At 43.5% G+C, this 288,358-nt stretch overlaps 2 protein-coding genes and 1 pseudogene across 2 annotated transcripts in view; 2 read left to right on the top strand and 1 right to left on the bottom strand.

Moving 5' to 3' along the window:
• SREK1IP1 (SREK1 interacting protein 1) overlaps positions 1–26,956 on the top strand; it is a 149,184-nt gene extending 122,228 nt beyond the window's left edge. The window contains exons 4-5 of the mRNA XM_077462631.1: positions 155–227; positions 26,424–26,956. Coding sequence (XP_077318757.1) covers positions 155–227; positions 26,424–26,598 — 248 coding nt within the window. The 3' untranslated portion in view covers positions 26,599–26,956. The remainder of the gene's footprint in view (positions 1–154; positions 228–26,423) is intronic.
• A 79,599-nt stretch (positions 26,957–106,555) lies between these two features.
• Positions 106,556–266,754, bottom strand: SHISAL2B (shisa like 2B). The gene is made up of 3 exons (XM_077462630.1): positions 266,484–266,754; positions 166,649–166,806; positions 106,556–107,171 (listed from the first exon to the last, which is right to left on the bottom strand). Exons 1-3 carry the CDS (start codon positions 266,675–266,677, stop codon positions 107,038–107,040), a joined length of 486 nt encoding a protein of 161 aa, XP_077318756.1. The 5' UTR covers positions 266,678–266,754; the 3' UTR covers positions 106,556–107,037.
• A 1,734-nt stretch (positions 266,755–268,488) lies between these two features.
• Positions 268,489–268,583, top strand: LOC143941774 (U2 spliceosomal RNA; annotated as a pseudogene).
• Positions 268,584–288,358: the final 19,775 nt, after the last annotated feature.

Genomic DNA, 288,358 nt, shown 5'->3' with positions numbered 1-288,358 from the left:
TGTGCAAGGGTTTTAGTACTGTACTGTGTACTGTACATGTACTGCTGAGATAATAAGGTGCTTCAAATGGCTTTGCTGTTTATCCATAGTGATCAAATGTTCTGATTTTTATATAATTGTCTGATTATTATATTTTTATATTTCATTTTAACAGAGGAGGTAGAAATGAATAAGAAGAAGCTGAAGAAAAAGAAGGAGAAAACTAAATCCAAGAAGCCAAAGAAAAGGTAATCTTTTAAAATGATTTCAGAATGTGCCTTTGTGAATACGCTGGTCTGTATATACTTCTTATGCCCCATACACACTATCAGATTTTCTGCAGATTTTTTCCTTCAGGTTTGCCAAAACCATGTAGTAGAAGGGCCTTGCATACACATTGAAACTCCTAAGGTTTGACCTCATATTATATGGTTTTGGTAAATCTGAAGGAAAAACTCAGCAGAAAAACGGATAGTGTGTATGGGTCTTTAATGTGACTTTGCAATCTCACAATTTCATTTCGATGCTATGTTTTTTTGGAGGTTTTTTACTTTACTTACTGTAGGTCTAAATGGTCTTCGTGAAATAGTTGCTTTTTGGTGTGATGGCTTTTTGGAGGCTGTGAAAATTACTGTTAAACACCCAGTTTAATGCTATATAACAACATCTATATTTAGTTATTTTTCTGATCAAAACCCTGTGTTGGGTATTAACAAGAGAATTTACATTGAGTTACGTAAGCAGTAATAAACTAGAGCACTAAACAAGCAATCCAGTCTAATGGAAAAGCAAAATGTGCGTCTCTTTTTTTAAGTTGTTCCTCAGAAATTATCTGTTTTGCATAAGTACATTGGTTCAGCTTGGCACAATGTAAGTATGCATTAATTATACCTGATTAATCTCTGGGGAAGCTGGAAATCACTGTGGCCGGTGCTATTACAATGATGGCTGCAATCTTCCATGTCCTGCTCAAGTTCTATGCTAGGGGCTGCCCCACTCCACACTGACCACAGTGGTTCACTTGCTCAGCATGACTGCCATTCATAAAACACCTTGTATTTTTTTCAAATAAATTCTTCTTGCCCGCCAACAGTACATTTACCTCAGAACGGACGGAACAGCCAAGCCAAGCGATTTACTGGTATGTCGCATAGCATATGCGCACTAGATCGACACAGCAGATCACGTTGCTCAGTACCCAGCCATTGTGAGTGGCCAGGGTAGTAAGTGTGATAAGGTACTTTGCTGGTGACAGTATGTAAACAAAAAAGTGGAAAAAAATGTATTTAATTTCTTCATAGTACAAAAAATTGTGACAAAAAATTACAACTTAAAAAACTCACCATGCCTCTTACTAAATCCCTTGGACTGTCTACTTTCCAAAAAGGGGTTATTTGGCGGGTACATGTATTGTCCTGACATTTTAGGGGATCAGGAAATGAGAGACCGTCACTACATCAGGATTGATCAATTTTCTGGTACTAAAAGAGCTTTATTGAAGTATCAAAAAATAAATAAATAAAATCGTAAACCTACACAGGGATCATAAGAGCAATGTAAATGTGTGTCCTATATATAGGTCACTTATACCAAGAGATCTGTGTAACAGGAGGTAGTGTGAGCCATTGAAAAAAAAGGCTAACTCAACCACAAAAGAATCCAAGATTAAAGCAAGGAAAAGGACAGTTGAGATGGAGATAGCAGCAAGGGAGGTGGGGAGGTGAGGAAATCTCACCACGGGAACAGCTACCATGACCCTGTCCCATAGGGCTCAGGGAAGGGGACAATAAATCCACTAATCAGAGGTGAATCATCCGTGAGGTGAAGCAGGAGACTGGTCCACTGTATAACCTAAAAACCTAGCTTATCCTGTCTGGTTCTGCCCTCCCTCTAGAAACTGATGAGCCCTGACACCGTGGTCAGTTTACATGCCTCTGTCATCCACAGCTCCCCCCCAGCCTCTATCTCCTCCCATCCCTGTCTGTCAGCTCTGTCCACTCCTCAGCTCTCCCCTTTTGCTGCAATCATAACTATATTATGATCATGCCATCCTCTCTGTAAAATAACATTATATGTAAGATAAGTCCAGTTGTTAGACGGGCGTTGGCGCACAGGTGTGCCACTCGCAGCTGGAAGGTTGCATCCAAACCCTTGCATCCGCAACTCCTGTACTTGCTATCTCACCTGACTACCCCACATCCGAAAAGACTGTGTTCGCATCTGTAAGTATTATGCCACCACCAGAACCCCGAGTTCCTGCGCCAGAGCGATGTGAACTATACTTTTCCTTGCAGCCAATAACTTTTTCGCTTTAGATCACTAAAGTGGGATTTTCCATATCCCTACTTCTTGGAGAAACACAGTCTTGGGCCAACCAACTCCTAGAACAAAAAAAGTTCAGTCCTGGACTCTTTCTTCATTTTTATTTTTTTTGAAGCAATGGCCCAACTGTATGATGACCCCCAGCGCAGTGCTACCGTAGACTCTACCCTCCATACGCTACGACAAGGTCATCGGCCTGCTGAGGACTATGTTGCTGAATTCCGCTTGTGGGCCTTTGATTCTGTATGGAATGATGTGGCTTTGCGCCCTCAATTACGTCTCAGGCCTGTCCGAAGGACTCAAGGATGAGCTCACCCGAGTCGGGGGTTCTCAATTCCATTAATGGCCTCATTAGTATGGCTATCCAGCTTGACCGTTGATTCAGGGAGAAGAAAACAGAGAAGGTTGGCACCACCACAAGACCTATGCAACTGGGACTTTTTCACGCTCCACTCACCAGTACAGAGAAGTTGCGAAGACGCAGAATGGGCTTGTGTATATACTGTGCGGTAGCAGGACATTTTCTCCACAAAGACCCAGATCACTTCCTCTGCCTACCTTGCCAACTGCTCTGGGTCAAATGGATCTGCTCATGTTACCCTGTCCTTGTCACTTCAGCTCTCCGGGAGAAGCATCCAAGTACCAGCTATAGTCGATTCCGGGACAAGGACTTTGCTCATCATCACCAAATTCCTTTACAAGCAAAGACTTACCAGCTTTCCATCCATCTGGCCGATGGATCCCATCTCAGGTCTGGGCCCATAACACATGAGACTTGCCCGCTACTGGCTGCATCTGATACGGGTCATCAGGAATACTTACGCCTGGACATTATCCCATCACCCTTATTCCCCATCATGCTGGGCATTCCCTGGTTGCAAGCCCACAACCCGCAGATAGACTGGGTTTCCCCCCCATTTCCATGGTACCTGTACCTCTTCTGGGGGTACATACTGACTCTCCAGTGTCGCAACTCATACCTGCAGTTTATCACAAATTTTTGGGTGTTGATTTTGGGTGTTGATAAAAGGCAGACATTCTTCCACCTCATCGCCCGCATGACTGCCCAATTGAACTGTTGCCTGGTTCTGAAATTCCTTTTGGGCGCATTTTTCCCCTCTCTGAACTGGAACTTAGGGTGCTACGTCAGTACATTGATGAAAACCTGGAGAAGGGTTTCATCCGGCCTTCCACGTCCCCTGCAGGCTCTGGAATTTTCTTTGTGGAAAAGGATCATACCCTGCGCCCCTGTGTCCCTGTGTAGACTACCGGGAATTGAATAAAGTCACCATCAAGAACAGATACCATTTGCCCTTGGTTCCGGAATTTTTTCAACGCTTTAAAACTTCTGCTGTGTTCACAAAGCTTGACTTAAGAGGGGCATATAACCTAGTACAAATCCACAAGGGGAATGAATGGAAAACAGCCTTCCGCACCAGATTCGGACATTATGAGTACCTTGTTATGCCCTTTGGGCTGTGTAATGCCCCAGCAACATTTCGTCAACAATATTTTCAGAGACTTCCTTGATTTGTTTCTTATCGTATATCTAGATGATATCCTCATCTTTTGCAATTCCCTCTTGGCACACCGTAAACATGTAAAAAAGGTTCTCTGTCGGCTAAGAGACCATGGACTATATGCAAAGGCCGAGAAGTGCGAGTTTGAGAAAGTGTCAGGAACCATGAAACAGACAGACAGAAGTACAATCTAATCACACTTGTTTAATAAAAATAAAAAGATAAATAGGAAAAAGCGTAGTCAAGCAAGCCAGAGTCCCGTAGCCAGATCGGATAGTCAGCCAGTCCAAAGTTCATAAGCCAGATCGGGTAATCAGCCAGTCCAGACATCAGGGATCCACAGAGAGCAACTGCAAGCAGGATGGAAGCCAGGAGGGATGTTAGCAAGCCAGTCTTGAAACAACAGCAGGAGATGGTTCCTAGTGATGTGACCAAACATGAAGGCAAAGGAGAAATGAGCTGGAAGACTTTCTCAAATCGCCTTTCAGGACAACCCCGGAGAGTGTAGCTCCACCTTGCAATCAGGAAACACATGCCCACTTTAAAAACACCTCCTCCTCCTCCATGGCTTCAGTTATTGTGTTTCCTCCTTGGAGGAAGCATGTGCCTGAACCAGGGAGAGCTACACTCTCTGCAGGGGAGTAAGGCTTACCTTTTGTTGCAGGTTGTTTCTCTTTGACCCCCAGCAGCATCTCCACGGGGAGAGGACTCCTGGAGCTCCTGGTCCCGCCATCTCACGGGAGTAAGGACCCTCGGAGTGCCGGCGTCGGGTGCCCGGTGTCCGCTTGTTAGCGCAGGGAGGGCTCTGTTGCTGGCGGAGGCCGCTGCAGGTCAGCGGCATGGCTCCGTTTTCGGCGCCGGGTCCCGGGCGGCGACGGCGTCGTTCACGGTGACGCGCGGGCGCTCTGAGGGGGCGTGGCGCCGTGGTTCAGCGCCTGGAACGCAGGGGTCATGGGGCGGGTCAGGTGACCGTGTGCTTCCGCTTCCGGCCGGCCTTGATGACGCGGCGGCCGGGAAAATTTAAAATGAGAGCTGTTTGAAAAATAGCTGCCTCACTCAAACGATGGAAGAGTGCAAGCCAGCTATGGCGGAGACAGGCGCCCCCAGCACCGGTCCAGCCCAGGTACGTAAGGTGCACTGGCACCCTCTGCTTTACTGTGGGTATGTCTTTGTTTGTTCCCCCCTCTTGGGGGCCTGTCGCTGCAGGTCAGAGGTGGACTTCGCTCTGACCTTTTGCAGCCTAGTTCTGGGGTCTCACTAGTAGGTCTGTTTGGTGGTGGGTCTCTGCACTGGCTTGGTGTTAAGCAACTGGTTGTTGAGAGCTTTTAGTGAATTAAACCTGTATGTCGTTTCAGGAAAAATCACTAGGAAAAGCTAGACCAGGTCAGAGAAAATGTCCTTCTTGCAAAACCCCCCTCAGAGATTCATGGCAGAAGGCAATGTGCAGAAATTGTATCAGAGAATTGGTGGAAGAGGAAACATCTCAACAATATAAGGATTTGTTTTCTTCGGTTAAAGAGCTGACAAACTCTTTGAGTTCAGTCAAGTCCATCCTGATACAAAACCCTCCCGCACAGACCGAGCCTCAGAACTTACCGCCCAGCCCCAGGGCGTCGTCATCCAGACAGGTGGAAACTGAAGAGTCTGGAGACGAAGGGGGTAGTACTCTCATCTCCTTCAGGGATTCTGAGGAGGAGGAAGAGGAAGAAGATAGCAGGGGCTCCAAATTCAAGCTATCACTAGAGGAAGTAGATGATATTTTAAAAGCAATCTACACTACTCTAGAAATTCAGGAAGAAAAAGTACAACTGTCAGTTCATGACAAAATGTACCAGGGGTTGGACGAAACAAAACGGCGAGTTTTTCCTGTCCACAGGGTCCTCTCAGACTCAGTGAGAAAGGAGTGGAAGGACCCAGAAAAAGCCCCTTTCTTCTCTAAAGCTCTCAAAAGAAGGTTTCCCTTCGAAGATAAGGACTCAGAGGTTTGGAACAAGAAACCCAGAGTCGATGCAGCTTTCTCGCAGGTATCCAGACGAACGGATCTAGCCTTTGAAGATATGGGGATCCTTAAAGACCCAATGGACAAAAAAGCTGACTCCATCCTTAAAAAAGCTTGGGATGCTGCGTCAGTCAGTCTAAAACCAGCAATGGCAGCTACGGTGGTGGCCAGGAATCTGGAATGTTGGGTAGAGAAGCTGAAGAGCCATATTGAGGCGGGGACACCCCGCAAGGATCTCTTAGAGTCCTTTCCACTGATCCTGAATGCAGTCAAATACATGGCGGATGCATCAGCAGAATCAGTTAAACTGGCCGCTAGGTCTTCGGCTCTTGTAAATTCAGCCAGGAGAGCAGTTTGGCTGAAAACATGGTCTGGGGACACTGCCTCTAAGGTCAAGCTGTGTGGTCTTCCCTTCTCGGGTGACTTGCTCTTTGGTCCTGATTTAGAGTCTGTGCTGGATAGAACAGCCGATAAAAAGAAGGCTTTTCCAGTTAAGAAAAAGCAGATGGCTAAAAAGAATTTTCGTGCTTTTCAGCAGTCCCATAAAAAAGACCAGGAGCACAAGAGCAGATGGGGTTCACAGAAGGGCAAAGGCAGGGGTGGAGTCCTCTTTAGATCTCCCCCAGAGCAGTCCCCTAAGAACAAGTGACAATATCTCCCCAGTGGGGGGGAGACTGTCAGCTTTTCGCGAACAATGGGACAGGCTGTCTCCAAATCTGTTCGTGAAGAGCGTTGTCGATCAGGGGTACAGGTTGGAGTTTTCAGAACCACCCCCGAGCAGGTTTTATGTGACAACGTTGCCAAGGGATCAGGAGAAGGCCTCTGCAATGAAGCTGTTGTTACAGGAGCTGATACAGCAAGAGGTTCTGATTCAAGTCCCAGTAAGCCAGCAGGGCGGGGGTTTTTATTCACATATTTTTCTGGTGAAAAAACCCTCAGGGAAGTACCGTCTAATCCTGAATCTGAAATTCCTGAACAGGTTCATTCGGTACAAACATTTCAGGATGGATACAATTTTCTCCATCACAAAGCTGTTGACCCCAGAATGCTTCATGGCATCCCTGGACCTAAGGGATGCCTACCTTCATATACCAATTCATCAGGCATCGCAGCAGTTCCTGCGCCTGGCATTGAAGGTAGGGAGTTCGGTATGGCACCTCCAATTCAGGGCTCTGCCGTTCGGACTCTCGTCCTCTCCCAGGGTCTTTACGAAGATTATGGCAGAGGCTTTGGAACCCCTGAAATTGAAGGGGATTCCAGTCGTTCCTTATCTGGACGACCTTTTGTTTTTTGCAGACTCCAGGGAGCAGGTCCTAGTCAATCTCCAGAGGGCCCAGTCTCACCTCGAGGGCCTGGGATGGCTTCTAAACCTAGAGAAGTCAATCCTGACCCCCTCACAGGAAATGAAATTTCTGGGGTATACATTAAATTCGATTCTCCAGAAAGTTTTCCTGCCGTTGGAAAAACAGGAAAAGTTACAGCTAGCTGTACAGCGGATACAGAGCAACCAGACAGTCTCAGTCAGGATGGCTATGGCAGTTCTGGGCCTGCTTACGGCAGCAATCCCGGCTGTTCAGTGGGCCAGGTTCCATTCCAGACCCCTTCAGAGGGAGGTTCTGTCAAGCTGGTCCCATCAGGATCCTTTGGAAAAACAGCTAAAAATTTCGTCAAAGACGAAAAGGGCTCTTTGGTGGTGGAGAGACCAGGCAAACCTCTCAAGGGGCCTGGTGTGGACCTTTCCTGTGGACAAGCGCCTTACTACAGACGCAAGTGCCTGGGGCTGGGGAGCCCATCTGGATGGTCAGACATCTCAGGGGGTCTGGTCCAAACAGGAAGCTCAAAGATCATCCAACTGGAGGGAGTTGAAGGCGATCTTTCTGGGTTTAGTGGCATTTCAGCAGAGTTTGAGAGGCCACCATGTTCAGGTGTTGTCAGACAACACAACAGCGGTTACCTACATTATGAAGCAAGGGGGAACCAGAAGCAGGAGCTTGATGGAGCTGGCCAATCTGTTGTTAGCCTGGGCAGAACAGAACACAGCCTCACTATCGGCAGTGCATCGGAAGGGCTCTCAGAATTTGTTTGCGGACCTCCTAAGCAGGCGCAAATTGCTAGAGGCAGAATGGAGTCTGAATCAGGAAGTGTTCCTGATGATCTCCGAGGCCTGGGGGGTTCCTCAGGTAGACCTTTTTGCCAGCCAGCAGAACTCAAAGGTGGACAGATTCTTTTCTCTTCACCGAGGAGATGCAGCAATAGGGTTGGATGCATTCGCTCACCCCTGGCATTACCAGCTGTGCTATGCCTTTCCCCCCTTTCCTCTAATTCCACTAGTACTGAGGAAATTCAGGGAAGAAAGGACAGACTTAATACTAGTCACTCCTTTTTGGCCAAAAAGACCCTGGTTCGCGGGTCTTCGAAACCTAGCCTCGAAGCCCCCATGGAGGTTACCACTCAGAAAAGATCTGTTATCCCAGGGGACAGTAAGTCATCCAGAAGTGGAACTCCTGCAGCTAACCGCCTGGTTTCTGAGGAGGACCTGTTGAAAGCCAAAGGTCTCTCAGAAAAAGTAGTAAAGACCCTGCTGTCCAGTAGGAAGGCAGTTACACAGGCAATTTACATGAAGGTCTGGAAAAAGTTCAACTCCTGGTGCAGTTCTAGAGAACTCAGGGTCAAGAGCACGGTGTCCGTCTTGGAGTTTCTCCATGAAGGAATGGAGAAGGGTCTCGCAGCCAGTACCCTGAAGACTCAGGTGGCTGCCTTATCAGTTTTCTTTGAAAAGACTTTATCTAAAGAAACTTTAATTTCTAGATTTTTTAGGGCTCTTGCTCAAAATAGACCAGTAGCCCTTAAAGACTTTCCCAGTTGGGATTTGTCTACAGTTTTACAGGGTCTCTCGGGAGCACCGTTTGAACCCTTACAAGAAGCTTCTTTACAGAAGGTGGTTTTAAAAACAATCTTTTTGGTGGCCATCACCTCGGCCAGGAGAGTCAGCGAGCTCCAAGCTCTAGCTATTACAGAACCCTTCCTTAGAATTTATCAGGACAGGGTGGTACTGAGGACGGATCCAGCATTCCTACCGAAAGTATCCTCAACTTTCCATCGATCACAAGAAATAGTGTTGCCTACATTCTCTGCAAGCCCAGCAAATGCAGGAGAGGAAGTTTTTCACACATTGGATGTGAGAAGATGTCTTTTACAGTTTCTGAAAGTTACTAAAGAATTTAGAAAATCAAACGCCCTCTTTGTGATATTTTCTGGATCACGCAAGGGGGAGAAAGCTTCTAAAAGTACGCTGGGTAGGTGGCTTAAGTTGGCTATAACAGAAGCCTATAAAGCAAAAGGAGAAATACCTCCCTCAGGTATTGCTGCCCACTCTACTAGATCCACGGCAGTTTCCTGGGCTGAAAGGGCCGGTGCCACGCCTGAACAAATCTGCAAGGCTGCCACTTGGTCCAGTTATTCGACATTTCTCCGGCATTACCGGTTAGATCTACTGTCTGCAGCAGATCAGGCCTTCGGCAGGAAGGTACTGCAGGCAGTAGTCCCGCCCTAGGGTAAGTTTCTCGGTTATCCTCTCCGGGGTTGTCCTGAAAGGCGATTTGAGAAAGACTCAGTTAGACTTACCGGTGACGGTATTTCTAAGAGCCTTTCAGGACAACCGTTACTTCCCTCCCTAGGTTATGCTTAGTAAATGTATTAAGTTCTACCATGGTGTTGTGCTTTCTGTGCTTTGTTTTCCAGCGTCGGAAGGCCACAATAACTGAAGCCATGGAGGAGGAGGAGGTGTTTTTAAAGTGGGCATGTGTTTCCTGATTGCAAGGTGGAGCTACACTCTCCGGGGTTGTCCTGAAAGGCTCTTAGAAATACCGTCACCGGTAAGTCTAACTGAGTCTTTTATATATAGGCAGGCCAGATGAGCATCATCAGGAACAGCTGGTAACTGAAGAGAGAGAAGAGAGCTGGCAATTAGCCGACTTTTGAGCGGCCATCCCAGAGGAGGAAGGGCTAAGACAGCCCTGACAGAAAGACACCATCCAATTATTGGGGCTTATCATCGATACCTTGGCCATCTCCATGGATCCCCCAAAGGGTCAAATTCATCCTAGAATGGCCCACGCCTATAGACAGGAAGAGTACACAGAGGTTTATTGGATTTGCCACTTTCTACCGCAAGTACCCCGGCTTGTGTTTGACCCTGTTCCTGCTTCATGATTCTGTACTGCACTGCCGACTGGGTACCGAACCCGGCCTGTGTCCTGTCTCTGCTTCTGCCTCACATTCTGGTACCTGCTCTGCATGGCTGTTGATAACCTCCTGGCTTATATTCCGAGCACGCTTCTGCCTGCTGATCCAGCAACATGGAGTTCCAGTTCTCGGTGCATATCCGGTGATCCGCAACCATCGGGTTCCTGTCAAGGACCAACCTGAGCCACCTGCTAATACCGGCCCTCGTGCCACTCTGCATCTTTCACTCCCTGTCATCACTACCAGGGGTGTTAGGCAGGAGGTGCAAGAGAAGCCTTCTCTACAGCTCAGTCTCCACCAGGTACGTGACATTTATGTATCCCAGTATCTTTGCCATATAAAAAATATGCTGACTTCTACCTTTATATCAGAGCGTCTCCCAGTGCTCACGTGGCTTTCTCTCCTCCCCGGCTATAGCTGTCAGCTGGGGAGAGGAGAGAGCTTAGCATAAACTTGAGTGCCGGGAGACACTCTGATATAAGGTAGAAGTCAGGATCTTTTTTTATATAGCAAAGACACTGGTATACATAATGCTATTTAACAGAGGGGGTAAAATGATCATAATATAGTGGCTTAACAACCACTTTAAACTTTAAGGAACTGTTAAAATCACGAAATACAATTAATAATCTTTCCTCAGGTCTTCAGACGTATGGAATCCTGTATATACCCTTGCGCTGCCTATGTGTGCACAAATAGCCAGTGTCATTCACCGCTGTGGAGGAAGAGAACGGTCGCTTTTGCTCTGTGTCCCTCTCCCTCTGCCTGTGTTTGTGGTGCTGTGAACAGCTGCTCATAAAGGTGTGATGTCAGCAGCAGCACACCTCAGAGGAATCCATAGGTCCCACCAGCAAAGGCATCAAACCTTTGTAGAAACATGTCTGGGGGACTGTGTAAATAGAAAGCTCCTTGGAGCTTGTAAGTTATCTCATAATTGATTTAGGAGAAAAAAAATTACTTTAATGGATAAATTCACCTTTCGTAACATGTTACATCCATATTCAAGGTATAACATATGTAACGTGTTACAAACATACCGGCCCCTGATGTCCTGCTCTAACAGCTAGCGGGGATCTTCTTTCCCCTGCTAGCAGTCACAATTAAAAAAAAAAAAAAAATTAAAAACGCGGCCGAGTGGAGCTTTGCCCACCCAGGCGTGTCACTCATTCACAGATCTCTGGAAAAAGTCGGCTGTCGACTTGAAGTTTTCAAAGAAACTACTACGACCCTGTGGAGTGCTGTCGTAGTTCATTGAGTCTTCATATTGTATCTGCTTGCCTGTATGATGTATGGGCACACTGATACACTGACAGGTCTGCAGGAGACCTGCATGGCACCAGCACTGGTGCAATGCTTTAGAGCAGGGATATGCAATTAGCGGACTTCCAGCTGTTGCAAAACTACAAGTCCCATCATGCCTCAGCCCCTGGGTGTCATGCTTGTGGCTGTCAGAGTTTTGCTATGCCTCATGGGACTTGTAGTTCTGCTAGAGGTCCGCTAATTGCATATCCCTGCTTTAGAGGTTCCAGAAACAAAACACAAGAAAAATGCACTTTTTTTTTCTCTTTAGCTGCAAAAAAAATGTGCTTTTATTATTTTTTGTTAAAAGGTAAACTTATCCTTTAATAACACTTTAACCTTTTTTTTACCATGGCCATTTTTATTGTTTTGCTCGTGGTAAAATCTGTATTTTAGACCTGAAGATTAGTTTAAAACTCCCAATTATTATATATTATCTGAAAGCAGACACCCTGGAAATCACTTTAGAGTTGACTGAATATTGGTCCTATAATTATTGTTCTCACTCTGGCATGCATAGTATGTAACGTGTAGCTCAAGTGACATTTACATACATAGGCGCCCCCTATCAGTTTTTTTTAATTAAAACTCTATCACATAAGGAACAAAATGTCCCCTATATGATATAAAGTCTTTGTCTTTGTGATATTTCTCTTTAATGTCTCGCCTCCCTTACATTGCTTCATTAGCTTCTTCTTCAGCCAGAGAAAGTGAAACAGAATACTTTTTCATACAAGTACATTGTACAGAGCAGGCACATATTAAGAATATGAAATGTTGTGTTTACATACTCTTTAAAACTGGAGAAAGTAAATAAAGTGTTCTGGGATTTGTAGTTCGACAAAAACTAATACCAGTAGGGGCATACTGTAATAAACTCTCCATCCATTTACGATGTTTTAGAATCATGTTTACTTCATTTGCTTGCAAGCAATCATTGCACACATTAAAAGCATGCATTTTTAATGCAAAGGCATAGATCCAGCCTAACCGTAACTAGACATTTGTGTGACATGGTTAACTACAGTGATGGACTTACCTCCTCTATCTCCAGCTCGGCACCATCCAATTCCTATTTATATAATCCATGATTGAAGCTGTTATCCAGTCTTATCAAATGGATTCAACATAAAAAAGTTATTATATTCATATATATTCACCATTGTATATGTGATCCTTCAGCTGCCACCTCCACCATAAACAAAGTGCTTACTTACCAGCTTGCACAGACCTCCTATCGCAGAATCACAGAAGGTTAAGTGACACTTGTGGCTTTAAACCTAGCCAGGACCTTTATTCCGTCCAAGGAACAGCTTTTTGGACATATGGACCACCCATCCATGAGGCGTTACCGTATGAGAGCTCCAAAATATAAAGGACTCACCATAGTATAAAATCCTTAAAACTTTATTCAGAATATTCAAAATTTCACTTACATCAAAGGAAATGTATATGCTCCTTAAAACAAACAAGCCGTCTGGCTGAATTAGCAGCAATCTGTCCTTCAGGGACCTGGCATGGACTTTGTCTGTTTATGACGTTAAGCGTAGGGCGGAGCGATGTGCTGACGTCACAGCGATCTTCAGGTCTCGAAAGGACGGGTTGCTGCTAATTCAGCGGCTGGCTTGTTTATTTTAAGGCGCATATACATTTCCTTTGATTTAAGTGCAATATTGAATATTCTAAATAAAGTTTTAAGGATTTTATGCTATGGTGAGCCTTTTATATTTTTGGGATCTCATATGATAACGCCTACTGGATTGGTGGTCCATATGTCCAAAAAGAGGTTCCTCGGACAGTGTAAAGGCCCAGGCTGGGTTTAAAGCCACAAGTGTCACTGACCTTCCGTGATAGGAGGTCTGTGCAAGCTGGTAAGCAAGCATTTCGTTTATAGTGGAGGTGGCAGCTGAAGGATCACACACTGTACGGTGGTGGATGGTGCAGATACTGTTAAAGAATATTTGCATCATGCTTGGACTTCAGATCATTGGTTTTTGGAGCGTTATTTACAGAGCAACTCTGTATATGACTATACGATTTGGGACTGTGCTATATCTCACAGAAGAGTTGCTGCTTTGAGGTTTTGTATATAATTAGGGTCTTTAGTGCAGGTTTTGATAAAAAAAAAGTTACCATTTGCCAATATTAGCTATTGGGAAGTTGATCTCCACACATCAGCAATAGGGGCTTTTTATTTTCCGGTCTTACGGACTCTCCTTCCTAAAGCCAAAAATATTAGGGCAATACCAATACTTACAATTTATCAAGCTTATTGCCTATCTGTTGGCTCTGATGTCACTGTTAGTAATTCTCCATTTTGTTGACCTCTTTTTATTATATCAGCAAACAAGTGAAACTACAATGGGGTTTAAGGTGACTCCATCCTGTGGTAATGTCTGTTTGAATGAGGAATCTTTTGTTTGAACTAATCCAATTATGTATAAGGGCCCTTTGGACAGACTGATCGGGTCTGCCTGTCAGTTTTTTCAGGTGGATCTGATCGGACCCTCCAGTCACCTCTATGGAGCAGCGGGTGTCAATGGACATGTGTATGTTGACACCTGCCAACGTCCGATTCTGTCCACTAAAAACAGATGGATGTGGAACAGATCAGATGGCAGTTGGGTGTAAACGGACCATAGTGGAGACCAGCCATCTGCCTGCTCGGTGGGGATCAGCAGGCAGATTCCAACAGGTTGTTTATTTTCCTGGCATTTATACAGTTATAGTATTGTATTGTATATATTTAGAATATTTTACTTTTATACTGTATTTTATTACATGTATTGATATGTATATGATAAATTCCCTTGTTTATTATAACTTATTCTCATTTGAAGCGGATCCATTTTTAGTTCTGTGTTTGTGTATATGTATGTGTGTATATATATATATATATATATATATATATATATATATATATATATATATATAAATGAATGAATGAAATACTTGTATAGCGCACAATGCGAACTGAATCGCCTATAGATATATATATATATATATGGATGGATAGAGAGAATACATTGAATACAGGTATTTATGAGAAGAATACTAACAGAAACTTGAATTTATGCCATAAGTTTCCATTCAGGTGCCATAAAAATAGAGAGAAGAGCTTCTGACTCTGAAGTGTGGGTGTTAATAAACCCCAAATAATACTGTCAAAATTTCAGCATTCATAGGTGAAACTTATAGAGGACATAGTGTCCCGTTTTTTAAGACGCAGGGTGTGATATTTTTAAATTAAAACTTCATATTGACAGCTGGGAATTGCCAGTAAATGCAGAGAGCTGCAGGGTAAGAAAAGGGGTTGCAACTTCAAAGTTTTTAGAATACATTTTCTTGGTGTCTATAACTTGTTAAATTAACTTGCAAAAGAGGTTTTGACATTGTAGGAAATGAGAAAATAGACAGGTGCCTGGCAGTCACTATTTCGCTGCGTAGTCAATCAGATCTAGATCTGTTGCTTAGTCGCAAACATTCATGCTAACATTTTTGCATGCAGATTGCACTTTAACAGCTGCTTTTATAAATGTTCCCCTATGTATGATAAATACTTGTCACAGCTTTTTTTAAAACACCATGTTGTATTCATATTTTATCATCCTTTTATCAGTGCTATAGATCTATTGGAGAATCTTTTAGCGCCTTCCTGTCTATATGAACTTACTTTTGTGTTGTCTGCACATCACTGCTCTGAAACCAACTTTCAGATCATTAAAAAATGGACCGTTGCTGTGTAATGTCCATCGCCATGGCTGCTTGTAGTAATACTCACAGGTGCATGTGACAGGTTGAGACAGTTGTCACCTCATAACAGGAAATGTCAGAACAAGAACTTTCATGGAAGGATTGCCAAGTGTTATTTCAGAATGTTGAAAAATATCTTTGAAATGCCATGTGTGACAGTGCAAGGCCCTGCCACAGTGGAAATGTAAGAGAAAATGACACAGAATTTGCATTAAGGCCTAATGTGAAGTTCCAGGCTGTTTGAGTGGAGAGAGATGTGTTTTTTGTTTTCTCCGGATTCTGTGGTCCTAGATTGTGGCCTGGAGCTTGAAGTTTCCACATTGTCTTGGGTGGGAAGGAACTCGGGGCTTTGCTGGATTCCTGCAGTCTGTGTGAGTACATAGGTGTGCAGGGATCTTATATACTCAAGCCTGAGGATAGCTCAGAGCTCCCAGTTTAGAGACAAGAGGTCTCATTCAGGGGTCAGCAGAGCCCCAGCTAGGAGATAGGAGGTCTCCTCCCAGGAGTCAGGTGGGCTGCTATCGGGATGTCGGGAGAACCCCTATCCAGAGGCTAGGCTTAGGTCATGTAGCAGGGCACTGAGCCAAAGGCCAATTGAACCAGGAGAGCTGGACAATGAATTCAGAGGGATTGGCAAGGAAGCCAGGTAGCTTGGTGCTTTCAGTTGACTTTTCATGTCGATAGTGGAAACCCCTGCGTGGGCAGCTGATGTCTATGTGAACTTTCTGTTTTGTTCAATAAGTGACCTGCCAATAGTTGAGAAAAAGTATCTCCCACAGGAGTATTATCACCCGCGAACAAAACGCATTAAAAATGATATGAGCTTTTAGTGGTTTGGTTTGCATATACTTTCACTCATATTAGGGGGAAATATGGAAACAAACGTATTGAAGGGTTTAGCATTAAGTGTAGTTTTTATAACCTAGTTTATGCAGAAAAAAGTGTTGCACATATTAGTAATGTCACTTATATGACCTAATATTAGACTTCGTTACTGTAAATCTACATCTATAGCTGATGAGACTAACCTGATAGGTCCCTTCTCAATCCATTGTTGATCAATAGCTTTAGCTGGTATGTTCTCACAGCAAGAACCACTTTCCAGTACTGAACACCTGCAAATAATGATTGGTTTATGGCTGGCTAATTTTCAAACCTTTGCTGATCAATAGTCACCTAATTCACTGCCAGTCTCTTTAAAATCTTTCCTAGCAAAAGACAAAAATAAAATATCCCTGTTTTAACCAGTATATATTTATTAATTATTGTACTTATTAAAAATCTTTATGTTTATCTCTTACTTTAACTCTCGCCACATATATTACATATTACCCCTATGGACTGGAGCAATTTTTACATTTCTATTTAAGATTCCAGAAATGGAATTTCTGCAGGTCTGATTCCTCCCCAAACCCCCCCCCCCCCCCCCCATTGCCACATTTGTCACTTTTCAGGGGGGAGCGGATACCTGCCAAAACCAGGTATCTGCTCCCATTTCCGGGAAAAGATCTTGTGCGGCGATCTACGCAATGTCCAGCCCTCCTCCGGCCCCCCACCCCTCCTCTGGGAGACACACAAGTCCCAGAAGACAGCAGGGACCGTTCGGAAAGTGCAGTGCAGCTCACGCATGTGCAATAAGACACAGGCTGTGAAGCCGTGAGGCTTTGCTTCCTGTTTCTTTTAGTAAGGATGCCGGTGCCTGCACCTGGAGCTGATGGACAGCTTTGGGTGCCATCATCGTGGGCTCCCTGGACAGGTAAGTGTCCTTATAGTAAAAGTCAGCAGCTACAGTATTTAATTTTTTTTTACCCAGGCAGAACTCCGCTTTAAAGTGTTAATTAGTCATTACTTCGATAACTAAATAATACATGTATCATATTTTTCAGTACAAATAATGTTTTGCTCTTGGCAGCATTTTATGGCAAAAAGACATTTCTTTTCATACAATCTGTAGACAAAAAAAGTAACAAATAGGGGGAAAAAAAGTTTGTGTATTTGGTGTTAGTTTTTAACCACTTCAGCCCTGGAAGGATTTACCCCCTTCCTGACCAGGCCGTGTTTTGCGATACAACACTGCATCGCTTTAACTGATAATTGCACGATTGTGCTACATTGTACCCAAATAAAATGTCCTTTTTTTCCCCCACAAATAAAGCTTTCCTTTGGTGGTATTTGACAACCTCTACGGTTTTTATTTTTTGCGCTATAAACAAAAAAAAAAGAGCGACCATTTTGGAAAAAAATAATTTTTTACTTTTTGCTATATTCAAAAAAATAAAATATTTTTACAACAAAATTCTTCATCAGTTTAGGCCGGTGCGTATTCTTCTACATTTTTGGTAGAAAAAAATCGCAATAAACATATGATTGGCTTGCGCAAATTTTTTTGTGTCTACAAACTAGGGAATACATTTATGTAATTTTTTTTTTCTTTTGATATGTTTTATAGCAGAAAGTAAAACATTTTTTTTTTCCTAATTGTTGGTCTTTTTTCATTCATATCACAAAAAATAAAAAAAACTGGTGATCAGATACCACCAAAAGAAAACTATTTGTGTGAAAATATTTACAAAAATGTAATTTGTGTACAGCATTGCATGACCACACAATTACCAGTTAAAGTAGTGCAGTGCTAAATGGCAAAAAGTGGCCTGGTCATGAAGGGGGTAAAATCTTTCAGGACTCAAGTGGTTAATTCGATCCAATTAGAAAAATGTATGAAGCTTGGGGTGATTGTTGTCAATATTGAGTGAAAAAAAAAAATACAAATAGACATATTAAATTACATTTAATCTTCTGTTTAGAGGCCTCTGGATGAGGGGCAGAGAGGGTGGGCTGGTTGGTTTTGGGAACAAGTTTGCTAGTAGCATGTAGCATTCTAGGGGGTTTATTGTTTGTGTGGTGTTCTTTTTTTAATGATTATTTATTTATTTGTTCTTTGTTTTAGGTGTTCTTTTTTTTTTGTTTTGATTTAAAAAAAAGAATACATTTCAAAGTATTTTTTAGAATTTTAAAAAATATGTAAAATTCACTTTTATGTGACTAAGTCTTGCACATTTTTATAATAATTCTAAACAAAACGAATGAAAAAAAAATTGCTAAAAGGACAAGGGGAGAAAGGACTGGATAATGTGTAACAAAGGGTTATTAAAGGAGAAGTCCAGCCTGAGCTCGTTTGGCTGGGCTTCTCCTAAGGATCTCCTGTAACCTGTTTTCAGCAGAGAGTTGGTTGATGGAATCCATTCAAGCACCACGTCATCACGGCAATGAAGTCTGGATCTACCATTTGCCTGGACTGATGCTTGTCTCAGCCTCTCAGCGAGCCACTGAGAGAATTAGACAGCCCCTCTTCACCCCTCTACAGCTCAGTGCTCCAGCGAGCATGAGGGGGCAGAGAGGAAAGCTCCTGATTGACAGTCAGCAGAGCTCTCCGCTCGGGGAGCTGTGAGAACTGAGCCATCGGTGATGTTCAATCGCTCGGTTCTCTGTGAAAAGATGCTGCATCCACCTAGGCAAGTATAAAAGGGGGGGGGCATACTTCTCTTTCAAGAAGTTAATTAAAAACACAGTTGATATAATTTTTTTTAAATTGTGCATTAACAGGCGTTGTGGTTTTACTTATTATATTAACACGTATGTGAATGTATTTGTGATGGGATACAGCCTCAAAAAGAAGCAAACAGCTCTGAAATTTCCTTTCATACAAACACTAGTTTTGATTTTATGAATATTGATCATTCACACTTTAAGGCTCAGTTCACATATGTACAGCTGCGGTTTCAGCGCGGTCTTTAACCACTTAAGCCCTGGACCATTTTGCAGGGGAGACCATTTTGCAGGCCAAAAAATACTTCCTCCCCGTTACACGATCGCGGGTATCCCCGCTGCGATCGAGTCCGCAGGACCCGCAATCGCACTTACAGAGGTCCCGACTGGCGCGCGCACATGATGGCACGGCAGCAAATTTAAAGGGACGTACCTGTACGCCCATTTGCCTGTCCCTGCCATTCTGCTAACGTATATCAGCATGTGGTTAAAAGGAGTCCGGTGTGGTTTTGTTTACTGGTTCAAGTGTTAATTTTTATATGAAATTACACCAAAACTTGACTAAAAACCGCACAGGACTCTTTTTAAAAATGGCCCATGGCCACCCCGGACATATAAGAACCAGCTCCATTGAAAGCCATTCGGTTCACATGTTATGTGAAATCATATGCATTTCAAAACTTATCCAATTCAAACATATGTGAACGGAGCCTCAAAGAACTCTCAGTAAAAGTAATATGGGATGGTACGTACGTGAGAGGGGAGGGGCCAGTCGGCGGCGCTCGCACGAGTAGATGGAGGAAGCCCTGCCGAGCCAGCTGGAGCAGAGCGCTGTGAGAGAGCGCGACGCCCCGTAATGACGTCACACTGACCCCGCCGATCATGCTTCCTTCCCCGCCGCACGCCGCACGAACGGTCCCAGCCGTGGAACAGCTGAGGAAGAGTTGACTGACTGCATAAGCGTGATCTGGAGCCCAGCTGTGACGGCAGACGGAGGACCCCACCGGAGCATGCGGACCCCCCCCCGGATCCCCCCCACGTTGCCCTCTGCTGTCGTATCCCTCCAGTGGACCACAGAGCCCAGAAAGAAGACCAGAAGGGAAGAGCATTGAACAGCTACGAACAGGTCAGACTAAAAGTATCCCTTCCTAATAGATCTGATTGTTGTGGACTGTAAGGACTGGAGATATACGGGCAGTATAACAAAAGCATACAGAAGTATAATAAATATAGAGTTGGGACCCTGAACTCAATAATGTGGAAGGAGTGTGTCTGAAAGCAGTAAGGAGCCCCTCTTTATGTCAAAGACAGCTGTTGAATGGAAGGATTAAGAAGAGCTGCTCTGAAATCAATTAAGCCTAAATTAATATAGGTTTTTTCTGTGCCTAAAAACGCATGCATCTCAGACCAAAACATCCACCAGAAAGACGCGACGTTAGTGCCGAAAGGAGAGAAAGGGGTGTGTGTGTGGTGAATAGCTGGTCGGCATTTATCATGATTTATGCTGAAATGATAATGATGGACCGCACCTTATAAAAGTCTTAAGTGATCTCTCTCTAGAACTGTATACCTGCAGCAGATATACCAATCCACCACAGAGTGTGATGTAAAACGTAAAGGTTTACGTACAAAGGACTGTAAACGGAGTGGTAAAGATCAGGTGGGCTGAAGCTAGAGCACCCAGTATAACACTAACATATATATCTCTGAGGAAAGGAATTTAATCCCGGACCCCTATAGATATTAATAGATGGTCCTGGTAGGACACTAAGAAAGGAGGGCTCTCTGCGGCTTTGCTTTCCTTCCTTCCTTCCCTGTTTTCTGGAAACAGCTAAATTAAGGGGAAAGCTGGGGAAGCGAAAAATAAAGAGTGGCAACATGAAAGGAAGAAATCAAAAAATGAGTGACCCTAAAGCCCCGAGGGAAAGCCTAAATACCAGCACGATCCAGAAATACCTCAAGGAGACAAGCCAAAAAAGCCCAGGAATAGAAAGAAAACAGGGTGCTAAGGAGAAGAGGAAAGACACTGGAAAATTAGAAGAGACGCGGGGAGACACCTCAGGGGAGGAGAGGGACTCAGACACGGAGGGCAGAAGAAAAGAGCGGAGGGATATATCTCAAATACCAACCAAAAGTGAAATGATGGACATGTTCATGAAATTAGAAAACACAATTAAAGCCGAAATTCTAACAGTAAGGACGGACATGGGGCACTTATTAGGAAGAGTAGAGGAAGTTGAAGAACAAACAAGTAGACAGGCCCAGGAGATATTAGACTTAAAAACGCAGGTAAAAAAAATGCAGGTGGCACACAGGGATATCCTCTACAAAATGGAGGAACAGGAGAATCAAAACCGACGCCAAAACCTGAGGATCAGAGCGTTACCAGAACAACAGGGAGAAGACTTAGGAACAAAAATGGGAAAGATATTTAACCATATTCTGGGAAGAGAAGAAGGGGTAGAGTTAAAGATAGATCGGGCGCACAGAGTGAGGAAACCCCCAGGAATAAAGGAAGAGGTACCAAGAGACGTGATTATAAAATTCCATCTCTATGAAGACAAAGCGAAGATTTGGAGTAAACTCAGAGGACTACCTCCAGTTCAATTTGAAGGGACAACGCTACAGGTTTTTTCAGACCTTTCATCGGGAACTTTAGCACGGAGAAGACGACTAAAACCCTTACTGGAACAAATGAGACGAGCTAATATAAGATATAGCTGGGGGTTTCCGGCAGCCCTTATGGTGCAGAAAGAGGGAAGAACTATTAGATTAAAGTTCCTAGAGGAACTGGAGGACTTCTGTAACCAAGTGGGAATTCCAACCCCAAAGATACCTATAGACCCCCATGAAATATAGTAATAAGTGGTGATGGGGATGGGGGAGAATATGATATGATTGCTCTTGAGATTTTTTTTTTGTCTTTTCCTCTTCTTTTTTTTTTTTTTTCTCCCTCTCTGTCCATATTTAGCTTTGGCTCACTGTTCCCAGTGGAGCCACGGGTAGATTGTTAGGCAAACTCAGTGTTGCTTACCGAAATAAGTTTGGCGGTATTGATTATCCTGTTCGGGTCAGTGTTTCACCTATTGCAGGTTCGAGAGAGCTGATAAGGGGGGGGGGGGGGGGGATCGGGGGGAAGCGGGTGGAGGGGGGGATGGTATGATAGAGGGTCTGGGCGGGGCTCTGGCTCCATCACTCTTACTCTGTGGAGGGTGTTCCCCTTCTCCCATTGAGGCGAGGGGGATAGGGTTTACAGAGGGGGAGTGCCGTAGCCTGAGCCATAACCTGATGGATATTGCTTGCAGAAGGGAGTAAGGGCCATAATGCAAAGCAAAGGCCGGAATGGGGCCAGAGGGAGGGGGGAGGGAAGGAAGGGCGGGGGGAGGTTGGAGGGAAAGGGGGGAAAAGATATTCCTTGCAGAAGAAGAAGAGGGAAAGGGAAAAGAAAGGGAAAAAAAGGGAAAGAGGAAGGAAAAGAAAAGGGGGTTCTAATGATTTACAGGTTTAAAAGGGGGGGACCAAGTACCTCCTTTGGGAGTCTCGGAAGACAGAGGTGAAATTTGTATCATATAATGTTAAAGGCCTGAACTCGCCTATAAAGAGATATAAATTACTACAGGAATTACAGCAATATAAAGCAGAGGTGGTGTTTCTGCAAGAAACCCATCTAACTCAGGATACAAATGTCAAGCTGTTCTCCGATAACTTCCCGAAATGGTTCTATGGAGACTCCCCAATAAGGAGGGCCAAGGGAGTGGCGATCGGGTTTGAGAAACACACAAAGTTTACCGTGATAGATAGGCAGACTGATCCAGAGGGCCGTTATCTGTTCTTGAAAGGGAAACTTGGGGATAGGATATTTACCTTGGCCAACGTTTACGGTCCAAATGAAAATCCTACTAGATTTTTGAAACAAATTTTGAAGAATCTTGCAAACTTTAAAACAGGAGAAGTGATTTTGGCGGGTGATTTCAACTTTGGCTTGGATCCATCTCTGGATAGTACGTCTCGTGCAAGGGGGATAAGTGGGAAAAATATGAAAGCATTAAAACTCCAACTGAGACAAAATCAATTAATAGATGCTTGGAGGATACAACATGAAAAAACAAAAGATTACACTTTTTTTTCCCCAGTGCACGGGACGTACTCCAGGCTGGACTATATAATGGTCAACCATAGACTGCTGGAGACCGTGATGGAAACAGAGATAGGAATAATATCCCTATCAGACCATTCCCCAGTGCTAATGAAGATGAGGATACCTGGAATACATAGACATCCATTTACTTGGCGATTAAACGAGAACCTTATACAGGACAAAAAAATCGCAGAAATAATACGGAAGGAAATAGAATTCTATTTCTTAACGAATGATACGGGTGAGATAACGGAGGCCTCCCTTTGGGAGGGACACAAAGCATATATTAGGGGTATCCTCATCTCCATAGGGACAAGAAAAAAAAAGGAAAGTATAGAGAAAAAAGAAAAATTAATAAAGGAGGTTTACAGATTGGAACAGGAACAAAAAAAACAAAAGGAGCATCATCAGGAACTTTTTCATTTATTGAATAATAAGCGAGAGGAATTAAAAGATATGTAGGAACAGGAAGCAAGGAGGGTTTTAGAGGGGAGAGCCAGAGAGAGGTACTTGGGAGAAAATAAAACAGGTAAATACTTGGCTCGACAGGTTAAAAAGAGAAGAGAGATTAATTTCATTGAAAAAATACAGCATAAAAGTGGGAAGACGGTGTATACAACTAAGGAAATTGCGGAGGTCTTTAAGCAATACTATGAAGCCTTGTACAATGTAGGCCAGAAAGGGGTACAAGGCAAAGAGGGGAAAAGCAAAGAATTCTTGTATAAAGCAAAACTTCCACACCTAACAGATATTGACAGGCATAATATGGACAGACCCATTACAGAGGAGGAGATCTATAATGCATTAAAAGATACAGCACCGGGTAAAAGCCCGGGGCCAGACGGGTTCTCGATTATTTACTTGAAAAAATATAAAGAGATCTTAGTCCCTAAGCTATGCAAATACTTGAATGGCTTGGGGACAAAATATGAAATGGGGAGAGAGGCCCTGCGTGCTTCAATTACGTTGATCCCAAAGGAGGGTAAAGATCACCTGCTCTGCTCTAACTATAGGCCGATAGCCTTGCTTAATGCAGACACAAAGTTGTATGCTAAAGTCCTGGCTTCTAGATTAAAGGAAAAAATGATAGAACTGGTACATTCAGATCAAGTAGGGTTTATACCCGAGAGAGAAGGTAGGGATAATGGGGTGAGGGCATTGCTCCTCCTACAGGCCCTAAAAAACAATGGGACCCCCGGTCTATTCCTGTCAATAGATGCCGAGAAAGCATTTGACAGGGTAGACTGGGGACTCATGATAGAAACGCTAGAAGTCATGGGCTTGGGCCCAAGGATGATCCAGTGGATCAAAGTACTTTATAACCACCCGCAAGCTGCGGTGAAGGTTAACGGAGAATCATCTGCACAGTTTCAAATGGGAAACGGCACCAGACAGGGGTGCCCATTATCACCCCTTCTGTTTGCATTGTCTCTCGAACCCCTATTGGCCTCCGTACGAAATAACCCGGATATAAAAGGGATCAGGGTTGGAGAGGAGGAGCACAAACTCGCAGCTTACGCGGATGATGTGCTCTTTTTCATTACCAACCCTAGGACAACAATTCCAAACTTGTTGAGGTTGCTAGAAAAGTTTGGTAAAATATCAAATTTGAAGGTAAACCTGGGCAAGTCCGAAGTCTTAAACATCAACATTAGTATTATGGAAGAGAAGAAACTCAGCGCAGAATTCCATTTTCCCTGGCGTAAGGAGATTAAATATTTAGGAGTTACTCTCTCAGATACGATTAGGAAAATATACTTGAATAACTATATTCCTTTACTAGATGAAATTAAACGAGAAATAAAGAAAATTTCAACAAGTCCTCTCTCATGGTTAGGACGTATAAATGTGGTAAAAATGATTTTGGTTCCGAAGATTATATATACGTTCCAAATGTTGCCTATTTCACTCCCCTCGGCCTTTTTTAAAATATTAAGAAATGTAATCTCAAGGTATATATGGCAACATAAAAAGCCAAGAATCGCTTTCGCGGTGTTAAGAAGGGGGAAAAAACAAGGTGGGTTAGCACTTCCGGATTTAAAAAAATATCACACTGCGGTGGTACTTTCACGGGTGGTGGAATGGGCGAAAGAGGTCAATGACAAGAGATGGGTTAATTTAGAGATGCCAATTTGCCAAGCACATTTAGGGAGATTAATATGGAATCCTCCACAACACAGGACATTAGGACATAATACACATGAAATAACACGATATGCACTTAAAATGTGGGATCAGACCCATACACAAAACAAATGGGGATACAACTCACCTCTGATTTTTTTGAAAGAGAATGATTATTTTTTACCGGGAAAGTTGGAAGTGGGAGGTAACTGGATAAGAAAAAATAATGCACAACTAAAAGATATATTGGTGAAGGGTCAATTAGTCACTTTTCAAGCACTGAGGGTGGACACTGAACTGATGAGGGTGGATGAATGGCGGTTCCTCCAGTTGCGTCAGTTTGTTGCAAAGCTCCCTCAACCAGTAAGAGGCGTAGAAGAACTAAGGCCTATTGAACGCCTTTGTCAGAGAGAAAAGTCAAAAAATAATATTGCTCGAATATATAAAATACTCTCAGAAGGGGACGAGCTGGAGGACCCGGCATACATTAAAAAATGGGAAAATGATTGGGGCTCACAATGTAGCAGGCAAAATAAAAAGAAAATATTTAAATTAGTTCACAATACGGTGCTTGAGAACAAAATAATAGAGACGAATTATAAATGTTTAGCTAGGTGGTATATTACCCCCGATAAACTGAGTAAATTCGGAGCTGGACACTCCTCGGATTGCTGGCGGGGATGTAAAAAAATAGGGACTATGGGACATATATGGTGGGATTGCCCCATTATTAAAGAATACTGGAGGAAGATCATTGATATAATAAAAGAGGTAACTAAAAAAGATATTAAAGAGGACCCCTGGACAGTTTTATTCCATAGAATAGACGAACCCATAAAACAATATAAATCCTCGCTAGTCCCCATCTTACTTGACACCGCGAAAAGTCTAATCCCGCAAAAATGGAGAGAAAAGGAGAGCCCTAAAATACAGGATTGGATATTCCGAGTAAACAAAATACAAAATATGGAATGCCTAAATGAAGGGGGAGAGGACCTAACAGTAGAAGAGAATAATGGAGGGAAATGGGAACCCTGGAAAAAATTTAAAAAATCCTGGAGATTTGTTAAAGAAATAACACAATAAGACTAAAGATACAGAACCCCAATCAGTAAATGATAATTAAATTATGAACCTCAGGCGATATCTGCTGGGAAGGCTAGGTGGGAGGGGGAGGGAGGAGGGTCGAGGGAGAAAATAGAAGAAGTATAAGGTTAAGAGGGTATATGTATGTGTAAACTAAGAAGATATGTATGTAAACATGATACATGCGTTTTCCTCTTCTTTTAAATTTGTTTTCTCTTTTTGTATTCTGTGAAAAAAATAAAAATAAATAAAGATTAAAAAAAAAAAAAAAAGAGATGATGCTGATCTTCTGTTAAATATTGCCCACCTTCAGGTTTCAAGAAGATATGACTGTAACACACGTAGATTCTAAATGCACCCCACACTCTATTATGATGTAAAAATACTTTTTGCATTTATTATTTCATTGCAGATCATATTCATCGAGTGATTCAGAAGATGGCCCCAAAGCAAAGAAGAGTAAAAGTCACAAGAAAGAGAAAAAGCCTAAAAAAGAAAAACATCACAAAAAAGGCAAAAAAAAGGGGAAACCTGAGCGCCATTCCTCATCTTCTTCAAGACGTTCAGATTCCTCCAGCAGTGACTGACTCAAGGTTGTGCTGTGTAGCCAGAACATTGTGCACAATGAAAGCCTCTGGGTTCTGTCATTATGGAAAATAGCAAATTACTGCTGGACCAAAGCATGGATACCTGATTCTATACAAAGGCTTACGTATGAAATATTATGAGCAGTGTGCCTTGCAAGCTGTTTATTTTGAGTTACAAGCAATGAAAAAAACGTCAGACTGCTGATTGGGGTCACATTGTATTTACGCAATCGGACATGTTTAATAAGGGGTTGATGATGTGCAAAATATAACAATCTGTTCTACTGAATAAGCCTGATTAGAATAATTTTGTATTTTGTATGTACTACAAAAGAATAAAGAAATGGGATAGTTTTTATACGGATGCGTTTCTCTACTCTGTTGAGGGTTCTTTATGTTTATACTATTGTTTGTTCTCGCTCATTTATATAATTGGTGAAAGTGGTAATCGCACATCTCTGTCTGTTAGTTTGTGGCACACATTGTATCATTGTTTGCGTCCCATTAATGTGCAGTTACAATCAGGGCCGCTGATAAGCCAGTACAGCTGACCCTGTTGTACTGGGCCCAGCCAGCAGGGGGGGCCCGAGCAATCTTAACAGCATTTAGAATAATAAAAAAAAAAGAAAAAAGTCTGACTGCACAGGGCTGACCGAGGGAGGAGGAGAGCATCACCACAGGAGCCTGGATCTCAGATAACACAGGGGTCTATGGATAAGAGAAGAGGGGACGTGTATTCCTATCAGCACCCGAGCCTCCCTCCCCCCTCCTCGGGAAGGACAGAACAAGAGCTCTCCTCAAGGCAAGATAACAGGTGACAGATTGCATTCTTCTCCTGAGATCCCCGTTCTGCCTCTGTACAAATCTGTGCTGTAAACTTGCCCTGCACCTCAGCAGGACAGGTCTGGTGGAAGTGAAAGCTAAATTCATGAATATGTTAGGAAAATAATGGGACTTTTCAGGGACTACACACAGATGCATTTCACAAAATCATTCTTTTAATATAGTTGTATGTTGAATATATTTATATAGCACCTGAAAAGTCCCAGTATATTCCTAACATATTCATAAAGTTGAGTATTAACAGCAAAGAAAGTGTATACATATATATATATATAATACAGCCCATCTCCAGGAAATGAAATAAAGTCCAACCTTGCAGTGTGTGGAGAGGGGGGGGGAGGGGAATAGACTCTTTCACTTACCTGTTTCCATGCTCCAGCCAGCTGCAGAGCCCTCTTCCCCCACCAAACCTCATCACATCGCAGGGGGGCTGAAGTGTGAGCAACTGGGCTTAGGTGTCTGTTTGTGAAGCAGTGATCAGCAGTGATCCAGAGGATCGCCGCTGATCACAGCCCATAAACAGTTTATGAACCAGAGATAATCGGGGGGAGAAGTGTTTGAATATGTTCTCCCGCCGATTATCTCCGCACACTGAGAATCCTCATTGAATGACACAGTAACGGTCACTTTATGAAGCTGCGATCTCAGCGTTTCACTGGCGATCTGTGTCAGAATTCACACTCCCCGATTCACCAGCTCAGAGGTGGAGAATCGGGGAGTGAAGACAGAATCTGGGGGGATCTGAGGAGGAAAGAGGAAGATGATTAACTTCCTTATGCCTCGTTCAGACCCCCCAACACTGTAACCATGTCCCCCTGTCATATTTATATATAATGTGTGTATATATATAATGTTTGTGTATATACATGTATATATTATGTAGGGGGACTCTTTATTTTACTAACATTAATCACACCGTGTGTCAGTGTATTGAGCTGTGATAATTTATCACTGCTTAATAAATTGACATCTCTGTGTATTGGTGAATTTCTAATACTGTAATCTTGTAAAGTCTCACGAGATTCCAGTATTAGGGGCCGTTCTCCAGTGTTAGAAGCGTTTGTAGATCGCTTCACTCCTCCAAGGGTGAAGCGATCTACTCCGCTTTATAAACTGACATACAGAGGAGAAAGATCTCCTCTGTGAATGCCGGAGAATGAAGTAGTGAATAGATTTCACTGCTTCATAAAAGGACACCATAGTCAGTAAAACATACATAAGCGCTGTAGGGAACCATTCAGCACTGGAAGAAGCCAGCTAAAGCAAGAAGTTGGGTAAAGCTGGGTACACACACATCAAAATTCAGTTTAGCAGTAATCGGACAAATTTTGATCTATGTGTAGCCCTCCGTGTTAGAAGCCAATCATTATACCACCTTGGTATATTCATATGCCATCCCACATACTGACTCCTACCACCTTTGATCACTTCAAATCACTGAAGTGGTCATTGTGGTTAGAGTGTTCCTTTAATATCTCTCAGAAAAAGTTAACCTCTGTATACTGATTCCATTTCATTTGATCATCCTCTAGTTGTGTTAAATTGGTGGGGGGTGCTGTCTGTATACCCTAGCCTCTCGGTATAGGGGCGGGGCCAGGGATGTGGCTAAAGGGGGCCCCATCAGGTAGGCTGTACGGGGCCCCATGATTTCTATCAGCAGCCCTGGTTACAATACAGTCCAGTTCCCATCAAGGGCCCCGCTCATAAGAGCTTACAATCTCATAGTAAATAAAACATCCTTTGTAAATACTTGCTTAAATTGTGTTGATTTCAGCACAACTTTGACCCTTGGCATATTGTATGCTGGCACAAAAAAAGGATAGGATTGTTGGAAGAAGTTGGGGCGTGATCACAGAACCATCAAACTTTTCTTGCAAATAGTCAACAGGGACACAAGAAATGTGTTCAGTAAAAAAAGACGCAAATTAACAGCCAAAGATTTGAGAAGAATCAAATATGAAACTACCAGGAGGTAAACGTTTATTAGCAAGGAATAGAAGAGTTGGCTTGAATAATGGACTTTCCCAATTCTACTGTTGATAGCTGAGCTGAGTCCACCTTGTAGTGAGAGATAAAGGTGTTCCTGGAGGACCAAGTGGCCGCTCTGCAGATGGTCTCCACCGAGACCCCACAATACGCCGCCCAGGAGGTGGCCACTGCTCTGGTGGAATGAGCCCTAAGATCTTCAGGAATTTGCGACTCACTCAGTAAGTAGGCCTTCACCAACCAGGAAGCAATGGTTCGGGCCGACGCTGCTTGACCTCTCCTAAGGCCATAGGGAATGATGAAGAGGTTCTCCGATCTTTTAAAGGATTTGGACAGGGATATTTTATGATTTTGCCCCTTACATCCAGAGGATTAGGGTCACCCTGGTCTGTGTTAAGAGCTGGCAAGTTGATTTCCTGGTTGAAGTGAAAAGAGGATGCCACCTTTGGGATAAAGTGATCCAAGGGTCTTAGAACTACCCTGTCTGGATTAATGATCAGATACGGCTCCTTAATCAGTAATGCTTGCATCTCTGAAACTCTCTTCGCTGATGTGATTGCGACCAGGAAAGGTGACTTATAGTGTCAGGTGCCAGAGGGAGATGTTTTCCAGCGGAAAACAGGGTTCTTTGGATAGTACCTCTAAGATGACTGATGGGTCCCATGTTGAAAAGGAAGGCTTCCTAGGTGGTCTTAGTTCAAGACAGGCCTTCTGAAATTGCATAACAAGGGGATCGTGAGCCCATTTAACCCCTGTCAGGGCGGATAGAGCTGACACCTGAACTTTCAGAGTACTAGAGCTAAGACCTTTGTCTAAGCTTGATTGCAGGAACTCTAGGATCAGAGGAGCCAAAAGGGAGGACAGATCCCGGCCAAGGTCCTGAGAGAAGGCAACAAACTTCTTCCAGACCCCGCAGTAGGTGCAGTTGGTGGTAGGTTTTCTGGCCTGGAGCAGGGTATCGGCTACCTTCTGGGAGCAGCCCTGACATAGATACCTAGCCCTCTCAGCCCCCAAGCCATCAAGTGCAGCTTCCCCGAATCTGGATGTAGTAGCTGGCCCTGGGAGAGCAAGTCGGCTGACAGGGAAGAGCAAGAGGGTCTGCCGTGCTCAGTTGTAGGAGGGTGGTGAACCATGGCCTCCTGGGCCAAAAAGGAATCACCGCTATCACCAATGCCGTTGATCTCTTGAGCCTTAAGAGAAATCTCGCATCAGGGGAGTCAGAGGGCAGATATACCCGAGATGGAAGTTCCAGGGATGCTGGAGGCAATCTGTCCCCTCCGTTAAGTGAAAGGGAAACCTCGACAGGAACCTTTGGCATTTGGAGTTTGCCGGAGTCGCAGCAAGGTCTATGTCTGGTTGACCCCAGGTCTGGCAGATGAGGGAGAAGGCCTGAGGGCTCAGGGACCACTCGTTGAAGGCGAACTCCCTGCTGAGCGTGTCGGCTAAGATGTTCTCGAACCCCTGGATGTAAGTCGCCCTCAAGTCTGACAGGTTCAACTGTGCCCATTCAATCACAGGGAGAACTTCCCGCATCATGGAGGGACTCCTGGTCCCCCCTGTCTGTTTATGTAGGCGACAGCAACCTTGTTGTCCATCGTTAAGAGGACCTGCTTCCCCCTTAAAAGGGAGCTGAAGGCCAGGAGAGCCTGGAGGGCCGCCCTCATCTCCAGCACGTTCGATACCGAGTCCAGTACTTCGAAAGGCCAACGGCCCTGCGCTGCATGGGACTGGTAGTGGGCTCCCAAACCTTCTAGACTGGCATCCGTGGTCACTACCTCCTGAGGAGGGATGACTATGTGTTTGCAATTGTTTAAGTTATGGGGACCACAACGCAATGAGCGCCTGACTGTCTCCGAGATCCGGATCGTCTGGGTCATGGATGAACCATCCCACTGATGTAGAAAGGAGTTCTGCAGAGGTCTGGTGTGCCACTGAGCCCAACGGACCATAGGAATTGTCGCTGATAGGGAGCCTAGAAGGCTGAGGCATACTCTGGCCGACAGGGATCTTGCTAGAATGGCCTTCTTCACCTTCCGGACCAACAGGGAAGACTTCTCCGGAGGCAGCTGCACTGTATTCAACTGGGCTCCTAAGAAGATCATTCTCTGGGTGGGCCGAGTCTGGCTCTTTCCCCAGTTTATGAGCCATCCCAGATTCTGCAGAGTGGAGACGAGGATCTTTTGATGCTGTAACAGCGACTCCCGGCTGTCTGAGAGGAGGAGAATATCGTCCAGATAATGGTGGACTCGCAGCCTCCTCTCCCTCAGATGCGCGATAACGGGAAGAAGGACCTTTGTAAAGGTCCTGGGAGCCGCAGAAATTCCAAACGGAATACTTCAGAACTGAAAGTGTCTGTGGTTTAGCGAAAAACTGAGGAACTTTTGGAGTTCTGAATGGATAGGGATATGGAGGTAGGCGCCCTGTAGATCTATGGAGAGCATCCAGTCCCCCAAATTTATGGCCTGGAGGATAGACTGTAGGCTCTCCATTTTGAATGCTTCTACCTGGATAGAGCGGTTTACGTTTAGATCCAGGACCGGACGTAGGTCCCCTGATTTCTTTTTTACTAGAAATAGAGGGGAATAGAACCCCCGACCTCTTTGGGATAGGGGCACCTCGGTAATTGCTTCCTTTTGGAGCAGATCCTGAACGTATCGGGTCAAGGCTAACCTCTTTTGCCGGGATGACGGGAGGTTTGTTGGGCAAAAATGGTCCCCCGGGGGAAGTCACCTGAATGACCATCTGTGCCCGACGCGAACGGTGGTTAACGCTTATTGTTTCCCCCCAGACCAGCGTGAACTTTGAGAGTCTGGCCCCCACCACTGCTGGCTGGGCGGACGCACCTTCAAAAGGACTTCTGGTCATTAGATGCCGGGGTCCTGGGCTTCTGGGATGTCAGGAATGACGTTCGAGGGGCCTTCCAGTTCCTTCTGTACTCCCTACCAGGCCTGTAGGACTTGGCATCCCTGTACCTGTCCGGGAGGTTACGCTTAAAGGGAGGAGGCCTCTGAAGCTTTGGCTTTCTATCCGAGGGGATAAGCCCTGATTTTCCGCCAGTGACCTTAGAAATAGCAGAGTCCAATTTTGCGCCGAAAAGGTTCTCACCATCATACGGGATGCGGCACCAATTGGACTTGGAAGCAGGATCTGCCGCCCAGGGTTTGAGCCAGAGAGCCCGTCTGGCCATTACCGAGGACAATATAGCCCTGGATGCAGACTTAATAGCATCCACAGATGCCTCTGCCACAAAATCCCCTGCAAGGCTTAGTTCTTGCAGGGCCCTAACTATCTGGTCCTGATCAGCGCCTTGAATACAAGCTTTTCTGTGCTTGCTGACCAACTGGCAATAGCCTTACCCACAGCTGCAAGAACCACTGCTGGCCTGCATACGCCTCCTGCTGCTAAGTAAGCTCTTTTGAGATCAGTATCGATCTTCCTATCCAGGACATCCTTGAATGACACAGCGTCCTCGATAGGGAGCGTAACGTGTCTGGCCACGCGCATGAGGGATGCATCCACCACTGGTGGGGACAAGAGAGATTTAATTTTAGCCTCCTTTAGAGGATATAGTTTGGCAATCCAATTGTTAAGACTTGCTTTCTTCTGGGGTCTCTGCCACTCGTCTCTGATAAGTTCCTCCAACTCATCAATGAAGGGGAAGGCTTCGGGTTCTCTCATCAGGTTCAGGAAATATTTTCTCCTTTTGGGTTGGGCCTCCTGGGGTTCCTCCCAGCTAATGGCCCCCTTCACTGACCTCACAAAAGGCTCTATTAGGGAGAAGTCAAAGCCCGCTGAAGCCTCTAGTTCTTCCTCATCTGAAGGAGAATCATGCTCTCTGGAAGTACTTGGGGGAGCCAGGGAAGCACCCCGTGGAGATAACTCCGTGTCGGGAGCAACACGTGGGGCAGAAGACTCTGTGAGCTCTCTGTGTTCTTTCCCTTTCTCTCTGGTGGCTTCTTCAAAGCACAGGCGGCATGCCAACATATCTGGAAGGGCTATGGCCCCGCATACCCAGCAGGTATTTTCAGAAGGATGGGAGTGACGTGCTGGTGAATGGCGCCTCCGGTCAGGGGATCTTCTTCGGCGGGAATGGCTGCGCCTTGAACAAGACCTGGAGCGACTCCTTCTGCGACTCCCTTTCCCTGAGCGACTTCCTCCACCCGAATGGCTCCGCCTATGGCCAGAGCGGCTTCTTCTATGCGAGGAATCTCTGCAAGATGATCTTGCGGACCTGATGGGGCTAACCATTTAGGTAGCACTAGTGCATCCTGCTCTCTTTTTCGATCTTCTCTACTTACCAAACTCCTCGCCTCTTACCTATTATGCTGGTGGTGATCTGCTGGAGCAGTGGTCTCCATGGATAGGGAAACAGGAAGCCTGAAGACGCATGTAACGCAAAAAGGGTAAGGAAGATAAAGCCATAACAGAAACAAGAGGGGAATAGAGAGAAGAAAAATACAGGGGAGATACTTACCAAACAGAGAGGCAACACTGGGGTAGAAAAAACAGAAATGCAGCAGTCATGAAATTCAGCTGAGCACAAAAAACAGGCAAAAAAAGGCATCTGCGTTAAAAAAGGCATCTTCCCCTTTTAAAATTGGAGCCGGGGTCATGTCCCGCCCGCACATGCTCAGTAGTGCCATGCGGCCGCCGGCGCCATCTTGGAAAAGGGAAAAGACATAGATAGACATACACAGGCTGCCCAAAGTGCACAGTGAGCATGTGCAAAGCGGCAGAGTGACCAGGAAGAGTGGTGATGTTGCTGTGGGACTACAGAGCTAAGGAAAAGGAAGTAAAATATGGCAGAAAGGCAACACTGGGGTAAAGGCACCAGACAACCTAAGGCAGGGGTGTCCAAACTTTTTTCAAAGAGGGCCAGATTTGATGAAGTGAACATGCTCGAGGGCCGACCATTTTGCCTGACATTCTTTGAACCATTGAAAATTCGGTCTAAGTGTGTCCATCCGAGCGCTAATACACGGCCCAACAAGAATTCTCTTGCCTTTGTCGCGCTTGTTCCCAACACACAGACGAATGCTCTGCACGTTAGGGGGTACCATTAATTCTTAATGTTACCCCACACATTGGAAAATGTAGGGTGCTTTTGGTGCAGTGCAATTAAAAAAAAAAAAAAAAAGCTCGGGAACTTCTTTCCCTGCATTTTTGTGAGTAGGGAAGTCCATTGAAATTAATGGGCTGCCCTACACACAGTACGCAGCCACACAGATGTTGCATTTACGGGCTTAAAACAGGTGGTGAGGAGGCAACATAATGCCTCTTTACCGCCATTCAAATGCCTCTGAAAAGAGATCTGTGCATGGATTGCTTTTCAGAGGAGCAGTAGTCCTGGCTAATATCACACCAAGCCCTACAAAAGCAGTTTTGATGGTATAAGAATGGGGGGGGGGGGTCAGGATTAAAAGTAACATACACACAGACGCAAGCACACACATGCAGACACACATACAGACAAATGCACGCCGCACACACATACAGACACATGCATACACATACATGCAGACATACATGCACACACATACAGACATACGGACACATGTGCACACACACATACAGGCACATACAGACACATGTGTGTACACGCACACATACATACAGACATACATACAGACACACATACAGACACATGTGCACACACAGATACAGACATACATACACACACATACAGACATACAGACACGTGCACACACACACACACACACATACATACATACAGACATACATACAGACATACATACAGACACACGCACATGCACACACACACACAGACACATGTGAACACACACATACATACAGACATACATACAGACACACGCACATGCACACAGACACATGTGAACACACACATACATACATACAGACATACAGTGGTGTGAAAAAGTGTTTGCCCCCTTCCTCATTTCCTGTTCCTTTGCATGTTTGTCACACTTAAGTGTTTCGGAACATCAAACCAATTTAAACGATAGTCAAGGACAACACAAGTAAACACAAAATGCAATTTGTAAATGAAGGTGTTTATTATTAAAGGTGAAAAAAATCTAAACCACCATGGCCCTGTGTGAAAAAGTGATTGCCCCCTAAACCTAATAACTGGTTGGGCCACCCTTAGCAGCAACAACTGCAACCAAGCGTTTGGGATAACGTGCAATGAGGCTTTTACAGCGTCCTGGAGGAATTTTGGCCCACTCATCTTTGCAGAATTGTCCTAATTCGGTTACATTAGAGGGTTTTCGAGCATGAACAGCCTTTTTAAGGTCATACCACAACATCTCAATAGGATTCAGGTCAGGACTTTGGCTAGGCCACTCCAAAGTCTTCATTTTGTTTTTCTTCAGCCATTCGGTGGTGGACTTGCTGGTGTGTTTAGGATCATTGTCCTGCTGCAGAACCCAAGATCGTTTCAGCTTGAGTACACAAACAGATGGTCGGACATTCTCCTTCAGGATCTCTTGGTAGACAGCAGAATTCATAGTTCCTTTTATCACGGCAACTCTTCCAGGTCCTGAAGCAGCAAAACAGCCCCAGACCATCACACTACCACCACCATATTTTACTGTTGGTATAATGTTCTTTTTATGAAATGCAGTGTTCCTTCTACGCCAGATATACTTGGACACACACCTTCCAAAGAGTTCCACTTTTGTCTCATCGGTCCACAGAATGTTGTCCCAAAAGTCTTGGGGATCATCAAGATGTGTTGTGGAGAAATTGAGACGAGCTTTGATGTTCTTTTTGCTCAGCAGTGGTTTTCTCCTTGGAACTCTGCCATGCAGGCCATTTTTGCCCAGTCTTTTCCTGATGGTGGAGGCATGAATGCTGACCTTAACTGAGGCAAATGAGGCCTGCAGTTCCTTGGACGTTGTTGTGGGGTCTTTTGTGACCTCTTGGATGAGTCGTCGCTGCGCTCTTGGGGTAATTTTGGGCGGCCGGCCACTCCTGGGAAGGTTCACCACTGTTCCATGTCTTCACCATTTGTGGATAATGGCTCTCACTGTGGTTCGCTGGATTCCCAAAGCTTTGTAAATGGCTTTATAACCCTTTCCAGACTGATAGATCTCAATTACTTTCTTTCTCAATTGTTCCTGAATTTCTTTGGGTCTCGGCATGATGTGTAGCTTTTAAGGATCTTCTGGTGGACCTTACTGTGTCAAGCAGCTCCTATTTAAGTGATGCCTTGATTGTGAACAGGTGTGGCAATAATCAGGCCTGGGTGTGGCTAGAGAAATTGAACTCAGGTGTGGACAACCACAGTTATAGTATGTTTTAACAAGGGGGGCAATCACTTTTTCACACAGGGCCATGATGGTTTGGATTTTTTTCACCTTTAATAATAAACACCTTCATTTACAAATTGCATTTTGTGTTTACTTGTGTTGTCCTTGACTATTGTTTAAATTGGTTTGATGTTCCGAAACACTTAAGTGTGACAAACATGCAAAGGAACAGGAAATGAGGAAGGGGCAAACACTTTTTCACACCACTGTACATACAGACACACGCACATGCACACAGACACATGTGCACGCACAAAGACATACATACAGACACAAGTGCACATACACATACAGACACATGTGCACACACACATACAGACACATGTGCACACACATACAGACACGTGCACACACACATGTACACACGCACACGCAGACACACACATACAGGCACATGTGCATACACACACAGACACATGTGCACACACACACACACACACACACACACATACATACAGACACATGTGCACACACACACACACACAAACATACAGACACATGTGCACACACACACATACAGACACATGTGCACACACACACACATACAGACACATGTGCACACACACACACATACAGACACATGTGCACACACACACACATACAGGCACATGTGCACACACACACACATACAGGCACATGTGCACACACACACACATACAGACACATGTGCGCACACACACACATACAGACACATGTGCGCACACACACACATACAGACACATGTGCACACACACACACATACAGACACATGTGCACACACACACACATACAGACACATGTGCACACACACACACATACATGCGCACACACACACATACAGACATACATGCACACACATACACACAAGAATAAAGCCCTTTTTAACACTAATTTAGCTTGTAGCACAGTACAGTACCTTTGCAGCTTCCTCATTCAGCCGGGTACTGCACTGTAGGGGGAAGCAGAGAGCACAGCACACTCCTCTGCACTTTACTTTCACTTTTGAAGCTCACGGAGCTTCTCACAGTGTCGGGGATCGGCTCATCTGACAGCCCTGATCCCGCGGCACACTAAATAGAGAGAGACCAGGCGGGCCGTTCAAAACCGGACCGCGGGCCGCAATTGGCCCGCGGGCCGGACTTTGGACATGCCTGACCTAAGGTGACAAGAGATACTGAAGGCAGAGAGTATGCTGTCAGGTTGCAGACAGAGTGACACCAGGGAGGAACAGGAAACCGGAGACCACCGCAGGTACTAAGCCTGTTTAAGGCTTAAAGACCAATCTTTTTATTATATGCCTTCAGCCTGTTTAAGGCTTACTTTCAACGGCTATAGAGGCAATGCTCTGTTTGCAGAGAAAAAGTATTCATACCCCTGAGATCACCAGAGTGGGGTTCCTTCCATTTAGCTTCCTTTAGAGGCGGTAAGGACTTCCACCCAGGAGAGGCTAGAACCTGGCTGGGGCGAAGCGGTAAGAGGGTGATGATCCGTGCGGTCCAGACAGGTGAGGAAAAATAAGAGAATACCGGGGCGGGGGGCGTATCTTCATCTTATAGCTATGTGGTCCTATCAGGTTGTGGGGGCGGAGTCACAACCCAGAGTGTATGCTGCCATGATGTGACAGGAAATGGAGTTCCCAGAGGAAACCCACACAGGTTACAGTTAGTAAGGTTGAATAAAGACACCAGTCCATCCAGTTCAACCTGAGTGAGTGTCTACAATTGTCCCTATCCCTGTACATTGCACACTCACATCAGTCCCTACCCTCAAGGAGCCCACAATCCAAGGTCCCCATTCATATACTAGGGCCAATTTTGGACAGAAGCTAATTAACCTACCTGCATGTCTTTGGAGTGTGGGAGGAAACCGGAGTACCCGGAGGAAACCCATGAAGGCACAGGGAGAGCATGCAAACTCCAGGCAGGTAGTGTCATGGTTGGGTTTCAAACCAGCGACCTGTTTTACTGCTAGGCGAGAGTGCTAACCCCTACACCACTGTGCCGCCATGTTCATGGAGAGCATGCAAACTCCATGCAGGTAGTGTCAAGGTTGGGATTTGAACCACCCCAGTGCTGCCATGCAGAAGCGCTAACCACATACCCACTGTGCTGCCACAATAATTCAAAACCAAGTTAGTTTTTTAACCCATAGACTTATTACTCACACTAGTTTGAAAGAATTTTTTTTCTGTATGAATAATGCAATCTGCTGTGAATACTGATTCACATAGAGCACTGTCATCCTGAATATTTCTCACAATATTTTATTCCAATAGAACAATCAATGGCCAGGCTTTGCAACCCATATTCTGCATGGAATAGAGTGTCCTAAATGGCAATGAAGATGAAACTGATGTGGGATCTTTACGACCAGCTGATCTCTCCTTAAGAATTCAATTACTCTTTTTGCATTTCAGCAGTAAGGATTTTGATCTGTCTATTCTTTTAAGTCATTTTATTTGGCAAGTTAAATGGTTATGTGCCTGGCAGAGAAATAGTTAAAAAGAATTTCAATGCTATATGTACAACTTGTCCTTGCTGCTTAAGTAGAAATACCGAACCTCGGATGATCTCCTTTGATAAGTGCTTTCTTTCACTAGTAAAAATAGCTAGCAAAAATGACAAGCCTAATCTCTTCAGGCTGAACGATCTCATTATTAAGCCGATATTTCGGTTTTCAGAAAAATAGGCAGAACCAATACCCTTCAAACCTGAACTATTCTGTACCACGTCAATTGGTTTAGGTACTGCATGTACTGTTCATTTCCGTATTTCAGTAGTCTTGGTAGGAGTTTGCATTCCCACCCCCCCTACCTACTATTTCTATTCTAAGATCCTCATACCACCTTGAACAAGGAAAACACTTCTTTAGAGGTCACTGCTTTACCCACAAAATGTATCAGGGGGCTCACAGGGAGGAACCTTTAAAAAAAAAATTCTGTTATATATATTTTTATATATTTTTTTTAAGGAATTGTAATTACAGCAAGCACAGGTATCTTAAAGTATAACTAAAGACAAAACTTTTTTTTTTTTAGGTTTGGATAGAGTGAAGATGGATTAGTCAGGTTTTATTGCTGCCTCCATTAGGGAGATTCATCTATTTGTCCTGGCCATTTTTCAGAGAATATGAATGATATCACAAAAACTTTTCTTTCAATTATGGTTAGTGTTTGGCTGAAGCCATTTATCAATCAACTGTGTTTACTCTTTTTATATCATAATGCCAATCGAAACTCCCCAAATGACTCTGATCAAAAGTTTTCATACCCCAGTTCTTAATATCGTGTATTTCCCCCTTTAACATCAATAACCACTTGAAGTCTTTTGTGGTATTTGTGGATGAGGCTCTTTGTTTTCTCAGATGGTAAAGCTGCCCATTCTTCTTGCCAAAAAGCCTCCAGTTCCTGTAAATTCTTGGGCTGTGTTGCATGAACTGCACATTTGAGATCTCCCCGGAGTGGCTCAATGATATTGAGTTCAGGAGACCAAGATGGTGTAATGGAAACAGTGCATTAAAAAAAAAAGAGAGAAATTGAGTAAAATTAAGTAATATGTCCCCCTTCAAGGACATTTATCTGTGCATATATATTAGTGTGTGATATTGAAATTATCATATGAGTATTCATTTCTAATATGAGTTTAACAATTTTATTAATAAATATAGATATATTGAAACTGGTTTAGACAACCTTTGGTTGGAAATTAAATCAAGGTTAATGGGGAAATTGGTAAAAATGGAATTAGTTTAGATTCCACTCCAGAACCTTCACTTTTTTCTGCTGTAGCCAATAACAGGTCGACTTGGCCTTGTGTTTTAGATCATTGTCATGTTGGAATGTCCACGTACGTCCCAAGCGCGTATTTTTTGATAACATACTGTATTAATCTTGCCATCAATTTTGATCAAATTTTCTGTGCCTTTGTAGCTCACACATCCCCCAAAACATCAGTGATCCACCTCCGTGTTTCACAGTAGAAATAGTGTACCTTTTATCATATGCCTTGTTGACTCCTCTCCAAATGTAGTTTATGGTTGTGGACAAAAAAACTAAATTTTGGTCTCATCACTCCAACTTTGTGCCAGAAGGTTTGAGGCTTGTCTCTGTGCTGTTTGGCGTGTTGTAAGCAGGATACTTTGTGGCATTTGTCTAGTAATGGCTTTCTGTCACGTACCTTCTAGTAGCGAGCCCGGATTGCGGAAATAGGCCTCCCTTACGACTCCCACTACTGGTTTCCTGGCAATGTAACAGGGAACACAGGAGTAAGGAGGGGTACAGGTGCCTGGCAGGATCAACAGATGAGAAGGATGGATAGATGAAGTTCAGTGGAGCAGGTAATCACAGCGAATGGATCAGCAGGTAATTTATAGCAGATAACACGGTTCAATGGAGCAGGTAACTTGCAGCAGATGAAAAGCAGTGCAGGGAAGTAGGCAACTTGTAACAGATGAACAGTGCAATATACACAGGCACTTGCAGCAGATGAACAGTTCAATATGAGCAGGCTACTTGCAGCAGATGACACAGTTCAATATAAGCAGGTACTTGCAGCAGGTGAACAGTTCAAGACAAGCAGGTTACTTGCAGCAGATGACACAGTTCAATATAAGCAGGTACTTGCAGCAGGTGAACAGTTCAATACAAGCAGGTTGCTTGCAGCAGATGATACAGTTCAATGTAAGTAGGTTCACCTTTAGCAGACGGATGGTCAAAGCAAGCCGGGTCAGATATCAGAATGGAAGCGAAGTACAAGGGAACAGGCAGAAGAATCGTCACAACAAGCCGGGGTCGGGTACAGGCAGATAGCAGATGGGTCACAGGCAGGCCGGGTCAAACAGGAACGAATGCTACGGATCAGGTCTCACAGGTATAACGCTGTAGAACAGACAGCAGAGACCATTAGCAAGAGGCTAGTTTAAATAGGCCGTTTGGCGCCAACACGGACTCGCGACCGTGCACGTGCACCCGCATACGAACGCATGCACGTTCGTACGATCGTGCGCACCCGTGATGAAGCCCACGATCGTAAACCAGAAGACCTGGAGGTCAGTCTCTTCATGAGATTTTCATGACACTTTCTTCTGGCAACTCGACAATGCAGCCCATCTTTCTTCAAGTGCCTCCTTATTGTGCATCTTAAAACAGCCCCTCCACATGTTTTTACAGAGTCCTGTATTTCACCTGAAGTTATTTGTGGGTTTTTCTTTGCATCCCGAACAATTTTCCTGACAGTTGTGGCTGACATTTTAGTTGATCTACCTGACCGTGGTTTGGTTTCAACAGAACCCCTCATTTTCCACTTCTTGATTAGAGTTTGAACACTGCTGATTGGCATGCTCAATTCTTTGGATATCTGTTTATATCCCTTTCCTGTTTTATACAATTCAACTACCTTTTCCCGCAGATCCTTTGACAATTATTTTGCTTTGCCCATGACTCAGAATCCAGAAACGTCAGTGCAGCACTGGATGAAAGATGCAAGGGTCTGTCAGGAGCCCAGAAACTCATTGACCTTTTTTACACACACACACTAATTACAAGCAAGCAGGTCACAGGTGAGGATGGTTACCTTTTAATGGCCATTCAAACTCCTTTGTGTCAACTTATGTGCATGTTATCAGGCCAAAATCACCAGGGTATATCAACTTTTAATCAGGGTCATTTGGGTAGTTTATGTTGTCATTATGATTTTAAAAGAGTAAACACAGTTGATTGATAATAGATGGCTTCAGCAAACACTAACCATGAGTAAGTTTTTGTGTTATCATTCATATTCTCTGAAAAATGCCCAAGAAATAAATTCTGCCAGGGTATGTAAACTTATGAGCACAACTGTGTGCCTATATAATTATATATATATATATATATATATATATATATATATATATATAATGTATAATTTATGGTCGTGGCCCTATAAACAAGAAAAATATGGATCACATAAACACGTGACAAGACTTACAACATAATATAGACCTGAGGTGTGCCTTGGTTGTCTGGTCGGTATGCCAAGAAAAGGGGGCAAAAATACTCAGATAAGGAAGTATTTTTTATTGATACTATCATCACTGAGCAAGCTTGGTAAAGCCTTGTGCCATTTCCACCTGAGGATTTGGAAGGTATCTAGTGAAGTAGGCTGATTTCCATCTGCCTAATTTCTTGATTATGTGATCTGACACTGAGATGCAACTAAGGCTTCAGCGATCCAGAAGGAATGTCCCAAGTATTGACCGGGGTCAAGGCCCCAGTTTACCAGTAGGATCCTGACATGCCTGATGAATTGGCTGCCACTCAGGGGGCTGGTTGGAAAAGGCAACAACGGGCTAGAGTCTGGCTGGTTAGGTGAGACAGAAGTTGATCAAGTACTGTTACTGGGCACCAAGCGTTGTTAGTTTGAAAGAGGTTGATGTGGACCCCAGGTCCGGATTGTTGAACTTTGGAGACAGCAAGATGAAGGACGTAACGGTTTTGAAAGCGAGTCAGGTAGTGTCTGTATAGTATCTGGCTGCCAGTGCCACTAAAGGTGAATTCGCTAGGCCGTAGAAAACCGTAGAAGGCCGCTTGGATGACTAGACTGGGCAGAACCCCAAACAAGGAACATCGAAGGATTTTAGACAGACATGTGCCTGATTGTTGTTGACTATGGGCTGGTGCTTCTGGGTGCCACATAGGAGGGATCTCACTGTATAGCCGTAAACACAAACGGCTTTCCAGGGTCCTGTAAGGACAGGAAATTTTGGATGCCAGCTAGGTATAGCCTGATAGTGTTATGAGACAGAGTCAGCTGCATGTGGCAATACAAAACAAAGGCTAGGACGTGCCTAATGTCACCTGTCGTTGCTCTGGGGCATGAGGCTAGAAACCTGCCGTAGGTGTTCCAAGCAGTGTAATAGGCCTTCAGTGTGTTGCAGGACAATGAATGATTCATGAGCTGGGTTGTGTTAACACGGTGTGGCTCCAATCTATCATCTATTGTAGCTGTGACCAAGGTGGGATAGGAGTAGTTGTTGGGTTGGCTCCAGGTTCCTGCTGTTACCACTAACTAAAATTGAAACGAGACAGCGCATCTGCTGCGACATTGTATTTGCCTGGAATATGCTTACAGTGAATGTTAAATTGGTGATAGAGTGACAACTGCACCAGCCTGCGTAGGAAGGACATGATGAGGAGAGATATGGACCTACTTTTGTTGATGTCGGCCATAGACTGATTTTCTGCAGCAAAGATCGTTTGTCCTGTCCACATGTGTCCCCAGACCTGGGCAGCTGCCATGATGGGATACAGCTCGAACAGTGATGATGACTGAGTGAAACCAGGGATTAGGAGGACTTCTGGAGGCCAAGGTCCAGCGAACCAGTGATGGCCAAAAATTGCAGCAAAGCCTGTGGAGGCTGCAGCAAAGCATGTGGAGGCTGCAGCATCCGTGACTACCTGTGGTGACAGAGCTGACGCTGATGGGATGAATATCGATATGCCGTTCCAGTTTGTGAGAACCCATCCCACATTGCTAAGTATGGGACTTCTGCCAGGTCTAATTTGAGAATTTGATCAGGGTCTTGTGCTTGAGTGAGAAAAAACAAGAGACATGAAATGAAAGACCGCCCCTGAGGAATAATCCTCATGCCAAAATTGAGCATCCGTAACAGGGACTGCAGCTGTCTCTTAGTACACTCTTTGCGAAAGGATGAAGTCATGGATGACTGACCTAATACAGGCTAGTTTGTCGGGAGGCGGGCTGACCTACATGGCACGCATGTCTAGAGTGATGCTTAGGAAGATGATGGAGTGTTTACAAGGTAAATATCTTCAGAACAATTAGGTAAGCCTTATTATAGGCTTAACTATATGTAAAAATGTCTCAGGGGGGTTCACCACTACTTTAAGGACTTTTCTGGCCAAATTTTATTAAAATACATTTTAAAAGCAAAGCTTACCCTGTTTCCCACGCAGGGTGTTTGTCAACATCTCTCTTACATCCAAAACAAATTACATGCTCTCTGACTTGCACTTGTAGCACGGCCTCTCTGGCCTTACACTCCACTCTTGTCTGTCTTCTACAGACTGTTCGCTCACCAACTCTGTCCATACAAGCTAGCAGCCCCTTGCTGCTCCAGCTCTCATCTTTCTCCTAGGCGGAGCTCTTCTGACTCATGGGCAATGACCTCCTGTTTGCCAGGGTGGAGCCCAGAATCATGGTTAGGTCTCTACAAAAATCCCTGCACACACCTGTGCAATCAGTGTGCTGGCTGTTCACAAATCCTGGACCCAAGGATTGGAGATTTCGTCCCACCCAGATCTCTAAGAAATCGCCAGGTCCCAAAACTTGAAACAATTAAGAAACAAAAAAGCCAGTTTCCTCTTCATTAAGCAAACTCCTTGGAGCCCCTCAGCTTGCCTGGTTGAGAATCCTGAGTTATAGCCTCTATTTTATTACTATTACCGTATATACTCGAGTATAAGCCGAGATTTTCAGCCTCTTTTTTGAGGCTGAAAGTGCCCCCCTCGGCTTATACTCGAGTCATCGCTGTCTGCCCGCTCGATCAGCGTGTCGAGCAGACAGACAGCGGCCATTCTATTCAAAAGCCGCGCCTCCGGCTCCGCCTTCGCCTGTGATAGGCGGAACACTGAATTTCCCAGCAGCCTGTGTTCCGCCTATCACGGACATCGTATCATCCTCGTACTACGGACGAGGATGATACGACGTCTGTGATAGGCGGAACACAGGCTGCTGGGAAATTCAGTGTTCCGCCTATCACAGGCGAAGGCGGCGGCGCAGCTTTTGAACTTTACAATGGCCGCCGACGAAGAGGGCACGGGACGGAGGCAAGGGAAGGCACGGGACGGGACGGGACGGCGGCGGCAAGGCACGGCACGACACGGGACGGATGCAAGGAGGCAAGTCACGGCACGGGACGGAGGCAAGGAGGCAAGGCACGGGACGGAGGCTCGGGACAAAGGTAGGCTGGACACACACACACACACACACACACACACACACACACACACACACACACACACACACGGATGGAGACACACACAGGGATGGATGGATGGATGGATGGAGACACACACACACACAGGGATGGATGGATGGATGGATGGAGACACACACACACAGGGATGGATGGATGGATGGATGGAGACACACACACACAGGGATGGATGGATGGATGGACACACACACACACAGGGATGGATGGACGGACACACAGGGATGGACGGACACACAGGGATGGACGGACACACAGGGATGGACGGACACACAGGGATGGACGGACACACAGGGATGGACGGACACACACACAGGGATGGACAGGCATGTCTCACCCTCGGCTTATACACGAGTCAATAAGTTTGCCAGTTTTTTTGGGGGTAAATTGGGGGCCTCGGCTTATATTCGGGTCGGCCTATACTCGAGTATATACGGTACTATTATTATTGATTTATATGGTGATAATAATAATAATAATATATTTATTTATTTATATATTTATCTATTTAGACCCTGGCAGAGTACGACACTGCCACAATATATATATATATATATATATATATATATATATATATATATATATATATATATATATATATACAAAATTAATTATTTTTCTCAATCAGTTTTCACAGAAACAGAAATCAGGTTTAGTTTGAGTTTGTTTGAGGCTGTTTTTCAAACTAATGTTTTTTTGGTAACGAATACATAGGCTGTCCTAAACAATGGGAACTGTTGACAGTTTCAGCAGCGCATTGTCTCTACAGCTATAGTAAACAGGTATGTTTTCTTTTGTTTGGAAACTATGGTAAACAGCCTGACATATAAATGGGGAATTCAGGCATAAGCTAGGAGGGCTCATCATGCTTTAACATCAAAAGTCTCATCTGTAACCAGCCATTGAAGAAAAAAGATACTTTCGCCTGATTCTCCAATAACTACCAACTGAGTTCTCGTTGTCATTGGAAACACAGTAACCAGAGTTAAATAACTTTTAGGGGAATTTCTATTGTTACAGACCATAGGTTGTTTATTTGCTAGGTATTTTGCTTGTTATAGATATCTGTCAGTTCTGCACTGTGTTCCTAATATTGTAATAGTTTTGTATGTACAGCATTTTTGTTTAGTTAATGCACATTTACACACTGCAGAAGTCTCAGCTTCCTTGCTTATACCACAACGTAACCTTGCTAGATAGGCGTAAGCAAAACATTTGGGGGCTTGTGCGCGTTCTGTGCTATAATTCAACTGAAGCAGACTTGTTTTTCTGTGGTGTGTTGTGTAGTAGGCTTGTGCAATTCGTTTCATAACAAATTGAAATTCGGGTGAATTTTGCATCTTTCGGACATTCAGATGCATCCGAATGTCCGAATAAAAAAATAACGAATTTCAACGAATACGAAAGAAATTATAGCAGATATAACAAATGAATTCAACATGATTCGGTAATTTGTTAAAGATCTAATGAAACAAAAGGTTTTTCTGCTGAGTTTTTCCTTCATATTTACCAAAACCGTATAATATGAGGTCAAACCTTAGGAGTTTCAATTTGTATGCAAACATGCAGGTCCTTGCACTATATGGTTTTGGTAAACCTGGAGGAAAAAATCTGCAGAAAATCTGATAGTGTGTATGGGGCATAACAGTCAAATCAGCTGATAATTTTTTTTGCTAGAGGTTGGATTACTGGCAAAGTGCATTCCTGAGAACTGAGTGACAAGGGTGTTGTAATGTATTTGAGCAGAGGAGAAGAGATATTGTCATTGTGTGTGTTAAAAGATTCAATAAACAAACAACTTTCCAAACTACGAATCATTATCATGAATATAGATTCAGAAAAATATTAAGCCGCGCTAAGTGCACTATAACAAAATAGAGTGACAATGTAAATACAATACTGTTCTGCCCCCAACCAGTGGGGGAGTAAATAATATAAATGTTGTTCCCTGCCACACCCTTGAGTGGGCAGACCACAACTTAGTGTACAAAAAATATATGAATCAGGTGATCACATCTGAAAAACACCCTGTGAACTAAGAGTCTCTAAAAACGCACAGATTGATGGACAATAGATAAATGAAATGCAAAAAAAAGTCCAGCTGTAATGGATTAAATACAAATGGGATCCTCCATAAACGAAAACTGTTCAATCCACCACCAAATATCTGAAGTTACTTCTTACCCGAACTTCATGACCCCCTGCTACAGAGGATCACAGTGAGCATACAAGTATACGGTTGTCCCCCACTTCAAAGGAATCCTTCCTGTTCGCCTTACACCACCGTTTCCATGTACAAATAGCTGGATGCGTTTTTCATGGGATACCTCTCACATATTTGGAAGGCTCAAAACGTGCACCATGGAAAAGAAAATAGGGCTCCAATAGTGTAAAAACCCTTTATTAAAAAAACTTAAGAATAAAAATAACACTTACAATGTAATTGAAGTTTCAAAGCCTTAAGTCCGTCACGCTGGCCGGACGCACACAGACAAACTCGTCCTGCCTGGACACTGAACACGAGGTGACATTTAGCATGTCGCTCATCCCTACGCGTTTCGCAAAAAAATTTCATCATCCAGGGGCACGAGCGGCACGCCATATCACCTCCTTTTATAATGCCACTACCCTTCCAAGCCTCACTCTAGGCGTACTGTTTTTCCCGCCAAAACCAAGCCTTGTTTTCATTAGTAAACACAGGCATAGGTCATTCATTCTCCTGGAAACTTCCCCCATTCACTCCTCCATCCAATCCAAATGTCGGACCTATATACACTTCCTTGTTAACCAAGCCTCATTTCCATGAATATATATACATGCATAAATATCGAATTTCAATGTATATGAGCGAAATTATAGCGCATATAATGAATTAATTCAAAATGATTCGAGATTCAGTATAACGAATATCTACACTCTACAGAAATAACAAATTATCCTAAAATGTATTAACGTAACATAACGAATATAACAGAAAGAAATTATGTATTTTATGAATGACAACAAACTAAAACTAAACAAAGTTTTCCATTGGGCACAAGTCTATTGTATAACTTGTGCTAGTGTAAGAGAAGTCCGGCTAACAGACGCACATCTGCGCACAAGCACGGGCACACCAATGTGTGTACAAAGAGGGACTTGTATTGGCACATGCACGGACGCGCACCAATGCGCACCTATGGGTGCCAAGTAAGCCTATTTAAACTGAACACTGACACATGAACGTTGCTGAGTGGTCTTTCAGCTAGTGCCTGCTTACCTGATCTGTTCCAGCTTTCTGTGTCTTGACCCAGTTACATCTGAACCTTCTCCTTGATCTCCGCCTGCCTACCTGATCCCGGCTAGTGGTTGACTCCGCTTCTGTCTGATGTTCCTGTACCTTGCTGCCCGTCTGTGTACCCAACCCGGCCTGTGTCCCGTCTCTGCCTCTTGTCTCGGTACCTGCTCTGTCCAGCTGTCTGGCTTACATCCCGGCTACGTCTCTATCTGCTGACCCAGTGATAAATAACTCCGGTTCTCAGAGCCTGCCCAGCGCTCTTCAGCCACCTGGTTCCTGCCAAGGCTCAGCCAGCGCCATCAACTACATCAGCCCTCGTGCCACTCTGTGTCTTTCATTCCCTGTCATCACTACCAGGGGTGTCGGACAGGAGGTGCAAAAGAAGCTCCCTCTCCAGTTCGATCTCCACCAGGTACATGACAGCTAGGTAAAATGCTTCATAAGCTGTTTAGGAAAAGCAAGGCTGCAGAGCGTTCTGGTTGGCAGAAGAAAGTGTGTAGCTTACCTATCTGGGCCAGAGTCAATGAGTGGGAGCCTCTTGCTAAAGAATTTGTGAAGTATGCTTCTCCCTTGAATATGACTTGTGGTGATAGAGTCTCAGATCATTTTGTAGATTTTAGCCTTAAGGGGTTGGATTTAAGTAAAAAAGAGAAGATGACAGTCTCCACAGTGAGTTGGTACTTCCTTCATGCAATTTTTACCAATTCATATAGGGAGAAGGCAAAGGCAGAAGTTAAGGTATTAAAAGACCAGCTAGCAGTTGCTTCAGAGTGTGTATGTTTAACCGATAGTCGGGCTGATGATTTGCAAGAGCGGTGTGCAGCCTTCATGACCAAATCAATTAATGCCTTAAGGAAAAGGAAGTGCTGTAAACCTGTTAGTAAAGCCAGGGTATGTGCCATTGTCACATCCCAAAACTGGGATTGTGAGGATGTGCTCGCCTCAAATGATATGTAGGATGAGGAAATAGAGTTTGATATTTCAGATGATGATTTGCTAGTGGGAAAGAAAAAGTATGCCAGACCTCTCATTACTAAGCATAGAAAATGGCAACATAATAGAGAGGATATGGCAGATGGGGAGGTAACTATGATAAACAGCCTGACACATAAAAAAGGGATTCAGGCATAAGCTAGGAGGACTCATCATGCTTTATCACCAAAAGACTCATCTGTAACCAGCCATTGAAGAAAAAGATGCTTTCGCCTGATTCTCCAATAACTACCAACTGAGTTCTCGATGTCACTGGAAACCACGAACACGATAACCAGAGTAACTTTTAAGTGCATTTCTACTCTTACAGACCATAGACTGTTTATTTGCTAGGGATTTTGCTTGTTATGTATATCTGTCAATTTTGTACTGTATTCCTAATATTGTCATAGTTTTGTATGTACAGCATTTTTGCTTAAAGCGGGAGTCCGCCGGGAGTGCGCGTTTTTTTTTTAAAAAAAGCCAGCAGCTACAAATACTGCAGCTGCTGACTTTTAAAATAGTGACACTTACCTGTTCAGCGCGCCCGCGATGTCGGCACCCGAAGCCGATCTCTCGATCGTCTCTCGGGTGCTGCCGCCGCCATCTTGGGTATGGGAATCAGGAAGTGGACCCTTTCGGCTTCATTTTCCGGTTCCCTACTGCGCATGCGCGAGTCGCGCTGCGCAATGAGGATGGACCCGCTGCCTCTGGGATCTGTGTGTTTCCCAGCAGGCAGCGGGGGACTTTCGGAAAGGGGCGTAATCTACGCCCCTTTCCGCAGAGAGCTATCCAGGAAGTGGGTGCAGATACCTGTACTGTACAGGTACCTGCACCCCCCTCCCCCCTGAAAGGTGCCAATTGTGGCGCCGGAGGGGGGGAGGATTCCAATGAGCGGAAGGTCCACTTTAGGGTGGACCTCCGCTTTAATAAAAGCACATTTACATACTGCAGAGGTCTCAGCTTCCTTGCTTATACCACAAAGTAACCTTGCTAGATAGATGCAAGCAAAACACCGGCTGACGCTGATATGCGGCGGCAAAGTGGTTCGTTCCCATGAATCGACGTATGAGTATGTCTGTACCTTTAAGCCCTTGTACACACGATCGGTGATTCCTACAACCAAATCCGTCGGATTTTGTCCGACGGATTTTGTCCGATGGATTTCGTCCGAAACTGTTGCATACACACGGTTGGACAAAGTTGTCCGAAAATCCGATCGTTCAGAACGTGATGACGTTATTTCATTACGACGGGACTATGTTCAGGCTAGTAGCCAATAGCTTTGATGTAGGAATTTGATCTGAGCATGCGTGGCACTTTGTCCGATCGGAATTCTCTACACATGATTGGAGTATGTCCGATTGGAACATTTTGTCGGAAAATATTTCCGGCAAGTTGAAAAATTTGGTCCGACGGATATTCCGACGGAAACAGTCCGATGCAGACCACACACAGTCGGAATATCCGACAAAACGCTCCGATCGGACACATACCGTCGGAATCTCCGATCGTGTGTACAAGGGCTAATGGTGATGCGTGTGGCAAACGGGCACGATTGCAGATGGCCACATGTGATTATGTACATGAGAGCAGGAACAGGGATTTGTGTGTGTGTGTCCACTCCCGATCTTAACCACGTCAGCCCCGGAAGATTTGGCTGTTGAATGACCGGGCCATTTTTTCCAATTATGCACTGCTTCGCTTTAACTGACAATTGCACGGTCGTGTAACGCTGCACCCAAACAAAATTTACGTCCTTTTTTCCCCACAAATATAGTTTTATTTTGGTGGTATTTTATCGCCTCTGCGCTTTTTATTTTTTGCGCTATAAACAAAAAAGAGCGGCAATTTTGAAAAAAACACAATATTTTGTACTTTTTGCTATAATAAATATCCCCATTTTTTTTCAAGAAAAACAATTTTTCTTCTACATATTTTTGGTAAAAAAATTGCAAGCATATATTTATTGGTTTGCGCAAAAGTTATAGTGTCTACAAAATAGGGGATAGATTTATAGCATTTTTATTATTATTTTTTTACTAGTAATGGCGGCGATCTGCGATTTTTATCGGGACTGCGACATTATGGCAGACACATCGGACACTTTTGACACATTTTTGGCATTTATACAGCAATCAGTGCTATACAAATTAACTGATTACTATAAAAATGTCACTGGCAGGGAAAGGGTTAACACTAGGGGGTGATCAAGGGGTTAACTGTGTTCCCTGGGTGTGTTTCTAACTGTAGGGGGAGGGGACTGACCTAGAGGAAGTGATGGATCGTGGTTCCTAGCTAATAGGAACTCACGATCTGTCAGTCCGAACAAAACAGGGATTTGTGTGTTTACACACACACGTCTCTGTTCTGCCCGCGATTGTTCGTGGCCAGCGGTCATCGCAAGCATCTGCCACGAGCATCAGCACCCCCATTTTGCAGTGGGCGCCTGCTATCCTGATCCCGCGAGCCGACGTATAGCTACGATGGCTCCCGGGATCGTGCTGACCTGCCGCAGTAAAATGATGGTGGCTGGTCGACAAGCAGTCAAAACGGCATTTTACCTTGGTGCAGAGAATGCATTAAGGCAAAAATCCTTAAAGTATAACTAAAGGCAAAACTTTTTTCTTGAGTTTTGGATAGAATGGATAGGGATTCAAACACTTGTCAGATTTTTTTTATTGCTGTGTCCCCATTAGGGAGATTCACTCTCTCTATTCGTCCTGTTTACCATTATCATTAAAAGAGAAAGTAAAAGAAAATCCAAATTTTGGGTTTTCCCCAAAAATAGAGGGGGAATCTTCCAATGGGGACACTAGTTCTGGTGACCTGGAGGTCCCCAGGGAATTCCCTTCATTTGCAAGGATTTCCTCTCACTTCCTGTTTGGCTATAGGACAGGAAGTGAAGGAAAATCTTCACAATGGGACACAGATAGTGAAAAAAAATCTGACGGGTTATAGCCTTTCCTTGCTCTGTCAAAAAAAAAAAAAAATGTTTTGCCTATAGTTGTACTTTAAGCCTTTAGAGCCAATTTACCTTATACAGGTATGCCCAATGCTGTCATAAATCCCAGTACATCTTCTGAGCCAAAGATACTTTTATTGTTATTATTGCTACTACAACTATACCTCCACTGCATTGGTCCATTGTACAGATTATGCCAAAAGTTTTGAGAATGACACAAATATGAATTTTCAGTCTGCTGCTTCAGTGTTTTTAGATATTTTTGTCATATGTTACTATGTAACCACTTCAGCCCCGGACCATTTTGCTGGCCAAAGACCAGACCACTTTTTGCGATTCGGCACTGCGTCGTTTTAACTGACAATTGCGCGGTCATGCAACGTGGCTCCCAAACAAAATTGACGTCCTTTTTTTTCCCACAAATAGAGTTTTCTTTTGGTGGTATTTGATCACCCCTGCGGTTTTTATTTCTTGCACTATAAACAAAATTACAGCGACAATTTTGAAAAAAATGCATTATTTTCTACTTTTTGTTATAATAAATATCCCCCAAAAATATATAAAAAAACTTTTTTTTTCCCTCAGTTTAGGCCGATACGTATTCTTCTACATATTTTTGGTAAAAAAATTGCAATAAGCGATTATTGATTGGTTTGCGCAAAAGTTATAGTGTTTACAAAATAGGGGATAGTTTTATGACATTTTTATTAATAATTTTTTTTTTTTACTAGTAATGGCGGCGATCAGCGATTTTTATTGTGACTGCGACATTATGGCGGACACATCAGACATTTTTGACACATTTTTGGGACTATTGTCATTTATACAGCAATCACTGCTATACAAATGCAGTGATTCCTGTGTAAATGACACGGGCAGTGAAGGGGTTAACCAGTAGGTGGCAGTGTAGGGGTTAAGTGTTCCTAGGGGTGTGTTACTAACTGTGGGGGCTGGGCTTTCTTTTAGTGAACACTGATCTCTGCTCCAATCACATGGAGCAGAGATCAGTGTCACTTGTTGCTAGGCAGAATGGGGAGATGCTGTTTACAACGGCATCTCCCAGTTCAGCCGCCCCGTGAGACAATCGCAGGTATGCCCACGGCGATCGAGTCTGTGGGACCCGCAACCGGACTCACGGGGGTCCCGACTGGCATGCAAACGTGCAGCCGGCGTCGCGCTCGCGATGGCAGGGCGGCATTTAAGATTGGACGTACCTGTACGCCAATATGCCTGCCCGTGCCATTCTGCCGGCGTACATTGGCGTGCGCCGGTCGGGAAGTGGTTAAAGAGGAAGTAAAATCTCCCACTCTGATGCTTCTTTTCATTTAGTCCATTAGAATAAGTAATTATTAGACTATAGCCACTGTAATCCAGCCCAAATCGCATATTACTTACTGTTTAAAGAAACTTTAAAAAACTTGTTTTCAGGGGTTAGGCAGCACCATCTTAAGTATTGTTTTCTGAGTCCACAGTGGAGTGTATTTCCGCCCTTACATTGAGCACTTCCTGTACTGTTAACCAAGCCTCCTTCTCAATCCATTTCTATGGCAACTCTGCTTCCCTATTCATAGCTGACTTGTTTTATTTCATAGTATTTACTTGTGCCAATGTCTAATGTTTCCCTTTGTCAGTCTTATCAGCTTCAGCTGATAAGACTGCAGTAATGGCCAAGTTTACACTGCATGTCATGTCACATGGTCACATTGGATGTTGGAGGAAGCTCTGAATGATTCTGCAGTCTCCTGGGATTGCAGTAGGAAGTCCTGATAACAGATAGATAAGACATAGAGAGTGTGCCGTAAATCAGGGGAGATCTGGGCATGCTCAGTGACTTAATTCTAAAGAACAAAAAGGATTACAACAATACTAAGCAAGTAAGGAGATATCTACAAGCAGTGTCCATTAGGGTTTTTTATGTTGATTTACATGGGACAAAGTTGTGGGGGAGGGTTTACAATCACTTTAAGTATAATTACAAGCATTTCATAAATGTCAAAGGCTTTTATTGACAATAACATTAAGTTTATGCATAAATAATTGCAGTGTTGACCCTTCTTTTTCAAGACCTCTGCAATGCACCCTAGCATGTTGTTAATCAACTTCTGGGCCACATCCTGACTGATGGCAGCCCATTCTTGCATAATTAATGCTTGGAGTTTGTCAGAATTTGTGTTTTTTTTGTTCACCTGCCTCTTGAGGATTGACCACAAGTTCTCAATGGGATTAGGGTCTGGGGAGTTTCCTGGTCATGGATCCAAAATTTGGATGTTTTGTCCCCCAAGCCACTTATCACTTTTTCCTTATGGCAAGGTGCTCCATCATGCTGAAAAAGGCATTGTTCATCACCAAACTGTTCTTGGATGGTTGGGAGAAGTTGCTCTCGAAGGATGTTTTTGTATCATTTTTTATTCATTTCTGTGTTCTTAGGCAACATTTTGAGTGAGCCCACTCCCTTGGCTGAGAAGCAACCCCACACATGAATGGTCTCATAATGCTCTACTTTTGGCATGATACAGGACTGATGTTAGCGTTCACCTTTTTTTTTTCTCCGGACAAAGTTTTTTCCGGATGCCCCAAACAATCGGAAAGGGGAGTCATCAGAGAAAATTACTTTACCTCTGTACTGCCCACTTAAATCCTTTTGCAGAATATCAGTCTGTCCCTGATGTTTTTCCTGGAGAGAATTGGCTTCTTTGCTGCCCTTCTTGACATCAAGCCATCCTCCAAAAGTCTTTACTTCGCTGTGCATGCAGATGCACTCATACCTGCCTGCTGCCATTCCTGAGCAAGCTCTGCACTGGTGATTCCCGGATCCCACAGCTGAATCAACTATAGAAGACGGTCCTGGACTTTCTTGGGCACCTTGAAGCCTTCTTCACAAATGCAGTGGAAATGTTTTTTTATGGGATTAAGTTATTTTCATGGCAAAGAGGGACTTTGCAATAATTGCAATTTATCTTATCGCTCTTCATAACATTCTGGAATATATGCAAATTGTCATAAAAACGGAGGCAGCAGACTTTGTGAAAATTAATATTTGTGTCATTCTCAAAACTTTTGGCCATGCCTGTATGTTATAAATGACACATATTGTCACAATTGATATTGTAAACGTCTATAAAGAGAGTTAGCTGGTGGCCCTATAAAAATACTGCTCTGGGGCCCGATGATTTGTAGTTATGTCTGGCCCCCCACTGGTTCCCTTTGCAATAACTGGTCTGTCAAAGCTGCTGATCTCTAATAGATCTTGTTGCCATTTGGCACCAGGTTGCTACTCCATACTCTAGAACTGCAAAGCAAGCGTTTTGGCAATGATGAGTACAACTGCTTTAAAGATGACCTTTAGAAGCAGTGCAAAAAAAGATTAGACTAGCCACAGATATTAACTGTGGCCTCCCAGCAGCTGATCTTGGTTACGGAGCAGGGCTTTGCTTATTCATATCAGAGCTGCCCCCTAAATGACTAGTGATGGAGGAAGCACAGATCCACAGAATGAATGAATGAAAGGCAAGGGCAGCTGCTAGGAGAACCATAAGCAACACAGTTGCAGCAACACCCAAATCTTATCAGCTTAGAAAACAGAGGTGCCAGAGCATTAAGCCTGGTACACACAATGAGAATATCGGACAATTTTTTTTGTGTATGCCGGTCTCATATCGAAAATGAAGAGGTTACTGAAGTTCCAAAAATTCTCGGATGACAGAATACAACTTTTTAAGTAATGTATCATATTGTAATGTATTCTTTTGTTTCCAAGCATGTCCAGTCTTGGCCACTGGATTTTTTTTTCTGAAGAATATTGTACTGATTATATGAAAATGGTTCCTTCTGGTATCATAGGAGAAGATTTTCGTACTTGTCCCTTTGGATAATTTGTCGTGATTGACTCTCGAAAGCTGTGTAGCAATGATTTAAATTATCGTGTGATTGATTTGAAAGCAGTATTTTTCGTCTGATGGGTACTAGGCATTAGAAGGAGCACTTCAACATTTCCGCATCCCAAAAATATGCAATGACTTCTGTTGTTCAGAGAAAAAAAAGTCATACAGTATTCAGTGACATTAATTAACCTATCACCTGATGTCTTCAGCTAGAGGGCCTGAAGACATAATTTCTTTCGTGACAGATTTTCACACCTCAGCTACATTGAAAAAGTACTGCTAATTAGAAAGATAAACAAGTAAGAAAGTAAATCACAACTCTAAAAATGAAATGATGGGTGAATTTTGCAATAAATAAATTTCAATAGCAAAATAGGATTATAATTAAAAAAAAAAGAAATTTAATCTGAAGAACACATTCTCACGTTTTTGCTTGTATACTGATTTGTTTCTTGATTCTTATATGGGCAAAACACACGTTTGCTTTAAGGCAAATTTGTTGAGCGGTTCTTTACCTCAATCTGATTTTATGTGAAAAAAAAAAGGAGGCTCTAGCACACGGGTGTTAAACTGGAGGTCCTCCAGCTGTATTGTAAGGCTGACAGGATCCTGCGTCGTTGGGTTCCATGCGACTATTACACACAAATGTGGTTCATACAACAATGAACATTATACTTAAAGTGTTTAAACTTTCTACTCTGGGTCCTGGATTTAGATTCCACCAGGGATTTTATCGGTGTGCTTCTTCTTTTTTTTTTTTTTTTTTTTTTTTTTACTACATCAGAGAACTCTATTGAGAGACTATTCAGCTTAACATTCATTCACTGTCTCCAACACGGTCTCACATCATCGTGGTATAAATCCCCCCCCCCCCCCTTTTTTTCCTATTCCTCTAAACTTTATTAAATTTTTTCCATATACAAATAGGCAAAAACTAAAAGATACAGTTAACATCTGTATGTAATTTACAAAATACAATACTTTCCCTACCTATTTGTACCCACTCCCTCCCTGGTTTGCCATTGCCTGTCCCTCCTATTTCAAGACCTGCTGCCCTCGTCCATCATCCTTTCCACATATTTCCCAGAAGCCTTAAAATCTATCCATCTTCCCCAGATACTTTTATATCTTTCTACCTGCCCTATGTCTCTACTGCTTAAATATTGTGAAGTTGAACATTCATGTTTGTACATATGGTGTCCAGGGATTTTGCCTGAGGATGCCCATACTGTACCTGCACATGCCACCAGCTCTCTGAAATGTATAGGAGGCTTAAAGTTCCTGTGCCAAATTCAACTCTTAAGTTTTTGTTTTGTCAGTTGGTAATTGCAGCATGAGGAAGATATTATGACATGCCTAGTGATTAGCATATAGTTTTATCAAATACAGTGGTGTGAAAAAGTGTTTGCCCCCTTCCTCATTTCCTGTTCCTTTGCATGTTTGTCACACTTAAGTGTTTCGGAACATCAAACCAATTTAAACAATAGTCAAGGACAACACAAGTAAACACAAAATGCAATTTGTAAATGAAGGTGTTTATTATTAAAGGTGAAAAAAATCCAAACCATCATGGCCATGTGTGAAAAAGTGATTGCCCCCCTTGTTAAAACATACTATAACTGTGGTTGTCCACACCTGAGTTCAATTTCTCTAGCCACACCCAGGCCTGATTATTGCCACACCTGTTCACAATCAAGGCATCACTTAAATAGGAGCTGCTTGACACAGTAAGGTCCACCAGAAGATCCTTAAAAGCTGCACATCATGCTGAGACCCAAAGAAATTCAGGAACAATTGAGAAAGAAAGTAATTGAGATCTATCAGTCTGGAAAGGGTTATAAAGCCATTTCCAAAGCTTTGGGAATCCAGCGAACCACAGTGAGAGCCATTATCCACAAATGGCGAAGACATGGAACAGTGGTGAACCTTCCCAGGAGTGGCCGGCCGCCCAAAATTACCCCAAGAGCGCAGCGACGACTCATCCAAGAGGTCACAAAAGACCCCACAACAACGTCCAAGGAACTGCAGACCTCACTTGCCTCAGTTAAGGTCAGCGTTCATGCCTCCACCATCAGGAAAAGACTGGGCAAAAATGGCCTGCATGGCAGAGTTCCAAGGAGAAAACCACTGCTGAGCAAAAAGAACATCAAAGCTCGTCTCAATTTCTCCACAACACATCTTGATGATCCCCAAGACTTTTGGGACAACATTCTGTGGACCGATGAGACAAAAGTGGAACTCTTTGGAAGGTGTGTGTCCAAGTATATCTGGCGTAGAAGGAACACTGCATTTCATAAAAAGAACATTATACCAACAGTAAAATATGGTGGTGGTAGTGTGATGGTCTGGGGCTGTTTTGCTGCTTCAGGACCTGGAAGACTTGCCGTGATAAAAGGAACTATGAATTTTGCTGTCTACCAAGAGATCCTGAAGGAGAATGTCCGACCATCTGTTCGTGTACTCAAGCTGAAACGAACTTGGGTTCTGCAGCAGGACAATGATCCTAAACACACCAGCAAGTCCACCACCGAATGGCTGAAGAAAAACAAAATGAAGACTTTGGAGTGGCCTAGCCAAAGTCCTGACCTGAATCCTATTGAGATGTTGTGGTATGACCTTAAAAAGGCCGTTCATGCTCGAAAACCCTCTAATGTAACTGAATTAGGACAATTCTGCAAAGATGAGTGGGCCAAAATTCCTCCAGGACGCTGTAAAAGCCTCATTGCACGTTATTGCAAACGCTTGGTTGCAGTTGTTGCTGCTAAGGGTGGCCCAACCAGTTATTAGGTTTAGGGGGCAATCACTTTTTCACACAGGGCCATGATGGTTTGGATTTTTTTTCACCTTTAATAATAAACACCTTCATTTACAAATTGCATTTTGTGTTTACTTGTGTTGTCCTTGACTATTGTTTAAATTGGTTTGATGTTCCGAAACACTTAAGTGTGACAAACATGCAAAGGAACAGGAAATGAGGAAGGGGGCAAACACTTTTTCACACCACTGTACCCTCTTGAGTGTTTTAATGGCCAAAGCATAAAATACTCCTCCATTTTGAAAGATGTTTTCCATGTTATCACACCTCCTAGGACCACCTGCTTTTGGTTTTTATTTGTGTCAGTGGTGGAGTACAGCTTGTTCTAGAATGCCATAGAGATTTTCCTCTTCAGCAGCTATGATTTTATTGCTTACCTTGATGCTGCTAACTAGGACAAGGTCTGTCAATCAGAAGGGTTCCTTATAGTTTTAAAACATGTCAGTTTGTATAGTTAGCTCACCTCTCTAACAATGCATTATTGGTCAGTAAATCTGGTCATCTTCATGATGGAGCAATAGTGACGGGAAGTCAGGAGGGGTAAGAACTTTGCATAGTTTCTGGAACTCTATTAAGCTAGGGCCTGTAGCACTGACCATATCACTAAACAGTTCTTCTCTACTCTTAAAGAGGGATTCCACCTAAAAAAAAAAAATATTAAAAGCCAGCAACTATAAATACTACAGCTGCTGACTTTTAATAAATGGACACTCACCTGTCCCGGGTTCCAGCGATGCCGAGGCCGATCGATCGCTCGGCTCTCGGCTGCTGCCATCACCATTCTAGGTGAGGGAATCAGGAAGTGAAGCGAATCGGCTTCACTTCCCGGTTCCCTACTGCGCATGCGCGAGTCGCGCAGCGCAATAGGAATTGTCCGCGCTGTCACTGGGACCCGTGTGTGTCCCAGCAGACAGCACGGCAGGACAGGAAATGACATAGACTCCCACGGGAGTCTATGCCCGGAGGTGGGTGTAAATACCTGTCTTTGGCGGGTATCTCCACCCCCTCCCCCCTGTAAGGTGCCAATTGTGACACCGGAGGGGGGGAGGTTTCCGATCAGCGGAAGTTCCACTTTAGGGTGGAACCCCGCTTTAAGTTGAAAGAATTTAACACTCTCCTAGAGAACTTTTTTTTAAATAATGGTGCCATAACTCTGAAAGTCTGATGTAAGGGGGTAATTTGATGGGGCAGCTGATATATGGAGGCACTCTGATGAGGGAACCTGATGTTAAAGGACAACTGTGATATATGGGGGTATTCTGATTGGGGTTCCCGATTTATGGGCTTATTCTGATGGGGACAATTGATGTTCTGTATGTGGGCATTCTGATGGGGATCCTGATGTAAGGGGGCACTATGATGGGGACACCTGATGTAAGGGGGTACTCTGGTGGGGACAGCTTATGTATAGGGGAACTCTGATGGAGTCACTTTATTAAGGGTGCATTCTGATGGGAACACCTGATGTAAGGCGATGCTCTAATGGGGGAAAATGGTGGTTCTCTTTTCTTTTCTTTTAACTGAAATGTGGATGTGATTGGCCTACTTTTATGTTTTATTTGAGATTTGGACCTTGGCTGGAATAAAATTGTACGACCATACCTCCTTGAATTTTAATTTGTTACACTAGGTAGACATTTGTGCGTTATAGGATTAAAAATTGTGTGCAATCCTCCAATGCACAAAAAAATAAAGAGCCCTTTTGTAGGCATGTAGTTATGTGATACAAATACATATAAGCCGTTAAGTTATAATTAAACTGAGTATAATGACTTATCCTGTAATGTTGCAAAGTTATTATTAAAAAGGTAATCATTAATCCATTGCTTAGATGCAAGGTCTTAAGTAACAATATAACACAAAGCGCATAAATACAGCCCAATAGCACAGTTCAGTGCCAAGGATAAACATTCCTCTCAGGTAATAAATGTCAAAACTATAGCTATAGCATTTACAAAATAGGGATAGTTTTATGGCATTTTTATTAATAATGTTTTTTTTTTTTTTTTTTTACTAGTAATGGCAGTGATCAGTGATTTTTATTGTGACTGCGACATTATGGCGGACACATCAGACATTTTTTACACATTTTTGGGACCATTGTCATTTATACAGTGATCACTGATATATAAATGCATTGATTCCTGTGTAAATGATAGTGGCAGTGAAAGGGTTAACCAGGGGGTGGCAGTGTAGGGGTTAAGTGTTCCTAGGGGTGTGTTACTAACTGTGGGGGGGCTGGGCTTTCATTTAGTGAACACTGATCTCTGCTCCAATCACATGGAGCATAGATCAGCGTCACTAGTTGCTAGGCAGAATGGGGAAATGCTGTTTACAACGTTTCCTCCATTCAGCCGCCAAGTGAGACGATCGCGGGAATGCTCGCGGCGATCGAGTCCGCGGGACCCATGACCGGACTCACGGGTGTCCCGAACGGTACGCAAGCGTGCCACAAGGCGGCATTGAAGATTGGACGTACCTGTACGCCAATATGCCTGCCCGTGCCATTCTGCCGACGTACATCGGCGTGCGCTGGTCGGGAACCGGTTAAGCAGGGCACATGGAGAGGACCCTTGTTTAAAACTCAGAGCCCCCCTAGTTCCCTTTCTTTCTTTGCACTCCTTCCTTCCTTCATCCCACTAACAGTCCTTTCCAGACTGACATTGATGGAGCACCATTGTTCCTCTTAGCTAGACTGCTGACACTGGGACATTTCTTTTCCTTCCAGTGACACCACAGACACAGGGACATTTTTTTTTTTTTTTGCCACTATTAGCTCCATATTTGTGCACTGATTTTAAACTCTTTAGTTTGCTGCAGCATACCACAAATATAGGTATTATTTTGAGACATGCTACAAATATTACACACATTTTACTTTGTGCGCCACTACTAGCCCTGCCCCTTCCATGCGGGGGGGGGGGTGGGGGGTGGTATGCCATTTTTGCCCTGGGCACTAGATGACCTTGTCCCAACACTAGATTTAGGCAAATTATAGTGGACAGACCAATTAAAAGCAGGTTGTTAAAAAATTTACACAGCCAGCGTTATGAAATTAAGCCAATTTAGAAACAAAATCTAGCTGCACATTTCTTCACTGTACTGAGACAAAGCCTGATAAAATATGTATTGTAATAAAATGTAACACTGACTAATCACAGCGTAGGAACCTGCAGATTCTTTTTGCAGTTCATAATATCGGTATGACAGTTTGACAGCTTCCTTTCTCCAATGACATAGAGAGATAGAATATACATACACGTACAACAAAAGTCACCACACAAAGACATTAGTTTAGAAAAAATCTCACAATTTCCTATTGTCTACCATTGCTTATGTAATATTAAGATAAATACACTCTGTCTAAATGTTTTTGTAGAGAAGAGTATGTCCTCTTTTGTCTGGAAGGATGAAAAAGAGAAATATCTGAACATTCATAAAGTATAAAACTGATGAAAAAAAGGTCCCAAGCTATTGTTTAGGGGAAATTATACTATATTTTCCAGTGCTCCGAATCATAGAAAAAGATATCCCTCATATCTTTGGTGCTGCAAAACCAGTAGGAAAGTCATGCTCTCATATATTAAAACCACAGCTGCAATTTCCAACATTTACTAGTGTTGTATATACAGGTGGATCTCAAAAAATTAGAATGTCATCAAAAAGTTAAATTATTACAGTAATTCAATTAAAAAAGTGAAACTCATATATTATATAGATGCATTACACATGGAGTTATATATTTCAAGCATTTATTTATTTTAATGTTGATAATTATGGCTTACAGCTAGTGAAAACCCAACATTCAGTATCTCAGAAAATAATATAGTGAAAAAGTTCAATATTGTAAACTCATAGTATCACACTCTTATCGGCTAATTAATTCAAAACACCTGAGCCTTTAAATGGTCTCCCAATCTGGTTCAGTAGGTTACATAATCACGGGGGAAGACTGCTGACTTGACAGTTGTCCAGAAGACAGTCATTGACACCCTCCACAAGGAGGCTGAGTCACAAAAGGTAATTGCTAAAGAAGCTGGATGTTCACAGAGTGCTGTATCCAAGCCTATTAATGGAACGTTGAGTGAAAGGAAAAAGTGTGGTAGAAAAAGTTACACAAGCAACAGGGATAACCGCAGCCTTGAAAGGATTGTGAAGCAAAGGCCTTTGAAGAATTTGGGGGAGTGGACTATGGCTGGTGTCAGTACTTCAAGAGCCACCACACACAGACATATCCAGAACATGGGCTACAACTGACGCATTCCTTGTGTCAAGCCACTCCTGAACCAAAAGTCAGAAATGACTTACCTGGGCTAAGGAGAAAAAGGACTAGACTGTTGCTCAGTGGTCCAAAGTCCTTTTCTCTGATGAAAGTAAATTTTGCATTTCATTTGGAAATCAAGGTCCCAGAGTCTAGAGGAAGAATCTTTTTTTTTTTAAATGCACCTGTATAGGCAAAACCTTTTTCTAGTTTTGGATAGGGTATGGAAGGATTAAACCCCTGTCAGTCTATTTGTTGCCGTCTATGTCTTATTGGGGGTTTCTGAATTCGGAAGACATCACCATCGTTCAACAGCTTTATTGATGGACAACACACACTGCATCCTTCCACTCTAGGTCCGGTCTAAACCCCCAAAATCTGATTTCATACAGTTAATCCGGTCAATTTATGTGCCAATCGGGTTTTCCCCTAAACTACCTTTTGTACCAACATGTTTTTGGCTCTTTGGACTGTTGCCCAAGATGTTACTGTTTAAGTATTGGTGGATAGATGTATCAGTTGAAGATCACCGGATTTGCCTACTTATATAGTGTAATATATCGATTGATTTGTTGAGAATCTCAAAATATAAATAAAGAATTAAAAAAAAAAGTAAATTCAGTCTTGCTGAGAGAAAAATTATTACACCAACAAAAAGGATGTCCACAACATTTTGGAAATTATGGCAGGAAAAATTGGCATTATATGGGCTGACCCCATCTCAGCTAATTCTCAATCGTCTTCTACAAACATACTACCAAATAATTGTATTTATAATATAGACGACACAGTGTCAGATTAACCTCTGTGGAGGCCCCTATGCAGTTGAAACCTTGGGCCCCCTCGCTGGTTTCTTGTGCGCATGCTCTAGTGGGATAACATTGAACTAAATAGTGTGCATGTCGGCTGCTAAATGGAGAAGATTATCACTACCCTACTGCACATTACATGTACGTAGGTTGCACAAAAATGTTTTTACAATCTGATAACTGAAAGAAAATAAACTTTTAAGAGACAAACTGTAAAGCAAACATAATGCCTATGGTTTATGTGCTTGAAATATTTATTGGCTACATTACATTAAAGCGGTAGTAAACCACCGTTGATGGGGAAAAAAAATTCCCCTACAAGGCAATGTCATAATGTGCTAATATGCATTGCATACTAGCACATTATAAGAGACTTACCTTAGAACAAAGCCCTTTAGCGCCATGCTGTCACCGCTGAGAGGGCTGACATCTTCCCCCGGTCTTCCTTCTGGGTTGGCATCCTCTGGCTACATAAGTGGCTGGAGGGGCAATGACGTCACTCCCACGCATGTGCAGGGGAGCCGCTGTCAACGATACAGGCTCTGAAGGTCTGGCACTGTATAAGAGACCTTAAGACTGCATGTACCGCTAACATCACCGGCTGCATGCACTCTGAATATCTCCTAAACTGTGTAAGTTTAAGAGATATTCACAGTACCTACAGGTAAGCCTTACTATAGGCTTACCTGTAGGTACAAATGGTAAACAGAGTTTACAACAACTGTAATACAGAGTCTTTAATGTAAAATTTTCATTTCTATGAGAACAATTTAAGAAAGCTTCATTGTAACTTCACACAGCAAACAGAAACAGAGCATAAGCTGTCAATCACAGGCTGTGCAATGGAGCTCCTTCTCCTGTCTCCTTTTTAGGTCTTGGTGTCAGGAAAACTTGTCAGAAGTGATTCATGCTGATAGCAGAGGAGCAAGCAGAAGACATAAATTACACTTACTGCTCTTGAGACAAATACACACTATAGACGGATATACTTTGTTCATGTCTGAGGTTTAACCATTCATGTTTAACCATTTTAAGGTCCCATGTAAAATGGCAACAGAGTTGGGAGTAGGAGGGGAGAGTTGTGGGAAATTAAATGTATATATTTCATTTACAGAAACACTTTGTATTTTAAAACTAATACTAGTCAAAATAGAAAAATGTATTTTGTTTTTTTGGGGGTTTTTTGTGTCTTTTTTGTCTATAGATTACATAGAAAAAAAATATCTCTGCAGAACAATATTGTCAAATGAAACCCCAGTTTGTTCTAAAATAAAAAAGCAATGCATGTGTTATGGTTAAGGTGATACACCCACGCTATGGTTTTTGCTAAATAGTGCCAATCAAGCTATTTGAGTAATTATTACATTGTGAAAATAATAAATAACAAACTTCAGAGCTGCTGCTATGGTAAAGGGGTAACCTAAGTGATTTGATAGCAAAGGACCAAGCGCTGCTCTTTCATATACTCAAAGTGCAATGTGTTCAAAATGAATACATGTATAAACAGTTCAAAATCTCTACACCAAAAAATGCATAAATCCTTTCTACAAAAAAGTGACTAGTGCAAAATAAAGTGTCTCTATGAACAAACTTAATCAATAAAGTCCATTGTGCAGATCGAAATGCTTGTGCAGAAAGGTTTCTTGAATTGCAGATTCCACTCAGTTGTACTTTCCGACTGCACTCCCCACTCACCGGCTCTCAGAGTCAGGATAGCATGTCTGTGCCAATATCCTGGCATGGGATAGTCTCTTGTGTCTCTTATCTCCTCCAATGATTAGATCAGTTACAATGTAGTGTGACGGACTGGGGTTTATATGGTCACAAAACAGACACCCCAAAGCAAAGTACATATTCATTTTTTTTTATATTTCTAAACATATCCCTTCTATTCTATTAATAACCAGTAGATGGCAGAGAAGGTACACAAACAGAGTCTATATAAGGCCACACACCATATGACTGGAAATTAAACTACTTCCAGCCATAAAGTCAGTGGTCATATCTCATGCTGTTTGTGTGATTCTTTGCAGTCCACGCCAAGCTGATCACCTTATCTCATCGCGTCTACAATCATCGGCTCTCTTAATTCACATTTTGAGGCCGGTAACATTTTGGGGGCTCGTGTGCCGGGATTCGTTGTGTTACCAGTGAGAAGGAAGCGTGAGACAAGCGTGAGCCTGCTACAGAGCTACAACGAGAGTCGTGAGAGTCGTCTGCCTCGTGAGTGCAAGTCTTCAGATTGCAACAGAGATGGCGTCTCCTCATCGTGCGCTGATGTGGGATATCCGGAAACAAATTCATCTGCTTAATGAAGAACAGCTGCATAGCCTTGCTATTACGCTGGGAGATGAAAGAGAAGTGGACGTTCCATCAGTGACTGGTACCAACGAAATGGAACTTGTTGAAATTATTGAAGACTACTTGAGAAGTGATCAGCTGGAAAAGTTGGAAGATCAAGGTATGTCTTACCTACTCATCATCCAAGACAAGATCAATGAACTAAAACTTAACAAGGAAAGTACACCAACTGTGGACATTGCAACCGCTGCAAAAAAAATAAGTAGTGGGACTGCAAGGACTGAACAGGTATCAGAGGTGGTGAGATTAACTGATGTTGTTGCTTTATTGCCACGTAGAGAATTTAAAATGCATGGTGGTGTAATTTCAGATCATGGTTCGGACATGAGTTACAGTAGCGTGTGCAGACAAATTGACGAGGGTCTAACAGAAAAATTCCCTGAATCTGAAATTATACGCACAGTGTTGAGAATAATCAAACCTGGTAATTTTAAAGATATGTTGACTGACAGAGATGATCTTACTGTTGCTGAATTGAAAAGGTTTTTGAAGTCACATATGAGAGAACGAAGTGGTAATGAGTTATTTCAGGACCTTAGCAATGCTGCCCAGCAAGAAAGAGAAACAGCACAACAATTTGTTTACAGGCTAGTGGGGTTAAAACAAAAAGTTTTGTCCACATCACAACATGATAGGCAAGAGTTTAACTATGACAAAAAACTGGTGCAAGGCATATTCCTTCATACACTGTATCAGGGACTAAATGAGAAAAATTCTAATGTTAGACGAGATATCAAGCCTTATGTGTCTGATTTGACAGTAACGGATGACTTTATCATAGAGCAAGTCACCAGATCAGTTGATGAGGAAACAGAAAGGCAGAGACGCTTAAACAGTGCACCCAAACATAAACCTCTTACTGTTCATTCATCACAGACACCAGGGAATAGTGAAAAAGACACCTTGCAACAGAGAGTTGAGGGAGATGTTAAAGCAAATCACACTGCATTAATGGAACTAACAACACAGGTCTCTGCTCTCACAAAGAACCTGGAAAAGATGATGAAGCTAACTCCTATTGTTGGAAACCAAATGACTAAGCCACTAACCAATGTTCAAGTTCCAGATACAACTCACTGCAAGCCCAGGTGTGATGATTGCATTAAACGAGAGAGTCAGAACTGCTACCATTGTTTCTACTGTGGTTGGACAGGACACAGAGCGGTTGATTGCTTGAAGAAAAGAAGGCAGTCGGGAAATGACAGACGGTCACTGGGAAAGGGACAACCAGTGACCACCTCAAATGATCTGTCCCATGCTAAGGTAAACAGGGTATTCACCCACCAGTCAACTAGAACACTTCCAAATGAGAATGGATTCTCCAAACAACACGTAGCACAATTAATTGGAGGAAAATGCCTACTGTCATGTCAGATGAATGGTGTACCGGTTGACATGTTGATGGATACAGGAGCTCAGGTCAGCATTGTCGGGAAGGCATGGTTAGAAAAGTTTCTACCCAGCGTCTCCATTAGGCACATACAAGATTTACTTTGTGATGACAACTTATCCATTACAGCTGCAAATGGTTCTATCATTCCATTCATCGGGTGGATTGAAGTCTGCCTGGAATTCGAAAGTAGTGGACATGGAAACTCAGCCATTTATGTGCCAATGCTGGTGAGTGACTGCTGTAATGACAATCCAATTCTTGGGTTTAATGTTATTGAAGAATTGATCAGAGAAAACCGTGACCGACCAAACAGCACCCAAAACCTGACTATCTTGCTGAGTGAAGCTATGAAAGTAAGACGGAGTGTAGCGAATAACATTGTCAATGCTGTCAGTCAAGCAACTGACCCAGGAGAAATATTCGATAGTCGTATGGTCAAAGTGGGGAAGAAGGGACTCCAGATTAAAGGAGGCGAGCTCTGTGAAGTCAAATGTAGAATTAGAGCGTGGCCGAAAGGAGGAATCATGCCATTTGAACCACTTCCCGAATATCCAGTCGAGGAAGGACTTGAACTATTTCCTTCAGTGGTAAATGTGCCAAATGGGTTCTCTAAACTGGTGAAGATACCTATACTGAACCGTGCTCAACATGACATCTACCTTCCACCCAGAACAGTATCGGGTACCATCTCTCCAGCAGCTGAGATTCTACCATTGTCTCCAAACAAAGACGATGGAAAGGGAATTGACCAGAAGAAAAGGGTGTTTCATGTAAACCAGTTGAATCAAGTGGACACTGGAAATCAGCTACCCACTAACAAATCTGTTAAGTGGCACCTACCTGTCAATTTGGAAGATCTCTCAGAAGAAGAACAGGAGATAGTGAGACAAATGTTATATGATGAATCAGATGTCTTTGCTCGAGATGAGGGAGACATAGGATGCATCCCTAACCTGAAACTGAGGATAAATCTGAAAGATGAAACTCCTGTCCAGAAACGCTACAATTCGATACCGAAACCCCTATACAAAGAAGTGAAAGAATATATCCAAAACCTTCTTGACCGAGGTTGGGTAACAAAATCTTCTTCTGCATACTCATCACCAGTTGTTTGTGTTCGAAAGAAGGACAGTAGCCTACGACTATGTGTTGACTTTAGGGAGTTAAACCGAAAGACTATCCCAGATAGACATCCACTACCCAGAATACAAGATCTGCTGGATAGCTTAGGAGGATTTACGTGGTTCTCAATCCTGGACCAGGGTAGTGCGTATCATCAAGGCTTTGTGCATGAAGACTCCAGACATCTGACGGCTTTCAGCACCCCCTGGGGACTCCTGGAGTGGAACCGTAGTCCGTAGGGTAGTGCGTATCATCAAGGCTTTGTGCATGAAGACTCCAGACATCTGACGGCTTTCAGCACCCCCTGGGGACTCCTGGAGTGGAACCGTAGTCCATTTGGATTAACGAATGCCCCAGCAGCTTTTCAGAGATGCATGGAGAATGTATTAGAGGGCATCAGAGACAAATGTTGTTCTCCATACTTGGATGATGTACTTTGCTACTCCAAAACTTTTCAGGAGCATGTCAATGATATTAGGCAAGTGCTTAGTCGAATGCGTGAGCATGGTATCAAACTTAGACCGAAGAAGTGTGAACTCTTTAAACGACAGATTCGATACCTTGGACGAATGGTGTCAGAAGAAGGCATAAAGATTGACCCAAAAGATCTTGAAGCGGTATTACATTTGAAAAGGAAAGAACCAAAAACAGTGGGAGGAGTCAGATCTTTGTTAGGATTCCTGAGCTACTACAGGTCCTTCATTCAAGATTTCTCTCGACTTGCTAAACCACTGTATGAACTTTTGCAGAACACTGAGAAAGAATCTGCTACATCCATCCCCAAAAACAATCGGATGGAATCTATAAAGAAAAAAGGGAACAAAGCACAAGTGCCATCTAAAACACTGATTCAATGGACACCCAAACATCAAGCTGTAGTATCCAGACTGGTGGACATGCTAACCAATCCACCAATTCTAGCATACCCTGATTTTGACTTACCCTTCGTCTTACACACTGATGCTTCCAATGAAGGCCTAGGTGCTGTACTATACCAACGACAAGGAGAAAAACTTTGTGTTATTGGGTTTGGCTCCAGAACATTAACTCCAGCAGAGCGCAATTACCATCTTCACTCTGGTAAACTTGAGTTTTTAGCTCTCAAGTGGGCAGTCTGTGACAAATTCAGAGATTACTTGTACTACGCTCCAACATTCACCGTTTACACAGACAACAACCCATTGACATATGTATTGAGTACTGCCAGACTGAATGCTGTGGGTCATCGCTGGGTTGGCGAGTTGGCTGATTTCCACTTCGATATCAAGTACAGGCCAGGTAAACAGAATGCAGACGCAGATACACTGTCACGATTTCCGGTGGAACTCACGAAGAATCTGAGTGAGTACACAGAGCTTGTACCATCTGAGGTTGTGTCAGCTATGTGGCAAGGGAGCAAAGCTGTTGACGAAGAAGAGGCATTATGGGTGGTTTCATTGACTCTTCACTCAGAAAGTGATGTGGCCGAAGAATTGCTGAAAGGACAGACAATCTGCCCAATGACTCAGGAGAATATCAGAGCATTACAACAAGACGATACCAACATTAGAGAAGTGGTCTGGCTTAAGGAGAATGACTGGATTCCAAACCACAAAGAAAAGGAGAGTATGACCAGCAAAACAAGACGTTTGATACATGAATGGAATAAACTCAGAGTCGATGAAGGAATCCTCTACCGACACTCTGGAACCCGAAAACAGCTAGTTCTACCAGAAAAGTTAAAACCATTGGTCTTAAGAAATCTTCATGATGACATGGGTCACATTGGTACTGAGAAGGTAACCTACCTAGCACGTGAACGATTTTACTGGCCATTTATGCAAAAAGACATTGATGAATATGTGCTGAAGAAGTGCAGCTGCATCAAACAAAAGCGTCCAAATATCACCGAAAGAGCACCTATGGGTTCGATTACTACCAGTTCACCTTTGGAGTTAGTATCCATTGATTATCTTCACTTGGAGAAAAGCAAAGGAGGATATGAGTATATACTTGTAATAGTTGACCATTTCACACGCTTTGCACAAGCGTATCCAACTAAGAACAAATCTGGAAAAACGGCGGCAGAAAAGATCTTTCAAGATTTCATACCACTTTTTGGCTATCCAGAGAAACTCCACCATGACCAAGGAAGAGAATTTGAAAACAACTTATTTCAGACATTGCAACGATTGGCAGGGATTTCTCATTCAAGAACTACTCCATACCATCCACAGGGTAACCCAGTGGAGAGACTGAACCGTACTTTGTTACAGATGCTTCGCACCTTAGAGGAAGAGAAAAAGTCAGATTGGAAAGAACATCTTCCACATATGGTTCATGCATACAATTGCACCAGGCATGAAGCCACAGGATACTCGCCATTCTTTCTATTGTATGGAAGATCTCCTCGTTTGCCAATTGACTTAATGCTCAACCTAAATTTGGAAAAGGAATCAGAAAGTCAACCAACATTTACTCAGAAATGGGCATCTAGAATGCAAGAAGCTTACAAAATCGCATCCGAGAATAGCAAAAAATCATCTGCTAAAGGGAAGAAGTACTATGACAAAAAGATAAAAGGAGCACCTCTTCAACCGGGTGATCGGGTCTTAGTACGAAATCTCTCTGAAAGAGGAGGACCTGGTAAACTTCGTTCATACTGGGAAGAATCAGTACACAAAGTGGTAGAAAGAATCAAAGATGGGCCTGTGTACAAAATTCAGCCTGAAAGTGGTAAAAAGACTATTCGAGTACTGCACAGAAATCTTTTACTACCAGTAAATGACCTACCAATTGAAGGACACATTCCAAAAGTACAGATGAAACAAAGGCAATCAAGTAACAGAAAGGATACCAGAATGGATGTGGACCAGGAGGAGGAATGTTCAGATGAAGAAAGATGGTATTATCCTTATATACCAGAGACTACAGAAAGTCATGATTGTGTTGTGTCTCAACCAAACTCTCAAAACGTACAGAAAATCCCATTAAGAGTTTCTGCTGAAGAGTTCTATCCTACAACTACCACACCCAATCTTGAACAAGAACAAAATGATGGAACAGTAGTTGGCGACCAAATCTGGGCTACAGACATGGTGGGACTAGACACTGCAGAATTACCCTCATTAAGTCAAGACTTACCTGTGAACCAAGATATGCAAATGGGTAACGATGTTGTTGGAGAAGACTCAACTCCTGTCAGAAGATCTACCAGACAAGCTAAGCCTAAAGAGATCTTTACATATGACACACTAGGTCAGCCAAGATACATACCAAGTCAGATTCACACCATACAAACTCACACAATGCTAGCTACTCCCATGACATGCCAGGTAGTTAATTTAGCTCCTTGGTGGCAACAAGTACCTATTTGGGTTACTTAAATCATTAAATAGTGTTCAGATACCAATTGAGTTTAATGTCGGGAGCCATTAACTGAAGGAGGGGAGAGTGTGACGGACTGGGGTTTATATGGTCACAAAACAGAAACCCCAAAGCAAAGTACATATTCATTTTTTTTATATTTCTAAACATATCCCTTCTATTCTATTAATAACCAGTAGATGGCAGAGAAGGTACACAAACAGAGTCTATATAAGGCCACACACCATATGACTGGAAATTAAACTACTTCCAGCCATAAAGTCAGTGGTCATATCTCATGCTGTTTGTGTGATTCTTTGCAGTCCACGCCAAGCTGATCACCTTATCTCATCGCGTCTACAATCATCGGCTCTCTTAATTCACATTTTGAGGCCGGTAACATTAGCATGTCATGAAAAAAATCATAAGTGAGATCGCCATAGTGCAGTACCGTTAGGACTTCATAAAAAAAAAGTATTAAAACTATTACACTCACAATTGTAGCTTAAATCGTAAGCATGTAATCTAAAATCTGATCCCCACGGCGTGCGTTTCATATGTCAAAAGTACAGTGGGGAGAACAAGTATTTGATACACTGCCGATTTTGTACAGGTTTTCCTTACAAAGTATGTAGAGGTATGTCATTTTTATCATAGGTACTCTTCAACTGTGAGAGATGAAATCTAAAACAAGAATCCAGAAAATTACATTGTATGATTTAAAAAAAATGAATTTGCATTTTATTGCATGACATAAGTATTTGATCACCTACCAACCAGTAAGAATTCCAGCTCTCACAGACCTGTTATTTTTTTCTTTAAGAATCCCTCCTGTTCTCCACTCATTACATGTATTAACTGCACCTGTTTGAACTCATTACCTGTATAAATGGCACCTGTCCACATACTCAATCAAGCAGACTCCAATATCTCCACAATGGCCAAGACCAGAGAGCTGTGTAAGGACATCAGGGATAAAATTGTAGACCAGTACAAGGCTGGGATAGGCTACAGGACAATAGGCAAGCAGCTTGGTGAGAAGGCAACAAGTGTTGGCGCAATTGTTGGAAAATGGAAGATGTTCAAGATGACAGTCAATCTGCCTCGGTCTGGGGCTCCATGCAAGATCTAAACCCGTGGGGTATCAGTGATCATGAGGAAGGTGAGGGATCAGCCCAGAACTACACGACAGGACCTAGTCAATGACCTGAAGTGAGTTGGGACCACAGTCTCAAAGAAAACCATTAATAACACACTACACCGCCATGGATTACATAGTTAGTAAGGTTGAATAAAGACACCAGTCCATCCTGAGTGAGTGTCTTCAATTGTAGCTATCCCTGTACATTGCACACTTACATTGGTCCCTACCCTCAAGGAGACCACAATCCAAGGTCTCCATTCATATACTAGGGCCAGTTTTGGACAGAAGCCAATTAACCTACCTGCATGTCTTTGGAGTGTGGGAGGAAACCGGAGTACCCGGAGGAAACCCACGCAGGCACAGGGAGAACATGCAAACTCCAGGCAGGTGGTGTCGTGGTGGGATTCAAACCAGCAACCCTTCTTACTGCTAGGTGAGAGTGCTAACCGCTAACCACTACACCACCGTGCCACCCTGCAGGATTAAAATCTTGCAGCCCATGCAAGGTCCCCCTGCTCAAGCCACTCATGTCCAGGCCCGTCTGAAGTTTGCTAATGACCATCTGGATGATCCAGGGGAGGAATGGGAGAAGGTCATATGGTCTGATGAGACAAAAATAGAGAGTTTTTGGTCTAAACTCCACTCGACGTATTTGGAGGAAGAAGGATGAGTACAACCCCAAGAACACCACCCCAACCTCCTGCTTCAGTGTGTGCAAACTTGGTCAAGAACTATAGGAAACGTATGATCTCTGTAATTGCAAACAAAGGTTTCTGTACTGAAAAAAAAATTAAAGTCAGCAGCTACAAATACTGCAGCGGCTGACTTTTAATAATCGGACACTTACCTGTCCCAGGGTCCAGCGATGCGGGGGAACGAAGCCCCGCTCATTCCCCCTCTTCTCGGCAGCACCGGCATTCTAACTGTGGGCACCCGGCTGTGGCTTCACAGCCGGGCACCCATTGCGCATGCATGAGCGGCGCCGCACGTGCCGTGATCTGGGACCTGTCACGTGTCCCAGATGACTGACAGGAGTTCTGCTTTTCTGATGCAATAAAATGCAAATTAATTACTTAAAAATCATACAATGTGATTTTCTGGATTTTTGTTTTAGATTCCATCTCTCACGGTTGAAGAGTACCTATGATAAAAGTTACAGACCTCTACATGCTTTGTAAGTAGGAAAACCTGCAAAATTGTCAGTGTATCAAATACTTGTTCTCCCCACTGTATGTCACTGTTCGTTCCCACTTAACCACTTTATGACCGCCCACCGCACATATATTGTGGCAGGGTGGTCGCTCTGTGCCGGATCATGTACCTAGTAGTAACAAGTACTAATATCACTGGCAAACAACCTGAACATAAAATGTTAAGAATATTCCCCACTGATCCCAGCGCCCACAGAGTCAAGGATGATATAATTTGCAAGCTGCTATCATACAAAAGATAAATAAATCATAAAAATTATATAGTATATAGCTCTCGTAAATCTATTGTCCGATATATACCATATTGACAGCGCTAAAACAATCAATCTTAAGAGGGTGATAGTCCCATGGTTAAAAAGCACCACAGTAATGTCCTTAAAAAGTTGTGTGGTATGTTGTCAGACCAAACAACATATACTCTATTAGATAAAGACCCTACGAAATCGTATCGTGATGATCTGGCCAATCTGGTGGATTTTGGATATTACATGAGGGTCTTAACAGAAAAGGAACGGTTATTTCTGGTACCTAGTTATAATAGAATTCCCAACATCTATACGTTACCTAAGATCCATAAGAGCCAGACGGAACCCCCGGCCAGGCCAATCGTTAATGGAATCAATTCAGTGACTGCTAGGATTGGACAATATCTAGACCACTTCCTACAGATGAGTGTGGTCACCACACGTGCCTATTTAAAGGACACCACGAGCTTTTTAAGCTTGTTGCGTAATGTGGAGTTTCCTGGAGATGCTGAAATCTTTTTAGTAACTGCAGATGTGTCTTCCCTCTATACGATTATACAACATGAGGATGCCCTACTGGCTCTCAACTGGGCATTCTCCCAGAGGGAAGACCTGCCTTACATACAAAAGAAGTTTTTGCGGATGGCTTTGGAATTTTGCCTGTCGCACAACTACTTTTGGTACGATGGTAAATTCTACAATCAAAAGAAAGGGGTAGCGATGGGTTCAAAATTTGCGCCAAGTTTGGCTAATCTATTCATGAGCCAATGGGAGGATATGCGGATCTTTGCGAACCGGAGATGTGAACTACTGTTTTACCAGAGGTATATAGATGATATGTTTTTTATCTGGCAAGGCACAGAGGAATCTCTGAAGGACTTTTCTGATGGTTTGAACAACAATAATAACAATATAAGATTAGACTTTAGTTGGAATAAAAAGTCAATCCATTTTTTGGATGTAACTGTAATGAGAGAAATGACTAACCTGTCCACAAAAGTGTTTTTCAAGCCAACGGATAGAAATAGCTTTATCCCTATTCAAAGTGGACATCATCCTCTTTGGCTACGCGGGATACCGAAAGGACAGTTTCTTCGCGTTAGAAGAAACTGTACCTCTGACGATGATTATTTGACACAGGCATCTCAGGTCAGGGATAAATTTGTGGAAAAGGGCTACTCCTTAGAGACTTTGGATCAGGAATTACAACAGGTGCTACTTGTACCTCAGGAGCAATGTTTACAACCGAAAGAAAGGACAATGGGGAGTACTCATGAATGGGGTTTTATCAGCACCCTACATGGCCAATATAAGGAGGTAGAGGGGATTATTCAAAAACACTGGGACATCCTCAAATTAGATAGGGCACTCAGGGGGGTAATTCCTGAGAAACCTAGATTTATTTATAGGCGCAATTTTTCTTTTGGGGATAAAATTGTTAAAAAGGTTCTAGATCCGCCCTCCAGACCTCTTATGTTTTGGGATCGAGCAGGCTTTTTTGCCTGTCGAAGGTGCAAAGCCTGTAAATCAGTTCATAATCATATGCGTGGGATTGATCAATTCACCTCTACTGGTAATGGGCAAAATTTTAAGATTGACCAATTTATCACATGTGTGACTACACATGTGGTATATGTTCTTCAGTGCCCATGTGAGCTGATGTATGTAGGACGTACAAAAAGGAAACTATGTACTAGGGTGGCAGAACACATTTATAATATCTCCATCGGCTATAAAGACCATAGTGTCTCCCTACATTTCAGACTTAAACACGACAGGGACCCAACAGGTCTTAAATTTTGGGGTGTAGACAGGGTTTTTCCGAATTGGAAGGGCAGTAATTTAGTTCGGGAAATATCTAAACTTGAAACGGAGTGGCTTTTTCCTACTAACACTTTGAGTCCCCATGGTTTAAACATAGAGGTGGATGTTAACTGTTTCATCAGTGACTACTGAGTTTTGATTGCAATATACTGGGGAAAGTTTGAGGAGCCTTTGAGTTTAACATATTTTAGAACATTTTTGGTATAATATATCTTTTTTTAAGAATAATATTTTGCGTGAATACAGCATGCATGTATATACATGGGTATTGGTTCGGTTTTACTTTTATTCATTTATATTTATTTTTATTTTTATTTTATATTTTTTTTCATTATATTTTTCATTTTTTTCATTTTCAATTTTAATTTTAATTTTATTTATTTTTTATTTTTATTTTTATTTTTATTTTAATTTTATTTTTATTTTAATTTTATTTTAGTTTGTTTTATTTTGTTTTATTTATATTTATTTTTATTTTTATTTCTATTTTTATTATTTATTTTTATTTTTCATTTTTGGTTTATATTTCTATTTAATGGGACAGGGTAGATCTGCGAGATAGGATTAGTGATTACGATAATGTGGATAGTAATTTAAAATTTCATTGTATGAATGCATTTTCTGTTTGTATACATATTGATGGTATATACAGATTGGAATTGTATGTGCTTTTAATATATTTTATTTTGCATTTATTTAAGATGAATATCTGCAATATTGACAGTATTTATGATTTTAGGTATGATAATGGGAATTTCCTGAAATAATGAGATGACCTTCCCGTTTAATATATGTTATTCAGGGATCTAATCAGTGAATACTGTTTTCGTGAGAAACAAAGGTTTTTTGTGAACACTTTATTTTTAGGCATGTTGACAAGGCGACGGCTTGCACGGCGTGGCCTTATCATTCTCGTATTAAGCACGAATGAAGGAGTCAATGGGGGCTGGACGGGGGAATGGCCATGAGCTGACTCCCCGCCCCTATGCATATTTAAACGGATTAGCTGCACTGCTTGGCCACTCCCACAGACGAAGACGTAATGACGAAACGCGTATGGGCGTGACCAAGCAGCTATTCGTAACTACAGAGCGGTCGATTTGTACGTTCTCCCGGGACCCGCCGTGAGACAAATTTATTTGATCTAAGACGCCCGGAGCCGCGGTGAGACAAATCCGGTCGTTCTAGTAGTGACATCTCTGTGAATGAATTTTAAATGATTATGTACGTATGGTGTATATGCGCACAAATTTTTTAATGAATAAAACAGTTTGCACTATGGAACCTCTCTTTTTGTCGTTTCCTATATGCGAACCTTCTGCTGGGAGTGAAGTATAAAAAGTCCTGAAATATCTGTGATTGATGCGATATTAAAGAATCTGAGGTTGAGAACCTTCTTTGATCATTGATGACAGAGGAACACCAGAGAAAGATTATTCATAACGAAGTGCCTGTTAACCCTTTGGGTTCTGGTGAGTGTGTTACCATAAGGGGTGTCACCGGCTGTCAAGCTCTTTTTGCACTGGTTACCTTATCTTGGAGATGGACTTTTCTTTCTGTTTCTCATCATTTGATTGTTTCAACTGAAATCCCATCCTTAGATGCGTGGGACTTTTTAAGGACATTACTGTGGTGCTTTTTAACCATGGGACTATCACCCTCTTAAGATTGATTGTTTTGTTGTTTTAGCGCTGTCAATATGGTATATATCGGACAATAGATTTACGAGAGCTATATACTATATAATTTTTATGTACCTAGTAGTGATTAGACACAGTGGGAGCTGATCTGCAGGTACCACAGACTCGTTGTCTGCTGATACCCGCCAATCATTAGGCAGAGAGACAGAACTGTGATCTGCCTATGTAAACAAGGCAGATCACTGTTCTGTCAGTAGGGAAGGCATTGATCCTGTGTTCCCCAAAAAGAGTAAAAAAAAATGTCAGTTAGTGCCCCGACTGTCTGCTGCAATATCGCAGCCCCGCTATAAGTCGGTGATCGCCGCCATTACTAGAAAAAAAAGTATCCCATAGTTTGTAGACGTTATAACTTTTGCACAAACCAATCAATATACGCTTATTTGGATTTTTTGGGCAGAATACATATTGGCCTAAATTGATGAAGAAATTTGTTTTTTTATTGGATATGTTCAAAACAGAAAGTAAAATTTGATTTTTTTTTCAATATTGTCGGTGATCAAATACCACCAAAAGAAAGCTCTATTTGTGCAAAAAACAGACATAATATTTATTTGGGCACATTGACGCGCGTCCGCACAATTTTCAGTTAAGGTAACGCAGTGCTATATCGCAAAAAATTGGGGTAAATCTTCCAGAGGGCAAGTAGTTAATTGAGACAAGTACACACTATAGACGGATATGCTTTATTCATATTTCATGTCTGAGGTTTACAACCACTTTAACACCGCACATATACAGCGGCAAGGCAGCCCAGTTTGTGTGAAACAATGTACCTGTATGTTGTCCGTGCTCCCTGGTCAGAAGCTCACGTGCGCCATCAGCAACCCACTCCCACTGTGATTGAACTACTACTAATCAGGAACACAGATCTCTCTATTTGTCTAGTGCATCCATCCAGGGCCGCCATCAGGGGGGTACAGCTGGTACACATATAAGGGGCTCGCCCGTCTGAGCAGCTCGGACCGCCGGTCATAACCCGGACCATCCTTTACATGAGGCAGCTACCGTCAGAGCAGACTGGCTGTCAGGATGCAGGGGAGGGTGGAGAGGTGGGCGGATCCCACGCGTGTGCAGGTTGGAGCTCGCTGTCAGACGCTGTGCGGATGCCAGGTCAGAGGGCCCCAGGTTGGAGGAGGACATCAGGGGGAGGAGCCCCTCCCCGCTCTTTTGTGTGCAGGTCAGAGGGACCCATGGAGGAGGAGGTCGGGTGGAGGAGTCCCCCTCTTTTGTGCATGCAAGCTGCTCCGGTCTGGTCAGGTACCAGTGTGCGCCGGGCTGTGTGGACTGGATGGGGCCAGTTGTGCCAGCGGAGGGCCCCATGGAGGAGGAGGTCAGGATGAAGAAGCCCCCCCTTTCTTGCAGCTGCTGCCGGAGATCCTGGTGAAGATGGGTCACCGGCTCAGTTACCCCTCCTGGCACTGCTGGACGTGTGAGAGCTGGGAGGACTGGTGCTTCCCTAGGTGTGTGCGACACTCCAACCCACCTGTTCCGCTGCACCCCACCTGTCCTGCTGCCCCCCTACCTGTGACACTGCCTCCCACCTGTCTTGCTGCCTCCCAACTGTCCCACTGCCTCCCACATGTTCTGCTGCCCCTCACCTGTCCTGCTGCCCCCCACCTGTCCCACTCTCTCCCACCTGTCCTGCTGCCCCCTACCTGTGACACTCCCTCCCACCTGTCCCTCTGCCCCCACCTGTGACACTGCCTCTCACCTACCCCACTGTCCCCCACCTGAGACACTGCCTCTAATCTGTGATCTTGCCCCTCCCCCACTTTTCCCGCTGCCCCCCACCTGTCCCTTCTCCCCCCCTTCCATGACACTTCCCCCTCCTGTCTTGCTGCACCCCTCCTGTCCCACTGACCTCCTCCCATGACACTGCCCCCCGCCTGTCCTGCTGCCCCCCTTTCATCTGGCTGCCCCCTCCTGTCACACTGGTCTTCTCCTTTGACACTCCCCCCTCCTGTCCCACTTCCTCATCCTAACCCACTGCCCCTCCACCTGCCCCCCTGCTCCCTTTCTGTCCCACTTTCCCCCTTATTTGGTAGGAGTAGATGGGACTGGGGGAGGAGGACATGGGATGGAGGAGATGGGATTGCAGGAGGACAAACAGGACATGGGACGTGGGCCCGGGCCTAAAGCTGTGTAAAAGGCCCCACCATTTCTAGTGGCTGCCCTGCATCCACCCCCCACATAGTTAGAAAGCACTCCCAGGGACCACATTTAACCCTTTGATTGCCGCTGATGTTAACCCCTTCCCTGCCAGTGTTATTTATACAGTTTCAGTGCATTTTTTTTAGCGCTGATCACTCTATTGGTGTCACTGGTCCCCAAAAAGTGTCACTTAGTGTCTAATTTGTCCACCGGAATGTCGCAGTCACACTATAAATCGCTGATTGCTACCCTTACTAGTAAAAAATAAAAAATAATAGAGCGTCTATAAATCTATCCCTTAGTTTGTGAACGAGATAACTTTTGCTCAAACCAATCAATATACACTAATTGGCATTTTTTTGTACCAAAAATATGTAGCAGAATAAAAATTAGCCTAAATTGATGAAGAAATTGGATATGTTTTATGGCAGAAAGTAAAATATATATATTTTTTTCAAAATTGTTGTTCTTTTTTTTTTTGTTTATAGCGTAAAAAAATAAAAACAACAGAGGTGATCAAATACCACCAAAAGACAGCTCTATTTGTGGGAAAAAAAAGGACATAATTTTTGTTTGGGTACAGCATTGCACGTTCATGCAACTGTCAAAGTAACGCAATGCCGTATCCCAAAAAATGGCCTGGTCATTAAGGAGGTAAATTCTTCCGGGGCTGAAGTGGTTAATGGCAAAGCTATTGCAGAATAAGCAGGCCCATAACAACATGCAAAGTTGCCTAAAGTGGACGAAGGACAGCTGAAATGGTTTAGAGGGGTCTAAATAATTAGTTTAAATCAACATTTACTTTGGTAACTTACTGTGTGTAATAAAGTTGCCATTAAAAAAAAAAAAATTGTTTTCGCATTTCTTCATCCTTTGGTGCATTTCAGTGTTGCTGATCTTTTGCAGTCCGTTTATGGAGAGTTCTTGTTGTCATGCACTCCAGCGATGGCTGCATGGCATTTCTCAGGGTATCAGATGAGGTCTCTCCTAAATTAACAGAAGCTGCACTGATTAATGACTGTGCTGTCTACAGAGGCACACTGGAGACATTGCTAGAATGCTATAGTGCATTTCCGTGGATAAACTCCTAGAAGCTTGTATCTTACAAGAAGTTGTTGTTCTTCGGGATGAAGACTTAATAAGACTTTTATTGAGTATCTGGAAAGTGTAATTTAGTGTTGGAATTACAGCCTAGTTGTTGCCGGGTGCTCTTTCTTTGATTGGAGGGGAAAATTGCTCTTAAGTTTTATTACTGCAATTAGACTGGAAAGTTGTAAAAAAATACTGGCAGTAGATCTGACACTTTCTGGAGACTGTGTAATTTATTTTATTCTATCTGTGATTTGTGTCTCTAAGGGCTGAGGTAGGAAGATATATTGGGTTCCTCTGGGGAATTTTAAATATCTTTTAGAAGTGCTTGAGCTGTTTAATCCTTCAAGTACATGGTACACATACGTTCCTGCACAATGGGGTTCATTTACTAAATGCAAATAGGCTATACACTTTGCAAGGATATTTTCCCCAGAGAGCTTAGTGATTGTGGTGAAATTTCACTTTGGAAAGAATACCCAATCATGCGCATTTTTGCTTAAACATGACTGGATGAAGCCAACAGAGCTTCATGCTTGGACCTACTGGTTGTTTGTAACACATGCTGTGTAATTCCTTCAAAATTGTAGGTGTGATTTTATAATTGTATTAAAATTTTGGTGAAATACTACACTTTGTGGATTTTGTGAATGGAACTTCTGCTTTTCCTGGCTCCTCCCCCCTCCAGTGTCACATTTGGCACCTTTCAGGGGGGAGGGGGGGAGCAGATACCTGCATAATACAGGTATTTGCTCCCACTTCTGGCGATAGATCGCCGCAGATTCCGCAGCGATCTACGCCATGTCTGGCCCCTCCTCTGCCCCCCCCGTTGTCTTCTTGGAGACACACAGGTCCCAGAAGGCAGCAGGGACCAGTGAGGAAGCAGAGCACAACTCGCACATGCGCAGTAAGGAACCAGGCTTTGAAGCCGTAAGGCTTTACTTCCTGATTCCCTTACTGAAGATGCCGGCGCCTGCACCTGGGAGCCGAGGGACAGATCGGCTTCGGGTGAGGACAATAATATTAAAAGTCAGCAGCTGTAGCATTTGTAGCTGCTGACTTTCAATTTTTTTTTCTTCAGCGGAACTCCTCTTTAACTTTCTCCATGGAGTCTATCTTGGCTTAGGTGATTGTGGAACCTTTGGATGCAGGATCGTGGTGTATATGGTTGCTATGCAGCAAGGCATCTGATGGTCTCTTTGTGGGATCAGAGCAGCTGGTAAGGAGCTTATTTAATCACTTTTTCTTCGGTGGTACACACTATCATTCCTTCACGGCAAAGAAAGAGAAATTAAGATTTAGAAAATCTGAGCAACTTTTTTGCACTGTATACAGTATCTCACAAAAGTGAGTTCACTCCTCACATTTTTGTAAATATTTTATTATATCTTTTCATGTGACAACACTGAAGAAATGACACTTTGCGTAAAGTAGTGCACAGCCTGTATAACAGTGTAAATTTGCTATCCCCTCAAAATAACTCAACACACATCCATTAATGTCTAAACCGCTGGCAACAAAAGTGAGTACACCCCTAATTGAAACTGTCCAAATTGGAACCAAAGTGTCAATATTTTGTGTGGCCACCATTTTCCAGCACTGCCTTAACCCTCTTGGGCATGGAGTTCGCAAGAGCTTGATGGCTTGCCAATGAAGTCCTCTTCCACTACTCCATGATGACATCAAGGAGCTGGTGGATGTTAGAGACCTTGCGCTCCTGCAACTTCCATTTGAGGATGCCCCACAGATGCTCAATAGGGTTCAGGTCTGGAGACATGCTTGGTCAGTCCATCACTTCTACCCTCAGCTTCCTTAGCTAGGCAGTGGTCATCTTTGAGGTGTGTTTGGGGTCATTATCATGTTGGAATACTGACCTGCGGCCCAGTTTCTGAAGGGAGGGGATCATGCTCTGCTTCAGTATGTCACAGTACATGTTGCCATTCATGGTTCCCTCAATGAACTGTAGCTCCCCAGTGCCGGAAGCCCTCATGCAGCCCCAGACCATGACACTCCCATCACCATGCTTGACTGTAGGCAAGACACACTTGTCTTTGTACTCTTCACCTGGTTGCTGCCACACAGACTTGACACCATCTGAACGAAATAAGTTTATCTTGGTCTCATCAGACCACAGGATATGGTTCCAGTAATCCATGTCTTTAGCCTGCTTTTCTTTAGCAAACTTTTTGCAGGCTTTCTTGTGTATCATCTTTAGTAGAGGCTTCCTTCTGGGCCGACAGCCATGCAGACCAATTTGAAGTAGTGTGTGCGGCATATGATCTGAGCACTGACAGGCTGATCCCCCACACCTTCCACCCCTTCATACATCAATACATCTTTTTCCCAAAGACAACCTCTGGATATGACGCTGAACACGTGCACTCACCTTCTTTGGTCGACCATAGCATGGCCTGTTCTGAGTGGAACCTGTCCTGTTAAACTGCTGTATGGTCTTTATGGCTACGGTGCTGCAGCTCAGTTTCAGGGTCTTGGCAATCTTTTCATAGCCTAGGCCATCTTTATGTAGAGCAACAATTCTTTTTTTCAGATCCTCAGAGAGTTCTTTGCCATGTGGTGCCATGGTGAACTTCCAGTGACCAGTATGAGAGAGTGAGAGCGATCACTCCAAATTCACCACTCCTGCTCCCCATTCATACCTGAGACCTTGTAACACTAATGAGTCACATGACACCGGGGAGAGAAAATGGCTAATTGGGCCCAGTTTGGACATTTTCACTTCTGGGTGTACTCACTTTTGTTGCCAGCGGTTTAGAGATTTATGGCTGCGTGTTGAGTTATTTTGAGGGGACAGCAAATTTACACTGTAAGGGCCGGTTCACACTGCAGGCGAGGCGAGGCGACTCCGACTTGCCTCGCCGCGACCTGCAGCGGCCTCGGCGGCGACTTGCAAATTACTTCTGTATAGAAGTCAATGCAAGTCGCCCCGGGGTCGCCCAGAAGTAGTACAGGAACCTTTTTTCTGAGTCGGAGCGACTCGAGTCGCTCCTCTCAGAACGGTTCCATTGTACAGAATGGGGGCGACTTGCGGGAGCGAGGCGAGGCGAGTCGTGTCGCCTCGCATCGCCCGCTGTGTGAACCGGCCCTTATACAAGCTGTACACTCACTACTTTATATTGTAGCAAAGTGTCATTTCTTCAGTGTTGTCACATGAAAAGATAGAATAAAATATTTACAAAAATGTGAGGGGTGTACTCACTTTTGAGTGATACTGTGAGATACTGTTTTTTGCACATTTTATATAGACTTTATTTGCATAGATATGTTAAATTAGGATGAGTTGATCATATGTTTAACAAACTTTTATTGTTTGTCTTTTGTGAATAATTAACTACCTAGCACAAGGATAGCACACTTTTTATTGTTTGATTAGAGATTCACCTCATTCACTAAGTTGGGGGCAAATTACCTTTCTTTGCAAAGTGAACAGTCTCTATGACTTTAGTAAATGAACCCCATAGTAACCATTTCAGGTTTAGCCTTAGTACAAGAGATATGCACATTTCTGTACATGGTATCTATTCAAAATGTTGGCATACAGAGAGGAAAATGAGTGCTAGATACTTAAAGAATACTGTGGAAGTGTGGGTGTGGTTACGTGCATTCGCTGCTCTGCCACATTCTTCTTCTTCTTTAGTTTTATACTGGATTGATTGATGGTGAAAACAAAGAAGCCTGTGTTATATGTGTTCACATGACCACTTGTAGTTACCACAGAAGTCTTCAGAAAACCTTAAAGCAGAACTCTGACATAAAAAGACATAAAACATCAGTTAATGCACTAATTCATTACCTAAAATCAATATATTTTTAAGTGCATCCAGTGTAAATACTTGAATTTGACACTTAAAGAGGAGTTCTGCCCGCCCCTTTAAAAATTAAAAGCCAGCAGCTACACATACTGTAGCTGCTGATTTGTAATAAGCAGACACTTACCTGTCCTGGAGTCCAGCGATGTCAGCAACGCAGGTGATGTTTACATTGGCTAGTCGGGTGCTGCTGCCGCCATTGCTGGTAAGGGAACAGGGCAGTGTAACCTTTTCGGTCTCATGGCCTGGTTGTTTTATATGTATATGCCCTCCATGGGCTCCTCACTGTGAAGGCCAGTTATGGGTGTGGGCAGTGGCCAGTTTTTTGTTACTGTTTGTATATATGGTCTGGGGACACGCTGGGCACCTTCGCTGCCATTGTGCTCTTTCTGGGTGTCCAGTGTGCTCCTGTTCCTTTAAGTGGGCTTGGGCAGTCTCCAGGCTCACTTGTCCACATCTATCCATTCCATGCATGTGCTTCCACTGTGAAGACACTTATAAATTTGTAGTGTTAGGACTGCAAGCAACGCAGGGTGCTGTGACGAGGCCTTGCAGCTTACACATGCGTTTGCAAATGTGTGCTAACTAAACCCCTGCTTTTAACAGACGGTTAGACAGGTTAATTTGGTTGGTCAACAGACTGGTGGGTAGAGCTATGGAATTGTCTTTGTTTTATATTAATAAGCAGACACTTACCTGTCCTGGAGTCCAGTGATGTCAGCAACGCAGCTGATGTTTACATCGGCTGGTCGGGTGCTGCTGCTGCCGTTGCTAGTAAGGGAACACGGCAGTGTAACCTTTTCGGTCTCATGGCCGGGTTCCTACTGCACATGTGTGAAGCACGTGGCACTCTCTCACTGGCCTGGCAGAAGGAGAGGGAGGGGGGAGGAAGAGGGTCACCCGGTCTTCTGGAAGTGGTGACAGGTACCCCCCCCCCGAAAGGTGCCACCGGAGGGGGGGAGGAATCAGATAAGCGGAATTTCCACTTTTGGATGGAACTCTGCTTTAAGATTACTTTTATGTGATCAGCAGCATTCAGATGGGAGAGGGGGGGGGGGGGGGTCAGTGTTAGGAGCCAATCAGGCGTGCTGCTGGAAAAATAATATGTATCAACAAGGAATGTATTGACAGGAGAGGAAAGAAGAGAGATAAGTTCATGAGTCTGCTGCTTTTCCTTAAAGAGGAGTTTCAGGCTCCTTCAGAAAAAAAATAAAAGTCAGCAGCTACAAATACTGTAGCTGCTGACTTTCAATATTAGTGCACTTACCTGTCCAGGCATCCAGCGGTGTCCTCACTCAGGCAAAATTATTTATTCAGATATCAGGTGCTGGCGCCGCCATCTTCACTAAGTGAAACCTACTGCGAATGCGTGAAGCGCACGGTGGTTTGTGAATGGGCTACAGTCTTCTGGGACCTGTGATGTTTCCCAGAAGGCTGCGAGGGGAGGGTGGGCAGAAAAGCGGAGCCTCCACTTTTTCACTTTTTGGTGGATCTCTGCTTTAACTTTCCAATCACAGACTAGGGGCAGAGAGCTGACCAGACTGTTTTGCTGAAATACAATATTACAATAGAGAAAAATGAGGGCACTAGCCTGGCAATGTTGTCTGGTAGGGCTGTGTATTATCTAAGCTAAGGACTAAAAAAACAAAAATACAAATCTTTTAGTAAATATATACACATACAGTGTTGGAATCAAACAGGAATTAATATTATACATCTACACAGCTCTTTGTACAGCCGAACTCAGCCATAGTGATACTTGCAGTCCCACATGTTTAAAAGGAAGGAATGTGACACCAAGACACAATCTGAATAGCAGAATGAGTTCTATTCAGCCCACCTGGAATGTACTGAACTTTAAAGACAATATGGTGCCGACCTGTCTGCAAGAACAAAGAAGATAGTTAGTGAGCGGGAGGGGCATCCGAGATCGAACCACAAGATGGGAACCCAGTCGGAGCAGTTGCAATTCATGGGCAGACACTGCCCCCCAGAGGCCAAGTATGGCAGGACTGTCCGAGGTGATTAGCCTGGGGGAGGAAAGGCCCCAGAGACGCTGATTGGTCCACGGGAAAAGTAGGGTGGGCTATGGGGTGTGGTATGGCTGAGGTATGTTTAACAAAAAGGGTTGCAACAATGAGTTCGGCCTCTCACTTCCATCATGAGGCTTAGCCGCGAAGGTCTGATAAGTATAAGGCTTATGTTGTATTCCGATTGTATGCTATGTATTATTGTAACTTCTATTGATACTTGATGCACGTTTTCTTATTTCCTTGGGAAATAAATGAGATTTAATTGATCTTAGACCGTGTATTGATTTCATAGCCAATGGTGATATTGTGATATTAACGATAGCATGTGCTTGGCGTATTGATAGACTAGCTGGACTATAGGGACTAGACAAAGGAATACATAACTGATAATAATAATAATAGATTGAATTGATCGGTTATTTCATTTGGCACCTCAGAAGGCGTGTAAAACGTATTTTTACACAAAAAACACAAAAATCAAAGGTATTTTTGTTTGAGTCCCTGTAAGCACAGATCCTCAGACACCCAGAACTGAAAGTCATCTCTAGCGTGGACAAGATTGGCGCTGGCTCGCGAATTCTGAAACCACGCTTGGATGAGCAGGAAAATTCTGTGAGATATTTCACTGGTAGAAAACGCACGCGTAAAACCTGGTGAGAACTGTGACTGATATATATATGTATGTACGTTATTGTTGTGTTTGCTGCAGACCTGTAACCAGAGGGCAAATTGGCGCACTGGCGAGATAGGGACTGATCATCCCTGGTTATGTGATATAACCGCAGATTGACAGGATAAACCACACAATTTTGAGGGAAAAGTGGAAATATCCACGTGAGGGTCCCAAGAGAAATTCCCTGTGGCCTGCTATCGGATAGGAGGGCATTGAATAAGAGTGTGTTCTCCTAAAGAAATTCGTGGGTAAACGGATTTGTATTTGTTTTTTTTGTTTTGTTTTTTGGAAAAAAAAAAAAAGTGGGGGAAATATAGGTTTTATTTCTACCCACGTGAGAGTGAAATAGCTCCGGTAAAATAACCTGCAGCCTAAGGCATTAAGAGTGTGCCTTGTGTCTTGTATGCTGTCGAACCACAAGTCACTGTAAATTTAAACGGTTCGTATCTATTTTTTTTTTTTTTTTTTTGTTTCTTTTGTTTGTTGGTAGGACTAGAGGGGGTTGTCCATTTGTTTGTCTGTCTATTGTCTAAGCAACTGGTTGAGCAACCGTAGTGTGGATAGGCTAATTAGCATGTCAATGGATATCCTTGAAGAGTTTCTTGGGAAAAATGCTTGTATTCAATTCAACAGTATAGGAAAGGATGCGTTAACACACCAATTCAATGAACTTTTGAGACAATGTAATACACATAACAGTCTCATAAGTAATAAATCAAAAAAAGGCAGGAAAAAGAGAATAGCCAATTCTGTATGCATGTTGCTGAGAATGAAAGAAATTGCGGAACAAAAAGAATTAGAATGGTTTGCTGATAGAGAAAAAGTGATGGAACAGGTAAGTGATATAGCTATGGGGATTGAAAAGTCTGATGCAGATGCTCGTAGTCGGATTAAACAATTAGTGACTGAGAAATGTGTATTGCAACAGAGATTAGATGAATTAGAACAAACGTGCAAATTAAGAGAAAGTTGCATTGCCTCTTTGAATCAAAGGGAGGCTGAGAATTTGCAGGTTATCACAATGCTTAAGGCACAAGCAGCCATAATGGAATTATCCTCCAAGTGTGCAATGGTGGAGGTACCCTCCACACATGCTCAGTGTACAGAAAAGCTAGAAGTGAAACATGAAGAAAACCCGTATGCTATTATCACTGCAAATGATAGTACTGTGATGGGAATCGATGTGGAAGAGGCAAATAAAGGTGGGATAACTGCACTTGAAATTGACTCAGGAGTTGAAAGGTCTGATGACTCCTCAGACAACGAAAGTGTAAAGTCTGTGCATTCCAATCGCAGTAATATTATCCAGCAATGTGGGTTTCCAGCGCCATATGCTAAAAAAATGGCCTATGCAGGGAAACCAGAATTAAAATGTTTTTTGTGTAAAAGGGGGGGTCACATTTCAAAATATTGTCGGGCGGCGAATAATGATATCGAAAGGAAATTATACCCGAAAACGACTCCAAGGCTTCATGTATGTTATTCAGCCAGGTGGGGTAGCCATCCAAAGCATGGAACCCATAGTAATCAAACCCATTTCCCGTGTAGAACGCAAATGCGGGGCCTACAAACTAAAAAGCAATATGTAGGACAGTTGCGTAGAGTCAAAATGGAGGTAGACGCATGGTTACTCAAATATAGCACTGGGGGAAACAATGTTAGCAGAACTTAGTGAGCTGCAAGCATGGTAAGAATATTCTGGTCAATGTTTCCCGGCTATGAAGAAGGTTTGATAAATTTCAGGTTCAGAATATGATAGAGGACCTTGATATAGATATACATTTTTATTTATTTTTTTTGTACTTTCAGGGATAAACCTCTGAATTGGTATTATGTTTCTTTTGTGTGGTTAAAAGATGTTTCTGTTATGAGTATTGTTTTCTTGTGTTTCTTTACTCTTCTCTTATTGTCAGTCTTTGTAAACTTTTCCTGAGTAATATCCAATACTGCTGATTAACATAAAAATTGTGTGTAATCACTGTCTGTGTGTTCCTTTTTTCACAGACCAGGGAAGAAGTTAAACTGGTTCGGATACGGACATTTGCATTTGTTTGCAGGTCTCTCAAAGTGAGAACAACAGTGGGTAAAATATAGCAGAACAGGGGTTAGGTTATTGTAAATGCATAATCGATTATCACATGGTACCATGAGCTCATTAGTTAGTAATTGTTTGCAAACAATGAAAAATAAATAGTACTAAAAAGATATAAATGAAGCTACAATGTTGTGATGAGATACATATGCTTTGTTTTGTTTTGTTTCTTTTGGTTTCCCCATTAACTAATTGTATTTCAGATTGGAATGAGCACTCTTTGCAGGAGAAAAGTCCATGGATATTAACTAAAAGTTGAGTGTTTGTCATTGTTGTATGATGGTTGTCTTGTCATGTTATTTGTGTGACCATGGCCAGATTTTACATTTTTTTACATTTTTTTTTTTTAGCTAATTTTTTTTTATTTTTTTCAAAAAAATTTTGTTTGATATTGGTTTAGTCCTCTATTTTAGTTATATTTTTATTCAGGTGGAAAAGTAGTAGGTCTAATCCACCTGAAAGGGGGGGAATTGACAATGCCCTCAGTTAGAACCAGTCACCTGCATACATCGTAAAGATACAGATAGATGCATTGTCTTTTTAGCTTGTAAAATTTGAAGTTTTTGAGAAGCAACACTGACGTTCAGTTTTAAACATTTTTTGATCATACCATGGGGATCCATTTTACAGTGGGTTCAGCCTAAAGAGGTCATGGTTGTTTGGATAGTTTGGTCAGAGTTGCAGAAGCCAGGAATGCTGAGGTCCTGGGCTCCAAGGAGGGAACTATAAGTAAACATGGTGTTAAGAACGTCTAATATTGAGTCTGACTTGGTGGAAGGGGACCTCTCCTACGGCTCTGGTTCCGGTCTCTCTGGAAATGGGGACAGGGAGACAGGAGCGCAGCGGGGTAGAAGAGTCCGGCCTGGTGCAGCAACCGGTGCTGGGTAGGTGAGGATCCTTGGAGCAGGAACTCCCAGTAGTATGGAAGAAGCAAGGAGAAGGCTGCTGACTGTGGATCCTGGATGGATAGGGTCCACTGGACGAGAAGGTAGCCGACTCAGGAGCAGGCAGGAATCAAGCAGAGGTGTCAGGTACAAGCAGGAGGTTCGGCAACAGGAAAACAGTCCAAGAAAGGTCAAACAAGCCGGGGTCGGAGCAGGAGAGGTCAGCAAGGTCAAACGGAGCCGGGTCAGGTATCAGATGAGTAGCAGACAGGTAACAGGTAACTTCAGGCACTAGCTGCAGACGAGACAGCACAGAACCACAGCAGCTGTGCCCTTAAAAAGGGCCACTGGCGCCAATCGAGCTAGCGTACGCCTGTGCGTGCGTGCGCTGCGCGCACATACGATCGTCGTGCACCCGCGCGCGTCGGAAGGCGCTCGTGCCTACGACGACCCGCAACACGAACGCGTGTGCGCGCACGGAGAGCCGGTCGAATAGAACGGACGGATTCCTGACATTGCCCCCCCACAAGGGGCAACCTCCGGGTGCCCCTAGAGGCTCTCTTCTCCGGGTGAGCAGCAAAGAAAGCCTGGATCAGTCTATTGGCATGTACATTAGAAGCAGGTTCCCAAGAATTACTCTCTGGGCCATAGCCCCTCCATTTAATTAGAAACTGACCTTGTCCCCGTCGTCTTCTGAAATCCAGAATGGCCTCAACTTCAAATTCTTCATTGCCATCAATTAGCACAGGGTCAGGTGGTCTTGTCTCTCTACCAGGGAAGGGATCAGGTACAGCAGGCTTAAGAAGAGCTACGTGAAAAACTGGATGAATTCTCATGGAATCAGGCAGGGACAGTTCATAAGACACCTCGTTGATCTTTCTCTTAACGGGAAATGGACCCAGAAACTTGGGTGCCAATTTCCTGGAGGGACATGCTAACTTTAAATTAGAGGAAGACAGCCATACCTGGTCCCCGACTTGAAGGATTAGTTCTCCCCTTCTTCCTCGATCGAAGCTCCTCTTACTGTCAGCCTGAGCTTTGGTTAAGACCTCCTGAAGCGTCCGATTATTCTGTTGCAGGAAGGATATCCTATCCTGGATCGCTGGAACCTGGGATTCTGTAGGAACATCGGGAAGAAAAGACAAGTTAAAACCGTAGTTGGCAAAAAACGGGGACTGCCCAGTGGTGGCATGGCTGGCATTGTTATAGGCGAATTCCGCCAGAGGTAACAGGGGGACCCAATTGTCCTGGACAAAAGAAGAGAAGCATCTAAGATATTGCTCGAGGGTCTGATTGGTGCGCTCCGTTTGCCCATTGGTCTGTGGGTGGTAGGCGGAGGACAGAGCCAGTTCAATTTTTAAAGATTCGCAAAGGGCTCGCCAGAAGCGGGAGGTGAACTGGACCCCTCTATCGGACACAATATTGATGGGTACCCCGTGGAGCCTGATTATTTCTTTAATAAAGACATGGGCAGTCTCGGTTGCAGAGGGGGTTCCCGCTAAGGGTAGGAAGTGGGCCATCTTGGTCAGACGGTCACAAACTACAAATATGGCAGTGCAGTTCTCAGAAGGGGGAAGTTCCACAATGAAGTCCATCGTGATCATCTGCCAAGGGCGGTCGGGTGCGGGAAGAGGTTTAAGCAGCCCCCAAGCCCGATTTCTGGGAACCTTATTCCGGCTGCATACGGGGCAGGTGTTTACATATTGCTTGCAAAATTCCCTCACGCCTGGCCACCAGAAGGAACGCTGTACTAGTTCTAAAGTCTTGCGGACACCAAAGTGCCCAGCGAGCGGGTGGTCATGACAGAGACCCAAGACCTTAATTCTCACGTCTTCAGGGACGAAGATCAAGTTGTCCTTCCAAAGCAGACCCTCCCTGGATGCTAGTGAGATTCCCGGGGGACCGGGAGAGGAGGAAGAGGCATTCTTAAGCAGAGTTACTAGATCTGGCTGGATGAGAAGAAAAGTATTAGCAGGGAGGATGGTATCCGGGGGTGTGGTGTCCTTAGGGCTGTCAAACATACGGGAAAGTGCATCAGGCTTCACGTTCTTAGATCCAGGGCGATAAGTTATATGAAAACAGAACCGGGAGAAAAAGAGGGCCCAGCGAGCTTGCCGAGGTTTTAGGCGTTTTGCGGAGCGGAGGTACTCGAGGTTTTTGTGGTCTGTGTAGATGAGCACGGGGTGTACCGCCCCTTCGAGTAAATATCTCCATTCCTCCAAAGCGGACTTAATGGCAAGTAATTCCCGGTCGCCTACATCATAATTTCTTTCCGCTGGAGAGAGTTTCCGGGAAAAGAACCCTACGGGGTGCATCAGGTCGTCCACGCCAAGGCGCTGGGAGACTACCGCCCCTACTGCTACCTCAGAGGCGTCTACTTCTAGAATGTAAGGTCTAGATGGATCCGGGTGACTGAGGATAGGAGCGGAGGTGAACAGGTCCTTAAGTCTCTTGAAGGCAGCCTGGGCTTCAGGACCCCAAAGAAAGCGTGTATTTTGCTTGATAAGCTGGGTGATGGGGGAAATAATGGCAGAGAACCCTCTAATGAATTTTCTATAAAAATTAGCGAAGCCCACAAAGCGCTGGATGCCTTTCTTGTCAGTAGGGGCTGGCCATTCGAGGACAGCAGCGACCTTTTGCGGGTCCATTTTGATGCCTGCTGGGGAGATTTCGAGGCCGAGGAATTGGATATCCTGCTGTTCGAATCTACACTTTTCGGCTTTAGCATAGAGTCCATGTTCCCGGAGCCGAAGCAGAACTCTGCCGACGTGCCCCCGGTGCTGCTCCAGGGACCTGGAGAAGATCAGAATGTCATCAAGGTATACGATGACAAAGATATCCAAGAAATCACGGAAGACATCATTAATTAAATGTTGGAAGGTGGCTGGGGCATTACACAACCCGAAAGGCATTACCAGGTACTCGTAGTGCCCAAAACGAGTTCGGAATGCAGTCTTCCATTCGTCACCTGCTCGTATGCGGACCAAGTTATAGGCTCCTCTTAAGTCCAATTTAGTGAAGATGGTAGCTGACCTCAGCTTCTGGAAGAGCTCAGGAATCAGAGGTAGGGGGTAGCGATTTTTGATCGTGACCTTGTTCAACTCCCGATAGTCCACACAGGGTCGAAGGGATTGATCTTTTTTTGTAACAAAGAATATTCCAGCCCCGGCAGGAGATGTGGAATGACGAATGAACCCCTTTTGGAGATTCTCGGAAATGTAAGCCTTCAGGGCCTCTTGTTCCTTTTCGGATAAAGGGTAGACACGTCCAAACGGGATCTCAGCCCCAGGAAGGAGCTCAATGGGGCAATCATAGGGACGATGTGGGGGTAAGGAGTCAGCCCCCCGTTTACTGAAAACGTCCAGAAACTCATGGTAAGGTTCGGGGACAGATTGGCATAAGTCCAAGTCTGGGTCTAGGCAGAGGAGTGTTCTGGTGTGTATAGAAGCCCCAGGCAGGCAGTGGTCCCGGCAGTAAGGGGAGAGGAACTTCACCTCCCTTGAAGTCCAGTCGATGGAGGGATTATGGGCCTGCAGCCACAGAATGCCCAGAATCACAGGGAAAAGTGGGGATGAGATGACATCTAGGATTAATAGTTCAGAATGTTGGCAGGGGGTAGAGGTGGATAGTGGAAGGGTCTCCTGGGTGACTCGGCCGGACTTAATCTGAGAACCATCGGCCAAAAAGATAGCAAGTCCATGAGTCTTTTTCTGTAGCGGAATTGAATGCAGGTCGGTGAAGGCGGAGTCGATGAAGCAGCCGCAGGCTCCGGAGTCAAGAATGGCATTAACGTGTATGGTTCTTCCCGGCAGCTGAAACGAGAGCAGAAGGACAACATGGAGAGAGTTGGAAGGTGGGTTAAAGGAACTGTGAGACACAGGTGAGAGGCACTTACGTGGCTTTACAGGACAGTTGGCCACATAGTGTCCGGGGCCGCCACAGTATAGGCACAAGTTCATTTGACGGCGGCGGGCTCGCTCCTCAGGAAGCAGAGAGGGTCGGAGTAGTCCAAGCTGCATCGGTTCCTCAGGAGCAGGAGGCACGCTGGTAGGTCCTCTTTGAGGAGGCGGAGAGAAGAAAGGTGTGGGAGAGGAGGTCCTAGCCGTCATCCAGGCAGGTCTCAGTGGTTGGGAAGAGCGTTCGGCCCTACGCTCACGAAGTCTGCGGTCTATTTGGATGGCCAGAGCAATTAAGTCCTCCAATGCGTCAGGAGTGGAGACACGAGCTAACTCATCCTTGAGGCTTTCTGACAGGCCCATACGGAATTGGTGTCTAAGGGCTGCCTCATTCCACAGGGTATCTGCGCTCCAGCGTCTAAAGTCTGAGACGTAGTCCTCAGCCGTCCTGCGGCCTTGCTGGAGCGCAGTTAATGCAGACTCTGCGGTGGCAGCCCGTTGGGGATCATCGTAAAGTTGTGACATCCCCTCGAAGAAGGTGGCAAGAGTCTGTATAAGGGGGCTGTCATTCTCCAAGAGATGGTGGGCCCAGGACTGAGGCTCTCCTTGCAGGAGAGAAATGACAAACCCCACCTTGGTGGCCTCCAGAGAGAAAGTCCTGGGCTGGAGGGCAAAGTAAAGCTGGCAGGCGTTGCGAAAAGCCCGGAACTTGGAGCGGTCCCCAGAAAATCTCTCAGGAGTGGGAACCCTAGGCTCAGGTGGGAGCATCATGACTGCTGAATGTGCAGCTGGCTGGGCAGGAGGAGGCTGAGGTATGGCGTCAGATGATCCCGGAGTAGAGAGGTGCTGGACACGTTCCTCCAACCTGGAGTAGCCATCCTGAAGGGATTTCACGGCCTGGGTGAGAGCCGTAAGGTGGGAGCAAATCTCCTTCATGGCGGAGGTCCCTTCCGCAGACTCAGACATGGCTGTCTCGTACTGTTAAGAACGTCTAATATTGAGTCTGACTTGGTGGAAGGGGACCTCTCCTACGGCTCTGGTTCCGGTCTCTCTGGAAATGGGGACAGGGAGACAGGAGCGCAGCGGGGTAGAAGAGTCCGGCCTGGTGCAGCAACCGGTGCTGGGTAGGTGAGGATCCTTGGAGCAGGAACTCCCAGTAGTATGGAAGAAGCAAGGAGAAGGCTGCTGACTGTGGATCCTGGATGGATAGGGTCCACTGGACGAGAAGGTAGCCGACTCAGGAGCAGGCAGGAATCAAGCAGAGGTGTCAGGTACAAGCAGGAGGTTCGGCAACAGGAAAACAGTCCAAGAAAGGTCAAACAAGCCGGGGTCGGAGCAGGAGAGGTCAGCAAGGTCAAACGGAGCCGGGTCAGGTATCAGATGAGTAGCAGACAGGTAACAGGTAACTTCAGGCACTAGCTGCAGACGAGACAGCACAGAACCACAGCAGCTGTGCCCTTAAAAAGGGCCACTGGCGCCAATCGAGCTAGCGTACGCCTGTGCGTCCGTGCGCTGCGCGCACATACGATCGTCGTGCACCCGCGCGCGTCGGAAGGCGCTCGTGCCTACGACGACCCGCAACACGAACGCGTGTGCGCGCACGGAGAGCCGGTCGAATAGAACGGACGGATTCCTGACACATGGTAAGCGAGCAGATATTGTGGATAAGAATTTGATACTGCTCTTGTTTTTCACTTCCAGAATCCTGGTGGAGCGAGAATTGGAGAAGCTTCTGGAACATGGATGACAGATGATCATCTGGTTGGCAGTTTGTCTGTGCCACACCACACCGCAAATTTGTTCTGATAAGCATCAGGAGAGGAAAAAAAGAAAAAACTTGAAAGATTCAGATTAATACTTGTTTTTTTCTTATGGACAATGTGGTGCAAGTGCTGAATCTGAAACAACAGAGCTTGTGAAATATTTTTGCTGAAGTCTCTCCTGATGAATGCTCACATGTTATTTATACAGGTGCAATGGGTTGGATGTTGGGGAAGGCATATGACTCATCCAATCCATCAGAACATGAAAATGTAAAATATGTGTTTTTTGTTGGAAGGAGGAATTGAAAAAAAAGGAAGGTTTTAACATATGACATGTATTGATATAACGAAGTTAATATGGTGCAGGTACCTAGGAGGCAGGTCGGCACTTATGTATAATAAGGTAGCTGTTGGCCAGACTAAAGGGTGCCAGGTGACACATCAATGGGGTGAAAACTTCTTCGTAGGGGTGGTGTCTCAATCCTAGCGGTCCCAGAGAGAAGCTTTCGGTTACTGGACATGCGGGACACCAGAACTAGACATGGGGAAGATACGCCTGGTTGATGTCTCACCTGAGAGGTTGAAACCCTGCACAGATAATGCCAGTGAATACACACAGGAGCATGCTCCGTTAAAATAAAGGGAACAAACGCTGGCTACCTGGGTACCATAGGACTTCACCACATGGTGCTGCAACATCTCACGGTGGTTGACAAAAACCTATCACCCTATATGTGCTGAGTATACGCTGAATCAAGTGCAGTCATTGTACCAGTGACTTACTCCCAGAGATGCGATCAAGTCCATGCAGGATGCTTATTTCTGAGGAGTAACCCGAAAGAGGAGGGATGTATTCAGCACTATATTGGGGGGGGGAACAATAGCTGGGATGGGTGTTGTTAATGGAGGGGACATCAGCCTCCTGAGGAACAAACTCACAGCCATAGCTTCAGAGAAGGAGCGTGACTTTGTTACCCCGGGAGATTGGTGGCATCCTTGATAACATTCAATGAAGTCACAGAAACACTCAGGTTAGAATGGCTCCGAAATTTGTCAACCATGTTGAGAGGTTTGTAGAGAGGACAGAAACCTGTCATTGGCTCTGGCGCGCACTCTGTGGCAGGTGGAAATATCAGCCAACATCAAGCTGATTGTACCGTCTCTGTATGAGGGGCAGTGGCCTGATGAGTTAGCATCACCGCTCAGTAAGATTTTGCCAAAACGCGTTGCTTACACTAATCCAGAGTAGTGGTCGAATGCCTGTATGGGTGGTACTAAGTTGGATTGTGAAAGGTGTTATGCTGTATGTTCCCATATACAGAAGTGCAGACTCGGTCTGTATATTTGGTGGCATCAATGGGCTTACTGACTGGGGATTCTATCTTGTTGCATTTGAGGCTATATCACACATGTGATCAGAGAAGATGAACGCTGGGGGCAGGTGGATATTTCCCTTTGTCGGAAGCATGACCATGATGTCCGTTGTATGCCAGGTCAATACGTGGGGATGAACGAGTAACGTTGGGAAGTTATTTCTCTCTGTGTTCTGGATGGAGAGATCATTGCTGGGAAGAAGGCACCCGGATATTATTTAGGACATAGGCGAGTTTGTTTCTTTGTCCTAAAGAATACCGGTGTAGTATTAGTCATGGAACTAGAGGGTTCCTTGAACCTAACCATAGGTAGAGGTGCATGGTATACCATGGGCATGACCTCTGAAATCCAGACACAGGGGTGGAATTGTGTGGGTTTGGTCATTGTTGTAAATTTATATGTGTAGTTAAGCGATATTTATCTAGAAGGGTCTCCCATTTGTCTATGCAAGTTGAGGGACGATTTGGCGGTAAGGTCTCTGTGTACAAATTGGAGACGTTGCTGCCAAGTCAGAGCCCTGCAACGCCGCTGCGAGCAAGCCTGCCTAATCCCGACCCGTAGTTACAGCAAGAACGTATAGGAGGTGGGGAGCGGGATACACAATTTGAGGGGTTCTATGTATATATGTATATTAGGGTAATGGGCTGATTTATGTCATGGCGTAGTGTGATAAAGGTGTGTTTTAGGTTAAAAACATGGGCGAAAGGCCCTCCTCAAGACTCTGGGTCTGAAAGCTGGGTGATATGTTGCTCTGAATGGGTGCTGGTGAATGGTGAATGAATGGACACCCCTTGCCTGTACTGCCGTCCTGAATATACCCAAGATACAGAATGGTGACATGGAAGCTGTCGCTGAAGAATGGTGGAGATGTGTCACTCAGTGGCAAAGCGGCACGTGTTGGGAAACATCACATGGTAAAACAATTATGGACTGCTCCATAGGACCCGTTTCTGCACACGTTGAAAACACAGCGTGGTAAGACAATTGTGTACTGTTCCATGAGAGATGTCTCTGGAGCGCTCGTTGAAAACAACCACGCATTACACAAGCTAAGGACTGTGCCACAGGTACTGGTTCGGAAGCACATGTTGGGGAACTACACACGTTAAGACAGTTATGGACTGTTCAATAGGAGCCGTGTCTAAAGAAGGGTGGTGTGCGCCTTTTAGGCGCAAAGCGGAATATGTTGGAATCAAACAGGAATTAATATTATACATCTACACACCTGTTTGTACAGCCGAACTCAGCCATAGTGATACTTGCAGTCCCACATGTTTAAAAGGAAGGAATGTGACACCAAGACACAATCTGAATAGCAGAATGAGTTCTATTCAGCCCACCTGGAATGTACTGAACTTCAAAGACAATATGGTGCCGGCCTGTCTGCAAGAAAAAAGAAGATAGTTAGTGAGCGGGAGGGGCGTCCGAGATCGAACCATAAGATGGGAACCCAGTGGGAGCAGTTGCAATTCATGGGCAGACACTGCCCCCCAGAGGCCAAGTATGGCACGACTGTCCGAGGTGATTAGCCTGGGGGAGGAAACGCCCCAGAGACGCTGATTGGTCCACGGGAAAAGTAGGGTGGGCTATGGGGTGTGGTATGGCTGAGGTATGTTTAACAAAAAGGGTTGCAACAATGAGTTTGGCCTCTCACTTCCATCATGAGGCTTAGCCGCGAAGGTCTGATAAGTATAAGGCTTATGTTGTATTCCGATTGTATGCTATGTATTATTGTAACTTCTATTGATACTTGATGCACGTTTTCTTATTTCCTTGGGAAATAAATGAGATTTAATTGATCTTAGACCGTGTATTGATTTCATAGCCAATGGTGATATTGTGATATTAACGATAGCATGTGCTTGGCGTATTGATAGACTAGCTGGACTATAGGGACTAGACAAAGGAATGCATAACTGATAATAATAATAATAGATTGAATTGATCGGTTATTTCATACAGTATATCAGTTGTGTATCTGTGTTTATGGAGTTTAGCTGTACCAGTTTAATCTAAAGTAATTAAAATACACAAAGTGTGTCCTTAGCATATCCAAATATTATATTAACCTGTATATTACTATCACTGGCTGAGTGGCAAGCCGTTCATTCACAAACAGAAGCATAGTAAACATAGTTGAACACATGAGCAATCGGGATAGATCACTCACTGTGTTCATTCATTCATCATTCCTGAAACAGAGAAGAAGAGGGAAGATGGCAGCACTGCAGGAGAGAGACAGGGAACCCCAGGGTGAGTAAGGTATGTCCAGGCACACCTAGCACACCCTGTGCACATGCCTTTGATTACTGTCACTTTACAAGACCACCAAGAGGATTTGCTTTGTGAGCAGGAAGGGAAGAGTACATGTCCTACTTAAAAAAATATACCTAAAAATAGTTATAGTTACCCTATAAATTCAATCTGCATGTTGCTCCTAATGGTCAAGGCACTGTAATATGACTTTCTCAGAGCCTTTTTGCTGCCCTGATTTTCCACCAGAACCCTAAGAAATTCCTAGTACATTGAGAACAGATGAAATTCCCTCTGCTTACCTATAATGCAGCACACAGTTCCTAAGCAGCCAATTACCAGTCCAAAGCACTCTCCAATGGGGATGGACAGGGGCTTACTGGTCTCTGTGTATGCTTTGACTTTTGAAAGTTGAAATGTGTGCGCAGGGACCTTGGAGCAGCAAGAAATCATATTTAGGCACTAGGGGAGCACAAGTTTAATGTTTAATGACTATTTGGGAGCAACATGTCAGATATATTCATGGCTTGTATACCCTCTGTGGCTCCCCATCCACATGTTGGGTGTTATTGGACTGTGTGCCTGGTTGGCTAAATGCAAAAGTAAAATGATCTGCTACCTTCTTGTTTTTCTCTTGAGAAAGAAGATTTTAATATCTGTGTAGCACGTTGAAGTAGTTGGGGGCTATCCTTCTGGTATATAAGCAGGGGTAAAAAAGACAAAAAATGCAATGGCACAAATTTTATAGTTGTATGAATATAATATGTGAACATAAATTAAGGTCTGAATTTTCATATATTTTAATGTTTTTATTTTAATATATTTTCATATATTTTAATGTTTTTAGTCAGTCCAAGTACTTCATAATAGGCAACATTTTAGATTCACTTGAACTACATTTCAAATAGCTGCCAGTGTACCAATGTTTGGCTTTGGTATTTATACAAAAATATTTGCCATCCAAGATTTTTATTGTATTCCTAATTCCAAAAAATATCACTTTCTTCACCTGAAGCATTTTATATCTACCAACGGATAAATGAATTTCCACTCCTCTCCCTAATTTCCAAGGCAGATGGTGCCAGGTTTGCTTTGCTGTATGTTGTCAGGAGGGAATTGGGTATACAGCTGGGACAAGAGGACTGAGAGCAGAGTTTACTGCTATATAAACACTTGTTCCACGAGATAATAAACTTTTAATAAAATTAGGAGATTGCAGTGACAAGAAAAGACAAACTCTCGCAGCGCTCAGTGGTCCTCGCCAGAGGGATAGCCAACCAATATCATATCACATACAAATGCCCGGTGGATGCACGCAGCCACCACCACCAAAGGTGGATCAGAAATGTCCCCTTTGGCCAGTTTTGCCATCTCAAGAGAACCTGCACGCTTTTGCAAGACTATGATGAGCAAAGTGACTTCCTCAAGAAAAGATTCCTGTAAAAGGGGTATGAGCAAGCTCTCATTAATGAGGCCTGCACCAAATATCGGTGTCTGTATACTGATGCCACTAAGGAGAGTTATCCTCGGAATCTCAAAGACAAAGACACATCCAAGCAAACAGGCTGACTATTAATACCAATCAACAATTTGACATCACTTTCAGTACCTGATACAACTCTAAGCCCTTGTACACACGGTTGGAGAATCCGTCGGAATGTGTCCTATCAGACCGCGTTGTCGGATAATCCGACTGTGTGTGGTATGCATCGGACTGCTTCCGTCGGAATATCCGTCGGACCCAATTTTCCAACTTGTTGGAAATATTTTCCGACCAAGTGGTTCGATCGGACATACTCCGATCATGTGTAGAGAATTTTGATCGGACCAAGTGCCAGGCATGCTCAGATCAAATTCCTACATCAAAGCTATTGGCTACTAGCCTGAACGTAGTCCCATCGTAACGAAATTATGTCATAACGTTCTGAATGATCGGATTTTTCGACAACTTAGTCCGACCGTGTGTATGCAACAGTTTCGGACAAGATCCGACGGACAAAATCCGACGGACAAAATCCGACGGATTTGGTTGTCGAAATCTCCGACCGTGTGTACAGGGGCTAAGACCTTCCCCATTAAGTGCACCATTGAGAAATATTGGGGCATCTTTCACCAGGATACGTGTCTGTCTAGTATCATTCTAGCTAACCCTAACATCATCTTCCACAGATCCAAAAATCTGAAAGGCTTTATAGCACCCAGTAGGGTTTGACCCCAGAAGACCACAGTGGCCCCTGAGTGGAGCTGCATTTAAGATCAAAAGGGCAGCTGCCGGTGTGGTATTACCAACTGTGGTTCATGCCAATACATGTGGCATAGGAAGAAATCAGTGACAGGCAACAATGGTCACTGGGCAAAGGGCAATGGGGACGTATACCATGAAATGCTTCATAAATTGTGGTACACAGTTTGTGGTATATGGCTTGATTTGTCTGTGTGACTTACTTTATGTTGGCTTTACCATACAGGCCCTACAGGTACGCTTTGGGGAACATATGACTGAGGAACACCCTCAAGGGTTTAATAAACATTCAGTTCCCCTTCATTTCCTAAACAAGCACAGCAAAGATCCCTCTGGTCTTAAGTTATTTGGGTTGGAAGCTATCATGGGGGATGTCGACTATGGAAGGCGTTTTTGTAGGCTATGCAGAAAATAATCTTTTTCTGACAGAGCTTGATCTATTTTGCAAAGAAGAATGGGCAAAAATGTCACTCTCTAGATGTGCAAAGCTGGTAGAGACATCCCCAAATAGACTTGCAGCTGTAATTGCAGAAAAAGGTGGTTCTACAAAGTATTGGCTGAATACAAATGCACACCACACTTTTCACATACAGTATATATTTGTAAAACATTTGTAAAACCCTTTATCATTTTCCTTTCACTTCACAATTATGTGCCACTTTGTGTTGGTCTATCACATAAAATCCCAATAAAATTACGTTTTTGGTTATAAGATGGCAAAATGTGGAAAATTTCAAGGGATATGAATACTTTTTCAAGGCACTGTATGTGTGTATGTGCACATGTACAATTGCTGTTATGAAATACTTCTTGAATTGAATTTAATTGTTAATTATATTTTTCATCCATTTTTATCCATTCATTTTTTATCTCTTTATATCAAAACTTTACTTCTATTTTTTATTATCTTTTTTTTTCTTTTATTATTATTATTATAATAAAATAATTTTATTCACAAACCCTTTTATTCCTTCTTCCCCTTTTTTCAACTTTTTGTTATTATTATTTTTTTGTGACACAATGTGTGGGGAGACTCTTTTATTCACTGTATTCATGTGCAGTGCCACTCCTGGTTTTCGGCCAGTACATTGGAACTCTAAAGTGATAATGCTTTTATCATTTTTGTTGCTCCTCGCCTCCTGGCTGATCTTGTAGCTGTTCCCCCTGATATTTGGCCCTTGTGCCCCCGATTTCTGCTTTCCCATGACCTGTGGGAAACAGGAGAGAATGCAGCAACACACCCAAAAACCGTAAGTGCGTCTCCACTTTCGGTCTTCGGGGTCCTGGCGGCTTGCAGTCCATAGCCAGCTGACAGCTCCCTGGTTTTTACACTGACAATAGGTAGACTGAGCACAGAGGGGGTCCCAGGGCTGACAATTCCTGCAGGGCCCAACCATCTGGAGCAGGTAATATCTTACAGCTTCTGTCTACTTTTATATTCAATGTACCTGCTCCCTCTACTTAACTTTTTCTTTTTTTGTTTGCACAGCTCTGCCCTTCCTACTGGCTAGGGGTGGATTTTTGGTAAGCATTGCTGTATTTAAACATGGGGTATTTTGCTGTACTGGTTAGCACAGCTCTGAAAAAGGGGGTGCACCCCCAAAACATGTTAGCATGTGTATGTGAGGTTGCAGAAACACTTAGATGTTTTACCTCATGTCATCCTTCCATGTACATGCTGTATACTTGTGCACCTTTTGTGAGTATGCATTTTATTGGTTGGTTTTCACATTAATAAATTCCTTTTTTTTTGTTTTTTGTACTGACCAGCGTCCATTGCCCTGTTCTGGATGTGGGGATGCCAAGGGACAGTCCACCACCGATCATAGAAGAGTGCCATTTGCTGGGGGAACTGAGGATGAGGTAATCTGTTATCTGCCCAGATTTTGGCTTTAATGTGCCAATGTGCCAATTTCAATGTGCCAATGGGAACACAGTCACACCGTCTAGCTCAAGAGGTCAGTACAGGTGCCCCTATAGCGCATAGCTTGCTAAGCAGGCACCCAGAGCAGAAAGAAGTAGACAGCACTGGCGGGGGACTACCAGAAGAGGAGGTATTGAACTGCTCTGTGCAATGTCAAAGGAAAAAGCAGGTAAGTATATTATCTTTTTATTTTAATTAAAAAACATTTTTTCCCTTTAATATCTTTTTGAGCACATGTATATTTTACCAAAATGTACAATAATCAACTGTGTACTGTACAACAGACACCTTGATCCAATCACCATGGACATGTAGATATTACCCTCAAGAACAGGATGGGAGGTGTGAAACTTGTGGTACCACCCTGTTCTAGTTAAAAAAAAAAAAAAAAACATGCTTGGTGTCAGGAAGACTTCGTAGGGGATACTCATTCAATTTTCGATGACTGCAGGTGTAAATGATAAAAATGTCAAGGTAGAGATGTTACCGTATATACTCGAGTATAGGCCGACCCGAATATAAGCCGAGGCCCCCAATTTACCCCCAAAAAAACTGGCAAACTTATTGACTCGTGTATAAGCCGAGGGTAAGACATGCCTGTCCATCCCTGTGTGTGTGTCCGTCCATCCCTGTGTGTCCGTCCATCCCTGTGTGTCCGTCCATCCCTGTGTGTCCGTCCATCCATCCCTGTGTGTGTGTGTCTCCATCCATCCATCCATCCCTGTGTGTGTGTGTATCCGTGTGTGTGTGTGTGTGTGTGTGTGTGTGTGTGTGTGTGTGTGTGTGTGTGTGTGTGTGTGTGTGTGTCCAGCCTACCTGTGTCCTGAGCCTTTGTCCCGAGCCTCCGTCCCGTGCCGAGCCTCCTTGCCTCCGTGCCTCGCCGCCGTGCCTCGCCGCCATGCCTTGCCTCCGGTCCCGTCCCGTCCCGTCCCGTGCCGTGCCGTCCTGTGCCTTGCCTCCGTCCCGTGCCCTCTTCGTTCGTCGGCGGCCATTGTAAAATTCAAAAGCTGCGCCGCCGCCTTCGCCTGTGATAGGCGGAACACTGAATTTCCCAGCAGCCTGTGTTCCGCCTATCACAGACGTCGTATCATCCTCGTCCGTAGTACGAGGATGATACGAAGTCCGTGATAGGCGGAACACAGGCTGCTGGGAAATTCAGTGTTCCGCCTATCACAGGCGAAGGGGGAGCCGGAGGCGCGGCTTTTGAATCAGAATGGCCGCTGTCTGTCTGCTCGACACGCTGATCGAGCGGGCAGACAGCGATGACTCGAGTATAAGCCGAGGGGGCACTTTCAGCCTCAAAAAAGAGGCTGAAAATCTCGGCTTATACTCGAGTATATACGGTAATATGCCTCTCATTTGCCTCTCTCTTCAAAATGTGCACCTCATTGTCCTCAAAAAAATATCTATTTTCCGTAAGGGCAAAGTGACATCAACATATGCCTTTCCATGTTGGTCATATCAAGGTGTCTGTGTGTGGTTATAAATGCTGGGGTATTTTTCTCACACTCATTAAAACTTGGATAAGCTATTAAAAAGTCCAATGTGATTAACATCTACTAGATATACCTTGACTTGGATAAATGAGAACCTTCACAGATGTATTCGTGTATTGTAAAACTTCTTAAAATCATTAAATTATTTTGAAACATAAATATGTATATGTGAACTGTTTTGCATGCCAATTTTGTGTAAGTCAAATAATTACCATTTTCTTTGAAAAAATATGATAGCTGTATATTTACAATAATAATTTATTTACAATCACATATTGTATAGGGCATATAAAACTAAAAAAAAAAACAATTTAATTTCTATCAGGTTAAAGTTTTGTAGAAATGTGTATAACTTCAGTAAGCTTTTCCTGAGCAATTCCATCAGGGTCACAGGGCGTATTGTTTGTTGAATTCAGGGTGGTAGCTGAATAACCAGGTTTCGTATTTTTTCTTAAGCGACCTGCAAAAAAAAGAAAAGTTACAAAAAAAAGTAGTTAATCAATCAGCATATTTCCTTTTTGTTTTTAAAGAGACCCTATCGCAAGATAATTAATTTCAACAACAATCTTCCCATGGGATTATATGTGCATTCAATGTATTTTAAGCATATTAATAATCTGTAAAAGACCCGCTTGTACAGACCACCAAAATCCATGCTGGGAACCACCGTCTTGGATGTGATGTTATCAGACCCAGCAGGCTCAGAGCTGTTAAGTATGCACCCTATAGCAGCATTTATCAATCTTTTTAATAGAGAGGAATCCTTGAAATAATTTTCATGCCTCCATGAACTCCTTCTAAATTTGCTACATCTCTATCTCATGGCACATTTGCATGACCAGTAAGTTGTAAATTTACTAATACCTGCAAGAATGGAGAATGTAGTGTGTCTAGCATATTTGACACCCAGAGCAGATAGTGTTTTTTTTTTTTTTTTTTTTTTTTTACAATGTAATGATCCCTTGATCTATAAGAAAAAAATGTTTCAGTAAAAATCATGAAATAGAACAAATAATAATAATAGCCAGAAAAGAAAATGACTCTAACCCCTAGCAACCCCTGGAGGAACCCCAAGGTTGAGAAATCCTTCTCTATAGTATACCCTTTCAACCCTCCCCTGGCTGCTACATAAAAGATTGTGAAGGAAGGTAAAGAAGGGAGGAGTAGGAAGCTTGAGCAGATACATCCACGATGGGGGAGGCTATGATATGCAAGCAGGGAAGAGCTGTTATAGGGAGTTCACTCTTCCTGAAGAAGTCAGATTTGCTAGCAAGTTCAAAGGCACATTGCAAATAAATGAAAAGCTATTTATGGTAAGTGAAAAAATTCTGCAAGCAAGAATAATCTTCAACAATCTGTGTAGATGACATTATCTTCTATGAAGAGGATGTTTGAAGTCACTTTGTGCAATACCGTTGCACAGAGCAGGTAAGTATAACATGTTTGTTATTTTGAAAAAAATGAACCATGCATGACCAGTAAGTTGTAAATATACTAATACCTACAAAAATATAGAATGTAGTGTGTCTAGCATATTTGACACCCAGAGCAGGTAAGTATAACATGTTTGTTATTTTATAAAAAATGAACCTTTACAACCACTTTAAAAAGGCACTGCAGTCTGCTCACATCATTTGTAATAAAAACATCTTGCCATTCTGAAGCTTCCCTCCAACCACTGCATATTATTTTTTTATATATTGTGATTCTGTACTTGCCAAATATGTTGCAGAAATCTCTAATAGATGGAAAGTTGAAAAAATTGCTGAAAGGTCCGCTTTCAGATAAGAATAATTTGGGTTGATAAGGATACACATTAACTTGATGACAAATTTCTTACAAGCATTTAATAACTAAAATTACAAATGGCAAGGAGTTTGCTTACTCCGCATGGTTATGTCTTACATAAATAACAGGCATATACCCAGTAATGTGATTATTGTACATCAACAGAGAGTCCTGGGTCGCCGGGTACTATCGTTAACCTTTATGTTAACATCATAACATCAGATATACACGGTGTGCATAGTTGGTACTCATATGGGAGCTATTAGGAGCAGGTACTCCTAGGCAACCTCCGAAGCAGAGGAGCGATCTGCCAGCCATTTGGACCAAATTTTGTCATACTTGGTGGGACAGGCCATATTGGCGTAAGTGTTTTTGTAGGGAGGTAGGCTATTATTGATGAGTTGTTTCCACAGAGACAGGGGGGGGGGGGGGGGGTTGGTTTGCACCAGCTGAGGGCTATTGCTTTGCGGGCATAGAACAGCAGGAGTCCCACGAGCGTGCGACCTGCCACTGTGGGGATTAGTTGCTCAATCAGGCCTAATATGCAAATTGCAAATGTTGGTTGAAGTGGCACTGAGGTAACCCGCATAATAAAGGCCAGGGCTGCTTAATTAAGGCTCTTTTCAGTAACAGGCATTTGCTGGGCAGGACCAGAAGACATGGGTGAAGTCCGCAGGAATCCCACCACATTTCCAACATACGGGAGGGGAGTCAGAGTTCATTTTATGTAACCTGTAGGGGGTAAAGTATGATCGGTGGACGATCTTGAACTGGATCAGGCAGTCTCTCAAAGAGACCAGGGATTTAAAAGGGAAGTCCCAAATGTCGTCCCAATTGTCGTTGTCAAGATCAGGGATGTCACAGGACCACTTAGCTCTTAGCGTTCCCAACGCCGGGAGAGAAGGGATGATCAGGTGTGAGTACAATTGAGAGGTGTTTTTTTTTGCACAATTAGACCTAAGGAGGTCTTCCAGTGAAGTCTGGATCAGTTGAGGGGGGGAGCTGGAGAATTGACTGCTGAAGGCATGGGAGAGTTGATGGTATCAAAAAAAATAGGACCACGGCACATTATAGTCAGAATTCAGTTCGGAGAGAGGAACCAGGGATTGGTTGGAAACAATCTGTGATATCGTTTTTATGTTGAATTTAGTCCATGCATGGGGCTCAGGTAATTTGTAGATGTGCTCTAGTGTTGGGTTTCACCATAGGGGGGCGCTGGGTGAAATTGCCTGTTTGGAGTATGGTGGTTTTTAGACCTTTTGGAGAGGAGCTGTGGCTCGGGTCGCTGGGTCTATGGGGAACAAGAGAGATTTTGTTCAGTTGACTCTGAGGCCCGTGACAGAGGAAAAGGAGTTAAGGATCTGTAGAGCTCCCTCGAGTGATGGACTTGCATCATTAAGAAAAAGCAGGAGGTCGTCCGCGTAGAGGGCGACCCTCTCCTCCAGCCAGCCAATCCGCAGCCCCCTAACGCAAGGGAAGGTGTGGAGGGCCTCTGCGAGTGGACACAGGCACAATTATCATAGATTTGGCTCTGTATGCCACCAGAATAAAATTAAAACAAAACAATCCATATTAAATGAATCTGAAGTGCAGACTTTCAGCTTTAATTCAAGGGGTTGAACATAAATATCAAGTACAAATTTTAGGAACGGCAACCATTTTTATACACATTCCCCCCATTTTCAGGGGCTTAAATGCACTGTAATTGGACAAATTAATATAATCATAAATAAAATGTTTATTTTTAATATTTTGTTAAGAATGCTTTCTCTGGCAATGACTGCCTGAAGTCTGGAATCCATGGACATTACCAAAGACCGGCTTTCCTCCTTTCTAATGCTTTCATAGGCTCTAACTGCAGCTGTCTTCAATTGTTCTTTGTGGGTCTACCTTTAGTTTTGCCTTCAGTAAAAATACATGCTCAATTGGGTTGAAATGAGGTGATTGACTTAGCAATTGCAGAATATTCCACTTATTTTCCTTCAAAAGCTCCTGGGTTGCTTGGAGTGTGTTTTGGATAATTGTTCATCTGTACTGTGAATCGCCGTCCAATCGACTATGTTGCATTTGGCTGAATCTGGGCTGGCAGTATATCTCTAAACACTGCAGAATTCATCTGACTGCTTCTGTCTTCTGTCACATCATCAATAAACACTAATAACTCACTGCCACTGGAAACCACGAATGCCATGCCATCCCACTGCCTCCACCTTGTTTTACAGATGACGTTGTGTGCTTTGAATCATGAGCTGTTGCAAGCCTTCTCCACACTTTCTTCTTCCCATCATTCTGGTACAGATTAATCCTAGTTTCATCCGTCCAAAGAATGCTTTTCCAGAACTGGTCTGGCTTTTTTAGATTTTTTTTTTGCTTTTCTATTCTTTAGGCTTATGAATGGTTTGCACCTTGTGAACCCTCTTGTGAAGTCTTCTCTTGATTGCAGACTTTGACAATGATACGCCCACCTTCTGGAGAGTGTCCTTCACTTGTCTGGGTGTTGTGAATGTTTTTTTCTTTACCATAGAGAGGATCCTGCGATCATCCACCACAGTTGTTTTCCATGGACATCCAGCCCTTTTTATGCTGCTGAGCTCACCAGTGCATTCTTATTTCCTTAGAATGTACCAAACTGTTGATTTGGCCACTCCAAATGTTGCTGCTATCTCCCTGATGGATTTGTTTAGTTTTTGAAGCCTTACAATGGACTGTTTCACTTGCATGGACAACTCCTTTGAAAGCATTATATAGGTTCACAGCAATAGATTACAAATGCAAATACCATGCTTAGAATAAACTCCAGACCCTTTACCTGCTTAATTGATGAAGAAATAAGGAAGGAGTAGCCCACACCTGGCCATGGAACTGCTTTTGATTCAATTGTCCAATTACTTTTGGCCTCTTGAAAAGGGGGTATGGCTATTCTTAAGAGCTGTAATTTCTAAAACCTTCGACCGATTTGGATATCCATACACTCAAATTAAACCTCAGAATGTGCACTTTCAGCCCCTATCCATTATTTAACTAGATAATGGAAGAAATGGCTGCACATTGATTGAAATTCAAAAATGTAGTTTATTGATCACCAAGATGACATCAACACCCAGGTCTTGTAGACGCATTTCACACCGTACAGTTATGCTTAACCATTTGGTAACGCGTCTACAAGACCTGTGTGTTGGTGTCCTTTGATGACATCTTGATCAATAAATGACATTTTTGGATTTCAATCGATGTGCAGCCATTTCTTCCTTTATTTACATACCCACAGAGGCTGGGGTTAGCACTTGGTTGAACATTCCTATCAGGCACTAATTTATCCACATGGAGCGGTGAGTTCTTCATTCTTGTCCATTATATAACTATAACTTGAATATGTTTTGTTAAATACCTGAAAAAAACTAAAATTGTGCCTGTGTCCAAATATATATGGACCTAACTGTATATGTATATACAGTGTATGTGTGTATGTATATATGCGTATGTGTATATATATATATATATATATATATATATATATATATATATATATATATATATATATATATATATATATATACATACACATATAATGTGTGTGTGTGTGTATATATATATATGTATGTATATATATATATATATATATATATATATATAAATAAGTTGGGTAAAATAAGCATTGAACTTGTCACCATTTTTCCAGATAAATATATTTATATATTTCTAATGGTGCTATTGATATTTTTGACATATTTTCACTACATGTCCATAACAACCCATGCAATCCATAAATACTAAGTTATGTGTAATAAAATAAAAATTACATAGGGAAAAAAGTATTGAACACATGAAGAAAGGGGTGCAAAAAAGCATGGAAAGTCAAGACACCAGCTGAAATCTATCAGTAATTAGAACGCAATCCTGCCTCTGGTTAGTGCAAATTAATATCAGTCTAAATTGATGGCCTATAAAAAGGTGTCTCATTACCAAGGTGTCACACAAGAAACATCTCATGATAGCTAAAAGCAAAGAGCTCTCTCAAGACCTTTTCAACCTTATTGTTGCAAAACAGACTGATGGCATTCGTTATGGAAGAATTTCCAAACGTCTGAATGTTCCAGTGAGCACTGTTGGGGCCATAATCTGGAAGTGGAAAGAACATAATTTCACCATAAACCGGCCTGACAGAGGAGTGAAAAGAATTATCAGAAGAGCTGTCCGAGAGCCAAGGACCTCTTGTGGAGAGCTTCAGAAAGACCTGGAATTAGCAAGTACAATTGCTTCAAAGAAAAACAATAAGTAATGCACAACATTTAGACACGTCTGTGAAATACTGGGAAAATATAGTTTGGTCAGATGAAACTAAATACCATAATACACACCATGTTTGGAGGTCAATAGATATGTGAGCCGTCAATAGATTTGTTTCATCCCATTCCGTTTCGTATTTCGTAATTCAATGTGGATTCGTATGAAATACGAATTTTCATTAGGTTCGTTAACTTTTCGTAACAATTACGAACATTCGTTATTATGAACTTAAAAAGCAAAAGATACCTTTCTCAATATGGCAGTCATCGACTCATTATGCTCATTATGAGGGGCTCCCACCATCCCTGTGCTGTTCTGACTTCCTAGGTTTATACCCCTGATGCTGACCTGAAGCAAAAGGGTCGTCACACCAAATAAGGATTTGATTTCGATTTTTCTTCTGTTCTCATTTTGCATTTTGTAAATTGATAAAAAATAAGAAATTGAAATATATATTTTTGAAAGCATTCTTTCTTTACAGCATTTCTCCACACCTGCCTAAAACTTTTGCACAGTACTATATATACTATAATTTCCGTTTATGCTATGTACCTACTGAAGTCTGATTCTGCCAGCAAAATCCAGGAGTCAGCATATAAAGTGTGAAAATACTAATCATAGGCTGCAATAATAGAATGGTCTGGGAGCATTTACAAATCTGCATATGAAGTACAATAAACAAAACAAGTAAAAGTCCTGTCAAATATTACCTTTAAGTATATCTTAGTATAATAACTCTACGTTTGGTCTTACTCAAATACATACTATAGTTTCCATTAATGCTATGTACATAGTGAAGTCTGATTCTGCCCAGCAAAACCCAGGAGTCAGCAGTGCTCCCAGACCATTCTATTATTGCACGCGATGATTATTATTTTCCCACTTTATACTTTAAGAAGACTATTAAAATCTGATTTGCGCAGCATGTATAATTTAAAAACATGCCACTAATTCAGGCAAAATGCTGCTTCCCTATTGTGTTTGTTGGCCATGCGTTAATGAATAGGTAAATGTGCCAAGTTAAAGCAGAAAAATGTTTTAGTGGGGAAAGAACAATATCAAGTAATAATTATTTTAGCCCCACTGATAAACAAATATAGCTTCATAAACTGTACGCTTTCACATAAATAGAAAAATGTGTTGTCTTTATATGAATATACAATGAACACTATACATCAACACAGGGTAGACAAAGCTCATTTTATGAGAAATAATGATGACCATTTTTTAAACGTGAACCAATAACCTCAGAAATTAATCGTATTTTCCTAAGTGCTAATTACCATAATTTTAATTCTCCACCCTTCTGTTAGTTATTGATTCATTTGGAAAACTATAATGAATATCAGTGAGCGCATTGTACATTGTAAAGCATAGAGGAGGGGAAAAAATACACACACTGCTATAACATAACACCATCGTTTCTATTAATTAAAAGTTTTCACCCAAGAGCCACACGTTTTTCACATAAAATTTAGTTAGGAAAATATGTGAATCATGGGTGAAAACATTGGTAAGCCAGCAGGCATTCATGAGTTGCTACTTCTGCTACTTTGTGCTTGTTTTTTTGCTCTGTTTTCATAAAAAATTTTGTTGCCTAAAGGCAATTTTACATTGTGGGATTGCTCAGTTACTGTGCACTAAGTGTTTGGTTAGCAGTTGCAGTCCCATTGGTCTCCATGGATGAGTTTGAAAAGCATCAACAAACTCTGCAGCCTGGATTAAAATTTTTGTGACCATGGCATGTGTTCATACCTGTCAGGCAATATTTCTGTAATTCCAGGCTTTGGGTAGTTGCTGTTAGGACTCAGCCTCCTGTTACCACCCCCCCCCCCCTCCCCCAGCTGCCAATGTGAAAGAGTCCAAGTATATGTATATGTATAAGTATATGTCAAGCTAAGACATTTGTACCAGTTAGTTGGAAAGCAATATATTGCTGTTTGTGTCCCCATAAGGTAGGGTCAACCTTTACATTTGTTCTGGTGACCACTGTCACAGAGACACATGGGATATAAAATATTTTATAATTGTCTCTAGAACAAGAATTGAGAGAAATTATTTCAATAGAGGCACCTGTTCCACATGCTGGAAAATTTGTATCTGTCTTATTGCTGGGACAGGATATAGGGAAAATATCCTCAATGGAACACAGACAGTAAAATATGGAAGGAGTGTGGGTTTTAACTCTTCCCTATTCTATTAAAACTTGAAACAACAAGTTTTGGCTATAATTTAAGCCATTTAAAAAATGAAGTAAACCCCATGACAATTGTTAACTATTTTAACTTATTTGAACTGACATACATTAAATCTTTCTTCACATACCTGCACGTACCTGCAAGTAAAGGTGATAGACCTAAATGGATACACAAGGAAAAAATGCCTTTCCATCATTTCATCAACATGAAAAGTATTTCTTATGCCGCAAACACACGACTGGACTTTCCGGCAGAAAAGGTCCGACGGTCTTCCCTGTGGAGTTACGATGGACTTCCAAACGGACTTGCCCACACACAAATGGACTAAAGTCCACTCGAAAGTCAGTTAATTTTGAACGTGATGACGTACAACGAGACTAGAAAAGCCAATAGCTGCCCTGGCGTCGTATTTGGTCCATCAGACCAGTATACAGACGAACGGTTTTCCCGTCAGGAATTGAGTTCGTCGGACAGATTTGAAACATGTTCTATTTTTCTAGGTCCATCTGAATTTTTTTAGAAAAACGATGGGACTATCCCACACTAGATCGGAATATCCGACGGAATGATTCCGTCGGACCTATTCTTCCGGAAAGTCTAGTCGTGTGTACGTGGCATTATGGTCAAAAGCTGGTATTGCTCTATTTAGAAGAAATTAATTATTGCAGGCCTTATGCAGAACTGCCCACCAGTCTCTGGCATCAGCTCTGTGAAATTTTAACCATTCCTCCATGCAAAATTTCTTCCATTGCAAGACACTATAGTTTTTTCAACTGCCCATTTCCAAGGCTAACAAATAACACTTAATTTCTTCATTTAGATGCACTCACTTTGACACCACCTGTTACAAGAGCTACCTGGAGATCCTTCAATTCTGAATTCTTTCAGCATCTTGTTGTGCCAGTCTTGGACAAGTTAGCAATACTGGATTTCACATATTTTGACTATTTTGTTCAATCTCATGCAAGACTCATAGGCATTCATAACCTCTTTTTCTGAGAGCCTTAAATGATCTTGCCATGATGATGTCATTAGCAAAGCAAACACCAGAACCTAGATATCTAAGGTTAAAAATTCAGGATCCACCTGCATACTGTCTAATGAGGTTACACTCATTGGCACCTAATCTGGAACATCCGATTCTACCTTAATGGATTTGAAGCGTTGTTAAGTCTGGGTTCTGTTGTTCTGTTCACCACTGTTGTGGTGTGTTAATGCAAAAATATTACTAGGTGTTATTTCACATGTTAACGTACATTGCATTAAGGTAGGCTATTTTTTGAGGACCTATTCACAGCATTCAGTTTCCTTGTGGTGCACTAAATGCATACTTGTACAATATGTTGCAAATTAACATTGTGTTAAGGCAATTTCATTATTCACCTGAATTGGCTGCCTAAGGCCGCGTACACACGGGCGGATTGTCTGCCCAACTTAGTCCGCTGAACCGTGTTTCAGCGGACAATCCGCTCGTGTGTGGGCTTCAGCGGACTTTTTCAGCGGACAATCTGACGGACTTAGTCTTTCGGAATTTCCGTAATTTTGTCCGTCCAAACTTGGTTTTGTCCGTCCAAACTTGGTTTCAGCGGACAGTCCGCTCGTGTGTAGGCAAGTTGGACGGACTAAGTATGGCGCATCCTCAGAAAGGATTTACACGGCCGAAGGTTGCATTGCAGTGTATTGGACGTCGTTTTTCTAGTCCCGTCGTACGTGCTGTACACGTCATCGCGCAAGTTTTCAGCGGACTGTCTGTTCATCGTGTGTGGTCAAGTCCGTTCATTCAAAAGTTGAACGGACTGTCTGTCGGATTGTCTAACGAACTTAGTTGGGCAGACAATCCGCCCGTGTGTACGCGGCCTAAGGCACTACAACAGAACTAATATCGAGCATTCAACATTTTTTATGTTATAGTGCACTATATGGCTAAGTGTTGTGCTGGGAGCCATTTAAAATGAATGCATCATGCCAGTATATGTATCATGTAGTACACTGATGTCAATGGGTTGCCTAATGCACCAAAACAAGATGCATGCATAATTTATGTAAAACAGTGCACAGTAGTAAATGACTTTGCATTGTGCACTGTAATACAGGTGCGGAGTGGCAATAAGAATATACATCTGTGCAGTGCAGCAACACGCATAAAGCATGAATTCACTTACCCACTTCCGGACCAGCCACCACAGTTGTAGTGCGGCAGGATGGCTACCCGTGTGAACCGCCGTAACTGTGTATCGGCCCTTTAAGATGCTGTAGGAGGTGCGCATGCGCACCCTTAACGTATGCCCAGAGCCAATGCGAGTGGGCAGCGGGCGCGATGGCCACTGGGCACCAGCAATCGCTCATGACAGAGGGCAAGAACTGGGACCTGTGTGTGTAAACACACAAATCCCGGTTCTATCAGGGGAGAGGAGACAGATTGTGTGTTCATCCTAAGTATGAACACCGATCTCTCTCCTCCCCTAGTCAGTCCCATCCCTCCAACAGTTAGAACACACCCAGGGAACACAGTTAACCCCTTGTTCGCCCCCTAGTGTTAACCCCTTTCCTGCCAGTGGCATTTTTATAGCACTGATCGCTGTATAACTGTCAGGCCGCGTACACACGTGGGGACTGTTCGCCCAACTTTGTCCGCTGAACAGTGTTTCGGCGGACAGTCCGCTCGTGTGTGGGCTTTCAGCGGACAGTTTCAGCGAACAGTCCGCTGAACAAGGTTTTTCGGAAATTCCGAAAAACTGTCCGCTGAAACTTTGTTTCAGCGAACAGTCCCCTCGTGTGTAGGCTTGTTCGGCAAACTAAGTTCCGCGCATGCTCAGAAAGGATTTACACGCCGAAAGTTATAATGCAGTGTATAGGACGTCGTATTTTTCGTCCCGTCGTACGTGCCGTTCACGTCATCGCGCACGGTTTCAGCAAACTGTTCGTCCGTCGTGTGTGGCCATGTCCGTCCATGCTAATTTTGAGCGGACTGTTTGCCGAAACTGTTTGACGGACAAAGTTGGGCGAACAGTCCCCGCGTGTGTACGCGGCCTTAATGGTCTCAAAAATGTGTCAAAAGTGTCCAATTTGTCCACTGCAATATCGCAGTCCTGATAAAAATTGCAGATGACCGCCATTACTAGTATCAAAAAATAAAATAATAAACATGTCATAAATCTATCCCCTATTTTTTAGATGCTATAACTGGTGGCGAATCGCAAAAAATGGCCTGGTCATTGAGCAGCCAAATCTTCTGGGGCTGAAGTGGTTAATGTAGGAGTATACTTATTTTTTCCATATGACAAATCTGCATTTTTATTTATTTCAATTATAGGAATGAATGTAGCATGTCAATTTTATGTGTAATTTTTTTCAAGTATATTACCTTTATCTGTAGGCATTATTTGAATGAAAATGTTTGATGCTCAAATATGTGGGAAAAAAATCAGCAATTTCCATTGGGGTGTACACACTTTTTGCACATGACTGTAAATATATAAATGTATTAAACAAGATAATCCATATAAACAACTATAGAAATGTCTGTCACTGACATTTTTTAATACCACTGTTTGTACCACTGTTTTGTATTTACACTCCACTTACCTTTTATTATATACTACAATACCGACTCCCCCTAGCATAGCAGCTTGTCATTTTAAGAGCCCCAGCCTCTCATGGCCCTTGTTCTTATTTTTAGTAAACATTGCACAACCCTTTTCTTTTCATGTTGTTTAGAATGTGGAGGATTATCTGAAGGCAGATTTGTATTATCTGTTTGTTGAGATTATATTTAATTATTGTAACTATTACTTTTGGATTATTTTATTTCACTGGATCAAGTGGGCTGTGCTCTGCTCTAACGTGTATAATTCTAAATCTGGATTATAGCTGCCTTTCATTTTCATTACACTGAGAGAAGAATTAAGAATTTCCATCCAAGATGTATTATGTGTAGCGCTACCCCAAAGAAGCCACTACATAGAATGGATCCTCTGTTTTTTTTTTGCCTCAACCTTCTCAAGAACCTCAGCCCCTCTAACACATCAGGTTGAGTGTACAAACATACAACATCAAAGGAGTTTACTGAAAGTATTACATAGTACCCAATAGTGGTACTATAAGAAAAAGAAAACAGGAACATGGTAGCAGAAGGGGCAGGGGAACAAAGGGGTATGCAGAATCATTTTTATGGGAGGGTTGGTGCCCTTTAAGAGCATTGGCACACTTAATGACATATGTGGTAAAGGTTCAGTATTAGCAGTATGGGGTTGGTAAAGGTGTAGTCTAGGTTTAGAATAAGTGCAGTATGGATTAGGTACCCTCGGTGTGCTGCTCTCCTTGGCTCAATCCCTGCTAACAGTATCAGTAGTGGGCAAATAGCCCTCCCAACAGTCCCCAGGATGGTCCAGTTACCTCTCACTGTAGAAGGAGGGGGAGGCCATGGTCTTTCCCTGAAAGCCTCTAGAGATCAGTGATTGGAAGCAGAGGATGAGTGGACACTCCAGTCTCCCTGTGGCAGAGGTGTAGGTGCTGTGGCGTGGGCAATGCTGCGCTGCCCCTATTGTCCTCACTCCTAGTCTCCTTGTCTCGGGCTCGGATCTCTGCTGGTCTATATACAGACAAAGATGCCCTTTTTACCTCCCTCAGTGCCAAGACAGATAACTGTCCCAGAAATGTTATTAAAAATCATCTCTCCACTCTTCCTACTCTTCCTGGGGATCTGTAACTTAGTAAGTCTATTCATCCCATTATATGGTTGGTGGCTCAAAATATAACTCCCAGGATTGTCAGTGCTCTGCATGGAAGTTTATAGATTTGCTTGGCTTTATATCTCCCACTGCTGACCAGAAGTGAATGGTGCAGCATAATATCAGAATCTCAGTTATTATACAGATGTAGTTCACTCTTCCAATCAGAGGTCTTTGTGCATTCACATCTAAGTGGTATCCAGTGGTATAACATATACTGGGCATACATATCAATCAAATCCATTCATGTCTTTGTGCAGACTTCCCCTACCCCTGTATGACTTTCTTGCATATATATTTTACAGTCTGAATTTTACAGTCTGAAACATCCTATCACATTGTTAATGAAATCAAAGACAAGAGAAAAAAATTGTATTCCCCACTGTGAAACAAAAATATATATCTACAACTTTTAGAGAAAGCCTTGTGCCTGAAACCTTCCTTATGCCGCGTACACACGGTCGGATTTTCAGATGGGAAATGTTGGATGTGGGCTTATTAGCTGAAAGTCTGGCCGTGTGTATTCTCCATCGAACATTTGTTGTCAGACTTTCCGGCAACAAATGTTGGCTAGCAGGTTCTCAAATTTTCCGCAACAGAACTTTGTTGTCGGACTTTCCGATCGTGTGTACACAAGTCCGTCGCACAAAAGTTTGCGCATGCGAGTGTGAGACGAAAGCGTTCGGTCTTGTAAAACTAGCGTTCATAATCGAGATATCACATTCGTCAAATTCTGAAATCTTGAAATGCAGCACATTCTCTTCTTCTTTATAATGCAATAATAATGAAGTTGCTTTGCTGCTGATATTCACAGAGTTCTAACAAACTGATTTTTTATTATTTCTAGTGATATTCAGAATAATATTTATTTTTGTTCTTTTTTTCTCGTGATCTCCAGAATAATCTTTTTTTCTTTTTCTTTTTTTGTGATCTCCGTATATATATTTTTTTTCTCGTGATCGCCAGAATAATCTTTTTTTTTATTTATTTTCTAGTGATCTCCAGAATAATTTTTTTTTTTTGATTTTGTGTGTCAAGTTACCACAACACAAGTATTAACTTGCATTTTTTAACCTCAAAGATATAACTATGTTGGTGTCCCTTGTTAATTTGACATTGTATTTTTCAAATGTACCTGCCTACTCACAAACAAGCTGTCCTTTTTGAAGTAAAAATACATAGCCAATTATTTGTCAAACAAAAATTTTAAATAGGTCAGAACAAAATAAAGAGGAAGGCAACGCTGGAGAAACATTTGGAATTGGTGAAGCCTTTGTACCCCAAGGCAGACATCAATTATTTGCCTGTCAAAATTGGTAAACTGAGGAGTAGATTTAATAGGGAGCACAATCCAGGACTCTGAGAGATCGGGAGCAGCAGCATATGACATATATGTCCCAAGGCTGTGGTCATACAACAGCCTGCGTTTTTGTCAGACCACACCAAGCCCAGGTCATTACTCTCAACACTTCCTTCCATGGTGCTGTGGTGGGTAGGGTGGTGTTGTTGGAGGTGGTGGGGGAGCATGGTCCAACTCACACAGGTGGGTTTGAGATGTGAGTTCGCCCCTCATCCCCTTGTTTAGGGCCTTGAGAATAATCTCTTTTCATACAGTGCGCTGGGCCTCCTCCATCTTTTCTAATTTGCTGGCAGTGACGAATCCAAATGCCTTGTGTACACCAGGGGTCATGGTAATTGCCGCAGTAGCCTGTTTTAGGAGAGCAGCCGTGGACTCCTCCAGGTTCCTTGCCTTCCTGGTCCTTTTGGTTAGAAGGCGGAGGGGAGGAACCTGGGATTTCCGTCAGGAGGCTTGCCTCCTCCTGACTGAGACTTTCCTGTGTATGAAAAGGGTACATAGTTTTAGGTTTTTGGTCATCAATCACACACAATTTTGAGCTCATGACTGTTGCAAATTGAATGTTACGAATAGAAAAGGCTATCATTCTGACCCTAGCACTTTTCATTTTTGTCCCAATCATTTTTGGCTACTACTGTCTATTGATATGTAAACCACTTTGTTAAATCATGAATTTGTGATCAATAACATCTAGTTAATATCATTCAATTTTTGATATCTTCAAAATTGCTATACCTGGATCAAGCTGGGCTACTCCACATCTTCTTCCTGGGTAGAAGGCCCAGATTGGACCTCAGGAGCTTCAGCTGATGTGGAAGGAATTGTTGATAGCGATGGCCTGGGTTCCATCTGGTTGGACAAAAAACATAGGCTATGTAGTACCACAGCCTGGGGACATATACGTTATCTGCTGATGCTCCTGATCTCAGGGAATCTTGGACCTTCTTGCGCTCCCTATTCTATGTGCTCCTCAGGCTACCAATTTTGACCTTCAAATAGGTGATGTCTGCCGTGGGATACACAGGCTTCATCAATTCCAACAGTTTATCCAGCGCTGCCTTCCTCTTTTGCTTGGTCGATTAGTCCCTGCATTGCACTTGCCAGCGACATGGCAGCTCCCTGTACTTGTCTATGAAGTTTGGCAGGAAGTCAGGGGCTGTGACATTGTCAACCATTTTATCTGCAAGACACAACACAAGACAAACCCTAATGTCAGGCTAAACTCTCCTAATCCTGTCCTAATATAGGTCTCAATCTATAAGCAGTATAGGCCACTTATGCCCCAAGTTACAATTGTACCTTAGTTTGAACGATCTGCGCTAACGATCCTCCGTCCTTCACTCACATATCGTACGTATGTCGCCCGCATGTTATGCTTTATATACACTACGCATTCGTAAAACTCTGCCCCTGTCCTTCTTTCTAGTGTATTCCCCGCCTCTTCTCTTTGAGGGTAGTGGGAGAGCACATGGCGGAGACAGAGAAGATGTGTGCTGTTATCAGCAATGACGAGGATGAGAAAAGGCCGGAGCAAGGCAGTTCCACATCCAGGAGGCCTCAAATATGTCCTTTGAAGAGATGGTGGAGATGGTGGACATCTCGAAGAGGACAGACTATGTTTGGAAGCATGGACCATAGAGAAACCCTAATGTGAGAAAGCCCAAGATCATGACTAAAGTTGTGAGAAGTCTGCACAGGACTTTTGGGGTACGGCGATCCAAGGAGCAATTGAGGAAACGCTGGTCAGACCTGAAATTGAGGGAGCAAGATCATTATAGAAAGATCAGGAAAGTGCTGCAAAAAAATAAGTATTTTTCATGTGTTCCTATTATTATTATGACTTTTATGCTGGTCCATGTGCTTTTCTTTACTGTTGTACAGTTTAAAATGCCAAGGTTCAGGATCGTGGGCAAAGGAATCGTTCGTATTATACATCGTTTGTTCACCCACTAATACAATGTTTTTGGCAGATGCAGGTTAACTATATTTGTTCATGCCTATTTTGATTAAAATAAGTTTATTACATTGTTGTCTAGATGTGTTTTAAACTATAATGAAATGACAACTTGATTCAGTGTAACGAGAGGACACTCAGCAGCTGTTTACACATCTGGACACAGGAGCACTAGTGCGAGACACCATAAAAACCTTGTTATGATGTCCCACGCAGGTGCTTCAATAGATACTAGGGGTCTCTCCATGTGTGAAACTTGCACAAAACAGGTAAGTATTTTGAAAGGGAAAAAATCATGTCTTCAGCTTGGAACTCTGCCAAAACAGACAATTGGATGACATGTCCAAGCAATGTTTCATATTACTATTTCTAGCCTAAAATATCTGTCTGCTAAGTATACCTTTTTTGTATTCACATAGGGGAGAAATGAATCGGGACATCTGAGGACACCAGTAACCCCACACCTACAGAAGAAAGGGAATTCAGTGCACAACCTGCAGAGGTTCAGGAAGTGGTGGGTGAAGTGATCAAAATGGTGTCGACAACAGGTCAATGTCTGAGACCACAGCTTCAGGTAATGGATGCATGCATATTTATAATACATGGTGTGTTTTTTTATTTTTAGGCGATGTGAATGTTGTGTAAGAAGAAACTCACTTCAGCAGTGCAAGAACACAAGTACTCATCAGTGAGATCATGGTGTGCAATCGTGATTTAGAAAAGCTCAAGCAAAATATCCATGATGTTCAAAAAAGACTGAGCAACATCATTGATGTTTTAGGTAAAATCTAAACCAAAAATAAATAAATTTAATTTTGTCGTTATTGTTGTACGTGTTTTAAAAGTTTTAAAGTGATTGCAAAGCCACATTTTGAAGATGTACACAGTGTGTTAACATGTGCTATCTGCCATCATGGGATATAAATGTACACGTTTTTGTGGAGGCAACACCTTCCTCCAAACAAAAGTAGGTAAGAGGAAGGGTTGCACATCCATTGATCCCCCATGATGGGATCTAGCACATGTTGACACACTGTGGCTTATTTAAAAAAAAAAGCAAAACCACTTTGCACTACAAGTGCAATGCACGTGCACTTGAACGTGCACTTGTAGGGCAAAGTGGATTGTCCTTTCTGAAATAAGGCCCAGTGTGTCAACATGTGCTATCTCCCATAATGGGGGATCAATGGACGTGTTTCGGGGTGCAACCCCTTCCTCTCAACCTACTCTAGTTTTGAGGAAGGGGTTGCACCCACAAAACACATACATTGATATCCCATAATGGCAGATAGCACATGTTGACACACTGGGAGTTATTTACGCAAGGAAAATCCACTTTGCACTGCAAGTGCACTTGAAAGTGCAGTCGCTCTAAATCTAAGGGGTAGATCTTAAATGAGTGGAAACTCTGCTAGTTCAATCAATCCAATCATGTGCAAGCTAAAATGCTGTTTTTTACTTTCCTTGTATGTCCCCCTCAGATCTACAGTGACTGCACTTTCAGTGCACTTTCAAGTGCACTTACAGTGCAAAGTGGATTTTCCTTTAGTAAATAACCCCCACTGTGTGATTTGTGGCCTTAAAAAAATAGATGTAGGGAAAATACACACATTTTAGGCATGGGATCATGAGGGAAATCTAAATTTTGAGTCACAATTTCTGTGCATCTTCAAAATTTGGCTTTTACAGGGGTGAGATAACCCAATCTGACGAAGGCAAAATCCAACGCAGTTTTGACATACTAATGTCTCATATGGCCTTCACTTTAGCAAAGTTGAACTTTGTAAGTTCCTGAGTTGGGGATGTGTATTTTATGGTTTTAAACATGCCTGTTTAGCCACAAAAAAGGCAACTTTATGTCAAACATACATGTTATACACCAAGATGTTGGTTTGTTAAAAAAACACTTATAACGCATATGTGAATGTGTATGGAATAAAATGTTTTATACTCAACAATGTGTGGCTTCTTCTTTCAATGCTCAATACCAGTTTCTTTTTTAAGTTTGTGTAGTTACAGTGACAATGGGGGTTATTTACTAAAGGCAAATCCACTTTGCACTACAAGTGCACTGCAAGTCCACTTGTAGTAAAAAGTGGATTTGCCTTTAGTAAATAACCCCCACTGTGCTGTAAAATTTGCCAAAATCAGGCCATTTTAGGGACTACAAGCAATTAATTAATGGAGTTGAAAAGGATGATTATCTTTATCATGAATGCATTACATACATTAACAACAAAAACACTGTGTGTGTGTGTAGCCTACCCACAGCACAACATAATAGTTAGTTCAAGAAGAGATTGTCACCTCATGTATCAAATAAGTTACGTTAGCGCTATTGAAGAAAATGGCCAAAAATAAAGGGCCATTTGAGAACCTAGGAGACAGATAAGAAACACAAACAGTAATTCAAATGAAATCTGAGTTTACTTTGTCCAAAAAAATTTATTTTACACAGCTTCTAGATTTTCTGGTAAATCAATTGCCCCCCCCCTACCCACAAAGCACTCCACATAGTTTTGCCATACTTTGCGGGCGCTTTGGGGGGGGGGGGGGCAAGCCAGGACGGCCACTTTCAAGTGCTATTATTGTTTGTTGAGGTGAAAAGTCGGCCTCAGTTGCAACTGAGTCCAGATAGTTGGCTGCATTCTTCCGCAGGAAATTGTGAAGAAGCAGCTCAAGATGATGTGATCTATTTTGTATTCGGCCATGTTGATGGCCATTTGAAAAAGCCAGTACCAGCTGGCCATTATGCCAAAGACATTCTTAACCACTCTTCTGGCACGGGCCAGCCGGTAATTTAAAACCCTCTGCTCCAGGGTCAGGGTCCTCATGGGGAATGGCCTCATCAGATGGTCCCCCAGCGCAAAGGCCTCATCCGCCACATAAACGAACTGGAGCCCCGCCACGTTATCCTGTAGAAGTGGCAACCCCAAGGTGCCATTCTGGAGATGCTGGTAAAATTCCATCTGGGCAATCACTCCTCCATCAGACATACGGCCATTCTTCCCATACGTCCTGATATATGAACTCATAATTCGCCGTCACCACCACCAGTATCACAATACTACTGTACCCCTTATAATTAAAGTAGTATGACCCCAAGCTGGATGGTAGGATGATCCGGACATGCTTCTCATTGATCGCACCACCTCAATTGGGAAAGTCCCACTGTTGGTGTAATTGGGAGGCCACAGTCTGCCATTCCTGTGGGTTGGAAGGAAACTGTGGTGTCAAACAAGAAAGAAAAATAGTGTTTTTGCACATTACATTGCAAGCAGATTAGACACAAACATTATTGGCCAACATAAGTATAACATTTATTGAAATGAGTATTTAAACACAAAAGTATAAGGTCCACTTATCAGATTCCTCACCCCCTCTGATGGCCCATTGTAAAAAGTTTAGGGTGGGGGAGATGTTTTGTATAGGTAACAATCTACATTTAATTGAGAGCTGAATGCATAAATAACGTGTGTTACTTTGGCCAGCCCCTCCTTTCTTACACTATTGGCAGCCCACTGGACAGGTAAGAAGTGTCATAATCCAAAAATATGAATACATACTGTCAAAATTGAAGCACATTTTTACATTCTGCAATTACCTATCAAGATATTAGTAAAGCAAAACTTTAAACAGTACCATTTTAAAGTATTCAGGCAGTCACTTGCATGACCACAAAAGAGGTAGGTATAGTGTGTATGGGTTTGGCAAAGTCAGCATAGAGTATTGGTATCGGTTGACTTAGCGGTTGTGAGGGAGGGAGGGTTCCAAATGAGTTTTGGCCCTAAAAAAAAGCCTCTTGCACTCTGTTGAATTTAAGGACAACAATAACATTTGGACACATTTTATAAGGTGTTTAGGGTAAGCACTACAATGGAGCTGACAAAATATATTGTTAAGTGACTAGGCTAGGTGTGTATGGGTCCAGGATAGCATGCTGAGGAGGTTAGTGAAGGCAAATATGCACAAAGGACAAAAAAGGAGCAGTAAAAACATACAGCATGCATGAGGACAAAGAGGACATTCACAGCATATTACAATCATGGTAATTATGGAATGATGAAATAAATACAATACATTAGCAAACATTAAATACACAGAATGTGATGTTAAAGGATAAAACTTACCTTAATATAGTCCTTCTGGAGGACTTGAATGGTGGCAGAACAGGTCTCTGAAATAATGATTCCCAGAGCCTGGGGGGAGACCCCAGTCATGAACTTCAGGTCCTGGAGACTTCTCCCCATCGCCAAGTACCACAAGGTGGCAAAGAGTCTTTGCTCAGGAGTAATAGCTTGCCGCATGCAGGTATCCTGCTTCATAATATAAGGGGTCAGCAAAGCCAATAGATTGTGAAAGATGGGCTCTGTCATCCAGATTATTCCTGAAATCTTCAGGATTATTCTCCTGGAGCTCCCGCAACACAGGCATATGACAGAATTTGTCACGATTAAGCAACCAAGTCTTGGTCCAAGAACTCCTCCTCCCCCTGTTCATGGACTGGACTTGGGTCAAAGCAATAACTTTAACACGAAGCCCAACAACAACACAAACTCTCTGACAAGTACGAAACCACAACATGGCTCATAAACAAATGGCTGCTCAGAATGAACTGACAGAACGCACTGAAAACTAGAAAGGACCTGAGAAGAACGAGCTGAAAATCAGAAACAACCGAAAAAGAATGCACTGAAAATCAGAAATGAACTATAAATAGAACGCACTGAAAGACAGGAATGAACTGACAAGCACGCACTGAAGAACAGATACGAACTGACAAGCACAAACTGAAAAGCAGAAATGAACTGAAAAACACGAGGCTGAAAAGCATAGATCGTCTCTCACCAAACTTCTACTAACACGAGATAAACAGGAGATTAGCAGAAGGAGCCCAAAAGGTGGCATACTGACTATTGAACTTCCTTTTTATCAGATGTTACACGTGTTGTACGTCGCTACGTTCGTAATTGTTGGCCAACATTTGTGTGACCGTGTGTATGCAAGACAAGTTGGAGCCAACACCCTTCGAACAAAAATCCACGGTTTTGTTGTCGGAAAGTCCGATCGTGTGTACGAGGCATTAGAGTTTACTTGTTCTCAAAAGTTTTAATGTTAGCTTTAACCTTTGTGTTGGATTCCTCCTGAAAAATATCAGTGTGCTTCATGGCAAATAAGTGTGCCAAGGTACTCCTGTGCCTACAGTCTTTTAGTTGTTTATCTGTGATTTGAGATGTACAGTTGTGGCCAAAAGTTTTGAGAATAACACAAATATAAATTTTGACAAAGTCTGCTAGTTCAGTTTTTATGATGGCAATTTTCATATACTCCTAAATGTTATGAGCAGTGATCAGATGAATTGCATTTAATTGCAAAGTCCCTCTTTGCCATTAAAATTAACTTAATCCCATAAAAAAAAAACAAAAAAAAACAATTTCCACTGCATTTGTGAAGAAGGCTTCAGGGCAAAGTCCAGCAAGCACCAGGACCATCTCCTACAGTGGATTCAGCTATGGGATTGGGATTGGGGCACCACCAGTGCAGAGTTTGCTCAGGAATGGCAGCTGGCAGGTGGGAGTGCATCTGCACCTACAGTGAGGTGAAGACTTTTGAAGAATGGCCTGGTGTCAAGAAAGGCAGCAAACTAGCCACTTCTCTCCAGGAAAAACATCATGGGCAGACTGATATTTTGCAAAAGGTACAGGGATTGGACTACTTAGGACTAGGGAAAAGTCATTTTCTGATGAATCCCCTTTCTGATTGTTTGGGGCATCCGGAAAAACCTTGTCTGGAGAAGAAAAAATGAGAGCTACCATCAGTCATGTGGTCCTGTGTCGTGCCAACAGGAAAGCATCCTGAGACCATTCAGTGTGGGGTTACTTCTCAGCCAAGGGAGTGGCCTCACTCACACAGCCATTAATAAAGAATGGTACAAAAATATCCTCCAAGAGCAGCTTCTCCCAACCATCCAAGAAAAGGTTGGTGAGGAACAATGCCTTTTCCAGCATGATGGAGCACCTTGCCATAAGGCAAAAGTGATAACTAAGTGGCTTGGGGAACAAAACATCAACATTTTGAGTCCATGGCCAGGAAACTCCCCAGAACTTAATCCCATTAAGAAATTGGGGTAAACCCTCAAGAGGCGGGTGAACAAAAAATCCCCACAAATTCTGGCAAACTCCAAGCATTGATTATATAAAAATGGGCTGCCATAAGTCAGGATGTGGCCCAGAAGTTGATTGACAGCCTGCCAGGGCGAATTGCAGAGGTCTTGAAAAAAAAAGAGTCAACACTGCAAATACTGACTCTTTGCATAAACTTAATGTCATTGTCAATAAAAGCTTTTGACACTTATGAAATGCTTGTAATTATACTTCAGTATACCATAGTAACATCTGACAAAAGATCTATAAACACTGAAGCAGCAGACTTGTGAAAATTTATATTTATGTCATTCTCAAAACTTTTGGCCACAGCTTTAAGGCACTGCTGCCTCTAACTGCTTGTCTCAGGAGACTTTAAATCAGATTTGTCACTACTCTACTGCTCTCTGTTTTCCTGAGGGCAGGCTTGCTGGAGAAAAAAATGTACCAGAGGATCATAATGCAAGAATTTCCTTGCTTCTGTTTCATTAATTTTGTAGATCTGACCACCTCTTCTGCTGCTTCTTGAATATCCCCCCCATTAGTCACCAGGGAGACAGCTATGACATATGTTGTAAGAAAGCAAAGCCCTACCTAAAGTTGGCCACCACCACACAGTAGATCAAGGTATGGTAAGTTAGTACTGGAGAAAAGATCATTTGCAGGGAGTCCACAGGGAATTCTGGTGACTGGTCATTTGTCCTATTATGTCTTTTGTTGCCATTACTTCCACAGTTCAAATCATTTTAAAATGTCTGCCTTGCAAATAAAAACTAAAGATAGACAGTTATGGTGTGAAAGACTTCATTAGGTTCATTTCAGAACTTTTCTCTTCTGAAAGAAATAAAACTCTGCTTTTCTGGCAAATGTTTTTCAGGTTTCTACCATTTATTTAACTTTCCTGGACATACCAGCTCAATGCATTAGGCTCAAATTCGACGGTCTGAACTGTTAACAGCATAAGGCATTCTATTTTCAGCCAAGTGGCTGTAATTTTATAATCCTGTCCCTGCCCTGGTTTGGATGAATATTTGTAGGTAGCTTCTTGTTCCATTCAAGTTTACCTATTCTTGTTTTTCTCATGTAATGAAGAAACCACTTTCATTGCCAAGTTCTTTTCCGTTAATCATGCTTTTGTGCCATCAGCTCTGGAGTGTGCTTGCAATAATAAAAAAATTTCAGTTTGTATGTCACAGTGAAGTCAGTTTCTGTAACTGTAGCAACATACATAGCAACCTTTGTAGCCTTTCAGTAGCTTGACCTGTAGTTTTGAGTAGCTTGTTGAGATGACCTGTCAAGTTGCACACTGGCTCCATACACATGTTGGTGAGCTTTATTTGTTGAAAACCAATCCTTATATTCTGTATAATTTTTTTCTGCATTTGATATCCTTGATGAATAAAGAATAAAATAGTAGCTTTCCTATTGCATATGCAGCACCCTCTACTTGGATAGATGCTAGAGGTGAGGATTTGTGTAGTGCAGTTAAAATTAGGCAGGCCTAGTTTCAAGCTAGGCCTTTTTCTTTTGATCTGTGTGGACTGGGAGTGGTTTAGAGCAGCAGCTGTGACTCACAGACAGCATCACTCCACTGTCACCTCTCTCTTCCTTCTGGATGATTTTAGAAGAAGAGGAGGTGGAGCTGTCTGGGGTGTCTCAGGGAGCCCTTGCCAATCCCCAACTAGGATTGGCAGGAGGCAGGCCCCCTTGAAATACCCAGGGTCAGCTCAGCTGGGGAGGAGTGGTCGGGTGGAAGAGCTGAGGATGGACTACTACGCTGTCAGGTCCTTTGAGGGAGCTTCCCAGTCTGGGGGGAGGGGACCTTGGTGCAGGACAGAGCCCTTTAAGAAAGCATGAAGGATCTGGACAGGAGGCACAGGAGAAGTCAGAGAGGACAGCAGGAGCTAGTACTGCCGAGCAAGTCTTCAGGAGCGAACCGCCGGTCACAATCAGGGGGGCTGGTGAGTGACATGTGCAGTCAGGAGAACTGGAGAGGCATGCCAGAGAGGACTGAGAGTTAACAGTCAGAGCTGGGTGTGGAGTCAGGAGTGAGGATTACAATGTAATGGGCAGTGAAGTCAGGAAGCTGCAGCCAGGAGGGCTGGCAGGGCCTGAAGAACCCTGACTGGGAGCAGAAGTCCATCAGAAGGACAGCTAGCACTAAAAGGACTTACATATTTTCTGCTACATTATAAGGACTTGCGGTCCCTGCCTGCAAAGGGCAATTCCTAAGGCCTGGCTGAGTCAGTTTCAGGCTTAACCATGTGCTAGCTGCTCCTAAAGAGTGAGAGTAATAGTCTGCAAGCAAGAGTTGTGCAGGAAGAGTTTGAAGGAGTGTACATAGCTATCCCTAGCAACTATACCCCATACACGTTGAATTCCCCCACTAAAATAACAAAAACAAAGCAACAGGCTATTTATTGTCTTGTAGTGTCTGGGAAGTGAATGCCGGGCCGGGCAGGGTGACAGGTGGGCCACATCACTTATCAGGCCCTACGGGGGTACCGGTACACATATGATCTGCTCCAAGATAATTTCCAAATGTACATATGCTGCAGTCAAAGATGCTTCATAAGAATTATATTACACTAAGTATCTTGCTATACCTAAAAAGAGCATTAGACCCAATTTGTCATGTAATATGGGCATGTTTCAAAATACTGAAGTTTGTTATCAGCTATCCCTCTGAAGTTATAATGAATGGGGATTCCAAAGGGTCCATGGATGAAGGAAGGTGAAACATTGCATGAGGTATCTATCACCATCTCCCACTCATCATTGGAAATAGGCTAGCACACTAGCCAAATATTGTGGAAAATACACACTAAACACACACTAATATTTAAGCTGTCACCACCCACAAACTACAGGTTTGTGGGAAACCTTGCATTTGACACCTCCAGTCAGTATACTCTGCTTTCCAGTAGACTGGCACTCAGGCTTTGCAGACCACACATACTGCTCTCTCTCTCTCTAACAGTTACATGTTAGCTAAAAATGACATTAGTAGTTCTAGAGTTAATATGAATGCACAATCAGTGTCTCTTACCACTAGCTACCCCTAGAGGGCAACTCACCAAAAAATAGCTGTCAGGACCTTACTTTGCAGTAAGGTGAACATGAAAAGGCAATGCACATCACAAGCATACACAAATTTCCCAACACATTTACCAGCTAGCCTGCAAGAAATCCAAATTGACCCTGTCTAATAATTCATGTTAAGAACAGAGTTTAGTTGTACACATATGTGTCAGGGCCTGGATTGAACCCAAAATCTCTGCTGTGTCAAGCAATGTCTCTTTTTGCTGAGCCACCTGGATCAGTGGACAGGTCCTTGGACAATTCCTTGAACAATCCTGCCTTGAACCTTGTTTGTCTTGAGCCTTGAACTCTTTGCTCCTCCCATGAACTTCCTGATTTAAACCATGCCTCTGCACTTCCCATTTTCCAGATTGTTGTGGTCTCTCCAGCAAGTATCTCACTTTTGTCTTTACTGTTGTCGTCCATATCTATGCTACCATTCATTACTAACACTTGGCTTGTTCCTCAACTACGCTTCAGCTTGATCCCAACCTGCAACTACTTGCTACTGACCTTTTGGCTTGTTTGCTGACTTACTTACTACGCTTCTATTTGATTACCTGCTATATCCACTACTGGACCCCAGCTTGCTCACCTCCTGGTTGGGTGATTGTCTTGCAACCTGGTACTAACATGCAGCTAAACTCATCTCCACCTTTAGGAGCTCTGGTGAACACCAGTTAGTACTTGGACTCTGCACCTCAGGTGAACCTGCATTATTTGCAGGGTGACCTGCTTGTATACCAATCCTGCTGGTTGGTGGGACCCCTACTGCTTTAACTACCGGTCTCAAAGCCTGACTCCAGACACAGGAGCACATTGACAGCTGAAGACATCTAATGTGTTCCCATGCCAAATCCAGCCAACAAGCTATACAAAAAGATAGCAACCACCTCAGTTTGCAGATAAAAAAATTCCCAGGTGCAGGCACTGTGGCTTCCACATATATTTGCAAATGTGTGCAACTAAACCCTCTGTTCCTAACCTGCATTGTTAGACAGGGTCAATTTGTTTTGTTTTTTGCAGGCTAACTGGTAAGTGTGCTGGGAAATTTTTGCCTGTTTGTGATGTGCATTGCCCTTCCGTGCAAATACTAGTTACAAATAGGGGTGCTTGCCATCTTTTTGTATAGCTTGTTTGTTGGATTTGTTGTGGGGACACATTAGATGCCTTCAGCTGCCATTGTACTCTAGCTGGGCATCCAAAGTGTACTGTGCATCAAAGGGTGAGTGGGTTCTCTCCAGGCAAACCTGCCCTTAATTTATCCACTGCTTTATGTGCTCCAACTTGTAGACCCTTAAAAATATAGGATTTGGGGCGTGGCCTGGATGGGCATGTGAGCGCTCGCACTACACGGAGCTCCCGCTAATGATCCTCCATTGATCCTGATCCCGCTGCATACCTGCACTTACCCAGACCTGTGAGTCATGGCCAGAGCCTCCAGCACCCTGTAGACACTCGACGGTCACCTGGGGGAGCCCGGAATGTCCCGTAGGGGGGGGGAGAAAGCCAAGATGACGCCAGCGTGCCATAGCCACAACGGCAGCACGAGGAGCCGATAAAGCACAAGAAAATGGGTCACACAGACCCCCCCAAACAACCGGGGACAGAACAACCCAGGGACATGTTTTATTATGCACAAAAGATGCAAGAGTACTAATGGCCCTCACCCTCCACCAACGTCAGTGCCAGCATGTGGGCCTGATGGGCAAGATGGCGATGATACACTGCCACTGGCAAGCTCCCCTATACCTACTCCTGACTTATTTGAGCAGATGCAGGAGGAGACACAACAACCCGCACTGACAGAAATCCTGTGCGCCGTCCAGCGCTGCACAGCGCCAGTAGATAGACTGAAAATGCAATTTGGGGGCCTTGCTGAGACTGTGTCACTTCTGAGACAGGATCTTCAGAAAATAAGGGAGAGAACCACGGCTGTGGAGGGCAGGATCAGTGAGGTGGAAGACCTATTACCCCCCCTTACCAGGGACACTAGGACAGCCCTGCAATGAGCTGCACAAGCTCATGATAAAACAGACGACATTGAGAACCGTTTAAGACGGAACAATGTCCGCATTGTCGGGCTCCCAGAACAAGTGGAGGGCAGGGATCCTTCAACATTTATTGAATCCTGGCTCCAAGAGATTTTTGGCAAGGAAGCCTTCTCTGCACTGTATGCGGTGGAAAGAGCACATCGCACACCACCTAGACCGCACCCACCCGTCACGCTCCATGCTGGCCCGACTCCTGAACTATAAGGACAGAGAGGTTATTCTTTGGCTGGCAAGGGAGAGAGGTGCAATACACTTTAATGGGGCCAATCTCGTTTTACCCAGACTTTTCTGCGGAGGTGCAGCGCAGAAGGGCCAAGTTTACTGAGGTGAAGAAGCGCCTACAGAATATATAATATAAAGTGACCTACGCTATGATGTACCTGGCCAAACTACGCATTACAGCTAGAGGACAAGCCACATTCTTTGAAAGCGCCCTGGATGCATCAGCATGGCTAGATCGCAATGAACAGGACCTCAGACGTCGCTGAGATGCTGACCAGGGGGACTGACATTTACCAACTATTGATCTGGAGGTGCTGGGCCAGGTATTATGGCTGTGACTCTCATTCCTGTACAGCGGGATAACAGTTCACCTTTATAAGATTGGCGCCTGACGTGAGCTAATCTATCTCCGGATGTGTTTTTCTCTAATTGCAGCTACAACTGCATGGGGCTGTTATCCCCACGAGGACACAAGGTTCTACAGTTTGCCCCAGTTCAGAGGGCCAGTTAATAGGTACCCTGTTGGCAAGAGTCTCCTGAAAGACTCTTAGCGCGAGGCTGGGAGGGTGGAGTCCACGCCAGCCTTGCGCAGGTTTGCTGCTTGTTTTTGGCAGTCCAGTTCCAATCAAGTTTTGTTGCCCACAGTGACCCCATTGCCACGTTTTACACCCAACCCAACGTCCGCCTGTTGCCGACAAGGACAGACATTGCTACAACTACCTGAAGCGGGCCTCCCGCTGACCATCCAGGATCCCTACGGCAGACCAGCTGCCCCGGTGTCCCACAGGACTGGTCCGCTGGGACATGGGGGCCGTGAGTACACATATATGCTGCACCAGATATGGCCACCACACCAATAGTTGCCTGGAATGTCCGGGGTGTTCATGACCCACTGAAACGTACCATGATAAATTCCTATTTGAAAAAATTTCACCCTGCTGTGGTTGGTCTCCAGGAGACACACCTCACGAAGGACACTACAACTTTTCTGCAGTTTTCCTGGGTGGGCAAGGCATACCACTGCACTCACACCGCGTATTCGTGGGGGGTGAGTGTTGTGGTACATAAATCCTTGGCCTACCAGGAACTGGATGTAGTTGTGGACCCGCTGAGTAGATTCAGTTCGCATTGTGCGCTATACAAATATTTCATTCATTCATTCATTCATATGTATTCCTCTATTGTAAAGTGTTTACTCTTACTGTGATAATTGCATTTGTGTATATACCACCCCCTTTCTCAAGAGAAATATTGCAGCTTCTCCTGTCCTACCTGGTCAACAAACCTGAGGTTCCCACACTGATTATGGGTGATTTTAACAGCTACCTAGATCCTCAACTGGATAGACACCCCCCAGTCCGGCCACCCTCTGGAAGCAGGGGCACTATTCTGAGCCGGCTGCTGATGGAGGTAGGCTGGACTGATATTTGGAGAACGAAACATCCACAGGTTAAACAATTTTCATGCTTCTCCAAGACACATGGGTCCCTGTCTCGCATAGACTTGTGTGTGTGGTCCCCCCAACTACTAGCTGCAATTGCTAAGGTTGAGTATCATCCGAGAGGGGTCTCCGACCACTCGCTACTGGTTGCACATCTTATTACCCACCCCAAGTCGCTTTTGCCTAGGGCACCCTGGAAATTAAATGCCCTTTGGCTGAAACAATTTACCTCACATGAAAGGGTGATGAAACAAATTGAGCAATATTTTTTAGACAACCAAATGCATCGTGACTTGCAATTACATTGGGACGCCTTTAAGGCATGCCTGCGGGGCACGTTTATAGCCGAAATTTCGGCTGTTAGGCATGACTTCTCGGCCCTGTTGGTGCAGGTAGAGGACCAGGTGAGGCGGTGGCTTATATCACAAACCTATCAGAATCCACGAGGGAGGCATGTATCTTGGCACAGGATTCCCTGGACCGGGTGAGATCCTCTGCCGTGGAACGTTAAAAGGTTTTTCACTAAGCAAGCATTTTACGAGGAGGGGGAAAAAACGGGTAGGCTGCTTGCTAGGATAGCCAGGGCACAACAAGCCTCCCCGGCTATTGGAGCTATACGCAACTCCCAGGGACGCTTGGTGAATGACCCTGAGCTTATCATAGAGGAACTGGCATCATTTTATGTGATATTGTACCAATCTTTTGACAATTACACCGACAGAGAACTCCAGGAATATATGGAGGGGGTGGATCTCCCAGTGTTGACATGTGATGAGCAGATGGGACTTGAGGCTCCGCTCACTCTGGAAGAGGGGGAGAGGGCCGCTGCCTCCTTTCCCACTTGCAAAGCCCCGGTGGATGATGGGATTCCTGTAGAAGTCTATACCCAATACGGGGAGATACTCCTACCCAAACTGTTAGAGGTCTTTAACGCCTCCTTTGAGTCAGGGAAGCTACCAGACACTATGACCAGAGCTAATATAGTGCTATTACTTAAGGCAGGCAAGGACCTGTTAGACCCTAGATCTTAAAGACCCTACAGAGTTGCTACAGAGCGACGTTAAAATACTGGCCAAGGTAATGGCTCTTAGAGTCAATAAGATAATCCGGCCCATTATTCATATGAACCAGGCGGGATTTATGCCACGCACGTCAACTGCGACCAACCTTAGAAGGCTATACTTGAACATGCAGACCCCTTTGGATTCCTTTGGCCATAAAGCACTGTTGTCTCTTGACGCCAATAAGGCATTCGACAATGTGAGCTGGAGATATCTATGGTCCGTATTGGCCAAGTGTGGGGTTTGGCCCATTGTTTATACGATGGGTGAAACTTCTGTATGACACACCACAGGCTGCCATACGCTCATTGGACAGACTGTTGCGTGCCTTTGCATTGGGCAGGGGGACGAGGCAGGGATGTCCCGTCCCAGTTGCTCTTTGCTCTGGCCATCGAGCCCCTTGCAGCTCAGGTGAGGAACTGCCTGCAGGTGTAGGGATTTAGGTACGGTGACCTACAGGAGAAGATCATGATCTACGCTGATGACATGCTTCTCTTCCTGGAGGACACAGGCGGCTCACTGATGGGGGCGATGTCCCTGATCGGGGAGTTCGGCCGCTTCTCGGGCCTTACCATAAATTGGTCCAAGTCAGCTCTCCTGTTCATTGATGGAACACCCAGGCGGGATGAGGGGCCCTCTTGCCCAGTACCCATAGTGACCGTGTTTAAATATTTGGGAGTCCATATTTCCCCTAGGCTGACGGACTTCTGCAAGATAAATGTATATCCCATGCTGAATCACTTTAGAGACAAAATAAATGTGTCCCTGGTGGGAAAAACAAACCTTATTAAGATGATATTGATGCCGCAGTTCCTATACCTACTGCATAATACACCAGTGGTCATACCACTGAAGATATTCAGAGTGGTGAACTCACTCTTTAGACTGTTGCTAAACCCCCTAGAATCAAACTCGAGCAGTTGCAATACCCAAAAGAGAGGGGGGACTTGCCCTACCTAACCCCTGGATATACTATTTGGCAGCGCAGCTACAGCACTTGATAGGAGCTATGGCTTCCTCGCCGGGGGGCTCATTCAGTAGACTAATGCAAATTGGTTCGGGGCTACACAATGTAACAGGGTTTGCGGTGTTTAGCCCAAAATGGGGAAACAAAACATATGTAGAACTAGTCAAAATCCAACAAGGACCTAGATGGATTCCCCTGGGTGTAACCCATCTGTGGCAGATTTTTCATAACGGGGCTTTGCTCCCTTTTAAAAACCTGCAATCCAAATACGGCTTAGCACACAATATGCTCTTTTATTATGCACAACTTCAACACGCAGTTAGGGCTCATGGGGAGGCCATGGTGTGGACCTTGTCGTCCACTCCAATCTTCCACATACTACAAGACGCAGTAGAAACTAAGGGCATGAGCTCCCAATGTTATAACATGCTCCTGTCGTCATTCCTAGAGGGGCAGCCCATGAAGGCAGTAACGCAATGGGAGGTGGATTTAGGGCCTATCGAAGTGGAACTATGGGAGAAGGCCCTGCAGGCGGTTAACAAGTGCTCGCTGAATGTAGCGCAGAAGGCATCCCAATTATATATCCTGCTAAGAGCTCATTACACTCCAGTGAAACTACATAGAATGGGCAGGAGGCCCGACCCACTGTGTGACAGGTGTGGGACAGCGCCTGGGGATCTGATTCACCTCCTCTGGCGCTGTCCAAAACTTCATAGATACTGGGCAGGGGTCTTGGCCATATTAAATCAGGTGTTCCAGACCAAGGTTACTCTTGATCCACTACAATGTTTGCTGGGAGTACTGGAGGGTGTAATAGAAGAGGAAAGGAAGAGGACCGCATTTGCTAGAGCACTGTTTCAGGCCAGAAAAACAATTTTATTGAATTGGAAATCCGTAACACCGCCAACAACTAAAACCTGGATACAGCACATGGGTAAAACACTCATAATGGAGAACTACATCTATCAACATAGGGGGAACCCTGACAAGTTTGACAGCCTGTGGGGTGCATGGCTTGACACTCCGGGACTTAGCCCTGTGGGCTGTAGGTGATGAGGGCACTATATTCTCAGGTAGCAGTCAAAGGGGGGGAACAAAAAGACCACAATTAGAGGAATTATGTAATAGATGGTGATGGGGATGATGATGGGGGCGGCTCAAATGGGGGGGAAATAATGTCTGTAATTTCCATGTATGGTGGGTGAGAACTGGCAATGATTATGAGCACTTGTACCCAAAGATTGATATGTGAAACACCGAAGACTGTCTGTGAATTGAGTTTTCATTCTGCTATGTAATGTTTATTGAGTGAGCAATAAAAACCTTTTTTATTGAAAAAAAAAATATATATATATATATAGGATTAGGATCACAGAGTACAGAGGAGCCTTGATGTAGGCACTGCGGCTTCCACATATATTTTTCACGTGTGTGCAACTAAAACCTCTGTTCTTAAGGTGCATTGTTAGATAGGGTAAATTTTTTTTTTTTTTTTACAGGCTAGCCAGCAAGTGTACTGGGAAATTTTTCTCTGTTTTTGATGTGCGTCGCTCTTCCATGTGCACATTACTGCAAAGGCTAGTTAGAAATAGGGGTGGTTGCCATCTTTTTTGTATAGCTTGCTCATTGGATTTGGTATGGGGACACATTCAATTCCTTTAGTCATTTTGTGAATGTGTCCCAAAAAAACCTCTGTTCTTAACATGAATTGTTAGACAGGGTCGTTTTCTTTGTTTTGTTTTTTTGCAGGCTAACTGGTAAGGTTGCTGGGAAAATCTTGTCTGTTTGTAAAGGACACACACAGACAGATGCAAATCTCACATACATTCTGGTGCACTCTGATGGTGGTGTAGCAGTAAAGTAATTTTCTCCCTGCCTCTGAGAGTTGCAAAGCTATCCTGTGAGCCAGAATCTTGCAGAGTAATCTTTCCCACTGCTGATACACACATCAGACACACAGATCTCTCTCTGGCAATTAGATATGTCCCTGGCTATGATAACTTCCACACATTGGTACTAATCTGCATGCAATCAGATTGTCTATCTTGTTCCCTGTCAGCCAACTGTTGGAAGAACTTGAGGTCAAAGTCACAACATGCACGCCCTCACATATTAGCAGTGACTTACAACTAAGCTTACGGACACTAATTAATTCAATACACCTACACACAGCAGCAACCCAACAGTTTATTTCAGATCCATTCAATCTTCAGAACAATCAAAATCCAGCTTATTCATTTTGTTATGTTTATTATTCCTAGGTGGGCAGCGCATAGTAAATGCTTTCAAAAGGTTAGAAAAATAGAAAAAACTGAGACATATAACAATCAGACAGTATTGAAAATAAAAGGGATAACCTTACAGAAAGAATATTTCTACTGCCCTTGGGGTTGGCTAGAAAATAGAAATTCCTAATAGTGATAACAGTGGTCCTTACCTGTAAAATGGGTGTCAACACCTACAGTCTTCACTGGAAGTTAATGTAAAAGGGTGAAAACCCAAGAGAGAAAGTGATAGATAAGGACAGTCTTGCCCCCCCCCCCCAGCAGGAAGTTTCTTTATAGCCTTATAGGGGCTTTCCTGACAGGATCACCAGTCATTTAGAATAAAAATTGCAGATTTTAAAATCAGATGATGGCATAATAGAGTTTCCCTCAGTTTTGCATTACTGGAGTTACTTACTGAAGGACTTTAAACCCACCTTACCTTGTATGGTGGATTGGGATGGATTGGATTAGTATATTTACCTGCCCAATGAATCAAGTAATGTCAGCCTGTGGTCCGTCATAAGCTGGGACATGCACCACCATCTGTCTTGTGATGTCATTAGGAGGTCAGCTGTCTCTTCCGGGTCCTAGGAGTTGGCCTCCTAATGACACTTGCTGCTCATGAGCAGTGGGTTCTACACTGCTCTGAAACCTCTTGAGATCTGTGATTTGGTTATCCCAAAAGGTTTCAGGTGGGGGTGTCATTCTGCCTAAGGCCAGAAATGCGTAAGCACGGGTTGGCAACACAAAAAAAGCATGTTGTCAATGGAGCAATGAAAGACTATTTGTCACGCAATTTCTCCTTCTGGCCACAAGATGGAGATAGGGTGATGCTAACTTGTCCTTCCAGAAAACTCAAAGCCACAGAGGACACTGGGAAAAAGGGAAGTTTCAGGTAGAGCAGGGGAGGCTGAGGTGATTTCAGAGGAAGAGAGAGAGAGAGGGAGAGAGACTAGGGGCCAGGAAAAGAAAAGGCTCTGACAGAGACAGTGAGGAGAGAACTACCATGTCAAAGATTGTCAACAAGAGAAAGAGAGAGCCTGAGTTGGCAGAAATGCACAGCCCTTTGTGGGATATCCTATGTCTGCAGCGAGTTATTGGGGCCAGTGTGGAGAGAGGACGAGGGGCCATTGGAAGGAGGACTAAAGGTCCAAAAATAAATCTTCAAAGAGGATCAATTGGTCAATTATAAACAGCTTTATTAAAGTATATTTAGTAAAATTTGTAAAATGAAAAATTGCAAAAACCTCAGACATAACAAAAGTTAAAATGGCAACGTTGTCAAAACCAGACAAGCAGCAGCTGCAGACACCCAAACAAATCACACATCCACCACACACTCATCCACTCCGATGGTTGAATCAAAGAAGCACTAGTGCAAGTGACTGCAGATAGACTTAATGTGGTTTAACCACAGTTAGCAAGTCTATGACTTCAATGGTAGCACAGGGCCAGATGTGATGTGAAGTATATAAGGGATGGCTGAGTCAATCAGTGATGCATTTGCATATTGCAGCTGTAGGTACAGGTAAAGGCTGAATGGAGTCAGCGCACTGATGTACTGATGTACTGAATGTACTGAAGCAGGTGGACAGGTGCAGATAGGATCTGCACCTGTAGTATCTTACTAGGAGGCCGGCTACATGTGAGTGAGTCGGTGTCTTATGGACAGTATACACAAAGTAAGTCAGTGCGACCTCACCACTGTCCAGATATGCTGAAGGCTTCTAATGCTTCATAGACAGGATCCACATGGAGGTAGTCCACCAGAGCAATCTTTGTTTGTGCCGCTCCGTATGTACAGTCTCGGTCCACAGGTAGATAACGTGGGTGTGGGAGTCTGCAGGGTCTGGTCTAGGAATGGACATCACAGGGGTAATGATGCTGTGCTGACATGTTTTGCTTGTGAAAACAAGCTTCTTCAGAGCACTTGCTACCACTGCTAGGGAATAAAGCCACTAGGAGCTACTTAAGCAGTGACCCCATAGCTCTAATACTGCCCGCGGGCCTTCCTGATGGCTGCAACGCATGCCAACAAGCTCCAACAAAACTTAGGACTAAAAACTGCCCCTAGTTGTAACTACCTTGAAGCTCTATCTGCTGGCCAGTTTAAAGGGGTACAATACCCTCTGTCTATTCGTTTGAGTGCACTAAACACAGTGTGGATTTATAAAAACCCTTGCTGCATTTAACGTTTATATGCATTGTTTATTGCTAACCTGCCTGCTGTATGTGTTCAATTCGGTTTAAACGTTACTTGCGGTATAATAGTCAATCAATAGATTAAGTGCATTTACCACTAAACAGGTGTGTGTATTTATTGCTATATCCCACAGCCAGGCAAAAGGTATTTCTCACTTTTGTGGTAAATTGTGCTTGCGGTAATTTTATTCAACCAGGTGTACCAGAGGGGCTGAAGTTGTTCTTGAAGTCAAGGCGCAGAGCAGAGAATTGAAAATGTAACCAGGGGGCGTGGCCGGAATGTGAAAGAGAGCAGACGTGTGACTGCTGAGCTCCGCTCCAACGCTCATCCTGCTTACTTCCAGTGCCGTTTCTATCATCACAGAGCCTCTCCCCCTGACACCCTGGGGCGGAAGAAAACCTCCGGTACCCCGCGGCCCTCTCCGCAGCCCCCGGGAAAGCTCAGTTCGTCCGCAGCAGGTGAGGCCCGGTCCACGGCGGCCATCTTCCCCACGAGGCCCCCTGCCGCCACGATGTCTGTCGGGTCTCAGGCCGCCGCTGATCCTCCTCCATCTCAGGCTGATTCCCACGCTGAGCTCCTGGTGGCGATCAAGGAGGGCAGGAATTCGGTGATGGTGAAGATTGATCACCTAGTGGCCGATGTAAGCCTAATTAGGCATGACATGGACAAATTTAGGGCCCTGTTTACAGAGGCAGAAGGCCGCATATCGCAGCTAGAGGACACCACCAGATCTGACTCCCGGGACCTCCGTGCATTACAGTTGCAAGTTAGAGCCTTGCAGGAGAAGTCCATAGATACTGAAAATAGGCTCCGGATGAACAATATCCGTGTCATAGGCCTCCTGAGAAAGCAGAGCCTGCTGAATTTACCGAGGCCTTCCTGAAAACGCTCCTGGACCTGCCTGACATGCCTCCCACATTCATAGTCGAGAGAGCGCACAGGCTCCCTTCAACTCCCCCTGTCCCCGGAGCTCCACCGCGGCCGTTTCTGCTTCGGCTGTTAAACTACAGAGATTTTATGGCAGCTAGAGAAAAGCGGGATCTACTTTTTAATGGGGCCAAGATAATGCTTTTTCCAGACTACTCCCCAGAGGTGCAGTACCGTAGATGTTCCTTTACTGAGGTCAGGAAGCGCCTGCGAAATGAGGGCCTCAGGTTCAGCCTGCTGTATCCAAGCAAACTTTGGGTGATTGCTGATGATCGTGCACACTTTTTCATGGACCCAGGAGCTGCCATGTCCTGGCTGGATGGTCGTAGATGAGTTACACCCGACTATGGATGCCACCTGCACCTTTACACTGCCTGGCACTTTGCTCCTTATTTGATTCCCCCCCGCTGGATCCTTGCCAGGTGGCCGTTGCGCCTGCTGACTCTCACCTCTCATCCTGCCTGGACACTGGGGAACGGAGTGCTGCCACCTAATATGTGCCTGCTCCAGCACCTACACCCCTGTGTCTTTGTTTTCTTCCTGTACACCTGGCTGTGCTACCATTACTAATCTGTTGGGCACTTTTGCAGGAGTGGGCTTACCCAGCAGACTGCGGAAGACACACACTACTACAAGCAAGTACTGCCACCGCGGCGTGATTTCCGAACCCCCACCCTCCCTGGTTTTTTCTTACCCCCCCTTCCCTGCCCCCCCCCCCCTTTTTTATACTTTTTGTTTTTTCTTTTTCCCCCTTTCTGGTCAGTGGCCAACGCCTCCTAAATTTGACTTGTTTTCTGCCCATATGACTTTGACCAGTGGTGCGAGGGGCGAACACTGACGGTGTAGGGTCCCAGTCGGGGGCGCTTGCACCTATTTGGTAGGACTTTCTTTTTGTTTGGGGACAAACTATTCCTGGACCCCCCCCCCCTCGTTTTTCTTTTTAGGGGGAGTGATGGGACATAGTAGGAAAGTTTGGAGCCTGTTTGGGTCTCCACAGTTCTCTATGCGAATGCATATGTTTGTTTATGTTTTATATTGTGTCTCAGTGCTGACAGTATTATCTGCAATGTAATTATGATCTTGCTGCTTACAGGGTGCTCCTGGAAAGGCCCCCCAATACTCCTGCCCCCCCTTTCTTTATATGTCATATGGCTAGCCAGGTCTCAGATTCGTTCACCGTCCTCTCCTGGAATGTTAGAGGCCTTAACTCTAAATTTAAGAGAGCTCTGCTCTTCCAATATTTAAAAACTCACTCCCCCCAGCTTATTCTCCTCCAGGAAACTCACCTTTTGGGCAGCAAGGTCCTAACTCTTAAGAAACCCTGGATACAACGGGGTATACATGTCACTTACTCCACTTACGTGGGGGGGGGGGGGGTATCCATTCTTATTCATAGGAATTTTCCATGTGTTATTGAAGAGGTCCGCACGGATCCCCTGGGGAAGTTTGTGATCCTAGTGTTTACCCTATGTCAGTGATGGTGAACCTTGGCACCCCAGATGTTTTGGAACTACATTTCCCACGATGCTCATGCACTCTGAAGTGTAGTTGAGCATCATAGGAAATGTAGTTCCAAAACATCTGGGGTGCCAAGGTTCGCCATCACTGCCCTATGTTCTCAAAGGTACATTATTATAAATCTCTATATCCCCCCCCCCCCTTTTTCACCTGCATTATTGTATGATGTTTTAGACAAGATTTCACCCTTCTGTCCTGGGTGGGTGCTGGTGATGGGAGACTTCAATGCCACCCTATCTCCAGAACTAGACAGGCCTTCGCCGGCTAAGAAGCAGTGTATGGAACTCTCCGTGTGGGCTCAGGCGGTTGGTTTGGTGGAGGTCTGGAGGTGGAGGCACCCTGACAAGAGGGCTTACTCCTGTTTTTCAGCTTCTTACAAGACGGCATCCCGGATAGATTTGGCTTTTTCCAACCCGCACTGTTAGCGGACATGTTGGAGGCGTCCTATCTCCCCAGTGGATTGTCTGATCATAGCCCGCTGTCTGTGGTGCTCCGCTCCCCAGCCTCCCGTAACGAGGCACTTTGGCGGCTGGGTGCACAATGGATTTCGCACCCTGACCTGTCTGACAAACTGCCGGATCAGCTGGCGGAATTTTGGGAAATGAATGTGGGGTCCTCTTCCCCTGCAAATGTTTGGGATGCTTTCAAAGCATATACCAGGGGGCCAATATATTTCCTGTATTGCTGACATTAAGAAAAAACAGGCGAGTATGACTCTCTCACTACAACAAGCTATTGATAATTGTAATGCCACATACACTGCGGACCCAAACCCTACCAATTTTGACTTACTAATGGCAGCTCAGAGGGACTTGCAGCTACACCTGATGGAAACTACACGACTTGACATGTATAAGGGGAAGCAGCGGGTCTTTGAACAAGGAGATAGGAATGGACGTCTGCTGGCGATGATGGCTCAGCATGACCAGCCCCTCACTCTAGTGCCTGCCCTGCAGACTCTGGACGGAGACACCGTGACCTCCCCCTTGGACATACTGCGGACTTTCAGCGCCTTCTATGAAAAGTTGTACTCCTCAGGCCTCCCTACAGACTTTCGACCCGAGTCACTCCATACTTTGTTGGACCAGTTGGCGCTCGGATGGCTCTCTGACTCGGAGAGGGAGACTCTGGTCCAGCCTTTTACAGCGCTGGAGGTCCTGGGGGTCATCAGTTCTTTTCCCCCGGGTAAGGCTCCAGGGCCTGATGGACTTCCGATGGCCTTTTACAAGACCCACGGAGCTCTTCTGGCGCCTCTGCTGGCTCAGCTCTATACTACCTGTCTGACTGCTGGTGAATTGCCTGCTTCAATGTACAATGCACACTTAACATTGATTCACAAGGCCCCTAAGGACCCCACCTCCTGTGCTTCCTATAGGCCCATAGCCTTATTAAATTCTGACTTTAAAATATTGACCAAGCTCCTGGCCCGTAGACTTTATCCCATGCTCCCCTCGGTGATAGACTCTGACCAGACTGGTTTCATGCCCCGTAGATCTACAGATATTAACCTCAGGAGACTCTTTACTAACATTCACGCCCCTGTTTGCCCTTGCGATCAAACCTGTGGCGGAGGCACTGCGTGTCTCACCCCGGGTGTCAGGATTGCGTATTGGGCTGCTGGAGGAGAGGGTGGCCCTGTACGCAGATGACATGCTGCTCTTTCTAAATGATGCTGGTCCTACACTGAGGGGAGTGTTGGATGTGCTGGATACTAATGCAGGGGTCACCGGTCTCAGGGTGAATTGGTCCAAATCTCTTCTGTTTCCGATTGATCAGGGGGCAAGAGCCACTTCGCTCTCGGACAACCCCCTTGTCTGGGTTGACTCTTTTAAGTATTTGGGGGTTCAGGTATCACACTTGGCATCGGATTACCTCACACTGAATCTTACCCCGGTTTTTTGGATGTCCAGTCTAAGCTTAAATCGTGGAGCAACCTGCCACTATCGCTCTGGGGGCGGGTAAATCTCCTTAAAATGAAGGTCATCCCCAGACTAACTTACCTGTTTCGTCACTCCCCGCAGTGGTTGCCTAAGTCGTTTTTCAAAAAACTGAACCAGATTTTTTCCTCCTTTATTTGGGGCCCCTCGTCACCCAGATACCGCCTGACCACTTTGATGAGACCACGGACACAGGGGGGCATGGCTTTCCCAGACTGTTACAAATACTATCTGTCCACGCAGCTGGTTACGGTAGCCTGGTGGCTGCAACCGGACCAAACAAACTCCTCCACTGTTCTGGAGGCTACGGTTTTGGGTTCGTTGGAGGCCCTCCAGCTTCTCATCTACCAAGGCCCTCGGGCTCCTTATTCTCTGACTCCCTCCATGATCGCTACCCTGCGAGCATGGCGGGCGGGGCTGGCCCTGGAGGGACGTGGACGCACTGATGTATCCCCAAATGCCCCACTTGGCTGAATCCTGGCCTGTCTCACCTATACAAGATCCCTAACCCATGCGCATGGACTAGGCACGGGATTAAGCTTATGTCGCATGTCGTGGCGCAGGGCTCTATACTCCCCTTTACCAGCCTGATCTCCTTGTACAATGTGCCTGGCCACTACCTATTCAGATACCTTCAATTGGTCCACACGTTTGCAGCGCAATTCCAACATTCCTCATGCAATATGACACAATCGAAACTGGAACACACACTCAGGGCCGACTGCGAAAAGAAACCTACTTCAGTTTTATACTCCCATCTCATAAATGTGTCACTGCCGGCTCTTGACAAACTTTGGACCAGGTGGCGGACTGACATCCCCACACTAGACACAGATGACTGGGATGATGTTTGGGACCTTTCTTTTAACTCCCTGGTCTCTATTCGGGACCGCCTTGTGCAATTTAAAATTGTACACCGGGCCTACTACACCCCGTACAGACTCCATAGGATGAGCCCTGCGCACTCTCTGAGCTGTTGGCGATGTGGGGCCTCCCCTGGGTACTTCTCACACATTTTCTGGCAGTGCCCGAGGGTCCCGCAGTACTGGGAGTCAGTGTTGCATCTAATCAGAAAGGTCACCCTGACTACGGTGCCTTTGGCCATGGAGGTCTGCATACTGGGACTCCTCGAGCCCGTGGTGCAGTCCACCGCCAAACGCACGATGACTGGCCTGCTGCTCTTTTATGCTCGTAAGAATATTGCTATGCACTGGAAAAAGGCAGAACCCCCATCCGTGGTGCAATGGAAGCGCCTGGTGAATGACAGTCTCCCCCTGTACAAAGATGCTTATCTCCATCGGGGATGTCCAAAGAAGTATAATAAAGTCTGGCATGCTTGGTTAGCTGACCCCGAAACAGCTTAGACGGGGGTAGTGATTGTGGTTGCTGGGGGGGTATGTTATGGTATGTTATGTTTTATTTTCTGCTCCCCTCCCCCCTTCGGGTTCTTGGGAGCTGCTCTGTTCTCTTATGAAGCCAGACAGGGGATCGTTTATACTGGCCGAGGGAATTGGGGCCACCAGTGGAACACCCTTTTCACTGTGAAATGCTGAAATATTAGGTTGCATTGTATACTTCTGTGTCAATGAACGACTCTTGTATACTGTGAGCACTGTTGTTATAAGTGTTGTATGTTATGAAACTCTTAATAAAAATATAAAAAAAAAAAAAAAATGTAACCAGCGGCTCCTTCAGTGGTGCTGCTACAGAAATAAAAAATTGTTAATAATTGCAAAAAGGGGGGGGAAGAAAAGTATTTTTAAAAAGAGTTAAAAAAACAAGGTAAGCTGTGCTTCATCAGCAACAGCAGGATGCTTAAGTATTAGTTCCTCTTTTGTTTCAAATAGCTTTCACTCAATCAATCAATCCTCTGCATGAAATTGAGCTGTACACGTGCTTCTCTTGCTAGAGTAGGTGTACAATGCTCACATATAATAAAAAAACAGTAGGTTAGATTTCTGGTCTTTCAGCACCATTTGAAGTCTTGCTCATTGTTTAGGAAACATTTTATGGTATGTTATGAACACTGTGCTTGTGGGTTTAGTTTACACACAGGAAGCCAATGAATAAGCCCTTGCTACTGGCATTATATTATTTTCTGTTAGTGACAAGCTGGAATTAAACAACATTATCTTCAATAGCGACAATTGCTTAGCACCATAAACTCTGCTGTGGTGGTCAACCTACAGTACGTGATATAGGGGGCTTAGGTGCAGCCCCTGATATCAACAAAAGGTCGCACATAACATTCAGTGAACGTGATGCTACAGAAAGCTGTCCGAGACTGCAGACAGAAACCAGGAGATGCTAAAATCTAAGGACTAGGGATGAGCTCCGGCGTGTTCGCACAGCCCACGTGCAGAGCCTGACAGGAAGTCGGCACTGTGCTGCGCTAATCACAGGCAGTGAGACATTGTCCCGATGCGGGGCTGCAGAGATCGGAAAATGTCTCACTGTCTGTGATCAACGCAGTGCCGACTTCCTGGCGGACTCTGCATGTGGGCTGTGCGAACACGCCGGAGCTCATCCCTACTAAGGACATGGTCAGAGACTGGACGCACATCTAAATCTACGATAAGGCTATCCTGAAAGTGTTGTACTTGTGCTAGTGGGTTGTGTATTTGTAACCATGTGCTTTCAGTTAATATTGCAGTGTTCACATTTAAGTAATTTTTTAAGTGACTTTGCAACTTTTTCACATTTAATTGATATTCAATATTAAGCTCTTAAGGTATGGTATGTTATATACTGTATCTCATAAAAGTGAGTACATCCCTCACATTTTTGTAAATATTTTTTTATATCTTTTCATGTGACAACACTGAAGAAATGACACTTTGCTACAATGTAAAGTAGTGAGTGTACAGCTTGTATAACAGTGTAAATTTGCTGTCCCCTCAAAATAAGTCAACACACAGCCATTAATGTCTAAACCGCTGGCAACAAAAGTGAGTACAACCCTAAGTAAAAATGGCCAAATTGGGCCCAAAGTGTCAATATTTTGTGCGGCCACCATTGTTTTCCAGCACTACCTTAACCCTCTTGGGTATGGAGTTCACCAGAGCTTCACAGGTTGCCACTGGAGTCCTCTTCCACGCCTGCACGATGACATCATGGAGCTGGTGGATGTTGGAGGCCTTGCGCTCCTCTACCTTCCGTTTGAGGATGTCTCACAGATGCTCAATAGGGTTTAGGTCTAAAGACATGCCTGGTAGTCCATCACCCTTACCCTCAGCTTCTTTAGCAAGGCAGTGGTCGTCTTGGAGGTATGTTTGGGGTTGTTATCATGTTGGAATACTGCCCTGCGGCCCAGTCTCTGAAGGGAGGGGATCATGCTCTGCTTCAGTATGTCACAGTACATGTTGGCATTCATGGTTTCCTCATTGAACTGTAGCTCCCCAGTGTCGGCAGAACTCATGCAGCCCCAGACCATGCCACTCCCACCACCATGCTTAACTGTAGGCATGACACACTTGTCTTTATATTCCTCACCTGGTTGCTACCACACATGACACCATCTGAACCAAATAAGTTTATCTTGGTCTCATCAGACCACAGGACATGGTTCCAGTAATCCATGTCCTTAGTCTGCTTGTCTTCAGCAAACTGTTTGCAGGCTTTTTTTGTGCATCATCTTTAGACGACAGCCATGCATCCAATTTGATGCAGTGTGTGGCGTATGGTCTGAGCACTGATAGGCTGACCCCCCCACCCCTTCAACCTCTGCAGCAATGCTAGCAGCACTTATACGTCTATTTTCTAAAGACAACCTCTGGATATGATGCTGAGAGCGTGCACTCAACTCTTTTGGCCGACCATGGTGAGGCCTGTTCTGAGTGGAACATGTCCTGCTAAACAGCTGTATGGTCTTGACACCATGCTGCAGCTCGGTTTCAGGGTCTTGGCAATATTCTTATAGCCTAGGTCATCTTTATGGAGAGCAGCAATTCTTTTTTTCAGATCCTCAGAGAGTTCTTTGCCATGAGGTGCCATGTTGAACTTCCGGTGACCAGTATGAGAGAGTGAGAGTGATAACACCAAATTTAACACACCTGCTCCCCATTCACAACCAAGACCGACAAGACAAGACTAACATGACAACGAGGAGGGAAAATGGCTAATTGGGCCCAATTTGGACAATTTCACTTAGGGGTGTACTCACTTTTGTTGCCAGCAGTTTAGACATTAATGGCTGTGTGTTGTGTTATTTTGAGGTGGCACAAATTTACACTGCAAGGTGTGCACTCACTAATTTACATTCTAGCAAAGTGTCATTTCTTCAGTGTTGTCACATGAAAAGATATAATAAAATATTTACAAAAAGGTGAGGGGTGTACTCACTTTTGTGAGATATTGTTTGTAGCGCTGGCTCCTGATGAGCTTAGCTATATGTTTTTCAAAGTTAATTCTCCTGAAACCACAGTTGGGTTTTGGGGCTAATTTTACTAAATTTATGGTTTCAGTACCAGTCTGGCTGGGTTACACTGGGTTCTCCTTGACCCCAGGTTTCGCTGTCACCGCCGTCAAGTGTGAGAACGCAGTCTAGCTGGGTGTATTGAAGGCCACGTTCTTTCGGAACCAGCCCAGTGGGAGGGCCTCCTGCTGTGCATTCTGGGAGGAGGTATTTAAGGTACTGATATCACGTGTTCTGTGGGTTCCAGTCCAGAGAATTTTTTCTGTCTGTTTGGTTCTGGTCCTCCTGACCAGCCCCCATAGCCCTCCTGGCCTGGGGTGCGGAACCATGCATTTCCAAGTCTCGGGGCTGGCTAGCCCGAGGCGACGCAACTGCAGGGACAGGCCTGAATGGATATTGGGTCCTATTGATTCAAAGGTGGTCCGGTGCCGTCTCATCTAAGGGAGAGGCCCAGCAACTGGAGAAGCACCTAGGGGAGGACTCTTTAGGAGAAGGCCGTGCGCAAGGCTGGCTTCTCTGAAGGAGCCTGGAGGCTCAGTTGAAGGACACTTCATGGATCTACACTCATACGGTATCACCGGACTGGCTGAGAGAAACTGGTACCGTATGATAGCTCTTTAATTTTGTCTATGTCCCTCAGTTACACTTAAGTCTGTAGCAGAGACTTTTCTCAAGTATTCTACATTCAAGTCTGTGGCAGAGACTTTGCTTAACACCCCAACGGCTGCTAGGCCTAGTGAGAGAAGGTCTATCCGGGGGTTGTAAAATCCAGCTGTGAAACAGTTATTCTCTGGATTTTCCTTATAAGAGACTTTCCATTTTTGCAGTTCAAAGTACCTGAACTTTATCCTAACCCTCTGCCCTAAACTAAGAGACTCTGTTTATACTTCAAATAAATAACCAAAAAGAAGATTGAGTGTCAGTTTCCACATTTCTTTGGCCCATTGACCACGAGAAACCCTAGACGGAGAAGCAGTCAAGAAGGTACCGGTAAGCCCAATAAAACCAGCAGCTCCTTTGGGGGTCAGTGCTACATGTATGTCATGATATTCATATGTATAATGATATAGATTGTATACACGTTCATAACCTGTCTGCCTAACCAATGTTGAGACAAGTTAAAAGCAGAAACAGGGAGTGCATTGTTTTGAATGCATTTCCCGACTCATATGTTTGTATTCTCAGAATGATCAGTACAGCAGAACGGCTATGTAAAATTACAATGCAGGAGGCAGAGCCTGTGTATGTAGCCATCAAATATGGTTGCCCCACGTAAATTAGAAACTATACAAAAAAAGTTATTGTATAACAGAAACAGCACAGACATGATTACTTAGATCTCGCTAATCTCCTTACCACATCTTTAAAAATGACTGTAAAATTTCCTTTAGGCCGGGTTCACATATATGCAAATTGGATATGGTTTTACCCGCATCCAATTCACATGACATGCGAGTGTCACCGGTTCTCAATGGAGTCGGTTCACACAGGTCTGGGACGGCCATGGTCTGAATTTCAAATGGCTCCTATGTGTCTTTGGGTTCGGTTCAAGTGCGAATTCAGGCAAAAATTGGGACCTGAACTGGTGAACAGAAATGCACGGGACCCCATGCTGGAAACCAAGGGCGTACATATGTGAACCCAGCCTTAAAGTCAGAAGATTAATTTACCACAACCATGTCAGGTAAAAAAAAATTGGACACAAAGCTCTCTCTGCATAAGAAGATAAGTAAAATCTTATTTCTGCTGTGGTCTGCACTGGCAAACTGCTCCATTGAATTTCCTTTGAAGTCAGCTGAGTCCTTGCTGTGATTTGTGCTTCCTTCTGCTGACTCCTAAGTCACTACAAGAAACAGCAGTGCCGTGGAGGATGACAGGATGAACAGGTTACAGCATATCATACAGTAGAGATTATGTTAGACACAGTAACTGTCAGAATTATACAATAGTTAATGACCATTAGAGTCAGGCATAGCATTGTACATGACAAATGTAGCCATGATGGGCAAGATATCCACGCTGACATTCAAAGACCATGGTCAGTTCCTTAGGTTTAGGAAGGGAAAGGTACAGGAAAAAAGAGAGGGTGGGGGAGAGGGGAGGGGAGGTAAGAGGGGAAAAGGGGAAAAGGGGATTGGGAGGAGAAGTAAGAGGGGAAAATGGGATTGGGAGGAGAAGGGATCAGGGAAACTACCGTATTTATCGGCGTATACCACGCGCCAAGAAAAGAGAGTCTCACCGCTCCAGGAGCACACATGTGCATAGTAAACTGTTCTCTCACCCCGGAGGCCACAGGTGCTGGCAATTGCCGATAGCAACAGACAAAAGTCGACTCTGGACTGCCGCACTCTTCAAAAAAAACACCTTTCTTTATTAAAAAATCACATGAAAACCCAGCAAACACAGCAGACAAAAAAAGCTAAAGTTTCGCACTAGCAGTAGGGCTTAATCATAGCAAACAATCAAAGCACAGAAAATCAATGAAATACCGTGTCTAGTTAATCAATTTAAATAATTAATTAATTGAACCCACATAATGCAATTATCAAAAAGTAAGTATACTCTTTAAAAAATAAAGTATAACACATGTGTTGTAGGAATTGACGGCCTATTTTATATAAGCGGGAATAGAAGTTAGGGTTTTAGGGTTGCTTGAGTTTTGATGGGCGTACCCCGTGATTGTGCTAGGGGGGTTGACCCATAGTTTTTAACTGGATAGTGATAATAGAGGTCAGCCTTCCCAATTTAGGGCTGCCTCTGATGTGATGGGTTGTACCCCATGATTATATCAGGGGGTTTGACCCATAGTCCTTAATTGGATAATTGAGCCCTTATCAATTTGGAACAATTAAATATATTTCTTTAAAAATATATTTTTTCAAAGTATTATGTTTTTTATTACATATAAATTTATTGTATATGAATTTATATATTATAATAAAAACATTTTTTTTATACATATAAACTTTTTTATAACTTTAAAATATATCTTTTTATATATGTTTTGATACATCATTTTGGGTATTTAGCCTTTTGTTCAAATAGGTACATAGGTATTCATATATTGAGAGATGAGAGTAGGACGTTGCTTGAGATATATATGTCTAGTGGCGTTATATATGTCTAACGGCAGTGGTTATATAAGTGAACCTATCAATAACATAGTGAAGCGGTTCCTTTTCTTTCGCCCTAAGATACATTATAGTATACGCCTGATGATTGGGCTAATAGGTCAATGTTGCCCTATTCCAAAATGGCGAATCAGGAGCGGAAACCAGGAGCTAAGAAGAGGGCGTTTGCAATTGCGGCCAGTGTATACTTAAGGCGGTGGATCAGCGCGCCGCCCATACCCCAGGAAGAAGTCAGCTTTGAGGAAACGACGTAGGGTTGAGCGCTGTGCTGACGTCACCGCCATTCCCCGTTGGTCTAGGAAGGACGGGCAGTGTGAGCGAGAGAGAGCCGGCTGGCTCATTATTTTATATACATGCTTGTATACGGCTGAATTGTGAGTTTACAATCTTGACTTTATATTGCTTAATAAAAGTTTTATATGGAGTTACGCTATGGGACCCTTTCTGTTTTATTTCATTAAATGAATGTGGTTGAAACGAGAGACGTTCTGAGGAGGGGGCATACAGATTGGAGATATCAGCTGTGTCCCTTAAAGGTCCGGATTGGTGGTTAAAATTACAGGCACGTGACTGGAGATGAGCTGGCAAAGCCTTTGTCGGCGACATATAAAGAACTGTTTAAGTTAACCCCTAAGGCTATTATTGGGTGTAGGGAGCGGTGGGTGCGGGACGTTCCGGAGGGGCAGGGGGAGGACTGGGACGACCTATGGACTCAACCGTTCAGACACCTAGTATCCGCAAGAGACAGGTTGATTCAATTAAAATTTTTGCATAGGAATTGCTACACTCCAGCTAGACTGGGCAGAATTTTCCCCTCGGCCTTGATGGAGTGCTGGCGATGTCGCCACGCACCCGCCGACGACGGACACATTTTCTGGCATTGTCCTTACATACAGAAATTCTGGACTGATGTAGTTGCATGTGTTTTGGAGCTGATTTCAGTTTCGATACCAATGACCATCAAAGTGTGCCTCTTGGGACTATTAGATGAAGTAGTACCTACACGGGCCATGCGTACAATGTTGAATATCCTTTATTTCTATGGTAGGAAAGCTATCCTGCTGGCCTGGAAGAAGACGGAGGCCCAGGGCGTTGCTGCTTGGAGGGGTCTGGTGAACTCAATGTTACCTTACTATAAAGCTGCATATGAAGGTAGAGGCTGCGGGAAAAAGTTTGATAAAGTGTGGAACTCCTGGTGTAACTCCAGTGACACGGTGGGGTGAGGGGGTACAAGACACAGAGTTTTGATTGAGCCACCATTGCTCTACCTATGAAACCCACTAACTGACACACCTTGGGGATATCCGTGATGAAAATGGAACTAGGAGATAAGCGTAGAAACATGCGATTCCATATGTGATGGGCTGGGATAGTTCCCATTTCGAGATGTGACTGGTAGGGGTGGGAAGGGAGGGGATGTTTGTAGTTAGTTGGTCTCTGTTAGATAGACTGGTTGTGGACAGTGCTCTAGATGGACGTGTCCACTGTTGTATGTTGTATGTTTTGTTTTCAAGATGGAAAAATCAATAAAAAGATTAAAAAAAAAAATTACAGGCACGTGTGATCTCCCTAAAAAGAGATCTTGTTAGCTGGTAAGCCTCACTGGATCTAGTGGGGTGGAGGATTATTTTTCTGGGCACACTTGCTTCATACTCTGAGGGTGCTGTGTGCGAAGTCACCTAAGCGGATTGAAGTTTCATCTTCTCATTCTCCTGCTGTTATTATTTTTGGACTATTCACGTTTTATTTATTATTTTTTATTACAGTTTTTAATTATTTTTGTGCTTATATCAATAATTTGTACACAAGGTGAAAATAAGTTTGTGTTATGGTGGTAATGATATAATTTAGCACTATTTATGGTATAAGTTTTTCAGGGCAGCTTTCTTTTTTTTGAGCGCCTGCATAAAACACGCACCCCAAGTTTAGGAGAGAATTTTAAGGAAAAAAACTTTTAGGAGTGAAGTTAAGGAAAAAAACTTACATTTAAATGCCCACCAATGCAGCCTTGTCAGTGTCATTTGCAGCCTTGCATTGCAGCCTTGTCAGTCATTTGCAGCCTTGTCAGTGTCATTGCAGGCTTGCCGTTTAAAAATGGCATCACCAAGATACAGAGCGGATGTCCTGTGTATCTTGGCGACGCTCGGTAGCTCTCGGCCGTTCTCGGTGGCTTTTGGCTATTTTCAAATTTCCGAAAGCCACCGAGAGCAGCAAAAAGCCGCAGAAAAGCTCACAATCGGTGGGGGATTAGCGTATAACATGCACCCACAATTTTCCCCTAATTATAAGGGGAAAAAAGTGCGTATTATACGCCCATAAATACGGTAAGCGTGTTATAATAAAGCAGCTCGTGTGTGGTACAACTACAATCCGTATGATCCGGTGGCAATCACCGTACTTTACCACACCATTACCACACCACACCATTACCACACCATTTTTTTATTAACTTTATTGAAATGTCGCACAGACATTTAATGAGGATGCCATGTGGTGCAAGATAGTACCTCGTTCTGAGTTTAAAAAAAAAAAGAGCAGTACGTGGACCACTCTTTTTTAGCAAACTGTGCCCACCCACCACCGCAACACAGTGGTGTGAATTGGGCATACAGGAGTCAAGGCATTTTGCCTTGTTATGAGGTGGGACTGCACTGGAATAACCACCAAGTCCAGTCCCACCGCATCTGGTATGAATGGAGCCAAAAGGAAAAGGAAGGGGGAGGCAGGGTGAAGCATGAAGGTGCAGAGGGAGAAAAGAGTCAATATTCCATTCTCTCACAAAGTGAAAGAACATCTCCTAAACTCCAACTAAAAAGTAATGGCTTTTTAAAGGAAGAAATTATGTTCTAAACCATAGTAAAGGGCAATGTCTCTAGCTTCTACCCCAGCTGACCACATTTTATCAAACTTCTTGGGACAATTAGAAGATTTATTTTTAATGAAGTAGAATTTTGCAGCATGGGCAGAGAGAAAGGTAAATAGTGATGAATGAACTGAGCAAGTTTGGTTCACTGGACATTTGCTGAAAACTTAACAAAATGTGCAAACGTACCTAGTGCCTGAACCCCATTGAAGTCTATGTGAATTAAATGTTGTCCTTTTTCTAGGATTTTCAAGGGGAGTTTGCAAGCTTTTGGAAAAAGAAAGGGCATGGATAGCTGGGCACTGCTATGTGGGACACATTACGAACAAAAAATGTTTAAAAAATACCATTTAGCGGGGAGCAGGTATTTTAATAAGGCTTGGTGCAACAACAAGGATACACAATTCCTTTAAATTACATTATTGGGGTTGCTTAAACCTGCACCTGAAGTGGGACACTGAAGGATACATTCCAGCAAAAGTGACATTTAAAAAAAATACTTTATTAATTCCAAAGGGAAATAACTGTAAATAAACTGTGGGCGGGCAGCAAGTGGTTAAAGAGGAACTTCATTGCCGCTGCACCCACCTCCCTTTTTTATTCCCTTTACCTGCTATGCTGGGTTGCCCTGGATTCAGATACTCAGCTGCCCAGGGGATCCAGTGTTGTCATACTGAGATCAGATATAGCAGCTTGGGTCCCATGCAGCCATGTCCTCCTGTGACATGATCAGAAGCCTGGCTGCCATTTCTGCATTCCGGCAGCCAGTTGCGATGAAAAGCACTGACTCTCCCTACTGGCTTCTGTGCCGAGGCGGCTCTTTAATTAGGCAAATTAGGTGGTCACCTAAGGCCTCACGCTTACAGGCTGTCAGGGCTAATTGCCAGCTCCTATCTCTCCATAGTGACTCACCTGTTGATGATATCCTGCTCGTCAGTCCTGCCTACTTAAGTCGTCCAGTCCAAATGATCTCTGCCTTCGCCTTGGTCACATCTCTAGAGACACTCTCCTGTGTTCCTGTTAAAAACTTGTTTGGCTGACATTTTTTCTGGCTCCAGATGCTGCTTGCTGTTCTACTATGCTGTTCTCTGGCTCCCTGACGTTTTGACTTGTCTGACTATCCATTCCAGTTCCTGAACTCTGGCTATGTTTTGACTACATTTACCCTGTTTACATTTTTTATTATTATTAAACAAGTGTTACAAACGCTCCTGAGTCACACAGCTCACCTGGAATCTCCCGCTGTGGCTGCTCCGGTACAACCTGTGTTGCAAGCCATCCCTGCTACTGCTCCAGGCACCCACCTCGAGTATTACCTATATAACAGGTATGTCTGGTTCCACTCCGTTTCCCCAGCGACTTGGGGGCGATCCAGTCCAATTCAGAGGGTTTCTCAACCAGGTTGATATATACTTTGAGAGGCTGCCCCAGGTGTTTCCCATGGATAGAAGCAAAGTAGGTTTTGTGATATCTTTGCTTTCTCTGGTCAAGCCCCTGACTGATATGAACAGAAAGGATGGTAACCCACAGAGTTGGTCTCTGGAGTCCATTAAGGCCTTTGAGAGTCTCAAGGCTGCCTTTATTTCTGCTCCTGTGTTGGCACATCCTGATCCTACGTTACCTTTTTTCCTTGAGGTTGATGCTTCTGAGACTGGAGTTGGCACCCTTCTGTCTTAACGTCCTACCTCTGAGAGCGCTATATATCCTTGTGGCTACTTTTGCAAGAAATCGTCACCTGTGGAGTGCAATTATAAGATTGGTGGCAGAGAGCTGTTAGCGATCATTTTAGCCCTGAAAGAATGTAGACATCTCCTCGAAGGTACCACTGTGCCGGGGTCTCATTCCTACTGACCATAAGAATCTCACATTCTTGTCTGAGGCTAAACACCTCTCTCCCAGAAGGGCGCAATTGGGCTCTTTTTTTGTCTAGTTTCACTTTCATTGTCTCATTCTTACCCGGTACTAAGAATGTAAGGACTGATGCTTTGCCACAACAATTTTCCTCCACTTCCAAGATGGAGTCGGTTCCGGTTCTTGTGATTCCTCCTGATCGTATTCTGGCTATGGTTCGCACCAGTCTCACTTCTCCTTTGGGTGACAAATATCTTGCTGCTCAGGTCCTTGCTCCTCCTGAGAAACCGTGTGATTGTTGCTTTGTCCCAGAGAGTCTCCGTACTGCTGTGCTCCAGACTTACCATTATCGCAAGGCTGCTGTCCACCCTGGGAAGAATCAAGTCTTTTGGGCCATTTCTCAACAATTCTGGCCGCCTAGTCTATGGGCTGATGTAACCACCTTCATAGCTGCCTTCCGTGTTTGCTCGGAGAAATGTCCTGTACACACAATAGGATTTTCCAACAACAAATATTGGATGTGAGCTTGTTGTCGGAAAGTCTGACCGTGTGTATGTTCCATAGAACATTTGTTGTTGGAATTTCTGCCAACAAATGTTTGAGAGCAGGTTCTCAAATTTTCAGAAAACAAGTTTTCCAAGCCTGTATACACAATTCCGGCACACAAAAGTCTACGCATGCTCGCAATCAAGCAGAAGAGCCACACTGGCTATTGAACTTAATTTTTCTCGGCTGGTCGTACGTGTTGTACGCCACCGCGTTCTCGATGTTCGGAATTTCCAACAACATTTGTGTGACCGTGTATATGCAAGACAAGTTTGAGCCAACATCCTTCGGAAAAAAATCCACGGTTTTGATGTTGGAAAATCCTATTGTGTGTACGGGGCATAAGACTCCACGACACCTTCCAGTGCGCCTCCTACAACCCATACCCAATAAAGAGAGAGGCCCTGGACTCACCTGTCTATGGATATGGCTTGTTTGACTATCCATTCTGGTTCCTGAACTCTGGCTATGTTTTGACTACGTTTACACTGTTTACTTTTTTATTATTATTAAAAAGGTGTGATTTAACTGTACTTTTGTCTCAGTCTGAATTATGATTTCTGACACAGGCTGGCAGCAGTGCCAAATCCCGGCTGGTCTGTAAGCTGTACAATCCGCTGGGGCTGCGATCAGGACCAATTCACTGGGGGACGGAAGCTCACTGACATTGACTCTGGATCACAGCCAGAGAGAACCAGCGCTGACAGTACCCCCTCCTCACAGATGGGAGAGCTGCTTCTACTGCTCTTCTTCCTGTCCTCTCCTCCTGTGTCTGCCCAGCCCACACTCCACAACAGTGTACTGCCTAAGAGAAGGGGTTGTGTGGGTGGGAAGCCTGATCCATCCATCCACTCTCTCCATTTTCCTGCTGCTCAGTGAGAACTCTGATGTAAGGGTCTCTCTCTCTCACCCTCTCTCTGGCTCACTCTCTCTCGCTCAATCTCTCTCTCTATCCCCATATCTTCCTCTCTCTTACTCCCCTCTCTCCCTCTCTATCTTCTCCTCTCTTTCTCCTCCCCACGCCCCCTCTCTCTCTTTCCCATCTGCCTCCCTCCCTCTCTCTTCCTCTCTCCCTCTCCCCTCTCTCTCTCTCAATCCCTGCTGACCCTCTTCTCCTATTCATTTCATGTGATTGGCACAGTACACATCCCACCAAAACAAGCAGCAGCAGTAACAAGGTGCTCCGCCTCGGGGTCCTTCTTTAACCCCTGCAAAGGACGTGAGTGGGGCCTCAATTCTAAATTTTGCCTAAGGCCTCACAAAGCCTACAGCCGCCTCTGCTGCTGTGTGTCCTGCTCCTACGGCGTCCTGGTAGGCGTGGCATATCCCAATAGGTTGAGGGAGCAGGGCAAGAGACATGAATGGTGGCATGGAGGGGTGGGAGTAAAAAAAAGTAGATAAATATGTAAGTGGTAAATAAAGAATCAGACATTTTTTGATTGTGAAGTGGGAGCGGGGAGAGCGTCAATACATTTCTTTTAAATTTTAATGATTTAGGGTCCTTTCACACGGGGCGGATCAGTTCTGATCCGCCCACATGGATATCCGTTTGCTCAGCGGGGATCACTCCGCCGATCCCCGCTGAGCAGGGAAATGACAGTTCCGTCTCTGCACACTGCGCAGGGACGGACCTGTCACAGCGCCGCTCTCCCCTATGGGAGATCGGATGACGACGGACCGCAGTGCCCGTCGTCACCCGATCCGATCCGCAGACGGATGGAAAAATAGCTTTTTCCTCCGTTACACTTTTTCGGATCGGAGCGGGTCGGATGTCGGCGGACATGTCACCGCTGACATCCGACGCTCCATAGAGCTCTATGGAGCAGCCGTTCAGGTCCGCCTGAAAAACTGACAGGCGGGCCTGAACGGCACGTCAGTGTGAAAGAGGCCTTAAGGTTTTTTTTTTTTTTCATTGCGGTCTAAAATGTCTTTCTACCAAGATATGAGAGACTAGGAACACAGAAGTTGTCTTAGGAAAACACTCACCCACCTATCCAAATCTGTAAACTGAAAAAAAAAAAGAATCACTTAGGAATTAAAAGCCTGACTGATGCACCTGAGCCATTTTAAAAGAATCCAATGTTGCATGGCAACTGTAAAAGCATTGAAGAAGTTCCACATTGTGTCTTGTACATTTTTTTTTCCAAGTTCTGTCAGAGTAAATGCAATAAATTGCTCTTATTGCATTTACTCTGACAGAACTTGAAAAATAGCATTCTACTATTATAAACTGCATAGTGAAATGAATGATGAGTCATCTGCAAATATTACACAACAAAAAGTAACATGTAATGCAAACCTCAGAATAGAAGTCACATGGCAATGCTAGTTAAGAGCTTTATTTGCATATTCATAGAAAGCAAAGGAAATCCTTTACTAGTTTCCTTGAGGACAGGGACTGATGTGAATGTATGTATAATATAATATATATATATATATATATATATATATATATATATATATATATATATATATATATATATATATATGGCTTTTTTTCTCAGAAAATAGGTGCAGGAACTCAGTAATGACCCTCTGAACCTCATTGATAGTGGGTTAATAATGTGGTTATATTTCACTAACAGTAGGAAGGTCTTAAGGGGCATTAAACACCAGGAGTGCATTACATACAGAGTGCAGAGTTTGGGGGTGTACTACAAAGAGAGTGCAGAGTTCAGCCTTCTTCCACAGCCGCTTAGCTCTGCATACTACTTTTGCCGATCTTCAGCTCTGACCTCTCTATGCCACCCCCCTTCTTTAAAAGCTCCACAATTGTCCACACTTTCGTCCGTTACTTTTCTTATTGTATTAAGCTGAAGCACCCAGCCAGCCTTAGTACTTCCACTGTAGGTGACTTCTGTGTTTACAGGTGATAGTAGTAGGCAGAGAGCCTGAGCCAGAGGTGGTGGAACTGAGTTCCACCAAGTTCCAGCTGAAAAAAGCCCTGTGTGTGTATATATATATATATATATATATATATATATATATATATATATATATTAGGACTTTTACTGATTTATTGATTACTGATTAAAATTTTCGTGTTCGATTAATCGATTTTTTTAAAATTGATTAATCAACTAATTTTAATTAATTATAACGCGCATACAAGATCCAACTACAGTGGTAAATGTGGTATACGCTATATACAATCACCCAACACTAGTTAGTTTCCACAATCCATGACTTAACGTCACAGTTCACACAAATACGTTTTAAATTCAAACTGTAGCACTGAGGTAAGTAATTTATTTTTCCACAGTAGCGTGACAATTCCTCCACCTCCGGTCTAACTAATCACTCTCACCTTATGGCATGGACCCCTGTGTAAACAGGTAGTTAGCAAGCAGGTATCAAAAGGGTTAACACGAACCATAAACTTCTCTCAGGTCTCCTTAGATCTCAGCAAGGACGCCAGGTCAACTACTTGCATAAAGATGATAAAAACACATCATGTAACGCCGACAATCATGTTAGTTCTATAGGGTAGCAGTGGGTAATGTCATGTGTAGCTCCTCCCCCACATGCGTTACGTTCAATCAGAACTTTGACATCCCCGGACTCCTCCCCCCTTCCCTTCATTAGCAGACGGAGGCAGTAAAGCATGTAAAGCACTGCATAAATTATCAGTGCTATATAAATACCTGAAATAACAAACAAAATAAATAAATGAATAAGAGGGATGAGGACAGTAATTACAACCAGGTAAAGGTTCTAACCAGTAGGGGCTTGTCCATACGGGGCACAGGGACGCCCAATCTACATGCAGGGTTTTTTTTTTTTTTTTTTTTAGAAGCACATGATCAGAGCCTGAGGCTCTAATTGGCTTTAAAAAAGGTTGTGCTTGGGGCGCAGAGCATTGCGCCCTGAGCCCACTCAGTTGTGTGACAATAGCAAATTAATATTCACTTTTGACTTCCTGAATCTCCTCCCGGCCAATCAGGAAGCGGGTCCTGAGACCCGTCTGACCGAAAGGAGAAGCAATCCTATTGGCTACCGAGGAGGAGGAAGGAGGAGATGCAGGGGAAGCCCCTGTGAAGCCGAGGAGGCCACTGGTCCTAACCCTTCGTCACTCTATCCAATTCAAAAATAGTGTCTGGAACTCTACTTAACCTGATATCAGAATTGCTAAGAGCAAGAGTCAATGATCTCCCAAGACTGAAATACTTGGATGAATTTGGGTGAACTTGAAGATTCATTTAGAAAGGGTAATCCACTTAGTGGTTTACCATTGGTAATGGAAAAGAGATGTGGGAGCACAGAAAAGGGAATTTCTGGTATAAAGCAAGTTGACCCAAAACCATATATTTGATGAGACAGGAGCCCTTACCTTGTTAGAACATACAAAGCACCAGATGAAGAAAGCACTGCACCAGCCAGGTAGTACCACCACTATGGGCAAGTGTTTCAGTAAGCCCTGAAGTAAGTTCTGTTAAAGTGATTGTACACGATTACCTTGTAACCACTTATTCAGTTTAAAATAGAAACATTATACACTATAATCAAAAACTTCCGCTCAACAGAACCCTACCCCCCTCTGGTGTCAAAGCTGGCACCTTTCGGGGGGGTGGGGGTGCAGATACCTGTCTAAGACAGGTATTTGCACCCACTTCCGGGCATAGACTCCCATGGAAGTCTATGCCTCTTCCTGTCCGGGCGCGCTGTCTGTTGGGACACACACGGGTCCCAGAGACAGCACGGACCATTCCTATTGCGCTGCGTGACTTGCGCATGCGCAGTAGGGAACCGGGAAGTGAAGCCGCAATGCTTCACTTCCTGATTGCCTCACCTAGAATGGCGGCGACAGCAGCCGAGAGCCGAGCGACAGATCGGTCTCGGCTGCCGACATCGATGGACCCTGGGACAGGTGAGTGTCCATTTATTAAAAGTCAACAGCTGTAGTATTTATAGCTGCTGGCTTTTAATATTTCTTTCCAGTGAAATCCCTCTTTAACAATATATATATATACCATTGCACAGAGCAGGTAATTATCCCCTTTTTTTTTCTACTAAAATATCACTAGCACGAGCAGGTAAACAATGACAAGAACAGAGGACATGACTGAAAATAATAGAAAAGGAGGTGAATTATGTCGGAAACAGAAAAGGAGCTAAAGAATGATAGAAACAGAAGAGAAGATGAAAAACAATAGAAGCAGCACAGTAGCTGAAGAAAGAAGGAAAGATACAAAATGACAGAAACACAAGACAAGGTAAATAATGAATGGAGAAGAGGACCCGATGAATGAAGGAAACAGGAGAGGATCTGAAGAATGACAGAAACAGAAAAGCAGCTGATAAATGAAAGAAACAGAAGATGAGTGTTAGGAAGGGCATGCCAGTAGACAACATGGCTCCTCTGGACAGACTTCTCTGCCACCACACAGGCTAATCCATGCTTCTGCTCATAGACAAAGGATTTGAGTTCATGCTCATTGGTGCGTGTATCCACGCATCGGCACACCCACATGCACTTGTGATAGATGTTGCCACTAAATGGGCTATTTAAAGTGGTTGTAAACTCTCCCCCACAACTTTGTCCCATGTGAATCAGCATAAAAAACCCTAATGAAGACTGCTTGTAGATATCTCCTTACTTGCATAGTATTGTTGTAATCCTTTTTGTTCTTTAGAATGATGTCACTGAGCATGCTCAGATCCCCCCTGATTTACGGCACACTCTGTGTACTTGTCTATCTATTATCAGGACTTCCTACAGCACAACACTGAAATCCCACAAGACTGCATAATCACTCAGAGCTTCCTCCTACACCCCATGTGACCATGTGACATCACATGGAGTGGAAAAAAAGACATCGGACAGCATTACTGCAGGTTTATCAGCTGAATCCAAGACTGACATAGGCAAACACTAGATAATCGGCACAAATAAATACTATGAAATAAAGTCAGCTATGAGCAGGGAAGCAGGGCTGCCATAGAAACATTAGATTGAGAAGGAGGCTTGGTTAACAGTACAGGAAGTGCTCAATGTAAGGGTGGAAATACACTCTACTGTGGACTCAGTAAACAATACTTACGATGGCGCTACCTTACCCCTGGAAACAAGTTTTTTAAAGTTTTCTTTAAACAGTAAGTAATTTGCAATTTCGGCTGGAATACAGTACTATAATGGACTAAATGAAAAGAAGCATCAGAGTTTACTTCCTCTTTAAACTGTATCAATGCTCAAGATCATTGCTGCTTTGTCTTCAGCCTGCCCTGTATCCTGTGACCCTGTGATTCTGCATCTTGATTCTAGTTGCCGATCTGGCTTGTCTGATTACTTCTTGAACTCTGTCTGCTCCGTTTGCTTCTCCTCCCCTGATCAGTTCCTGACTATGGTACAAGCACCATAGTCAGGAACTGACTATGGTACAAGCACCATAGTCAGTTCCTGACTATGGTGCTTGTACCCTGACCACCCTCCAGCCTGTACCTCTGCCTCTGATTTTCTCTGTCAGTGTATGACCTGGTCTGTCCAACTCTGCTACTCTTCCTATAGTCCCCAGTACCTGCCTACCATCCAGCTGTGCCTGCTGTTCCACAGTCTAGAGGCATTCCTCATCATATCAGACTCTGCTACTAGATACATGATAATCAGATGAAGAATGATGAAACAGAAGAAGATATGAAGAATGACAAACAGAATATGAGGTGAAGAATGACAGAAACAGAATAGGGAATAAAGAATGACAGAAACAAAAAAAGAGCTGAAAAATTACAGAAACAGAAGAATAGCTGAGAATTACAGAAATATAGAAGGATCTGACGACTAAAAGAAACTGAAGAGGAGCTGAATAATGATAGAAACAGAAAAGGAACATAAAAACAACAGAAACAGAAATGTGAGTCATGGCAGTTTACATAAAGTGATGAAGGGACAAAGAAGTGAGAGATATTATCACAGCAGCCATTAACTTACCCCTTTACTCCTGGATTGTATGTTTTTTTCTTTATATTTAAGCAAACATTTATTTATTTATTCTTGTCTTACCTTTTTGTGAGCTTGATGACCCAGAATGCTGTAGTTTTAGTCCAGTGTCTATTCTCTGGGGCTTTGTGTATAGAAATAAATAGCACAGCACGCACACACTGACAACAAATGCTAATAACACCAACGCTGCGATCGCCAGACCAACCAAAGCTCCTATACTGCAAGACAAAAGGGGAAATATTAATAAAACATTGTATATTATTAGATGACCAAGAGAACTGTGTAAAACATCAAGCATGCCTGTCACTTACTAAATAGATTATGGAGTGACATTAAAAAGCAAGTCTTTCATTCAGGTGAGTTTTTCAAATGAAACTTCTTCAACTGACGTTGGGGGGGATTTAGTCAGTGGTGGCTGGTGCTTCAAATTTTCGGGGCGGGGGGTGCAAACGAACTGAAAAATTCATAAAAATACTGAAACAAAATCATCAATTGCAGCCACTGTGCCATCAAATGCAGCCAACTGCGTCCAAATGCAGCCAACTGTGCCCATCATGTGCAGCCAACTGTGCCCATTATATGCAGCCAACTGTGTAAATATAAACATTAACAGGGAATGGGGAATTGGGGAGAAAAATAAAAAATGAATAAAAAGAACCTTCACATAAAAGACCTCAAAAGAAAATTTGTGGGTTCAGTTGGACTTTTTAGGCATGGAAAAAGTTGTCAACACAACCAATATATTCAAGAGGAATTTTTTCCCATTTATTATTAAGACAAAAATATAAACAAAAAATAAAAATTGTTTTTACAAACACAGAAAAATTATTTCCTCCTTATAACTATACATTTGAGACCTAATTGACATCCTATCGAAGGTAGTAAAGTCCACTCAAAATTTCCAAAGAGGAAAAAACAAAATACATATCTATATAAATATAGAATCGAGGATATCAACCATACAGTCGACAATTACATATATTCAGGTGCTCTACATGTTTCGCGTCTATTTGATGGCGATTCTTCAGGAGCTGATAAAAGTATTATTCCTTCATAAAATGTGTCCCAGGTAGGGAACCAACGTCACCGAGGAGGGCAGGAGAGTTGACACAGTTTTCAAACACCCATTTTTCCAAAAAGGAAAAAAAAAGGGGGGGGGGGGAGAAGAGTAGAAGTTGGACAATAAATGCCAATATGGGTTTAAAGTTGGTGGGATAACTTTAACAATGTGTTAAGCCCATAGGGCTTCGGACGTTTGGTTTTAGTAGAGTTCTTAAATTGTGGGTGACCAGGAGGTAAATGGTGATAAAGTACTCTGGGTATCCCCTGAGCTTTAAGTGCAGTGATCCCCTCCAAAAGTTATAGTGAATCAAGTTCCCGCTGGGTAAAGGGGGAAGGCATTTTACAAATAACAAATTTCACAGGGGTGAACGGCTGAATAGTCTGCCTGCTTGGTTCCCCCTCTGCCTTCCCCCTTCCCCCCTTTACCCAGCGGGAACTTGGTTCGCTATAACTTTATGAGGGGATCACTGCACTTTAGACCCGTGCCTCCTGATTGGCGGAGAGGTGGTTCGGTATCAGAAAAGAAAATATTAATTTGCTTTTCTAACAGGCTTGGATGAACTGCGAGTGCAATGCTTTGTGCTTCAAGTCCACCTTTTTTGAAGCCTATTAGAGCCTATGGCTCTAATCAGATGCTTCAAAGAAATACCCCCCGGCGCTGGAATTCATGCGCCGAAAAGGGGTCAGATGCCTGAATAGGGGGTGGCTACAGCGGCCATAGATAGATTTATGCAATGCAATGCATGAATCTATCCATGTTACACAGAGGGGGGCAGCGCCCGTGCGCCCTTAATGGACGCACCACCACTGGATTTAGTAAAACTAGAGCCCACAGAATTTGGAGCAGCTGTTCATAGTAACCAATCAGCTTCTAACTTCAGTTTGTTCAGTTAGGCTGGGTTCACACTAGTGCGAATTGGAGCCGGTTCACACATCTCTGTGACGGCTGCACAGCGAAATGCACAGGGGTCCTGTGCGTCTTTGGCTCCGTTTCAGGTCCCATTTCAGGCAAAAATTTCAGGCTTGATTCATCCCTGAAATGGAGAACAGGAATTCGCTGGAGCCCTGCTGTGAGCCACATCCGAATTAAATGTGAACCTAGCCTTAAGCTTTCACAATAGAACTTGGAATCTGAGTACTATGCACAGCTGCACCAGATTCTGTGTGCTCCAATTTTAGCATAATAAAGCTCAATTATGGTTTTGGGGCAATATTGATCATTCTCAAACCCTTTTGTGCATATATTAATCTTTAACGGCTAGCCGACCAGTTGCCGCAGTTGTACTGTGGCAACATGGCTCGGCTGCGCGAATCGCCGTTATGTTACATCGCTCACTCTAGTGGTCACTAGGGGCAAGCGCGCGCCCGCAGCTCGCCCCCAGAGCCAATGCGATGACCGCTGGGCTCCCGCGATCGCTCATAACATGGGGAGAACCGGGATCTCTGTGTGTAAACACAGAGATCCTGGTTCTCTGAGGGGAGAAGGGACAGATCGTTTGATCATACAAAGTATGAACAGCGATCTGTCATCTCCCCTAGTCAGTCCCCTCCCCCTTCAGTTAGAACACACACACTAGGAAACAGTGCCAGTGACATTTTTACAGCAATCGATGCATTTTTATAGCATTGATCGCTGTATTAATGCCAATGGTCTCAAAAATGTGTCAAAATTGTCCGATGTGTCCGCCATAATGTTGCAGTCATGATAAAAATCGCAGATTGCCGCCATTACTAGTAAAAAATAAAAATGCTATATGTAGCGCTGACATCCTCGCTTATTAATGTGTGTTTTCATGCTATAATCACAAGTCTATGGACATTTCTTTGGTTTAGTATTTTGCGCCATCTAGCGGCCAAACACTGGTACTGAACTTGAATGTTTATTGCTTTGAAGACAGCACAAAAGACATATACAGGAAGTGACTGTTGTTTTGATCAGAAGGTTGACCCTTTTACCCAGGAGGCTTGATGACCTACCCATCAACACTTTCTCTAGCAGTGCATGCTGGGTAGGACATAAAAGAAACCTGAGCAGCCATTTTAGGTTTCTTGGGATCGCATGGGAACCTGTGAGGATCTGTGTGAAGGCCCTCCCGGAGACAGGGCCCACAACCATTGCAGAGCGCAAACCTCTCTTATTTTGCGAGTGATCTGAAGCAGCCAGAGAGACAGTGACACTCGTTTGAGCATCGGAGGACCGGACTCACAGAGCGGAGCGGAATGGAGCGACAGGGCCAGCTGACAGAGAAGCAAGCTGCAGTCACTGGACCATAGTTTCTACATGGAGCTCCGATCCAGTTGGTGAGCTAGTTGCGGCCCACAGTTTGTTAACTTTCACACGCAGTTAGACTCATACACAGGTCTCACTGGAATTTATAGTTCCACGGAGGAGGAGCAGAGCAACTGACACTGAGCAGACTTGAGGCCTACCTACTCTGATATCCCAAGCCTTGTAGTATAAGTGCTGAAGTTATATCAGGAGCACCTTTACCTCAACTTAACTTACTTTAACCTGTGGATTACAAATCACAAGGAATTATTTTAGTTAGCGAAGACTAGAAGACCAAAGACCAAGTATGTGAGATCTCACGCATAGCTTAAAAAGTAAGGGGAGCTCCCGGGTATTTATCTATATGTATATTGTTTGAAATTGTTTATATTGATTTCCATTGTACTGTCGTCCTATGTTGGGTTGACAGCGCAATTACTGTAATCACCTCTTTGAATATTTTTGCAGTAAAATACACTGTTGTTTAAGCATCCAGTTGTGTGGCGTACTGTTTTCCAACAGCTGGTGGAGCCAGTGGATCCCGAGGTTATAATACAGGTACCTTGCATTGTATTATATTGTACTGTATTGTATTGCACCACAGCTGTGTCAAGGGAATAGAGAGTCAAGTTAGTGGGGTGTTGCTACTAGAGTGCAGGCCCAAATCAAATCAGCCGCTCCTTCGGGGATCAGTGCTACATATAAATCTATCCCCTATTTTGTAGACGCTATAAGTTTTGCGCAAACCAATTAATATACGCTTATTTTTTTACCAAAAATATATAGAAGAATACATATCAACCTAAACTGAGGAAAAAAATTTTTTTATTCTATTTTAGTTTTTTATATATATTTTTGGGGGATATTTATTATAGCAAAAAGTAAAAAATAATGCTTTTTTTTTTTTAATTGTCGCTTGTTTTGTTTATAGCTCAAAAAATAAAAACCGCAGAAGTGGTCAAATACCACCAAAAGAAATTTCTATTTGTGGGAAAAAAAAGGACGTCAATTTTGTTTGGTTGCAACGTCGCACGACTGCACAATTGTCAGTTAAAGCGGCACAGTGCCGAAACGCAAAAAGTGCTCTTGTTAGGAAGGCCTGGCAGGCTGTTAGTTCTGCTTGAGGATATTCATTAACATATTCTTAGCTCAAGACCTTACACTGAAGAACATAATATAAGTAATAGAGGGATGGAGAGAAGGGTTAAGGGTTGATCTGACCAAAACTTATAGTTCAGTTATACATGGAGTCTGGTGGGCATGTGAACGTCAGATCATGGGGATTAATATAGCATCGGACCTCCTATGTATGTCTAAAGTGTTAACCTGTAAAGCATGGGTCTCCAAGACCAGTTTATTGTCCTTCAGACTTTAGGAGGACCAATTTATGACCAGCGGGGACAGAACTGGCCCAGGACCGGCATCAGTGAAAATAAACATGGCCTCAGGGTTGATGGCCAATAGAAGGAGGAGGAGTAGTTCCCCTATTAGTAGAATAAATAGTATCCCATCATTTATATCAGTGGAAGAAATAGTGCCCTAATGTTGGTGTCAGTGGGAGGAATAGTGCCTTATATCAGTGGGAGGAATAGTGCCCCAAGGGCCAAATAAAGGCTATCAAAAGACCGAATCTGGCCCTCGGGCTGCAGTTTGAAGACCCCTGCTGTAAAGGCTTTTAAAGCATCACCTGTGGATAGTAACATTTACATTGCTTGCCGCCATTGCATGGGCCTGAGCAATTTTAAAGCGTGACATGTTTGGTATTTATTTACTCGATGTAACATCTTTTATATTATATCAAACAATTGGGTATTATATTGTGTCCATTTGTCCATTAAAATCCAAAAAGTGTATTTTTCCCTCCAAAATATTGCATTTGAAAAACACAAATACAGTGTGCCATAAAAAATTGCAACACCCACTGTTTTATTCTCTACAGCCGCTGCTTAAAAAAAAAAAAAAAATTGCTGATTTTTACATGTAAACAAAATGCCAGAAAAGGCCTAGTCTTCAAGTTAATAATCAAGTACAGTATATAAAGAATCTAATAGGAATAAAGAAACCTCTTATTAAAGGCCTTGCCAGGTGAGGGAACTTGGGACATGACTAGGATAGTACAGATGTACCCAGTCAGCCTCAACTGCTTGGCCACCCTCAGCTCTACAGTAATCTTTTCCCATTAAAAATACTATATAATACTATATATAATCTATATAATCTATGTAATCTAAACAGGAAATGTTCCTCTCATTGGAAAGATATACTCTCCCCTCCTGCTGAGCCTTCAGGACAAGTGAAGAGAAATCTCCCTAATGAGACACATATGGCAAAAAAGAAAACTGTCCGAGTTTAACCCTCCCTTACATATGGCAAATCATGAATTTTTTGTGCAAATAATAAATATATATACTGTATATATGGCTGATTTAATTTGTGTGCTAGGCTCATTACAATATTGATTTTTAAAATAAAGGTGAACATGTTTTTTTAGGCCATAAAATAACTGCTTAGAAAGAGGACCAAATGGAGCCCCATACTTACAGATCGGCAAAGCCGAGGGTTCCAAAAAGAGATCCCCCAGGATTGTTTCTGTGACAATTGTTTTCAATAGATTTTTAGTTTTTCTAGAAATACTGCATACAAGGATATACTTCTGAAGAAGCGAGCAGTGGCTCGTGAAACGCGTCAAGTTCTTTAATGCTTGTACCATTCTAGTAACAATGCATGTGAATGTTTTCAACCAATTTGTCATCATGTTAACAGCTTGGCGTATATGTTTGTGCATTACTCAGGTTACAATAACCATGTTAATATGTTTTACTCTACTCCCTTGGCTCCATGCTTGCCTCGGTTAATGTCCCATTGTCTACTTTCAATCTTTTTTTTTTATATATATTTAAAAAAAAAAAACATGTGGGTAATTTATTGCATTTGTTTGTCCTAAAAATCACTTTAGTGTGAATTTTACTGAATTTTGCGGTAATATTGTGTGACATACAAAATTGGAAATCCAACTATTTTATTCTCTAGGATGTCTGCTTTCAGAAAATATATAATGTTTGGGGATTTTATATAATCTTCGCGGCTAAAATAATTTTTTAATCGTGTGCAAAAGATGCAAAAACAGCTCTGGCAGCGGAAAAGTTAAGGAGGTTGTTGCAATAACAGCTGTCAGTAAATTCTAACAGAAAATACACAAAACGTTTCTAAGATACAAAAGATCTCAGTGCATCTTATTGTAAAAAAAAAAGAACATTAAGAACCTTTTTTGATGTCTGAATAAAAGAGAATTTGTTTTACAGGGAGGCATGCTGATAAAAATATTGGGGGTTATTTACTAAAGGCAAATCCACTTTGCACTGCAAGTACACTTGGAAGTAAAGTCACCGAGGGGGATATGCAAGGAATACGCAAGGAATATGCATACACAAGGAATATGCATATCTGAGGGGGATATGCATGGAAAATAAAAAAACAGCATTTTAGCTTGCACATGATTGGATGATAAAATCAGCAGAGCTTCAACTCATTTCAAATCTACCCCTAATGCCGCGTACACACGACCAGACTTTTCAACATCAAAAGTCTGACGGAATGATTCCGGCAGACTATTCGATCGTGTGTGGGCTGCAGCGGACTTTTGATTTGCAAAAGTCTGACAGACTTTAGAAATGGAACATGTTTCAAATTTTTCCACCAGAACTCCGCCGGACCCAGTTCCTACCGAGAAATCCGCTCGTGTGTGTGCTAGTCCGATGGACAAAAACCGATGCGAGGGCAGCTATTGGCTACTGGCTATGAACTTCCTTATTCTAGTCTGGTCGTACGTCATCACATTCAAATCCGTCGGACTTTGGTGTGATTGTGTGTGGCCAAGTCCGTTCATTCGGAAAGTCCGTCAGAACTCTGTCAGAACTCCGTCAGAACTCCGTCGAAAGTCTGTCGGACCTAAGTCTGGTCGTGTGTACGCGGCATTAGATTTAGAGCGACTGCACTTCCAAGTGCACTTTCAGTGCAAAGTGGATTTACCTTTTGTAAATAACCCCCATTGCATATATTTTATTATTGATATTAAGACCCCTTTCACAGTGGAGGCCTTTTTCAGGCTCTTTAGTGCTAAAAATAGCTCCTGAAAAAAGCCTCATATGCAATCCCAGTGTAAAAGCCTGAGTGCTTTCACACTGGGGCACTGCACTGGCAGGACGTCAAAAAAAATCCTGCAAGCAGCTTCTTTGAGGCACTTTAGGAGCGGTGTATACATCGCTCCTAAAGCTCCTCTGCCTTGGCAGAGGTGCTTTGCAGGTGATTTTAACCCTTTATTCAGCCGCTAGTGGGGTTTAAAAGCACCCCGCTAGCACCCAAAAAGCACAGCAAAAACTATGGTAAAGCGCGGCTAATACTAGCAGCACTTTACCGCTGATGCCCCCACACTGGCAGTGTGAAAAGGTTCTAAAAGTCAACAAAATATTTTAAACTGTGTGCTGTTTAGTTTTGACCAACAGTCCTCAGGAAATACATTGTTCAATTCGAAAGAGGAGTTCAATGACAGGCAACAAAATGAATACGGGAAATGGAGGACCTTAACTATGAGGATCTACTACATAGATTACAAGTTATCTACACTGGAGAAGAGGTGTTTGAGGGGTATATGATTCCATTGCACAAATACTGTATATCAAAGGTAATTCCAGTAACCGTAATATTCTGTTTACTCTAAGGTCCTTGAAGAGGACACATAGCCATGATTAGAGTTTAACATAAGGGCAATAATATAGTTCGGCAGAACTGTGTAAAGTAGTTGTGCCACATCCAATAGTTCAACTACATGGAAAGGACCCCCTAATGATGGGCTTTACTGGCACGTACAAACAAAAATCAAAAAAGGTATTTTCTTTATTGAATGTATATAAAAAATCACATAAAAATATTAAGTGGATACATATCATAAGAATTTATAGCAATAATAGTAACAAAACACATGGCTATACATAATTGGCTATAGATGCGATCACCCTACGCGTTTCGGAGCTGAAAGTAGTCTCCTTCTTCAGGGGTGTGAATGCAACATAGGATAAGGTTCTATTGAATAACAGATAGCAAAATATTAGAACAGGCAAATGATAAAGCATGGAGGGTTGAAGACAGGATGAAATGCAATTGGTACTCACATAGCTTAGTGTAATAGCAGTTGAATGTATCTCACAGTTTAAAAGAACAGTAAACAATGCCGGATGGATTGCACGTCTTGCCAGTATTCAAGGTTTCCCAGGAGGGGGAAAGGGAAAGATGATGGAGCAAAAACGCGTCGTTTGTAACTGAAGTTACTTAATCTGTTATTGCCGAGGCAAAAAATCCCATGCACACTTCCCTGAAAGACCCTTGTAAAGAAAATAAGGGAAATAGATGGTAGCTGGGCCAATGACAGGGAAACACTGGGGCTGGCAAAAAAGTGCCAGGTCAAAGGGAAAAAGGAGGAAAAAACAAGCATGCATAGATAAGTACAAAACAGCAAATTATTGAATGGAAAAAGGCTAGATCAAAAGATGCTTGTTATCAGTACTGTATTTATCAATCTCCATGCTCTATATCCACCCAGATTAAATGGGCGTGGGGTATATTAACCACATTGCTAGTAAGCAATAAATTATATATGAGTAAATAAATAATTAGCAATAATTATATATATATTTATTCAATGTTAAAGCAAATGGAGAAATACACGTATATAATTCAAATGTATGAATATGCTAGGAAACATAGGGGGGATGAGGGGTTAAATTGAGTAGTATTGTGCCGGATCAATAATTAAATGTGTATAGGGTAAGTAAAAATGAATAAAGTAGATGATATATTGTCGACCGCCTATATATATATATATATATATATATATATATAGACAGCTGAAAGCATGACATTGCTACAGACAGGGCAAAGCAGCATCAGCAGCCCTGTATGTATTCCTATACACGTACTGGCTAATAAAGAGAGGTGGGAATGTGGGAAGAATAGCGACAAACTTCATACCTATGAGGCAGCAGCTGGTAGATAGTCAAAGACTGCGAATCATCAGACTGGTGTCCCGCATGTGAGATCTGCGGGCTGCCAGACGGACGAGTGCCGGTGTATATAAGTAGGACTCCAATCAGCTGGCGTGGAGGTGATTGCACCAGCTGATGGAGAACAGAGGACCCAGCTGGAGCCAGCCCCCTGAGTGGTGTGCGCGCGGTCCTTCCCCTAGTACGCATGTCAAAAGACAGAGTTGTCGGAGCTACACCCGCCGACACAGACAAGCCTCTCCGGCGGACAGTGCATATCCGCCGGAGTGGCAAGATGGAGGATGGCTGGTGGATCCATCATTTAAAAGCCACCCAGCCTCCGGGCCTTAATGACAGTATAAGGTTCAAACCCTTCCTTGAAGGGTTTGTCTCAGGTGGTAGGGACTAGGAGCAGTAATAAAAAGAATTAATTAATAATATATATATATATATATATATATATATATATATATATATCATTTTTTTTTCCGTTATGTTTGCATCTATATATTGTGTTTACATTGCATTAATTATTGTGTGGTATATTTATATTGTATCTGAAGAAGGAGACTACGTTCAGCTCCAAAACACGTAGGGTGATCACATCTATAGCCGATTATGTATAGCCATGTGTTTTGTTACTATTATTGCTATAAATTCTTATGATATGTATCCACTTTATATTTTTATGTGATTTTATATACATTCAATAAAGAAAATACATTTTTTGATTTTTGTTTGTACGTGCCAGTAAAGTCCATCATTAGGGGGTCCTTTCCATGTAGAGTTTAAAAGAAAGGAGGTCGGACATTCCAACGGAAAATGTTCAATCGGACCGCGTTGTCGGATAATCTGACCGTGTGTGGGCTCCATCAGACTGTTTCCGTCGGAATATCCGACCGACAAAGTTTTAGAGCTAGGCTATAAAATTTTCCAACAACATGATCCGATCGGACTTCGTTCGATCGTTTGTAGAGAATTCCGATCAGACAAAGTGCCACGCATGCTCAGATCAAATTCCTAGACCAAAGCTATTGGCTACTAGCCTGAACGTAGTCCAGTCGTAACGAAACAACGGCATCACGTTACGAACGATTGGATTTTCCGACAACTTTCTCCGACCGTGTGTATGCTACACCAGTTTCAGCCAAAACCTGTCGGACAAAATCCGACTAATTTTGTTGTCGGAATGTCCGACCGTGTGTACAAGGGCTTAGCGCAGTTAAATGGTGGCACTCCCTTCCCCAGGAAGTGGCACTAGCTGAGAGTATTGACAGCTTTTTTCTTTATTGAGCTTCTTAGGTGAGGTTTGCTTGAAAAAAAATAAAACATTTTTTTTAAAGCTTGGTTCACACTAGCCCGACTCCAAAGTCCCTCGACTTTCAGTGCAACTTTGATACAACTTTTTACACTCTGTGGCATTGAAGTCCTATTAAAGTCGGACCAAAGTATTGCAGAAACTGTTTCTAAAGTCGAACAGACTTGTGTAGTATCAGTTAAAGTAGAGCTCTACCATAAAGTCGGAACCCTCCTCCCCTCCAGTGCCACAATTGGCACCTTTCAGTGGGTAGGGGGGTGCAGATACCTGTATAATACAGGTATTTTCACCCACTTCCAGGCATAGATAGCCACATAATCTGCGGGTATTTTTGCCACGTCCTGTCCCTTCCCCGCTGTCTGCTGGCAAACACATGGGTCCCAGAGACAGCAGGGACCGTTTGTATTGCGCAGCGCGACTCACGCATGCACAGTAGGGAACCGGGAAGTGAAGCCACAAGGCTTCACTTCCTGATTCCCATACTGAAGATGGCGGCGGCAGCACCCGAGAGCCGAGCGACAGATCGGTTTCTGGTGCCGACATCGCGGGCTCCCTGGACAGGTAAGTGTCCATATTTTAAAAGTCAACAGCTGCAGTATTTGTAGCTGCTGACTTTAAAAAAGCTCCCATAGGGAAACATCGAATTTCATTTGTTACCTGACTTGGGTTCTCACAAGTCGAATCCTATGTCGCACCACTGGTGAACCAAGCCTTATGGTTAGCCTTTTTTATTTATTTTAACATTCTTTTTTTGCTTTCCTTTTTTGTATGCATAGCTTAGCATTCTTGGTAATAGTTTTTAGTCTACTGTTTTACTGTTTTCTGCTGAACAATACCATCAAACAATGATGCTAATGTGAAGCAATTTTTTTTGCACAAGGGTCCAGGATAGTTGGAACTAGATTTTGTAACCCTCAAGAACAATTTAAAACCCATTACGCCATTAAAAGCCACCAAAAAATGATTGAAAGTAGAAGTATAGGCTAAAAAAAAGCATATTGTGCAGCGTCTGACGGATCAATGTCCCTAGTAACGCAAAAAAAGTTATACAGCAAAAATAAGTGTGCATATATAGCACTGACTCCCAAAGGAGCGGCTGATTTTAATGGGCTTACCTTCTTCACCTCGATTTGTGTCTAGGAGTTTCCCGTGGTAGATGGCCCAGAAACAATAGAGACTGATGACAGATCCGCTTAAAGGGATTTTTATTTGCAAAAACTTAGTTAACAACAGTCTCTCAGTATAGGATCAGAGGGTTAGGTGAAAAGTCCAGGTACTCTCATGCCGCATACACACGATCGGAATTCCGGACAGAAAAAGACCGATGAGAGCTTTTTAGCTGTCTGAATTTCCGCCAGCCAAAAATTGATAGCATGTTCTCAATTTTCCCGATGGAAAAACTTTCTATCGGTAATTCCGATCATGTGTATGCAATTCCGACACGCCAAAAATCACGCATGCTCAGATTCAACTACGAGACAGAAGCTATTGGCTACTGGCTATTGAACTTTCTTTTTCTAGTCACGTCGTACGTGTTGAACGTCACCGCGTTATAAATGATTGGAATTTTATGTGACCGTGTGTAGGCAAGACAGCTTGAGCCGAATTCCGTCGGGAAAACCATCAGAGCTTTTTCCGACGAGAATTCCGATCGTGTGTACGCAGCATCATAGCCAAAGTCAGTATATAAGAACTTTCTTACTTTGAATAAAATCCAGAGAATAGCCATTCACAACTGGATCTTCACCCTAGTTAGATAGTCCTTCTCTCACCAGGCCTAGCAGCCAACAGGGTGCTTGAGTCAAGAACAAGTCTCTGCCACAGACTTTGTTGTAGAACATGAACATGAATAAGTCTCTGCCACAGACTTTGTTGTAGAACATGAACAGGAAATTAGAAAACTTGTAGAACACTTGTGTGGTACCAGTATCTTGCAGCCGGTCCGGCGATACCGCACGAGATTGGATTCGCTTAGGTCCTTCAGCTTTACCAGGCTCTTGCTAAGAAGCCAACCCTTGCGTGGCCTTCTTCTGAAGAGTCCTCCCCTGGATAACTATGAAGTTACTGAGCCTCTCCATAACCAGAGATGGCACCAGACCACCTCCGAATCCTTGCTTTAGTTTCTTTGCCTCGGGCTAGCCAGCCCCGAGATGTAGTCAGGTGGATCTGCACCCCAGGCCATAGTCATCCTGGGGGCTGGTCAGGAGGACCGGGACCATGGAGTCAGAACATACTTCTGGACCGGAACTCCGAAACACGTGACATCCGCATCTTAAGTACCCTCTCCCAGAAAGCACAGCAAGAGTGACACTCCCACTGGGCTGACTCAGAGAGAAAGTAACCTTAGAGCACCCAACCAGACTGTGTTTTCATACCTGCCAGAAGTGACAGCGCCCCCTATGGCCAGGCCGAACATCCTATAGTCCAGTCAGACTGATGCTGAGGTAAAAATTTGAAATAATTATACCCAAACCAAACTGAAGTTTAGGTGTAACATTAAATTTCAAAAACACATAGCGCGTGCTCTTCAGGAGCCGGCGCTACACATACAAACACAAACATCACTATAAAAATAAAGTCATATTTTTTCACAAATATTGGGAAAATAAATAAATAAAAAGGAGTCAATTCAGACAGGAATAAATATAAAATGCCAGCCTCCCACCAGTAGAATGCACGATTCTTGAAGCACACACGTGCCCTTGTGCCCTTCACCACATGAATGAGCCTCTTACCAGATTATGTTTATCTTAAATTACAGAGATTAACGAGCCATGTTAAAATTTAGATGAAAACTGGTATAGAAATGAGAACCACAGAAAATAGAGTAATTAATAAAATAAGGATGAAAAATAAGAAATAAAAATCAAAAATGTAAATAAAAGTAAAGAGGATGTGAAAAAAACTATTTTAAAACTATTTTTCATTTCATTGGTATGTATATATGCATTATATTTTTTAATTCACAAGATGGCACTAGAGAGGTTTACCATTTAGGATCTTGATAAGTTGATGATTGTGCAATATTAGCTGTCATTGGCCGTTTTATGGAACCCTACCCTATAGAGCAGTGATGGCCAACCTTGGCACCCCAGATTTTTTGGAACTACATTTAACATGAAGCTTATGTACTGTGCAGTGTAGTTGAGCATCATGGGAAATGTAGTTTCAAAACATCTGGAGTGCCAACATTCACACTGCTATGGAGTCTAGATATTTCAGATGTGGGTTCCTTTATCTTTTCTCTATTGTATATATTGGGCATTTTTTTTGTCCACAGCTTGACCTCTAGTGCCTGGTCTTTACTTGGCGCAATCTTTGAATAGGTTATTTTAAGCTATTAGAATGCATTTGCATACGGATCCATTAATGGCTGAGACTATATATACAGTATATATCAGTTGTGATGTTGCTTGTTGTTGCTCCCATCCCCCTGATGATGCGTATTGATACGGAATGCGTAGGAAGGGGCTTAACTCTTGACGTTTTTATCACTGCATTCTGGTCTATCTTTTAAATTGTGAGTACGTCTGTTTTTTCTCAACAAAAGTGGAGTTTTATATTTTTTTTGTTTTTTTGTTTTTTGTTTGAGTGGTAATGGCTACTTTCAAAGTTTTGTTGCCGTCTGTCTCACCTTTTTATTTGTACCAGTAACCATGGTCACTGATAAAGAAAGGGGAACCCCAAATTGGCTCAAGAACAGGAAGAAAGGGGAAATAATCCCAGAAGGAACACCCTTTCCAGGGACAACTGTCAAACAGAGCAATTCCCATCACTTCAGGAGATTTTGTATAACTTCCTGATGCACCTCTAGGGCAGGAAGTAAAGACATTTTTTTTTTAATAAACATGCAATACAGAGTTAAACTATGTCTGGCCTTTGTTCTTTTGCATAACATCCTGCATGGGGTCACCCGCTGAGGTGACTAGAACTGGAAGCACCTAGGAAGCCCAGGAATGGTGTTTATGCTAGTGGTTCACTGCTGAAAGCCTGGAATCATCTAAATTTTAACATGTCCTGTTGATCTCTGTGATTGGGGCCCGACATAATCTTGTAAGAGGCTCATTCATGTGGTGAAGGGCACAAGGCCACGTGTGTGTTTCAAGAATCGTACATTCTGCTGTTGGAAAGATGGAATTCTATATTTATTCCTGTCTGAATGGACTCACTTCTTTATATTTATTTATTGTCACAATATTTAGGAAATAATTTGACTTTATTTTTATAGTGATGTTTGTGTTTGCACACTTATTTTTGGTCTATAACATTTGATGTCATCTTGTATTCTGATGAATGATAGGTGCAGTTCTTTTGATTGTTTCACACTAAGCGCAATTTTTTTCAGTTTTATTATAATGCGAAAAATGTACTTGTAAGTTCAATTAAACTTTTAATGAGTCCAAAATGTGCTTTCTTCAATTCCTTATTCAGATGACAGCAATGTTGTGCTCACAAGAACTACTGTGCAACTCGGTGATGCCAAAGTGCTGGCTCCTGTCCTGTGCTGAGTGATACCAATTGCACTCCATCTCTTTTCCTGGCTAGCAGTCTCCAGAGTGGTGCCAGCAGTGGGAAAGAAGAGATCTTCAGGTAAGTGTGAAACATTACACTGGGAAAGTGTAATGAGCTTTCACACTGATATGCTGTAGTTTATTCACACCGCGGGTGCAGTGTCATGTACCTGCTGCTTTTCTGCAGGTTTGCTATGCTTAGCCATAGACTTCTATTATATCCTGTTGTTTTACTACCCCAACTTGTGGGGTGTGAATGAGCCCTAAGGTGTTGCTGCTGAATGCAACTAAGGGCTTATTTAGTGCTCCTCCTCTGAAAAGCAATCCCAGTGTGTGTTGATAGGTGGTGAGGAGGTGAGGAGGAGATATGTTGCCTTCTCACCACCTGATTTAAACCCATGATTGCCTTGCAATGCACACGTTTGCAACACGTTAGTACAGCAATTAGAGGTTTAAATCAGGTGTGAGGAGGCAAAAATGTGCCCAGTGATCTTTGACGTCTCCCATGTTGTTCTGGTAGATCTCCACTTCTTTAAGTTTGCCTACCCCTGCCCTATAGACGTGCGTGGTGGGAACCCACATTAGCACTCACAGCAAATATTTGATAAAACTTATGTAGGCAAGGAACATTTGGGGACCCAAAATTAATTAAACCAGAAAAGTGCCTTTAGTTGTACTTTAACATTGCTTTGCTCATGCAAACAAATATATTTTGGCAAACGATTGAAATTTGACATAATCTCCTGATTTTTGCGAACATTTTGGTGAAAAAAACCTCTCAATTACACTCATTTCTATTTCTACAAGACGCTGCCTTTCTTCTCTCTCCTTTTCTCCATCATTACTTTCTGTCTGCTGTGCCAATCTCAAATACCCACAGCAACCAATCAGCAATACTGAAATCATTTCCCAGTGTTGCTTCTTAGTTGTACAAACCTTTTTACATATTTATAGATTTCAGTGACTTGTCACTTTCTGAATAAGTCATCGTGTCATCCTGCACATTAGAAAAAAAACACAGTTTAATGAAAAGCTTGATGTACCATGTAATTTCCATAACTCCTTCTTGCCAGTTAATTTATGATGTACAGTTATATTCTGCAGCATGGGATAAAACAAATCCACATAATTTACAGCTGGCTCCTTATTTTTGACTGTGATCAATACTTCCTAGCTGAGGCAATAATAATGGTAAAACACGACTTCTACAGTTTAGCACATGCTTCATTAAATTGGAAGTCCATGCAAAATCTAAAATTCCTGCATTTATAGACACCAGGGATTTAACACTAACTCTCTATCCCTGGAAAGAAAAGATGGGTATACATACATACCTTTTTGGAAGCCGATCTGGCCCACTCTGACCCGATCTACAGTGCCGGAAGCTCTACAGAGGACACAGATGACAACTGTGAAATGAATAGGAAGTGACATCACACATAGAGTTACTATTGGGCTTCCATTGTCCTCTGTCTCCTCCGCACCCACCTACACAGAAAAGCCGTAGCTGACAGCTCAGCATGGGATCTGGTCGGAGAGGGTCAGATTGGCTTTCAAAAAGGTATGTATACTAATTTTCTTTACAGGGATAGAGAGGTTAGTGTTAGATCCCTGGTGTCTATAGATTCCGGGGTTTTTAGGTTTTGCATGGACTTCAACTTATCATCTTTCCTTCCCCTTAGAGTATGCTTCTATATGCTAATTGAATGAGCATAAAATAGTTCTGCTTCAGTTAAAGAGGATCTCCAGGAACAGTTACACTTTTCCACTTCAGCTCATTAACTTCTACAAAAGAAATGAAGACCATAGGAAGCCACGTGCAGCAAGACCCCCTATCTGAACTCAAATCATTACTCTCCATGGGTCAGCTTATCAAATTGGCATACATTTGTTTAATTTACACAGTTACATAGTTAATGGTTGAAAAAAGATGCAAGTCCACCCAGTTCAACCAACATAGAAAAAAACACACAAACAAATAGAAAACCTCCATATATGTAATCCTATACCCACAGTTGATCCAGAGGAAGGCAATAAAACACAATCCTATTTTTTCCAGTGGGGGGGAAAACATTCCTTCCTGATCCCCCAACAGGTAATCAGGTATTTCCTGGATCAACTTTACCTATAAATATTAGTGTTCAGTTATATTATGTGTATTTAGGAAAGAATCCTTTTTTTATATAACAATCTACTGAGCTGGATAGAAAACAGCTCTTGAGGGAGTCTAGCTTCTGTTAAAGTGTATATAAACCTAAAAACAAAATGTAATATTTTGCAGCTTATTAGCCCTCAGATGTGGCTTCATTCGTTTCCTTTTTTTGATTCTGCCAAAACCCCTCTTCCTGTCCCCCCAGGTCTACCCTAATTTCTCCATTGTATTTATGGAGGAAAAAACAGGTTTCATGGTGGATTGAAAGGACTCGTAGTTTACACAAGAAAGATAATGTTTTTGCTCTCTGTTCAGCTCACAGGGAATGACAAGGTCACTGCATTTCTTACAAGATCAACATTTTTTTTTCCATACTTGCTGAAAATGTTCTTAGTCCTAAAAATGAAAACCAACACAGTCATTAAATCTAAGTAGCAATATATCTCATTTATTGTTTTTTTGGGGTTTACTTCAGCCCTGGAAAGATTTACCCATTTCCTAACCAGGCCATTTTGACAATTGTGGGGTCGTGCAACGTAGTACCCAAACGAAATTGATGCCTTTTTTTCCCCACAAATAGAGCGTTCTTTTGGTGGTATTTGATCACCTCTGCGGTTTTTATTTTTTGCTCTATAAACAAAAAAGAGCGAAAATTTTGAAATAAAAACAAAATTTTTAACTTTTTTGCTATAATAAATATCCCCCAAAAATGTAAAAATAATGATATCTTCCTCAGTTTAAGCCAATATGTGTTCTTCTACGTATTTTTGGTAAAAAAATCCCAATTAGCGTATATTGATTGTTTTGTGCAAAAGTTATTGTGTCTACAAAATTGGGGCTAGATTTATGGCATTATTATTTTTTTTTTTTACTAGTAATGGCAGTAATTTTTAGTGAGACTGTGACATTGCTGCGGACAGATCAGGCACTTTTTTTGGGACCAATGATATTTATACAGTGATCAGTGTTATATAAATAAACTGATTGCTGTATAAATTACACTGGTAGAAAAGGGGTTAGCACTAAGGGAGATCAAAGGGTTAAATGTTCCCTAGGGAGGTGCTTTCTAACTGTGGGGAAAGTACAGGGAGTAGAGAGATTGCTGTTCCTAATCACGAGGAACAGACAATCTCACTCTACTCCCCTTACAGAACGTGGATCTGCTTTTTTTACACTGGCAGCTCCCTGTTCTGTCTCTCTGTGGAGTGATTGCGGGTGGCCGGCGGACATTGAGTCTGCTGGACCCCCTGATTGGCTCCCCCACTAGCGCATGGGCATGCACCCGATGTACAATGATGGCGATTCGCGCAGGAGAGCCAAGCTGCCGCAGTACAAATGTGGTGGCTGGTCGGGAACCAGTAAAGATGTTCTCCAGGAAAGGCTGCAAAATTTCTACAACAGCTGTTAATCTTCCATTGAAAAGTTGAAGGTTGGATGAGACCAGAGCCCTTATCTGAACTCAGCTCATTGACTTTAATGGGAGAGCTAAAGTCCATGTGAAGTCAGAGACCTTATCTAAGCCCAGTTCTTTGGAGGCTGTTTAATAGGTACCTATTTATTTCTGACATTTCTATCCATACAGCATCTACCCTCACAAACAATGTCAGCACATCAGATTTTAGATATACGTTCTTCATGGACGTCAATAAGCACATGACTCTAAATTTCTAGACAGTCCTTTTCTAAATTTCAAAAAAGTCTCCCTACCCGCAATCCAGCCTCAGAGTAAATACTTACCTAACCTTCATCTCCACTGGATACACTGAAAATTGCAGCATGATTCATGGGGAATGATGAGTACCCCAACTCCCATTAGAAGACACTCCAGCCCAGTACCAAAGTGTCTCCTTATGAGATTTGGGATGCTCATTATTCCCAGACCAATTGTGATTCACCCTCGCCTAGGTGTGTTCAGCAGAAGACGAGGGTAAGGCAAGTAAACATTCAATTTTTTCCAATGTACATTTTCGCACCTGTAAACGATAATGTTTTTTACAGGTTTGGGGGGGCCTTGATATACTGAGTGAACCTCGCATTGTATTTCCAGGTTCGTTATAAAGTTAAACTCCAGAAATCAACTTACAAACTAAAGTGAAATACATAAGCTGTTTTACCTACCTAAGGATTTGTATTCCTGTCTATCCAGTCCTGAAATTTGCCCAGCCCTTTCTCTGTTATAATTAGGAATATAGTGGTGTAAACTCTCAACCCTCAACCAAAAGCCTGCTGATTGGACAGTAAAGGAACAACAGCAGATCTGATGAGCTTATCCTTCTTCTTTCTTTTCTTTTGTCTTGTCAGAACACAGAGAGTGCAGCTACAAATTTATGGTTACCAATTCATGCTCCATCATGCCCCATCATGTTGGACAGGCTACCTGGCCACAGCAATTTTTGTGACTGCCCAGTTTTTTCTCATTGTCTGCAGTTTCCTACCTGCAGTCCAGTGCTACACTATGCACCTATGATGTGGCTGGTGAAGGAACCCAAAATTGTTGGGCTTCTGTGTATAGCTAGCAAATTTGAAGAAGCCTATACCCTCCTATCTGTCCTATCTGCAGACAGATATGAGGATATACTGTAGGTAAATATAACCATCATAGTCACCGTGTAGCCACTAGCCAGTGTTTACATGGCACAAATAACTGGCAGATTGCCTGGAACATGGGACAGTGACTGTGGCAGAAAAAAAAGTATTCATAACTTCTCCACGATAATCAGAATTGTGAGCTATTGCAATCACATTGACCTTACAGCACTTGAAGTTCAACCTTATAAAACAATATCACATGTATGTGCTTACATGTATAGGATTGTTTTGGATGATGTATTGCATTCTTTCATTTACAGATTGTTATTATTATTATACAATATTTATATAGTGCCAAAAGTTTGCACATCACTTTACAGCATGAGGGCGGGCAGCACAGTTACACTACAATTCAATACAAGAGGAATCAGATTGGTTTATGTTCTGATATTAATTTAACTGATATCCAATCAGTACTTAGAGGTGTGGTTTCCTCCTTAGTGCTTTGTTTCCAGCCTCCCACCACATGTCTTATTACATTCACATACTCATTTCCAGAATTTTTTGACCCTCGTGTGTTCTATTGATGATTTTTGAACTCATTTAGTGCAGATCTTTATAGCAAAGAAATTTATCAACAAATGTTAATTAAATTTCAGGTATTAAAAGCATGTTGCAAGCTGGGAAGCCTTCTACAGTACAAAGCTAATCTATAATGAGTCATATATTCTTTATCTAAGCCCTGTCCTTTCCAAACTGTATTCTGCTGTAAAACATTATATTCAATTTTACGTTGAGCATATAGAAATTATACAGTGAGCCTGTTTTATATGCAAATTGATTCTTCAGAATGGCAGAATGAACTTCTACTGTTATGGGTAGCAGCAATTGTTCCTATACATTACATGTAAGGTAACATAAATATATATTAGGAATACTTTCGAATGTAATACTGATCATTTACAAAACCCAGCAAGGGATTATATAGTTTAAAGAAAAAAATGAATCACTTTAATTTTTTTAAGTGGTAAAATAGACATTATACAGTATGATTGCTACACAAGCAGGCACATAACCATTATTTTTTGGATATTTTTTTTTTCAACAGATAGAAATATGAATTGAGGAATTGGGAAACGGGGAGGGAGGGAGTTAAAAAGAGATGAAAGCAGGAGAGGGGAGGCGTTAGGAAACGGTATGAATTGAATGTTGTAAAAGTGAAGGTGTTTACATTAACTAGTGTGGATTATAATGTAATGATTTAATAGGATGATAGTATAAGTGTGGATAACAATGTAGTAATGCAATGTACTATTTAGCCATGAAAACATTTTTGAACATAGAACATTGTAAAATATCAAGCCACCCTACACAGTAAGCGGGAAAGAAAACGAAGCACGAGACTCACTGGGAAATTAGCATATTAGCCTTGGGAATAGTTAACAGAAGGTACCATCAAAATGATAATGTATTGGAAAAGTATGCCCTTCCATTGCTGCTCAATTGGTGTAAGTATCTGTAGAATATGTATGTGTGAGGAACTGGGGGGTGGGAACAGGTAGTAGGAAGTTATGGAGTCAAACTAGGAAAAGGTTCACATGCTGTTCACTGCTGGCTGAGAATAGGCAAGATTTCTCTCTACAGGATTCTTCTGACTATTCATCATTGCTCCCACAAAATCTACATAGTGACACAAGTGAGATCGCTAAAAGAACACGGCTCAGAATGTACATGGCATTCAGCCCCTAACCCCTAATCTTTGATAATGACATTGCTAACAACTGACTGAAATTCAAAAGAGAATGGGATGTGTACAGCAAAGCAGGACTCTCAGACAAGTCAAAAAAGGTACACGCTTACACTCGTCTCAATTTTGCTGGTTCAGTTGCACTAGATAACTATGAGTCACTTAATTTTCATGACAACGAGGACAATGAGGATTCTGATGTCTTAATCAATACATTTGATGAGATATGCTTACCACAATGTAATACACAGACATGCATTTACATTATGGCTCGGAAACCTGATGAAGGAGTACAATCCTATACAGCCACACAGACTTCTGGCTAAATAAATGTGACTTTGGTGCACTAACAGATGAACTGATACGTGACAGGATTGTATGTGGAGTCTACAATTATGCAGTTTGTGTTCAAAGATTTAACACTGGAATCAGCCATCAGAATATATATGTTATTTGAACATTCTGAAAGGACCAACTAAGGAACTAAAAAGAGAGGCAGAAGTGTTTGTGGTGCAACAGAAAAAAAAAAAAGCAATGCAGCAACTGTGAACACACTACTGAGCACGTTTAACAAAAGGTGTAACTCATGCAACAAATGGAATCATTTTGCAAAAAGGTGGAAGGTCCAAGCCTCAAAATAGAGGTGCATGGATGACACAATTTAGTGACAGTAAACAACATGTGCACAGAATTATTGAAGTGGAAAGTAATGATCACCAAAATTGTTCTCAATGTGAAAGTGTGGACTTAATTGCAAATGAAGGAGAAATATTCACCACCTTTTCAATTGCATGCAACAAGTTTGTCAAATTGAAAATTGACACTGGTGCCAAATGCAATGTGATATCCGTATCCACATTGCACAACATTGACCTCAAAACTGAAATTGATCAGTCACATAAAGTAAACCTGATAGCTTATGGCGGTCAAACAATTCAGACACTGGGCACTTCCACCTTGGATCTATCAGGATACAAGTTGCTGTTCTACATTGTGGATAGAAATGTTAAGAGCCTGCTAGGCTTACCAGACAGAATGCATTTAAATCTAATCCAACTCAGTGCAGAAGTACATGCAGTACAACAGCAGGCTCCTGAGATGACTGCTTATGAGGACTTATTTAGAACTGACACTGTTAGTAAGCTTCCAGTGATCTATTACATGCGGATGAAATAGTATAGTCTACTGTGCGTGCCCCTGAAAGTATTCCACTTTCTATAAAATACAAAGTCTTGTAAGAGTTGGAAAGGATGACTAGACTAGGCATCATTGTACCAGTGCAGGAGGCTACCACCTGGTTGTCTGCCATGGCAGCAGTAGTCAAGAAAGATGACACTGTCTGCATATGCATTGATCCTGTGCACCTCAATAAGGCTCTCCTGAGGCCTTATCACCCATTAAAAACTGTAGAGCAAGTGATCGCTGATATACCACAGGCAAGGGACTTCACCATTCTAGATGCAAAATGTGGATTCTGGCAAATCCCTCTGGATGAGGAATCATCATTACTCACAACATTTATGACCCCATATGGGAGATACAAATGCTTACGGATGCCATATGGATTTAGAAACTGTGTTGGTATTTTTGCTAGTAAAGCATATCCAGGATGTCCAGATCAGATTTTTTTTTTGTAACTATCTTTATGGGAGAATTACAACTGTTCTTCTTCCATGATTGTATTAACTGTAATAACCTATTCATCAATGGTCAGTGGGTGAGAATTTTTTCACAGGGCCAAGATAAAGCTTTTGTCCACATTAAGAAGACTGGGTAAACTCTGTATTTAATGAGACCATAAGCAGAACATATATAATAACATAAAATTAAAACACTGGACTTGTAAACTTAAATCCATACACTGTTAAAACCAACTTTAAAAATTTACGAACAACATATTTAGCTCATCTATTGAAACTCGAGCTAATAATTACTACAACTTAAAAGCCCCTTTCATAAGAAACATAACATGGGCCGTAACAAGGGGTGGGAAGGTGGGATTTGTGCCCTTTCTTCAGATCCCCGCTGCCTCTCAAGTGGTGCATTTTTGGGAGTCATTTAAATGCATTATTTGTGCCTTGACAGAGACAACTGAGTAAGTTTAGGGTACTCCCACCACCTGTGGAGCAATGTACCCCTTTCACCACACCCACCCCCAGTTGAGGCTGGATATTTTAGGATATATATATTTTTAAGTTTAGGGTGAACTCTGTACCAGCAGGTTAAGGGTTAAGAGCTTTTATTTTGAGGTGGTTGGACTGTTTTTCCCAGTTCCATTTTACATTCTTTAACTACTTCAGCCCTGGAAGAATTTACCCCCTTCCTGACCAGAGCACTTTTTGCGATTCGGCACTGTGACGCTTTAACTGACAATTGCGCAGTCGTGCGATAATGTACCCAAACAAAATTGATGTCCTTTTTTTCCCACAAATAGAGCTTTCTTTTGGTGGTATTTGATCGCCTTTGCGCTTTTAATTTTTTGCGCTATAAACAAAAAAAATAGCGTCAATTTTGAAAAAAATGCATTATTTTATACTTTTTGTTATAATAAATATCCCCCAAAAATATATATAAAAAAAACATTTTTTCCTCAGTTTAGGCCGATATGTATTCTTCTACATATTTTTGTTAAAAAAAAAAAATCGCAATAAGCGAATATTGATTGGTTTGTGCAAAGATTATAGTGTCTACAAAATAGGGAATAGATTTATAGCATTTTTTTAAATTATTTTTTTACTAGTAATTGCGGCGATCTGCGATTTTTATCATGACTGCGACATTATGGCGGACACATCAGATAATTTTGACACATTTTTGTAACCATTGGCATTAATACAGTGATCAGTGTGATTAAAAATGCATTAATTACTGTAAAAATTTCACTGGCAGTGAAGGGGTTAACATTAGGGCGTGGTAAGAGGGGTTAACTGTGTTCCCTGGGAGGTGATTCTAACTGAAGGGGGAGGCACTAACTACAGGAGTTCCTAGCTGATAGGAACACACGATCTGTCAATCCTGTCAGAACAGAACATGGAAGTGTGCGTTTACACACACTCCTCCCTGTGCTGTGTCTCCTGGTCACGATTGCTCGTGGCCGGTGATTATCACGACCGTCGCCCACAAGCATCGGCACCCCCAACTGTGCAGTGCGTGCGTGCTATTCGAACCCCGCAAGATCACGTACAGTAACGTGGTTTTGCGTAGGGGAGCCAACCTGTCACAGTAAAACTGCGAAGAACAATATAGATTACCCAGGACCAAACCATGGGTAAGCACCTAACATTATTAGTATGGAGGGATGTGGGGACAAGATCCCAGCCTAAATTCAAGTTTTCCATAATTCTAATTAGGGATGGGCCGAACACCCCCCTGGTTCGGTTCGCACCAGAACATGCGAACAGGCAAAAAGTTTGAGCGAACATGCAAACCCTATTAAAGTCTATGGGACACAAACATGAAAAATTTAAACTGCTACTTTTAAAGGCTTATATACAAATTATTGCCATAAAAAGTGTATAGGGACCCAGTACTGCCCTAGGGGACATGTATCAATGCAAAAAAAAAGTTTTTAAAATAACATTTTGATTCAGGAGCAGTGATTTCAATAATGCTTAAAGTGAAATAATAAAATTAAATATTCCTTTAAATATCGTGCCTGGGTGGTCCCCTTAGTTTGCCTGTAAAGTGGCGCATCTGTGTGATGTGTACAACAGTGCTGCAGCAAAATTACATTTCTAAAAGAAAAAATGTAATCTAAACTTGCTTGCGGGTGTAATGTATTGCCGGCTCCCGGCAATATAGATGAAAAATCAAGGACAAAATCGACGAGTCGCCCAGTCCATACCAGGCCCTTCGTGTCTTGTATGGATTTTAAGTGGAACTCCACGCCAAAATAAAAAACAAATTGGCATAGGTTCCCCCCAAAATCTGTACCAGAACCTTATCCGAGCATGCAACCTGGAGGTCAGGATGAAGGGGAGGGAACCTTCCTGAACCATACCAGGCCACATGCCCTCAACCAAAGCACCTTGTCCCCACGTTGATGTCCCCGTGTTCCCATTCACCAAAAAAGTGTCAAAAAGTAAAAACCACAAAAGACAATTATTGACAATTCCTTTATTAAAAAAGAAAAAAAAAGTGTCCCGCAATGTACAGCCATCACCAATCACGCCACCCGACGGACCCGAAAAAAAAAGCCCCCAAAAAGTCACATGACCTCAGAAGGGGGCAGGGTCCCTCGGTTACGTCACCAGGTAGCCCCACCCTTGCCTATATAACAGCTGTCACAGCCAATAGCCAGCAGTTACCGGGTGGCCTCCCATTGAGGCGGACCTTTTTTTCTTTCTACTTTTTGGGTCTGTCGGGTGGCATGATTGAAGATGGATGAACATTGCAGAACACTTTTTTTTATTTTTTAATAAAGGAATTGTCAACTATTTTTTGACAATTTTTTGGAGAATGGGTAGGGGTACAATGTACCCGATACCCATTCACATGGGGGGGGGCGGGATCTGGGGGCCCCCTTGTTAAAGGGGGTTTCCAGATTCCAATAAGACCCTGACAACCAATGGTCAGGGTTGTTGGGAAAAGGCTCCTATCCTCATCAACATGGGGACAGGGTGCTTTTGGGGAGGTGCTTTGAGGGCAAGCGACCTGGTATGGTTCAGGAGGGGGGGCTCACTCACCCCCCTTTCCTGGCCTGCCAGGCTGCTTTCTCGGATGAGGGTCTGGTATGGATTTGGGGGGGGGGGGCACAGCAATTTTTTTTTAAACTTTGGCGTGGAGTTCCCCTTAAAATCTATGCCAGACCCAAAGGGCCTGGTATGGATTTTGGGGGCCAACGCTCTTTTTTTAAAAATGTTTGGCGTGGAGTTCCCCTTAAAATCTATACTATATCCAAAGGGCCTAGTATGGATTTTGGGGGGGACCCCATGCTGTTAATTCTGTCATAGGGCTCCCCTTAAAGTGGTTGTAAACCCTTACAAACCACTTTGACCTACAGGTAAGCCTAGATTAAGGCTTACCTGTAGGTCCAAGAAATATCTCCTAAACCTACGTCTGACGTCATCGCGGCTGAGCAGCGAGACCCGGAAGTCACTCCGGGATACATGGCAGCGATGAAGATAAAGGAGGAGGACCACTTTGGGGGCTTCATCATTCTCAGACAAGTTATTCATAATGAGCTAGTATGCTATGCATACTAGCTCATTATGCCTTTGCCTTGCAGGTTGCAATTTTTTTTTTTAAGTGCCTTTACTTCCTCTTTAACCACTTCAATGCACTGTATTATATACGGTACACTGACTGCACTGTGTATGTGTGTGTGTGTGTGTATATATATATATATATATATATATATATATATATATATATATATATATATAATATATATATATTAGACTGCCTGCACTGTATATGTATTCTACACAGAATGCACTGTATATACAGTATAGTCTACACTGAATGCACTGTGTATATATATATATATATATATATTTTTTTTTTAATACACTGCATGCACTGTATATATAGTCTACACTGACTACACTGTATATATGTATATATATATATATATATATATATATATATATATATATATATATACTAAACTGCCTGCATGGCACTAACTAACCTGCCTAATCTAGCTCAAGTCTCTCAATCTCCACATATCACACTACATTTGGCCGCCGTGTAAGCAGCCTTATATAGTGTGGGGCGTGGACTTAGCCCCTTGAGCCATGATTGGCCAAAGGCACCTTGCCTTTGGCCAATCATGGCTCTCACAGCAGATCACGCTGTGATTTGCCAAAGCACGCAGGTCAGGTGCATGCTTTGGCCACTCAGCAGCTGTCAATGCACTGCGTTCTTGCAGTGCATTATGGGGCACTCCGCAGCACTCGTATTTGCCACAAATGCCCCATATGTTCGGTCAGTTTGCGAAAAAGTGGACACCCGATGTTTGAGTCGAACTTACGTTCGATTCGCACATAGGGACCATCCCTAATTCTAATGTATTATGAGTTAAGGGGAACATGAAGTCTGAAAGACCCCTAGGCGATTTAGGAATTCAGGGAGTATATGCTATATTTCTGCCTGCCAAGGATTTTTCAAGGGTTATCCTATATGTTTTAATGCCAATTCAGGATCCTGGCTAATACTATAGCTTTATGATAGATAGAAAGGTCTGAAAATCCTAGGCTATTAAAAACATATTTGGACATCTTTAAATAGATCTAGCTAGCCTAGGTTTATTTTTGGTCCATATGAACTTTATGATAGTATTATGTAGTAAGGGAAGAAATGCTTTTGGAAGCCTGTAAATATTAGAGTCTGGGTTTGTTTTCTACCCTACCAAGCCAGGTAAATTTAATTTTGTCCCAACTAGAGAAATCAGAGGATATATAAAGGAGAGCAAGGTGTTCATCATTTTCAGATATAGGAATTTAAGGTGTGGAGTCATGTGAATTCCTATGTATTTTAGATCCTAGGATTTCCAGCTATGAAATTATGGATTTTGTATAATTTTTTTTTTTCAAATTCTTAAATTATAAAAAACCGAGTATCCATCAAATGCAATATGCCACAAAATAAGTACAATATTCACCTAATACAAAGATGTTTCAAAATAGCATGGTAATATAGAGCAAGTTACAGAAACACGAAATATCACTAAAGCCCACACTATTTTCTCTCTTCCAAAACTAAGGTGATGACTAAAAAAGTGTGCCAGAATTTGCTCAGGCAGACACTTCAGTTCCTTTTTCTTTTATTCATAGAGTAAGAAAGAGCAAAAACAACAAAACAAAACAAGAAAAAAAAAGGGATAAAGGAATGGGAAGGGAACCAGGTTGATGGATTGCGTGCATGCATTGACAAGAGAGATGGGAAGATCTCAATCCCTAGAACAACCTTCCAGGAGTAGCTTCCACTCATCTGAATATACAAACTTATCCCAATATGACCATGTTTTGGTGTACTGTTCCCTTCTGTCTTGAGCGGTAAGCACTAGGTCTTCCATTACATTGATACTCCTGACCTTATTAACCTCCTCAGCAGGGTGAATTTTCATTACCAAAAGCGGTAACCCCGAGCCACACTCGGGATTGTATTGGAGTATCTTGGTACAGCTTACATCCCTTGTCCCCAGGATCCTGCGAAGTCCTCCTGCTGTGTGCCCGGCTGGATCCTCCAACCAATGTATTACTGTTCCCTGTGAGGATCGCGAGGCATGGGGCGGAGCCCAGCGGTAAATTCAAAAAGTACAAAACATATAGCACACATAATACACTGTAATCTGTAAGATTACATTACTGTATCAAATCATTTCACCTCCCTTTTGTCCCTAGTGCTTTGCCCAGTGCCCTGCCTGCACTTTTATATTATATATACTGTTCTACCTGGATGGAAACTTGAGAATATCCATAGCATCCAAAAAGTATCCTTCTACATCAAAAGCAGTTTTAGACCAGCTAGAAAACAGCGATAGTAAATTAGAATCACTTGCAGAATTGAGCGATAGTGATTCGTGGGGAAATTCGTCATCAGCTTCTGAAAGTGAATACAGTCACGATTCTGCGGGAAAATTTCAGTGTTTTTGATTTGATTACATTATTGTTTACATTTCATTATTATTATATTATTATTTTTTATAATTATTTATAGTTATTTATTATATTATAATTTATGAGTTCATGTTTCAAACTTTATTATACATGGGATGTCTACTAGACTCTTGTTTGGACAGATTTAAGTTATTCCAAAGAATTACAGACCTACAATATAAAATGCCAAATTTCCATACAAAACAATGTACTGCTTTGAGATTCAAAAACCTGACATAATCATAACCAGGGAGGTTAAACCACATAGTTGAAAAAGGAGGATTAGGGTCCTTCCAGTGCAGAGTAATACATGCTTTGGCAGCATTAACCAAATGGCGAAGTACTGATATTGATGTCTGAAGGGGCATTTGTGAACAGTGGAGCAGGAAGAAGGTAGGGTATTGGGAAATCTGTGAATTTTCGAAAGATCTTCTGTTTGATCATTGGGCAGAGCCAGAAGATGTGAAGTAAGGTTCCCTTTTCCTCACAGCATAGCCAGCAACAGTCTGAAGCCTCTAGGAAAAACCTGCAAAGAGCAGATCGAGTGCGATACCATCATGCTAGTAATTTATAATTGGATTCCTGAATGTGCGTACAAATGGATGATTTCAGGGAAAGAGGAACAATGTTCTGACCCTGGACAGATGTTATATTTAAATCTCTTTCCCATTTGCTAAGAGCAGGCATCAAGAAATCAACTGGAGGGGCTATTAGCAAGGCATACATCTTAGAAAGAGTACTGGAGAGAAGATCCCTGTCCTCACAATACAATTCGAATGATGTCTGCTGTCGTTGAAAGTTAGCTGGGGGGTCCTAGTGTTTGAAAATAATGGCATAACTGTAGCGCCTGCCAAAAATGTAATCCATAGTGGCCCCCTGACTGCATCAATGTAGAGACCGTGGGCCAGGTATCAGAGATCAAAAAATTAGAAGCCTGAAAACAGCCCTTCTCTAAAAGACGAAAATGCCCGGGGGAAACCCAGGTTTTCCCAATATAGGGAACACCGGCGATTGTATGAAAAAAAAGTTAGTCCGGCAAGCCATAGATCCTACTCAAAGTGTAGGATTCAAAGTGTAGGACCTATAGTAGGATGCGTCTTAAGAGAGGCCAGTAAGGCTGCATAGCACCACTGCACCCTATGCAGAAGAATAGAGCTAAACTGTTGCTCAATGGCCATTCAGAGTTTAAGATCTCCATATCTGCACCAATCAATCACTCTTCCAAGATTGGCAGCTTGATAGTATTTAAATGCATCCGGAACAGCCATTCTACCATAACATTTTGGCAATGTCAGAAGATGTTTGCAGAGCCTGGGATGTTTATGAGCCCATATAAACTTAGTAAAGAGGGCACTGATTTGGCGCAAAAAATTGTGGGAATAGAAATGGGTAATGGGTAATCATATGTGGACCTAGCAAGGGCAGAAGTGTCTTATAATACTGTATGGTAAATGCATTAGGACCAGGTGCCTTCCCAGATTTATCTGCCTTCACTGCTTTATGTAGTTCTTCAATAGTATTTGGGACTTCTAAATCGTGACAGACCAGAGAGGGGAAGCGAGAAAGGTTTGCAGAGGAAAGGTACTCCTCCAGAAGAAGAAGATGTAAAAGATGGTAATAGGTTGTATATAGTAGGTGAGGTTGAAAAAAGACACAAGTCCATCAAGACCAACCTATGTGTGTGATGATATGTCAGTATTACATTACATATCCCTATATGTTGTGGTCGTTCAGGTGCTTATCTAATAGTTTCTTGAAACTATCAATGCCCCTCGAGACCACCGCCTGTGGAAGGGAATTCCACATCCTTGGCGCTCTTATGCCGCGTACACACGACCGCACTTTTCAAGGGACTAGGTCCGACGGACTTTCGGCAGAGTTCTGACGGAGTTCTGACGGACTTTCCGAATGAACAGACTTGGCCACACACAATCACACCAAAGTCCAACGGATTCGAACGTGATGACATACGACCGGACTAGAATAAGGAAGTTCATAGCCAGTAGCCAATAGCTGCCCTCGAGTTGGTTTTTGTCCGTCGGACTAGCATACACACGAGTGGATTTCTCGGTAGGAACTGGGTCCGGTGGAGTTCTGGTGGAAAAATTTAAAACATGTTCTATTTCTAAAGTCCACCAGATTTTTGGCAAGCAAAGGTCCGATGGAGCCCACACAAGATCGAATTGTCCGACGGACTTGTTCCGTCGGACCTTTGCTGTCAAAATGTCCGGTCGTGTGTACATGGCATTACAGTAAAGAACCCTCTATGTAGTTTAAGGTTAAACCTCTTTTCTTCTAATTTTAATGAGTGGCCATGAGTCTTGTTAAACTCCCTTTTGCAAAAAAGTTTTATCCCTATTGTGGGGTCACCAGTACGGTATTTGTATATTGAAATCATATCCACCCTCAAGCGTCTCTTCTCCAGAGAGAATAGGTTCAGTGCTTGCAACCTTTCCTCATAACTAATATCCTCCAGACCCTTTATCATCTTTGTTACCCTTCTTTGTACTCGCTCCATTTCCAGTATATCCTTCCTGAGGACTGGTGCCCAGAACTGGACAGCATATTCCAGGTGCGGCCAGGCCAGAGTCTTGTAGAGCGGGAGAATTATCGTTTTATCTCTGGAGTTGATCCCCTTTTTAATGCATGCCAATATTCTGTTTGCTTTGTTAAAAGCAGCTTGGCGTTGCATGCCATTGCTCAGCCTATTATCTACTAGGACCCCCAGGTCCTTTTCCATCCTAGATTCCCCGAGAGGTTCTCCCCCGCTAGATTGCATTCCTATTTTTGCCACCCAAATGCATTATTTTACATTTTTCTACATTGAACCTCATTTGCCATGTAGTTGCCCACCCCATTAATTTGTTCAGATCTTTTTGCAAGGTTTCCACATCCTGCGGAGAAGTTATTGCCCTGCTTAGCTTAGTATCGTCCGCAAATACAGAGATTGAACTGTTTACCCCATCCTCCAGGTCGTTTATGGACAAATTAAATAGGATTGGTCCCAGCACAGAACCCTGGGGGACCCCACTACCCACCCCTGACCATTCCGAGTACTTCCCATTTATCACCACCCTCTGAACTCGCCCCTTGTAGCCAGTTTTCAATCCATCTACTCACCTTATGGTCCATGCCTAGGGATCTTATTTTGAACAGTAAACGTTTATGGGGAACTATGTCAAATGCTTTTGCAAAATCCAGATACACCACATCTACGGGCCTTCCTTTATCTAGCTGGCAACTCACTTCCTCATAGAAGGTTAGTAGATTGGTTTGGCAAGAATGATTCTTCATGAATCCATGCTAATTACTGCTAATGATACCATTCTCATTACTAAAATCTTGTATATAGTCCCTTATCATCCCCTTTAAGAGTTTACATAATATTGATGTTAGGCTAACTGGTCTAATTCCCAGGGATGTATTTTGGGCCATTTTTTAAATATTGGTGCTACATTGGCTTTTCTCCAATCAGCTGGTACCATTGCAGTCAGTAGACTGTCAGTAAAAATTAGGAATAATGGTCTGGCAACTACTTGGCTGAGTTCCCTAAGTACCCTTGAGTGCAAGCCATCTGGTCCTGGTGATTTATTAATGTTAAGTTTCCAAAGTCTAATTTTAATTTTGTCCTCTATTAACCATGGAGGTGCTTCCTGTGATGTGTTTTGAGGATAAACACTGCAGTTTTGGTTACTGAAGCCCCCCGATTCTCTAATGAAGACAGAGGAGAAGAATAAATTCAATACTTTCGCCATCTCCCCATCCTTTGTAACCAGATGTCCTTCCTCATTCTTTATGGGCCCAATATGGTCTGTCCTCCCTTTTTTACTATTTACATACTTAAAAAATTTCTTGTATAAAGAGAAATAAAATTCCCCAAACGCCTGAACAATATCTTATGGCTGAGAAAGCATCTCTCCGTTGCTCCCCTTTATATGAGGTATGTACGAGGCCGTACATTGTTCCCTGAGGGTCCTGGCCAGTAATTTACCACATTTGTCACCTGATTCATATGGTATCTTCATACAAGATTGCAATACCGCTTTAGCCTTGAAACAAAGAAGACCTGACACCTGTCTCCGAAGATGAGCAAGGTCTTTCCCCAAAGAGGGGACAGTTGTCATCTTGTGTTGTGATTCAAGTGCCTGAATGTCAACAAGCAGTTTTTTTAGTTGTGCCTCTTGGGCCTTCTTAACATGGGATCAATGTTTAATCAAGATCCCCCGGATAACCGATTTGCGTGCATTGTTTTTCCTAAAATATGCTGTAATTTCTTCAACCACATCGATTAAAATCTCAGGAGTCTCTAATAGGCTTTCATTCAGACACCAGAACCAATCCGGGGAGTAGGTTGAGCCAGACAAGGAAAGACATAACATGATGGGAACATGATCAGACCAGGTTATCTGTCCAAGAGAGTAATTGATAGGGGACCATGAAGAGATCAATATGTAAATATAGTTGGTGAGGGGTAGAAAAAAAGTATAATCTCTTTCCCCCGCATGTAAGATGTGCCAGGCATCAACCAGCTGCAGGACATGTAACATTTGCACAATGCGTTTCCTGGGGCCGAGAGGAACAGAGGAAGTGCCAGAAGAAGTATGCACCCTGGGGTCTAGAAGAATATAAAAATTCCCCCCAAGGATCAATTTCCCTTCCATAAACTCCACCAGCTTCGAGAGAACTAAAAAGAAAAGAGTCTTGATGAGTATTCGGTGCATATATATATATAGTAGCTAACATCACCTTAATGCCACCAATATGGTCTTTAAGAAAAAGATACCAGCCACTTGTATCAGAGGCATCTATCAATGAGAGACCAGGAAACACGACTAGAGATCAGAATAGAAATAGCTAAGGTCACCTTAATGCCACCAATATGGTCTTTAAGAAAAAGATACCAGCCACTTGTATCAGAGACATCTATCAATGAAAGACCAGGAAACACGACTAGAGATCAGAATATAAATATCTTTAGATTTAGCCTCCTGATTGTGGCATGATATACACAAGGGAAAAATCTGTTCTGAAGAAAAGGAAGTCTGCTCGTCTTAAAATTAGTTTCTTGCACAAACGCCACATCAGTATGAGTTTGTTTCGGAGCATTAAGAAGCATCCTCCACATCTCAGGAACATGAAGCCCCTTGGCGTTTAGAGAAGTCACACACACCGCATCCATTTCCTCTGGGGGAAGGGAGAAAGAGTGAGAGAGAGAAAAAAAAAGGGGGGGGGGGGGTCAGAAAGACAAACAGAAGAGAATATCCAAAGGCCTAAACCAAAAAAATAAAAAAAGTTTACCCTAAGGAAAGCACTCACTTCTAAACCCTCCAGTTCAAGTGAATGCAGGCCTATGTGGGGAGATGGTTGGAAACAGCCAGAGAGCAAAGCTCCGAACTATAATCCTACAGCATTTGTATTGTTGAAAAGAGAAACATTTATAATGCAGCAATAAAAGCCTCATATGCAAAAAAAATAAAAATAAAAATAAAAAAAGACTCCAGGCCATTTAAGACTCCACAGTGTTTCAACTGTGCGAGCACATGTTGTAGAGGACCGCTTGCCTGGGAAGAAGTGCTGGATCTAAAACCGAGGAGATACTCTGTAAGTACGCTCCTTCTTCCTCTTTTATGCAGTACTCACGCCGGGGAGAAAAACTGCATTAAAGGCTAAGTTACTGGTGGAATTGTCGGAACTCTGGTAACATGTGTCTTTACTCCGCCATGTCCAGACCGCACCCCCCGGATTTTGTATAATTTATGTTATATCAGTTAGGGCATTAAAAGTGTTAAGTTCTGGCAAAATATTAGAAATAGTGGTTTGGGGGTTGCAAAATATAAAAAAGCATATCATTCATGTTTGTAGAGAGTTTGTGCTCAGTGAAGCCAATAAATATTTCAGTAATCACAGTATTGTGTCTTATTTTTGCATAGGAAGCTTTCCACTACTAAAATAAACAGGGAATTTGATAGCAGGCAGCACTTCCTAATTCCATTTTGAATAGCAAAGCTTTGGAACACAGTGCTGGTAATTTTGACTCTAGCAGGCGGAGTTTTAAAGAAGGGGTAAGAGGATGATTGGGCACATTTGTTTATTCAAGGAATGATATTCAGAGCTTACAGGAAGTTAACGCTAGTCTCAAATTCTACGATAAACCCTGTTTCATCAGGGTGGATTAGGCTGAAAAGTAGGGGTTGCTATCTCTTTGTCAAAATTTTAGAGAGTATTTCCATGCCTTAGTTCAAGAGGGAAATGGGTCTATAATTCTGGCACTTTGTGTGGTCCTTACCTTCTTTCGGGATGACTGTGATTTGTGCAAGAAGGTCCTCAAGCTGCCTCAAACTACTGCCTTGTGGATAGGGCCTCGATTTCAGACCCATGTTCAGTCCTCTTTTGCTTTCCCACCTCCATCGGTTTAACAAGGTTAGTGCAAGGTTAGTGCAATGGCCTTAGTATTTACAAAGTAAACACAGGTAAGAATCAGCAATGATGTTAGCTAAAATTGCTTCCAATGTACGGTATATAACTGACCTGGAGAGCTTCTTTTTTTACAAGTTGATTTTTGCTTTAAAGCTTAATTCTTTCTTGGAGATATGGCAGTTCCTTTGGGAGAAAAAAAGTATTACTTTTCTTAAGATTTGCCTTTTTTTAGCATTGTGCTAGAATACTAACACAAAAGAAATGCTGTTCTTCATGGTAGGATAGTTTAGGATAAGAAGATCTTGGAACGGAAAGCTTTGATCAACATGTAGCAAATAAATTACCAAATTTGTATTACTCAAAAAATGTTGACTTTCTAATATAGCAGGATCTATTTTGTTACATTTCTCTCTTTTATTACTGTCAATATCCTTATTTTTCTCTATAATAACACAATCTTGCAGTGATAATACATAGAAGCTAAAATAAAAAAAAATTTAAGAAATTGCTTAGAGACAGTATTCATGTTGATGACACTTATCAGATATTCCCAATCCCCAAAAAATTAGCCCATCGCAAGGCTCCCAATTTATTTTTAAGAAAAAAACATTCTGCTACATACAATATGTTGTGAGGATCTTAGGAAAAGTTACATAGTTACATAGTAGGTCCACCAAGTCCAACCTATGTGTGTGATTATATGTCAGTATTACATTGTATATCCCTGCATGTTGCGGTAGTTCAGGTGCTTATCTAATAGTTTTTTGAAACTATCGATGCTCCCCACTGAGACCGCCACCTGTGGAAGGGAATTCCACATCCTTGCCGCTCTTACAGTAAAGACAATGTTTAAGGTTAAACCTCTTTTATAATTTTAATGAGTGGCCACGTGTCTTGTTAAACTCCCTTGTGCAAAAAAGTTTTATCCCTATTGTGGAATCAACAGTACGGTATTTATAAATTTAAATCATATCCCCTCTCAAGCGTCTCTTCTCATTAGTGCTCGCAACCTTTCCTCATAACTAATATCCTCCAGACCCTTTATTAGCTTAATTGCCCTTCTTTGTACTCGCTGGATTTCTAGTACATCCTTCCTGAGGACTGGTGCCCAGAACTGGACAGCATCCTCCGGGTACCGCCAGACCAGAGTCTTGTAGAGCAGGAGAATTATCAATTTATCTCTGGAGTTGATCTAATTTTTAATGCATGCTAATATTCTGTTTGCTTTGTTAGCAGCAGCTTGGCATTGCATTGCTGAGCCTATCATCTACTAGGACTCCCAGGTCCTTTTCTATCCTAGATTGCCCCAGAGGTTCTCCCCTAGTGTATAGATTGCATTCATATTTTTGCCACCCAAATGCATTATTTTACATTTTTCTACATTAAACCTCATTTACCTATGTAGTTGCCCACCCCATTCATTTGTTCAGATCTTTTTGCAAGGTTTCCACATCCCGTGGAGAAGTTATTGCCCTGCTTAGCTTAGTATCATCTACAAGTACAGAGATTGAACTATTTACCCCATCCTCCAGGTCCTTTAATGAACAAAATAAATAGGATTGGTCCCTGCACAGAACCCCTGGGGGACCCTACTACCCACCTCTGACCATTCCAAGTACTCCCCATTTATCACCACCCTCTGAACTTGCCCTTGTAGTCAGATTTCAATCCATGTACTCACCCTATGGTCCATGCCAACGGACCTTATTTTGTACAGTAAATGTTTATGGGGTCAAATGCTTTTGCAAAATCCAGATACACCATGGCTTCCTTTATCAAGATGGCAACTCACCTCCTCATAGAAGGTTAGTAGATTGGTTTGGCAAGAACGATTCTTCATGAATCCATGCTGATTACTGCTAATGATAACATTCTCTAAAATCTTGTATATAGTCCCTTATCATCCCCTCCAAGATCCTGCATACTATTGATGTTCGGCTAACTGGTCTGTAATTCCCAGGGATGTATTTTAGGCCCTTTTTAAATATTGGTGCTACATTGGCTTTTTTCCAATCAGCCGGTACCATTCCGTAAGTAGACTGTCAGTAAAAATTAGGAACAATGGTCTGACAATTACTTGACTGAGTTCTCTAAGTACCCTTGGATGCAAGCCATCTGGTGATTTATTAATGTGAAGTTTCCCAAGTCTAATTTTAATTCTGTCCTCTGTTAACCATGGAGGTGCTTCCTATGATGTGTCATGAGGATAAACACTGGTTTGGTTACTGAAGCTCCTGATTCCCTCATGAAGACTGAGCAGAAGCATAAATTCAATACCTTCGCCATCTCCCCATCCTTTGTAACCAGATGTCCTTCCTCATTCTTTATGGGGCCAATATAGTCTGTCCTCCCTTTTTTACTGTTTACATACTTCAGATTTTTTTTGTCCTAATTTTACCCTTACATTTCTTGTTGTGTTCTTTATAAAGTCTGAATGCTGATGATGATCCCTCAACCTTGTATTTTTTGAAGGCCTTCTCCTTTGCTTTTATATGCATTTTTACATTGGAGTTAAGCCATTCAGGATTTTTGTTCGCTCTTTTAACCACTTGACCACTGGGCACTTAAACACCCTTAATAACCAGACCGATTTTCAGCTTTCGGTGCTCTCACATTTTGAATGACAATTACTCAGTCATGCAACACCGTACCCATATGAAATTTTTGTCCTTTTTTTCACACAAATAGAGCTTTCTTTTGGTGGTATTTAATCACCGCTGGGTTTTTTATTTTTTGTGCTATAAAAGAAAAAAGATCGAAAATTCTGTAAAAAAATGAACTTTTCTTTGTTTCTGTTATAAAATTTAGCAGATTAGTAATTTTTCTTGGCCAAAATTTATACTACTACATATCTTTGGTAAAAATAAGTACAAATTGGTGCATATTATTTGTTTTTTGTGAAAGTTATAGAGTCCACAAGCTATGGTGCCAATATCTGAAAATTGATCACACCCGAAGGACTGACGGCCTATTTCATTTCTTGAGACCCTAACATGTCAGAAAAGTACAAATACCCCCCAAATGACCCCTTTTTGGAAAGAAGACATTCCAAGGTATTGAGTAAGGGGCATGGGGAGGTTTTTGAGGTTGTCATTTTTTCCTACAATTCTTTGCAAAATCAAGATTTGTTTTCCTTTTTTTCACAAAATTGTCATATTATCAGGTTATTTCTCACACACAGCATATGCATACCACAAATTACACCCCAAAACACATTCTGCTATTACTCCCGAGTGTGGCGATACCACATGTGTGAGACTTTTACACAGCGTGACCACATACAGAGGCCCAACATGCAGGGAGCACCATCAGGCGTTCTGGAGCACCCAGGCCAATTCTGACATTTCTCCCCTACATGTAAAAATCATCATTTATTTGCTAGAAAATTACATAGAACCCCAAAACATTATATTTTTTTTTAGCAAAGACCCTAGAAAATGCAGTGGTGGTCGTTGCAACTTTTTATCACGCACGGTATTTGCGCAGCTATTCTAACGCGTTAAAAAAAAAAAAGAAGAGTTTTGTGCTTTAAAAAAACAAAACAGTAAAGTTAGCCCAATGTTTTTGCAGAATGTGAAAGATGAAGTTACGCCGAGTAAATAGATACCTAACATGTCAGCCTTCAAAATTGCACGCGCTCGTGGAATGGCGCCAAATGTCGCTATTTAAAAATCCCCATAGGCGACGCTTGAAATTTTTTTTTCACTGGTTACATGTTTTGAGTTACAGAGGATGTCTAGGGCTAAAATGATTGCTCTCGCTCGCAGCGATACCTCACATGTGTGGTTTGAACATTGTTTTCACATGTGGGCGGGACTTATGTATGCGTTCGCTTCTGCATGCGAGCACATGGGGACAGGGGCGCTTTAAAAAAAAATTGAAATTTTTCCCCAAAAATACATTTTGTAATCACTTTTATTCCTATTACAAGGAATGTAAACATCCTTTGTAATAGGAATAGGCTTGACAGGTCCTCTTTACAGTGAGATACGGGGTCAATAAGACCCCGCATCTCACCTCTAGGCTTGGAAGCCTGAAATAAATAAATAAATAAAATAAAATAAAATGGCAGGGTATTGCAGAGTATTGGCAGGGTATTGGGTATTGCAGAGTATTGGCGGGGTATTGGTAGGGTATGGCAGAGTATTGGCAGGGTATTGCAGAGTATTGACAGGGTATTGCGTATGGCAGAGTATTGGCAGGGTATGGCAGAGTATTGGCAGGGTATGGCAGAGTATTGGCAGGGTATTGCAGAGTATTGGCAGGGTATGGCAGAGTATTGCAGAGTATTGGCAGGGTATGGCAGAGTATTGGCAGGGTATGGCAGAGTATTAGCAGGGTATTGCAGAGTATTGGCAGGGTATGGCAGAGTATTGCAGAGTATTGGCAGGGTATGGCAGAGTATTGGCAGGGTATGGCAGAGTATTGGCAGGGTATTGCAGAGTATTGGTGGGTATTGCAGAGTATTGGCAGGGTATTGGGTATTGCAGAATATTGGCGTGTATTGCAGAGTATTGGCGGGTATTGCAGAGTATTGGCAGGGTATTGCAGAGTATTGGATAATGCAGAGTATTGGCAGGGTATGGCAGAGTATTGCAGAGTATTGGCAGGGTATTGCAGAGTATTGGCAGGGAATTAAGGGGATAAATTTCGGTGAGCAGCGATGTGGCCACTGCAGATGCAGCCCACAGCGCTGCTGACACTGATCTCTTCCCCCTCCGCTGTACTGATCGGTACAGAGAGGGGGAGGGAGGAACCAGTGTCATGTTATGACGCTGGTTTGTTTACAAGTGATCGCTCCGTCATTTGACGGAGCGATCACGTGGTAAACGGCCATGATGAGCGGCCGTTTACCGTGATCCGTGATGCGCCGGGTCCTGTGGACCCAGCGGTCACGGATGCTCTCGAGTGCGCACCCCAGGGGGCGCGCGAGAGCTGAATTCTGGGAGGCCGTAAATTAACGGCCTCTCAGAGTTAGACAACCGCCCTGTAGCCGTTAATCGGCTATGGGCAGGTTGTTAAGTGGTTACATTTATTACCCAATGGGATGCATTGGCTAATGCCCTTATTTAATATGCTCTTAAAGCAAACCCATCTCTCCTCTGTGTTCTTTGTTCCTAAGATTTTATCCCAATTCATGCCTTTTAATAAGTTTCATAGTTTAGGGAAGTTGGCTCTTCTGAAATTCAGTGTCTTGGTATTCCCCTTATGTTTCCTATCTGTGTGATTTATACTAAAGCCAATTGACCTGTGTACGCTGTTTCCTAAATTTCCCCGTATTTCCACACCCGTGATCAGGTCTGTATTGTTGGTAATCAGTAGATCTAGTAACACTTTATTTCTAGTTGGTGCATCTACCATCTGAACCATGAAATTGCCCTGCAAGACATTTAGAAACTAGCTAGCCTTAGACAAATGCATGGTTCCCTCCGCCCAGTCTATGTCTGGATAATTAAAATCCCCCATTATGATAATACTTCCCATCCTTGCTGCTAATCCAACTTGTGATAGGAGATCCATCTCCCCCTCCTCCCTCAGGTTAGGGGGCCTATAGCATACTCCCAGTAATATTTTCGCCTTAGCTTCATCCCTTTGGAGCTCTACACATAAAGATTCCACCTCCTCCCTAGCCCCCTTAGTGATGTCTGTATAAAGCTGTGTACACATTAAATTTTTGTATTGTTTTAGAATTTCTTATTCCCTTCCTTATTGAAAAAAGCCTGTTTACAGATCTCTAAAGATTAAGCTGATCTGTACACATACAAAGCTGGGGTAGCGATATTAGACTGCCGTAGAGAGACTGCTGCTCCTACACAGTGATCGGCAGTTTTTAGCTGTGTGCTTCTGCCAACCACCAGGAGAACTTTCTGGTGGGGCAAGTAAAGCATTAAATCAGTAAACAGTGATATAATTAACACATGTATTTTGGACCCAACCTCACCTATTTTGTATAATATTCATAATGGTTCACATGTTCTACTGAACCTCATTACCTGGATTATTGCAGAGCAATTGATTTGTAGGTCAGTAAGATGGTAAAAAAATGAACGCTTTGATCTCTACACTGGAGAATTTAGTTCAGAAAGCATGTTTTTTTTCCCATTTTCAGGGTCATAAATGTTAAAGTAAAAGCAGCTCTTACGTACAGGCATTGTATACATCAGTCAATTAAATGTGCCCGAGTTTTGAAATCAAGTTTCAGACTTATATCCACCCCTAGAATACAAAAAGGGATTTTACTTTCCACTAATTAGAGGAACAAGCAATTCTCCTTTCATCTTGTTATTCCATTCTTTTTCAATTAGTTAGGTGTCAAAGAGAGAGGCAAAGCTTTAAACTTTTCTGTATATCAAATTACTCAATAAAATTGTAACCCTCAAATCTTCAAATCTGCACCTGTACTCTTAGCACTATTACAGATTTTCTCCATATTCATATTATGGTAAAAACGATAAATGTCACCGCACTGGATAATAACCCCACCTTTTGATATAAGCTAGCGAGCACAAAAGTTGTGATCCACAAAAAAAATATCAAAATGTATACTGTATGCGTGCAACACTTTTAAATATATATTCTTTCTATAGTTCCTCTATATACGTTAATTTAAAAAAAATAATTACCTTTACGTCAACATATAATATAATGTGCAACTCTAATAAGTGAATATTAGTACCGGTATATGTGACGTGTGAAATAAGCCAAACTTCATAAGCTTTTAGTGCAAGTTCATATTCAGTCCACAGATACAGTGCCTTGAAAAAGTATTCATACCCATTAACCACTTACAGATCGGACCATTTTGCTGGTCAAAGACCAGACCACTTTTTGCGTTTCAGCACTGCGTCGCTTTAACTGACAATTGTGCGGTCGTGCGACGTGGCTCCCAAACAAAATTGACGTGCTTTTTTTCCCACAAATAGAGCTTTATTTTGGTGGTATTTGATCACCCCTGCGGTTTTTATTTTTTGCGTTATAAACAAAAATAGAGCGACAATTTTGAAAAAAACGCATTATTTTTTACTTTTTGTTATAATAAATATCCCCCAAAAATATATAAAAAAACTTTTTTTTCCCTCAGTTTAGGCCGATACGTATTCTTCTACATATTTTTGGTAAAAAAAATCGCAATAAGCGATTATTGATTGGTTTGCGCAAAAGTTATAGCGTTTATAAAATAGGGATAGTTTTATAGCATTTTTATTAATAATTTTTTATTAATTTTTTTTTTACTAGTAATGGCGGCGATCAGTGATTTTTATTGTGACTGCGACATTGTGGGGGACCCATCGGACATTTTTGACACATTTTTGGGACCACTGTCATTTATACAGTAATCACTGCTATAAATGACACTGGCAATGAAGGGGTTAACCAGGGGGTGGCAGTGTAGGGGTTAAGTGTTCCTAGGGGTGTGTTACTAACTGTGAGGGGGTTGGGCTTTCATTTAGTGAACACTGATCTCTGCTCCAATCACATGGAGCAGAGATCAGCATCACTAGTTGCTAGGCAGAATGGAGAAATGCTGTTTACACGGCATTTCCTCCATTCAGCTGTCCCGTGAGACGATCGCGGGGATGCCCGCGGTGATTGAGTCCGCGGGTCCCGCGACCGGACTCACGGGGGTCCCGACCAGCGCGGAAGCGCGCCGCCGGCGGTGCGCTCCCGATGGCAGGGCGGCATTGAAGATTGGACGTACCTGTATGCCAATATGCCTGCCCATGCCATTCTGTCGACGTACATTGTCGTGCAATGGTCGGGAACGGTTAAGGATGAGCCGAACAGCCCCCGGTTTGGTTCGCACCAGAACCTGCGAACAGACCTAAACTTCGTGTGAACTTTAGAACCCTATTAAAGTCTATAGGACTCGAACGTTCAAAATCTAAAGTGCTAATTTTAAAGGCTAATATGCAAGTTACTGTCCTAAAAAGTGTTTGGGGACCTGGGTCTTGCCCCAGGGGACATGTATCAATGCAAAAAAAAGTTTTAAATACTGAAGTTTTTTTCAGGAGCAGTGATTTTAATAATGATTAAAGTGAAACAATAAAAGTGTAATATTCCTTTAAATTTCGTGACCTGGCGGGGTCAGGTGACAGGTGGCCCCGCCCTCCGCATATAACAAACGTCAGGCCGCCGGGATCCCCGCAGTGTCTCCTCCATGGAGACAGAAGATGGATGGATGCGCTGTGCTGGATCACATCAGCCATCGCTGGACCCCCGAGAGATGATCATCCGTCGCTGGATAGCAAGAATGGATTACCACCGCTGGAATCTTTTTTTATTTTTTTTATTTTTAATAAAGGAATTTTTCAAAAGTGCGTTTGTCTTATTTAACAATTTTTTACACTTTCTTTGTGAAATGGTAGGGGTACTTTTGTACCCCCCTTACCATTTCAAACAGGGGGGGCAGGATCTTGGGTTCCCCTTGTTAAAGGGGGCTTCCAGATTCTGATAAACCCGCCGCCCGCAGACCCCCACAACCACCGGCCATGGTTGTGGGAATGATGCCCTTGTCCCCATCAACATGGGGACATGGTGCTTTGAGGGGTCACAGACCCCCAAAGCATCCTCCCAATGTTGAGGGCATGTGGCCTGGTATGGTTCAGGAGGGGGGGCGCTCTCTTGTCCCCCCTCTTTTCCTGCGGCCTGCCAGGTTGCGTGCTTGGATAAAGGGTCTGGTATGGTCTTTTAGGGGGACCCCCACGTAAAAAAAAAATTATTTGATGCGGGGTTCCCCTTAACCACTTTCAGACCGGACCAATTTGCTGGTCAAAGACCAGACCACTTTTTGCGATTCGGCACTGCGTCGCTTTAACTGACAATTGCGCGGTCGTGCGACGTGGCTCCCAAACAAAATTGACGTCCTTTTTTTCCCACAAATAGAGCTTTCTTTTGGTGGTATTTGATCACCCCTGCGGTTTTTATTTTTTGCGCTATAAACAAAAATAGAGCGACAATTTTGAAAAAAACGCATTATTTTTTACTTTTTGTTATAATAAATATCCCCCAAAAATATATAAAAAAACATTTTTTTCCCTCAATTTAGGCCGATACGTATTCTTCTACATATTTTTGGTAAAAAAAATCGCAATAAGCGATTATTGATTGGTTTGCGCAAAAGTTATAGCGTTTACAAAATAGGGATAGTTTTATAGCATTTTTATTAATAATTTTTTATTATTTTTTTTTTTTACTAGTAATGGCGGCGATCTGCGATTTTTATTGTGACTGCGACATTGTCGGGGACCCATCGGACATTTTTGACACATTTTTGGGACCATTGTCATTTATACAGTAATCACTGCTATATAAATGCAGTGATTCCTGTGTAAATGACACTGGCAGTGAAAGGGTTAACCTGTGGGTGGCAGTGTAGGGGTTAAGTGTTCCTAGGGGTGTGTTACTAACTGTGGGGGGGTTGGGCTTTCATTTAGTGTACACTGATCTCTGCTCCAATCACATGGAGCAGAGATCAGCGTCACTAGTTGCTAGGCAGAATGAGAAAATGTTGTTTATACAGCATTTCCTCCATTCCGCCGCTCCGTGAGACGATCGCGGGGAAGCCCGCGGCGATCGAGTCCGCGGGTCCCGCGACCGGACTCACGGAGGTCCCGACCAGCGCGGGAGCGCGCCGCCGGCGGCGCGCTCCCGATGGCACGGCGGCAACGAATATTGGACGTACATGTACGCCAATATGCCTGCCCGTGCCATGCTGTCGACGTACATCGTCGTGCGCTGGTCGGGAAGTGGTTAATATCCATACCAGACCTAAAGGGCCTGGTAATTGAATTTGGGGGAACTCCACGCTTTTTTTTTTATCAATGACTTTCAATGAGTGTTCTCTTTTTTTACGGGAGCCGACAATTCATTATAGCCGCAGGTGATTTTAAATGAATTTTTTTTCTGCAGAAATCACACTTTGTGCAGGGACAGTTCTAAGCAGGGGAAACATGCGCCCCTTCACAGGCATACTATACACACCCCCCAGGTACAAAATTTAAAGGAATATTATACTTTTATTTTTTCACTTTAATCATTATTAAAATCACTGCTCCCGAAAAAACGGCTGTTTTTAAAACGTTATTTTTGCATTGATACATGTCCCCTGGGGCAGGACCGAGGTCCCCAAACACTTTTTCGGACAGTAACTTGCATATTAGCCTTTAAAATTAGCACTTTGGTTTCTCCCATAGACTTGTACAGGGTGTTCCGCGGCTTTTTGAATTTGCCGTGAACACCCCAAATTGTTCACTGTTCGCTGAACAGGCAAACAGGCAATGTTTGAGTCGAACATGAGTTCGACTCAAACTCGAAGCTCATCCCTAATACCCATTGACATATTCCACATTTTGTCATGTTACAACCAAAAACATAAATGTATTTTAGTGGGATTGTATGTAATAGACCAGCACAAAGTGGCACTGTGAATTAGAAGGAAAATAATAAATGGTTTTCAAAATTTTTTACAAACAAAAATATCTGAAAAGTGTGGCGTGCATTTGTATTCAGCCCCCCTTACTCTGATACCCCTAACAAAAATATAGTGGAACCAACTGCCTTCAGAAGTTACCCAATTAGTAAATAGACCATCTGTGTGTAATTTAATCTCAGTATCAATACAGCTGTTCTGTGAAGCCCTCAGAGGTTTGTTAAAGAACCTTAGTAAACAAACAGCATCATGAAGGCCAAGGAACACACAAGACAGGTCAGGGATAAAGTTATGTTGTGGAGAAATTTAAAGCAGGGTCAGGTTATAAAAAAATATCCCAAGCTTTGAACATCTCATAGAGCACTGTTCAATCTATCATCCGAAAATGGAAAGAGTATGGTACAACTGCAAACCTATCAAGACATGGCCGTCCACCTAAAACTGACAGGTCAGGCAAGGAGAGCATTAATCGGAGAAGCAGCCAAGAGGCCCATGGTAACTCTGGAGGAGCTGCAGAGATCCACAGCTCAGGTGAGAGAATCTGTCCACAGGACAACTATTAGTCATGCACTCCACAAATCTGGCTTTTATGGAAGGGTGACAACAAGAAAGCCGTTGTTGAAAGAAAGCCATAAGAAGTCCCGTTTGCAGTTTGCGAGAAGCCATATGGGGAACACAGAAAACACGTGGATGAAGGTTCTCTAGTCAGATCAGGCCAAAAATGCACATCACACTGAACACCATGCCCACCGTGAAACATGGTGGTGGCAGCATCATGTCCTTGGGATGCTTTTCTTCAGCAGGGACAGAGTTGATGGGAAGATGGATGGAGCCAAATACAGGGCAATCTTAGAAGAAAAGCTGTTAGAGTCTGCAAAAGACTTAAGACTGGGCTGGAGGTTCACCTTCCAGCAGAACAACGACCCTAAACATACAGCCAGAGCTACAATGGAATGGTTTAGATTAAAGCATATTCATGTGTTAGAATGGCCCAGTAATAGTCAAGACCTAAATCCAATTGAGAATATGTGGCAAGACTTGAAAATTGCTGTTCACAGGCACCCTCCAACAAATCTGACAGAGCTTAAGCAATTTTGCAAAGAAGAATGGGCAAAAATGTTACTCTCTAGATGTGCAAAGCTGGTAGAGACATATGCAAAAAAACTTGTAGCTGTAATTGCAAAGGTGGTTCTACAAAGTATTGACTGAAAGGGGTATGAATACAAATGCACACCACACTTTTCAAATATTTATTTGTAAAAAAAAATTAAAACCATTAATCATTTTCCTTCCACTTCACAATTATGTGCCACTTTGTGTTGGTCTATCACATAAAATTCCAATAAAATAAATTTATGTTTTTGGTTGTAACATAACAAAATGTGGAAAATGTCAAGGGGTATGAATAGTTTTTCAAGGCACTGTTTATTCTTTGAGTGACACTTCATCTGGTGAATGGCAAGTTCTGTGCAAAGTGATTAATACTATGATTGTAAATAAACTTTTCTCAGTATATTACCTCCAAATATGCTGACTTTTTATATGCTCACCCAGATATAGATCTCTTATAGATCCTCTTAATCACAGGAGGTCAAGAGAAACCTAATGGAGAAACATCTCAGCAAGCCTCCAGACACTCCATGGTATCTCCCTTATAGGAGCCCCTGGTCAGTGAACACTCGATGTACAGCTGATGTACAGAGATTAAGGAGTAGATCAATTATGGGCCCACCCACTCTATACAGCCTAACATCTCTCCTAAATCAAAAATGATTAAGTGTAGTGTGTTCACTCTCTGTACAGGGATTGAAGATGTTGGGTGTGTACAGAACTTTCTTCTGACATGGTGGTCTGTATACAGTGTCATTGCCTTTTCTTCTTCTCAAAATATAGCCCAAGGTGCCTCTGTGGCCAATTGCCAGGCATGAATGGTGTAATATGAAGGGGGGAGGTTAACCACTTCCCCTTTCACCTCTGTTCATGCACTGTGGACCATAGTAACATTATACTACTCTGGGAAAGTGATCAGGAATTTGTTTAGTTTTTTTTCACATTATGTTTGCTTATAGCAGTGAATTTCATTCCTATAAGCAATCACTTTACTGAATGAAATCGATTAATTCAGTTTGTTTTATGGTGATTAGCTGTGATTGGCCAGAGCTAATTACATGGTGTGGATGGGCGGTGATTGGCTCTGTCTGTACAATGTGATCGCACTGACAAATCACAGCGGCAACACAATTTTACACAATGGAATGCATGAAAGGAAGCCATCCATTGTTTACAATTGTCAGATGACCTGCTGTGATTGGTTAGAGTGGTCACATGGTACCGGCAGCGAGCCAGTACACTAACCAGTCATCCATCAGACACAGCCAATGACAGACTGTACCTTCTGGCAAGATGTCATATGATGTCCACTCTGAAGGACGAAAAGGCCCACCCAGTCATTAATCTGCTATAGGAAGTACAAATAATTACTGCACTTACCCTGTGAAATAAAACCAAATCACGTGAGAAGTAGCTACACAGAATGTGACAAAAATTCAAATCAGTGATGAAGGTAAATATGTAGCGCTAAACCAAACTATATATAAAAGTGCAAACTAATAAGTGCAGTAATTCAAACAAACAATAAGTGAAAAAAATAGACATGGAAATAAATAAAACGCAAAATGTCCATCTAGACACGTGAATGAATAAACGGGATGCCACGTGGGCCTAAGGGTCATCAAACTGTGGACGTCTTCAAAATAAACATCAAGGTTCATACATGCTTACCAGAGATGTTGGACTCGACTATCATGAGACAACGAGTCAATCAAGCATGCATGCACCCATGGGAAAGGTCAATGATGACTGTATATCCAATGTCAGGAAATTCCCAGATTAGCCTCACTCCAACTTCACATGGTATCGACCATAGATATAGTGGACACTGCAGGCGCCTTTATCCAGGGGTGATTTGCAAACGGTACCTTCAAATGGTCGGTATGATGTAAAGGATATATCCAGCAGACAGCCAAGATACCCCAATCAAGCAGGTCCCATAAGGAGTGGTCAAATGTTACCCAGAATGAAAAAGGAACCCACCATAGCATAATTCGTGCTGACGTCATTGCGTGTGTTCTGTCTGAGCGGATGGGCGTTTGCACATCCGGCCGGCTATTCTGCTGTTTTTAACATTTGTTGCTGTCAGTTTAACTTTAATTTTCTATTAAATGATACTTTATCAGAAATTATGCTATGGTGAGTTCCTTCCCAAGTGTGTTGGGAATGGATGCTGAGCTGTGTATGCACAGCTCAGTGTACATTCAGTTGAAAACTGTCAGCAGGCAGGTATGTTTGTTTTTACATAAAATGTCTCTTCTGCATGAAAAAAGCTGCCTGTTTCTGAAATGTTAGGTTTAGTTCCACTTTAAGGCCAGCCTTAGAAGATTGCACAGTGTGATCAGAAATACAAAAATCTGTTTTTTTATTTATTAAAAACCTTTATCCAAAAAAAAAAAAAAAACTTTCTAAAACTGTTTACAAAGTGTTAGCTAGAGTTAAACATTAAGTTGTAACCTCTCAATATGTTGACAATGCTGCTGTCCAAAGGTGGCTGTTACTCCTCCATAGATAAAGTGGAGAAGTAAAGGTAGCCAATTATGTTACTGGCAGGATTGGAAAAAACCCTAAAGAAAGAAAACTAACACTGCCATCACATATAAGCATTGGCAAGCTGCAATATGTTATTATTATTGTTTTGTTTTTACCCACTTGCTTACTGGGCACTTAAATTCCCCTCATGACCAGACCAATTTTCAGCTTTCAGTGCTCTCACACTTTGAATGACAATTACTCAGTCATGTAACAGTGTACCCAAATTATTTTTTTGTCCTTTTTGTCGTACAAATAGAGCTTTCTTTTGGTTTTATTTGATCGCCTCTGGGCTTTTTATTTTTTGCCCTATAAATGAAAAAAGACTGAAAATGTAAAAAAAAAAAACAACATATTTTTTTTAGTTTCTGTGATAAAATTTAGCAAAATATTAATTTTACTTCATAAATTTTAGCCAGAATTTATACTACTACATATCTTTGGTAAAACTAACCCAAATTAGTGGACATTATTTGGTCTTTGTGAAAGTTAGAGTCCACAAGCTGTGGTGCAAATCGTAAAAAAAAAATTATCACACCTGAAGTACTAGTGGCTTAAATTCTTGCGACCCTAACAAGCCAGGGAAGTACAAATACCCCCCAAATGACATAAACAAAAAAAGTCAGTGCTACTACCCATACATCACATAGATAGCAGAGCCCCAGATGCTCGATCCACAGTCGTTGGCTGAGTAGGGAAATGAGGAAAAGATGATCCGCACTCCAGTGATTGCTCTTAAAAAATTTAGTATTTATTAACAAGCCACAGTGACCAAACGAAAATAAGAAAGGTTGACGCGTTTCAGCCTACAAGGCCTTAGTCACCATGACTAAGGCCTTATAGGCTGAAACGCGTCAACTTTTCTTATTTGCGTTTGGTCACTGTGGCTTGTTAATAAATACTACATTTTTTAAGAGCAATCACTGGAGTGCAGATCATCTTTTCCTCACCCCCCCAAATGACCCCTTTTTTTAAAGTAGATATTCCAAGGTATTTAGTAAGATACATGGTGAGGTTTTTGATCTTGTCATTTTTTTTCCCACAATTCTTTGCAAAATGCAGATTTTTTCCCCCCACAAAATTGTCATTGTAATTATTTCTCTTACATGGCATGTGTATACCACAAATGACACTCCAAAATACATTCTGCTACTCCTCCTGAGTATTACAATACCACATGTGTGGGACTTTTTCACAGCCTAGCCACTTAGAGAGGCCCAACATGCAGGGAGCACCATCACATGTTCTAGGAGCATAAATTACACATCTAACTTGTTGACTACCTATCACACTTTTGAAGGCCCTGGAGCACCAGGACAATGACGCGTGGCACTGATGACAGATGGCACTGATATGTGGCACTGATGCCACGTGACACTGATGTGGCACTGATGACAGATGGCACTAATATGTGGCACTGATGACAGGTGGCACTAATAGGTGGCACTGATGACAGATGGCACTAATAAGTGGCACTGATGACAGATGACACTAATACGTGGCACTGATGACAGATGGCACTATTACATGGCACTGATGGCTGGCGATGAGAGATGATCTCATATGTTTACATATGAGATCATCTCTCATTGAACACTCAGATCAAGTGCTAAATGGCCGCTGTGATTGGCCATTTAGCACGATCTGTGATCATATGTAAAGTAGTATTTCATTTTTATTGTTTCACTTCTGTTCCTGAAAAAACAAATGTTTTAAAACTTTTTTTTTCCATTAATACATGTCCCCTGGTGTAGGACCCGCGTCCCCATACACCTTTTATGGCAATAACTTGCATATAAGCCTTTAAAATTAGCACTTTTTGATTTTTCATGTTCGTGACTTTAACGGTGTTATAACAAATGTTTTGCCTGTTCACATGTTCTGCTGCAAACCGAACCGGGGGGATGTTTGGCTCATCCCTAGTGGATGGTCATAATGTTATAGCTGATCAGTGTACATGGCCTGACTATACACAGGGAATATGTTCAGCACTGGTATAGTAGGGTTACCATGTCAATTGCCATCCCATCACATCTGTTTCTTTCTGCCTGAGAAGCCTTTCCACTACCGATCGACTGTTTTACATTTCATATCTTTCCTCAGGAGTTCAGTGGTGTGAAAAGCATCAACCAGAGCTTTCAAAGAAGTGTAAGAATAGAGTAGAAGACAGATGTCAGAGAATTCACAGAAGCAGAGGCAGACCTCAGTTGTGATAGAAGCTGTGCTCTTCTGTCATGCAGAATAATATCACTAGATTTCAGCCAACCCTCAGTTTGCAGGACTAATGTGAAGCCATTATATTGTCATTTAGGATGAGCAGAACAGCCTCCGGTTCGGTTCGCAACAGAACTTGTAAACAGAAAATACATCCGTGCGAACATGTGAACACCGTTAAAGTCTATGGGACACGAACGTGAAAAATCAAAAGTGCTCATGTCTCTACAATTATTAGCAGCTGATACTTACTGTATATTAATTAGCTCATTCCGTATGTGTCAGAAGTAGAGTCATCATGCATTGCTCCAGTCAGTTGCTAGGAAATTATATCATATCCAGAAAACATTTCCACTCTCTGCAGATCATTTACATTTTATTTCTTTTTTTTTCAGATACATGACAGCGATGTGAAAAGAATGAAAGAAGTGTAAAAGTTGAGTATATGCAGGTTTCATTATAGCAGAAATTTTCCTTGCAGCATATTTGTGTCCCTTCATCTTAAAATGGATCTCCTACCAACGTTTTTTTTATTTTGGGTAGACATGGAGAGGGCTTCGATAATTTTTACTTTTTCTATCTTCGTACATGTTTTGGCTATCAATCAGAAGGGAAGAGCAAATCTCAAAGACAAATATAAAATACATATTCTAATCCTTCTGCATTCTACTTAAATTGCTTTCACTGTTGCCTGTATTCAAAAGGGTGCTTGCCCCATACACATCAAAGTTACATAGATAGTCTGGCTGAAAAATGACACAAGTCCATCTAGTTCAACCAATAAAAGGAAAAAAAAAAAAATATATATATATATATATATATATATATACATACATACACACCCACACATGTATATATGCAATCCTATACCCACAGTTGATCCAGAGGAAGGCAAAAAAAAACAATAAAGCCTGATCCAATTTGCTCCAGCAGGGCAAAAAAAATCTTTCCTGATCCCCCAAGAGGTAATCAGATTTTCCCTGGACCAACTTTACCTATACATGTTAGTATCCAGTTATGTTATGCACATTTAGGAATCAGTGGAGAGTTAAAAAAAATGTTTGTGTACATATATAATCAACTAGTGAAAATAAAAATTGTCCCATATGTGCATCCATAATCTCCTGTGTATGATCTGATGATACAAGTGAAATAAAAATGCTCCAAAATGAAATAAATGCATATACTACAAAAACATTTCTTATCGTACATCACAGGACACAGCGGCATAGTAGCTACTATGTAGGTTATAGGCCACCTTCAGATGATGGACACTGGCACACCCTAAGACAGGAAGTGCACTCCCTATATAACCCCTCCCACTACTGGGAGTACCTCCAGTTTTTTTGCCTGTGTCTTAGGTGTTGGTCACGAGTAAAGATGTGCTGTGTTGAGCTCCACTGGAGCAATCCTTGCTGGGGCTAGCTATGTAGCTAGTTCCATTCAAAGTGTCTTTTAGGCTGAATTGAATGGTACCTGGGCCTCGTGTCTGAAGAAACAAGGTTTTGCCTGTAATGCTTCTCTTTTTAGAGACCTGACCCCAGGATCCAGTACTTTGGTATTTTCAGCCATAAAGTTTTACTGGCGGGGTGCTATTACGGGTCCAGGAGTGTGGGTTCCCGCCGAGGGTCCCTGGTTCCTGAAGGTTTGTTAACGGAACCCACCGCGAAGGTTGAAGATTGGGTCTGTTGGCTTTACCACAGAAAACTCTGCGGTGGGAAAGGTAAGTGGAGTTTTTCTAAGGAATATTAAATTTTCTTATGAAATGTCTCCGTTAAAAAAAGTAAATGTTGTCATGCCTAAGAGTCACCACTGGGGGCTGTATAGAGCACGTACCTTCTCATGCTTTCCTCGGAGATTACACTGTGTCAGGAAGCAGTAGGCTCTTTTCCTCTGGCTAGCAAGCAGACCTCCGGTAAGTTAGGGGGGTTTCCTCCACCAGACACCCCCCACCTGGACAAAGCTCTCCCCCTCGGCCTGGAAAGGGGAAAGCTAGAAACGATTGGCATACCGCTCCATTTTCCTACCGCCTCTGCACGATGGCTTGTCTAGGTCTCCTCCTCCCCATCCTTCCCTCACACACAAGCTGATCGCTTAAGATCAGAAGCCCGCTCTCTTGCAGGAAAACTCTCTTTTGAAAGAGAGAGGAGGATGGGCCCGATGCGACGGAGGGGGGCTTAGCCCGGCATTGGCGCCCTGCAGCATCCGGCATGGGAGTGTGTTTAAAAAGCTACATTTTTGCTGCTGCAAGTTGTTGGAGGGACACAAGAGAAAAGAGGGGCATGCAAGAGGTTTGGTGACACAGGCATTACTATTGACACAATTACTATTCGCATCAGGCTGAGCATTAATAGCAGTGGTTGGACTATTGCTCAAGCATTGGATGCGATTTCTTCTGGAAGTACTACTCCTTCAGATGCCATTTAGTATAGGACGAAGATCAGGACTGAACCGATCGGTGAATGGGATGCCCCAATAGTATCCAGGTGCAACCGAAATGAAAGACCCCTGCAGTGAGTAGCCATCGAGCGTGCTTTTCAGGAAAGCCAAATAACAAGTCCAAGCGTAATATTCCACGCACACGTTCCTGAAAATGGTTGTATTAATGCTGGGTGCTGTAGTGACCATTGACTGGAAACCGTAGGCAATTCAGAAATGTCATCAGCACACTAAGGATTCCTCAGCAGGATCCAAAGCTTTGTTTACATGGTCACATGGTACACATACGGCAACGTTTCAGAGCCACGCAGGGCCCCTTTAACGCTGTCACATGGTATATGCAGTGATCTCCTTCTCGATCTCTTGTAAAGCACTTGTTTGTTGATCTTTGTCTTGTATTGCAAGTCCAAGGGATGTTAGCTCATGGCTAACATTGACCTATCTGACCAGACTTCAGATGATGTGACCTCCTCTTGCAGCTCAGCGGCGCGCACATCACACAGTAGAGTAGACTTCAGGCATCCGTAGCGATGATGAGGAGAGGAGAGCCGCCCGTAAAAGTGGGGCCGGGATCTTCTCACAGTGGCGCAACGGCCGCATTGTAATTCCCGCCTTCTGGAGCCTGCAGTGCCTATGATAGACGTCCCACATTGCGCAGTCCCTGCATTGGACCTGTGAGACTTCCATCAGGCGCTGCAGGCTCCAGAGAGTGGGACCTACTATTACACTTGGCCGTGCTCAGGGTCAATTTGGTCCCCACTCGGGGCTAATAATAGAACCGTGCCCACCTGAGACCCAGGGCTTTTTGGGGACCCACTCAGGGCTTCAGCCACCGTCAGCCCCCCCGCCGACACCACTGCCTGCAAACCACAGACACCATCTAGAACTCACAGGGAGAGTGGGAGGATGACTTGGTCTGGGAGTACCTACACGTCCCCAAGCCGTTGCAAGTGCCGGAATGTAAGGAGCCCTAGGCCCACTTTGAGGACATTCATAAGGAATGGCGGCTGGCGAGATCAATTTACACGGACAGAGTGAAGGTTGCCAAGGTGGGATGGCCTATGAAGAGTCACTCTGTGTCCATCAGGGAGGAAGGTGGTGGCAGGAAGAGATTTTTTTAGAATCCTAGGAATTTCAACCGGCTCAAAAATAGGGGGAGAAAATTAATCATACAAGCCATATTGAGTTAAAATCCTTCAATGATTGAATAGTCATGAAACATTGTTTAAAAGGGATAAAAATGGTTAGGGTGCCGTCCCTTCATTTATACCTTGTAGTCTAAATTTACCCGTTGTTGTAAATAGTCCTGTCTATGTTTAATTAGAACTGTAGTTTTAAGTGTAACCACAAGATGGCAATCTTTTGCATGTAGACGTGGCTTGACTCCAATTGGACATTTTTGCCTCATAAAAAGTCCTTCACTATCCACATACAACGTCCAGACGAAGTACACGTTCATAGTGTACGAAACGCGTCGACTTTTGCCCAGCATTGACATGTCCCCGCACTTCTTAATGACCTCTCTCCCAGGCCAGTGATGGTGTCTCCCTATCATCTACAACGCACGGCCAGATGCTGGACAATACTTACTTTGATACTCCTCTACAGGCCACAGTAGCCTTTCTCTCTGGACAAATGCAGCAGATGTGCTCTATACATTTTCCTGGGTGAACTGATGGCAAATCTGAAAGCAATTGGAAAAACGGTCAACTATACTCTACTGTGGTTACTGCTCAAAACTACTGCGGCAATGTATACAAGCAGTGAAGGGTTTGTGTGGCCGTGGAACAAAGATACAACAGTGGTAAGGACTAGAGTTGAGCGGACACCTGGATGTTTGGGTTCGACGGGTTCAGCCAAACTTCGGAAAAAAGTTCGGGTTTGGGACTGAACTTCACCCGAACTTGACCCCGAACCCGAACCCCATTGAAGTCAATGGGGACCCGAACTTTTGAGGGCTAAAATGGCTCTAAAAAAGTAATGGAAAGGGCTAGAGGGCTGCAAATGGCAACAAAATGTTGTATGGCAAGTGCTCTGCAAACAAATGTGGATAGGGAAATAACTTAAAATAACATATATATATATATATATATATATATATATATATATATATATATATATATATATATATATATATATGCTGGAGGCCCCCTTCTCAGAAGAAGAGGTACAGGAAATGATTACGAACCTCAGAAACTCAACGGCACAATGCCACACATATGGTGGGAATGCCCCAGAATACGCCCTTTCTGGAAAAAAATATTAAATTTAATGGATAAGCTAGTGGGAAAATAAAATACTTTGAAATTAAAAAAATTTAAAATTATAATCTTGACCTAGGAGGACGAGGTCCATATGGAGTAGGAGGTTGAGGTGGCGGTGGATGTGGCGGTGTAGGTGGAAGCGGCGGTGGAGGAGGACGAGGTAGCCAACACTGGTTCAAAAATACAACAATGGCTGGGTAAGGCCAGTGATGTGTCGAATTCTGTCCCCCATTGGATAGTGTCCACCCTGTACTGTGCTTGCTCAGTATGTAGGACAAGGGGATTTTGAAAATCTCCAAAGATGAACGGCGCTGCGTGGTGAGTCCAGATTCAAGCCATACCATCCGAGGTTCAAGCCAAGCCAAGCCGTGCCCGAAGCGTGGCGAGTGAAGCATGGTGAGCGAAGGGAGCCCGTGAGGGGCCCTATTAATATGTGCTACTGTATGTCCACTTGGATGGTGGGGCTTGAACCTGCACTCATGGGGCAGGCGCTGTTCATCTTCCGAGATTTTCGGAATCTCCTGTCCTCGGGCTGGACACTATCCGATGGCCAGACAGTTTTTGTCAGAACACCGGTATACATGTCTATTCTGCACATGGTACGGACAAGTCCTGTGGGATCCATGCCTGGTTCATTTTAATGAACGTGAGCTTGTCCACATTGGCTCTGGACAAGCGGCTGCACTTGTCTGTGATAACACCCCCTGCCGTGCTGAATACACATTCAGATAATACACTGGCTGTAGGGCAGGCCAGCACCTCCAAGGAGTAAAGGGCAAGCTCAGGCCATGTGCCCAATTTGGAGACCCAGAACTTGAAGAGGGCAGACCCCTCATTCAGTACGTGTAAGCGTGTGCACACATACTGCTCCACCATGTTGGTGAAATGCTGCCTCCTGCTAAGACGTTCCATTTCAGCTGGTGGTACTGGTTCTTGTGGCGTGCTGACAAAGCTTTTCCACATTTTGCCCATGCTAACCCTGCCTTCTGAGGTGCTGGCGGGGCCCCGGCTGCGTTGGCAGCATGGGTTTACTTCCTCTTTAAATATTGCATTATAATTTATGCATTATAATTGAACTCTGCCCATTAGATTTTAGATGACTAAAATTAGTTTTAGTCGACTAAAATGTACTGAATATTTTAGTCAACTAAAATGTACGACATTTTAAAATATATTTTTAAATATAACTAAAAGTAAAACAATTGCAGAAGACTAAAATGGGACTAAAACAAAAATGCCATTTTAGTCCTAAGATTAAAACTAAATCGAAATTTGCTGCCAAAATTAAGACTGGTTTCCAGCTAGGACGGCTTCAATTGACTGCACTGGAACTGTTGCACTTTTAAAACAAACAATTAAGCTCAATTGGAGCAACTGGGAGACCGAACATGCTGAGATCTCATGTTGATTGATGTTTGCTTTTCAGTTCTTATCAAAAGCCTTTTTCATTATTTTTTGATAAATTCTCCCTGCACTGAATTAAGGGAGAATCTTGAATCAAAAACGAGAGAGGGAAATAGGGATTTTGACTGTGCACATAGTAGCTAGATGATAGACATTATTCGATAGGATACAAGATTGTATTACAATTATTTATTAAATTCAAAGTTAAAATTCAATAACAATTATTAATGAAGTATAAAAGCACAGGACAATACAATGCGGTGGTTGTTCTCATTAAGCACACATGATCCCAACATGTTTCGCAGTGAATTGCTTCTTCAGGGGATGTGTGAATTTTTCAAAGAGATCTTAAACCACTACAAAGATTATAATGTAGGGAGTTTGTCCACCTCAAGAGTCACCCACAGCCATGCTAGATCGGAGGGGGCTAAAAAAACAGGCAAAAATTGTTGAATCAATTGGAAATTTGTAGAAATATGGGCGAATCGTTGATGTTAATACTCAAGAAAACAATTTACCGAAAGAGTACCAGTGGTAGGTAATACATCTTGGGAATAAGCGTCACCCTTGGCTGCAGATAGCTATCTATAGCTTCTATCAATGTGCACCGTCAAAATCCCTATTTCCCTCTCTCGTTTTTGATTCATGTTTCAATTCTCAGGGATGTGGTGCCTTATCTTTTAGGTGTTTTGTGATGTTGAACCACTAAAATGCTCTACTAAGGGAGAATCTCTTTTGGCTACTGTGCCATTTTTTATACAAGAGGATGACAGGAATGTTTACACGTTTATCCCGGATAATGTTATGTCAGTGAACTAGAGCATTTTAAACGAATTAAGGAGCTACGTGGTGCAGGAGATTATATATGAGCATTTTTGTCTACTGTCCTATCCGGGAGTTGAGCTCTGGCTGGGAGTAGCGGTGTTACATTCTCAGCGCTTTTTAATCTAATTACAATGTTGTTTATTACTACAGTGTATTTATTTTCGAAATTGTTACATTGCAGGAACGTTTACCACTAAGGGTGTACTTGTTAAACACCTTATGCCACTTACACATGACTGGAATTTCCATCGGAATGAACTCTGATGCCGTGTACACACAACCGGACTTCCCGGAAGACTAGCTCCGACGGTCTTCCCGACAGACTATTGGCGGTGTCATGCAAATCGCATGAAGAGACTGACCTCCAGGTCTTCTGGTTTACGATCGTCGCGGGTACGCACGATCGTACGTATGCGCATGCGTTCATACGCAGGTGCGCATGCGCGGGCACGTGTGTGGTCGCGTGCGTGCGTCCCTGTTGGCGCCAAACGGCCTATTTAAACTAGCCTCTTGCTAATGGTCTCTGCTGTCTGCTCTACAGCGTTATACCTGTGAGACCTGATCCGTAGCATTAGTTCCTGCTTGACCCGGCCTGCCTGTGACCCATCTGCTATCTGCCTGCACCCGACCCGGCTTGTTGTGACGATTCTCCTGCCTGTTCCTTTGTACTTCGATTCCAGTCTGATATCCGACCCGGCTTGCTTTGACCATCCGTCTGCTAAAGGTGAACCTGCTTACATTGAACTGTGTCATCTGCTGCAAGTAACCTGCTTGTTTTGAACTGTTCACCTGCTGCACCTGTTTATATTACACTGTTCATCTGCTACAAGTCACTTGTCTTATTGAACTGTTCACCTGCTCCAAGTGCCTGCTCATATTGAACTGTTCATCTGCTGCAAGTACCTGTGTATATTGCACTGTTCATCTGCTACAAGTTGCCTACTTCCCTGCACTGCTTTTCATCTGCTGCAAGTTACCTGTTCCATTGAACCGTGTTATCTGCTATAAATTACCTGCTGATCCATTCGCTGTGATTACCTGCTCCACTGAACTTCACCTACCCATCCTTCTCATCTGTTGATCCTGCCAGGCACCTGTACCCCTCCTTACTCCTGTGTTCCCTGTTACATTGCCAGGAAACCGGTAGTGGGAGTTGTAAGGGAGGCCTCTTTCTGCAATCCGGGCTCGCAACTAGAAGGTACGTGACAGTAGCAGACAGCCAATGTCTGAGCCCGAATGGGGAGCCTCCGCCATGGAAGAACTTTGTCAACACCTGGCAGGACTTTCTGAGGCAGTTAAGGGCCTCCAGCAAGGTTACACCAGGCTGGAAGAATGGGTGATTGCTCTTTCCAACCCCTCCGGATCCTTGGGGGCCCCTCAACCATCAGTTTCTTCAGCTGAAGCAGGACCAGCACCTACAGTTGTGATGTTACCACCAGAACCTAAAGTTCCAACACCCGAGCGATTTTCTGGGAATCGCAGTGGCTTCAGGGCCTTCCGCAACTCCTGCGAATTATATTTCGCCCTCCAACCACGGACCTTTTCTCTGGAGGCTACCAAGGTGGGTTTTTTGGTATCTTTACTCTCTGGAGACCCCCAGACCTGGGCCCACCGCCTGTTAGAACAGAATTACGCAGCGTTGGCTAATCTTACTACTTTTTTTGATGCAATGGCTCAATTATACGAAGATCCCCAACTTTCAGCGACTGCAGAAACCGCCTTGCGGACCCTCCAGCAGGGACGAAGGGCGGTGGAAGATTATGTGGCTGAGTTCAGGCGATGGGGCGCGGATACGAACTGGAATGATGCTGCCCTTCATCATCAATTCTGCATGGGACTCTCTGATTCTTTGAAAGATGAGCTTGCTAGAGTCGGTGTTCCACAGACCTTAAACGCACTAATTGACTTGGCGATACAGATCGATCGTCGTCTGAGAGAGAGGAGAGCCAAGAGGGCCACAGGTTTCTCTCGCCCAACCTGGATGCTTCCAAAGGCCCCAAGCCATTTACATCCAGCACCTGCCGCCCGACCCGGGGCCACGTCTGACACACCTGAGCCTATGCAACTTGGGGTCTTGCGACCATCTCTTACCCCCGAAGAACGTCAACGTCGGCGGAATAACAATCTATGTCTCTATTGCGGGGAATCTGGACATTACGTCAGGAACTGTCCTATTAAGCTCCGTAAGTGTCCATCTATGCCTCCTGATCTCCCAGACTCTTTAATAAAGTTTTCATCTCACCTTATCATTTCTGTCTCCTTTCAGTTCCCAGGAAATACTTTACAGACGCCCGCCATTATTGATTCCGGGGCATGCAGCTGTTTTATGGATTCATCCTTTGCTGCCCAACATCAGATTCCTCTCCTACCTAAGACCCGTGGACTCTCTATCCATTTGGCCGATGGCTCCGCTATTAAATCTGGTCCTGTAACTCAAGAAACTGCACCTCTATCTACTGTTATCTCTGGTTCGCATCGAGAACTTCTCCGGATGGACATTATCACCTCCCCACTTTTTCCTGTAATACTTGGGATGCCCTGGCTACAGGCCCACAATCCAACCATAAATTGGGCTACAGGAGAAATTACTTTTTCTTCACCTTATTGTCAGAAGTTCTGTGGTTCCTCCGGTTTCCTGAGACCAGTAACCTTATTATCTATTGACTCAGAGATTGATTTACGTCAGGCCATTCCCGAAGTTTACCATGAATTCCTGGACGCGTTCAGTAAACAAAAGGCAGAGATGCTCCCGCCCCACCGAGCTTATGACTGCCCCATTGAGTTACTTTCTGGAGCCAAAATTCCATTTGGAAGGGTTTTCCCCTTAACAGAGGTAGAGCAGGAGAAACTCAAAGAATACCTCGAAGAAAATTTAAAGAAGGGGTTCATTTGCCCGTCTACGTCCCCAGCAGGTGCGGGTATTTTTTTTGTTGAGAAGAAGGACCACACTCTCCGACCCTGCGTGGACTACCGTGAATTAAACAACATCACTATAAAGAACCGGTACCCTCTCCCTCTATTTCCAGAGTTATTCCAAAGACTGGGAACTGCTACGGTTTTCACTAAACTCGATCTCCGCGGGGCTTACAACTTGATCCGTATTAAGGCCGGAGATGAGTGGAAGACCACTTTCCGTACCCGATTCGGACACTTTGAGTATTTAGTGATGCCCTTCGGTTTGTGTAATGCCCCCGCCACCTTCCAATACTTTATCAATGATGTGCTCCGGGACTTTCTGGACTTATTCGCTGTCATTTACTTAAATGATATTTTAATTTTTTCTTCCTCCCTTGAAGCCCACCGCAAGCACGTCAAAAGCGTGTTGGGTCGGCTCCGCCAACACGGACTATATGCAAAAGCAGAAAAGTGTTTGTTCGAACAGGAAAGTATACCATTCTTGGGGCTGATCATTTCTAGTAAGGGTATAAAAATGGACCCCCAGAAGATCGCTGCGATTTTGGACTGGCCAACTCCTGTAGACAGGAAAGGAATCCAACGTTTTATTGGATTCGCCAACTTCTATCGCAAATTTATTAAGGGTTTCTCGGCTATTGTCGCAACCATCACACAACTAACTAGACAAGGAACCCGTTTTCATTGCACCTCTGAAGCTCAAGAAGCATTCGAGACTCTCAAGGGACTTTTCACCTCCGCTCCTATATTAAGACATCCAGATTCCTCCCTGCCATTTGTTTTAGAAGTGGATGCATCCGAAATCGCCGTAGGAGCTATATTATCCCAAAGACAAGGAACTAAGGCCCTGCTCCATCCTGTGGCTTTCTTTTCGCGTAAACTATCAGCAGCCGAGAAAAATTACGATGTTGGAGACCGGGAGCTGTTGGCGATTAAATCTGCATTAGAAGAATGGCGCTATTTGTTAGAAGGAGCTTCTCATCCAATTTTAATATTTACCGATCACAAAAACCTGGAGTACTTAAGATCTGCAAAAAGACTAAAACCAAGACAAGCCAGATGGGCACTCTTCTTCTCCCGGTTCTCTTTTCATGTGACTTATCGCCCAGGGTCTAAGAATATAAAACCAGATGCCTTTTCACGGATGTTTCACAAGTCCCAGGAAATTTCTCCTCCAGATACCATTGTCGCTCCTGGGAATTTCCTTCTGCTTCAGGAAGATCTTCTCTCCCGGCTTAGACAAGCCTCCATGGGACAAAGACCTTTTTCAGAACCAGAACTACAAACCAGAGGTGGGTTACTGTGGTATAAAGACAAGATCTACATCCCCGAAACTCTGCGGGTATGCATCCTAGAGCTGTGTCACGACCACGCACTCGCCGGACATTTTGGTATCACTAGAACCATTGATTTGGTACAGCGTACCTTTTGGTGGCCTCAGTTACGGGAGAATTGCAAGAAATACGTGAACACCTGCACTACGTGCATTAGAAGTAAGAACTGTAAAACTAAGGCCTGGGGCCTCCTTAAACCATTGTCTGTTCCGGACAGGCCATGGAAAATGCTGTCTCTAGACTTCATTGTTGAATTGCCTCCGGCAGACGATCATACCACTATCTTTGTGGTGGTTGATCGTCTGTCAAAGATGGCACATTTTATTCCCATGAAGGGTACCCCCTCAGCCTCTGAAACTGCACAAGTGTTCATCAAGGAAATTATTAGGCTCCATGGGGTACCAGCCAATATAGTTTCATATCAAGGGGTACAGTTCTCCTGTCGATTCTGGAAGTCCCTCTGCAAGGGACAATGTTGAACTGTCTTTCTCATCCGCCTATCATCCCCAGTCCAATGTGTAGACTGAGCGGACGAACCAAACTCTCGAACAATATTTATGCTGTTTTTCCTCTTTTGCACAAGATGATTGCATCTCCCTGCTTCCAGTAGCTGAGTTCGCGTATAATAATTCTCTCCATTCCGCCACCAAACAGACACCCTTTTTTGCCAATTATGGCTTCCACCCTTCATTTCTACCCAACTCCCTTCCTGAATGCTCAGTACCAGCAGTCCAGGAAAAGATTAACTTTTTCTCAACCAACAACAAACTTCTGCAAGAAACAATGACTAGAACTCAAGAGCACAACAAGGCAACCTTTGACAAGAAGAGACGAGGGGAGTTAGTACTGGTACCTGGTGATTTGGTGTGGCTATCCACGGTAAACTTGAAGATGGCGTGCCCTTCAAGGAAACTAGGTCCCAAGTTTTTAGGATCTTTCTCAGTCAAAAGGAAGATTAACGAAGTTGCTTTCGAATTAGAACTTCCAGACTCACTAAAGGTCCATGCGGTATTCCATGTGTCCTTATTGAAACCTTTCACTCCCAATCCATTTCCTAACCGAAATACCACTCCTCCTGATCCGATCTTGGTTGATGGTGAAGAAGAATTTGAAATAGAAGCCATCCTAAATTTCAGAAGAAGAGGAAACCAGAACCAAGTTCTTAATCAAATGGAAAGGATATGGTCCCGAAGAGAACTCCTGGGAGCCCGAGGACAACATTCATGCAAAAAACTTGATTCAATCCTTTAAAAGGGCCCATCCGGAAAAATTTGCCCGAAAGGGCATCTGGAGGCTGCCCCTTGGGACGGGGCAATGTCATGAAAATTGCATGAAGAGACTGACCTCCAGGTCTTCTGGTTTACGATCGTCGCGGGTACGCACGATCGTACGCGCATTCGTTCGTACGCAGGTGCGCGTGCACGTGCGCGGTCGCGTGCGTGCGTCCCTGTTGGCGCCAAACGGCCTATTTAAACTAGCCTCTTGCTAATGGTCTCTGCTGTCTGCTCTACAGCGTTATACCTGTGAGACCTGATCTGTAGCATTCGTTCCTGTTTGACCCGGCCTGCCTGTGATCCATCTGCTATCTGCCTGCACCCGACCCGGCTTGTTGTGACGATTCTTCTGCCTGTTCCCTTGTACTTCGCTTCCATTCTGATATCCGACCCGGCTTGCTTTGACCATCCGTCTGCTAAAGGTGAACCTGCCTACATTGAACTGTGTCATCTGCTGCAAGTAACCTGCTTGTATTGAACTGTTCACCTGCTGCAAGTACCTGTTTATATTACACTGTTCATCTGCTACAAGTCACTTGTCTTATTGAACTGTTCACCTGCTGCAAGTGCCTGCTCATATTGAACTGTTCATCTGCTGCAAGTACCTGTGTATATTGCACTGTTCATCTGCTACAAGTTGCCTACTTCCCTGCACTGCTTTTCATCTGCTGAAAGTTACCTGTTCCATTGAACCGTGTTATCTGCTATAAATTACCTGCTGATCCATTCGCTGTGATTACCTGCTCCACTGAACTTCACCTACCCATCCTTCTCATCTGTTGATCCTGCCAGGCACATGTACCCCTCCTTACTCCTGTGTTCCCTGTTACATTGCCAGGAAACCGGTAGTGGGAGTTGTAAGGGAGGCCTCTTTCCGCAATCCGGGCTCGCTACTAGAAGGTACGTGACAGGCGGACTTGCGACGGACTTTCCGAACAAACAGACTTGACCACACACAATCACACCAAAGTCCGATGGATTTGACCGCGATGACGTACGACCGGACTAGAATAAGGAAGTTCATAACCAGTAGCCAATAGCTGGCCTAGCGTCGTTTTTCGTCCGTCGGACTAGCATGCAGACAAAAACATTTTCGACCGGACTCGAGTCAGTCAGAAAGATATGAAACATGTTCTAAATCTGAAGTCCATCGGATTTTCGACAGCAAAGGTCAGATGAAGCCCACACATGATCGAATTGTCTGACGGACTTGTTCCGTCGGACCTTTGCTGTCGAAAAGTCCGTTCGTGTGTACAAGGCATAACGGACCGTTTGACAGACTTTGTCGATGGAGTTCAGCTGAAATGGACCAATCGTTTAATGCGATGACATACGACGGGACTAGAAAAAGGAAGTTCAATAGCCAGTATCCAATAGCTGCCCTAGCATTGGTTTTCGTCCGTCGGACCTGCATACAGGCGAGCGGTTTTCTCGATAGGAACTGGTTCAGGCAGAGTTCCGGCAGAAAGATTTGAAACATGTTCTAAATCTAAAGTCCATCATATTTTTCAACAGAAAAGGTCAGATGAAGCCCACACATCATTGAATTGTCCGATGGATGCGGAACTTGTGTACACGGCATTAGTTGGATTAACCAGTGATTTGTATTTCACCAATAAAGCTTTAAAATTTGTTATAATTATAACATGGATGATTCTTCCTTTGACTGCCTTCTGGGGCCATTTTTTTGTTTGTATATTTAGCCAAAGGCTTTCAGGGAGGCATCCTGTCAGACTGATGAAACAGTGTATATATATATATATATATATATATATATATATATATATATATATATGTTGGAGGTACAGTTATCATAAAAGTGGAAAAGTGGTCACATGGACTGCTGGAGAGTTGCAGCGTGAATGTGCTTCTTCTTGCCTGACTTTGCAGGATCAGACAGGCCTGCCACCCTGTTGTGCCCAATGGATAAACCCTTTTCCTGTTGCAAGTACACTAATGGCACGTACACACAAGCGGAATGTCCGACAGAAAAAGTCAGATGGGAGCTTTTCATGGTATAGTCTGATTGCGTGTATGCCTCATCTGACTTTTTACATCAAAAATTCTGACAGACCTAGAAATGGAACCAATTCCTAACGGGAAATCCGCTCGTCTGTATGCTGTTCCGACGGACCAAAAACGACGCATGCTCTGAAGTACGAGACGGAAGCTATTAGCTACTGGCTATTGAACTTCCTTTTTCTAGTCCCGTCTTACTGCATTCTTGACGGTTGGACTTTGGTGTGATCGTGTGTATGCAAGACAGTTTCAGCGGAATTCTGTTGGAAAAACCTTCAGAGTTTGTTTCCGACGAGAAAATCGGTCGGGTGTACAGGGCATTAGGGTAAGGCAGTGCTGGGACAAGGCCATTTGGTGCCCAGGGAAAAGATGGCAAATTATTATTTTAAGAGCAACACTAATAGGCACATTTTATGCTAAGGGGAACACGGATGGGCACATTTTGTTATGTCCATCAGAGTGCCCCTTAACATAAAATATGGCCATCAGAGTGCCCTTTACATGAAATGTGCTCATCAGCATGCTACTTATTTTATGTTAAGGGTCAGGCTGATGGGCATATTTTATGTTAAGGGGCACTCTGATGGGCATAACAAAATGTGCCCATCCGTGTGCTCCTTAGCATAAAATGTGCCTATTAGCGTTGCTCTTAAAATAAAATATGTCCATCAGAGCAAATAAGTAGCATGCTGATGGGCACATTTTATGTTAGGGACACTCTGATGGGTACATTTTATGTTAAGGGGCACTCTGGTGGGCACAACAAATTATACCGATCAGTGTGCCCCTTAACAAACTATGGCCATCAGTGTGCAGCTTAGGAAACGTGCCCCACATACCTTGAGCTCAGGAGTAGTCAGCACAAGTTGCAGTGGGGCGGAGAGCTGCGAAATATATCTCGCAAGTGAGAGTCAGGACAGGAGCCGGAATCCCTGAGTAGCAGGGGGATGGGGTGGAGCGTGCACCTGATGTCACACCCGGCTGGGCACTCTTGTGACAGAAAAATGGGAGCCACGAGTAGCAGGGGGCATGGCGGAGCATGAATGTGACGTCTCACCCAGCCAGGCGCTCTTGTGACAGAAGACTGGGAGTGAGAGCCGCGGTCAGGAGGCAGAGCGCACACACGCAACGTCACTGGTTGCTGGGAAACCCCCAGCCCCAGCAAGCCAGTGACTGCTACTACACTGGCGGCCTGGTGGTCCGGGCAAGAGCATCATTCTGTCCATGCACGGGCCACCATTTAATGACTGCTGTGCCTGTTTTAGAAGGACACTTCATTGCGCCCCCCACCCCCAATAAATTGTACCACCCAGGGCATCCGCCCCCCCCTTGTACCGGCTCTGGGGTGAGGCCTGTTCCTTGAACTAACTCTTTAACCACTTCCCACCTGCACAGTGTACATATATATGGCCAGGTGGTCGCTCTCTCCCTCTGATTGGATGTTCAGAAACGTCCTTCAGAAGAAGGGGCCCGTGCAGTGGCGCGATCCCATCTCCAATTGGCTGGAGGGCTCTGAGATTGGCCCTTCTGATTACATGATGGCCGTGTCAAATCACAGCTGTCATGTGATGTAAACACAGAGCTGGTTGCTAGGCAATCGGCTCTCCTCTCCTCACACGGAAGTTGTCGCTGATGAGAGGAGAGTGTATCGCTGCAGCTGGCTGGTGATCAGTGAGTATGAGCTGTTTTTAACAGCTTTTTACTCACTGATCACTAGGGATGAGCTTGGTGTTCGACTCGAACGCATGTTCGACTTGAACAGCGGCTGTTCGCCCATTCGGCGAAGCCAGAACTCTGTGGGCCGTTCATGCTCATGGCCCACAATGCACTGCGCCATTGCAGTGCATTGCTGGCTCATGATTGGCCAAGCATGCACTGTGACCCCGCATGCTTGGCCAATCACAGCGCTGGCAGTGAGGAGAGCCATGAATGGCCACAGGCAGGATGCATATGGCCAATTATAGCTCAGGCCATTTAGTACAAGCCCCACACTATATAAGGCCGCCAGCATGGGGGCCTTGTGTAGTTTTCCAGCGTCTGCAGGAGTTAGTGGGTGTTGTGTACCTCGAGCGCAGTATACACCTGTATCTACCCTTTAATTGCTGGTGTTCTATAAAAAAGGCATCTGCAGGAGTTCGTGGGTGTTGTGTGCCTCCAGCACAGCATAATATACACCTGTATCCACCCTTTATTGCTTTTGTTCTCTAATACAGCCATCTGCAGGAGTTAGTGGGTGTTGTGTGCCTCCAGCGCAGTATACACCTGTATCTACCCTTTATTGCTGTTCTCAAATAGAGCCATCTGCAGGAGTTAGTGGGTGTTGTGTGCCTGTAGCACAGCACAGTATACACCTGTATCTACCCTTTGATTGCTGGACGTGTTGAGCCGCATCATGCCGAAGACTTGGTAGAGTGGATGATCAAGCCCTCTTCATCTTCCTCCTCCTCTCTCACCCAGGCTCAGGGTACTAGCAAAGCAGCTGCCAACGCATCCTCTTCCCTCGTCTCAATGTCATCATCAGTCACTCCTTCCCTAGACCCACCATGTCCTCCTGAGGAGTCCTCCGAACTGTTTGAGCACAGTATTGGGTACATGTTCCAGGAGGATGCCCAGTGTTTTGTAGGCTCTGATGATGATACTCAGCTAGAGGAAGGCAGTAGCGTGAGCGCAGAGAGAGGGGATGCTCAAGAAGGACAGCAATCTGGCAGTCATGTTCCACAAGCTGCAGCATACTGCCAGGTTTGCTCCAGTGATGAAGAGGGAGGGTCACTGACTCCACATGGGTGCCTGGTAGGAGAGAGGAGGAGGAGGAGGAGGCACATGTCCAACGAGGCAGGATGTCCTCTGGGGGCCAGCTTAGGGGCAGCACACTGACTGAATCACACCGCAGAGCTCCACCTGTGCATTACGCTGCGCGTTATTCTAAAAGTTCTTTGGTGTGGGCCTTTTTTGAGACAAGTGCATCAGATCGCACCGCTGCTATTTGCAACATATGTCTCAAGCGTATCTCGCATGGCCAAAACATCAGCCACTTGGGCACCACATGCTTGACCAGACATATGTTGACCTGCCATGCAGCTCATTGGCAAGCGTACCTCAAAGACCCACACCAAAGAACAAAGCGGACCTCTCCTTGCTCCTCATCAGCTGGGATCTCCAACCCCACTCGACCTTCCGTCCTCTCTGAAACCTGCACTGAGAGGAATGAAGGTGTAGAATTAGGTGTGTCACAGCCAAGTGCTTGTGGGCACTCTGCTAGCAGTACACCCACGTCCGATTGTAGCAGGCAAATTTCCCTGCCCCAGCTGCTGGACCATAGAAAGAAGTTCACTCCCAGCCATCCACATGCCCAGCGGTTGAATGCTAGCTTGGCTAAATTGCTAGCCCTTCAACTGCTGCCTTTTCAGTTGGTAGACTCGACTCCCTTCCCTGAGTTTGTGCAATGTGCGGTTCCTCAGTGGCAGGTCCCCAAACGCCACTTTTTCTCACGTAAGGCAATTCCGGCTCTCTACCGGCATGTGGAAGGCAATGTCCTTGCCTCGCTGGACAGGGCGGTCAGCGGTAAGGTGCATATTACTGCTGACTCATGGTCCAGCAGGCATGGACAGGGACATTACCTGTCTTTAACGGCCCATTGGGTCACTCTTTTGGCAGCTGGGAAGGATGCAGGACAAGGTGCAGTAGTGTTGGAGGTTGTTCCGCCAACCACGCCTCCAAAATGCTACTAGTGGTTGTGACACACCTCTCTCCTCCACCCCCTCCTCTTCTTCTTCCTCCATGGCCTCTTCAAGTGCTCTGTCCTTGGAACCAGCAGTGCTCCGTAGGCGTTCAAGGGGATATGCAAGTACGCAGGCAGAAAGATGCCATGCCGTGCTTGCGCTGGTTTGTTTGGGGGACAGGAGCCACACTGGGGCAGATATTTTGTCAGCTCTGCAGGGGCCGGCAGAGAGGTGGTTGATGCCATGCCAGCTTAAGCCAGGAATGGTTGTTTGCGATAATGGCACCAACCTCCTCTCTGCTCTCCGACAGGAACAACTGACCCATGTGCCCTGTGTGGCTCACGACCTTAACCTGGTGGTGCAGCGGTTCTTGGGCAGGTACCCGGGCTTACAGGATGTCCTGAAGCAGGCCAGGAATGTCTGTGTGCATTTCCGCCAATCATTTAATGCCAGTGCTCGGCTGGCTGAGCTCCAAAAGGAGTTGAACCTGCCCAAGAACTGCCTTATATGTGACATGCCCACCAGGTGGAACTCAACGTTGTCCATGCTGCAGTGGCTGTATATGCAGCAGAGGGCCATCAATGAGTACCTGTGTGACTACGGCACCAGGACAGGGTCAGGGGAGCTCAGTTTTTTCTCACTACGCCGGTGGGGCATGATCAGGGATGCATGCACTGTCCTGTCACCATTTGAGGAGACCACAAGGATGGTGAGCAGTGACAGTGAATGCATCAGTGACACTGTACCTCTTGCCCACCTGTTAGAGCATACGCTGCATGGGATAATGGACAGGGCACTTGAGGCAGAACAGAGGCAGGAAGAGGAGGACTTCCTTGCCTCTCAAGGCCCCCTTTATCCAGACAGTGTTCCTGCTGTCCCACGCATCACACAGGAAGAGGAGGAGGAGGAGGATGATTGTGTCAGCATGGAGGTGGAGCCTGGCACTCAGCATCAGCAGCAGCAGTCTTGTAGGGATGAATTACAGTCCCAAGAAACCCGTGGGCTTCTACGTGGCTGGGAGGAGGTGGCTGCAGGTCATGTTGTCCTTAGTGACCCAGAGGACTCTGGACCGAATGCCTCAGCTAACGTACGCTGCATGGCCTCCCTGATCCTGCAATGCCTGTGGAAGGATCCTCGTATTCTTCGGATCAAGGAGAGGGACCATTACTGGCTGGCCACTCTCCTTGATCCACAGTACAAGGGTAAGGTTGCGGACCTTATCTTGCCGTCACAGAGGGAGCAGAGGATGAGACATCTCCAGGAGGCCTTGCAGAAAGGTCTGTGCAACACGTTCCCAGAGACTGGGAGGTTACAAACTCTTGGTCCTGGACAACGTGTTGCTGAGGCTTCAATCAGAAGGAGCGGTGGAGAAGGTGGCCGTCTGACCGATGCGTTCAGACAATTTTTTATTCCACAGCCCAAGGTATGATCAGTTCCAGCAACCATCACCAGCGTCTGATTTACATGGTGCAGGAATACCTAGGGTCAAGGTCAGACTTGGACACCTTTCCCACCAAAAATCCTCTGGCTCACTGGGTCTTGAGTAGGGATGAGCCTAACACCCCCGGTTCGGTTCGCACCAGAACTTTCGAACGGACCCCAAATTCGAACGAACTTTAGAACCCCATTGAAGTCTATGGGACTCAAACGTTCAAAATTAAAAGTGCTAATTTTAACGGCTAATATGCAAGATACTGTCCTAAAAAGGGTTTGGGGACCTGGCTCCTGCCCCAGGGGACATGGGTCAATGCCTAAAATGTTTTTTAAAAATGGCCGTTTTGGCGGGAGCACTGATTTTAATGGTGATTAAAGTGAAAAAAAAAGTGAAATATTCCTTTAAATATGGTGCCTGGGGGGTGTCTGTAGTATGCCTGTGAAGTGCCACGTGTTTCCCGTGTTTAGAACAGTCCCTGCACAAAATGACATTAAACAGAAATAACATCATTGAAAACTGCTTGCGGTTTTAATGTTATATCTGGTTCCTGCAATATGGTTGAAAACCATTGAGAAAAATGGCATGGGTAGCCCTCCCTGCCCATTACCAGCCCCTTTGGGTCTTGTACGCATATCAAGGGGAACCCTGTACCCATATTAAAAAAAGGAAATGCGTGTGGCCCCCAGGCCCTATATACTCAGAACAGCAGTATACAGGCGGTGCAAACAAGACAGGGACTGTGTAGGTTTGTTGTGTTAAGTTGAATCTGTTTGTAATTTTCAACTGGTACATTTTTAAAGTGTAGCTCCAGTCAAAAAAACTATTTTTAAGCTTTTTGGAAAACATAGGGAAGGGTTATCACCCCTGTATAATTTGTTTTGTCGTCCATCTTTTTTCATCTCACTTGCTGTTGTCTCCTTCCGTTTGCAAGTAGGAGATGTTTGTAAGTTGGATGTTTGAAAGTAGGGGCCTGCCCTATATGCTCTGCAGAAATGGCGGAACAAGGTGTTGGTTTTGCCACAACATTGTAAGCCCTCAAAGTGACTCTTGCTGGGTGCTGGAGCGCCCTGCTGTGAACGATTGTATCAAGAATTGTAATTACATGCCATTGTTGAACAGTGGTAGAAAAATTGACCTTTGGTGGTTGTGGTGCTGGTGCCACAACACTATAAGTCCTCACAGTTACTCTGGGTGGGCACAGGAACGGGCCCTCCTGTGAAATATTATATCAAGAATTGTAATTACATGTCCCTGTTAAACAGGGGCAGAATTGGGCCTTAGGCACTGGTGCTGGTGCCACCACACTGCAACCTCTCCCATATACTCTAGTTTTATTGCAGGAATTAGCCCTGCTGCAAAGCATTGCATCAAAAATTGTAATTAAACGCCCCTGTTAAACAGGGGCAGAAAAATTGGGCCTTAGGCACTGGTGCTGGTGCCACCACACTGCAACCTCTCCCATATACTCTAGTTTTATTGCAGGAATTAGCCCTGCTGCTAAGCATTGCATCAAAAATTGTACTTAAACGCCCCTGTTAAACAGGGGCAGAAAAATTGGGCCTTAGGCACTGGTGCTGGTGCCACCACACTGCAACCTCTCCCATATACTCTAGTTTTATTGCTGGAATTAGCCCTGCTGCAAAGCATTGCATCAAAAATTGTACTTAAACGCCCCTGTTAAACAGGGGCAGAAAAATTGGGCCTTAGGCACTGGTGCTTGTGCCACCACACTGCAACCTCTCCCATATACTCTAGTTTTATTGCAGGAATTAGCCCTGCTGCAAAGCATTGCATCAAAAATTGTACTTAAACGCCCCTGTTAAACAGGGGCAGAAAAATTGGGCTGATGGCATCACCCAGAACCAGAAATGTTCTTCCAACATATCAGCGGAGGAGGAAGAGGATAGACAATCAACATAACAGGACAGTTATCAGCATCAGCATCAGCATCAGCATCAGCATCAGCATAGGCAGTCTTGAAGGGATGTGATATTTAAAAAAAAATTATTCGGTTACATCAGCTTCAGGTGCTTGGTAGCTGTGGGTGATCCAAGACTGATTCATCTTGATGAAGGTCAGTCGATCAACTGATTCGGTGGACAGGCGCACCCTGTGATCGGTAACAAAGCCACCAGCAGCACTGAAGGTGCGTTCCGAAAGAACGCTGGATGCAGGACAGGCCAGTAGCTCAATTGCATACTGTGCAAGCTCTGGCCAGTGATCCATCCTCAAGACCCAGTAAGCCAGAGGATTTTCGGTGGGAAAGGTGTCCAAGTCTGACCTTGCCCCTAGGTATTCCTGCACCATGTAAATCAGACGCTGGCGATGGTTGCTGGAACCGATCATACCTTGGGGCTGCGGACTAAAAAATTGTCTGAAAGCATCAGTCAGACGGCCACCTTCTCCACCGCTCCTTCTGACCGATGCCTCAGCAACACGTTGTCCAGGACCAGGAGTTTGTAACCTCCCAGTCTCTGGGAACGCGTTGCACAGACCTTTCTGCAAGGCCTCCCGGAGATGTCTCATTCTCTGCTCCCTCTGCGATGGCAAGATAAGGTCGGCAACCTTACCCTTGTACCGTGGATCAAGGAGAGTGGCCAGCCAGTAATGGTCCCTCTCCTTGATCCGAAGAATACGAGGATCCTTCCGCAGGCTTTGCAGGATCAGGGAGGCCATGCAGCGTAGGTTAGCTGAGGCATTCGGTCCGGAGTCCTCTGGGTCACTAAGGGCAACATGATCCGCAGCTACCTCCTCCCAGCCACGTACAAGTCCACGTGTTTCTTGGGACTGTAAATCATCCCTACAAGACTGCTGCTGCTGATGCTGAGTGCCAGCCTCCACCTCCATGCTGACACAATCATCCTCCTCCTCCTCTTCCTCCTCCTCATCCTCTTCCTGTGTGATGGGTGGCACAGCAGGAACACTGTCTGGATAAAGGGGGCCTTGAGAGGCAAGGAAGTCCTCCTCTTCCTGCCTCTGTTCTGCCTCAAGTGCCCTGTCCATTATTCCACGCAGCGTATGCCCCAAGAGGTGGACAAGAGGTACAGTGTCACTGATGCATGCACTGTCACTGCTCACCATCCTTGTGGCCTCCTCAAACGGTGACAGGACAGTGCATGCATCCCTGATCATGCTTCACTGGCATGGTGAGAAAAAACCGAGCTCCCCTGACCCTGTCCTGGTGCCGTAGTCGCACAGGTACTCATTGATGGCCCTCTGCTGCGTGTGCAGCTGCTGCAGCATGGCCAACGTTGAGTTCCACCTGGTGGGCATGTCACATATAAGGCGGTTCTTGGGCAGGTTCAACTCCTTTTGGAGCTCAGCCAGCCGAGCACAGGCATTAAATGATCGGCGGAAATGCACACAGACTTTCCTGGCCTGCTTCAGGACATCCTGTAAGCCGGGGTACCTGCCCAAGAACCGCTGCACCACCAGGTTAAGGACGTGAGCTACACAGGGCACATGGGTCAGTTGTCCCTGTCGGAGGGCGGAGAGGAGGTTGGTGCCATTGTCACAAACCACCATTCCTGGCTTAAGCTGGTGTGGCGTCAACCACCTCTCGGCCTGCCCCTGCAGAGCTGACAAAACATCCGCCCCAGTGTGGCTCCTGTCCCCCAAACAAACCAGCGCAAGCACGGCATGGCATCGTTTTGCCTGCGTACTTGCGTAGCCCCTGGAACGCCTACGGAGCACCGCTGGTTCTGAGGACAGAGGACTGGAAGAGGCCATGGAGGAAGAAGAAGAGGAGGGGGTGGAGGAGAGAGGTGTGTCACAACCACTAGTAGCATTTTGGAGGCGTGGTGGCGGAACAACCTCCAACACTAATGCACCTTGTCCTGCATCCCTCCCAGCTGCCAGAAGAGTGACCCAATGGGCCGTGAAAGACAGGTAACGTCCCTGTCCATGCCTGCTGGACCATGAGTCAGCGGTAATATGCACCTTACCGCTGACCGCCCTGTCCAGCGAGGCAAGGACATTGCCTTCCACATGCCGGTAGAGAGCCGGAATTGCCTTCCGTGAGAAAAAGTGGCGTTTGGGGACCTGCCACTGAGGAACCGCACATTGTACAAACTCACGGAAGGGAGCCGAGTCTACCAACTGAAAAGGCAGCAGTTGAAGTGCTAGCAATTTAGCCATGCTAGCATTCAACCGCTGGGCATGTGGATGGCTGGGAGTGAACTTCTTTCACCGGTCCGGCAGCTGGGGCAGGGACATTTGCCTGCTATAATCGGATGTGGGTGTACTGCTAGCAGAGTGCCCGGAAGCACTTGGCTGTGACACACCTACAGTGGTGTGAAAAAGTGTTTGCCCCCTTCCTCATTTCCTGTTACTTTGCATTTTTGTCACACTTAAGTGTTTCGGAACATCAAACCAATTTAAACAATAGTCAAGGACAACACAAGTAAACACAAAATGCAATTTGTAAATGAAGGTGTTTATTATTAAAGGTGAAAAAAAATCCAAACCATCATGGCCCTGTGTGAAAAAGTGATTGCCCCCTACACCTAATAACTGGTTGGGCCACCCTTAGCAGCAACAACTGTAACCAAGCGTTTGCGATAACGTGCAATGAGGCTTTTGCAGCGTCCTGCAGGAATTTTGGCCCACTCATCTTTGCAGAATTGTCCTAATTCAGTTACAGTTAGGGTTTTCGAGCATGAACGGTCTTTTTAAGGTCATACCACAACATCTCAATAGGATTCAGGTCAGGACTTTGGCTAGGCCACTCCAAAGTCTTCATTTTGTTTTTCTTCAGCCATTCGGTGGTGGACTTGCTGGTGTGTTTAGGATCATTGTCCTGCTGCAGAACCCAAGTTTGTTTCAGCTTGAGTACACGAACAGATGGTCGTACATTCTCCTTCAGGATCTCTTGGTAGACAGCAGAATTCATAGTTCCTTTTATCACGGCAAGTCTTCCAGGTCCTGAAGCAGCAAAACAGCCCCAGACCATCACACTACCACCACCATATTTTACTGTTGGTATACTGTTCTTTTTATGAAATGCAGTGTTCCTTCTACGCCAGATATACTTGGACACACACCTTCCAAAGAGTTCCACTTTTGTCTCATCGGTCCACAGAATGTTGTCCCAAAAGTCTTGGGGATCATCAAGATGTGTTGTGGAGAAATTGAGACGAGCTTTGATGTTCTTTTTGCTCAGCAGTGGTTTTCTCCTTGGAACTCTGCCATGCAGGCCATTTCTGCCCAGTCTTTTCCTGATGGTGGAGGCATGAACGCTGACCTTAACTGAGGCAAGTGAGGCCTGCAGTTCCTTGGACGTTGTTGTGGGGTCTTTTGTGACCTCTTGGATGAGTCGTCGCTGCGCTCTTGGGGTAATTTTGGGCGGCCGGCCACTCCTGGGAAGGTTCACCACTGTTCCATGTCTTCGCCATTTGTGGATAATGGCTCTCACTGTGGTTCGCTGGATTCCCAAAGCTTTGGAAATGGCCTTATAACCCTTTCCAGACTGATAGATCTCAATTACTTTCTTTCTCAATTGTTCCTGAATTTCTTTGGGTCTCAGCATGATGTGTAGCTTTTAAGGATCTTATGGTGGACCTTACTGTGTCAAGCAGCTCCTATTTAAGTGATGCCTTGATTGTGAACAGGTGTGGCAATAATCAGGCCTGGGTGTGGCTAGAGAAATTGAACTCAGGTGTGGACAACCACAGTTATAGTATGTTTTAACAAGGGGGGCAATCACTTTTTCACACAGGGCCATGATGGTTTGGATTTTTTTTCACCTTTAATAATAAACACCTTCATTTACAAATTGCATTTTGTGTTTACTTGTGTTGTCCTTGACTATTGTTTAAATTGGTTTGATGTTCCGAAACACTTAAGTGTGACAAACATGCAAAGGAACAGGAAATGAGGAAGGGGGCAAACACTTTTTCACACCACTGTAATTCTACACCTTCATTCCTCTCAGAGCAGGTTTCAGAGAGGACAGAAGGTCTAGTGGGGTTGGAGATGCCAGCTGATGAGGAGCAAGGAGAGGTCCGCTTTGTTCTTTGGTGTGGGTCTTTGAGGTACGCTTGCCAACGAGCTGCATGGCAGGTCAACATATGTCTGGTCAAGCATGTGGTGCCCAAGCGGCTGATGTTTTGGCCACGCGAGATACGCTTGAGACATATGTTTCAAATAGCAGCGGTGCGATCTGATGCACGCGTCTCAAAAAGGCCCACACCAAAGAACTTTTAGAATAACGCGCAGAGGCAGCGCCCTGCACAGGCGGAGCTCTGCGGTGTGATTCAGTCGGTGTGCTGCCCCTAAGCTGGCCCCCGGAGGGCATCCTGCCTCGTTGGACATGTGCCTCCTCCTCCTCCTCTCTCCTACCAAGCACCCACGTGGAGTCAGTGCCCTCATCATCCCCTCCCTCTTCATCGCTGTAGCAAACCTGGCAGTATGCTGCAGCTTGTGGAACATGACTGCCAGATTGCTGTCCTTCTTGAGCATCCCCTCTCTCTGCGCTCACGCTACTGCCTTCCTCTAGCTGAGTGTCATCATCAGAGCCTACAAAACACTGGGCATCCTCCTGGAGCATGTACCCAACACTGTGCTCAAAGAGTTCAGGAGACTTCTCAGGAGGACGTGGTGGGTCTAGGGAAGGAGTCACTGATGATGACATTGAGAGGAGGGAAGACGATGCGTTGGCAGCTGCTTTGCTAGTACCCTGAGACTGGGTGAGAGAGGATGAGGAGGATGAAGAGGGCTTGGTCATCCACTCTACCAAGTCGTTGGCATGTTGCGGTTCAACATGTCCAGCTGCCGAAAAGAAGGACAAGCGTGTCCCATGGCCACGTGCTGATGACAATGCACCGCGTCCACGACCAGCACTGTTGTCTCTAGACACAGAGCCTGCTTGCCCTCTTTTATCGGCTCGCGCCTGTCTGCCTCTCCTTGCTGGCCTTCCAGACATGGTAATGGCCTGAAGGGAGTTGGGTAAAACAGCAGTGTAATGGAGTCACACAACACCCACTAAGCCCTGCAGATGGCTCTATTAGAGAACAGCAATAAACGGTAGATACAGGTGTATATTGTGCTGGAGTCACACAACACCCACTAACTCCTGCAGATGCCTTTATTATAGAACACCAGAGATAAAGGGGTATACTGTAATTGAGTCACACAACACCCACTAAGCCCTGCAGATGCCTCTATTAGAGAACAGCAATAAAGGGTAGATACAGGTGTATATTGTGCTGGAGGCACAAAAAACCCACTAACTCCTGCAGATGCCTTTTTTATAGAACACCAGAGATAAAGGGGTATATACAGATGTATACTGTGCTGTGGTGGAGGCACACACAACTTCCAATAACTCCTGCAGATGACAAGTGGGCTCAAATAGAGAAGAGCTATGTAGGTGGATATAGCGGTGTATACTGGGTACAGAGCACGCAGACAGCACGCACAAGCTCCTAACACTACTGACTGCAAGCTCTATTATAAAAGATAGATCACTAGCTATATAGGTGAGGTGAATATAGCGGTGTATACTGCGGTCAGGGCAAGCAGACAACAACCACTACAGAAGAGCAAGATCGAAAATCGGCCGATAACGATCGGTGTGTACTGTGTTGAAGGTACACAGAACACCCACTAACTGCTTCAGATGCCAACACACTACACTAGGCCGCCGCGCTGGCGGCCTTATATAGTGTGGGGCGTGTACTACACAGCCTGAGCTATGATTGGCCACAGGCATCCTGCCTGTGGCCAATCATGGCTCTCCTCGCTGCTGGTGCTGTGATTGGCCAAGCATGCGGGGTCACAGTGCATGCTTGGCCAATCATAAGCCAGCAATGCACTGCGATGACGCAGTGCATTGTGGGCCCTGAGCGCCACACGAATTTGGTGCAAATGGCCCATAACGTTCGGAATTCGCCGAACGGGCGAACAGCCGATGTTCGAGTCGAACGTATGTTCGACTCGAACACGAAGCTCATCCCTAGTCTTGAGGATGGATCACTGGCCAGAGCTTGCACAGTATGCAATTGAGCTACTGGCCTGTCCTGCATCCAGCGTTCTTTCGAAACGCACCTTCAGTGCTGCTAGTGGCTTTGTAACCGATCACAGGGTGCGCCTGTTCACCGACTCGGTTGATCGACTGACCTTCATAAAGATGAATCAGTCTTGGATCACCACCAGCTACCAAGCACCTGAAGCTAATGTAACCAAATATTTTTTTTTTGAAATATCACATCCCTTCAAGACTGCCTATGCTGATGTTGAGTGACTGTCCTGTTATGTTTACTGTCTATCCTCTTCCTCCTCCGCTGATATCTTGGTAGAACATTTTTGGTTCTGGGTGATGCCACCAGCCCAATTTTTCAGCCCCTGTGTAATTACAATTTTTGATGCGATGCTTTGCAGCAGGGCTCATTCCTGTACTCCAAATAGAGTATATGGGAGAGGTTGCAGTGTCGTGGCAGCAGCACCAGTGCCTAAGGCCCAATTTTTCAGTCCCTGTTTAACAGGGGCATGTAATTACAATTTTTTATGCAATGCTTTGCAGCAGGGCTCATTCCTGCACTCCAACTAGAGTATCTGGGAGAGGTTGCAGTGTTGTGGCACCAGCAAGCAGTGCCTAAGGCCCAATAATTACAATTCTTGATATAATATTGCACAGCAGGGCCCGTTCCTGTGCCCACCGAGAGCAACTGTGAGGACTTATAGTGTTGTGGCACCAGCACCACCACCACAACCACCAAAGGCCCAATTTTTCTACCACTGTTCAACAATGGCATGTAATTACAATTGTTGATATAATCGTTCACAGTAGGGTGCTCCAGCGCCCACCAAGAGTCACTTTGAGGGCTTACAATGTTGTGGCAACACCAACACCTTGTTCCGCCATTACTGCAGAGCATATAGGCAGGCTCCTACTTTCAAACATCCAACTTACAAACGTCTCCTACTTGCAAACGGAAGGAGACAACAGAAAGTGAGATGAAAAAAGACGGACGGCAAAAAAAAAAATATACAGGGGTGATTTCCTAAAAGCTTAAAAATAGATTTTTTGACTGGAGCTACACTTTAAAAATGTACCAGTTCAAAATTACAAACAGATTCTACTTAACAAAACAAACCTATACAGTCCCTGCCTTGTTTGCACAGCCTGTATACTCCTGTTCTGAGTATATAGGGCCTTTTTTAATATGGGTATGGGGTTCCCCTTAATATCCGTACAAGACCCAAAGGGGCTGGTAATGGGCAGGGGGGGCTACCTATGCCATTTTTCTCATCCATATTGCCGGAACCAGATATTACATTAAAACCGCAAGCAGTTTTAAATGACTTTTTTCCGTTAAATGTCATTTTGTGCAGGGACTGTTCTAAACACGGGAAACACGTGGCACTTCACAGGCATACTATGGACACCCCCCAGGCACGATATTTAAAGGAATATTTCACTTTTTTTTCACTTTAATCGTCATTAAAATCAGTGCTCCCAAAAAAACTGGCATTTTAGACATTGACCCATGTCCCCTGGGGCAGGAGCCAGGTCCCCAAACCCTTTTTAGGACAATATCTTGCATATTAGCCATTCAAATTAGCACTTTTTATTTCAAACGTTCGAGTCCCATAGACTTCAATGGGGTTTTAAAGTTTGCACACATTTTCGGTCCGTTCGAAAGTTCTGCTGCAAACTGAACTGGGGGGTGTTCGGCTCATCCCTACTGATCACCAACCTAGTGTAAATACATGTAAAACACACAGTGTAAACACACATGTCCCCACACAATGTTCCCAAAACACACAGGAACATATTTTTCATTCTATACATGATTCTCTCTCTTGTTTTTCTAACAAATGGGATATTTGGAGTCTAAATATTCCTAATTTTTGAGTATTTTGTCTTTCGACTTCCAATGTTCTTTGGATGACTTATCCCTTATACCTTGTCTATACTGCCAGCGTTTATGTAAATTTTTGATAGATGTACTCTTTGTATGTCATTGTAAAATGCCGGAGGATTTGGCTGCTGAATGACCGGGCCATTTTTTGTGTTCCGGCACTGTGCCGCTTTAACTGACAATTGTGCGGTTGTGCGACGTTGTACGCAAACAAAATTGACATCCTTTTTTTCCCATAAATAGAGCTTTCTTTTGGTGGTATTTGATCACCTCTGCGGTCTTTATTTTTTGCGCTATAAACAAAAAAAGAGCAACAATTTTGAAGGAAAAACATTTTTTATTTTTGCTATAATAAATATCCCCCAAAAATATATAAAAAATGATTTTTTCCTCAGTTTAGGCCGATGTGTATTCTTCTACATGTTTTTGGTAAAAAAAATTGCAATAAGCATATATTGATTGGTTTGCGCAATAGTTATAGCGTCTAAAAAATAGGGTTAGATTTATGGCATTTTTATTATTATTTAGATTTTTTTATTAGTAATGGCGGTGATCTGCAAATGTTTATCATGACTGCAACATTATGGCGGACACATCGGGCACTTTTTGGGACCACTTTTCTACAGCGATCAGTTCTATAAAAATTACAATGATTACTGTGTGTCAGTGAAGGGGTTAACCACTAGGGGGCAATGAAGGGGTTAAGTGTGTCCTAGGGAGTGAGTCTAACTGTGGGGGGAGGGGCTACCACTCACATGACAGCAATCACTGCTCCTGATCACAGGGAGCAGTAGATCTCTGTCATTACACAAGACAGGACGGGGAAATGCCTTGTTTACAAAGGCATCTCCCTGTTCTATCTCTCCACATCGCAATCGTAGACTGCCAGAGAACATTGAGTTTCCGGGACCCGCGGGCACGCTCCCAAGGTGTGCGGCGGGCATGTGTCCGAAAGGCGACAAATTTAAAGGGACGTACCTGTAAGTCCATTTGCCTGCCTGTGCCATTCTGCCGACGTACATCTGTGTACGGTGGACGGCAAGTGGTTAAACTAAGAACACTCTTTCCTGATCAACTAAACCACTATTAGGTAGGCTTTATATTCATGTTATGCTATAATAAGCTGGCTGATTCATATTTACAGCATATTATTTGTATAAGAATGTAGAGTGTCCCTGATTAATATAACAATGGCATTTGTCTGCATGCGCAACTCGACTCTCACATCCATCAATGTTCTGCAGGGATTTGAAATTGACATTTACTGATGAGTAGCATTTGAAATGCAAAAGGAAAGTATTTATATCTCAGTACCCATGGCTCTCTTTTGCATATACAGTACAGTATATGTATAATGATGTAGCAGCTCAATGTGTGCCTTTCACATTGCAGAAAACCAGGAAACAGACTCATGAACATATTTTGCAAGCATTTTCTGAAATCTGAACTTTGCGCAAAAATGTCATTTTAAAATATTCTTCGGTAGCAAAAGGATATAAATCCAGTTTGTGTGCACCAATTGTCTTTGCAAACCCAGACATTACCTTGTACAAGTATCAGAGGCATCATCACTTTGCGGAGAGCAGAGCTGTGGGAGGGACCAACAGGCCAACCCTCTACACTCTGCCTGCAGAAAACTACAGGAGGGGGCGGAGACAAGACCAGTCACCCTGCACAAAGAGGGAGAGCGCCAGTGACCGGTCTTTATTACAGGCAGCTTCTGGGCAGAGGTAAAGTTTCACAGTGAACAGATCTGGCAAAAATACATAAATTACACCAGGATTCAAGTAATACATGAGTCTTGTATTTAGACAATATTTGTTTCTTCCAGAGGTCAGCTTTTTTTCACACAGTTGCACAATGTTCATCCCTGTAAAATGGCTTTAGGAATACCTGATCCTAACATTCACCATTTAATTGATGTGGGTCACGGCTCATTTTGAACTTTACAAAGCAGAGACACTTTTCCTTTTTTAATATGCATAGTTAAAACAGCAATTGCAACTTTGGAAATTTACTAAGGACCCCCTAAAGGAAAGCTTTTGTTTAAAAAAAAAGATATGACATAAAATTGTTGCACAAATTATTTTATAATTAGAAGATGAACTTTTATTACATAGTTACACTTTCCGGCTTGGACTGATATAAGTATACATCTTTCATACCTGAGGGACCACTGGGAGAGTTACTGTAGTAGTCGGTGCTACAACAGTGATAGCAGCAATCTTCTGAGCCCTGAGCCAAGCAACTATTCCTCTGCATTCTGATCATAAAGGGTCGCTCTCTCAATGCCATTTTCATTCACAAAATGCTTTTTTTTTTTCTTTCAAAAAATAAACCCAACATTTCATATTTCTGATATGTTCCCGGTGTACCATGTACTTGGTGTTCCTGACAGTCCCCTCTGCTTTCCTATTAAAAACTGACCACACTAAGCAGAAGAGCACACCATGATCAGTTCTCTAGCTAGGCTGGGAATACCGCCTGCTCTCCTCCAATGATCAGAGCTCCCCCCTCCCCTCACAACGAAAGGTGCCCAATGTAGCACTGAAGGGAGGGAGGAGACAAATGAGCGGAAGTTCCACTTTTGGGTGGAACTCTGCTTTAAATACAAGGCATTATGTGATTGGAAAAGTGGAGATTGTAACACCACCCACCCTCTCTACCTCGTACAAATAGAGAACCTATGTATTCATTAAAAAATAGAAGGCACTCTTTGAATGGCAGCAGTGCTGTGCCAGTGATCTTCTGTGGCCAGTGCTATCTTTGTAGTACCCTGACTACCACAGCGATTGCTCAGGTATTAGATATGTACATGCTGGACCAATGTAGCTTTTTAATAGATAGCATAAGGAATTTAATTTTTGGTGGGATACTCTAAAGCTTTGTCTACCAAAGGGATGCAGCCAATGCAGCGTTCTTCCTCAGAACACTATGAGTGCACTGGGTGATTAATGAACTAGTGAATTAAAATTCACAGGGGTCTAGTGAGAAAAATTTCCTTACAGTGCAATGACTCCACATGATATCCTCCACATCACAGCCTCCCATGCACATCAAAGGTTCCCCTATCACAGACTGACCCCCCCATCACAAACAGACCCCCCCATCACTGACTGACCCCCCATTACAGAATGACCCCCCATCACTGACTGACCCCCCATCACTAACCGCACCCACATTTAAAAATAAAATGGTGTAGGGGGGCCCCCAGCCCTTATATATTCTGAACAGCAGTATATATATATATATATAGTATACGGCCTGCCCTATATACTCTGAAGAAAATTGGGCCTTAGGTGTTAGTGGTACCAGAACAATGTAGGCACTCACAGTTACTGTTGGTGGGTGCAGGAACTAGCCCTGCTGTGGAATATTGTATAAAAAATTTTAATTACATGGCAACGTTAAACAGGGGCAGAAAAAATGGGCCTTGCATGGTGGTGGTGGTGCCACAACACTGTAACCCCTCACAAATACACTTGTTGGGCGCAGGAACGGGCCCTGCATTGAAATATATTATCAAAAATTCTAATTACATGCCCCTGATAAACAGGGGCAGAAAAATTGGGCCTTGGGTGGTGGTGGTGGTGTCACAAAACTGTAACTCCTCAGGGATACTCTTGCTGGGCACAGGAACGGGCCTTGCTGTGAAATATTAGATCAAAAATTGTAATTACATGTCCCTGTTAAACAAGGGCAGAAAAATTGGGCCTTGTGTGGTGGTGCCACAACACTGTAAGCCCTCACAGATACTCTTCTTGGGCCCAGGAACGGTCCCTGCATTTAAATATAATATCAAAAATTGTAATGACATGCCCCTGATAAACGGGGGCAGAAAAATTGGGCCTTGGGTGGTGGTGGTGGTGTCACAAAACTGTAAACCCTCACTGATACTCTTGTGGGGACAGGAACGGTCCCTGCTGTGAAATATTATATCAAAAACTGTAATTACATTCCCATGTTAAAGAGGGGCAGAAAAGTTGGGCCTTGGGTAGTGGTGCCCTGCCCTAAACCAAAAATACTGTTGGAAGCTAGCATCATCAAGATTGAGGAGGAATAGGATAGTCAGCATAGGCAGTCTTCAATGGATCCCACATCCATAGCAAATTCAATCAGTTATATCAACATCAGGCAGTCTTCAAGGGATCCCACATCCATAGCAAATTCAATCAGTTACATCGGCATCAGGTGCTTGATAGCTGCTGATACAAGACTGATTCATTCATTTTATGAATGTGAGCCTATTAACGGAGTCTGTGGACAGGCCCACTCTTTGATCCATTAGAAACCCTCCAGCAGCACTGAATGTGCATTCAGAAAGCATGCTGGATGCAGGACAGCTCAGTAGTTCAAATGCATATTGAGCAAGTTCTGGCCAGTGGTCCATCCTCAAGACTCAGTAACCTAGTGGATGGTCTGTTGGAAAGGTCTCCAAGTCTGCTCTTGTCCCTAGATACTCCTGCACAATGGCAATGGTTGCTTGAACCTATCAAACCTTGGAACTGAGGACTGAAAAATGGTGTCAGCCGGCCACCTTCTCCACCACTCTTCCTCTGACTGAACGAAGCCTCAGCAACACGTTGTCCAGCACCAGGAAATTGTAACCTCCCAGGGTCTTGAAATGCCTTGTACAAACCTTTCCTCGAGACCTCCTGAAGTTGTTTCATCCTCTGCTCCCTCTGCGAAGGCAGGATGAGTTCTGCACCCTTGTAACATGGATCAAGAAGGGTCGCCAGCCAGTAATGATCCCTCTCCTTGATACCACAAATCCTAGGGTCCTTTCACAGGCTTTGCCGAATCAGGGAGGTCATGCAGTGTAAGTTTGCAGAGACATTCAATTCTGAGTCCTCTGAGTCATTAAAGGGGTTGTAAAGGTAAATATTTTTTCACCTTAATGCATAGAATGCCATGCCCCCAGCCCCCGTTTTACTTACCTGACCCCTCGAAAGTCCCACGCTCGCCCCTGACGTCCTCTTCGCCGCCCAACCTGGCTGCTGATTGGCTGGAGTGGATGGATTGAAAGCAGCACAGCCATTGGCTCGCGCTGCTGTCAATCACATCCAATAATGCGGCGCCGGGGGACGGGGCCGAGTGATACAGCTAGCGGCTATAGGCGCCGTCTGTATCACGGCAGCGCACCCGCAAGTGCTTCTCACCATGTGAGGGAGCTCGCATGAATGTGAGAAGTACTTGCGGGAGGAAGCAGAGACAGCCGCCGAGGGACCCCAGAAGAGCAGGTTCGGGGCCACTCTGTGCAAAACAAGCTGCACAGTGGAGGTAAGTATAACATGTTTGTTAATTAAAAAAATAAATACGTTTACAACCCCTTTAAGGATCATATGATCCATAAATACCTCCTCCCAGATACCTTAAACTCCTTGGGTTTCTGGGGACTGAAAAACATCCCTTGAAGACTGCTGCTGAGTGTAATCCTCTACATCCATGCTGACACAATCAGAAAGTATTCTAACCCCCTTACATTTTTCACTCTTTGTTATATTGCAGCCATTTGCTAAAATCATTTAAGTTAATTTTTTTCCTCAATGTACACACAGCACCCCATATTGACAGAAAAACACAGAATTGTTGACATTTTTGCAGATTTATTAAAAAAGAAAAACTGAAAAACTGAAATATCACATTGTCCTAAGTATTCGGACCCTTTGCTCAGGCACCTTTTTGATCTAATACAGCCATGAGTCTTTTTGGGAAAGATGCAACAAGTTTTTCACACCTGGATTTGGGGATCCTCTGCCATTCCTCCTTGCAGATCCTCTCCAGTTCTGTCAGGTTGGATGGTAAACGTTGGTGGACAGACATTTTTAGGTCTCTCCCGAGATGCTCAATTGGGTTTAAGTCAGGGCTCTGGCTGGGCCATTCAAGAACAGTCACAGAGTTGTTGTGAAGCCACTCCTTCGTTATTTTAGCTGTGTGCTTATGGTCATTGTCTTGTTGGAAGTTAAACCTTCGGCCCAGTCTGAGGTCCTGAGCTCTCTGGAGGAGGTTTTCGTCCAGGATATCCCTGTACTTGGCCGCATTCATCTTTCCCTCGATTAGTCGTCCTGTAAAACACCCATACAGCATGATGCTTCACTGTTGGGACTGTATTGGACAGGTGATGAGCAGTGCCTGGTTTTCTCCACACATACCGCTTAGAATTAAGGCCAAAAAGTTCTATCTTGGTCTCATCAAACCAGAGAATCTTATTTCTCACCATATTGGAGTCCTTCGGGTGTGTTTTAGCAAAATCCATGCAGGCTTTCATGTCTTACACTGAGGAGAGGCTTCCGTTGGGCCACTCTGCCATAAAGCCCCGACTGGTGGAGGGCTGCAGTGATGGTTGACTTTCTACAACTTTCTCACATCTGACTGTATCCCTGGAGCTCAGCCACAGTGATCTTTGGATTCTTCTTTAGCTCTCTCACTAAGTCTTTTCCCCCCCGATAGTTCAGTTTGGTCAGATGACCAGCTCTAGGAAGGATTCTGGGCTCTTAGGAACCTTAAGTGCAGCAGAATTTTTTTCGTAATCCTGGCCAGATCTGTGCCTTGGCACAATTTTGTCTCTGAGCTCTTCAGGCAGTTCCTTTGACCTCATGATTCTCATTTGCTCTGACATGCACTGTGAACTGTAAGATCTTATATAGGCAGGTGTGTAGCTTTACTAATCAAGTCCAATCAGTATAATCAAACACAGCTGGACTCAAATTCAGGTGTAGAACCATCTCAAGAATGATCAGAAGAAATGGACAGCACCTGAGTTAAATATATGAGTGTGACAGCAAAGGGTCTGAATACTTAGGACCATGTGATATTTCAGTTTTTCTTTTTTAATAAATCTGTAAAAATGTCAACAATTCTGTGCTTTTCTGTCAATATGGGGTGCTGTGTGTACATTCATGAGGAAAAAAAATGAACTGTACCTTTTGTATTGAACTGTACTGTAATTGTGTTGTCCCCCCTTTACATTGTAAAGCGATGCGTAAACTGTTGTCGCTATATAAATCGTGTATAATAATAATAATAATAACTTAAATGATTTTAACAAATGGCTGCAATATAACAAAGAGTGAAAAATTTAAGGGGGTCTGAATACTTTCCGTCCCCACTGTATGTATGTATATATTGTAAGGGATCTTCCCGGGGTAGGGTGTGTTTGGACACAGTTCACAGCAGACTTGGAATTTATAAAGCAGATCTTGGCGTTTATTCGTGGTACAAACAGTCCAGCAAACAAAATATACAGCAACACCGTGCTTTCTAAGTACAACAAAAATAAATGTCCTAGCCCGGCTGGGCGCTTACTAACAGGTTCTGCTCACCTATCTGACACTTACAAACACAGCGTCTTTCGCCTGGATATCGCAGGGTGAGTTTTAGCTCCAGCAGTGGCTGTGCTTGCAGCTTCCTTCAACACACAGATTGTTCATTCCCTGGCTGAGAGCAATCACCTGCAGACCCTGCAGAGCCTTTAGCTTCCCAGGCTAATTAGGATCAAAGCTCACCTGATCCCAAACCCAGAACTGGATCGGGGGATGTGGAATGACAGGTCCCTCTACCAAACCTACCTGCCATTCCATATAAACCCAGGCCCGGCAAAATTAAATAACAACTCAGCAGCATATCGCTGCTGAGAAACTGATCCATCCTGGATTTACCATCTCACACTGTGTAGCAACCTAGGTGAGATGTACACCCCCTCGATCACTTCTCCAGTGACATGTCTACATATCCCCCCCCTCTTTTTCAGACCGGAGGGCTGAGCCTTTTGTCCCCACAGACAACTTACCCTTGACAATGCGTCAGCATTTGCCTGTAATTTCCCTGGCCTGTGTTCCACAGTGAAATTAAAGTTTTGTAGGGAGAGAAACCATCTAGTCACTCTTGCATTTCTCTCCTTGTTTAACTTCATCCATGTTAGGGGGGCATGGTCTGTCACCAACTTGAATTTCCTGCCTAGCAAGTAATACTTTAACGATTCTAGGGCCCACTTTACTGCCAAACATTCTCGCTCCACAATGGCATAATTTTTTTCGGCCGGGGTTAGTTTTCTACTCAAGTACGTCACTGGATGCTCCTCACCATTCACTACTTGTGAGAGTACTGCACCTAAGCCTGTGTTAGAGGCATCTGTCTGGACCAGAAATTCTCGCCTGAAATCGGGGGTAACTAAGACAGGTGGTTGGCACAAGGCAGACTTAAGGCTTTGGAAAGCCTTCTCGGCCTCTGGGGTCCACGTGACCATTGCTGTCTTTCCGCCCTTTGTCAAGTCAGTTAGTGGAGCAGCAACTGAGGCAAAGTTCGGCACAAATCTACGGTAATACCCCGTAATACCCAGGAAAGCTCTAACCTGTTTCCTTGTCAGGGGTCTAGGCCAATTCTGTATTGCCTCAATTTTATTTAGCTGTGGCTTAATCAACCCTCTCCCAATAATGTAGCCTAGATATTTGGCCTCTTCTAGGGCTAGAGCACACTTCTCGGCATTTATGGTCAACCCCGCATCACTTATGGCATCCAACACGGCCTGTACCTTACAGAGGTGACTTTCCCAATCAGGGCTAAAAATGACCACATCATCGAGGTAGGCAGCTGAGTAATCACGATGTGGTCGCAGAATCAAGTCCATCAACCTCTGGAAAGTTGCAGGCGCTCCATGTAACCCGAATGGCATCACTACATACTGGAATAGCCCATCAGGGGTGGAGAATGCAGTTTTCTCTTTAGCCTCACCAGAAAGTGGAATCTGCCAGTAGCCCTTTGTGAGATCGAGGGTGGTTATGTACCTGGCGTTACCCAACTTCTCAATCAACTCATCTACCCTGGGCATAGGATACGCATCGAACTTGGAGATCTCATTCAACTTTCTGAAATCGTTACAGAACCTCCAAGTTCCATTGGGCTTTGGGATTAGCACAATTGGGCTGGACCATTCACTCTGTGACACCTCAATTACCCCCAGAGCAAGCATACGTTTTACCTCGGCAGATACGGCTTCCCTACGTGCCTCGGGTATCCTATAGGGCTTAAGGTTTACTCTGCTTCTAGGCTCAGTTTCAATGTGATGATGGATGAGGTGTGTACGCCCTGGGAGGTCAGAGAACTTGTTTTTGTTTTTCTGTAAAAATTCCTGAGCCTCCTGTTTCTGTGACACTGATAGAGTATCACCTACCTTGACTGGAGGGATTGGTGGTGACAAATTATTAACAGTATTTGTCGCCACCAAGGATTCCCTGTCTTTCCAGGGCTTGATCAAGTTTATGTGATAAACTTGGAAAGGCTTCCTTCTACCTGGTTGGTGCACCTTGTAGTTCACCTCACTGACCTTTTCAACAATTTCATAGGGACCTTGTCACTTCGCCAAGAATTTACTCTCAACAGTGGGGACTAGTATAAGGACCCTATCGCCTGGGTTGAATGTCCTGATTCTTGCGGACCGGTTGTAAATTCTACTTTGGGCCTCTTGAGCCCTCTGGAGGTGTTCCCTTACCAGGGGCATTACAGTGGCTATACGGTCCTGCATTTGTGCTACATGCTCAATAACACTCTTGTATGGGGTGGACTCATTCTCCCATGTCTCTTTTGCAATGTCTAGTAGACCCCTAGGGTGATGACCATAGACCAACTCGAATGGTGAGAACCCTGTGGACGCTTGGGGCACCTCCCTAATAGCAAACATGAGGTAGGGTAATAAATGATCCCAGTCACGACCATCTTTTGCCACCACTTTCTTCAACATATGTTTCAAAGTTTTATTAAATCTCTCCACCAATCCGTCCGTCTGGGGGTGGTACACAGAGGTACGGATGTGTGAGATTTTAAATAGTCTGCATAATTCCTTCATTACTTTCGACATAAATGGCGTACCTTGGTCAGTTAGGATTTCTTTGGGGATCCCAGTCCTAGAGAACATATAAAACAACTCACGTGCAATTGTTTTAGATGCAGTGTTTCTTAAGGGTACAGCCTCAGGATAGCGGGTCGCATAATCCAGGACTACCAAAATATACTGGTGTCCTCTAGCTGACTTTACAATGGGACCCACTAAATCCATGGCAATACGCTCAAAAGGCACCTCTATAATAGGGAGCGAAACCAAAGGACTGCGAAAATGTGACACTGGGGCACTAACCTGACATGTGGGGCACGACTCACAGTATTTTTTAATGTCATCATATATGGCCGGCCAAAAAAACCTCTGGAGAACCCTCTCTCGCGTTTTGTCAGTCCCCAAGTGTCCCCCAAGAACATGGTTATGTGCCATGTCAAGCACCTGACGCCGGTACGGCTTAGGTACCAGAAGCTGTTCCACAATCTCATCCTTAACCTTATTGACTCTATAGAAAAGATCATTAGTCACCGAAAAATGTGGAAATCTTTTTTCAGCATCTGGTTCCTGAGGTACCCCGTTCATAACAGCAACCTGCTCTCTCGCATTTTTGAGAGTGGGGTCCTGTAATTGTGCAGCACCAAAATTTTCGCTAGACACCTCTAAGTCTAGTATATTTTGTTCAGTGGGAGGAGCCTCCTCCTCCCCAGCCAGGACCTGCAAAGGAAAACAATCATTTTCATCCTGTACACTTTTATCATTCACAGTGGACAAGGCAACCACCTTAGAGGTATCCTCACTCCTTTTGGGGATTTTTCTTTTTTCCCAGAGAGCCCAGAATAAAGGAAAATCGCGCCCCAATATTACATTATGCATGAGGTTTTTAACCACACCCACTTCATATTGTACTGTGCCTTGTTCAGTCCCGACTTTAGCCAGCACTATAGGGTACACTTTTGTATCACCATGTATACACACAACGCTCATATGCTTTTTAGACTCTAAGTCCCCAGTCACCAGGCTAGCATGCACCAAGGTTACAAGGCTTCCTGAGTCCATTAACGCTTTAACAGGAAAGTCATTGATTGTGATGTTGCAGATTTGCGGTTCAGTCTCTAGTCCAGGAACTGCAGCACAAGATGGTTCCGCAAATAGCGACTGACGCCGGCTAGCGTCACATTCCATGGGTTCAGAGGTAAGAGGGCAATGGGCCGACACGTGTCCCGCCTCATGGCATCTCCAACACTGGATAGGGCCTGGTCTCTTTGGCAAGGAGTCCTTTTCAGAGCCCCTTAGCCACCCGGGACCATCACCAGTCTTTTGTCCCTGAGACACCACTTGAGCCCTTTTCCCTCCATCAGCACCCCTCCACACTCCCCCAATAGATGGAAGTCTCTTACCAGCTGACGGCACAGATCTGGCGCTCCGGGGAGGTGAAGATGCTGCAGGAACATCACGGAGGTAGTCCTCAGTCGCCTGGAACCTCTCCACAAGGTTGACAAGTTCGTTTGCATTCTTAGGATCACCTTGTCCCACCCAGCGTTGCAGGTCAGTAGGAAGTGCTCGGAGGTAGCGATCCATCACGACCTTCTCTAGGATTTGTGCAGGAGTAGAAGTGTCTGGCTCCAACCACTTTCTTGCCAAATGGATTAGGTCATACATCTGGGACCTCGCTGATTTGTCCAGACTGTAGCTCCAGTTGCGTACCCTCCGGGCACGGACTGCAGTAGTAACTCCTAGTCGGGCAAGTATCTCCTCTTTTAGCCGAGTATAGTCCTTAACCTCTTGCTCACTGAGGTCATAGTAGGCCTTTTGGGGTTCACCTGTTAAATAGGGCGCAATTACCTCTGCCCACTCAGCGGCTGGTAACTTCTCTCGCTCAGCCACGCGCTCAAATACTGTTAGAAAGGCCTCAACATCGTCCTCAGCAGTCATCTTTTGCAGCGCTTTCTGCACAGTCCTTCTCCCAAAAAAAATCTCTGGAGCGGCTCCCATCACTGTGGGTGGATTAGCAACCACAGGCGCCTCTCGAATTGCTATCAGGTGCTCGATAAGTTGTTGTTGTGCAGCCATGGACTGTTCATGTCGTTGCTGTTGTTGCAAACTCACTTGCATAAACTGCTTCAGCATCTCCTCCATGTTGCTGGACTGTTCTTGGAGTGTAGTTGCAGCTTTCACCCAAGACATAAGCAGCTGTAGCCAAGTCTGTCCACACCGTTGCCCCTAGCAACCGTGTTGCCCGCTACCTCCACCAATTGTAAGGGATCTTCCCGGGGTAGGGTGTGTTTGGACACAGTTCACAGCAGACTTGGAATTTATAAAGCAGATCTTGGCGTTTATTCGTGGTACAAACAGTCCAGCAAACAAAATATACAGCAACACCGTGCTTTCTAAGTACAACAAAAATAAAAGTCCTAGCCCGGCTGGGCGCTTACTAACAGGTTCTGCTCACCTATCTGACACTTACAAACACAGCGTCTTTCGCCTGGATATCGCAGGGTGAGTTTTAGCTCCAGCAGTGGCTGTGCTTGCAGCTTCCTTCAACACACAGATTGTTCATTCCCTGGCTGAGAGCAATCACCTGCAGACCCTGCAGAGCCTTTAGCTTCCCAGGCTAATTAGGATCAAAGCTCACCTGATCCCAAACCCAGAACTGGATCGGGGGATGTGGAATGACAGGTCCCTCTACCAAACCTACCTGCCATTCCATATAAACCCAGGCCCGGCAAAATTAAATAACAACTCAGCAGCATATCGCTGCTGAGAAACTGATCCATCCTGGATTTACCATCTCACACTGTGTAGCAACCTAGGTGAGATGTACACCCCCTCGATCACTTCTCCAGTGACATGTCTACAATATATATATATATATATATATATATATCAAATACACTACCACTAACTGAATAACCTGCCTGCTTAATCTAGCTCAAGCTATATCTCTGTCCACACCAACAACACTACACAGGGCCGCCGTGTAAGCAACCTTATATAGTGTGGGGTGTGGACACTGATCCGATGCTGCGTCCCGCTGATCTGTCGGTGCCGATGCCCTACGTGTCTTAACCACTTGACCACTGGGCACTTAAACACCCTTAATAACCAGACCAATTTTCAGCTTTCGGTGCTCTCACATTTTGAATGACAATTACTCAGTCATGCAACACTGGACCTATATGAAATTTTTGTCCTTTTTTTCACACAAATGGAGCTTTCTTTTGGTGGTATTTAATCACCGCTGGGTTTTTTATTTTTTGTGCTATAAAAGAAAAAATACAGACAATTCTGTAAAAAAATTAATTTTTCTTTGTTTCTGTTATAAAATTTAGCAGATTAGTAATTTTTTCTTCATACATTTTGGCCAAAATTTATACTACTACATATCTTTGGTAAAAATAAGTACAAATTGGTGGATATTATTTGGTCTTTGTGAAAGTTATAGAGTCCACAAGCTATGGTGCCAATATCTGAAAATTGATCACACCTGAAGTACTGACGGCCTATTTCAATTCTTGAGACCCTAACATGCCAGAAAAGTACAAATACCCCCCAAATGACCCCAAAATTGTCATATTATCAGTTTATTTCTCACACAGCATATGCATACCACAAATTACACCCCAAAACACATTCTGCTATTACTCCCGAGTACGGCGATACCACATGTGTGAGACTTTTACACAGTGTGGCCACATACAGAGGCCCAACATGCAGGGAGCGCCATCAGGCGTTCTGGAGCACCCAGGACAATTCTGACATTTCTCTCCTACATGTAAAAATCATCATTTATTAGCTAGAAAATTACATAGAATTCCAAAACATTATTATATATGTTTTTTTAGCAAACACCCTGGAGAATACAATGGTGGTCGTTGCAACTTTTTATCTCGCACGGTATTTGTGCAGCAATTTTTCGAATGCTTTTTTTTGGAAAAAAAACTGTTTTGTGCTTAAAAAAAAAACACAGTAAAGTTAGCCCAATTTTTGCATAATGTGAAAGATGAAGTTACACTGAGTAAATAGATACCTAACATGTCACTCTTCAAAATTGCACAGGCTCGTAGAATGGCGCCAAACGTCGCTACTTAAAAATCCCCATAGGCGACGATTTAATTTTTTTTTTAACTAGTTATATGTTTTGAGTTACAGAGGAGGTCTAGGGCTAGAATTATTGCTCTCACTCTAACGTTCGCAGAGATACCTCACATGTGTGGTTTGAACACCGTTTTCATATGTGGGCGGGACTTACGTATGCGTTCGCTTCTGCATGCGAGCACATGGGGACAGGGGCGCTTTAAAAAAAAAAAATTTTTATTGTTCATTTAATTTATTTATTTTAGTTTGATATTTTTTTCCCCAAAAATAAATTTTTTAATCCCTTTTATTCCTATTACAAGGAATGTAAACATCCCTTGTAATAGGAATATGGCATGACAGGTCCTCTTTACAGTGAGATATGGGGTCAATAAGACCCCGCATCTCACCTCTAAGCTGGGAAGCCTGGAAAAAAAAAGATTCTGGATTTGATCGTATTGGCGAGTTGGTAGAAGCACCGGAGGGCGGCGGGAGGGGGGGGGGTGTGTCTATGGCTGGGTATTGCAGGGTATCACCGACTATGGCTGGGTATGGCTGGGTATCTCAGAGTATGGCTGGGTATCTCAGAGTATGACGTTGCAGAGTATTGCGTTGCAGAGCATTGCAGGATATTGGAGGGTGTTGCAGAGCATTGCAGAGTGTTGCAGGGTATTGGTGGGTGTTGCAGAGCATTGCAGAGTGTTGCAGAGCATTGCAGAGTGTTGCAGGGTATTGGCGGGTGTTGCAGAGCATTGCAGAGTATTGCAGAGCGTTGCAGGGTATTGCAGAGTGTTGCAGGGTATTGCAGAGTGTTGCAGAGTGTTGCAGGGTATTGCAGGGTATTGCAGAGTAATGCAAAGTATTGCAGAGTATTGCAGAGTATTGCAGGGTATTGCAGAGTATTGCAGGGTATTGCAGAGTAATGCAGAGTATTGCAGAGTAATGCAGAGTATTGCAGAGTAATGCAGAGTAATGCAGAGTATTGCAGAGTATTGCAGAGTATTGCAGAGTAATGCAGAGTAATGCAGAGTATTGTAATGCAGAGTATTGCAGTGTAATGCAGAGTATTGCAGAGTAATGCAGGGTATTGCAGAGTAATGCAGAGTAATGGCAGGGTATTGCAGAGTATTGGCAGGGAATTGAGGGGTTAATTTTCGGTGAGCAGCGATGTGGGCACTGCAGATGCAGCCCACATCGCTGCTGACACCGATCTCTTCCCCCTCCGCTGTTCAGATCGGTACAGAGAGGGGGAGGGAGGAACCGGCGTCATAACATGACGCCGGTTTGTTTACAAGTGATCACTCCGTCATTTGACGGAGCGATCACGTGGTAAACGGCCGCTATGAGCGGCCGTTTACCGTGATCCGTGATGCGCCGGGTCCTGTGGACCCGGCGGTCACGGATGCTCTCGAGTGTGCACCCCAGGGGGCGCGCGAGAGCGGAATTCTGGGAGGACGTCATATGACGGCCTCCCAGAGTTAAGAAACCACCCTGTAGCCGTCATTCGGCTATAGGGCGGTTGTTAAGTGGTTAAATAACAGTGGGGGCATGGCAATCGGATTACGTCATCCGGAGGCCACACCCCTTTGTGACGTCACTGACCCATCATGCTCTGGATGGTGACGTCACAAGGGGGCGTGGCATCCAGGTGACGTAATCCGATTGCTACGCCCCCTCGTTATTTAAGGAATGCTGGACATCGGCGCCGACAGATCAGCGGGACGCAGCATCAGAGGAGGGTTGTCCTGGGAGCAGCGGCGGCGGCAGCAGAGGAAGAAGAACACCGGACAAAGAAGACAGAAGAGCAGAAGAAAGAGAAGACCGGAGGATGAAGATGCGGGAAAAGATGGAGGAAGAAGCGGAGAAGAAGATTTTTAACAAAAGACTTGTCAAAAACTGTCTACTATATTTTTTAACACTACACTACTTTTTTTCCAGGTAAATGGGTAGGGATACAATGTACCCCATACTCATTCACATAGGGGAGGGCTGGGATCCGGGGGCCCCCTTGTTAATGAGGGGTTCCAGATTCCGATAAGCCCCCCGCTCGCAGACCCCAACAACCACCGGGCAAGGGTTGTTGGGAAGAGGCCCTTGTCACCATCAACATGGGGACAAGGTGCTTTGGGGTGGGGGGCGCAGAGCCCCCCCCCTGCCCCAAAGCACCCATCCCACCGGCCCTCTCCTTAGCAACCAGCTATATACAGTGTAAAAAAAAGAAAGAAAAAGCAAAAAACAAATTGCAGCAAAATCGTGTGTCCAAAACGCGACAAGCCCGGCAAAAAGCACTGAAGAAATGCTCAAAAGCAACACGCATAGATGTGAATCGAGCCTTAGGCTGGATTCCCACCTATGCATTTTTAGTGCTTTTTGCATTTTGAAGATTTGCTCTACAGAACGTGTTCCATAGGAAACCATGGTAAATGGACTGTAGTGCAAATCTTCAAAATGCCAAAAGCCCTAAAGCTGCATAGGTGTGAACCAAGCCTTAATCCTGTTCTGGTAACAACTCAAATTTTCGAATTTTCGCTCACCTTCAATCCTGATGACAATGCCTAAAGACCTATAAAAAGGGTGAACTTTCTGAGCAGGGGTGCATACAACAATACAAACCTGCTAAAGTTTCTAGCCCTTCCCTACTCTACACAAAAAAGTGAAAAAAGTGTTGCCTTTAGATATACTTTTAATATTTTACATTTGTCTCTATGCTGACAAATAAATGGCTACTATAAAGTCATTTCTTTTCACAAAGCTTTATTCAGCCAAACATTCATACTGCAGGTCCTTGCCTATAAAACACCCTGCGCGGATGCTTTTAACCTTTTGGGCATATTCAAAAGGGTCTGAAACGCTTCCGTACAGAGCGATTCCCATGCTTGGTTGAATAAAACATTGTGAAAGACATGAGCAGTTGTTTGTTACTTGTATAGAGTTTACACAGATCAAGGATGGAATTCCATGATCAGCAACTGGCACACCCATAGCGGATAGGGGTGATTAGAGTTTGGAGCAGTGGGGTCATCCTAAGAACTTTTCTATTGATGACAAATATTTTGTTTCCTATCTCAGGGGTAAAAATAATGACCAGTTCTCTAAGTTGGTCAAAATGTTCCCATCCTGAATGTGATTCTTCTGCATTCAGGAGAGGGTTGTTGAGGGAGGTTGAACCTCCCTTAACCGCAGCAGCTCCTAAACAATCCTAAAAGCCTATGTGTACATGGACACATAGGGGGTTATTTAGGAAAGGCAAATCCACTTTGCACTTGGAAGTGCAATCACTCTAAGGCTCCATGCACGCTGAAGCTCAAAAAAGCTTTTTCTGGATGCCAGATTGCTGGCAGAAAACGCTGGTTGAAAAACATGCTTTTAACAGCATTTTTAGCGTTAGCATTTATGGGCGTTTTCAATAAAAATACACAGAGGACACTCCAAAAATCCCCCAGTGCATTGAAAAAATAGAATGCCGAACACTAATTAATGCGTGTTTATGAGCGTTTATCGGCGCAAATTTCTGGCGTTCAGAAAAAAGCCCATAAACTCCACTGCTCATTAAAGCTAAAAAACTTCCATGTGTGCATGAACACATAGCCCAACATAGAGTGGAGTTTATGGGCTTTTAAAAAAAAAAATGACCAAACTCCAATAAACTGCAGTTTATGAGCTCCAGTGTGCATGGAGCCTAAATATAAAGGGTTAATCTGAAATGAATGGAAGCTCTTCTGATTTTATCATCCAATCATGTTCAAGCTAAAATGCTGGTTTTTATTTCCCTTGCATGTCCCCCTCGGATCTACAGTGACTTTACTTTCAAGTGCACTTGCAGTGCAAAGTGGATTTTCCTTAAAAGCCCATAGGCTTTCATGGAGTTGAGTTTAGGAGCTTTGGAAAAAAATGGCAAAAGCTCCTAAACTCAAGTTTAGAAGCTGTAGTACATGAGCCCTAAAACACCTTGATTGGACAACTCATTTTGTGTCTATCGGTAGCTTTCCAAATAGAAAGTGCACAAGAAAGAGGACAGTGCAAAGCTTTGGAATAGATAGATCTACCGATAACTATTCCTACTATTGACTCTTTTTATAGCCATTACACCTTTGATTAGCATTACAATTTTTCTGGTTGCCCTGTGCGAAGTCCGGTAATGGAAATTGTTAGACATGGATGGTCAAACAATAAAAAACAATTGCGAAACCTTCTTTTTATAGCCATTACACCTTTGATTAGCATTCCAAAAAGACACTAAAAAGACACTTTAGTAGCACATGCAATCAGAACAGCACAACTAACATACTATTTAAAAAATTGTATTAATTTGTTTTTTCTAATTTATTTTTATTTTAAAAAATTGAACAAAATAAATAAATTAGCTCTGCATAGTTTTTCATTCTGGAAAAAAGAATTATACTTCAAAGGAACATTCAGAGCATTGCAGTTTAAATACATTATTAAAGAGTTGTTGTTTTTTTCTAATTGCTTACTAAAATTATATTGCTAATATTAAAGTCATTTAATTTTGCAGATAAAGCCACCTGTTATCCCAAAACACCAATAGTAAAAGTTTTCATGATAAAATATCTTACCTAAGAGACAACATGTAATCATGTTTGTAGGGAAAATAGTTTCCAGGTTCATTGCAGCAATATTTTAAGTCAACGAATCCACAGCAGTATATGAGATCCACAGTGTCCTCTTTTCTTGGGCACCCAAAACTATTGATAAATGTGTTATTAGAGGTGTAGTAGCTGGAACAAGTCTCCGCCAGGGTCTTTGTCATCCTGAGGATGGAGGCTTCAAGCTTCCTGTTGTCTCCCAGACTTAGTGAAGCTGATTGCACTCCTTCACCTTGTTCCCCTCCACTACCATACAAGTATTGCCTGCTAGTACAGCTTTATATAGTTTTATATAGCTCATAAAGGAAAGGGATTCTGAGTTCTTCTGTATTGCAGCCTGTTGGTGCCATCTGCTGTACATTAACTATTCTCACATGTGGTATATGTGTTCAGCAGTTGTCAAAAAATAAAATTTCTTTGGAGATAAATACAGTATTTTTAGATTTAAGTGTATGTTTTGAATAGAGACACTTTAGACACCAACAGAGTTCAAGCATGTATCAGGTGTAAGAAACTGTAAGTGCTTCAAACTATCAGGTTCATATTGCATGGCAAAATCTCATAGAACTATGGACAGGATTCATATAAATAGATCAGACGTTATACGTAAAAATGTACATTATTGTGAATTATACAATAGCTGTGCTACCTCAAACCATGGGTGAATTGTCAATCTGTGCAAAAAAAAATATATATATATATGGATGATTTGATAAAATTATAATATTTGGGAAGCTGCTGTTAATTCCGTTATGCAACCACAACCTACTTTTGAAACCACCAATATCGATTCAGTACCTGTGCTACCCTCTATACATCATACTTTATAAAGTGTATGTAGTGTCACAAGTCAAGGTGCAACATTAAAGTGCTAACAGTCCATAAAGGTGCAAATTCAAATAAAGCGCTGCGATTCTGGGACAAAGCGACTGTGCACCATTCTGAAAAGGGAAAAGTTGTTGACCTCCTGAGTATACAATGAGGTAGGTCAAACTGTGCATAATGTATCCAATCAGCCTCTCATGGTAAGTCCCCATCCATTCACAACATCGTAATACTCCATTCACATAGGAAAGGAACCAAGATCTCAGTGCACAATGCTATTGATTTATTAAAACATCCCCACAAAATTATTAAAGTCACAATATTTAGTGCCTCCCCTTGCACTCAGAATAATCTGCCGTCAAAATGTACTGGGATTCCACTGTTCCGATACATGCTGGAGTTAGCATAGATTCCACCAAGTGGAAGTGGCAGAGTGTCGTGCGTCTACGCCCATCTACAGCACCTGATATTCCCAGGCGATCCCCCATCCATGTACTAACCAGGTCCGACCCTGCTTAGCCTCCGAGATCAGGCACGCTCAGAGTGATGTGGCCGTAGACTAACAATTTGTGGTGAGTTTGGTCCTAGAAGGGCATGAGACTGGTGACAAGAGTGGGCATTATCTTTTTTCAGCACGGAACCTTTTGTCCGATAATCAGAGCACTTTATTTGAAGCACTTTGCACTTTTATGGACTGTTAGAACTTTAATGAATTGCACCTTATGAATTGTGGCACTACATATATTGTATCTATATATACAGTGCCTTGCAAAAGTATTCACCCCCTTGGCATTTTTCGTGTTTTGTTGCCTCACAACCTGGAATTAACATGGATTGTTTGAGGATTTGCATTATTTAATTTACAGAACATACCTATAGCTTTGAAGATGTTTTTTTTTTGTTTTTTTTACTGTGAAGCAAACAACAAATAGGGCAAAATAACAGAAAGTCAATGTGCATAACTATTGACCCCCCTAAAGTCAATACTTTGTAGAGCCACCTTTTGCGGCTATCACAGCTCCAAGTCGCTTTGGATAAGTCTCTATGAGCTTGCCACATCTTACCACTGGGATTTTTGCCTATTCCTCCTTGCAAAACTGCACCAGTTTTTGGATGGTTTGCACTTGTGAACACCAATCTTTAAGTCTGTCTGGCTTCTCAGCCTTTTGGCTAAGATCAAGTGTAGTATCTGCTCTTATCAGTTACCTGGAGGTGGCGCTTGCTTCCATTCCTGTTCTACGGCAAAGTGGACCAGGGGTGGCGGTGGCTATGCAAAACCAGCTGATGTAAAGGCAACCTGGAGCGGTTCGTAGCCGAAAGGGAAACCTTCTGATGGGGATGGAGAACCAATGGGTCTGGGTGAAGGGTCGGGTCCCTGACCTTCTGGCCTGGATTGGGGTAGTCCTAGCTCTGTACAGTTTCTTGGGAGAGAATGCTGGCTCCTCCTTGGGGGGAGTGGTTAGTATCACCTGAGTGTAATTAGGAGACAGAGATGGGGGTGAGGGTTGAGCCTGATGGTAAAGGGCTCTCCCGAGCTCCCAGAACTTCAGTCCTTTCTGTGTGGAGTGGGGGCTGCACTGGTCTGCGATGGTGGTCAGGGTTGCAACGAAAATGTTGAGTGTGTGCCTGAAGTGGCAGTTCAGGGGTACCGTATATTCACTGTGATTAGTCACTTTGATTTATTCACTTCACCACAACACACTTTTTCCGCACCTGCCTCTAGGGCCAAGCCTTTTGGCTAGGACCAGAGGAATTTTTATTCCTGGCTGAAGGGCCAGCCATTGTACTGCACAGTGGCCACTTTTCACTTCTCCCACCTTCCTTCTACCCACTTTAATTTATTTATCTCTGCATTCGTCATTTTTATGCATTTATTTGTTTGGTGTTGTCACATTTTGTCACAGTGTAGTGAGTAGGGTGTCGGTCCTCAGGCCAGCCTTGAAAGTCTTGGGAGGGGGGGACATAAGTGTTTTGGCTTGGTTCGCCCTCTCTCATGGCGTCTCCCTTTGGGAGAGCCCCACCTAGTACTTGGGTGGGTCTGTTTCGGCAGGCCCTCCTTCTGGTTTCAGCCAGAAGGTCCCATGTGATGTACCTCAGTCCCTGTCTGGAGCCTAACACCCCGGGGATAAGGGTAAGGTCCTTCCCGAGTGGAGGACAATACCCGTTGCACGTTTTTGTGTTTCACTCTTTATGTGTGTGCACTTTTTTTGGCACCAGGTGGAGTTTTTGGGTGTGTTTCACACGCCACTGGCTTTTAAAAAAAAAAGAAAACAGCAATCTTTAAGTCTGACCACAGACTTTCTATTGGATTGAGGTCTGGGCTTTGACTAAGCCATTCCAACACATTTACATGTTTCCCCTTAAACCACTCAAGTGTTGCTTTAGCAGTGTGTTTGGGGCCCTTGTCCTGCTGGAAGGTGAACCGCCATCCTAGCCTCAAATCGCACAAAGAGTGGTACAGGTTTTGCTCAAGAATATCCCTGTATTTAGCACCATCCATCTTTCCCTCAACTCTGACCAGTTTCCGAGTCCTGACTGTTGAAATACCTCCCCACAGTGAAACATGGTGGTGGCAGCCTCATGCTGGGGGGATGTATTTCAGCAGTCAGGACTTGGACACTGGTCAGAGTTGAGGGAAAGATGGATGGTGCTAAATACAGGGATATCCTTGAGCAAAACCTGTACCACTCTGTGTGTCATTTGAAGCTAGGACGTAGGTTCACCTTCCAGCAGGACAATGACCCCAAACACACTGCTAAAGCAACACTTGAGTGGTGTTCTTTGGGCGATGTGATGTATTGCGTTTGCACCATAAATAGCGTTTTCTTTGATGGCAAAAAAGTTAAATTTTAGTCTCATCAGACCAGAGCACCTTCATCCATACATTTTCGGAGTCTCCCTCATTCATTTTTGCAAACTCAAAACTTGCCATTTTGTTTTTTGCTGAAAGTAATGGCTTTCTTCTGCCACTCTGCTGTAAAGCCCAACTCTATGGAGCGTACAGCTTATTATCTTCCTATGTACAGATACTCCAGTCTCTGCTGTGGAATTCTGCAGCTCCTCCAGGGTTACCTTAGGTCTCTGTGCTGCCTCTCTGATTAATGTTCTCCTTGCCCGGTCCGTGAGTTTTGGTGTGCTGCCATCTCTTGGCAGGTTTGATGTTGTGCCATGTTCTTTCCATTTGGTTATTATAGATTTGATGGTGCTCCTAAGGATCATCAAAGATTTGGATATTTTTTTATAACCTAACCCTGACTTGTATTTCTCAACAACATTGTCCCTTACTTTTTTGAGAGTTCCTTGGTCTTCATGGCAGTGTTTGGTTAGTGGTGCCTCTAGCTTAGGTGTTGCAGCCTCTGGAACCTTTCAAAAACGTGTGTATATGTAATGACAGATCATGTGACGCTTAGATTGCACACAAGTGGACTAATTATGTGATTTATGAAGGTAATTGGTTGCACCAGAGCTTTTTATGGGCTTAATAACAAAGGGGGTGAATACATACGCACATGCCAATTATCAGTTTTTTTTATTTCTGAAAAATTGTTTTATGTAACTATTTTTCTAATTTTACTTCACCAACAAACTATTGTGTTCTGATCCATCACATATAATTCAGATTTCAAAAAACATAGAACTAATGGCTTTAATTTAACAAAATAGGTAAAAAGGGGGGTGAATACTTTTGCAAGGCACTGTAGGTGGTTTAAAAAATTCCATTATAACTGATTGAACTTTAAGTAGTGACACATAATAATAAGGATGTGCCACACCTTAAGAAAGATTGAAAAAAAAATCTCCTCTTATGCAGTCATGTAAAATCATATAATATATTTAAATGACTGCTCTCATTGTTGCTTAGAATCAAGATTTATATCTCATATATGTTCCAAGCTAGGCTTAGTATTTCTAAAAATATTTCTAAAGATTTTCTAAAGATCTTATAATTTTCAGTATTTGTGTCTGCAAGATGAAAAACCCCAACAAGGTAGAAGACATTGACTAGGCTACAGAATGACTATCATGTGGTTGTCATAGGGTTGGGTTTGGGGTGTATAGAATAATACCAAATAAAAATGGTTTGTGTGGTGAGATTTTCACCTAAAAGTCTGGATACCGAAGACTGAATTTATTCAAGTGGGCTAAATTGTAGCCAATGTTTATTTTGGCATGTTTATCATATTTATTATTATTTTTGAAAATACAAGCCCTAGGTTTTCATCCTATTCATGATGCAAAGTATACAATTTATGGTGTTTTTAGAATTATAGCCTGTTCTAAAAGGGCTTAATATCCTGGACCTCCATATTATTCCAGCTCATGAACCTTACCAAAGGGATGCAAGTTTAAGTCAGAATTTGCTCATTGTCAGTGTACCATGTTCAGAATAAGTGTGGGGATTTTTTCTGCCTAGGATAACTTGCCAAGATAATCTGCTCCTCTGATTATTTGCTAACCTTAAACTACTTTTAGTTTTTAGTGAATATTCTTTGAGTTTTTTTGAGATAGAGAGAAAAGAGGTGATTTTCCTTTTGCTAAATCACTGCTTCTAAATTTTCACTGTAAAAAATGTGCATCCCCTCTTTCATCTAACTGTGTGTTGCAGAGACAACTTTTATTCTCCTCCCCTTTTGTGACATCCTTCTTGTTCCACTGAGGTAGATGACTGCGCTGTCAGATTTTTTTCCCCCTCACCACCATCATACACTGTAAAATACCTAAAATCAGACCTTCTTACAGCACCCACTGCTTGTTTCCATTGCCAAATGTAGAAGATGGTCCAGTAGCGTCACCTCTGGGCAGTCTGCAAAGGCAAGCGAGGCACCCCAACCATCTCACCTGGGCTTGTGGGTAGTTTATATTGAGTTCTGTGAAAATAACTGAGCCATTAAGTCAACAATCCAAGAAGATTCATTTGCAGAAATGGGTATGCGTTTTGAAAAAATGGGTGTGACTTCTGGGGGATGATATGAAGTCAACAATCGGACAAGATTAATTTGGAGAAACTTGCATTTTTTGGAAATAAAGGAAAGAATGTGAATTCTGGGTAGATGACCGAGTAGATGACTGAGCATGAATATGTCAACAACGGGAAAAGATTGATTTGGAGAAATGGGTATTTTTGTGAAAATAAAAGGAAGAGTGTAACTTCTGGTACGATGACTGAGTCATGAAGTTAACAAATCGAGACAATTCATTTGGAGAAAGGGGTATGTTTTTATAAATAAATGAAAGAGTGTGAACTCTGGGAGGATGACTGGGTCATGACATTAACAGAGAAGATTTATTTGGAGAAATGGGTATGTTTTTGGAAATAAAGCGAAGAGCGTGCTTCTATATCTAAAACTAGCTTGCCTCCTGTCTTCTGTATTCTGACTGGGTGAGCACTAGAATTATTTATTTGTGCTAAGCACTTGGCAACCAAACATTTTTCATTGACATCTGGAGCCTAATGCCGCGTACACACGACCGGACTTTTTTCGACAGACTAGGTCCGTCGGTCTTCCCGGCGGGCTTTCGGCGGAGGTCCGACGTACTTTCAGAGTTTCTGAACTAAACGAACTTGGCCACACACGACCGGACTAAGTCTGTTCGTTTTGAACATGATGATGTAAACGGGACTAAACAAGGAAGTTCAACAGCCAGTAGCCAATAGCTGCCCTTGCCTCGTATTTGGTCCATCGGACTAGCACACAGACAAATGGTTTTCTTGGTTTTTAGTCCTTCGGACTTGAGTCCATCGGATAGATTTGAAACATGTTTTATTTCTAGGTCCGTCTGACTTTTGGGGAAAAAAAGTCAGCTGGAGCCCACACACGATCGAATTGTCTGATGGATTCCGGTCCGCCGGGCCAAGTCTGCCGGAAAGTTCAATGATGTCTACGCGGCATTAGTGTTTGCATTTGATCAGTCACAAAAATGCATACTTTTGATAGCCCAGGAAAATCACAGGCTATTGAAAAGATTGGTTGCATGAGTTCCTTAAAGATGAACTCTAGCCTTAGCTTCATAATTGTTTAGGGTCATGTACTACATTGAATTTTCCTACCCTGATTTTACTGCACACTGTAGGCTTCTTACAGTGTGTATTATAAGCGGAAGCAAGCCAGATTGAGTCTCATTTCCTGATGAGAGGACGTCAAGCATCATTCAGCCAATTCCTCTGCAAACTTAATGTCCCTGGCCCATCCCGTTCATTCATTGGATTCCAGTTCTTTCATCAAATGTGTGTGTTATCTGGGGCAGTCTGTGTGCAGATACAGTCTGCTAGGAACACTCACTACTCCAGGCTGACATCCACCAATCAAGGCATTTTTTATATTTGCAAAACCCCTCACAATAGCCAGCCCATTACTTGATTTAGGGCTGACAGAGAGGAGTACCAAGGGAGGGTGTTGTGATGTTTCCAGGAAGCTTTGTACAGCGCCCCAATGACCCATGCCACCAGCCATGATTCACCTGCATTGCAAAGAGGAGCACAAAGGCCCAGTGATTAGATTGCTAGGTCTAAAGTGTTAAAATGTAATAAGCATGTTGATGAAAGGGGTGGGAGTAATTGGGGAAGATATAAATATATGCAGATGATTAAACTTCAGCTTTAAAGTGTATGTTAACCTTAACAGTAAAATTTGCTGGTCTGTTAAACATAACATTGAAAATGTTTTGTTATATCTGTTTAGTGGGTGCAAAAATATTTGTTAATCCTGCCAGAACTCTTGAGAACTGATAACTTCCTGTGCTTGTGCTGCGCTCTTATCAGATGAACAGTGCTCCCAGCTCACTCTGTGGACTGCATAAAACATCCCATCACATTATAAAGGAGAGTAGAGGTAGTCCTGGTAACTGGTCTTGTATATCCAGCCTGTAATGGGTGCATATCTAATATCTGGGTTTGTAAAGGTATTTGATGCAAACAAAGTAAATGTAAATCCGTTGGGAGCTATAGGGGGAAAGTGGGTAAGTGGTTAGCACTTCCACCTAGCAGCACTGGAGTCGTTGGTTAGACCACTGAAAAAAAGAGAATGAATAATGGGACTTTATATGAAGCATATCACTAGATTAAATGAGCCAATCAATATACACATTTGTTTGTTTATTTGCAAAAGTCATACATACACATATAGAGTAGTAAATTAATAAAATTATTTACTAATGGGCCTCAATTAATAAGTCTAAACATTACATAATAATACATGATTAATTCAACATAAAAAACATAATAATATCATGATACGCTGATAAATATAAATTAGTAACATCTAAATATTTCATGATAACACATAATAATTCAGTATAATATAGATGGCACTGGACCTTAGGCATGTAGACCAAAATTATAATAGTAGCAGCATTTAAGCATAAAGAACAATGGTGGATTGGTTCATTAAAATAGAATATGATAAAATACAGATAGTAAACAAAGACACTGTGACAACGCATCATGGGAAAGCTCTACACATTTCGTGGTTAAATACCACTCATCAGGAGCAGATGCAGAATATGGAGGTATCTATAATGAAATAAAATTGCAAAATGAATATAGTAAAAAAAAAATGTACAAAGATAAAATGGGGGAGAGGGGGAACACAAAGGGTCCAAATTGTATATAAATGCCGAGCGGGTGACGTCATTTATGACACCGCGATGCCGACGTGTTTGTCCATTTGTGTACTCCACGTGGGAGGCCAGGGCGCCAAACGCTGAGCACTCATTGTTGCTCAGGCGGTGGCGCCGCCTCCCCTCACTATGCTGCGTGACGTTGATGGTCACCCTTGATACACGGCTGCTACTTATATGACACTTGTCCTATGCCGACACTCTAGCCGGCTGCACACTTAAGACACTGCTGCACGTTTTTGGATTATTCTCTCCTATATACCTTTGCAGGTACTTATGTTATATCACACCTCAGTGTTGTATAAAATGTTGAAGGCCTTACACATCTTAGGTGCTGCCACTACTTACAAAAGTATCAATAGAAATTTTATTTGAATATAGATCTGTCTGTCTATAGAGAATCATGCAACAAATAGCTGAAAGAGGCTATAACCCTTTCCTGCTAATAAATATAAAAATAAAAAAGTGCTCCTGGATTTGGGTTTTAAAATGACAATGCTACTTAGACCTGAATGGGCAAAGTGACCAGTATCTGCAAACAGCCCACAATCCAGTCTTGTATACTTACCTAGCCACACTTCATTGTCACCTCTCCATCTAAACTTGATGTCAAGTGATGTCAGAGCTTAGAGGGAAGTCATCATGGTACAATCCTCCCCACCAATGTGACAGTGTGTGGGAATATTAATTAGTCACTCATGCCCAAACTCTATTACACAAAGAAGGTTGCATGATCCAACATATCATTTACCCTGCTGCTTTAGCCAGGGCTTTGATTGTGTGGGGATGTGGTGAGGGTGTGTGCCTGTGTAAGTGGGTGTTGGGCTGCAGTATATCCACAGACCTAAAGGTGGCACAGTGCCATTTCTTCAGGCTGGCAGTACATTTAAGACTATTGTGTTCCCTATTATAGGCTCCAGGTGGCCATCTTGGGCATACTAGCATCTCTTTTTTTATACTGAAATCTTGCAAGATTTGGGCTGCCATGTCAACACAGAAGTGCTTAAATAGCAGATTCTGCATCATGCAGCATACCTGCAGTGTGGGAATAGGTCAGGGACAGAATCCTGGTTGTTTTGGAGAGAGTAGGAGTAGTGGTAGAGACAGGTACCAGATGAGGAGGAAAAGAGTTGGTTCATCCTTTCAGGAGATCGCCAATCACTTCAAACATAAGACTGATACAATTTGTGGTGAGATCTCCTCTGTACAGATACTAGACATGGGCGCCGTCAATAAATTTGTTTCGTTCTGTTCCGTTACGGTTCGTATTAAAATTAATTCGTACTTCGTATTTCGTGTTCGAAATTCAATTTCAATTCGTACGAAATACGAATTGTCGTTAGGTTTGTTAACTTGTACGAACGTTCTTTACAATGAATTTAAAGGCAAAAATATACCTCAATATGACAGTCGATGCTGATGGAAGTTTGGTTTTTATCCAAAATATGAAATTCAGTTGAAGAATTTCCTATCCGAAATACAAATTTTTCGTTAGATGAGGGGCTCCCACCATCCCTGTGCTGTGCTGACTTCCTCCTGGGGATTCGTAAACAAAAGTTCGTATTTTGTACAAAATTCAGACGCATGACAATTCGTATTTCGGATCCTCCCAAACGTACGAATTTAGGGAAATCCGTACGAATTTGAGATTTGTACGAAATGAATCGCACATGTCTAACAGATACCTTCTCCACTTAATACTCCATGCCCACAGGTACAATCATTACTTCCCTCATTCAACCCCACCACTATAGAGGAGGCTGCTAAACTTCTTGCTATTGTCCAGCTAACCACCTGTCCCCTAGACCCTGTTCCCTCGCAAATGCTATTGTCACCCTCTGGCTCTATTCTACCGTCTCTAACTCACATCTTCAAACTCTCCCTCTCTTCTGCCATCTTCCCCAACTCTCTAAACATGCTCTAGTCACCCCCATACTTAAAAAGCCCTCACTGGATCCCACCAATCTTAACAACCTATGCCCCATCTCCCTGCTCCCCTTTTTATCCAAACTCCTTGAACATCTGGTCTACAACTGACTGAGCGACCACCTCACTGAGAATAACCTTCTTGATCCCCTTCAGTCTGGAATTCGCTCTCTACACTGCAAAGAAACTGCCCTCCTCAAACTAACAATTGATCTACTAATGGTCAAAACGAATGGACACTATTCTGTACTCCTACTCCTGGACCTTTAACCTCCCTGGCGGTATGATTTAGTCCGGAATTAGGTGCTGAAAGCGGTACAATTATTTTGCATGGAAATCTGGCTTTTATTTTGTAGTCCTGTAATTCTTAAACCAGAGTCTAGCAGACATGCCGGGTATGATAAAGTTTATAATATAATAAAGAATAATAAAAAAATTTCAATAATGTAATCAAATCCTAAAACACTGAAAAAGGGACACGTTTTGGTTGCTATGGACAATCTCCAAATTTCAGCCATAAAAAACAGTATTTATAATATAAAAGTGCATACAGGGCATTGCACAGACCACTAGGGACAAAGGGGGTGTGTATTTTTTAATACAGCACTGTAATCTGTAAGATTACAGTGCTGTGTGTGTTTTGTGTGTTTTTACTTTTTTGAATTTGCCGCCGTTCTCCGCTCCCGTGCGCCGTAACGTCGCAGGGAACGGAGCTCGGTGGCATTCGACACTGTGAATCGAGCGGAGGACAGCTCGCTCACACAGCGCGGAGGACATCGCTGGATCCAGGGGACAAGGTAAGTAAGTCTTACTGTGTCCTCCCTGGATCCAGCGAAGTGATCCCGAGTCTGGCTCGGGGTTACCGCTCCTACTAGTAAATTCCTAACCCGAGCCAGACTCGGGATTACCGCCAGGGAGGTTAAGCTGCCTTTGATTCGGATGACCACTACCTTCTCCTCAATAAACTCCATGTCTTTGGTCTCCCTGACTGTACTCTTCGCTGGTTCTCTTCCTACTTATCCAACCACACCTTTACCCCTACTTACAATTCTACTTCCTCATTTTAAACATTATTTTGAAATAAATACTTCTGAGAAGGTATGACCATAGGATCTATGGGAAAACCATAAGGCAGTTATACGGGGGAAGCTGATAGATCACCACTTGTGTGAGATTAGAATATTATGACTCCAAAACCAAGGAGTTGTATTATACATTTCTGCCATGATGGTACAAGACCCCCTCTTGCTCAGCAAAGATTTTTCCTGGAATAAATCAGAGATGCGTGGAGAGGTTGTGGGCACGAGGGAATGTTCTGCATATTTGGTGGATGTGCCCCAAGATTACCCAGTTCTGGAACAGAATACTTCCTTCAAACCAATAAAACATACGAATCTTCAATTTCTGTTTCATCATATACCTTCCTCCATCAAATTCTATAAAAACAGTGTTAATCTTCAACTACTAAATGCCACCAAATGCCTAATATCCAAATTTTGAAAGATAACTACCTGTCCAACTATAATATAGATTGGCAGAAAGAAGTAGAAAAGGTAATGGAGGTGGAGAAGTGCATTTTTATGTCCAAGGAGGAACAATTCTGGGCTATTTGGGCAGGGTGGATGTATTTCTCATACAAGATCACTGGACAGGACCGTTAATCCCATTTCTGTCAATAGGCCTGCCATATTGATAACTGCAAACATACTTCCTCTTCTTGCTTTATGATTTATCGTTACCTACAATCTGGAGGTACTCATTTCTGTAAAATGGCTACAAGACATAACATTAGTATTTTTGCGACTGACATCTGGCATCGTCTGGATGTTCAATTCTATATTCTATATTTTGCATGTTTTTTTCTTTTCTATCTGGCCTTCACCAAGTATGCAGTACAGATAATCCCTTTTTTTCCCTGAAGTGACAGGCATTGGACAGGCACTGATAGATTGAGTATGAATATGCCTATTCCTATTATGTCAATCACAGATACTAGATGTGTAACAACGCGTATGTAACCACTGTACCAACTGTAAACTGTAATTGATTTACCCTGGGTTATACGATTTATAAAACTACTTGAATTTGAATGTTCATCCTGTTTGTTTTATGTTGTATATTAAAAACGTACCTGCTGACTAGCCTATTCTGCCTGAACAAGTGTATGACCTGCAACATATGTGGTAAACTGCACAATTTCTGTGATCGATCAATAAAACCAATATAAACAATGTTTAAGTATCCACATGTACTCATGCCTCCTAACTCCTGGGTACATTGATTAGGCCCTGCCTGCAATTGGATTAGGCAACTGCTTAAGATTAGGCAAAGTGACAATATCTCTGAGCCTGTGGCTTTTTTTGAAGTTTTATGTACAGATTAAAATTTGGTGTCAGTTGCTGGATAAGCCACACATTAAAAGGGCTCTTCCCTAGGCCGTAGTGTCCAGTTATGGTTCTGTTTTTACAGTTGTTGCCAGTTTAAGTGCTGCATCTATTATATCATTTAATTCTGTTAGCTGCTGCTGACAAGCTCTAGTAGTCTGTATTAAGATGGTTCATAATTTTAGTGTGAATATTTATCAGCCTAGCCAATTACACAAGGCCACAATAGTGACATGGTGGTCGGCAGAAGGAATGGCTTTGGTCAAGTTTGTGCCTTTGTGGTGAGTGGTATGATGAGTGGTGTGATGAGCTCTCACACCGGCTTTAGGTTGATAATCATGCAAGCACCCTTTCAGTTTCAAATCTTTGAAGCACTGCAGAGTGCCAGTCAACTCTGTTCTATTTCAATAGTTGCCATCCCCAATTTGTTAAAAGTACATGGTTACTTTTTAGGGACATAAATATATTGATTTTGTAGATTCTGTTTTTCAAAGGTAACAGCTATAGAAATGTCTGCATATCAGGTTCTTGCATGTCCAATGGAGGAGCTATTGCGCTGAAGGAAACAATAATAGGGCAAAAACAGGGGTTTACCTTTACTTCTGAAAACTCTCTGATGGTGAATATGGTGAGAAAAGTCATCTTTTATAATCAGATGTTACTGGTATCAATCTTAAACTAAGGTTAAAGCTAAACAAACATATTGTATCTTTTAAAAATCTGAGTCTCTGTAATGTGCTGGTTAGGAGTGAACATAGAAGAGAAAGTTAAAGAATGTACTAAGTGGTACTGTATATATCAGCACAGAGGATTCTGAAGCAGAAGAGTTTTGTATGCAAACAAGGGGTTACACATGGATCGATCTTCGGTCAGTTCATCAGGGGTCTGCCAAATTTCAATCTGTGTTAAGTCCTGCCTGTTAGACAGAAGCTCCATTGATTAGGGGCTTGCTGCCAATTGGCTTCAGCGCTGATCATTGTTTTCTGACAGCAGACAGTCCATGCTGTCAGAATACAATGTCCAGGTGGGGGGGGATTTCTTAGTGTGAGGCTTACAAGCAAGGTAAGTCTGAAGGTTATGCAAGGAATAGTGTGAGGGTTACAAATAAGGCAGGTGTGAAGGTTACTGGAAAGTATAGTGTGAGGGTTATAAGTAAGGTAAGTGTTAAGCCCCATACACACTATCAGACTTTCTGCTGATTTTTGTCTTCAGATTTACCAAATCATGGAGTACAAGGGCCTGTCTGATTACATACAAATTGAAACTCCGAAGGTTTGACCTCATATTAACCACTTCAGCCCCGGACCATTTTGCTGGTCAAAGACCAGACCACTTTTTGCAATTCAGCACTGTGTCGATTTAACTGACAACTGCGCGGTCATTCGACGTGGCTCCCAAACAAAATTGACGTCCTTTTTTTCCCACAAATAGAGCTTTCTTTTGGTGGTATTTGATCACCTCTGCGGTTTTAATTTTTTGTGCTATAAACAAAAATAGAGCGACAATTTTGAAAAAAACGCATTATTTTTTACTTTTTGTTATAATAAATATCCCCCAAAAATATATAAAAAAAAAATGTTTCCCTCAGTTTAGGCCGATACGTATTCTTCTACATATTTTTGGTAAAAAAAATTGCAATAAGCGAATATTGATTGGTTTGTGCAAAAGTTATAGCATTTACAATATAGGGGATAGTTTTATGGCATTTTTATTAATATTTTTTTTTACTAGTAATGCCGGTGATCAGCGATTTTTATTGTGACTGCAACATTATGGTGGACACATCGGACATTTTTGACACATTTTTGGGACCATTGTCATTTATACAGCAATCACTGCTATATAAATGCAGTGATTCCTGTGTAAATGACACTGGCAGTGAAGGGGTTAACCAGTGGGTGGCAGTGTAGGGGTTAAGTGTTCCTAGGGGTGTGTTACTAACTGTGGGGGGTTGGGCTTTCATTTAGTGAATACTGATCTCTGCTCCAATCACATGGAGCAGAGATCAGCGTCACTAGTTGCTAGGCAGAACGGTGAGATGCTGTTTAAAATGGCATCTCTCCGTTCAGCCGCCCCGTGAGACGATCGCGGGTATGCCCGCGGCGATCGAGTCCGCGGGACCCACGACCAGAATTACGGGGGTCCCGACCAGCACGTGAGCGCGCCGCCGGCGGCGCGCTCATGATGGCAGGGCGGCATTAGAGATTGGACGTACCTGTACGCCAATATGCCTGTCCGCGCCATTCTGCCGACGTACATCGGCGTGCGCTGGTCGGGAACCGGTTATATGGTTTTGGTAAATCTGAAGACAAAAATCAGCAGGAAATTTGATAGTGTGTATGGGGCTTTTCAGTTACAGTGTGGGTTTGTTTAAGGGTAACAAGGTGAATAGTCTTAAGATTATAGAGGTGGTAGTGTTGTGATTCACAATTGCTGTTCACCTGCACAAACCATCCAACTTGAAGAAGCCTGAGCAGTTTTGCAAGGAGGAATGGGCAAAAATCCCAGTGGTAAGATGTGGTAAGCTCATAGAGACTTAGCCAAAGAGGTACATTCTTTAACTTTCTCTTTCCCCTGTGATAGCCGCAAAAGGTGGCTCTACAAAGTATTGACTTTAGGGGGGTGAATAGTTATGCATATTGACTTTTTATGTTATTTTGTCCTATTTGTTGTTTGCTTCACAAAAAAAAAAAAAAAAATCTTCAAAGTTGTGGGCATGTTCTGTAAATTAAATGATGCAAATCCTCAAACAATCCATGTTAATTCCAGGTTGTGAATACTTTTGCAAGGCACTGCCCTAAGAGATGAAGGACTGAGCTACAGAAAGGTTGTTTCCTGTGCAGGGCCCAAAGCTGAAGGGACCTGTTGCTGTGTGTGCTTACAGCAAAGGAGTAATGATGATGTTCTGAGCCTGGGACTGAGGCTAGTGAGGACCTGATCATTAAGGCTGAACCACTGGGTACTGGATTCCTGGGGCCAACAGACCGCCAAGTGTTTTGGACCAGAATCATTGTGTACTAGGAGTGGTGAGCGTAATTAACTGTGTTTATCCCATCACCATCAGTTTAATGCCAGTAGAGACTTCTGATTACTTAGTAGCCTTACAATCATTCACTGCATACAGTTTTAAAGAGACAGTAACACATGTACCACTGTACAGATGGGCCTCAACATTACCTGGCTTAAATTTGATAATCAGGCACCATATACTTTACAGCCATCCCTAGGTGTACCCCTCTCAGGATTGTGTACACCTACCCACTCTTAGGGGTTTATACTCAGTGAGTGAAGGCCCCTTGACCCACCCCGCCCTAAGGAAAGGGAGCCTTGACTGCTGGATGCTTGTCAACCAAGCGTGCTATCAACCTAATCAGGGAGTCGGAGTGGCTCCATTGGAATTGGCTACAATGGCATGAGGTGACTGGGTGGAGCTGGAACTGTAGAAAAGGCTACGCAGAGGCACATCCCACTACTTTCAAGAGAAGTTGACATCACAAGAGTTGTCCCCTGCGTTCCTGCCGGCTTCACCATGGACACTGATGCCTTGATCGAGAGAGTCAGGGATCTGCAGGACAGAGGTCAAACTGACTGGCTTCTACCTTTGCTCACTGGTGAGACTGTTTCCTCGGCCCTCACTTCACCTCCCTAGATGCTTCTGAGGCTGGTGGGCCACCAACTTCCAGGGTCTGCAAGGCCAACCGCCCGCTCTCCAGACTGAACCACAGCCCTCCTAGGGCCACAACTCATTCCTCTAGGTCTGATTGCCGAGCCAATGGCACTGCTGGTGCCGGCTCCTTTTCTCACTCCCAGACAAGCACTGCATGTGGATAACTGAATACTTCCAGCCGCAGCCACGGCTCACCTAGGCTTCCCCTGGCACCTCAGCAGCAACTCCCCCGCTCCAGGAGCCCCAGAGTCCCCCCTCACAGTGCCGTGCTTCACTCGGGCGCCGTTGGCAATGGCAGGGCTCGGACATCTACAGAGCGGGAGGTCCCCAGCTCCCTGACTGGCCTCTGCCCACTCCTGACTCCTCCTACTGACTCTCTGTCTCCCACCCGCGCATGGCACCGTGAGGCGTGCTGGATTCAGTACCTGTGGGAGCAATGGCATGGCTCGTCTGAGAGTGGATCCCGGCTCCCGGTCCCGCCTTGGCCCATTTCCTGGCTCTTCTGCTCCTGCTGCTTCCCGCGCCTCCCCAAGTGACCATGCCGCTGTTCCTCTGACAGAGCTCACTGATCACTTGAGGCTGGAAGCTCCAGCGCTAAGTAAGTTTTCTGGCGCTGCACTGCCACCTGCTAGCCAGTACACGCAACAACAGCCTGTTTTACCTTCCCATAGATTTAAACTCCCGGCATTCTCTTCCCTCTGCACCTCCTCCCAGGATCAGCTGTACGTCTCCCAGGCTTCAGCATCCCCATGTGGATCCTCCTGCCGGCGACCACCTACTGCAAAGGGCAGCGCCTGATTGGACCTCCACTGAGTTCCCCTGCTCAGCCTCCATTGCGTATGACTGTGGGGTGGTTTGGGGTAGCGATTCTTGTAATATTTCTGCAGATGACCGCATGCTTAATACAGGGAAATCAGCATTGCTGCACCTGGGCTGGGTAACGCCGGGGGTGGCGCCCTCATCATCCCCGGGGTCTGGTTTTCACTTGGGTGGCCCCCTATGGTCTGTTTCACCAATGGGTTTGCACCTGGCACAGGACATCAAAGAAAAAATTTGGTACTGTTATTTCATTGATGTACTGACGCTGGTGCCTTTTGATAGGGAGACAGTGGATAAGTCTAGGTGTATAGATGTTAATGTTCAGACTGAAAAGACAAAGCAGCTTCCTCGCACATTTGGGAACTGGCCTATGAAGGGGTGCTCTGTAAGAGGTTTCAAGAGCTGGGCCCTTCTCTCTTCGGTTACATGGATCTCATTTGGGGAGCATACAAAACGTACGCCGGGCAGTGCTGGTTTAATTATGACACCCAGTTTCGACAGAGGATGGCTGCCCGGAAAGAGCTGCGTTTTGTCTGCCTGGCTGGGAGTGTGTGGCTGCTACTTGTGTGCCCATATAGATGAACTCCTTTCAGTCCCCTGCCGGCGCTCTTGCCTGAGCGTTGGCAGCATCCAAGAAAGTAATCTGCTGGATGTCTAACGAAAGCCACTGTAAGTGGTACACCTCATGTTGGTTTAAGCATGAGTGTTCCACTTGTGGAGGGGCTCACCCAGCGGTCCGCTGTTTTCTGAAACCTAAAGGGCCCCAAATGACTAAACAAGGTTACAGAGCAGACCTTCCTAAGTCAGAGGACGCCAGTGAACATCCCAAGGATGCTTTGTTTCCTCGACCAGTACCCCATCAGTAGGGAGTTAGCGATCCTTCGGGATGGTTTTTCCCAGGGTTTTTGTATCCCCTATGTACCATTGGATGAGCCCACCATGTCCTCTAATTTGATCTGTGCTACACAGTTTGAGTCCATGGTAGCTGATAAAATTGAGAAGGAGTTACTGATGAGCTGCCTGGCGGGTCATTTTGACCTCCCTCCTTATCACAACTTGTGGGTTTCCCCACTTGGCGTGGTACCCAAAAAGGATCTGGGCAAATTCCGACTGATCCATCACCTTTCCTTTCCATCAGGTTCTTCTGTTAATGACAGTATTGACAAAGAGGAGTCCCGGGTGCAATATGCCTCTTTGGTCTGCTTAGGGCTGCAGGTGCTTCTGCCCTACTGGGGAAAGCAGACATAGAATCCACCATTCGTCTTCTGCCCGTCCACCCAAACTGTTTCCATCTCCTGGGTTGTTTTTTCCAGGACAGTTACGTTGATATGTGACTCCTCATGGGTTGTGCCATGTTGTGCTATTGTTTCAAACTTTTCAGCTGCTTCCTGGAGTGGGTTTTGATTCAGTTCTCTGGGTTGCACTCGGTTCTACACTATCTGGACAACTTTTTGTTTATAGGTTCAGTGGGTAGCCACGATTGCCTTTGCATTTTGTCCGCCTTTCAGGAGGTTTGTAGTGACTTGGGTATCCCACTGTCAATTGCTAAAACCGAGGGCCCTTCCCATGTTTTATCCTTTTTGGGCATTGAAATTGATTCAGTGGAGATGGTCTTCCGTCTCCCGGCAGATAAATTGTCTAAGCTTCAGGCATTGGTGCGATTCGTTGTGGATGCCAGGAAGCTCCAGGTCCAGCAGCTTCAATCCCTGTTGGGACATCCTGTATTTGCTTGCCGGGTACTTCCCTTGGGTAGGGCCTTCTACAGGAGACTATTGTGGGCCACGAAGGGCATAGCAGGTCCTCATCATTACGTATGCATAAGGAAGCCTATGTGTGATGATTTGGAAGTGTCGTTTTCCTTCCTGCAGACCTATAATGGTCGCTCCTGCTGGCAGCTGGAGGAAGTGTCCAACTCGCAGCTGGAATTATGCACGGATGCATCTGGCTCCTGGGGTTTGATAATATGATAATAATCATATGAACACACGACAACTACTTACTTTTTTGAAGAACACGCTTGATCCTTCTGTACTGATGGTGCTCCCTCAGTTTCAGGTCTGACCAGCGTTTTCTCAGTTGATCCTTGGATCGTCGTACCCCAAAATTCTTCTGAAGACTCTTCACAACTTTAGTCATGATCTTGGCCTTTCTGATATTTGGGTTTGGGTAAGGTCCATACTTCCCATCATAGTCGGTCCTGTTCAATATGTCCACCATCTCCAACATCTCTACAAAAGACATATTTGAGGCCTTAAATCTTCTCTTCTTGGATCGGGACGTTTCAGGCTCCGGGCTTTCCTCACCCTCTTCCTCGTTAGTGGAACTAGAACTATTATTAGTGTGCACCTGTGTTCTCTCCGCCATGTGCTCTCCCCACTGTGCCGGAAGCGAAGGGGCGGGGAATAGTCTAGAAAGAACGTCAGTGGCGGGTGGAGTTTCACGCATGTGCACTGTATATAAAACGCAACACGCGTGTGTTGTCCGTACGATCGGTGAACAGAGGGAGAAGCATGACGCGACGAACGTGCAAACGAAGGTAAAATTTTGAACTTGGTACATCACTAGGCTACACTGCTTCTAGATTGAGGCCTGCATTAGTGGAGTTTAGACTGACATTAGGGTTTGTCGTGTGTTGTGTCTTTCAGACATTATGGACGGGTTCAACGACCATAGCTTCCTCCCTCTGTTCATCGATAAATACAGAGACATGCCCATCCTGTGGCAATCAACACACCCACTATATAGTAACAAACAAAAGAGGCAGGCAGCAATGTTGCAACTGGTTGAGTTTGTGAAGCTGGTGGTCCCCAGGGCAGACGTCAAATATTTAAAAAATAAAATTGGTAGCCTCAGGAGTACATATCTGAGGGAGAAGAACAAGGTGCTGAAGTCCATGCAATCTGGAGCTTCAACAGATGACGTTTATGTCCCCACCCTGTGGTATTATGACAGGATGCATTTTCTGTCAGACCAGGCTGATGTCAGAGAATCCCTCTCTACTCTTCCTTCCACGCGTCCTTCTATGCTCCATTCCACACCTGATGAGTCTTCCGACGCCCAACCTGGGCCTTCCACTCAGGAAGAACTGTGGGAGCCCAGCTTGAGCCAGGTATAGTATTGTTGTACATATTTGTGGAGTCAAAATGAATGATGTTAACTTGATTTTTGCTCACTAATTGATGAGTTTAGAAAGTGTTTCACATATCAATAGACAGTAGTGGCCAAAACCTTTGGGACAAGAAAGAAAAATGCTGGGCTCAGAATGATAGTCTTTTCTATTGGTTAACAATTTGCAACAGTGTTGATGTGAAAATTGTGTGTGTTTGATGAACCAAAAACTAAAACTATGTCCCTTTTTCATACACAGGAAGAACTCAGCCAGGAACAGGAGGGTGTGGAATGCAGCAGCCAGGAGGTGGCTGTGGAAAGTGGCAGCCAGGAGGAGGCAGGGTAAGCGGCAGCCAGGCGGTGGGCAGCCAAAGGAGCCTCACTGAATGTCAGGTCCCTCCCCTCCGCCTTCCACGCAAAAGGGCGAGAAAGGGGGGGAATGTTGAGGAGTCGGCCCTGAGGCTGATTGGTGAGGCTTCTGCGGCACTCCAAGCAAAACCCACCTACCAAGAGGCCTTTGCCGCCTTGGTTGCGTGCAAGCTTGATAAAATGGAGCAGGGGCAACAGCTCTTGTGTGAGGAGGTTATTATACACACCCTCAACAAGGGTCTGTTGGGCCAAATGACACCAGAAACACACTTGTGTGGTTTGGCCCATGCCCCTGCTCCTCCTCCTTCTGCCACACCTCCAGCACCACAGCCACAGCCTGGAAGGAAGCGTGGAAGGAAGACCAGAGAGTGATGACCTGGGTTCAGTCTGGTCTGACAGAAGATGCAGCCTGTTGTAGTACCACAGCCTGGGAACATAGATGTCATCTGCTGCTGTTCCAGGTTTCATGGACTTCAGGACCAGACTTCTCTCCCTCAGACATGTATTCCTCAGGCCACCAAGTTTGGCGTTTAAATAGTTGATGTGTGCCCTGGGGGACAAAGGCTTTGCTAATCTCCCCAGTTTCAACATCGCTGCCTCCCTCTTTATTTGTTACTGACACCTAAATAAAGGTATTTTTTGTTTGGATGAAATACTTGCGTATGTGTTTTCCTTCCAAAAGGCCAGTTTATTTGTGAGCAGGCAGGTACATTTCAAAAAAACTAAGTGAAATAAATAACAACACTAAACAACCTCCTATAGATTAAAAAAGAAAAACAATATATCAAAAATAGAATAATGTTGTTGTGGTAAGTTTACACACCAAAAAACCCCCCAAAAAAAGGAGAAATGAGCAAACTGTCTTTAAAGGAGATTTTTAGGGAATCCAAAACAAAAACCATCCAAAAAAGAATAAACAAAATCTAAAATTGTGTAGATGTGACGCAAACTAAAATTGTATTGCTGAAATTGTTAAAAAAGAGTAATGAAATACGTTCGGGAGAAGTGTGTGTGACTATGAGCATCAAAAGAAGTTTGTTCTTGCAGCATTGTAAAGAACAAGAGAATGCGCTTGATGAAAGAATTTTTAACATTGCAGCGTGACGAATGTGCTATATCGCTTACGAGCA

This window comes from Lithobates pipiens, unplaced genomic scaffold (genome assembly GCF_037356315.1).
Source record: "Lithobates pipiens isolate NorthernLeopardFrog02 unplaced genomic scaffold, aLitPip1_a1.2 Scaffold_3, whole genome shotgun sequence".
Taxonomy (NCBI): domain Eukaryota; kingdom Metazoa; phylum Chordata; class Amphibia; order Anura; family Ranidae; genus Lithobates; species Lithobates pipiens.
This window is presented reverse-complemented; position numbering and strand designations above follow the sequence as displayed.

Excerpts from the sequence above, each read along its gene's own strand:
- SHISAL2B (XM_077462630.1), bottom strand. The coding sequence starts at position 266,677 with ATGACAAAGACCCTGGCGGAGACTTGTTCCAGCTACTACACCTCTAAT. Across the intron at positions 166,807-266,483 it reads GATTACATGTTGTCTCTTAG|TATAGGAGCTTTGGTTGGTC; the intron begins GTAAGATATTTT and ends TTTGTCTTGCAG. Across the intron at positions 107,172-166,648 it reads GTCATCAAGCTCACAAAAAG|GTCGCTTAAGAAAAAATACG; the intron begins GTAAGACAAGAA and ends TTTTTTTTGCAG.